Raw genomic sequence first — 281,061 nt, forward strand, 5'->3', positions numbered from 1 at the left:
ATTACCCTTCTCCCCTCTGAAGCCTCAGGCCCTCATCCCATTCCTTAGCTCAAGATGGCATATATGCCTCATTTTACCTTTTTGTCTCTGAATCTCTCATGTATGTGGGGATCTCTCACCCTCTCATGTATGTGGGGTTCCCATAATATGCAATTAACTGATTTTCTCCTATTAATTTGTCTCAATTTAGTTCTTAGACAGCCAGAGGAACCTAGAAGGTAAAGGAAAATTGATTCCTTCCACACAGTTGCAGTAGTCAGCAGGATAAAGTTCTCTGGCTGGACCCTGCTCCCTCTGAGGCTGCTGCAGCTGAGAGATCCTGAGACATCTGACAAGTGCTGCCAGAAGGTCAGAGTTCTTGCCCTCTTAGACTCCTGGATCTCTGCCTGCTGCAGGGTCTGTTGGGAGCGAGAGTGGTAACAGTTTTTTTTTCTCTTTCCTAAATTTAGATTGGCAGGAGAAAATATTTGCAAAACTGGTTTCTTGGACTTTAGCAACTCGGGTAAATTTGGTAGAGTACTCTTGATCCATTTCCTCCCAGAGATGGTCACTGCATTTCTGTCTATTGTGTCATTTGTCGTAAGAAGGAAATTCCGTAGGCAAAGTCAGCTCGTGGCTTTTGCCATTTGGAAGCGTTTCCCTGTTTGAACCAGCTCAAGGTATGAGGTTTTCCTTCCTCTTATTATATGTCCTGAGAGCTTGGCTTTTTGACCAGTGAGAAAATTCTCTCTGGTCTCCACCAATCCAGAAGGTGCATTTACCAGGATTGGCACATCTGGTGGCCAAACAAATAGATTGGGGTTCTGCGTCTCTTTGTCCAGATGTGACAGCTCTCAAGGGAGTTAGTCATAAGAGGTTCTTTCTTAAGACTATCTTTGGGAGTGAACTTTTTGGATCTTGGGAGGGCTTCATCCTTCACACTGTTCTCTGGGGACGCCTTTTGCATCCATGCTTAAGCCATAAAAAGGTTTATTGGTTTGAGTTGCTATTAAGATCCTACTCGTCAGTGGCCAGATGATGGATCCTTTGAATTGGAAAAACTTCTAAACTGGAAAAATTTTTTAGAGGGCTCACGTATTCGTATAACGGATAGCCATTAAGACTCCCTTAATGGGATGAAAAGACAGAAATTATAACAGAAATCAAAGTCCACTCAGACCCCTTCCTATTTGCCTTCAAACATTTGCAGATATTATAAAAATTAGGACATTGAAGTGCAATTGTCCAGCACTGAAGAAGAAAAAAAAACTATATATATAAAACAGCTAGATTTAGGGACTCGAACAAGATGAAAGAACAAAAATTTAGACTGAAAGCAAAAATCCAACATAAAACCCCCTTCTTAAAATCTGGCCCCATCTGCCTGTTTCCTCTTTCCCATAAGATTTACAGAGAGCACTCCAGTCTCATCTCGAAGAGTATACAGATTATTCATGTAAATGCTGAAAGCCAGAAACTGAATTTAGGAGAAGTTCCGGGACAGGCAGTAGGCTCACTTTGCTGGGCTCTGTAACCAGGCTCTGCCAGCCTCAGGCCTTCCTAAGCAATGTCTTTTGCAGACATATCCTAGACACACACCCAGGGAATCTGGGACAACAGCAGATCTTTTGAATTATAAAGTGTTTTTACCTCCACTCTCAGAAGATCCTACCAAATGAAGAAAAGAATTAGAAAGATCAATGGCCATTCTGTAGTGCCCAATCAAGAGAGGAAAATAAAATTTTCACATTGTCCCTTCCTTTCCGAATCCAGACCCACTGGTTATTGCCTCTTTCTCTCCCGGGGATAGCTGTTGCCTTGATGCTTGTCTCATTTTGTGTCCTAAGGGCTTGGCTTGGCTTTCTGTCTGCCTGTGACATGCAGGCTGTCGGTTCTGTCTTTTGGCTGTCCTTGGGAGTGATTCTGGATCTTGGGAAGGTAGTAACCTTTGAGAATGTCTCTTGAGTCCATAGAGTGGTTTAATACTGCCAGAAATATTTGCTATTTCCCCCAGCTGAAAACTGGCAAGATATTTAGAAGGATTTTTTTTTTTTTTTTAGTGGCTCTATGGTCCAAAATTGTCCAAATTGAAAACTGATATACAGAGCTTGATAGGAATTTTTTTTTATGGGCCTTCTTTCCTAAGTTAAAATAAAACTATGTACCCAGAGGGAAAGAAGCAAATTAGGGCTAATGTAATTGAGTGGGTAGACCAACCTATGATATTATTTAAGTTACAACCCAATTTCTAAGGAATTGAGAGCAACAGTCCTTATCTTACAAATCTTTGCAAAACTGAAAATGCAGCTTTAGAGGCAGTTCAGATTCCACCCATCTCCTTTCATCAGTCCCCCAAACCTCCACTATTTATTTCGAAAGGCTTGTAACCTCTCTGGGTTGGACCATCCCCAATTCCTAAGACTAAAGGAAAGAAAAAAAAAGCAAAAAAGAGGCAAATAGCTATAGAAGCACTCTTGCCCCAAAACTAGTATCTTAAGTGCCTTCTCCCCAAATACTAGTAGAAAAAAGCTTTAGCCATCTAAGCAGATAACTTTAATTTATTCCATCTGCAAGAAACATAGTTTGAATCCAACTATCTTTCATAATCAATGAGCTTTGTATTACTGTAGCTGATTCATGGCAGTAATTTCAAAACAGTAGCTATGGGATCCCTATGTATTTGTGTCTATATATATGTATGTTGTAAATGTGTGACATTTTTCTACCTCAAAATGGTATTATCAACCTTAATTTAGGAGAGCCCTATTTAATTGGCTTAAAAAACAAAAAGCATTATATAAATTGAATATACTCTCAAAAATATAATAGAAATGAACCCAAATGAATTTCAAGATCACATAACCTAGGAAAATATTTGGTATTAAAGCTAATTTAAGTTTGTTGGTTTAATTAAAATAGGCATGCCTTTAGAGTTATCAGCATTAAATATAAAACTTTTGTTCTATGTAGTTTTACTAAATGTCAAACAAATTATTGTTATCTCTGTTACAAAATTTGGCAGCAAAATATTGATGGATAACTTTGTCTAATGTCTCATGAAGTTTTTGTAGGCAATGTAAACATTATTAGGAACAAGTAAACCAAGTAGATGTAAGTAAAATAAAAAGGTTTTTAGGTGAACTTTTTGACAATAATTGTGTGTTATGGTATATGTACTTAAAAATAGCTTCAAAATCTTTTTGGTGACTTGAAATCTTAGAGTTTTGCTAAGTTAAATGATGGAAATTCACTGAATGTCTAGATAATTTCCAAATAAGATAAAATACTGAAATGTTAAGTGCTAAACAAGTCTAAGTTTACCTACTTTTGACTTGTTATTACAGAGAAACTAAAAGATAAATTTGGGTCTATTGGTAAACATGTCTTGTGCTTTATTGAAAGATTATACTATGAAGAAGCATATGTTTCTAGAAATTATTAAATGAATTCATAAATTTGCCATTCTAAAGAATGCTGGTATGGCAGTTCACAATTGCTAACTTCTTAGTTTTTACTGGAAATTAAGGTTTCTGAGGGTTAAAAAAATTCTAATTGATATATAATTAAAACTACTAAAATAAGAGAAATATCTTAGTATAAAATGTGTTTTTAGTAAAAAAAGAAAAATTTTACCTTGTGTGATCAAGTTAGCTAAAATTAAATTATTTTAAGAATTTTAAAAATAATATCAATAATGTATTTACATAAAACTAGAACTTAATTTTCTTTTCATCTCTTAAAAAAACAAAGTATCCTTGGACTATTGGTCTGCTCCTGATAAGAGATTGTTAAAGGTTTTTTCTTACCTTTTTGTGTTTTATCTGAACTATTTCCTGTGCTTTATGTTAAAAGCTGAATCTTTTCTATTAAAAGAGCTAAGGTTTTGCAGCTATGTAACCTTCTATATTTGTCTTTGAAATCTTTTTGTCACTTGGGCTAAGTAGTTAATTAAATCTTAAGTTTCATAATAATCTGCGATCCTATTTAGACAAGTGTTTTAAAATCTCTTTGATATTGTTGACGAACTTCATGAAATCAAATTCTAAATGAAGTCTTTTTTCACCTCTAGCTAACTTTGGGGTTTTTCAGAGGATCCCTGCAACATCTCAAAAGATTTGTTCTCTCTCCTTATTAAAAAAAGGGATATTAAACTAATTAGGCTTATTTGATATGTTAAATTACATGGGAAACATTGTCAAATAAGAAATAACATTAAGTTTTCTTTATATTGTATCTGTATATGTTATAAGAGTTTCAGAAATTATGTGAAATTCCTGGAAGTCTAATATGTCCTGGTATAAAATGTTGTCTGTCATCAAAATTGAGGCTCATAGGGCCAGCCCCATGGTGTAGTGGTAAAGTTCACACACTCTGCTTCGGCGGCTCAGGTTCACAGGTTTGGATCCCCAGTGTGGACCTACACCACTCGTCAGCCATGCTGTAGCAGTGTCCCACATACAAAATAGAGGAAGACTGGCACAGATGTTAGCTCAGTGCTAATCTTCCTCAAGCAAAAAGAAAGAGGAATATTAGCAGTGGATATTAACTCAGGGCAAATCTTCCTCGGCAAAAAAAAAAAAAAATTGAGGCTCATTTAATAGCAGGAAAGCACCTTAGCTGACTTTCATGCAAAGGCAGCAACAACAGAATTCATAAAGGTTGTGACATATGTGAATGAAGTCCTTTCTGCTTCTGCAAAAGAAAAAAAATATTGACTCTCATTGCGAGACTTTTGCTATCCTGTTGTCCTTGTAACATGGCAACAGGCTGCTCCTGAATCAGAGAAAGTAAAATGGGTAAACAATGGCTGTAAATTAAACAAACAGTCAGGGCTATGGGAAACCCAAGATGGCTGCTTGGTTCTTCCTGGCTCCCTGGCAAACCCCATTTTTCAGGTTTTACATTCCTTCACCTTATTATAAGAAAAGCTATTTGTGTGCCCAGAGGCTTCAGAACGCTTCCCTCTGGGTCCTTTGAGCACCTTCAGCTGGACTTCATTCAACTGCCACTTAGTATGGGTTATTAATATGTTCTTGTTATTGTATGTATGTTTTCCAGAAGGGTTGAAACTCTCCTTGCCACAAAGCTGATACCCTCACAGTGGCAAAGAAAACTGTTAGAAAAGGTGTTTCCCACTTGGGGTATACCTTCCACAATCTCCAGTAATCAAGGCACCCACTTCACTGGGAAAATCATATGAGCCTTAACAAAAACCTTGCAAATTTCTTGGAATTATCACTGTTCCTATCACCCTCAATCATCAGACAAAGTTGAGATAACCAATGGAAAAACTAGATTCTAGCAGAATAAGAATTAATTACACAGGACTGAATGAACTGATAAATCTGATTATAATTTTTATGACTTTTTGTCTAAAATATTACTTTTTTAATCCTTTGTTTTCCAGATATAAGGAAATTATTTTTTCTCCTAAGCCACTATGACTACAGCAATTGGTAAATTATATCTTTGTAAGCAGAATTGAAACATTTATCTTTTTCTCCCTATTTGATCCCTCCAGAATTCAGAAATTTAGTGAATATTCTTATTTTTATGGAAATATAGTTATTTGCATAAGTTCAATAAGAATCTGTTCTCCTTGTAGCAGAACACAATTGGAAACTGGTTATATTACCAAGACTTTGACTGGAATATCATACTTGAGAGAGACTGTGCATAGACTCAGATATTACCAGATAGATTTAAGGAACCAAGATGGACTTTATGGAGCCAATGAAACCCCTTGAAAATGTCAGCCTGGTACCTTGCTTATGGGGTTCCCAGCAGCCTTACCAGGTGAGTAAGGAACGGCACTTCTTTGCAGTGCAAGAACCTCAGGATATCTTGGGAACCTCAGGAAGAGAGGAATTCACCCAAATCTATAGATATTACAGGCAAGTCTGATGGCAAGTCCTTGGTTTGGTCTTCTGGCCTCGGGAGGCCTTTGAAAGTTCAATCTGGAGATTCCTTATGAAAGGTTTCAGCAAAGTAGATTTAAAAGAGCCTATGTGGTCAACTGCTATTCTTGCTGCACTTATGAAAATAACAGGCCAAGTTTTTTAAAACTAGACTTATTATACAAACAGTTTCACTGTGATTGTCTTTGATAGAAATGGGGGTGATTTTAGAGAGAAAAATTATGTTTCAATAGAAACTATAATATACCTTTGTAGATATTAGATTCTAGTGCTGTTCATTGTCTTTTAAGGTTTTATTTACTACCTGTAAACTGGGTTACATCCTGAATTCTTCTAGTTTCCTCCATACCTGGCTAAGACCTTCCAAATTAACATATCCACCCTTTTCTCCCACCTTTTAACTTGGAATCATTGAGAATGAAAACTGCCCTTTTTCCTGAAGGCTTGCAAACAAAGCTGAACAACTTGATATAGATTTCAGAGAAATCACCACAATGGCTTATGTATGCAGAATCTTGATACCTGTTGCTATATGGGCCATTCAGGAAGATCATCAGATATTCAGACTGAAAACTAGGAAAATCTGTCAGATTGCCCCTGCTGGCCCTCACTCCATCTGAAAATGCCTCAAGCCAGGCATCTAGAAGTTTCCTTGACTGACTGACTGCCTTCAAAACTCAGAAACTGGGATTATAGTCTGCTCCAATAATTAACCATTGTTTTTCTTTTCTTTCCATAGAAATGCCTCTTATTAAATACCTGATTGCTTGCACCATAGGCCTAATGTCGGAAGCCTTCCTGCATCAATGCCTCCTGAAATCGGACACTATTGTTTAATTGGACTGACCTATTCTCTGAACCGAGAGTCTGGGTCAATGAGATGGAGCAGTCTACCAACCCAACTTCTGGAATGTGAAACTTCTCATGAAGTTTCAAAGGCAGGACTGAAGAGATTCAGAACAGGCCTCCCCGGGATGTGACAGTTTGGCATGTAAAATATTTTGAGCTAATGGCAGTCAAGACCCTGCAGGCTCAAGAAACCTTTACCTCTCCTTTAAAAAATTTAAATTGGGACCTTGCCCATAATGAGTTAATACCAGAAATAAATTTTTACGACCTATCCGTATGGCAGGGCAAATCTATAATTACTGAACATCTGTTCTTATCATCCTTTGAATTACCCTTCTCCCCGCTGAAGCCTCAGGCCCTCATCCCATTCCTTAGCTCAAGATGGCATATATGCCTCATTTTACCTTTTTGTCTCCGAACCTCTCATATATGTGGAGTCTCTCACCCTCTTATGTATATGGGGTTCTTGTGAATACACAGTTAAATTTTATTTTCTTGATTAATTTTTCTCAATTTAATTCTTAGGCCAGCCAGAAGAACATAGAAGGGCAGAGGAAAATTTCTTCCTTCCCAACACCACCTTATTATCAATGTTCAACTCCCACATTCCTTCCTAAGTACAGCTTCATCTCTTACCTATTCATAGCCAAAATTCTGATTTTCTTTTTACAAAAAAAGTTCAGTCCTAAAATAAGAGAAGAAAAAAACCCAATATTAAAGTTTTACAAAAAGAGAATCCTTAACCAATATGTTTTATTTGATGTCTAATCTGCTGTAGTAGTCAAGAATTGTGTATAACTTCTTATAACTTAAAGCAACAGTGGCTTAAACAAGACACATTTCTTAAGTAAAAGAATTCCAGAGGTAGGCCAATCTAGTGCTGGTACAGGGAGTCCACAGTCATCGGGGACCCAGGCCTTTCTCTCTTTCAGTTCCTGTGTTTGTGTGCATGACTTCCTCCTTGATATCACCTCTAGGCCAAGAGAAGTGCAGAGTTATTTTGGCTCCAGCCTTGGTCTCTGGAATCACAGCACTAGGCCTGAGGAAAGGATAGAGGACAAAAAGACCTCCTTCCAGCTAAGCAAACTCCCTTTGCCCACACAGCTTTCCTCAATCCTCTTATAATAGTTCTGTTTACATCTTTTAGCCAGACTTTGGCCACCTGGCCACATCTCCCTACAAAGGTGGAGGTAGGAAATATCTCTTAGTGAGGCCTATTGCTGCCCCCAAATAAAATCCGAGTTCTCTTGTTAATCAGCAGAAGAGGAAACTGGATATTGGGTGGCACCTAGCAAGGTGTGCCACAGCTGCTAATCAATAACATCTGCCTTGAAGACGTGGGGCTATCCACTAGAGTAGAAGCTCCACTATATCCCCAACGCCGTCATCACCCTGCCTGTGGGTAGTAGGGGCTCAGTAAATAGTGGGTGAGTGATTGAATGACTTAAATTCGTCCTATTACTTCTCACATTACAGGTAAATACAGAATACATTATGTACTTGAGTCAGGGAATAGTTAATGACTAGTGGAATAGTTACTTGTTAACAAGCTGCAGGGAAATGGCCAAACCTTAGTGCTCCTATTTAGACTCAAAAGTTATCTTCTTAAATGTTGACATTCTGTGTAGTCTTGCTTACTTTGCTCACCCTGTGTGCATGAGAGCTGGCTAGAAAGGCAGAATCCGAGACTCCAGTCCAAATCTATTGAATCAGAACCTACATTTTAAACCATGTGCCCAGCTGATTCCAGTGTGCACTGGAGTTTGGGAAGCGCTGCTTTATCGTGCTTTTTAAAAAAAATACCGAACCACAGAAATACTTCTTTAAATTTTTGCCTGTACTCGCATTAAGGGGGGTGTGTGTGTGTGTGTGTGTGTGATATACCACTTTTTCCCACCAGCTGATTGGGATAGTGATTTCAACCTGCAGGGGATATTAAAAAAAAAGTCTACTAGATGCTGGTTCCAGTAGTTATTCTTTGCAGTTAACTGAACTGAGGAGGGCAACATCCAATTGTGGTATTTATCTTAAGATTTTAATTATTAAAAGTGATTCTCTTACATGTTATTGTAGGGGGTAGGGTGGAGACTTCTCTGTCCTTCCACTCCCCTGGGTTCTAGCTGGCTTCCCCAGGCCTGCCAGTGGGGGGAGGGGCTGGCAGCTCGAAACCAACAGAATTGTTTGCAGGCGTTCCCCCAGATGACCACCTTAACCACATTGTCATGAAAGTCAATTAACTGCCTAGCAGGAATTGCCGCTAAATGCAATTACTCTCTCGGAGGCAGTCGTGAGAGTTATTTGTCAGGTTGAGAGAGTTTAGCCCACGAGCTGGAATTTTTGACGCAAGAATAAAAACTGGATTCTTGGTCTCCTTTTATCAAGTCTCTGGATAAATGGACAGACAGGAGAGTTTTGCAGGTTTTGGCATAGCTCAACAAAATAATTATTACTGGTACTGGCAAAGGTGAGCTGTTTTTCCTACTCTGAATGAAAATGAAGACCCTTAGTGTTCCGTTTCTTACATATTTTTTGACAATTTACTTTGAAAGATTGCTTTGAAAACAGGTGTTCTTGCACAATTAGAGCAGAAATCATCCTTACTTATAACTTCTGGGAAAGAAGAAAGAGTCCTGGGGTTTTGAATAATTCTGCTTTGTTGGTGATGTTGTCATTCCTGTCGTCTCTCCTCTGCTGTTAGGGTGAAGCCGGAGTTCCCACCCCGCCAGTGTTACCCTTTTGGCACCTGGTATGAGCAGCAGCATAGCTGTTTCTCTCTTTCTGGCTACAGCTGTGGCTGTGCAGTGGATGGAAGTGGACACAGCCTTCTTTCTGTGTGTAAGACCTCTGGACAGCCAGCTGACACTCTGGTCGTGCCTGAGGTATCCCTCGCTGAAATGAATACTGTGTGGTTTGCGTGCCCAACATGGAAACATCATTTTCCTATCTTCACACCTGCAGATCCTCTCATTCAAATTCCCACAGCCATGCCTTTTGCTCCCTATTTTAATACCAGAGAGTAAAAGCGGATGACCTAAAAAAGTTTGACTTGCAAATGATTTAAGTCCTCACTGTCTTCCAAAAACAAAATAATAGGCTGGTGAAGTCTGTGCCTAAATTCTTGCTACTAAATTTTAGATTATCATCATTCAATAGATTTTATTCTTAAAGACTTAAAATAGAACAAGACGTATTTTTTTTTGTTTTATCTTGCTATAGCAGCGAACATTAACACACTTTAAAAAGATATTTTAATATTTTGATTGTTAAAGCAACCCAGTTCTGAAACCACACAAGATGTATTGGACTAAGGGAAAGACCCTCTCATCCTCTTCCTCTTCCCCATTCCCTCCCCGCTTACGCAAGCGCTGTTCAAGTGGCTCTATGTCCTCGAGTTTTTTGTTGTCCTCTTGCTAAATCAGAGTGACTGGGCTTTATTTCTGTTTGGGGAGTTGGGGGCACCTTGGACAAAGAGTGACTGTAGTGCACGCTGGTTGTCTCGGTGCTTGCTTCTGCTTACAGGTTGCATCAGGAGAGCTTTAAAAGTTGTTCATTTGGATGTGCTGTGATTTTAGCTCATCCCTTATCCACTGACGTTTTAAATGTTTTCAGTGCTTTAACAAACTTCCTTTTAGCTATCTTCAGGCATTTGTCTGAGTGTCTTTTTGGCTAAGAAAAGTCTTCTGGAAGTGGAAGTTCTGGATTAAAGGATATAATATTTATAATTTTAAACAGCAAATTATTTGCCAAAAAGCCTCCTTGAGTTTACACTTTCTGTTGATGTTGTAGCTTGCTTCTCTAGGTTTTTTGGGTGTGATTAGCCCGTCTGACAGGTGAAAAGGCATTTGTCTATTACTGAGGACAAATACCTTTTCAAATGTTTATTGGTATCTATTGTGTGACTTCGTTGATGTCCTTTGTCTACCTTTTTCTGTTGGGCTGTGTCCCTTTTTCTTGACTGTGTAAGATATTCACATATTAGGGAAATTAGCACTTTGCAGTCAAAGTGTTACAGATTTTTCTCCCTGGTTTATTTCCTGATGTGCACAGTGACATTCTGTGTGATGGCTTTGGCCTTAACACCAGAGTTAGATTTAATATCTAAACTCTCAGTTTTTAAAACTCAGTCTTTTTTTGCCCAAACTTTCATTTTCAATTTTTCAAAGTCTGTTTTAGGTGTGCCTCTTATATAAAATATCTTGTCAAATTTCTTGGCTCTTCTTTTTCTTTTTAAACCCAATCTGAGTTTTACTCTTTTAGATGTTTGATATTGCATCACTCGAAAAAAAGTCTTGCTACATTGTCTGGGGTTTTAGCATATTTTTTTCTTTCACCCCTTCCTTTTTTTGCTCTTTTGGGAGATGATTTGTTTTCTAGTGGTTACCTTTATGCCTTTAAATAGAGAAGTACAGGGGCTGGCCCGGTGGAGTAGTGGTTAAGTTCGCTCGTTCCGCTTTAGCAACCCGGGGTTCGTGGGTTCGGATCCTGGGCACAGACCTACACACCGCTTATTAAGCCATGCTGTGGCGGCATCCCATATAAAGTAGAGGACGATGGGCACGGATGTTAGCCCAGGGCCAGTCTTCCTCAGCAAAAAGAGGAGGATTGGCAACAGATGTTAGCTCAGGGCTGATCTTACAAAAAATAAACAAACAAATAAATAGAGAAGTACAGGTTTGAGTATATTATCAACTTCAGAAATAAAAGTATCTTTTCTCCCCACTCATGAGAAAACTAATAAATTAACACCCTTTTTTCTCTCCCTGATACCCCTTCCCTTCTTTCTTCTCTCCATTTTTGTTGGCTCATTCTGGGTTTTTTAATCCCACTCTCTAGTCAAATTATTACTGTAACATGCACGTTTTCATTCGAGAGCTATAAATATTTGCTCTTTGGTGGCTGTGGTGACTACGCTTGTGCCACCTGCCTGCTGTCCTGGTGGGAGTTCCTGGTTATGAAGCTGGGCAACAACATTTGACATAGGAAGGCTCTGTGGTGGGTCTCTTTTGCTCACACATCCTCACTATAGTCTTTCCTAACAGTGTGTCCTCCACGAGACGTCATAGCTTTCCTGCCTGCTTCCCCTACTGTAGTGTGCCCATGTCCATAGCCCTTAACTCCCCAAGTTAAGGGGTTAGCCCCTGAGAGCCCTCTCCATTTTCACATTGTGTCTTGCTTGAATTAGAGAAAGTGGATGTCTTCAAAATCATTCTCAGATCTTTGAGGTCCACCAGCACGACTTTCCCAAACTGCCTCTAGCAGAGGGAAACTGTTTGTAGATGTGCCCTTCTTGAAGACAACTGGCAGCATACACTGCCCAGAATCTCAGACCAGAGAGAAGGCTCTGTCTCCAGATACCTTCTGCTCCCTGCACCCCAGTAATTGAGGACCCACATTTCCCAGAGCACACAGTGAAATGGAGGACATGTGAGGTTACTTGGACATTGTTATAAGAAAGGCCTCGTTTAAGCACAGGTTCTGGCTGTCTTAGGCATTTCTAAATAGAAAAAATACACCCATGGTGTGATTAAACTTATGGTAACCATATAGTTTATTTTCCAAACCAGGAATACTTCAGAGTAAAAAGGAGGCGTACTTTCAGATATATTGAAAAGAAGAAATAGTGGATCTTTTGCTTTCAATATAATCTCATTCTTACTAGCAAGGGAGGCTTAATTAAGTTCATTGTTGCCAGGACCAAACTCGGCCCTTCCTGGATGGGGTGGGTCCTTGGAACAGCTGTATATCCTTAACAAGGACAGGTTCCCGACAGGTGCCTGCTGAGAGAAGTCATGAAAACTTACGCTGCCCCAGTAGTCAACAGAGTCTGGATTAAGCAACCAAGATTTATTTTGGGAGTGCTTCTGGAATTTACTTCTTTCATTATGTAAGAAGATGATTGATTGGTTTGCTTTTCTGTAGCCTCTGCATTTCCTTAGGCACCTACTGTACTGGTCTTAGCTGAGCCATGGTGTTGGAGATGTGATTAGCAGGCCAAGAGGGGGATGTGCTCATGGAGTCTGCAGATTATCATCTGGAAGGAAGGGCAGAGCTCCAGATAGAGTTGGCACAGGGACTATGGAGTCTGAATGCCAGGGTCCCTTGTTTCTGGTTCCTAGCCCAGGCCCTAGGATGCCAGTTAGTTCCCAGAAGCTTCCAAGAGGCCAGAGGCCTTTGTCGGACTTGCTCCTCCTTTGTGACTTTTCCTCTGTTGACTCAGTTCCCTCCTTTCATAATTGTAGTATTATATCATTTAAAGATTCTTCTAATCAAAATTAAAACCAAATTTGATCTAAAGGGAATTTAGTGTTTTAGATATCATTTTTAAGAGCTAGATTTTTCTAAAAAAGCATGTTGATAGTAAAGCTTTAAGTAAAATTATTGTTTCCTAAAATACTGACTGTCATTGTAGGAAACCACAGCTGTGGCTGAAAACCAAGATGACGACCCACTAGAAGGTAACAGAGACCTTGTGTTACAGTGGTTAAAAACAAAACTAACCCTGTTTCTAGGTTCCTCATTCACTCAATTGGCTAGACACTGAGAGATCCTACTGGAAAATTCCAACATGGGATGCCTAAGCCATTCCCCTCAGCAATTTGTCCAGTTTTTGGAAATTGCTTCTATGGGAGCAGCTTGAGCTACGCCACCTCTCTGGTCTTTACGAAGGACTGGGAAATGGGGACATTTACAAACAATAAGAAGACAATAAGTTGTTTTTAAGACCTGTTTCCTCCATAAATTTAGACTTTGGGATTAATTTTGATTCTTAAGGGGTAAAGCATGAGGCGATCACTGTGGCCTTGGCTTTCTAGCTTACCTCCGAGTTATTGGTTCCTGGGGGACCTAACAGGCCCCCTCTGTGGTGTCAGGTGGTGCTTCCTGTAGTTCTTGATCTATTTTGAAAAGAACAAAGTAGATCTGCTCAGAGAAGAACCCTGTTTCTGAATATGTCTTATTTGAGGAAGGGAAGAAAATGTTTGGCTTCTTTTATTTGTTATGGGAGAGAGAAATAGAAGAGAAATGCAGAGAATACCTTTGCCTGCTTCTTATCACATGTCTATCCTATCACATGTCCATCTGGTCTCTTTCCCTACCCCCATCCCCACCCATACCAGACAAACCCCCCACTATCTTTGTGATTTTATCAAAGATGGGAGCATCTGTCTTTGTAGGCCCAGTGACTAATACAAAGTCTGCATACTAATAGGTGCTCCATGTTTAAATGAAATGAAATTGATGTTTAAAAGAAATCTTCTTTAAATGCTATGGGGCAGTTCTGGTTTTTAGTGTTTTGATTGAAATATGAATAAAACGTGGTTGTCCCAGCTCTCAGGGGGATTTTATTCTGGTTAAAATGTGGGTCTATTCTCCCTGCTTTCGTCAGTTCTGCAGACAGTCTCTAAAAATGCCAGAGGAAGACATATACTAAGAGGGTGCTTTCTGGATCCAGATTGCCAGGGTTCAAATCACGCTTAGCTCTGTAATTCCAGACAAATTAGTATCCAGTGAATTGGCATCCCCATCTGTAAAATGGAATGCTAAAAACTACTGCATAGGAAGTGTGAGGACAAGAGCTCTCAAGTGCTCTTAAGTGTTTTAACAGCCTCTGGCGCGTGATAACCACTTACAGGTTAGCTATTCATAGATCTGGAGCAGCTCTGTCTAGTAGAAATGTAATGCGCAACACAAATCCACTCACGTAGGTCATTTTAAATTTTCTAGTAGCCAAATTAAAAAAACTAAAAAGAGACAAGTGAAGTTAATTTTAATACATTAAATTAAACTAATTTATCAAATTAATCTAATATATCAAATATTATTTCAATGTGTAATCAATATAAAAGATTTAAAAAACTTTTAATACTAAGTGTTCAAAATGCAGTGTATATTTACTTCACATCTCAATTAGGACTAGAACCATTTGAAGGGCTCAATAGCCACATGGGGCTAGTGGCTACTGTATTGGACAGCATAGGTCTAGAGGGCCCATAGGTTTAGGGAAGATGTAATTAGTTTGTCTTTTATAGGCTTCTATGACCTTTATGGCCACCATCACTGGAAGGGCCTAGATCATTAATGTGGGGTTCATAGCTGACCACAGCCCATGTCTGTTTTCTAGGCCACAGGTTATGAGAGAGAGAGTGCTCGTAAGTGTGTGGTCCTGACGCCACCAGGAACATGCAGAGTCAGGAGCCTTTCAGCAAACAACTGCCCATAACAGTGAAGGAGAGAACCCTGGGGCATGACTTCAGGAAAGAAAATTTCAGAAAGTTCAGGAAAAACATAGAAACATTTAATTTTCTGATCACAAGCTCTCAAAGGAAAGATAGTTCAAAAGTGATGGGAAGCTCTAAAGAATAAGATTCAGACAACATAGTCACAAATGACTCCAGTGAAGAAAAATAAGAAGTAACTTATGAAACTTATATGATGCATAAGGCTTATTCAATGGTCTTGATTCTACAATGATAAATACAGAAGGATATTATATTAGTCAGCTCAGGCTGTTATAACAAAATACCACAGACTGGGTGGCTTGAACAACAGAAATTTATTTCTCAGAGTTCTTGAGGCTGGAAGTCCAAGATCAAGGTACCAGCTGATCTGGTTTCTGGTGAGGGCTCTCTTCCTGGTTTGCAGATGGCCACCTTCTCATTATGTCCTCACGTGGTGGAGAGAGAGAGCATGCAAGCCCTAGTGTCCTCTTTTATAAGGCACTAATCGCATCAGACTATGCCCCCACCCTCATGACTTCATCTAACCCTAATTGTCTCCCAAAGGCCCCATCTCCAAATGCCATCACATTGGACATTGTTAGACTTTCAACATATGAATTTTGCGAGGATGCAAACATTTAGTCCATTTCAGGCATACAAATACAAATGAATAGCATGAGACCATGTGAGCATTAGGAAGCAAATTATGGTCCTGAATGAGCTAAGGCTTGCAAAAGTTACAAAGGAAAACAGAAATGGCTTCTTCAGTTACATTCAGTAAAAGGAGAGAAAAAGAATGCACTACATTTAAAAAGTCAATGACTTTGGAAACCTGGCAATTTGGGATGAAAATTTAGATCTGATGCTTTTGTGACACCATAACACCATGGCCTCTTCACCAGGTTTCAGAGAAGGAAGGCCAGGTCCCCCTCTGTTTCTGAATTAGTCGCTATAGACAATTTATTGACTTACGTCAATCTAACTAAGCAGATAAAGCAGCATGTTGTTCAAAGCCCTGTCACAGGGACTTGGTCCTGGCTCACTGTCGGGCACTGTATCCACCCAGGAGCTCGTGCCGGAAATTCAGGACTCATCCTTGACCCTCCCTGTCTCTTTTGCCTCAGATTGAATCCATCTCCAAATACTGTCCATTCATCTCCAAAATATCTCTTGATTCTGTCCATTTTCTCTCAGCATCTAGATGCTCATTGAGTCTGGTAGCACTACTTCTTTTTTAGCTTCAATTTCTATTTTCAAGTCTTATTGAAAGGTAACACGTAATTTAAAAATTTTAACATTGTCTGCAATATTTCCTGCTACTGTGTTTTAAAACCTCGAATTTTAAGCCATTTCTAATATGTGCCCTGTAAAACTCTATTTTTTTATATGCATTATTGGCTTCTGCAGATCCAAATCTTCATTTGAATATTGAGGAATTAAACAAAGAGTTTATGGTGAAAAGTGAAGAACTCTACGACTCTCTCATGAATTGCCACTGGCAGCCTTTAGATACCGTTCACTCTAAAATCCCAGATGAAACCCCAAAGAAGCAAGATGTTCATTAAGCTACCCAACTATCATATTAATTGTATCCTGTTTTGGTTTTGTTTTTGCAAAAAAAAAAATTCTCCCAGGAATGTACTCGATTCTGTTTGTAAATACAAATTTCCAGCACTTAAATGTGATAGACGTGATTGAACGTAATGTAAATAAACTTTACCAGCACATCCACATCCATTTCTGGAAGTGTGTTATATTAACTAAATGTCCGAAGGGGTCACATAACCATTGTGGCAGAACAAGGTGCACTGTAAGACGTTTGAAAATAGGTTTAATGTGAGATGGGCCCGAGCTGAACTGATTGTGGCCTTAGCTACTCTGATAGGATTTCCGGCTTTCCTCTAACATTAAACTCGTGTGGAGAGAAATCCTATCCACAGACAATGCAAGTTTCTTGTCTGCATCTTGTACAGAAAGTGTAGATTAGAACTAGATGTTTGATCTCCATTTCCTGACCCTCAGCCAATCTCGTGAGAGTAGACAGTAGAAGACAGCGGAGACTCACTGGTCTCCGAAAGATTCCTAAGCATGGAAAAAGTTTGCTTGATCAAAACAGCCTATGAGCCTTCTAAGATGGAGGAATTGGGTCCCCATAAGAGCCAGTTCCCAAACTTCAGTGCATTTATTGACTGTGCCCTTATAAAATATGTCCTTTTTTTTTGTCCTCAAGATAAACAGTGTGTCCTGTTTATTGCTTTGCCGTGAATGGATACTTAAATGAGACCCCTGGGCCTGGTCTGAGTGTTTTGAGGCCTGAAGATTTGTTGCATAGAGTTGATCGGACTCTCTTCTGCTCTAAGGGTGCTTAAGAGATGCTAATCCTTGTCCCACCTAGGCTCAGACAGCTGAATCCAATATGGAGAGCCAGGTGGACTGCAATCTCTGTAAAGGAGCTTGCTCTGCCTCTACATAGGACAAGATTTCTCAACCCTGGCACTATTGACATTTTGGGCTGGACACCTCTTTGTTGTGGGGACTGTGTGTGCATTGTCCTGACCTCTGCCACTACATGCCAGTAGCGACAACCAAAATGTCTCCAGACATTGCCAAATGCCCCATGGGGGCAAAATTGCCTCCAACTGAGAACCACTGGAATAGGCAATGGTTGTCAAACTTTAGGGTGCATCAGAATTGCCCGGAAGGCTTGTTAAAACACAGATTCAGTAGGTCTGGGACCTGAAGATTTTCAGTTCTGAAGAGTTCCCAGGTGATACTGATGCTGCTGGTGCAGATACCACACTTTGAGAACCACTGGCATCAGGAAATTCCCAGTTGATACCTGACACAGAGGGTGAGGTTCTCATTTCATGTTCCCCATCCCAACATAAAGTGTGCAAATCCCTACTTTCCTACAGAGCCCTGACCTGTTCAAGTATCCACCCTCCTCCTATAGCCCTATGTTTTGGGGACAAGCACCATGTCTGGCTCCAAGGAATGGCTCTTGTGTGATCTGAGCCACACACAGTGGTCCCATTCCTCTTGCTAGTGAGCGTTTAAATAGAGACATATGATAAAATTCTAGCTAATGAGATGAGAAGTTTCTCTCACTTTTAAAAGGAGAAACAAAGACAGCTTCCTTCCCTTTCTCTAGACATTAAATTTAGATGTGATGCCTGGCACTGTTGCAGCCATATTGTGGCCATTAGGGGAACAATCTGAAGGCAGTGCTGATCCACTAGGAGTGACAGTGAGGGAAGATGGAAAGAACCTGGATCCATGATAATGGCATTGAGCTGTTGAGTCAGCCAACCCTGGAATCTCTCCATATCTGGACTTGTTATGTAAGATAATATATTTTCTTACTCTTTAATCCATTCTGAATTTTTCTTATTTGTAGTAAAAGCATCATAACAGATACAGCTAGCGTGTGCAAAGAGCTTGGGGTCCTTGAATCGAAAGGAGACTAAGTCAGCGTGTCTAAAGCTGTGCTGTCTAATACAGTAGCCGCTAGCCACATGTGGCTATTGACATTTAAATTTTAATTAACGAAAATTAAAAATTCATTTCCTTTATTGTGCTAGTCACATTTCAAGTGTTCAATAGCCATGCGTGGCTAGGGGCTACTATATTAGGCAGTGCAGGTTAAAGAACACTTCTATCACCGCACAAATTTTTATTGTATAATGCTAGTCAATAAGGGGAAGAAGGCCTGGGATGAGGTTAGCGCAGTGTTTCTCAACCGTTTTGTCATTATAGCCATCTTCGGGAGCCCTTTTAGACATTTTTGTCTAATCATCTCCCCCATGAAATTTTAATTCCATAGATATTTTTTGTACTCTATGTTTGTGCTTTATATGTTGAAGAGAGGAAGTTTTTTTCATTTCCCTCTTCCACTCTCAAGAACTAATTTTCACCTCTTTGGGGGCAATATTGTCCCCTGTTGAGAATGTATGGCTTAGCGTGTTAGTCATGAATAAGTTCAGGCAGGGATTTTAGGTCACCACAAAGAACTTGGATTTTATTAAAACTGTGTTGGGAAGCAACTAAAGGATTTTAAGGAGAGGACAAGATTTCTCAACCCTGGGACTAGTGGCATTTTGGGCTGGACACGTCTTTGTTGCGGGGACTGTCTGCGCGTTGGCCTGACCTCTACCAGCATGGTCTGCTTTGTGTCTTTAGAATATCACTCAGGCTGCTTTATGGAGCGTAGCTTGGAGAGAGATGGGAGCAGAGGTGGGGAGGCAGGAAGGAAACTTGCAGCTGCCCTGGAAGAGAGGCTGGAGGGTTATCCTAGGGTAGCAGCTGTGTATTTGGAGAGAGGCAGAGAAATTTGAGGTACATTCTGGAGATGAAATGACAGCTCTTGTTAGTAATGAGAGAAATGGGAGGAATCTAGAACTACCCCTGGGATTTTGGCTTGAGTAACTTCATGGATAGTGGTTCCATTTACTGAAATGGAGAAAACCAGGGGAACAATAGAGTGGTGGGAGGGTGGTAGTGTATCAGAAGTTCAGTTATGGATATGTTAGAATTGAGGTGCCTTTAGACATTAGGCAGGAACTGCTTGAACCTGCTGAGATGTATCTACATCACCAGTGTCCTCGATTCCACGTCTGCTGGAAGCTTGCAGAAGTAAGGAATCCATCCCTTTTTACCTTCTCAGCCCAGTGTGGAGCATTATTGAGATACCTGTATCAGTGGCCCTACTGAGAGAGAAACTTGTTATATGCATGTCTTGTTTAACCAGAGTAGCCTCTCATAGGAGGAAACAGGCTAAAAGAAGAACTGATAAATTGAACAAACGGCACTATGGGCTTTTTGCCTTTATTCTTTAAGTTCAAAGTACCAAAATGATGGAGATTTTATAAGAGTAGAGAGAAGAACCCTGGTGGACATGCTAAGAATTAGGTCCTAGTTGCATGCTCTGTTGTCCCTAATAAGGCTTCTGTGGTATCTAAGCTCCCTTGCTGGGCTTTCTCTTTCTATTTGCCCTACCCAAAGAAAAAAGAGGTAGGATTTCTTTCTCTAGTGCTCTTATGGTAGACAGCTACAACTGTGGCCCCTGTGCAGTCCCCTATAGCTGTGCCCTGTGCAGTCCCCTCTCATGCGGACATTGGGCTTGGCCTTTGACCTGCTTTAGCCAGTCGACCATCAGCAAATGTGCTGCAAACAAGGACTTGATAAGCACTTTCACACTGGGGTTTTGCCCTTTTGGAAGACTTCCACCATCATGTGAAGACGCGCCCTCAAGCCTAAAGGATGAGAGGCCATGTGGAGGAGAACTAATGTGCCCCAGCAGGTAACCAGCACCGCCTGGCAGACATGTGAGTGAGGCCCTCTCGGCACTGTCCCATGACTATAACCCCATGAGTGATCCCAGGTGAGACCAGCAGAGGAGCCACCCCGTGGACGTGGAACCCAGCCCATAGTGTTGCTCCTATTTAACATATGCTCAAGAACATTACACTATGATTTGGTAGTGAAATGAAAAGGACACAGATACAAATCAGCAGGGCAAAAATTTGAATTTAGTAAAGCAAATATTTGTTGTTAGAGAAATGATCACAAATCCGTGTCTTCTTGCTTATTTATTATAAAGAAATAACGAATTTCATTTATATCAACCTTGTGTAAATAAAAAGGAAAATATGATTTAAAAGTATGGATCTAAATGAAGCTGGAACAGAGGTCGGTTGGATAATAAATATTTTCGGCTTTGTAGGCCATGCTGTCTTTGTCCCAGCTGGTCAACTCTGCCATTGTAGTGCAAAGAAGCCGTAGACTAGAGGTAAACAAACGAGCCTGGCTGTGTTCCAATCAATCTTTATTTACAAGAACAGGTGGCAGGCTTTGGGCTGTACTTTGCCAACCCCTGTTCTAGAAGAACCCTTTTAAAAAGTTTCAAGTAAAAATTTTCAGCAATAAGAAAGCATTGTCATAGTTTAATTAACAAAGTTTGTATTTCTTCGTGATACAAAAAATTATGGTTCTTATACTCAATGGTATTTTCGATTCAAGAAAATACAGTGTATAGGTGTATATAAATGTGTAAAGAATATGGTATCACATAAGCTGGCTTGACGGAAATGAATAGCCACAAGTTAGCAGGTGAATGATCATGCTTTCAAGTTTTGGGCAGCATTATAATTGAAACTCAGTTTAGTGGGGCAATATAACACGACATGCAGAACTTGGTGAAATTTAATGAAGGTCTAGATTTAGAGGAAGATAAGAACTCAGTGAAGGATAAAATGAAATCATCTGCACAAATTCATATGTTTAAAAGGCTCTTGCTCTGTTGCTGGAATAGCCCACCCTCTGATATCATTCTGCTTATCACTATTAGTCTTATGAAATGATAAACGTCAGCTTAAGCATGAAGATTGTCTTTACATTCTCCATTACCGAGTGGGATGATGGTAACTTGGAAGGTAGCAAATGATGGATTGTGGGGCAGAGAATGGCCTAATATTTCTGTTGGAGAATGATGATTCTTTCAGAATTTTCTAGTTAGCAATGATGGGGACAAACAGTCTAGTATGAGCAGAGAGGCTTCCTCTCATGGCGGTGACCAGACAGTGGCAAACAGTATGAAAAGCAATGATTACTGCCAATTGGAACCATTACAGCTACACAAAGGGGCAGGTGCTCTAAATTCTAAAAAAGAGAGAGATTAACAAAAGCACAGAATTTACATAATGCTAACCTTGTTTATACATATCAAGGGTTTGTGTAGATAGGGAGATGCCTGTACTAAAGTTCTGGGTAACAGAGATGTTATCAGTCACTGATTGTTGTCGCCCTACCAAGTCCTTAGACCTGTTCAAGTCCTGTTGAGAGTTAACAGTAAGCGCCCTGACTGACTGGGATAAACCCCCTTTAGGTCTATCTTGTGGAGCAGTGTAGGTCATAAATAGTTAACAGTAGACTTCATAGTTCTGTTTGGGATTATATGGTCCATGGAGATGAGCTCCTGAGAGCAAGGGCAGCCAATATTTATGTGCTGCAAGTAGAGAGATAAGAAAGCTAGAGGAACCTTATACTCATCACTGATTGATGACCACTGCTTGGAAAAATGTCTTAATTTCTGGTGCTGCTACATTTTGATGTATTAAGAAAGAGAAAACCATTGGGCCAATGGGATGGAATCCCAGTGTCTGATGAGGCAACTTTAGGATTGTGTGGACCAACGGTCAATAGAGCCTTGCTTCTGATTGAGTAACCTTCATAGAGGTGGGGACTGGAAGGATTAGGCTCTTCCTTATGATGAAAGAGGGAGGAAATCCTGAGGGCTGCCCACCCTGGGTGGGCCTGTGGTGTTACGTGGATCCAAATCATTATCTTCAGTCCCTTTAATCTAGCAACAATTCTGGTCCTTACAAGTGACTTTTTTCTGTATATCCAGCTGATCTTGAGTAACTAGTTTCTCTCTGAATGTGACCATGAACTCTATGGAGTCACACAGACCTTGTAGTTAACCGCAGGGTGAGAGCCTGACAGTAAGCTTTTCGATTGTAGTGTTAGTACATGACATTAAGATTTTGATTGCCAAGGCATCCGTTTCAAAAGACATTATCTTGAATAAACATATCGCCAGCTGCATGACACAACTACTAGCAAAACAACCAGTTAAGGAACTAGTTTGCCTCACCCATGATGTTCCCTCTTTCAGAAAGCCCTGGGTAACCTAAATAACTGGCCTTTTGAGTGACCCTACCTCTCCCTTCCTGCACCCTAATTGCTGTTCTTATACTTTAATTTAAGTAAAAAGAGTGAAACCATGAAACCTTAGACATCCCACCCTTGGATCCTAATAAAGGCGGAACCCCAGGTCTGCATTCTCTCTCTACCTGAGACCTCTCTGTGTGCCCCTGGGGCATGCCATGTACCCCCCAGGACTTGTGAGTAATAAATCTTGTTCCTCAAACTTCCCTGATGGTTTTTGCTGAAGTGCTCCTGCAATTATAACAAGAACACACAAGCACGAGGGCTGGTCCAGCCGCAACATTGCCCCTGTGCGCAATACTGCTGGGTGAGTGCCTCAGGCATTGCTAGCCAACAGCATCACTATAGATAGTGATGGTGTTCAGGGCAGGCCGCCCCAAAATGTGCCACTCTGGTATGTGGATTATTTGGAGCTGAAGACAATAAAGGCTAAGAAGACTCAGGAAGAACATTTGAGCTTCCCCTCCCAAACTGCCTAAAGAATTTAACATAGAGGGCCTGTTCCAGGAAGGAGCCACTACTGTATGATAGCTGTAGTATAAGATAAAATAGGTGCGATAAGAAAGGCACCAACAAGCCCATCTTATCAAAAATTCTGTCTCTCGGGCCACATTCTCTATAGGTGGCCCAGTAAAGAGTTGTCTGACAAACATGTCAACAATTCCATCTCCATGTGAATTGTCTTCTTCCCCTCTGAAATCCCAAACCACTACCCCAACACCCTCCTTATCTTGAGCTAAAAAAGTACTTAAGCAAGCAACTTAGTCAGAATGATGAGTTGCTCAGTTTTTGTTTTCTGAGTTTCTCCCATGTATACATGTTATTAAACTTTGTTTGATTTTCTCCTGCTAACCTGCCTTTTTAATTGTTTGGCCAGCCATAAAAAGCTTAAGGGAAAGGAAGGAAGGGATACTTCCTCTTCTCTGACAACAGTCTGGGACTGAGACAACAATAGCACTTACTACAAACGTGGCCCCAAAGCTTCCTGAGCATTGTTGCTCTAGTCTGTGAAATATTGGATTATAAATTTTTCCTATTTCTCATATCAGATGAAGATTATTAACACAAAACTGAATGTAATATTTTAACATTTAAACATAATTTAATAACTAATAAAGAAGAGCTAGAAAAGATACTACTTATTCATAGTTTATTAAAATGTTTAGTATTGCATTTAAGAGAAACATTCATTCAACAGTAAACATTTAATTTAACCATGTGTAAGGAATTTAGGGCATTGAATAAAACTTAGTCTCTTCTAAAAGAATTTCCAACCTGGATATGGAGAGAAATAGACATTAAATATATAATGTGATAAATCCAATCATAGAGGAATCACAAAAGTGATATGGGAATAGAGGGGAAGGAGTGATTACTCTGGCTGGGAGAGTCAGAGAAATGAGACAGTGTCCTCAGATAGTTCTGTTTATTTTAAGCCTAGTCAAATATCTCTGTTAAGGAACCTTCTTTGGCTAAGGCAGTGTAGTGTGAATGGAGAGGGAGGATCTGATATAAGAAATGTTCCTTGTTTAGAAATTAATTGAATGTGAGACTCAATGGAAAGGGAAGAATGGAAGATGTCTCAGAACGTTCTGCCTTGAGCAAAGACAGATGAATAAAGGAGGAACTATCATTTGGAATGTGTGGGTGTATTCTCCCAGGAATATGTTCAGGGACAGTTAAAAGAAGTGAATCTGTCTGAAGTCACTTATGAATTTTAGTCTCCCTAACAGGGAGAAAACCAGACATTATATGTACCCTGATTCCATGCAAGAGAGTCCTCTTGCCCTCTTGGCTAATTGAACCTTAATTTAATCAAGCTTTTAGATCTAATTTCCAGTCTACAGGAAATGTGTGGAATAGAGAAACAAGTTAAAAACAAAACAAGAAAGTCGTCAGCTAAATCTAGAATGTGGGATCTTCTACATGACCAAGGAGCTGTTGTAGAAGAAAAGAAACTTAACAGAGATTCAAGAGACATCCTAAACAAATTCAATGAGTGAAACTTGTTCGGATCCTTATTTCAACAAACCAACCAAACGTATAAATTTTTTTAATGCAATTAGAAAATTTGAATTTGAACTGAGTATTCAATTATATTGAAGGACTATTGCTATTTTTGTTACATGTGGTAACAGCACTATGTTAAGAAAATTGTGTATTTTTTTCTTTTGAGATGCATCCTGAAGTTTTTAGGGGTGAAAAGACATAATAGCTCAGGATTTGCTTTAAAATATTGAAGTTAAAGGAAATATGGAGGGCAGTAATTGAATCAAGTAAAGCATTTTATTGATGATTGTTAAAGCTGATTGATAAGATTATGGGGGTTCATCATACTCTATTTTTAAAGTATATGCAGAATTTTTTATATATTTTTTTAATTTTTTGTTTATTGCAGAAACATTGGGTTATAACAGTGTATAAATTTCAGGTGTATATCATTATACTTCTATTTCTGCATAGATTACATCATGTTCACCACCCAAATACTAATTACAACCCATCACCACACACATGTGCCGAATTATCCCTTTCGCCCTCCTCCCACCCCTCTTCCCCTCTGGTAACCACCAATCCAATCTCTGTCTCTATGTGTTTGTTTATTGTTGTTATTATCTGCTACTTAATGAAGAAAATCATACGGTATTTGACCTTCTCCCTCTGACTTATTTCACTTTGCATAATGCCCTCAATGTCCATCCATGTTGTCACAAATGGCTGGATTTCATTTTTTCTTATGGCTGAGTAGTATTCCATTGTGTATATATACCACATCTTCTTTACCCATTCGTCCCTTGATGGGCACTTAGGTTGCTTCCAAGTCTTGGCTATTGTGAATAACGCTGCAATGAACACAGGGGTGCATGTATCTTTACACATTGGTGTTTTCAAGTTCTTTGGATAAATACCCAGCAGTGGAATAGCTGGATCATATGGTAGTTCTATCCTTGATTTTTTGAGGAATCTCCATACTGTTTTCCATAGTGGCTGCACCAGTTTGCACTCCCACCAGCAGTGTATGAGAGTTCCCTTCTCTCCACATCCTCTCCAACACGTGTTGTTTCCTGTCTTGTTAATTATAGCCATTCTGACGGGCATGAGGTGATATCTCATTGTAGTTTTGATTTGCATTTCCCTGATAGTTAATGATTTTGAACATCTTTTCATGTGTCTGTTGGCCATCTGTATATCTTCTTTGGAGAAATGTCTGTTCAGGTCTTTTTTTAATTGGGTTGTTAGTTCTTTTGTTGTTGAGATGCATGAGTTCTTTATATATTTTGGAGATTAAGCCCTTATCAGATGTATGGTTTGCAAATATCTTCTCCCAATTGTTAGGTTGTCTTTTCGTTTTGTTGATGGTTTCCTTTGCTGTGCAGAAGCTTTTTAGTTTGATGTAGTCCCATTTGTTTATTTTTTCTATTGTTTCTCTTGCCCGGTCAGACAAGGTGCTTGAAAATATGTTGCTAAGACCAATGTCAAAGAGTGTACTGCGTATGTTTTCTTCTAGAAGTTTCATAGTTTCAGGTCTTACATTCAAGTCTTTAATCCATTTGGAGTTAATTTTTGTGTATGGTGTAAGGTAAGGGTCTACTTTCATTTTTTTGCATGTGGCTGTCCAGTTTTCCCAACATCATTTGTTGAAGAGACTTTCTTTTCTCCATTGTATGTTCTTGGCTCCTTTGTCAAAGATTAGCTGTCCATAGATGTGTGGGTTTATTTCTGGGCTTTCGATTCTATTCCATTGATCTGTGTGTCTGTTTCGGTGCCAGTACCACGCTGTTTTGGTTACTATAGCTTTGTAGTATATTTTGAAATCAGGGAGTGTGACACCTCCAGCTTTGTTCTTTTTTCTCAGGATTCCTTTAGCTATTCGGGGTCTTTTGCTGTAGAATTTTTTATATTAAAAGGTTAGAAACAAATTACACCAGAAAAAAGTCTGGACATGGAGCTGAGGAGAGAGATGAGGCTAGTGATAGAAATACAGATCTGAAAGCTGTCTCAGGGCAGGGTTCTTGGTGTACATGATATGCCTGCACCACTTAAAGTGGACAGCTGCAGCTTTATAGCACCAGTCAAGGGTGACCCTAAAGGAGAGTGGTGAAGGAAAATCCTTCAATGGGCAGAACTTGGAGTACATTTGGTAGTTCACTCTTTCTGGAGGGAGAGATGGCCAAAAGTATGGATCTATCTCATAACATGCAGTTGTATAGTTGGGCTGGGTGATAGGGACTTGGAGGAAATAAGATTGGGAGATTGGTGATGAGGAAGTCTGAGGAAGAGCTATATGGATAGATCTCTCAGGATGGGCATAGACTATGCAGATATTTATGTCCCATGTGAATGCTCACCAAATGGCATACACTGCAGAGAAGGCTCTTAATTATTAGGTGAAGCAAATGACACTTTCTGTATATATCAGCCTGTCACTTTCTCCAGCCACCCCAGTGCTTCCTCGATGGGCCCATGGATAAAGTGTCTGTGGTGGCAGGGATGGAAGCTATGCAGGGCCTCAACAATATGAACCTCCCATCGCCAAGGCTAACCTGGCCAATGCTGCTGCTGAATGCCTAACCTGCTACCAGCTGAGAACAATACTCGTTACTGAGCAACAGGCTCGCCCTGCTCGCCGCAATCTGAGTCAATTAGTCACTAGTTAGAGCTCAAGAAAGGAAGGTTTTATTCACTTAGCTGGCACAATCATAAGATGGCAGACTAATGTCTCAAAAAACCATCTTAAAGAATTACAGAATCTTGAGGCAGTTATATAGGGAAAATGGGCAGTAAGGAGGGGTTTAGAGATGTTGGCCTTCAGCAGTGACAGACTCCAGGGTCCCTCATTGTTCTTTTCTTCTGTCAGTGATGATGAATATTCTACAGGTGTTCCTTCTTCCTAGAGGTCTTCTTATTCCTTGGGAAAATTTGTTAAGATTGTTAAGAACAAAGCTATCAGCAAGGGTATGTGCACAGGATCAGGGCCAGAAAATCATGAAAGCGTGTAGTAATTTATAATGATTACATGCTAGAGGGGTTTTAACTAGGAAAGGGTGATTTAGCGTAACAAGATGGCCTCACTTATGTTCACTTACATACTGAGCCTTGAAATGATACTATCCTCTAAAGGAACTAGCCAGCCATCTAGTGTCAGATTGATTACATTGAAGGAGTAGAGATTTGCCCTCACTGAACTAGACACACATTCTGAATATGGATTTGCTTTCCCTGCCCATAATGCTTCTGCTAGAACCACAATCCATGGACTCACAGGATGACATCTATCATCATATCATTTTGTACAAAGATCAAGGAACTCATTCTGATCCTTCTGATCAAGGAACTCATTTCACAGCACAGGAAGTTTAATAATCAGCTCATGTCCATAGAATTAACTGGTCTTACCACATACATCATCAAGTAGAAGTGGCTGACCCCACTGAAATTTGTAATGGCTTTCTGAAGGCTCAGTTCCAGCTGCAGTTGAGAGACAACACCCTGAAAGAATGGAGTTCTGCCGTACAGGATGCTGTATATACATTGAATCAGAAGCCATTATTTGGTGCTGTCTTCTCCATAGTCAGAATACATGGGTCTGAGAATCAAGGATTGATTCCCACAGAATTTTTACTTCACATCCTGACAGCTTTGAATTCTGCTGATTTGGAGGTCTTGGTTTTCAAGGGAGAATGCTCTCTCCAAGGGGCATGACAATAGTTCCATTGGATTCAAAGATGAGATTTCCACTTGGCCATTATGGTCTCCTTATGCCACTGAACCAACAGGGAGAAAAAGTGTCACTCTAAAAAAAAAAGTGTCACTTTATTGTCAGGAGTGATTGCGATTTGCAGGGGAAATTGCACTGCACTACCCAGTGGACTCTATCTGGAACCCAGAGAATTCTCTGCGGGTACCTCTTAGTATTTCCATGCCCAACAGTAAAGGTTAATGGAAAACTATAGCAACCAAAAAGAGGGAAGATGTTTAAGGACTTATATCATTCAGAAATGAAGATTTGGATCATCCCACCAGGTAAAGAACACAGACCAGCTGAAGTTCTAGCCGAGAGCAAGGGAAGTATGGAATGGGTAGGGAAAGACGAAAGTCATAGATATAATGTACAACCTATGACCAGTTATAAAAATGAGGACTATAGTTGGGAATGTAAAATGGTGTAGCCACTATGGAAAAAAATATGGAGTTTCCTCTAAAAAATTAAAAATAGAATTATCATATAACCCAACAATTTCATTGATATCAATGAGTGTATATCCAAAAGAATTGACAGCAGGATCTCGAAGAGATATTTGTACACCCATGTTCATTGCAGCATTATTCATAGTAGCTAAGAGGTATAAGCAACCTAAATGTCCATCATGAATGGACAAATGGATAAAGAGAATGTAGTATATACAATATACAATGGAATATTATTCAGTCTTAAAAACAAAGGAGATCCTATTGCATGCCACAACATGGATGAACCTTGAGGACATTATGCTAAGTGAAATAAGCTAGTCACAAAAGGACAAATACTATGTGATTCTGCTTATATGTGGTACCTAGAGTGGTCAATTCTTAGAAACAGAAAGTAGAATGGTGATTGCCAGGGAGTGTAGGGGAGGAAATAGGGGATTTGTTGTTCAGTGGGTTCAGTTTTAGAAGATGAACAAGTTCTAGAGATGTGTTTCATAACAATGTGAACATACATAACACTATAGATCTGTACACTTAAAAATGGTTAAGATAGTAAATTTTATGTGTTTTCAAACACAGTTTAAGTAAATAAATAAATTGAGGACTATAGTAGCTTTGCAGGTTTTCTATTTGCTTATGTTTATTTGTATATGCTAATCATTTTCTTCTCATTATATTTATATACACAAGTTGTTGAAGGTTAACTTTCTAAGTTTTTCTTTAGGTAACAGAACATTCGATGGAACTGTGACTGAATTTGCGGAGTAATTAATACAGCGGTGATGGATGCAATAATGTTTATACTGAGTGTCTCCACATTTGGTGGAAGTGTGAGGTCTTCTTACTTATACAAAGGGTAGCTATATCCTGTTGGATGGAAACATAGAGTTGTTCCATTGTTATATGGAAGTTCAAGTGTGTGTAGAGAGTACATATGGAAACTGAATAGCCAAAGTGGTGGGCTCTGCCAGTTACCAATTTACTGGCACTTGGTTTCAGATGCATCCTTTGTGATACTAGAGCTGGACCCTGTAAACATTTCTCCTTTGTCTGCTCACACGACATTCAGTTTTGTCAGTAAATGGCACCGGAAGGGCCTTCTCTTCCTGGTTCTCGTGGCTTTTTCTTTCTGATTTTGTGGTATGCAGCTGCCAGCAGTATGAAGGACACCCAGTAGTGCTCATTGTCTGGCAAGTTTCACAGGTGACCCAGTGGTGGACTTCCCAGCCAATTTTGACAGTACCCCAGAGGCAGATTCCTAATGCGATTCTGTGGCACCCCAGTGGGTAGCATCCCAGTGGGTTTCAGCAGCTAGACTAAAGGACACCAGCAGTGCTTACCTTTTAGTGAATATCAGAGGCATCCCAGCAGGTGGCTTCCTAGAGAATCTTAGAGCCAGCATTCTAGTGGACGGCCTCACAGGAAGTGTCAGTGGCACGGGGAGCTTCCCATCAGTTTACAGTGGGAGCCCAGCAGATGGCTTCCCAGTGAGTTTTCAGGTATCCTATCAGGTGACGTCCCTGAGAGTCTTGCTGGTACCCCGGTTGGTGTCCGCCCCTGCTTGTCAGCCCCAGCCTGTGACACTGTAGCAAACTTCTTGGCCTTCCAGCGGGCCTCAGCCACGCCCTCTTCAATGAGTGCTGAATCTCTTTTTTCCAAGTTTATTTCTTCCTTGGCTACTCTGTCTGAGGCTTAGAGGTGGTGGCTGTTTTCTAGGTCTGCTATTCCTTTCTTCTGTTTTTTTTCAATAGCGAGTAACTACCTTTTTTTTTTTACTCCTTTATTCTTTAGAGTTCTAGTTACCACTTAGTAGTTCATCTCTTGTTACTAGTAAATACTTCTTTATATTAAATTTTTCTTATTCACTTTGCAGATGTGGTTTCTGTCTTCTAACTGAACCCTGACTAATAATACACAAATCAAAGTCTCAGAAAAAATATATCAGAGAAATACAAACTAAAATCAAGATAGGTCGTGATCTTAATATCAAATAGAGTTGAATTCAGGATGAAAAGCCTCAAATGATATGAGATGCAATTTAATGAAGATAGAATACTTATTAACATCTCTGCACCAATAACAGTATGACTATTCATAATGCTAAAACTTTAAAGGAGAAATAAAGTTGTAGGAGGCTTTAATTCACCTTTATTAAGTATTGACAGATCCAGTAGACAGATCTCAAAAGAATGGATAATACCTAAGTAATATACTAAATAAGGTATATTTAATTTATATAAATATATATAGAAAGTGATACCTTGAAAACCAATAATACACATATTTTTAAGTATCCATAAAACAACTACCAAAACTTTTTTTTTGGTGAGGAAGGTCTGCCCTGAGCTAACGTCTGCCAATCCTCCTCTGTTTTCTTTTTTTTTGCTGAGGAAGACTGGCCCTGGGCTAACACCCATGCCCATCTTCCTCCACTTTATATGGGATGCCGCAACAGCATGGCTTGACAAGCGGTGCGTCGGTGCGTGCCCAGGATCCGAACCAGCGAACTCTGGGCCACCGCAGCAGGGCGAGCGCACTTAACCACTTGCACCACCGAGCCGGCCCCCAAAACTTTTTATATATGAGGCCACAAAGAAAATTTCAACTTCTCAAAGTAGATAATACAGATAACATTCTGTGAGCAAATGGAGTAAACAGTAAAATTAAATATTGATTTTAAAAATATACGCACAACAGAAATTTAAAAAGGCACCTAAAACTCTAAAAGACCTTTTTCTTGCACAACTCTTCAAAGAGGAAAGCAAAATTACAATTGCATAATATCCAGAAAGTAATGATGATGAAGCCCTACTTATCAGAAACTATGAAATATACCCAAAGTAGTAACCAGAAGAAATTATAGTTTTAAAAAGTAAATGACAAAAGGCAACCAATTCAAGAAGTTAGAAAAAGAACACCAAAACAAAGTTCATAAAAGCAAAATGCAAGAATTAATAATGATAACTTGAAATTAATGAATTGGAAAAGAGAAAAATGGCGAAACTAACAAGTAAATCCAAGAGAAAAAACAAAGAAGAAAAGCACAGATACACAAAACAAGAATTGATAAGGAGGAAATAACCATGGATACATAACGAATTTCAAAGACTTTTAAGAAATGCCTTTGTTCAATTCTCAGCAAATGAATTTGAAACTCTGGATGGGATCGATAATTTTCCAGGAAAGTTTAATTTATCAAAACCAACTCCAGAAGGGAAGAAAAATCTAAGTGGACATTATCATGGAAAAAATATGGAAAGCAAGCTACCTCCCTCACTAACAAACAAGTACAAACTCACCAAACACACACCTAGAACATTTCTTATTAAAGTTAGGAACAAAATAAGAATTCCTATTATCAGTGCTATTATATTATTCTGGAGGTAGTTGTTAACAACTTAGAAAAGATAAAGAAATTAACGTTATAATTGGAAATTTGGTAAATTTATCATTTATTTGCCTACTATGATTGAATAAATGGAAAATCCAAAAGAATCAACTAAAAAACTGTTAAAATGAGTGAGAAAACTTAGTAATATGGCTAGGTTAAAAAAAAACTATACACAAAAATTAACAGACTTCATAAGTAAAACAAATAAACAGCTTAACTAATGATACGATCCCATTTACAATAACTGCAAAAAGAAGTAAAACATCTGGGATTAAAGTTTAAAAATCTTTTTACTTTAGAAAATTTTAAACAGATAAAATATACATAAAATAAGTAACCCTCCTATACCCATCAACCAAGGTCAACAAAAAGAGAGTCAATCACGATTCACTTCCCCACTTACTCTCAAATTGTTTCAAAGCAAAGTGTGATGTCATATTTTTTAATTCTAAATATTTCAGGATGTATCAAAAGATAAGAACATAGATTCTGTGGAATATAGGATCTAACATAGGAGTGAGGAAGAAAATTTCTAGGATAAGAGCTTGACAATAGGCCCAAGGGGAGAAGTGGCTAGACTAGGAGGGAAAAAGGAGCTGGTAAAGAGTGAACATTTGAAAAAAATAATGATATTTATTTGACAGATTAGTTTAAGCATTTTGGAAATATTACCGATAAGTATATATGAAAATAGTAACCAAGGCAAAAAGAATCTGAAGCAATCATTAACCTCAGGAAAAACAAAATGTTTAGGAGAAAGCAAATGTAATTATAGTAGAGTTCTTGTCAGCTGTAAATTATAGCTTCATAGTTATAATAATATAAATGTTGACTATTGATTTAAAATCACGGTATCAAAAAGATGAGCCAAGGAAAGTTTGTGGGTAAAGGATGAAAACCTAATTCTTGACAATTATAACAGGATATTGATATTGAATGTTAAAATTTGATATGTCAGGAAACCGTAGTATAGACGTATTAATTACATAGAGGTAAACAACATGAGAAACAGCCAAAAATATGATAATAGTTGCCTTTGGTAATTGAGACTGCATGTGGAGAGAGGCATGACCCTCAATTCTTCATTAAAATAAGCCTTTTAGTAATATTTGATTTTAAACTATAATGATATATTGCCTTGATTTAAAAATAAAAACTTATAGGGAATGAGAAAGGAAATCATACTCACCTGGAATCTTAAGTGAAATCCAGAAAAGTTCATCGGGACTGTAGGTGTCTTTCCTAGGTATCTTGGGACCACTGGAGTAACTCAAAGCCTGTTTTATTAAAAAGAGCAAAACGGACACATTCCCTTGTAAGGGCAATGTAAGCTGAACCAAAGTGGGTTTTGATTTGACAGTGGCCTCTTATTTTTATGTCTCTTTAGGACAAAAGATTGTGTTCTGGTTCTACACTCTCTATGGGAATACTTGATCCTTTCAGCAGATTTCAAAGAGGACACTGAGGAGTAATGTTTTTCCCTTTCAATGTTTTCAAATACTGCACGGTCTCTTTATTTGTTTTTAGGGGGAAATCATGGCCACGCATGTTAATGAAGTATCTCCACTGAACATCTGAAGTTAGGAGATCTCCCATGCAGACAGGACAGCCTGGAGTCTGGATATTCCCCTATGAGTAATATACTCATACTTTGAGGATATAGAAGTATTTGGGAAGCAGTTCAGTAATTGCCCCACAGCAATTTTAAACTCATTTGTGGCCTTTTTATCTATGTGGATACAGTAGACATTTTGAGGCATCTAAATAGCTTGGGGGAGCCATTCAAACATATCAAAATCTTGATTGATGGTCATTATATATGGCAAAGGGAATGCAGCTTCTTCTACAGACAATGGAATTGTGATATAGCAACTCTCCATCCCACCGTAAGGGCAAGGATCTATTCCAAACTTTGTGAATAACACACTTAGCAACATACGCACCATCTTCCCATTTAGGGCTGCATTACAGGCTTGTGGTAGGGAAATGGCTTGATCTTCACCATCTATATCCTTCCTTTGACCACTATTTGGTTGATATACTTGCATGTTATACAGTATACTGTGACCATGATTATAATTTGAACAGTAATGATACAAAGATAACATCTCCAAAATTTCACTTTTGTTTTTGACATCTTGGGGTGGAGGTGGAGGGATAGAATCTTTCTCTGAAGGTTAAAAAAAAAAAAATCAACTTCTAAAACGGAGGCTGGCCTGGTGGCATAATGGTTAAGTTCACGTGCTCTGTTTTGGTGGCCCAGGGTCTGCAGGTTTGGAACCCCGGGCGCAGACCTACACACCACTTATCAAGCCACGCTGTGGCAGTGTCCCGCACAAAAAATAGAGGAGAATTGGCACAGATATTAGCTCAGGGCCAATCTTCCTCACCAAAAAAAAAAAAAAACCCAAAACAAGTTCTAAAACATTTTATTTCTCTAGCAGTCTCTAGACTTGGCCAGTCTATCAGTTGCACTTACTTTTGTAGATCAAATTTACCTATTACTCTCCTATATTTTGATTCCAGGCCATTCTGTGGTAAAGCATTATTTTGTGATACTTCTAACTTCTTCCTCTGTGTATATTCTGGTCTTTTTTGGTTAATGCAGCCTCATACAGGCTGAGTTACCAAGGCCACACAGTGTCACACACCTTCCCTTTCTATCTTATCTCTAACTGAGGAGATGGGGTAGAGGGTTAATTCTCGTTTCCTGTTTCTATTGTTGAATCAGCTAATTTGTCATAAAATTGTGGCCAGTTACATACCTTTCTGTATCCTCTTCTCCTTTTTGGCTAACTTCTTCCTGAGTATGCCCCTCTGGGTATATTCTAGCAATCTCCCATCTAGTTTATCACTCCCAGCCCTTTAAGTGGGAGAATCCTTCCAGGTTTCTGTCTTTTCGAGTTAGAGTACTGCACCAGCAGGCAGGGCCGGGTATTAAGGGTTTTTATCTCAAGTGTTCAGCATAATGCCCAGCACATTTGGGCACTCAGCAGGCTCTTCTAATGAAAAATTAAATGAGATGACTCATTTTCCTCATTCATTTAGCTTTGAAGGGTCCCTGGCAACTTTGGATTGCAAAATCTCTCTATAACCTGCTATGGATTTTGGAGGAGGCAGAATCTCATGTAAGCTGCCGTGGGTTGTGGACTATTAAGAACTAAGTTTTAACATTATGATACATTACTCGTATATATTAATAATTTTGAATATTCATACATTTTCAAATGATTGAATTCACAGGTAGATTCACATGTCCTCATTATTACTCATTGGTGAATTTTCTAGATAATTAAAGCACATTTCTTTATGGACCAACTCTCTCTTTCAATTATTAATAGTTTTTCTAAAAAGCAGTATGTTCTCTCTGCCTTCTTTCATAAGCTGTATTAGAAACAAGTGCTTCTTGATGACCCCCCAGAATCACATAAGGAATATTATATTATACTATTAGAAGTTTTGCTCCCTACCTGTCCTTTTCATTTGCAGCCATTTTTATCTCCTTTTTCTGCCTCCTGATCCTTCTATGATATAGATGATGGCAATGACAATAACAAAAACAAATTCACCGAGTTATTTCTAGGAGCCAGACACAGTACCAAGGGCTTTACATTCATTAAAAAGTTTAATCCTCACAACCTGTCCATGAGGTATCATTATCTTCCATTTACAATGAGGAGGCAAAGCTATGAGAAAATAAGTTCTGTCCAGGTCACACAGCTACTAAATGGCAGGAGCAGAAATCAAATCAGGGTCTTGCTGATCCCACAGGCAATGCTTTAAAACTACCTACTGTGGGATGAGAAGCCATACAACTAAGCATGGTAGAACATTAGCTATTTGAGCTTTTTTTAAAAAAAACAGTCTAATCATTTTTATCATTTAGCTAATTCAGCTCTGAGTGAAGACTTGAGTAGTTTACATAAGAATATAAAGAAGATGCATGATTTTCTCCACAGAGTGGGGTGTGTGTGTCTGATTTCTTGACTCTGGCACGTGTAGCCAAAAATGCTAAATAAGTAGACTCTGGATTGGTGAGATGTTACTATATACGGGATGTGATTTTCAAACAGTCTCAACCCAGGGGATATAATGCTAAACCTTTTCCCCGCAGCAATCGTAGCCCCCAGATGTGTTGTTTTATGTGTTCCTTTCCTTCTCCATAGCAGATTCCATAACTTCCAGGTTACCTTCAGTTATCCGCCCCGGTCAGATCTCAGTAAGTAGCCCGAATCAGCCCGTAAGTAGCCCGAATCAGCCCTTCTGCCCTGGAGGCACTATGAGGACTGTGTAGAGATGGTGTTCTCCTTACCACAGGAAGCAACAAAACTGCCTTGTCTTATTAGGCTGTTTTAGTGATTCTGGAGGAGAGCCAGTATTTGATCCTGGCTTCATTACTCCTTCCCCACTCAGATTTCTAAATTCTCTTTATCATGTTGTAGAGTTTTTAATATGTTTATTATTTACTTTAGTGACTTTGGGCCTTCACATCAAAAGGCTGCTGTTGATTGAGACACTTGACCCCAGACTGTTTAGACGTGATGGTAGGTAACTCTCAGCCAGGAGCTTTGGGAAGTTATTTGGAAACTATGGCCTTGTAAGTAAGCGTAAGTGAGGCCATCTTGTTATGCTGAATGGCCCCAGCCCCTCCTCTGTGTGACTACTTGCTGCTCTGCACGTACTCTAAAAAATTCACATGCTCTCCTGATTTATGGCCTCCACTTACACATGTACTCCACTATAGCTTGATAAATTAAAACTTTGTTCTATGAGTTTCTCTCCAAGAACAGGCTGACCACGGGCAGGAAACACACCTACAAGGTATCCATCACAGCTGACAGAAGAATGGAACAATGTGATGCCTGGAGCCTGTCACGCCTGGAGACCAACATCACTGGAACCCCTCCTTACTGCCCATTTTCCCTATATAACTGCCTCAGGATTCTGTAATCTTTGGAGATGGTTTTTTGAGACATTAATTTGCCATCTTCCCGATTATGCTGGCTAATCAAATTAAAACTTCTTTTCTTGATCCCTCACTTGTGATTAATTGTCTCAGATCGCGACGAGCAGAGTGAGCCCATTGCTCAGTAACAGCCTTACATTGTACAAAACTTTGCACATAGTTATTTCATTTAAATTATTTCTCAACTCCTCCCCACCAATCAAAAACTAAAAAACCAAAAACAGTGCTAAAAATCCATCTCCTTTAAAACTCCAGTCTCATTCCAATTTGCATCTTTCCTTTCCTCTGCCACTGACCAGGTTCCCAGATCCAGAGCTTAAGCGTCGAGGGAGGCAGGGTCTGTTCTTTGACTCCTCCTCACCCTTCCTCACCTCTGAGTGTGCTTTAGAAGGGAGGAGGAGACATGTGATCTGCCTCCGGGACATTCCTGCCCTGTCTCTCCCCGAGAGCAGATGAGCGTCTCTTACTAGTCTGGTTGCTGCTGTGGCCCTTTGTTGGCTGTTGCTACTTCTCTTTCCAGCTCCAACTGGCTGTGGATACCTACCGCATGGCAGGTCACCAGCCACTCTCTCTTTGCAGTGTGGTGTGTATTCTTGGGAGAGCCTGGCAGCCTGTTTATGGCCCAGGTTCTCTGACATGAGAGGTCTGATCCCCACTCAAACTCTTCCATAACTGATTGGGTAGTCTTTCGGCCAGGAGGCAAGTCCTCTTAGATAAAATTAGGGCAAAACTGATCAAGTCCAGTTTCCTTCCATTGTGACCCCTGGAGCTAAGAGAATCTTCTGTGTCTTTGTTACACCAAACAGTTGCTCTTTCCTCTGCTTTACCAGCTCTCTCTGCAGTTCTTTTCCTGTTTGCCTAGATGAAGGGCGGATCCATAATTCCCTCCTTAGGCGAAGATCTAACCAGGGTAGGAGATGTCAGTCTTCCCTTTGTGCACACCTTCTTGTATTGTCAGGTGATTCTCTTGTCCCCCTCACTTGGTTGAGAGTAGGGCATGGGGCAACCACACCATTCCCATTGGGATAATAATTCACATTTATGATGATTCTCTTTCTCCCTCCTCAGTCTTAGACATATTAGGGAGGGGGGAATGTTTAGAGCAGGGGTCAACAAACTACAGCCCATGGGACAAATGAGGCCCACTGCCTGTTTGGGTAAATAAAGTTTCATTGAAACACAGCCACATTCACATATTTTCTATGGTTGCTTTGTGCTACAATGCCAGCGTTGAGTAGTTGCAACAGAAACCGTACCCACGAAACAGAAACTATTTACTATCTGGCCCTTCACAGAAAAAGATTACTGATGCCTGGGTTAGAGAACCATAGTTGATTGTAATAAAACTGGTTTTGCCGTCTCTTAAGAATCTCTGGTGGGGATCTATGACCGCAATTATGTGGAACTTAACACCTCTTTGACCTCAGTTCTGGCTCTTGTCACTAATTTCAGGACAAAAGGCTAAATCTTATTAGTATCCTGTTAGAATTGCTTAGATACACTTACACACACACACATACCCTTTGAAGTTTGTCTCTTTGCTTAGTAGTTTATTTTTTGGTTCATAGACTAAAGTCACCCATTTAAATTATATTAATTGAATTATTTATATCCAAGATTCGAAGTGAATTTCAGAGACAGAGAGAGAGAACTATTTCCACTCCATCCCTGAAGAAACTTATAGTGTCTGAGATCTCTGAATAATAGAGAACTAACTGTTGGCTTTGTTGATAGTCTTCATTGTATGTTTGTTTTCTATTTCACTAATTTCTACTACCTTTGTAATTTCTGTTCTACTTTCTTTGGGTTTATTTTGATGTTCATTTTCTAACTTCTTAAGAGGGATGCTTAGTTCATTAATTTTCAGCTGCTCATCTTTTCTAATATATGCCTTTAATGCTATAAATTTCCCCCTTAGCATTGCTCTAACTACACCCACACAATTTTTATTTACATTGTCAAAATATTCAAAATATTTTCTGATTTCCATTGTGATATCTTCTTGGCTCATGAGCTATTTAGAAATGAATTGTTTAATTTCTAAACATATGAGGATCATCTAGTTACTGTTTAAACATTTCTTGCCTAATTGCTTTTGGTCAGAATATATGCTGTGTATATTTACAATTCTTTGAAATTTGTTAATTCTTGCTATATGGCTTAGTATGTGACCAATTATTGTAAATGTTTCAAGTGTGCTTGACACAAAGATTGTTGGTTACAGTGTTCTCTTTATGGACAATAAGTAAAATTCATTAATTCTGTTTTTTTAAATCTTATATAGTCTTACTGATTTTTTTCCTGCTTATTTTATCAATTAACAAGAGAATATGTGAAAATCTCCTATTATGATTGTAAATGTGACTATTTTCCCTTATTCTGTCAATTTTTCCTTTATGTATTTTGAGGCTATGTTATTAGCAACGTACAAATAAGAATAGTTATATCTTCCTGGTGAATTAAACCTTTTATGAAATGACTCTCATTATTAGTAATTTTTTTGTCTCAAAGACAGCTTTCTTTCTATGTTTACGTGGTATGTCTTCCATCATTTTACTTTCAATCTTTCAGTATCCTTATATTTCTGATATATCCATTGTGAGAAATGTATAGCTTTTTTAAAAATTTTATCAGACAATTTAACTGGACCATTTAGTTCATTTACAATTAATATAATAACTAATATATATGGATTTAATTTGCCATTTTACTTTATGTTTTTCATTTTCTTACCTTTTTCTTATTCCCTTTTTTTCTTTTTTACTCTAGTAATTTGGAAGTTATATACTCTTTCATTAATCTTTTAGTGGTTACCTTATAAAATATAACATGCATTCTTGACATCTCAACATTTAACGTTAATTGGTACTTTTATCCTTCTCCCAGACAATGCTATAGAATACTTAGCATTAGAATACTATAACTCTAATTAACTTTGAATACTGTTACTCTGTGTACCTCTTCCTAATTTATGTGCTATACTTTGCTGTGTATTTTAGTTGCCTATATATTTTAACCTCGTAAGACATTATTATTATTATTTTATATAGCCAATGCTTATTTTACCATTTTTACTGCTTTTCATTCCTTCCACTATCTCCAAGCTTCTATCTGGGATCATTTTCCTTCTTCCTGAAGAATATTCTAGGGTTTCCTTCAGTGTGGCTCTGCTGGTATTGATTCGCTTGTGTTGTTGTTTTCAATATTTTAACTTTGTTCTTGCATATTTTTTGCTGGATATAAAGTTCTTGGTTGACATTTATTTTCTTTCAGTGCATCATGATGTCTTCTATTAGTCTTCTGGCTTCCATTGTTACTGTTGAGAGGTCAGCTCTCAGTTGAACTATTGCTCTCTTGAAGATAATTCCAATACTCTCATCCAGTTCCTGTTTTAAGATTTTTTGTTTGTTTTGGTTTTGGTTTTCTGCAGCTTAGCCATAGTGTCTCTGGGTAGAATTCTATTTGCCAAATTTCATTGATTTTAAAGTTCACTGCTTTCTTCACATTTTAATATTTCTGAAATCACGATGTGTCTTACAACTATAGGCCTCTTACAATAGCTGCTGACTAGGCAGCAATCATGATGTAATTGTTATTGCTTGCACATGGGCAACCAAGGTTATGGTTAAGCCTGGGTGACTTCAGGGCTGAATAGTGTTCCAATCTATGTATATACTACATTTTGTTTATCCATTTATCTGCCAATGGACATTTGGCTTGCTTTCACCTCTTGGCTATTATGAATAGTGCTGCTGTGAACATGGTGTGCAAATATCTCTACTATGACTGCTTTTATACTGCATTTGCAGAGTTAAATAGTTATGACAGAGAACCAGAGACTATATGGCCTGCAACCCTAAAATATTTACTATCTGGACTTTTAAGGAAAAGTTTTCAGACCCCTGCCCTAGACCTATGATACTGTTAAAGGTGCTGATCAGCCTCTCAGCTATTTTCCCCATATTGGAAATCTCTGGATTTCTATTTCTCTAGTATCTTGGCTTAGTAATTCCTCACTATCTTGCTAGCTTTTTGGGTGCCATCAGAAGGGACATTTTTATATTTCATCCAGCTCTCCTAGTTGTTTTCAGCAGGAGGGTTGGTCTGAATAACCTAGTCCATTATTACCGAAAGTAAGAGTCAGCCCTATTACCTTTCAATAAATTCTTTTTCTGTTGAAATCAGCCAGAATCTGTTTCTGTTGGTTTCTGTTAAGAATCTTGTGTGATAAATTTTTTTTTCTACTGGGAGATATAAAAAAGATTCCACTTTCTTGTTCCTTGAGAAAAATGCCCAGCTATTTCGGATGTTTTATGCTGCTGGGAAAACAGGCAAAAAGGAAGATCATAGTTTTGGCTAGATTCCTAGTACTGATTATGAAGGATAACTGGGGTTTCTGCTCACTTGAAGGGCTGAGAGGATTATGCTTGGAACTTGGCTCCTGGTACTACCATGTACAGAGGTACAAGTTAATAGCAACTCGGATCCAGCTCATCCTGCTGTGTCACAAAGGTCAGAGTTCCTTCAGGAATGATGACTTGGTCATACCACCAGATGAAGAAGCTTAACCAGCTGAGATTTTGGGTGTGTTTATTTGTTTAGTTAGTTGGTTGGTTTTTTAGTAACTTTTCATGTTGATGTATTTTCAACCTTACACAAAAATTGAAATAATAGTACAAGGAACTCCAGTTTACCCAAATCCAGCAATTGTTTAGCTATGTCTCATTTTCTTTGCCATACTGTGTGTATGTGTGTGTGTGTATACGTGTTTTGAACCATTTGAGAGTATGTTGGAGACATCATGCTACCTTGCACAATTAACACTTAGGTGCTTCCTAACTACAGAGGAATTTTTTTATATAATCAGGAAATTTGACGTTGACACAATCGTATTATCTAATCCATAGTCTATATACAATTTTTTTCTATTGTTTCAGTAATGTCCTTCTTATGTCTTATCCTTTTCTTTAAACCTCCAGTTTAGGATCTAATCCAGGATCATGTATTGCATTAATTTTCACTTCTCTTTAGTCTCCTTTACTCTAGAACAATTCCCCAGGCTTTCCTGATTTTGATATCTTTGAAGAGTACAGGCCAATTATTTTGTACAATGTTGATCAATTTTGGTTTTTTTGATGTTTTTTCATGACTACAAATTCAGTTTATGCAGTTTTGGTAGGAAGACCACTAAAGTGATGTTATGTCTTTCTCAGTGCTTCCTATCAGAAGGCACCTGAGTCGATTTGTCCCAATGTTAGTGACATAATTTTAATCACTTGATTAGGTGATGTCTCCAGGATTTTTCACTGTAAAGTTACTATTGTATGTTTATAATTAATAAGTAATCTGTGGGGAGATATTTTGAAAGTATGTAAATATTTTGTTCCCTATCACACTTTTACTCATTAGTTTTAGCAACCATTGATGATTTCCTAACGCCATCATTCCTATTAGTTGGCCTTTTATTGTAAGAGCTTTCCCCTCTCCTCCATTTGTGTATGTGTATATATATATGTATATATGCATGTATGGATCCATGGACTCTTATTTTATTGATGGGATTACAATTTATTACCATGATATCTATTTTGATGCTCGATGTGTCCCAGATTAGCCAGTAGGAGCCCCCCTCAAGGTGACTCCAGTGCCTTTTGATGTGTTCTCATTATTCTTTGAGCACGACCCTACTTTCTGGTGCCACATTACATTGCAGACTCATCTTATGCTTTCCTTGACAAGCTCTGGAACCAGCTTTTTCTCCAAGGAGAACTTGACTGGCTGAATTTTTAACAAAGCCAAGGAATACATTGGTAAAGGCAAGTACTAACATCCAACTACAGTCACTGTGATCAACTGCAGATAGCAAAACTGTAGTCTCAAAGTGTCCCCTCTGCAGAGAGGTCTTGCCTGACAGCCTAATCTAAAGGAGCCCCTCCACTGCCACATCTTGACCTCTATCATCTCCACCTGTTTTATTTTCTTCATAGCACTTAAACATTATCTAAAATTATCTCGTTTGTTGGTGTATTTTGTAATTTTTCTATCGCTTCAACTGGAATCTAGAAGATCTACCAGTCTTAATACACAGCTATATCCCCATAACCTGAACCTGGCACAGTTTATTTGTTAAATATACAAATGAATGAATGGAATCTTCCTGCTCAAAAATTCTATGAAAACACAACATTTCTTTACTTCCATTTTATATTTATGGAAGTTTTTCAAATGACATTTGCCTAGATTCCCACAATTCCTTAGAAAAATTTCTTGATCACATATTCAGAAAGGAAAATTTCCATGTATGGTCATGACTACAACATCAGTGTTTTAGTAAATTTCCTACATTTTCAAATATTTCTCTATCAGCCTATAATGTATTTAAGTCACCCAGTTGCGTTTGGTAACTGTTATCCCAAAAGAATCTCATGTTGTCACTGTGGTTACTCTTTAAACCATTTTTCTTCCACTGGGTCATCTCTGATGCACGGCCATGCAATTGGAAAGTCTAATTCAAATACTTCCTGCTGGGTCCTCTGTGAAAGCCACCATGTGCATGCTAATCATGGAGTTACCATGCCTCGCCTGCTGAGAGGTATGTGGAAGGGGATCACCAAAGGTGTTAAGCGCCAGAGTTTAAGTGTGTAGACATAGCAGTAATCAGTGCTTTTCCTCCTAGCTCCTCATGACCCATTAAATCTATTTAGTAAATTCTAAGAAAATGAATCTAAATCAGGGTTTCCAACCAGAGATCTGTAAGATGCAAGACCCATTTTAACTGCCATGCACCTGCTTTCTTCTCCATCATTTTCTTAGTGATATGACTATGGATCTACACTTCTCTCTTATCCTTTTCTTTTTTCTCATTTCCATAGTCTGGAATAGAGAATGTACAGAACTTTTCTTTCCATAGCACAGTTTTCATCAGGAAACATCACTTGAGGCCAGTCCCTTGCTGTCATTTGGTGTAATGTGATGGCTCCACATGTTATTGGGACTCATGTTACACATCTGGTCTGTCCTGTGTAAAGGTAATAGTCACCTGGCCCCAACTTTCAACACGTGGCCAGCACAGAATTAGAAACCAAACAAAACTGGTTTTCATCATGGAACTTTGGTTATGTAAGAAGTTAAAACGCTGGGTGAAAGATCTACAAGAATTCTGTTTTTGTAACTTTTCTCTAAGTCTAAAGTTATTTTAAAATAAAACTTTTTTAAAAAAGCCCTCCAGAACCCTACATTTTTTCCTTGTGTGAAGCTGATGGCCTAGAATCAAAATAATTCACTTTAACTAAACTTGCACTAACTTTTTCAACTATTTCTCCTAATAGCCTGAGCTCCTTGTCACGTTAAGCCAGAGATTCACTTCTAAAGTTTAACACTTGATACCGGCCATCAGTTTCTGAATTTGGTCTTCCTTTTTCAAGAACCTTTTACTTTTGAATCATTTGGTGCATCTATCTAATATAGCTTCCAGGATCCTTCCTGAAATGTAGGTCAGGCTTCCTGGGCTCACAACAGGACTCAAGGTTAATCTTCCAGACAGCCACCAGGGATGCCCACCACTTTCAAAGCTTGTAGGTGTTCCTCATGGAAAAGTGAGCATGGTCAGCTTTACCTCTTAGCCTCCTCCTCTCAGAGACATCACTGTTTATCCTAGTTTCAAGGTCAGAACGTGGCCTGGGAGACAGTTGACCTCTGGTATCTTTCCCTTTGGCTTGACCTCTTAATCCCTCAGCCGTCCTGACCAGAAGAGGGAGTAGTTACAATAGAAACTTTCCAGCTCAGGCATTAGTCTTCCCAAACTCCAACTCTTCGCCTAGTCTGTTCAGAGGGATCCCTACTCCAGTTTCCCACTTGACATAGACAGCTGTGCTGAATTCTAACTTGAAAAAAATTAGGAGTAGTGACTTTTTCCTTTCACTTTTGAAATAATATGTGCAAAGAAAAAAATTTAAAAACCCAAGTCACTTGTAATTTCATTAAGCAACCAAAAAAAGAGACAGTAACTGAGATTTTAAAAAAAATTAGAATCATAATATATTTTGATTCATATTTATTTTCCGGTATTCTGATTCTTAACTCAATAAAAGGTATCTGTCAGAAACCTACATGAGACCTTCAACAGCATACACAAGTTAAACATGCCTTTTAATGTTGGGAACAAATTAAGGATAGCTGCTGTCACTGCTACCATTTAAAATTGTATTGCCAATTTCTGCCAATGTAAGAAGACAAGAAAAATAAATAAGATGAGTAAATATTAAGAAGGAAAAGGAAAAACTATTATTTATAGGTAAGTACCAGAAAATGTGAGGTGTAATATATTGAGAAAATATTAGAAATAATAGAAAAGTCCAATGAAATCCACCTACAAGATCAAAATCAATTTTTATCTTTACACTATCAATAGCAAAATAAAAATATACTTAAAAAATCCCATTCCCAGTAGACACAGAGAATTCTATAAAATACATGGCAATAAACATAACATGACGTGCAAGACTTACATAAGAAAAACTATATTAGTGAAGGACATACAAGAAGACCTGAATAAACAGACACATTGACAGCTCGATGTGGTCATGGTATAATTACCCCCAAATTAATCAATATGAATTCTGTGCAAATTCCATCAAAATCCCAATGGGATATGAATTTGATAAGATATTTTTAACATTTGTCTAAAAGTAAATGAGCAAAAATAGCCAAGAAAATGTTGAAAAAGAATGGTAAGAGATTCTTTGTCTTGCCACATGTTGGAGACTACAGTAATCTTTAAAGGATAATTTTGGCACATGCTTAGACCAAAAGATCAATAGAACAGAATAGAGTCCAGAAAAAGACCAATAAATATATACGAACTTAGTACATGATCGTGTTGGCATTTCAAATCAATGGGGAAAAGATAGTATTGGGTTAATTAGCTTTCCTTAACAGAGTAAAAATTTAGATCCCCACCTGAAATCATATGACAAAATAAGTTACAGATGGTGTGAATGCTAAGGGGTTAAACACGGGGGGAAAAACTACAAATGCCGAAGAAAATATAGGTGAAGTTCTGTATCATCTTTGGATGGGGAACATGTTACAGGTAAGGTTCTCCAGAAATCAGGCTCTAAAATGGCGATTAATGTGTAAGGGAGCACTTCAGATTCAATACTTATGGAGGAAGAGAAGAAATCAAAATTGCATAGAAAAGTTGGGCTACGATGCAATCACGATGAGGCCTCGGTCCACCCCACTGGGAGCTCATAAGCTGCAGTGGGTCCAAGTTAAGGTGAGGGCACTGGGCACTTATAACCCCACATCCTCCAGCCATTGGGTGCAGGCTGACTCCAGAAAGGGTGTGACCTTGGGTGAGGCCACTCTCTTCGGCTGAGGGTAATTCCCAGAAAAGGCTGAGAGTTTCAGTCCTGGGGAGATCCCATTTGTGCAGAACAACGTCCACACTTGAGCAGCTTAGATCAGTTTCATCCTATAAGTTTAAGGAGCAGCTCTTTCAAGATCTGGTGAGTGTCTTTTCTTGGGGAAAACTTATGAAGAGAAGATTAGTGGAATGACCTACAACTTGTACCATTGCAGCTGTTCTTGAAGCCATAACTGATATCTAGTGTCTCCATCCTCGATTCCCCATTTGGGATTCCCCTTATCCTTCACTCGCACCTCTGTTAGTCTTGATGGCTTATTTGGTGAGGTGACCCAGACTCACAGCTGAGAGTCTGAGCTTCTGATCACCATGTACTTCTCAGGCTATGGCTACTGTACTTGCCATGTATCCTCAAAACTGAATAAGGGAACAGCAAGAGATGCTCGAGTGCTATATCTTCTAATACCAAAAAGTGTGGAAAGTGTTCAAGAAAGAACCCACAATAATGGAGGATTCAGGGACTCAGGAGTCAATCCATGGCCAAAGCTGGAACAATTTGAGAAAAAAAATTAGTATTGTATTATAATCCAAAGTATAAAATAAATGTTCATGAGTCCATACTGATATAAATAAATAAACTGGAGAAAAGAGACAAATCTGTACAGAAGAATTCCAAATAATTTATGTAGCTACTCTGAAGGAGATGGAGCATAACTCCCCACTCCTTATAGATGGGGTAGGAATAGTCACTTCCTTCCAAAGAGTACTGGATGGAAAAGGGAAAGAAGAGTCACTTCACAGTGGAGAAACCTGACAAACACTACTTCAGCTGGGTGACCAAGGTTGGCATCAACTGTGGTAAGTCATGTTGACAGTATGGACCCTTGATACGATGTGGTGTAATGGCACTTTACCTCTGTGATCTTCCTCCTCCACACCCCAAAATCAAATCTAATCATGAGAAAAACAGCAGACAAAAGCAATTGGGGGGCACTTTACAAAACACCCGGCCAGTACCCTTCAAAATTGTTAAGGTCATCAGAAACAAGGAAGTCTGAGAAAGTTACAGTCAAGAGGAGCCTATGGAGACATGATGACTAAATGTAATGTGGCACCCTGGGTGGGATCCTGGAACAGAAAAAGGACATTAGGTAAAAATTTAGGAAACCTAAATACAGTGTGAAACATTAGATGACACAGTCACACATTGCTTAATAACGAAGCTAAGTTCTGATAAATGTGTTGTTAGGTGATTTTGTCACTGTGCAAACATCATAGAGTGTACTGACACAAACTTAGATGGGATAGCCTACTACACACCTAGGCTATATGGGACTAATCTTACGAGACCACTGTCGTATATGCAGTCCATTGTTGACTGAAACGTTGTTATGTGGTGCATGATTGTAACGATAATGTATCAATATTGGCTCATTAAATTGTGACAAATGTACCATACTAATGTAATATGCTAATAATAGGGGAAATTGAGTGTGGAGTATATGGGAATTCTCTGTACTATCTGCAAATTTTCTGTAAAACTAAAGCTATTCTAAAATTAAAAGTTTATTTTAAAAATATCCAAAAAAGCAAGTCGCAGAAAGATAATTTCTATTATATATCTATATAATCAACTCAGTAAAAAAGTCAGTATGTGTGTGTGTGTATTTCCACTGTATACACAAGCACATATACTTAACTGATGTATACCTATAGAACTGTGCTGTACAATATGGTAGCCACTGGTCACACGTGGCTATTTAAATTTAAATTGATTAAAGCTAAATAAAATAAAAAATAAGTAGCCGTTCCTCAGTCATACTAGCTGTATTCCAAATTTTCAATAGCTAATGTTGGTGGTTACCATATTGGACAGCACATAGAACATTTTCATCATTGCAGAAATTCTATTGGACAACACTGCTATAGGATAAATACATATATATGTGTCACTGCATTGAAAAGGCACTTAGGAATATACATCAAATAAGTGATTACCACTGGAGAAAAGGAGTTCACTTTTAATTCTATATTCTGTATTAACGCACTTTTTATTCTATATTCTGTATTATTTCTACTTTTATGAGCATATATTTTTATTATTTTTGTAGTTTGAAATGTTTTTCATTTTAGTTTTAAAATAGATTTCATTTTTTAAAAAATGGTGGATAAGACATCCTTTATTTTCTTTAGTTTTTCTATGATTTTCCACGTGTCTATTAGAGGCACTATTTGTTTAGCAAACTTAGCACTGAAAGGCTACTGAAAAACTTTGGCATTTGATAATCAAGTAATTATAATAATATTAATATGAGTCTTTTTCCTAAATATCACCTTGATTTTTAAAAAAATGAATAAACAAAGCAGGCAAATATAGAAAGATAACTTCCTCCTGACTCAAATTTTAAAATAGCTGTACCCACTTTAAATGAAACTGATCTTCCATTATATCCTTTTCTCTATGATTCCCAATTACTTTCCCCAACACCCCACAAAAGGAAATTTTAATTATTTTTCAGTGGATGGGTACTTTTTAGTTGGGTGTGTATGTATGAATGTATTTATTTCGATTTTTTTTTTTAATGCTAGGAGAATTACTTTGTTAAACATGCTTTTTAATGGATACTAAACCAATCATCAAATAAAAATACACAATAGTGTATTCCAAAGGTGGAAAACAATATATTAATTTATTTCCAAGAAAACAACATGGAACATCATCAAAGACAAAGACGGATTCAGTAGTTTCAGGGCATCCCGATGGGCTAGCAGAAACCCACTAGCCCAAACACTACATTCTTCCAATATTAAAGCACTTGAGACATAGGAGAGATGACCAGCAACGGACATGTAAACATCTTCTATTCCAAAAGATTTCTCACTCTACATGAGAAAGATCCAGTGTAAAACATTTCTTCTTCTCAGGTGGCATCATTTAAATAAGTTGGAAAAAGATGATTTTTAGACTATGCCATTAGCTCTGGATGTATTCCTCATCCCTCAACCCTTTACCACCCAATACGGTTCCATCTCTTTCAGTAGCCGGAAAAAAAAGGGATTTATTTCAAAGTCATTCCCTTTAAATATGATTAACATTCAACAGGCACAATTACAGGAAAAAAACTGTGTTGATTAAACGTGTCATTAGTTGTAACTGTTTTTCATTAGAATAAATAAATATTAAGGAACTCAGTGGATTAGAGGAAAACACAAGTAGACGACATTTTTCTGAGGTGACAGGACTTTTTCTCAATATTAACACTGAGACCATTCTTAAAACCTACCTTCTCTAGTACACTAAATATGGCTTTATTTCATCTTCTCTAAATAGTCCACCTCAGGAAATGAACTAAGAAGACCAGTAAGAGAATCCCAGTTCTCAGACAGAGAACTTGTTTCCTATGCTTATTATCAACTTCTCTCAGCCTCACTCTCTTCATCTGCAACATGGGGGTTATCAAGTATTGATACAAGAGTATTGTGAGGTTTGACTGCAAGGAGACATATAAGGAGCTAGCAGAATGCCTAGAACACAGTAGGCTTCAGCTTTTGTCTCCTCCTTCCCTTTTCTCTTTTGAATAATCTCTGATTTAAACCTCGACTTGTAATTACTGCGCTCCTTGGCTCAATATCACACTCTACAACCCTGCAGAATGAATGTATTAAAATACAAGCACTCTAAGATTCTCTAGAGCAGGCTTTCCAATGTTAACATTATTACCAAGATTTTTAGAGTGAAAAAGCTTCTGTCTTACTTTTCCTACTTGTCTCAGCATATGTCTGGTGTATAATAGACACTCAAGAAATATTTATTGATTGCATGCTGAATGAATGAATTGGATAAGTGAGCAGGACAAGGGATAAACGACAGAGATGCTCACCCACACTCAAAAGCTCTTAAAAATCTAGGCATTCTTATCAGCACCAGGCACTGTAAAGCTACTCAGAGAATACTATGGAGTCCTTCAAGCCTCACAGGATAGAACTTGGTCTCCATTTTGCAAGTAAGATAACTTTGGTGGGGGTGGAGGGTGGTGACAGAAGAGGAAAGTGATTCATTCTGGGGTGTAAGAGACTTGAGACTAGATCCATGCAATAGCACCTTTTTTCTAAGAATATCTTCATTCTGAGAGAACTTTTCAGTGTTCTCAATGGAAGATGACAGACAAAGGATCAGAGCACATTATGACACATAATCGAGAAACGTTCAGTTTCTCTGGGGTCCTTTTACTGGATCAGCAGGCAGTGACTGCTGTCTGAAAGCAGATCCTGCCTCCTGCTAATGACTTCACATTCTGTACAGAACTTTAGACACAGTAACTGAAAATGCTAGTGTTGAAACTCAGGAACGAGATCTAGTTCTCAATTCTAGTAGCTCAAGTTTTAAAGAAGATTGGTGAGTTACCCACAAAACTGTTTCCATGCCTATGTGAGGTTGAGCAAAGAGGACTGGTGCCCATTAATATGGGGCTATAGATCTGTTATAAATGATTCCTTCTTCAAAAAAAACCCAATTCTTATTTTCCTAAGGAGTGTTATCTACAATTTTCCTTTTCATAAGAACATCTATATATGATGAGTATCTGGTGGAAAGATCTGATAACAGTTAAATTTATCATTGATCAGAGCAATAGCCTGATATAGAGGTGAACATCAGGAAACCACCAGAGTGGCTAATGTGCCAGGCTGGCTCTGTGCAGCCACCCTGTTAGCATAGTTCACAGTGTCCAGTGGATATTTTAACATATAATAACGTAGCCAGGTCCTGAGGCATAACCTTGGTCCCGAAACTGTTAACATAACCTAGGCAAAGATTTTTTCACAAAGAAGGGCTCTTCTTCCCAACTGTGATTTCCCTTCAAGCAGAAGTTGTAGTAGATCAAAAATACCAGCTGGGTTGTATTGCAGTTTCACTCTGATTTAGGGTTCTTTCTCGAAGCCTCAGTTCTAGGCATTCCACAGTAAGGGGGTAGGTAGTAAGCTCAAACTTGTTAGCAAAGAGGCTTGGCGAATTAATCAACCACTTTAAGTCACCATTTCCATAGATACAAATGCCATGTACGTAGTGGCCTGCAAAGCAGAAAACAAGAAACGGTCAAAACATGCTTGTTTTCAAAAGTCAGGGCAGTGAACTTGCAAGATGGTAGAGTTACCGCCTGACTACTGAGTAGCTAAAACTGCCAAGTGCTATGGGATTCTAATGCAAGACAATTGTGTAAGCCCAGCCCACAAGGAAGCTAAACATTTTACTGGAAGACAGAGGGTATGAACGTGTATTGGAAGAAAATGACAGTTAAACAATATAAAGCAAAAACACAAGAGGCATCACAGGCGGTTCATGTATTATCAAATGAGGGCTATGGATGAGAAGTTCTAGAAGCGTCCAGATGGGAGAGGTCTTTATGGGTTGCATTGGTCAGGCCTCTTCCCTGAGCTCCGGCCTAGCTATCCAAATGCCTGCTTTATATCTCCACTTAGATGAGTAATAAAGCAACCCGATATAACATGTCAGGGCTGAACTCCTTAATCCTCTCCAGGTCTTCCCTATTGTGATCCATGACAATTCTATTCTTCAGTGCCCTGGCCACTTCTCCCCTTTTCTCTCATTCCCCTGTCAGCAATTCTGTCCACTCAACCTTCAAAATAGAAATAGAATTTGACCACCTCCACTACTACCATCCCTGCCCGAGTCACCTCCGTCTTCCTGTCTCGATTATTACAATAATAACTGGTTTCCACTGCCCTGTCTTTGCCTGTTAGTATATTCTCAGCACAACAGCCAGGGGGATTGTTTTAAATGTAAGCAGAACATGTCTCCTCTGCTCAAAACCCTCTAATGGCTTCTCATTTCATGTGGAATAAAAGCCAAAATCCTAGCAATGGCATTTAAGACTCCTCAAAGTCTGGCCCTTTATAACTTGGACTTACCTCCCACCACTTGCTCATTCAGTCATAACCCTTAATAACCCTCACTCGTTCACTTTGGCCACACTGGTCTCCTTCCTGGTCCCAAGCACACCAGGCATGCTCTACCTGCGAACCTGGGTTTGCTCTTCCTCCTCTGGACCACCCCCTTCCCCCAGACACCCTCAAGGCTCCCTCTTGCACCACCCCAGGTCTCTGCTTCAAGACCATCTTCTCAGTGATGCCTTTTCTGACCTCCTTTCCTTCTTCCTTGATTCATTTTTCTTTTGGCACTTATTACTAACTGATATATTTATGTATCAATGCCATGAAGGAAAATAATATTTTGTTCATTGTATTTCTTTCCAGACAATTGTTTATTGTCTTTCTCCCCAGACTAGAATATAAGCTCCTGAAGAGTTGAAATTTGAGACCATTTTGTTCACTCTTTGTCCCTTGGAACAGTACCCAATAAATATCAGATGTTAAATTAATAATTGTTGAATGAAAGGATGGAGAAGGAGGGGTGGAGAGTTAGTGGATGGGTAGAATTGAGAAGTATCAGGGGGATGGACGGTGGTTTCAGTTGGGGAAAATGCCTCTGGAAAAACTGTAGAAGTGGGAATTTTCTGGTAGAACGGAGAATTTTGTGGGGGAATGGGCGAGAAACAAGAATGGTAGGAAGCTGGAACTCTTTTCCAGAGGTTGCTGGCATATAGTAGACTTACTATGGTTGACTGACTGAAAACAGACTAAAAGGTTGGGCCTTTTTTATCCCATAAATATGGAGAGTCTTTGAAGATTTTTGAATAGAAGAATCAAATGATAAAATTGATATTAGAAAGACTGATTTTCCAGAGCTCTGCTGGCTACATTAGAAATCAATCAAGAGACTGCAGTAATGACTTAATGTAACCAGAGGGCTCGTTCAGTTAATGATTGCCATGAGTGGGAAAGGAAGGGTGTTAGAGGCAGAGCACAGAGGGACTGACAGGATGTGGTGATTCATTCAACATGGCTGGGAGGAAGTACAAGTACAACAGAGAGTGAAAATCACTGGGGAAAGAAGCCAAAGTTGTGGAAGTTAAACAGTAACCTGGGTGGTGAGAAGAACTGGATGCCTGGGCAGCATGCACATGCTTAAGAAGATGGAAGTGGACAGGAGAGAACACTTCAGTCTGAATCAAGCAGAGGGTGCACAGACAACTGGGTCTTCAGGATAGAGGCAATAAGATCTGAGACACTGAGATTGCAGGAGAGCAGGGGGATAATTTAGGAGGACCCACACACGACTGACGACTGAGACCACAAATGGTGGCTTTGGTTGTGAGTACAGGTAACATTTCCTCTTGAAACAAGAGGGAACAACGACAGAATGTGTCCAAGATACTCTAAGATTGAGGAAAAGGATGACATGACAAAGGAATTAATGGAGGAATTGTGATCAAAGTCTTGAAAGTTCTTCCTAAAGTTGACATTATCACCTTTTGAGAGTGGAAAGGCTGTTTTAGCATAAGATTAACAGCTTAAAGGTGAGCAGGAAAGCTGAAAAGTTGTATGCTGGGAAGGGCACCAGGAAAATAATGAGGTAAATAAAAGAATAAGTAGGCAGCCAGGAGGATCTAGCTGAAGTTAGGTAGCAGGTTCCTGTAGTGGGTGAGTGTAGGACAGTTCTGCAATGTTCTCCAGCAACGTTCTGCTTAGGGAAACACAAATGGCAAAAAGCAGATAGCGCTAATGATTAAGAGTAGGAATTAGCCTTGGAGGGTCAAATGGCAAGGGAACTAAAGTGTTAGTGAGAAGAGAATGGCACATCAGCTCACAGCACAGAGGCTGGACAATGAGTTCTCAGAGGGAAACTGGTGGAAGGAGGAAACTGGAAAAGCTGAATCTCTGGAAATCTCAATTTTAAAAAAGCAAACACATTTAAAACAACAACAACAACACATTTTAGGTGTGGGGATCTAGCACTGAGCAAATTGGTCAAAAATCCCAGCCCTCTTGAAGCTTCTGTTCTCGGGAGAAAAACAGTAAGGATGTAAGTTGGTGAAGGAAACTAGCAGAGGTGACAAAGAGATTGTCCTCAGAGATGGGAGCTTCAAGTTCAAGACCATAGAGCTAGAACAGTGCTCTGTGATTCTAATTGCTAAGAGGGCCCATAAAGTGAGTACACACACACGGGTTTGAATAAACCCTATTACTCCCAGCCAAGGGGAAAAGGTTTAGATTGTATTGTATAGTTTGAGGGATGGCTTTTATGCTCTGAACTCTGTAAGGCTTTCAGATATTCTTTGGCCTAACAGCTACTAAGAGAAGAAAAATGAGACACTTGCCTGAGTGAGGCTTGGGCTACCCAAGCTTTGTACCCTATGTAGGTTCCTGGCTAGGGGCCACTCTGTACTAGGTAGGCCCCTACCTGTCCTGTGATCAGAAAAGGCCCCTCCAAAAATGCAAACCTGACTAGCCTATACCTCCTCTACTGGGGCAGGGCCTGAATACAGGTGATGACAAAGAGACTGAATGTAAGGCTCTACTTGTGGGGCGGGCAGCTGATGCACAGTGGAACGGGAGCTTCTGTGGTAGGGGAGGGCTGCAGCTCCAAGGTAATGACATCACATCGGCCCCTGTTATGGATGTTGAGGTCCTCCAGTGTTATAGCTGGGGAAGAAGTGGAGAAGCAGATCAGAGGATGACTGTGGTGGTCTTAGAGGGAGGATGATAGGGGTTATGGAAGGATGTGGAGAAGACATGTCCCAAATATTGGGACCCCCACTGATGGTGATGGTCCATTTTCTAAAGAAGACCCAGGAGATCAAAGAGCAAAAGCAACCTCCTCTCCATCCTCCTCCTTCCACTAGAAGGGCAGGCTGTGATGAGAATGCAAGCAGGTGGCATGAGCTGTCCTGTGGGGAAAATGTGGGCTGCCTAGGTAAAGATATGATTATGCTTAAGAATAGATTGAAATTTCTGTACAGTGACATGAGGATGTTGCTGTCCACAACGGAAAAGGACTCTTAAGAGACAGACATGAGAAGGAAGTTGAGTGTAATGGAGACTGCAGAGAAGTAGCATGTTAGAGGTTTTCATCTGAAACATTAGGTATGGATAAGATGGACTGATGAGTGAAGCCATGGACTGAGTGGAGGAGGCAAAGCCTCATTACCACAGGAAGAAAAGGTCAAACCTCCATATTCACTCACTCGTTCATTCACTTAATCACTCACTCACTGAATAAATATTCATTGCATGCTGTTATGGGCTGAATTGTGTCCCCCTCAATTTATATGTTGAAGTCCTATGTTGACTGTATTTGGAGACAGGGTCTTTAAAGAGATGATTAAGTTAAAATGAGGTCATATGGGTGAGTCTTAACCCAATATGACTGGTGTCCTTATAAGAAGAGGAGCTTAGGACACAGGTACACACAGAGAGAAGACTATGTAAAGACACAGGGAGAAGACAGCCATCTGTAAGCCAAGGAGAGAGGTCTCAGAAGAAACCAACCCTGCAAGCATTTGATCTCGGACTTCTAGCCTCTAGGATTGTGAGGAAATAAATTTCTGTTGTTTAAGCCACTCAATCTGAGGTACTTTGTTATGTTAGCCCTAGCAAAGAAATACACATGTCCACTATGTACCTGGCAAGAGCTTGAATGGAATGTATACCAGTACTGATAAAAACCCTTCTTCATAAGGTTCTATAGAAGTAAAAACTATTTAAGGTTTCTAGTTCTTGTCCATTTAGAGGAGAAATCTCTCTTGTTAGTATCATCTGCCATCAAGTCAGAACTGCAGCAAACACCTCCCAGCCACCTGGAAGCCTGTCTGTGGAGGCAGCAAAGGCCGACATGAGGGGTGGGAGTCCAGCTTGCTCTGCGGTAAGAACATGATATCACTTCTTCTCATCCTGACCACTTTTCCCTCCTAACTGCTGCACTCCCAAAAGTAACAGAGAGAGGAAGAAATAATAAAAAAAGCAGAAACTAGCAAGAAGAATGTACCTTTATAATTTGAACCTACCTCTACATGTCCCCAGGTAATTAGGAGCTGGAGAACATTTGTGGGACGCTTAAATTTATTTTTCAAGGACTGTGCCTTGAAGCCTCTAGCTACTCTACTTAATAACTCACAGATTGGTCTAAATATACCAGCAATTCTCTCCATGAGAACCCTGTATTCCACAACTACCTTCATGCCCACACCAGCAAGCAGTATAGCCTCAAAGTGTGAAATAAATGCCTCACCATGGCAGCCTCCATGTTTATCTTCCATGTCAATCCACTTCACAGCTCTGAGGTTACCCATCCATGATGCGTTTGGCATGGAGCCAGGGACACCTGCAAGGTTGATAAAGAAGAAAAGCAGAAATGAGAACCAAGAGAGAAAGGTGTCAATATCATCAAGGAAGTCTCCAAGTCATGCTTATTTTCTTTCATTATATTATCTTTCACACCAGACTTTTCATCATGAGTGCAACACCCCCAAAGGCTTGTGGTGTGACTAGTTGGTAGTTATGAGCTTGGTCCCGTCACCAGCAAAAAGAATCTATTGACTTTTTTCATAATGTGTGCAAAAGGCTGCAAAATAGAGTCTAAGAAATACCACAGTATGAAACCATAAGGCAGATGAAAAAGTTGGGATTTTTGGTCTATCTCTCAATGGCCTTTAATTGAATTTACTTTCAATCCTAACATTAAAATTTTTTGGGATTTTCCAGATGACTTCTATCTTAAAGTGAATGCTCAGGAAACAAGCTACTCTATGTCCTTCGCGCTAATAAGTGAGAGTGATTCCAAAGTTGTTCTTATATGAAGTTGCAATGTTAGGCATAGAGAAGGAAAACATCTTGTTCACTATATATACTCATAAACAAATCCTTTAACACACTACCCTTTTTATTTGTTAAAATACTTCTTGAGCATTTGGCATTGCCAAGCATTGTGCAGGCACTGGGGATGGAGAGAGAAACAAGACATGATTTCTGATCCCCCATTAAGATGATGAACTGTTTATCCCAAGCAGTAGGTTTTGATCTTTGAGTTCGTCCTAGGAAGATTGGTGTGCACTGATCCATTCATGTTCTCTATTTCTTTCAGTTGCTCTTTTGACCAAAAGTTTAACTGATGACCCATTATCTGATTAGTATATGACCTAACTCATCTTTGAAATGTGAAGAGTTAGCCTTATAAAAAGGGGAAGGAGCTTGAGGTTGCCATCTTCTAAGCCAGGGCTTCTCTACCTCAGCATAAGTGACACTTGGAGCTGGATAATTCTTTGCTGTAGGGCCTGTCCTGTGCATTGTATGATGTTTAGCAGCACCCCTGGCCTCCATCACTAGATGCTAGTAGTACATACCCCCCAACTGTGACAATCAAAAATGTCTTCAGACGTTGCCAAATGTCCCCCCGTTTGAGAAATGCTGTGTTAAACTATCTCAAATAACCTTCTCCATCTCAAATTTTGGATAGGTCACAGAGATTGAAGGATCCACTTAATCATATAGAGTAGTTATACCCCAAGATTTCTGTTACTGAAAAGGGAGTATATGGGAATCAATGTAAGGGCAACTAAAAGAGGATTATTTTGTTTCATAAGAGCTGCAGCAATTTTCACCAGTGAGAAATGCAATGTGAACATAATTTTGATGTAATGGCACTACACAAATGATGTCTGTACCCAAACTGCAATAGTCCTTTCTTAGAAAATCTTTGTAAATATTGAGAAGACATAACATGGTAGGCAGAATAATGCTTCCCCGCCGCCACCCACCACCAATAGACACTCAAAGAAGTCCGCAAACGGAATTAAAGTTGCTAATCAGTTGACCTTAAAATAGAGAGATTACCCTGAATTATCCAGACGGGCCCAATGTAATCATAAGGGTCTTGAATAGCGGAAGAGGGAGGTGAGGAGTTGGTTGGATTGGTGCAACGTGAGAAGGACTCGACTAGGTCTTTGTTGTTTGAAGACAGAGGAAGGGGTTAAGGAATTAGGGTGGCCTCTAGAAGCAAGAAAAGGCAAGGAAACGAATCCTGCCCAGGCCCTACAGAAAGGAATGCAGCCCAGCCAACGCCTTGATTTCAGCCTGGTGACACCCACATCAGACTCTGACCTACAGAACCATAAGACGATACATTTATGTGGTTTAAGCTGCTAAGTTTGTGGCAAATTGTTACAATGGCAAATACAATGGCTAATATACATGTTAGTGAGAAAAAATTACCCAAGACGATGGATATTTTTTAATAAGAAAAAAATTAAATAAGACTAATACTTCTAAAGAAGTTTAATTGGATTATGCACATAAAATTTTTTCCTCTTTAACAACATTAATAAAAATGTGCATTTTCAGAAGAAAAAAAGCTCTTTTGCCCTGATGTCATATGATAACTATATGATAATCTAAATCAAGAATGGTACCAAGGTCTCCCAATTAAAATTAAATTTTGTACTGCCTTTCCTGTAAATAGTATGAGTTTTTACCCCTAAAGGCTCTCTATAAGGCAAGATTCTTTCTTGCTGCCAAACTTGAAAACTCTGCTTGTCAATGTTGAGTATTCAAGAAAAATACTATTTATTAATAAATAATTAATTCTTAATAAATAAATAATTCTTCCTATTGCTTTAACTTGCATTTTAATACTTTAGAAATTATTTTAGTGCTTGCCTATCCAAAAAGAAGCTTCTTTATTTTGTTCTTAGCACACATTTTAAGAGAATTTAGAATAAAACTTGCCTTAGTTAAGTTGAGGATGGGGAGAGGGCAGTCTGGAAAGCAAAGAGATAATGTGGTACATTTATTCATGTCAGCAAGATTAGCTGACATGTATGTGATTTTTATGAGTCTATTTTGGTTAAATAACTATAGCAGAAAAGTGAATAAAACACTGCCATGATGAAAACTCCCTTACCCTCTTTTAAATGATTCCATTTTTAAAAGGACAAGATATTTTTTTTCCTCTTTCACTCTCATTAATATTTATCATCACAAACTGACTCTTACTCAGAATCACATTCCATTATTCTAGAGATACGATCATGACATTTATAATTAATGATTACTGTCTTGAAAATAAACAGATAACACTCATTAACCTCCTGCTAAGGAAATTACAAACCTCATCTTCTATAATTTCTGTTTGATGACAAGTCTCAAACATGTCTGTTTAAACATTATTTGTGTTTGTGCATAAAAAATTACATTTTTAAAAGCAGAAGCGAGGAGAGGGACAAACAAAGACGACGCTGAATTCTACTTTGTCTTTTTTTGCAAAGAATCCTTGCTCTTCAAGTGTGGTTCTTGGACTGGGAGCGTGTTAGACGTGCAGAACCTCGGGCCCCACCCAGTCTGAGAGGCTCTGGGCTGTAAGCAACACTGTGAAGAGGACACAGCTTCTTTTTCTCCTCTCCTTGAAGTCTTTCCCTCCGCCTTCATCAAGTTTCCAGGTTAGCCTCTCACTTAATCTCCTGTTCTCACTCAAATTCTGCTTTACGAAAGAATCTGGTACTCTATACATTTTCATCCTTTGGTTAATTTAGTGAACTTGTCCCCCCTGCTGGAAACATAAACATTTTAATAGACCTCTCAAAGCACCTCCTTAAAGACAAACAGCCCACCTGTTCTGGAGAAAAGATGCATTGAGCAGAGGGCCAGTCCTCATGGTGCCTTTGACTTCACAGCATTTGGCCCACAGGAGATGCTTGATCAAATAAGGAATGAATGAGCGTGGCATGTGAGAGTTGCCCCATCAACTTAGTCTTTATGATGGTGAGGATCACTTAGCTTGCGTGTGGACCAGACAGGCCAGGTTGCTACCTTGGTTTCCCAGTAGGCCACTGTGATTTAAGGTATAATAATGTTCTATTTCTCAGTACTGAAAAGCATTTCTTCTACCCTCATAGTAAGGGCCAACCTCTATCAGTTTGCCACATGGCAACTGCCTAGGTGGCCATCAATCATCTATTCTCTACATCTTCCCTGCTTGCTACAACTGGCTTGGGGAGGAGATAAAGTCTCAACAAGACTTCTGGTGACAGCTCAATTCGAAAACTCTGTAGGCATCACTTGGTTATTATTCTGAGATCAATGGCAAGCAAAAGATTGAATAGCCTATATATATAGTGTGCCCACTATTCAGTAAGTGATTTAATTTGGCTTGGGTTAAAACATACGTGGAGACCCCAAAGTTATGATCCCATCCCCTTTGCCAATGTCTAGTTGCTCCCTCTACTCTCTAAAAACATCTACTGAGCCTAACTCTGTTTCCTGCTTTTCCTCCCAGAGATTGACATCAGGCTGAACCCCCGATGGAACAGACCCTGGCCTAGGGATTGGGGAACATAGTTCTCATCCCAGCTTTGTGGTTAACCAGCTGTGTATCCTTGGGCATCGGTGAACATCTCCCAGGCTCACCTTTCAAACGAAGTAGGTAGATTAGATCAGTGGTTTTTCAACCTTTGAGACTCCAGTCCACAGAAAAACAATTTTACACCGTCACATACACACACACGTAGATAAAGTAAACAAAAATTTCACAAAATACTTAGGGTTATTACATGCAATGCACTTGTTTTCTATGTTATTTTCTAGTCTAGTCTCATGTTAAAAATTCTGGCCAAAATCTACTAAAGTGATTTCTGGCTCCACTAATTGGATACACTCCTATTTAAAAAATACTGGACTAGATGATTGTGTTATTATTGTTGTTGTTATGATTACGATTATTGTTTGTCAAGATTCTAGGAGGATAGTTATGGGGCATATGGGTATAAATCTACCCTCGAATCACAAGTATCCTAGGAAGGGTCTATTTTGCATTATTTTTAGAATAGGGTAAAAAGAAGATACCAATATTAGCAGAGAAAACATTTTAAACTATAAAATCCAACTCTTATTTGCTCTTCATCGGCTTATTTAAACAAAAGATTTGAGATAAAGTTTACAGAGTAATGAGGAATGCTTTTCTTGGGGCTTAGCCTTTTTTAGTCAAATAACTATATTTGTTGAATAAATGAATATAATTCTTTGAAATGTAAGCTTTATTTATGTTGACCTGACTTTCTCCTTATTGTTCTTACACAGTGAGGTCCTCATTTGGAGAGACCTATATGTGGTAACAAATCCCAGCAATTGCTTATTATTTAAGCTCAGCTGTATGCTTTTTAATTTATTAAATGAACAAGGAGTTTTGTTTTTAAATGTCAAAAGTCCATGCTGATGTCAGCGTATTGAAAGGGGATTTCTCACAGTTTAACGGTGGTGCTGCGAACTGACACAACTCTGGAAAATCAATTTGGAATTGTGTAGGAAAAGCCACTGTAACTGCCAATTCCCTTTGGCCTTTTAAACCGATAGCTTCAAAATAAGCTAGGGAAATACTTTTTAAAATGTGAAAATCTGTATATGAAGCTGTTCATTACGACATTAATTATACGTAATGACAAACAGCACAGGTTTTAAAGTCAGAAAGTTGACATTTCAAATCCCTACCTCTGCTATTACAGACTGTGTGACCTTGAACAGTCACGTAATCTCTTTAAGACATCTCGTACTGATCTTCAAAACCTCACAGGGTTTTGTTAGTGTTAAATAAGATAATGTGTGTGTTGTGTTTAGCATAGTGTCTGGCATACTTAACTTCTCAATAAATGGCTGAAAACACAATCCCTGTATTAAAATCAAGGGGACAGCGTAGCTGTGGAAGAGACTGCTTTTTTACTATAATCCAAAGCAAGTTTCTCAGCCTCCGTACTACTGACATTCGCGCCAGATAATTCGTGCTGTGGGGACTGTCCTGTGCATTGTAGGATGTTTAGCAGCATCCCTGGTCTCTCCCCAGTAGCTGCCAGTAGCAGTCCCTCCCATACCTGCCCCCACCACCCAGTTGTACAACCAAAAATGTTTCCAGATATTGCCAAATGTCTCCTGGGGAGCAAAACTGCCCCTGGTTGAGAACATGAAATTGTACATTATTAATAAAACTGTGTACAAATATTTGCATATGAAATGAAGAACTTTTTTTAGTTTATAAAACTTTCTTTAATGTTATTAGATTGCTTTTATATTTTTTAAAAAGTTTATTTACATATGTCTGAGTTTATCTGCTTTGCTGATTTAGCAATCGTGCTTGTGAATATTGTAAGAATAATTCAACACAAGAAAAAAATACACAATGTTCATTGTTGATTAGCTCTAACAACAAAAACATGGAAAATCACCTAATAACCCGGGAAATGTAGCGTTAAATGACTTGTAGCCTCTTTTTCTTATTGTTAATTGGGGTCGTTTTTAGAAATAAAAAGATACATTTTTGTTTTCGCCTACCAGTGCTTCATTAATCACTTAGGATTTTTAATGCACGAAACTTACTAAAAGACATCCTGTCTTGTTTCATGTGGATGTTTTCTAGAGTTCTACAGTCCCTGAGATAATGACATAGCATCCTTAAAGTGAACATCTCTGAATTCGACTGATAATTGCCAACAAACTGACTCCTCCTTGGTTGTAAAAGGAAAAGACAGAAGGAAGAAAGAAAGAAAAATCCAGAATTTTAGACTCAACGGGATTTTAGAAATTTTAATATGCTTTAATATTTTAATAATTTACCCTCATTGCCAAACTGTGCAAACCAGAGCCTAGGAAATTTAAGTGAATTGCTTAAGAGTATGGACATGCTAAATAACTTGTTGATTTTGTTTCAAATAATGTACTCACTTATTTAAATGGTTTTCTTACATGCCTCCTATGTTCTAGAGTAGATGCTGGGGGGAAAGACATGAATGAAAAGTTCTTGGAGCTTATGGCCTAGTGTATCCAGAAGGGTTTAAATTTATTGATATTTTTACTAGCAGCCCAGCACCTCAAGAGTCGTTCCTGGACAGTCTTCCAGTGAAGAACAGTAAAGGTTAGTGGTGCCTTTAGAAAAGTGGGCAGTCCTTGGCCTAGAGCAGTTCAGGTTTTAATACAATCCAGGCTTAAAGGTTGATCTGGGTCCATTGACCCTCTGCCTACATTTCTCTTGGCTACTTATCTTTAGCTCTTGTCAAATACCCTTTTAATTATGGCAAATTTTTCTGAGGCAGTGAAGATCTTCAGTTTCACTACTTCCAGACCGGTCACCTGACAATTTTCTCTTCTTTCCTCCACTAAACCATGACATTCTTCAAAATCCTTCCCCTCCATGATTAACCCAAATCCACTAGTTAATCTCGTCCAGCTATGACTGTTGAAATTTTGTGCAGTACAGAGGCCCCCAACTGATTTCCAATCTACTGGCAGTTCTTCAAGCCTCACCTGGCTTAAAATAAAAATTATACAGCTAGTAAAAATAAATCTATTTTACATCATACACAAAAATTAACTCAGAATGGATTAAAGACTTTAATGTAAGACCTGAAATCATGACACTTCTAGAAGAAAACATAGGCATCACACTCTTCAACATCGGTCTTAGCAGCATATTTTCAAGTACCATGTCTGACCAGGCAAGGGGAACAATAGAAAAAAACCAAATAGGGCTGGCCCCGTGGCTTAGCGGTTAAGTGTGCGGGCTCCGCTACTGGCGGCCTGGGTGCGGATCCCGGGCGCGCACTGACGCACCGCTTCTCCGGCCATGCTGAGGCTGACTCCCACATACAGCAACTAGAAGGATGTGCAACTATGACATACAACTATCTACTGGGGCTTTGGGGAAAAAAAAAAAGGAGGAGGATTGGCAATAGATGTTAGCTCACAGCTGGTCTTCTTCAGCAAAAAGAGGAGGATTAGCATGGATATTAGCTCAGGGCTGATCTTTCTCACAAAAAAAAAAGAAAAAGAAAAAAAACAAATGGGACTACATCAAACTAAAAAGCTTCTGCACAGCAAAAGAAACCATCAACAAAATGAAAAGACAACCTAGCAACTGGGAGAAGATATTTGCAAACCATATATCTGATAAGGGGTTAATATCCAAAATATATAAAGAACTCATACATCTCAATAACAAAAAAACTAACAACCCAATTAAAAAATGGGCAAAAGATCTGAACAGACATTTCTCCAAAGAAGATATACAGATGGCCAACAGGCTCATGAAAGGATGTTCAACATCACTAATTATCCAGGAAACGCAAATCAAAACTACCATGAGATATCACCCTGTATGGCTGTAATTAACAAAGCAGGAAATAAGTGTTGGAGAGGATGAGGAGAAAAGGGAACTCTCATACACTGCTGGTGGGAGTGCAAATTGATGTAGCCACTATGGAAAACAGTATGGAGATTCCTCAAAAAATTAAGAATAGAACTACCATACGATCCAGCTATTCCACTGCTGGGTATTTATGCAAAGAACGTGAAAACACAAATGCGTAAAGATATATGCACCCTTAAGTTCACTGCAGCACTATTCACAATAGCCAAGACTTGGAAGCAATCTAGGTGCCCATTGAGGGAGAAATAGATAAAGAACATGTGGTATATATACACAATGGAATACTACTCAGCCATAAAAAGGATGAAATCTGGCCATTTGAGACAACCTGGATGGACCTTGAGGGTATTATGCTAAGTGAAATAAATAAGAGGGAGAAAGTCAAATACCTCATGATCTCACTCATAAATACAAGATAAAAACAACAACAAACACATAGAGACAGAGATTGGATTGGTGGTTACCAGAGGGGAAGGGGGGAGGGAGGAGGGTGAAAAGAGTGATTAGGCACATGTGTATGGTGATGGATTGTAATTAGTCTTTGGGTGGTGAACACAATGTAATCTACACAGAAATCGAAATATAATGATGCACGTCTGAATTTTATACAATGTTATAAAGCAATGTTACCACAATTAAACAAAAAGACTGAAAATGAAATAAAATGTTTCTTTAAAATAAAATAAAATAAATCTATTTTTTAAAACTTCAACCTACAGTCGTGAAGCGTAGAAATCCAATTCTTGAGCCTCATACCAGACTGAATCAGAAACTCTGGGGGATAGGACCCAGCAGTCTTTTTTCTCAACAGGCCCTTATTTTAACAAGGCTTTAGAAAAGCCTTCATCAAAAGGTAGACAGGTGGAATTTGCAAGATGGGTAGCTCAAATTGTTGCCTGGGAATCAACACTATAGTGATTGTATGGAGGTAAAAATGGTTCTAGCACGTGAGAAGAGAGCCCAGAATCTGACCCACGGGTAGGCTGCACCAAAATTATGCTAACAGGGATTGAAAAGAATTAAAAGAAAAAAAAAATCAACATTTAAGAACTATTTCCCTTCTAAAAAGTATTGCTTCCAGTGCCCCAGTGCAAGTTTCTGAGCTTCAGCTTTCTGAGAATAAATTTGGATAAATAACTTGTCTTTCAGCATCTTCGCTCTGTGTTTTCTTTCGAAGAGTTTGCTCTGTGTGCGTACATGTTGTACTTTTTGCTTTTAATATGTTAAAGCAAAATAAGTTTCTTTTCATCTGATTTGCTTGTCTTGAGAGCAAAATTATGTTAATTCAATGTAGAAAAGAAATATTGACATGAAGAGCAAATGGGTTATATTTGTATGCACTATTCTGTGTTATTATTTCTCCCCTCACCGCCAACTAGTTCTGTTTAAGGAACCCTCTATCTGGCATCATACATTTCAAGCAGCCAAAAAATGACCATTAATTTCTCTTTGTAACTTGCCTCAAGCTACTCTGCTTTCCTGAGAGTGGGAAGTTTTGTGGGTAACGTATGAAACAATTAGCAAATTTATTATAATAATGTTGTTTCATGAAAGTTTGAGGTTGAGTGGTCACATTGAAAGAGTGGGCCTTTTATTTCAAGGTTAATGAAAGCTCCTGGAGGAAAAAACTCACATGATAGTGTCTGCCCATTGTTTGGCCGGCAAACCATTCACTCAAGAGTGGCAGAGTAAGCTTTGGGGGAGCTATGTCAGGCAGGGATGATTTCTGGCATGAAGAGGAGGGAAGTGCTCTCACATTAGACCTTTAACAGGCATTCCAGGAATACCATAATGTCTAAACAAACATCAGAACACGGGCTCTCATATATGGATAGATCCAGCCTCAGACAAGTGGCCAAATAGCTAGTAAATACTCTGTAAATTGTTGAGCAAAAGAAAAGAAGGAAGAGAGGAAGGCAGGAAGGAAAGAAGAAATAATCTGAAGTAATGCTTTCAAATTTCAGAATATATCAAAACTGCCTGGAGGGCTTATTAGAATAAAGACTGCTGGATCCTATCCCTGGAGTTTCTTTCTTTTTTAACTGAGGTATAATTATACATATACGTATAAATATATACATAAATAATAAATAATACATATGAATTATATTCATTTCAGGTGTACAACATAATGATTCAACATTTGTATACACTGAGAAATGATCACCACAGTAAGTCTAGTTAACATCCAACAGATTTTCAGTTGAGCCCCCACTGATTTCCAGTCTACTGCAGTTCTTCAAGACTTACCTGGCTCATAATAGTGTCACTTTCCTTTGCTGGCATTGCCCTATCTCAGATGCTCAACATCTCTCATCAAGACTATTTTAATTGCCTACAAACCAGTCTCTCTCCCTCCAGTCTGTCCACTTTGTTGGCAATACCATCAGATGGCTGTTTCTATAATCAGCGTTGACACTGTTGCCCTCCTATTTGGGGGATGCAAGATTACTTTGAAACTTCCTCCTTGTGTCGATTTCTTCAAGCCACTTTGAGATGCCCCCAACCACTCACTCTGTGACACCCGAAACCAAAGTCAGACTTGCCATCATCCCAGACGGCTCCTGCCAGTGCCTGTTCCACGTCTTACTAGAATCTGACTCCACACCCCACTTCTCGTTTACATTGCTCCTTCTGCTCCCTTTGGACCCAGCTTAATGTTTATTTCTCACCTCAAAAACTGGACTCTGAACTGCCATTTTTTTCTTTTGCTTCAGATTGTCACTAATCAAGCAGCCTACCCCAGCTAGCTCCTCACAACCATAACCCTGGCTGAGTCCATCAGTTCACTGCTATAGATCACATTCTGGCCAGGAAGATACCAAAATGCTGACCATGGCACGTAAAGATTTTTGCAACCTTGTCCCCAGACTACAAACAGCAGACTGGCAGTCCAGAAACCACATCTGATTGGTAGGCTTGTTTGGTTTGACCTCCATAGAAGTGGGGATGGAACACTGAAAAAAACAGATTTCCTGTGCAAGTCTGGACAGCTAGTGTCCCTTGACAACACTCACCAGGGCTTTGGGCAGCCAGGAGCTGTCCTGCCAGTCTGGTCCCCGACATGTGGTGCTCACTCATACTGTCTGCCTGGCCCTGTCGACATACAGTTTGCAACACTGGGTGTCCAGGCCTTACTGTCATCAGACCAGCTGTCACCCTTTTGGGAATTCCTGAGTTGGTCTTCCAAGTTCACATAGCTCCCCATACCTTGGCTTATGCAAATATCTGAGATAGAAAATAAGCTCAAAATAAGTCCTAGGGATGGAATGTACAGCATGGGGACTATAGTTAATGATACTGGATTGTATATTTGAAAGTTGCTAAGAGAGTAGATCTTAAAAGTTCTCATCATAGAGGACAAAAACTTGTAACAATGTGTGGTGATGGATGTTAACTAGACTTATTGTGGTGGTCATTTTGAAATAGATACAAATATTGAATCATTATGTTGTATACCTAAAACTAATGTTATATGTCAATTATATCTCAATTAAAAAAAGAAAGAAAAAGAAAACAAGCCCACACTTGTTAAGAACTAAAGTTACTAAAGTTTAAACCCTCAGATAGCCTCTCCTCTTTCAAAAAAAAATTTTTTTTAAATAGACTTTCTTTTCTTTTTTGTTTGTTTAGAGCAGTTTTAGGTTCACAGCAAAACTGAGTGCAAGGTACAGAGATTTCCCATATGCTCCCTGCCCCTCTCCTCTCTTTATACCTGATCAAGCTGGCAGATTTAGAAAATGGTAATGCGCATGGTGGGGAGGGTGTGGGGAAATGGGGCTCTCAGACCTGCCAGTGGGAGTGTAAATTGGTGCAATTTTTGCAAGAGGAAAATGACACTTTGTATCAAAACCCTTAAAAATGTGCCTATCCTTTGCCTCACCAGTTCAAGGTATTGAAATTTGTCCTAAGGAAGTTAGTTGTAAATTATTATTTGAGAGGCAGTGTAATAAAGCAGTGAAGAGGAGAGACACTGATGCTAACATTGCCTGAGTTCAAGGGCATGCTCTGCCAATTACTAACTGTGAGACCGCTGACAGCTTATCTGATCTCTCTGTTCCTCAGTTTCCCTATCTGTAAATGAGGGTAAAAACAGTACCTCAAGGAGTTCTTGTAAACTGTACAACATACTTAAAATACTCTGAATGGTGCTTGGTACATAGGAAGTGCTGTAAAAGTATCAGTCATCAATAACTACCAATTTTATTAATAAAACAATTAACTATTATTACTGATAAGACCTCCTGAATGCCCATAATTTGAGGCTTTGCTAAATAAATTTTTGTACATTCAAATGATAGCATGCTACAGAGCTACTATAAATTATGGTGAAGAATTCTTCATGACATGGAAAAACCATGACATACTGTTACACAAGAAGATCAATGATAAAAACAGTAAAAGCATATAAAAATGTATGCTTTTACATGAAAACAAAGACCGAAAGAAATATACTAAAAATTCTCTATTGAGTTTATTGATTTTTATTAGTATTTGTAGTTTTCTGTATTTTCCTCATTTTTTAAAATGTTACTCTTATGACCATTGGGGAGTAGGTAGCTGTTTAAAAAATTTCTTAACAACTGTTAAATTTCTTCTGAAATGAAAGTTAAATGTACATTCCCAAAATTAACTAGAAAAAATGTTTTTTTAAAAAAGATCCCAGTAAATGTCTTGCTTTATCAAATGCTATCACTGCAAAAGGATATATTTTGATATGTTGTGGTAGACTGCAAAAAACGGCCATGAATTCATCCCGTTGCCATCTGCACGCCTTCATTCAGCACAACTTTGCAGCTTTTCCATCAAGAGGTAGAGAATGTCTTTCTACCTCTGGAATCTGGCCGTGACCATGTGACTTGCTTTGGCCAATGGGACATTAGCAAATGTGACACAAGCAGAGACTTACAAACCAAACCATTCCTTGATTAGGGTCTGCCCTCCCCTTGAGGCTGCCAAGTGAAGCAGCCTGGCGAGCCCACTAGGGAAGGAGGCACCACATGGGGAGAAGACCCGGTCCCGAGAGTGATGCCGTCCAAGCCGATCCAGCCCTAGAGGAGCTGGCCCTGCTCAGAACAGGATCAGGAGAAACCTTCTTCAAGCCACTACATTTTGGAAGTTCTTTTCCTCCCCGGAAAACCTTAACTGATGTTTTTAAAAAGTGAAATCAGGTGCAAATGGTAGGGAATGAATGAGAGCCCAGTCAACAAGATAATCAATTCTATTCTCCAGTTTTTTCTCTAACTCAAGCCTTCATCTACATCAGTGTTTCCCACTCGGCTACACAATAGAATCATCTTTAGAAATTTTGAAAAGTGCCAATGACTGTGCCCTGTCTCCCAGATATTCTGAATTAACTGGTGAGCAGTGAGGCCCAGGCACTGGTATTTTTAAAAATGCTCTGGGCCGGCTCCATGGTTTAGCAGTTAAGTGCGCGGGCTCCGCTGCTGGAGGCTCGGGTTCGGATCCCGGGTGCGCACTGACGCACTGCTTCTCCGGCCATGCTGAGGCCGCGTCCCACATACAGCAACTGGAAGGATGTGCAGCGATGACATACAACTATCTACTGAGGCTTTGGGGGAAAAAATAAATAAATAAAGTTAAAAAAAAAAATGCTCTACGTAATCATAACCTGTAGCCAGGGTTGAGAACACCTGCTCTTCATAGAATATTTTATTGAACATCCCTTCAGAGGGATAATACTTTTTAGCTTCTAAAACACCAAGTACTGTGTCTCAATAAGGAGAGATTTTATTTTTCACCAAATAAAGCAACTTTATTTTTAAGTTTTGGAGATTTTAAAAGTACAGAAAAGTTCAAAGAAGAAACCAATTTTTTATCTCCGACTCCTCCAAATTAGCTCGTGTTAAGCATCTGGGCACCTTTACCTTGTGAATCTTTACTTTATTTCTCTTAAAAATACTATTCTATAATTTGTGAAAAATTGAACACTGAACTGTTAGAATGGATTCAAATAATGCATAAAAATACAAAGAACAAAAATAAAAGTTAACAAAACCCTAAAACACTACAAAACCTTACGCCTACAAATAACATTCGTTAGGAAAACATTATTTCATAAAGCATCTTTTCATACAAATAAATACTTCCATGTCACCTTAAGACTACAACATAGCTATTAACTAGTTAACTAACCTATATTGAATATAGATTGCAAAGAACCTTTCATAAGTAGCCTTTATCATTTAAATATATGGGTTGAGTTTCCTTAAATGAGTTTGGGCATCCGTTATGCACATTTTTACCACTTTTGTGGGTTTATCAGTTCAAAAAAACTGTTTCCTTAGGATTTAAGTTTTATTAGATTCCAGAACTTGAGAGATCCTGTTGCTAATTGTAGCACGTGAACACCAAGTAGTAAGCTGTCTCTGTGATCTACTTGTTTAGATATGGGTTCACAGCTTGAATCAAGTATTTGAATTTCAAGTGGCAATTCCTAGATTTTACCTTACTGTTTCAAATAAAAGTATTTACAGTATTGATTTCCCTTCTCACTCTGTTACATGGAAAGGGATTTCAGGGCAGGTCATTCCTTATTGGAATCAATAGAACATGCCCTGTACTGTTTTGTTTGTTGTCTGGGGAAAGGTCCTTAATGACTCTATGAGACAAATTTTCATCTTGCCCGCACACAGTGCCTTCCTCACCTTCAAAACAAGGCACCAGGCTACATCCAATTGGGTATGAATCAAAAATTCATTTGCAGGTTGTCAAACATTCCCTCCAACTCCATGTAAAAGCAGCCAAATAAAAATCACGCTTTCTTAGGACTCTTGTCTAATTTTAATCCCTATTTACAACCCAAGTCAGGTCCAAAGGAATGGAATGTCAGTGGTAAATTCCATTTGTTACTGCATGTACTGGGGTATATATAGGTTGCTAATTCTGGGAACTAAGTGCCTATCTATAGCAAGCCTAATCTTTTATACAGAACAGTAGAAGCAGTTCTTCTGTTTAGACTTTTCTTCTGCAAATATGAGAAACATCCAACTTTAAAAAGAGAAGAAACACAGGAGAAAGAGTCTTGCGATGTGCCTGGGATATGTGGGTATCCCACCCCCCAGCCCCTCACCCCTGATGCCATGGAGTTTTTAGAAGTTTTTAGAAATGCAGAAGCCACAGGGTAGGCCTAGCATTTCTTCTTGAAACATCTATTTAACCTGAACATGTGGATGAAAAGCACTGGGCTACAATTAGAAGTTATATAACAACACAAAAACAAGCAAAACTAATTTATGGGGTTGGGACGGTTGTCCGTCTTGGAAGTGATGGGAAGGGAGCACAGGGGCTTCCTGGAGTACTAATAGTAACATGGGTTCTGGAGCTGGTTACTCAGGTAAGGATTAGTTTGAAAATTCAGTGTTCTCTTCAGTTCTGATATGTGCAGTTTTCTGTATGTATATTTCAATAAAAAGTTTAAGAAAGTTATAGAGTGGATAGGAATGAGAATAAAAATGAGACTTCAAAGAAATGTTGGCCGTTTCAGTTGCCTGCCCCCCTCTGCTCTGCCCAGGGTCACTTTAGGGGCTGCAGAGCCAGTTCTGAGCATCCAGTTTTCTAAGGGCTTTACTTCTAAACACTTGAGAAGTGGTGTTTTCATTTGTGTAATAGTTATCTCAGTATTTTAGAAACTCTGAATTATGGACATCTTGAGATCAAAACCAATGACTAATATAGTCAATTTATAGAAAAAGATAAACCCTTAGCCATCTACAAATCTAGACAGATCTTGTTCCACATGAGTTCTGATAAGGAATCGTATTGGGATTTTGTGACATACTGATTACAACGCTCTCATACGATCTGAGTGATTGAAAGGACGCACGATAGGAAATCTTGTGAGTTTGTCACATGTGGTTCTGGAATAAAAGTGGAACATGGTTTTGGTTATTCTTATTCTTCCAATTAAGTTTATAATGTTCCTACTATTTATTCTGAATCACAGATACTGTCAAATAAAAAAGTAACAAAAGCACCCAAATTTAAGCTTAATAATGATATAACTAGATGCTGTATTTCCTTTAGGTACTGCCTCAAATGAATAATATGACTAAAAATGACCCTACTTTTTTAAAATAATAAATGTCCAGCTGATTCTATTATTTATGGAAAATAATAAATAACATGGGAAAAGAAAAGTGAGCCAAATGGAACCAATACTCAACAGAATTTAAGGCTGCCAGAGGATCTATAAGAAACCATCATATACACCTTGGAACACACAAAATGAATTCGTTAAAGGAAAGACAGAATAGGAAGCCGCTTTTCTACAGCCCAAAGACTACACATTCTATGATTCCATCTTTATGACATTCTGGAAAAAGCAAAATCATAGAGATGGAGAACAGGTCAGAATTTGCCAAGAGTTTGGATTGGAGACAAGGTTGTCTACAAGAAACAGCAGGAGGGAATTTTAGAGGTGATGGAATTGTGCTTGATTATGGCGGTGGATGCCTGACTCTACGCAACTGTCAAAACACATGGGACTAGATGCCAAAAAGAATGAATTTTGCTATATATAAATTTAAAAATAAAAAAGAAAGCGGCTCCAAATTCAAAAACAATGTGTAATAGAATGGGTCTCCTTCATGGTAAATGGATAAATTAAAAAATCTATTTTGTAGTATATCCATAGAATTTTTCATTTGCAAAATATGAATATACACTATCTTTTAAAACGAATTCTGAAAAATTGTTATAGAATCTTGTCATAACCCATCTTTCAGTATTAGACAGTATACATATTAAAATGCTGGTACTATCCTCTTGTTCCAATATCTAGAGTATTCCAGAGAAAAATTATGAGAAGCACTAAGCGCATATAGACTATTGTATAATGACTTAGAAGTCCCATCTTTGTGACCCAGTTCAGCTGCTACATCATGAGACCCAAACAAATCACTCCACCTTCCTGGGCTTGCTTTATCTAATCTTAAATGATAAGAATATCTTTTCCAACTCCAGTATGAAATTACCCATTCCAATTCAGAAAATCATTTTGTTACCCTTGAAGTATCCATTCCGAGTTTCTACTCCTTCCAGTATCTTCCACTTAAAACAAAAAACACCTATTACCACAACCACAGTCAGTGAGCACCTTCTTCTATGTGGCAGGAGTAGGACTACAGGATTTAGGATTTAGAGTTACTAGTTACAGGGTTACAGTACCATTGCAGAGTTATTACTTTGTTCATTTCTCTTAACATGTGCCTCCTTTCCGCCCACCACCAGGAGATTAGTAGTATCATTCCTTGGCTGAGGAAACTAAATTTGAAGAGTTCAAGGAACCTGCCAGAGATCACAGGCTAGAAGAAGCCGTGATTTGATCCCCCTACACTTTGAGGGAGGGACATCCATGCTCTTCATTCTACCACAGTTCTCAGTTCCCTGTGGACAACTGGAGCACTCGGAAGGTAACTGAGGCCATGTCTGCTTCATTTGGCACACTCTTGACTGTGCATGTCCCTGTTGGGACACAACGGGTGGGAGCTGAGAAGGAGATGGGCAACATGCCACTCACCGAGACACCCTGTTTCAACCTGGTTCAGGTGCCCCCTGATTCTGGTTGAGAAAACATTGTATTTTTTTCCCACTGGGGCAGAGAGAGGAGATTCAGGTTATCTGGAAATTGCAGGTATCCTCAAAAGTCAAGATATCAACACTGATATAGGATTGTTGTTGACCACCTGCGTTTCCTAGTATCTAAGTACATGAGTTGGGGCACCTACACACGCTGCATGTGGGACAATTGATCTCACCAACCAGTGTCATATTCTCAGTTACTCTGCTCCTCTCACGGGGGACGTGCCCTAGTAGTATTGGAAACTGGGGAGAGGAGAGAATTCAAGCTGATTTTGCCTGAGTTCTAGAAAATCTTTCAGATCCTTCGCGGAAATCTCAGAAGTCTCTGCATCTTTGGAGATCGAATTTTTCCAGCCCCTGTCGTCTCTTAATGAGGGCAATTGGCTGGAATAAAAACAACTAACAGTTATTGATACTTACTAGGCACCAAGTGCCATTCTAGGCACTTAATATGTATTGATACACATAATTCGCTTACAGTAGTAGTTCTATTATCATCCCCATTTTACAAATACAGAAACTGAGATTCAGAGAGATTGCATACTTTGCCTCAAATCACATACACTAGGAAACTGCAAAGCTGGATTTGAAGCCAAGTGGTCTGGCTCCACAGGGCCCTCTTCCCTCTCCTACAGTTAAAATACTACACTAGTCTCTGTCTAGCTCAGCATTTATGGGCATACCCAGAAAATATTCTCTAGAAACGAGGGGAAACGTGCTATATTAAAACAACCAGACAAATGAGGAAATTGTATAAGTACTTAGTACCCAATTTTCTCATTTGGTCAGCATTTAGAGCACAAAAATCACCTTCATACACTGCCTAGGGTGACTGGCCTGAGTTTTAAGTCATGGCAGCAGTGGCGGTTGGCATCCTGACATGGACATAGTGACCTTGACAAAGAGAGAAATTCATTGCCCAGGGGCCATTGTTCCATTAAGCCTATTAGTCACAGTGTATTATAAAAAGGAAAGTGGTGATATCAATATACTATGGGGTGGGGAGAAGGGATGAAAATGGTAATAGAATTAACAACGGCTGAGCTGGGAGCTATACACCCTCATCGTCTCATAACTCTCACAACAATCTCATGAAGTTGGTATTGTCTCTATTTTATAGATGAGTAAACTGAAGCCTACGTAGGATAAGTTAATTGCTCAAGATCACACAACAGGTAAAGGAAACCTAAGTCTGTCTGCCTCTAAAATTTTTGCTCCTTCCACTACATGCTCTAGAGTTAAAGCAACATAATGCAGGAACCTCTTTTGAGATCACCTAGCCCGGTTTCCTCATTTTACAGAGAAGGAAACCAAGGCCCAGAGATATTAAGTGACATGCCCAAGGTCAAACAGCTAGTTAAAGACAGGGGCTAGAACCTAGAAAATAATGTTGTAGTGTATATATCTAGGTCACTGGCCCCTATTACATGGTTCAGTGGCTGGAATGTGAAGCTCTTATAAAAAAGAAAATAAAACATTGGCACATGGCTCGTAATACTTACTGTCGATTTGCTTAGTAGGCTACTGTTCTTAGCTGTGCAGTGTGAAGCATTTAAAAACTCAAAGTCCATAAACTACTGTTCCAATCCTTGAGTGTCTTTTGAGGTCATCCAAAACTCACATCCTTAGAGCCACCCAGAGATTCTTCTGGCCCTTCTACCAACATCTTTGAAAAGAAATATCAGCAAATCATAGTCACTGCTGTGAGATGCACTCTTCTCCAGATATATACATTTTTGAGATGAAGTAGAATCAAAACTGCCCAATATACAATTCTTACTTTTTAATAAATTCTCAAACACCTTCCAAACTTTCTCTTATGTCCTAAAACCAAAATTAACTGAGGCTTGGGCTGGTTACGTGGTTTGTCTAGTGTCAGATGAGCTGTTAAGTGACAAGGTTGAGATGCCCAAGTCCACATTCTTCCCTCCACACTGCCCTGCAAGATCAGAGAAACCTCATGCAAAGCTACAAAGCTTGATACCCGGGGAATCTCAGATTAAATTACATATGTGAAAAATTAGCAAGACGATTGAAACCAGCAGAGAAGGCTCTATAATAACATGTGGTAATGGAAAATTCATTAAGATTTGGCTGAAGGCAAAATATCTTCATGTCAATTCCAAAGCCAAACTCATAAATATTTATAGGGGAGTCATAAAATAGTAAGACTGTCAATTTGTCTTTTTTTTTAATAGAGGAAGCAGAACATTCAGTAGCGAGAAGAGATAAAAAAAGGTACCTCTAAACACTGCATGTGGAACAGTCTATCCCACTAATCAATTTACTACTCTTAGTGATGTACTTCTCCCATTTTCCCTACAGGAAGAGGGAGGCCAAGAGACTGGAAATCTTGACAAGCAGAATTCTAACTCTTGCTTCTAATGCTTAAAGAGCTCATGCTTGTAGCTTCAACTTTGTCCATTAGAAGAAAACTCACTCCGGTTGATGTAATATATGCTAAAAGTTTAAGTGGGATAAAAAGATTTTCACTCTTCAACAAATCATGATTATAGGATATGTAGAAAGCCTTAGTCTGGAATATTGATATTTAGCATTTTCTTTGACTTTTCAAAGAGAAGGAAGGAATGAGGAAGCTACTCATTGCTAAAAATTAGAGTTAACTCAATGTTGTGACATTAATTTTAAGTTTTCTTGTTTAGAATTTGTGTAGTATGTTGATGGTGGTTGAAACTGGCTGATGGGCACAAATGGATTATTGTACTATTCTCAGCACTGTTGTACATTAGTAAATTTCATAATAGAGTTTAAAAATTATAGGGGGGCAACGTTCATTTTAACATTGAGGAAGTTGATCACCCGAAATGGGAAGGAAGTGGCTAGACCAGCAAAAACCTGCAGAGAATGATTGTAAAAAAGCTCTCTCCTTTCTTTCAAGTCTTGGCTATGTTGATTTCCTTTCCCAAGAAATTATATTATGTTCTGAACAGACAGCTTAAGTCCTTTCTGTTACATGGTAGGATAAGAAAATAAAACAACCTATTAATCCCAATTCCTGTTCCTTTCACATGATGTGATCTCAAAAATAGAGTCTTGAAGGCACTACTGACACCTGTTGCATTTTTAAGGAAACATTCTTCTAATGGATAACACATACTTCACGGTATTATTGTGAGGACTAAGTGAGGGTTTTTACCAGTTTCAAAAATTACATCAATAACATTAAGGGAAATCAAAATTATCAAGAATAAGTACCCATCCCAACATGTTAAACTGCTTAAATTTTCCTATATTTCCTCCTATTCATTCCCCTTTGGGTATATCTACACCTAGTTTTACATGGTTGTGGAGTCATGGTGTAGACATCCTTTTGTAGTGAAAAGAGATTTAAATTGATTTTATTTAATACCTTGATCTCATTAGCTTAGGAATTCTAGGCCACATTTAGATTTTCTTAATATATATTCATATTACTAAGTGGATAAACACTTAACTTCTTACTTTGCACCCAATTTTTTCATTTAATTCTCAAAACAACTTTACTAAGTAGTCATCATTACTGTGACTGTAAGATGAGGAGTTAGAGGTTCTGGGTAACCAAGGTCACAAAGCTAACAAGGGCAAAGCTAAAATTCATCATCAGGTTTGTCTCTTTCCAAAACCCAGAATATTTCCTCAACACGAGTATTTCCCACACATCAGTTATTTGCACACCCCTTCCATAATATCCACAATATGCCAACACCATAAAGCTCTCCTTATACAAACTCACTCTCATTTTTACTGGTGGCTGCCTTTTTTCTCAGTCAAGGAGAGTCTCTGATGGAAATGGACAGAATCAATATTTGACGCAAATCTGTAACTGCGCCAGTCTCTGTAAAAGATGGTCTATGTTAGCAGTTCTCAAAGCATCCTTCCTAGACGAGAAGCATCAATATCACCTGGGAACTTGTTAGAAATATAGATTGTGGGGTTTGCTCCAGACCTGCGGAACCAGAAACTCTGAGGTCAGGGCCCAGCAATCTGTGTTTTAACAGGCCCTACAGCGGGTTCTGAGGCATGCTCTGTCTGAGAACCACAGCACTATGTACGTTATCTTATTTAATACTCATAATTTCTCTGGGAACTCAGTACTATTTATTATTCCCATCATCACAGATGGGTAAACTGAGGCTCAGCATAGACTAAGGACAGTATCACATAATTGGCAAATAATGAGAGCCAGGACTTCAACTATGTTCGTCTGGCTCCAAAGCCCTTTTCATAGTATCATGTGGACTCAAAGGGGGATGGAAGGAGATGCTGTTGTAGTGGTTCAGAGAAACCGAGTAGAGATATTTATGTTAAAGAGACAATTTAGACATTGATTATATATCTATTATGGCTTTGATATACAATTAATATCTTATTGTGTTTAAAGAGTCGTTGAAATGCAATACTATGTTTTTGTTAAAAAAGAAAAAAAAAAGGCAACTGCTACTTCCAGGAAAGATTAGTCTTATACAATTGGTAGAGAATGATGGAAGATTAAATGAAAGTTGGAAAAATGGTCGTGCCAGTTCTAAAGTGGTGGCTTATGAATCCTTTCTGCTAGAATTAAATTCACGTTAAGTTCAGCTTAATGGATGTTTACCAATTGTAATGGTATTTATACTTACTTAAACATTCAGATATATTTTAATCCAATTTTTCTTGTCTGGCATAATATTGTTCTAGAGATTAGGAATTAAAAGCTAAGTAAAAGCAGTGTTTCCATATTATTTCCTTCACAGGGTGGGGGCAAAAAATGTTTGGGCACAGTGAAGAAGAAAGTGATCCAAATATTACAGCACAGCCAATGCCTGGAGGCTTCATGAATGGTCCTTCAAATGCCTATAGCTTCAGCATAGTTTAATGATATAAATGCCCTGGAACCTGTCTAAGGTTCTCTACCAGGAGCTCAGCATTTTATGATGTAGACTCATCAGTCTAGTTACTCAAGAGCCAGGATAAATTGTAGATTATAAATTGTCCCCAAATTACTGGCCCGAGAGGAGCCTAGAGCCCTTTACCAAAGAGGAAAAGCAAGCCAAACAGGCCCAAATCACTAATACACTATTTTGATAATCATGTCCAAATTTACTATGTGTATTTAGTACTATCTGGCTATATAAAAATGATACCATTTTTAAACTCTGTTATACGGATAAGAACCCACGGAAATATCTGTTTCATGTAATTTCTCCTTCAACCAGAATTTATCTCCATATTGAGAAAATAAGTGCCATGTGGATTGCCATCTGGCCACAAAAAAATAGCTTTATTGTAGACCTGAATGTTCTAATGATGTTCACTAAGACATGATTCTACCAATGCATCAATGTTTATAATTCTTCGTCATCAGTACAATTGTCATGACTGAATGCATCCCTTGTGGTTCTAGAAACTGAACTCTAAATTTGAGCTGATGTACAGAGAACACAATGCATACTTTGAAAAAAACTGGGACTGATCCAGCCAAGCCCAGATTTAAGGTCCTGGTAACCTTTCTGTAGAGAACACATACCATCTAAATAGCTCAGTGTTTACATTTGCTGAGAGCTACACCTGGAGAAATGTTTCACATTTCTTTCTATTGTTGTCTTTTCTTAAGCTTTCATTTCCTTATACTCATGTTTTTTTCTAAGCCAGTAGCTAAGGAGCAGTCTGGATCAAATTAAGACAGAGGACGCCCACTGCATGAACCATGAGTAGGCCAGGAACAGGACTAACAGCAAGGCTGGGCGGGGGCCAAGTTGTGGGAGAAACTCAAGCCAGGTGCAAGAAAGGCAGAAACTCATTGGAGGCATCCACAAAGGGTGCCAGTGCTTCGTCTTGGTATTAGATGCAGCTCCATGATGGGCCCAGGTTGGCTACCTGGGAACCAGATATTCTAAGGAAGGACTATGCTCTATTAACATTCCAACTGGAACACTAGAACTTGCTAATTCTACAAGGTCTTTCTGATATCTTTATCTTTATCTTTACTGATACTATTTGTTGGCCTAATTATTGTGGAATTATACCTCCAACCAATATCTTACCCACTGTTTCTCTAATCCTTACTGTCAAAAATTACCCCCACCCCACCCATCCCAGGGACAGGACACTTTTATATATCCCTCCGATCTCACAACTATCCAGACCCTCCACAGAAAGAACCCATAACCATCCAACACTCTACATATCCTCAAATCAGGCACAGTGACAGGTGATAGTGTAGGGCAGAGATGGGGAAGACAAAGATGGATGTCACATTTCTAAGTCTTAAGGACCCCAAACACTGAGGAGGTGGGGCAGAGGAGACATTCACTTAGCAGGTAATTGTTATTCAATGCTGGCAGCAGTGGCACTGGGTATAGAAGAACCCAGAGTTGGAGTCCCAACCATCTAGAGGTGGGTTATCAGAGATGGCTTCTGGAAGAGGTGACATCTAAGGTTGGTTCTAACAGATGAATAGGAGGTAGTCAGATAGAGATGACAGGAAGGGTATCCCTGAGAGGACATCATCATAAAAAGCCACCAAAAAAAATTAGGCCAAAACTGCAGAAGTATGTAGGACCAAGTAGTTGCTAGAACATAAAGTATGAGGCATCAAGATAAAAGAAACGAGAGGAGAGAGATGGGGTAGGGGAAGGGGAGTCATGTCATGGAGGTCTGCCACATTAAGAGCTTCAACCTGCCCCTCAAGAGAATGAGAAGCCCCTGTGAAGCTTTATGCAGGCGATCACAGGGGTTCTACCAGGCTATCTGAGCTCTCTGGACATTCTCTGTCCTTGGACTCTGGGAAACAAAGGTCCCTTGTGCCTTTGTCCCAAACAACTCCTTGAACCTAGATTTAAAAATGCTTCAAAATAAGAAAAAGTTGAGCTTTCAAAATAAAATTAGCTTAGCTCCCTCCATGTCTGCATAGGATCTATTTAAATAAAGAACACATCTTGTCGTATTTTGTTTCTCACGTACAGACAATAGGGTGCCTAAAATAAGAATGCTTTTTCTTTTCCTGTGTATTTTTTGTGGTGAACTTTTAAAAAAACACGTGTAGTGTTTTCCACATATTTCATTAGTTGTATTGTCTATAAACTTCATAAAATGTCTCTGGAAGGATATACAAGGAAGCAATAATACCAGTAGCTGACGGAGCACAAAATTTAAAAATTTTGAAACTTGTGAACGTATTTCCTGTTTTTTAAACAAGCTAACTTTTAAGAAAATGTTTTTAAAATAAGGACAGATATTCAGAAAAAAAAAACACAGCATTTTTTTTGAGGGGTTGGAGTAGGGGAAAATTAGCCCAATATACTCAAATTAGCCCAATATACTAAAGAGTCACTAAACTTAATACTCAAACATTCAAATCTCGAAACTTAAATTCCATGAAGTCATGTCTGTCTTTTTACAGAGTAAAAAGTACACAGCATAGTGCTTGGTACCACGAAGAGGTAATAAATATTTGTTGATTGCTGAAAATATAAATGTCAAAATATCCTTTTTTTTGAAGACTTTTCTATTCTGTGTGAAGACTAAGTCCTTAAGACACTTATGCTTCATTTTCTTTTGTTATCACAGCAGTGAGTAGGATCAGAGTCTCGGCCTGGCTGCTTCTTGCCCCCCAGCCTCTGCGAGAACGTTAACTGAAGAACACTTCCCATTTCCACTGGCTCAGAGAAGGAAGAGCCAGACCAAAGCCCGCTCCAGACGGGCACTGAGGAAGCTGGCACAGAGGCCTGTGTGTGGTGTGGTGGTGAGTTCCAGCAAGGACACCTTCCCATGACTCCAGCTAGCACAGTGGCCCTGCTAAGCCTCCGCCTGCTTTCTGTCCACACACACACACACACACACACACACACTGCCACCCCAGATCCCTGCTAACCTTATTTCCAGCTTAAAGTGGTCAGGTGGAGCTTACTTCCACTGCCCTCCTCATTTTTTTCCCACCCTCATCCTGTCTCCTTTTTGGAGTTCTGCAGAAAATCTGCTGCAGATATACACCAAAGAAGAAACGATTACTTCTTTTCCTGGTGCAAGAGAAACAGTTCAAATTTCAGGCCACACAAATCCAGGATCAGCATTCAGCTTTGCCTTGGACAAGTTCTGCAAAGATGAGCGTATTACTTCAATTTCTCAAACTCATTTTCTTCATCTCTACATGAGGACAACACTGATGATTTCTTAAATTAAAAGAAATGATATAGAACATAACATAGGGGCCGGCCCCATGGCTTGGTGGTTAAGTGCGCACGCTCTACTACTGGCGGCCCGGGTGTGGATCCCGGGCGCGCACCGACGCACCGCTTCTCCGGCCATGCTGAGGCCGCGTCCCACATACAGCAACTAGAAGGATGTGCAACTATGACATACAACTATCTACTGGGGCTTTAGGGGGTAAAAAAAGGAGGAGGATTGGCAATAGATGTTAGCTCAGAGCCGGTCTTCCTCAGCAAAAAAAGAGGAGGATTAGCACGGATGTTAGCTCAGGGCTGATCTTCCTCACAAAAAAAAAAAAAAAAGAACATAACATATCTGGCACAAACTGTATCAACAGAAACATTATATGCCACGTTTAGAATATTTATCTGTGTTTAAAATAGTTATTTTTATATAACTATTTATTATTTACTATAGTAAATAATAATATTTACTATATTATAGTAAATAATAAGGATGAACGCTCACATGTGGGTTCATGCCACCTCCTGTAAGTCTTTGTGATCTGACAATTTAGTGTCTCTGAAAATAAACTGCTCATGGGATAGCATATGTCTCTGACCCAGTCACCTTGCCTGTCCTCTTTTTGGCCTCTCGAAGTAGATTTCTGTGACCTCCACTCTAGTTTAGCTCTTAGGAATGCTGAGTTACCTAAGAACTTCTGTGACTCTATGTTTAGATATGAAAGCGGCACTCAGATGTGTCAACAAGAACAATATTACACGTAAAAGCAGGGAGTTATTTCAAGTATGGCAGGCACAGGGCCACGCTGACACAGGGTTGACACCCACAGTCATGCTGGCACAACAGTGGAAACTACAGTATCGGGACATTACCAAGAAGACGCACTGAAGGTCACTCAGGTATTCCCAAACAACACTTGGGAAAGAAAATCCCGAAAACAAACCCAATCCTGAATTAAGGAGGCAGTAGGGTGCTGTTATGTGCCTTCAGTCACCTGGCATACCTTAGACTCCTTTCCAAATTATCATACACAATGGAAAACATCTCATAGTATATGAAAACAGAAGGCTGCAAACTGGAATCTCTAATAAAAATCTTTGACTTAAAAATTGAGAATTTACTTTGAATCAACTCCAGGTAGAATCTCTCTCTGTGTGTTTCAACTCATTGCTACCCATTCTTCTAGGCAATAAAATATTAGACTAGGTTTATTTAACCAAATTAGTTGAGACCTGGGTACTTGGTTCAGGTTTTAGATTAGAGACATTTAAGCCAGAGTGATAATTTGTAAACATCCAAAGAGGATTCAAAGATTCTAAAAACAGCCCCCGTGAACTTTAAGCATCAATGTAACACTGTGTAACATCCTCTGAAAGAAACACTACCTATTTCAACTCATAAATTCTAGAATGCTTATTAAAAATCAGTCTCGTTATGTCATAGCTGTGCTCATGAAGGACTACGAAAAGCATTCATTCAAAAGACTGAGCTATTATATGTCAATTATACCTCAATTAAAATAAAAAGGACTGAGCTAAAAGTTGGTAACTATGTGATACACAATCAAAGGTAGTTTTGCCAGAACTCCTATACCCAGCATATTTCTTAGATCACTACATTACATATAGTTATAAGACAATAGAGCCCGGCATTAAACTCTGACTAAAAAGCAACCAGACTAATAGTTTTCTAAGCATTAAATTTTTTTTTCAAATAATTTCGAATGAGTCAATTCTCCAGAGCCGCTAAATGTTAGCAAACTCAATCTATGATGAGATAAAATGGGAACGGAAATTGGCACCTACCTGGAATCCTATTAAGTGTTACCCAGAAATGTTCATCAGGGCTATAGGTATCTTTGGACCAGTGCAGTAGATCAATGGCCCTTTTGTCTTGGAAGACGAAGTTGACAAACTCTCTGGTAAGGGCCACATAGGCAGTGCCAAAGTAGATGGTCAGCTGATGTGGAGGGGAGGTTTTCAAAATATTGGTATTTTTCACAAAAGAGCCATGTTTGCCTATGTGTTCTCGGTGGACATATTTAGTCCGTCCAATGGCATGAGCTGGGGGCAGCACCCCTGGGGTGATGTTTTTCCCTTTAAATCCTTTCAGATACTGAACTATTTCCTTGTTGGTTTTCAGGGGGAAATCTTGCCCACAGGTGTTGATGGCGTACTTCCACGGAACCTCCGAGGCCGCAAGGTCTTTTAGGCAGTTCAGGTCAGCCTGGAGCCTGGAAATTCCTGCGTAGACAACTGGCTCTATCTTTGAAGCAATGAAAGCATTTTGGAAGCAACTCAGTAACTGCCACACAGATTCCTTAAACTCGTTTGTGGCTTTGTCATCCACATGAACACAGTAGACATTTTGGGGCATATAGACAGCCCTGAAGAGCCTTTCAAATGTATCAAAGTCCTTATGGATGACCATTACATATGCCAAAGGGAATGCAACTTCCTCTTCTGACAGCGGGCTTGTGATGTAGTGATTCTGGATCACATAGTCCTCGCAAGAGACACTTCCCACAGGTGATGTCAGTGTCTTTCCCCACAAAAACGTTGACTTATCTTCTAAGGCGTTACTACAGGCTTGTATTCTTAAATATCTTTCACTGGAACCATTGAGCTTCCTGTGACTTTTTAGCAAGCTTAATTGGCTTATATTGAAAAATATCACCAAAAAAACCACACTGAGTACAGTGAAAACAAAAAAGTGAAACCTCCAAAAGTTCATTATTTTCACTTCCTTGGGGAAGGAATCTCTCTCCAGGGATCGAGAAATGATCAGTCCCTGAAACCACAAGTGTGAAGGGGTTGAACTGACTTCTTTTGCCTGTCTTGAATTTCAAAAGCTTCTCAGCAGGGCTTCTTTCTCTGAGTCCGTTAATCCTCATTTATTCTCCGCTTCAGTGTTGCGTCCATCCTCTTTGGTGTTAGCCGGAGAGGAGATGCTTCTCTAACACACACTGGTCTTCAGCCCGCGGTGCTGAATCCTGGCTACTTAGCAGAGCGCAGCGCTTGGGCTCAGCCCAGCTTTCGAGAAGCCTGCCTCATTTGCATATGAAACACAAGTGGCGGATCTTAGCATATTACGTTATGGAATGGAATGACGGGTCCTTTTCACTGGGGCTGAGTTTCTCTTGCTTCACCCCACCTCCCTTCCATCTAATCTATTCCGAGCTGATCTCCCTTCTCTTCCAACGCTTTCTCATTGCCTTTTAGAATAAATGATTCTACTTTTTCTGGTTAGCCCCGCAACCTGCTAACCAGTCCTTAGAAACCACAGCATTTAGGACTTCTGCTCGTGGGGTTTATTTGTCTTCCTGTTTCTCTGCCACCTCTTTTCATGTCAGTGTCCTCTCTACCTCTGGACACATGCAGACACAGATAAGGAAAAACGAACTTGCAACATGTCTAAGTAGAAGATTATCAGCGGCAAAAATGTCTGATGGTGAGGTAGGTGTTTGCAGGATTCAATCAGACAGTTTTTGATGGTGTTACGTAGCATATATATGTATGTGCAGGCTATGGGAAGAGGGAAATAAGAATTACACTCTTAGGGGCATGGGATGAGGGGAGAAGGAACCTGGGAGTGACTTTTAACATTAAAGGGTCAGTGTGAATGACATAAGTGAAATAAACACACCTTAGTTTGCACACCAGAGAGAAAGGTGAAACTCATTGTTCCCAGAGAGCAAAAGTTGCTTCCATTTCACAAAGAGCTTCAAAGTCATTCTGCCCAGCTAGCAAAAGTGGTTCCCCTTTCACACAGACCTTCAGAAAACTTGAGCTGTTGACATGGTATTACCTACAATGTGTGGAGTGACTAGCCACTGGGTGTCTTTAAAAGCCTGACATCTTCAGATTTGAAGTCATTTCATAGAACTCAAAGGATTCTCCTTCCCACCCAACCCCCCTCTCCAACTTCCTTATTCTGAAGAAAGAACAAAGGCTTCAGGGCTGCTGCAAAATTCCTGGAAGTATCTGTCAGTGTAATTCGGGGGAGCCAGGAAGAGAAGGCTAGCAGGTCTACAGAGGGCTTCTCATAGCTCTCTTGTGTCAGGTGCCTCTGGTGCTCAGCAAATTGGAGTGTGCTGCAGGTTGATGCTGGTGGTAAGGGCGCTTCCGGAGGAAAGTTCTTGGTCCAACTAAAAGTTCAACAGTGGCAGCCACACAAGGTGTGCTAAAAGTGACCCTGATCCCATCCTATTCACGCAGTCACCCAGTTATCCCACCTGCCTGGGCATGATGTGGCAGCTGGAGCAGCTGCCCCTGTTAGGAGAACATTTGGTATATAATGCAGCAATCTCCCTGTCCCCTCCTATCCCACACCACCCCTAACTTCCTACAGCTCATGGGACGAATGAATGGCAATAGTAGTGGATGTGACGAATATTGACTTAGAGATAGACCCAAAGGGTTGGCAGGGATCTTAAAGACCACCTAACACAATCCTTTATTTCACAGATGAGGAAACTGAGGCCAATAAAAATATTTTTTTCAAAGTCATTCAGCTAGCTAGAAGCCAGAGCCTTAATTCTACAGCTCCCTTGTCCAGATGCCTGAGCCAGTCCAACTGGATTCAAAGCCCAGCCGGTCGCTGACCAGCTGTGCGAGCAGGGTGAAGTTACTAACCTCTCTCAGAGCCAAGTTCTTGGTCTGAGACATGGAAACAACAGTGGTTCCTATTTCACATGGTTGTTGAGAATGTTAAGTGAGATAACTCTTGTTCAGGGTTTGTGTTCATACATGTTCAATAGGCGTTAGCAATTATTGTTGTTGTTTCTCTTTTGAAAAATATCCACCATTCCTGACTCTGTTAATGAACTGATATTTTGATTTCTGTTATTAGTAATGGAAAAGAAAAACATTTGCCCTCTTAAGGCTTTCAAATGGGCTGATTTATTCCTACTCGAAAAGAGTAGAGGTTAAATTCCACTCTCTCTTCTCCATCACTCTCCCCACTTTGCCCCAGAAAAAAAAATACTAGAATTGCGGCTATATGAAGGGAAGAACTGAATAGTCCATTTTGATGCCTTCTCTTCCCTTCATTCTTACCAGAGCCACACCTTTTTCTACAAAATACACCCTTGGCAGGATGTGTGGAGAGCAGGAGGGGGAATGCAGAGGGAGGAAGGGAGGCAAAGGGCTTTCATTGCAGGTTCAGTCCAGTTTTTCCCTCTCTTTGCCTGGAGCCTTGATCCCACAATAGGGAATTCTGGTGGAATGCTGATGCAAAGCAAACTCCACAAATCTTTAATCATGATTTAGCCAAAGCAGATTGCAAATGGCAGGGGAAGGGGAGCGGGGGAGTGTGGGGGTAGGGTGGAGTGCTACACACTTTACAGTCCAAAACAGCAGTATCCAAAAAAACACTTCTATAGTCTGTCCCGCGTTATTTGTAATGCTTTCGATGAATAGCCCGAGATTAGAATGCTATGCCTTTTAGTGGTTGGCCCAGCAGTGGGTTTGTTTTGCCTGGTATCTGTGGTAACTGAACAGGCATTTTCTTGCAGCAAATAATTGGGCCAGCTAAGCTATTAACTTCCAACCAGGACATTATGTCTGCTCTGTTCAGTCTAGTTGGCTTAACATATTGAAAACTGTCATCAAGTGGACATTTTTGTATCACTCCCTGCCTCACTCTGCCCTAGGATAACCTTTACCGTCACAAACAAGGAGAGAGCACGAGGACAGCAGCTAACAACACATAATCAGTTCAGCCAAACACTAAAACAAAAGGCTAGGCTCTGGGGCTTTCTGAGGACGAGGTGGGGTCTTCTTTCCCTTACAGTCACTTAGTTCTCGTTAACCTTACGTGAGCGGTGCATCCACCCCCGCAGGGCCGTCAAAGGCCAACGTGAATGCTAGTTTTCGCAGGGGCAGGGCTGGAATCCCGGCCTGACCTGTTCCCAAGTCCTGATAGCTCTCCTCCACTTCAGATTGCTTCTCTCCGCATATCACTGCTATTGAGTCAAGACATGGCTTTTTGACGAGTACTCTCATTCCCCCAAGGTTACACCACCCTGCTCCCAATCTAAGGTTTTGGTTGTGTCAGTCTGACACAGAAAGTAAACAAGAAAAGATTTCCCAGCAACCAAAATAATGATCATACATTGTAGGCTGGGTGCACACACTCAGATGTGTCTAGGCAGGTAAGTGAAAAAAGTAAGTGAAGCTAGTGAAGGGGAGGAAAAACAAGGCTAGCGAGTTCACGAGTGGCAGCTAACGCTTGGCCAAGGTGTCGAGGCCATTGAGGGAGGGTGGGGACCTTGGTGAAGAAAGTGTGCTCCACCTAATGCAAGCAGCTCCCTCTCAACTCCAGCAATTAATACCCTGCTGGATCGTTGGCCCAGTGCTGCCAGCTCTTCAGATATCTTAAGAAACATGAGAAATCTGAATTTTATCAAAAAAAATTCCTAAACTCTTTAAATGTTATCAAGTAATTAACAAATTTTGAAGACACGAGTGAATGCATCCACAAACACCTCGAGGACTGCATTTGGCCCTTGAGATGTCAATTTATCATCTTTGGTTAAAGCATCAAAGGCCATGCACTTTGAACCCCTCTTGAGGCTTAGCCTATTAACTCTTAGTTTAGACACAATCATAACAAACATCCTCAGACTGAAGCAGATAAGAAGTCACAAGTTAGGAGAGGGATGTAGAACTGGTAGATTCGGGCACCCTGCTGTCAGCAATAGATGATGCACTGAGAATGAAGTAGGTGCAAGAAAAACTCCAAAAGCAGTACAGGGCCATTCAATTAAAGGATGACTGGCATTTGTACAGCTCAATGACCATCTTAGTACTTTCAACCAATACCTCTAGTATTTATAATTATCAAATAAGTTAATGTCTCTGAAAGCTTGAAAACTGTGAAGATCAGTTGCAGACATTGGGTCAACTCAGGCTTTCTTTGAAAACAAACTGAGGACTAACATTTAGTGAAACAGAAATATAAGTGTATTCATATATATTTCATACATATATTCTGCATATTCTATTTAAAAAGGCATTTATGGCATATATTTATTCAAAATAGTTTATTTTAGTTAACTATTCTTTGCATAAAAGGGTAGGCTTTCAATTATCTAGAAAACTCACAACTATGACAAAACTTTTTCCTAAAGAAATTAGGCAATATGTTTACCACAAGATTCTACATCAGGAGTCAGCACTCTTTCTGTAAAGGGCCACCTGGTAAATATTTTAGGCTTGTGGGCCATTTGGTCTCTGACACAACTGCTCAACACTGCTACTGAAGCATGAAAGTTGCCATGACAATATGTGGCTGTGTCCTGTTCAAACTTTATTTATGGACACTGACATCTCAATTTCATATAATTTTTGTATCATGAAATAGTCTTCTTTTGAGATTTTTTCAACCATTTAAAAATGTAAAATCACTCTTAGCTCATGGGCAGTACAAAAATAGGCCAGATTTAGCCCATAGGCTGTATGGAGTTTGCTGATCTCTGTTCTAGATTATGATCATGTTCCTCCAGGCCTAATTTTGCAACATCAGAGTTTTTGCAATGACCTGTAATTTCTATATCTTTCCAGATGAAGGAATGTCATATGAGGGAAAATAGTAATGTTGATTATCCTTTTATCTGCCTGAAGCCCCTTTATATACACCATCTGGGTTATAGAGCAGAGTGCGACTATATGCCTGTTTCCTTTCTTCTCCTATAAAATGGAGATATTAAGAACACTGACCTCATAGGGTTCTTAAGAGATTTAAATAGGTCAGTACATACAAAGAGCTTAGAACAATGCCTTGCACATAAGAAGTGGTCAAGAAATCTTAAGGCATCTCTCTCTCTGTTGCCAAATTCGCCTCATCTGGGACACTAAGCAGCCCGTCCACCTTCCTAGGTCTGTTTAGTGAACCAGGATAGCTGTGCTGGAGGGTCATTCTGTCACCTAAAGGATCCCAGAGTATAGGCAGGAGCCCTCAAGGCCCTTATTATCATGGGCAGCGTCAGCCTCTTCTGCCCTCTCCCCACAACCCAGAGTGGGGGAACTGCCCCTCATTCCCAGTCACAGTCTCTTGAACTTGTTCTTTCAACTGTATCCAACTTGGTTACCTCTTGAGAGAGCCAGGCTGCTGGTGCACCCCGAGAAAAGCTGATGACAGAAACAAAGAGGCAGCATGGTGGTGAAGACCAAGGCTTTGGAGTAGGGCTTAAGTCTGGCTTTGCTGTTTACTATGTGACCCTGAGAAAGTTTCTTGGGATTACTGTGCCCCAATTTCCCAATTTTTAAAACGAAGAAGTAGAAAGTCTACCCAAGTGGTAGAAAGTATATCTGGCTAAGAAGCCTTCTGTATCTTCTCCCCAAACTATTCCACAGACCATCACCACAGCTTACCACATTCTTCCAGGGCCATACTGCTTCTCTCTATTTCCCTAGCAGCCTCCTTGGGGGTAGCACATTTCTTTCCCTTCTGGGGTTAATTGCCCAGATTTAACTCTAATTGCCCAAACAAAAACAAAAGCAAACAACAAAAAACCGCAAACAGAAATTTTATCTTTGGCTATATTCTGTTAAATTTCAAGGAAGAGAATAGGTGACTATTTGCCTTTCTATGCAACTTTTCTGTTTGCAAATGTCTCCTCTGAGAAAAAAGGATTGCAAATTCATGAAGAAAAGACTTTGCGTTTCCAAGATCTGTCCAAATCTGGATATTCCTCTGGAATCCTTCTCATACAAACTACCCTCCAAACTTTTCCACCCCTGTATTTTTGAATGCTGAATTGAGCTTGCAAGGGAATGGTATTTCTACTAAAGGACAGTATTTTACAATTCAGCTGCTTCCAGAGATCTGTATCTTGAAGACACTCTTTATCTTCTGAACATTTTCAGATAAATGGAAACAAAATAGTCTTAAAATAGAGATAGGCAGTGGTTTCCTCCAACTTCTAATTTTAATAGCCCTATTACATTCTTGACTCATTTTCAGTTTATTCAGTCTACTGTCACACTAGCTTCTTTCCCACAGAACCTGTCATTTATTTGACTTTAGACAGTCTGTTAGGGCAGAGTGCTTGGATAAATCCCAAAAAGCAGATGTTTCTTCTATTTTCTTAGAAATTAAAGCTGGAACAAATTTGCTTCCAAGATATGTCCTGTGTTTGTACTTAGTTGAAGAAAATATTTGCATTTGATTCTCCCATTGGTTAAAGTGGTTTTAGATTCAAATTTTATATTTACCAGTCCACCCTTTTAGACGACATCCTTGAACTTTATACTTTCTCCTCAAAAACTATAGAAAAATTGTTCTAAATGGGGTAGGCTCAGTCCTGGTCTGCTCTGGTTAGGGGCCTCATGGCTGATGGTGTAGTTTTGATCACTGCTCTTCAATGTGTCTTCAATGTGTTGTAACCAACATAACTAAGTGGTTTCAATTCAAATTGTTTTCCAGTAAACAATCAGTGCTGTTCTATGGAATATAAATCTCCAGCGGACTAATTCTTGATCACGAGATGCCCTGGGCACTGGTAAGGTGAGCAGGAATCTGTGGGGGCAGTACTTAGGGTGTCCAACTGTCCCAGTTTGCCCAGAACTGAGAGGTTTCCCAGGAAATGGGATTTTCAGTGCTAAAACTGGGAAATCCTAGGCAAATCAGGACAGGTTGGCCGCCCTGGATACCATCGGTCCTACCCACTCACTGCTGAAAGATATACTGACTAGAGGATATTCAATAACCGATCAGTGTGGAAGGAAAAGAAATGTTTAAACCATTAATCTGGATGGGGGGAGCATGCAGATCATCAAAAGTCTGCAAACTGTAGTGCATGAAAAGTCTACATGACCCTTTCCCACACGTCCCTGAACCACTGAGGTATGGGGACAAAATGATTAACATTTGTGGGGTACCTTTACAGTGAACCTAAAAGAAAGCACTTACACCATTCTAACTACACAGATGTTCCCCAGTGGATCTAAGAATGACTTAGTAAAAACCTGAATAATGATGGGAGAGCCTAAAAGGAAAATAACTATTATTACACTGCTAACTGGATCTAAAATCCTCTCCCTCCACACTACATGTGATTTCAGAGATCTTCTTTCTGTAAAGGAGGGATTAATAGAAAAATATTGGGTCTTATGAATGGAAATGCTTATTTTAATATTTATAATAAATGGGCAATGAAATCAGAAAATGTTAACTCCTTTTATGGAGCAGCATAATCAACCAGCCATTTGATCTCTCTGACTGTCAATTTCTAGATCTGCATAGCTTCAGGATTGGAACTAGATGCTCCCTGAGGCTTCTTTCAGCTCTAAATGCTGTGATTATTCTAGATTCTGCACTGAATGAAAAGAAGGCTGTTTTTACCGGAACACTGCACTGGGGAGTTTTGTTTAGGTTAAGTGAAGGGGAAAGTCCAAAATGTGGTAGGACAGCTGACCAAGAAGGCTTGGAGGTGGGGTGGAAGACAGTTAGCTCAGACAGACCCAAGTCGTCGGAAAGGAGCAACCAGATGGAGAGGTGTCTAGCCTCTCCAGGAGACCACCAACACCTAGCCGGACTTCAGGGTCTGGGTGGGCAGTTTTCACATGGGACACAGATGGCATTTGGAATCCTAGGCAGGAGGGCCTTCCTTCTGCAGAACCCCAAGGAGCTCAAAGAAGTAGCTCTAACTTGAACTGAGGACAGAATTCCAGACTTTCAGTGAAGGAGGAAATATGCGAGGATTGGGGCTAAGGAAGGGGGTGGCTAAAGAGGAAATATCTGGAAGAGGAGACTGATCACGGCAGGAAGCTAATTCCATTAGGATGATCTGAGTATCTTCAGCTTGCTTAGCAAGGATCTCAGCTTTTCCCCTGACATTTTCACAAAGTTCTGATCTTTTAAATCTGACTGAAGGGAAAGATTATGGGGACTGAATATCACGGACGTACCAAGCTCAAGGGCAGAGACTTTGAAAGCGTAACCTCCCACCATCCATTCCCCGAAAAATGGCACTAAACTGGATAAAAGGTAAATATATTTGGAGGGAAAGGACAGTCTTTTCAATAAATGGTGTTGAGAAAACTGGACGGCCCCATGCAAAAGAATGAAACTAGAACACTATCTTACACCAAACACAAAAATTAACTCAAAATGGATTAAAGACTTGAACATAAGACCTGAAACCATATAACTCCTAGAAGAAAACATAGGCAGTCAGCTCCTTGACATTGGTCTTGGCTATGATTTTTTGGATCTGACACCAAAAGCACAAGCAACAAAAGCAAAACTAAACAAGTGGGACTACATCAAACTGAAAAGCTTCTGCACAGCAAAGGAAACCATCAATAAAATGAAAAGGCAACCTACTGAATGGGAGAATATATTAGAAAGTCATATGTCTGATAGGGAGTTAATATTCAAAATATATAGAGAATTCATACAACTTAATAGCAAAAAACCAAACAATCCAATTAAAAAACAGGCAGCAGATCTGAATAGACATTTTTCCAAAGAAGACATACAGATGCCTACAAGTACATGAAAAGGTGCTCAACGTCACTCATCATCAGGGAAATGCAAATCACAACCACAATGAGATATTATCTCACACCTGTCAGAATGGCTATTATCAAAAATAGAAGAAATAGCAAGTGTTGGCAAGAATGTGGAGGAAAGGGAACCCTTGTGCACTGTTGGTGGAAATGTAAATTGGTGCAGCCACTATGGAAAACAGTATGGAGGTTCACCCCAAAATTAAAAATAGAAATACCATATGATCCAGCTATTCTACTTCTGCGTATTTATCCAAAAGGAAATAAAAACGCTAACTCGAAAAGGTATCTGCTCCTCTATGTTCACTGCAACGTTATTTACAATAGCCAAGACATGGAAACAACCTAAGTGTCCATCGATGGATGAATGGATAAAGAAAATGTGGTATGTATGTATATACATACACACAATGGAATATTGTTCAGTCATAAGAAAGAAGGAAATCTTGCCATTGTGACAACATGGATTATGCTAAGTGAAACAAGTCAGACAGAGAAAGACAAATACTGTATGATCTCACTTATATGTTGAATCTAAAAAACAAAAAAAACCCTCACAGATACAGAGAATAGATTGGTGGTTGCCAAAAGTGGGGGGTAGGGAGTGGGCAAAATGGGTAAAGGGGGTCAAGAGATACGAACTTCCAATTATAAAATAAATAAGTCATGGAGATGTAAGATACAGCATGGTGACTATAGTTAATAATACTGTATGGTATATTTGAAAGTTGCTAAGAGAGTAAATATTAAATGTTCTCATCACAAGTAAAAACAATTTTGTAACTATGTGTAGTGATGGATGTTAACTAGACTTATTGTGGGGATCATTTCACAGTATATACAAATGCTGAATCATTAGGTTGTACACCTGAAACTAATACAATCTTCTATGTCAATTATGCCTCAATTTTAAAAAAAGGTAAATACATTTGGGAAAAACCTTCTGCCACTGGCTTTGTCTACAAGCATCTCAAGAAAGAATGCCACATACTATGCAGGTCAGAGGATGAGAGAAAGAGAACCTTGTGGGCAGATCTGGCGTTGAGAAACCACATAAAGAAACAGTTAGTGAGGCCCTAGTGATACCGGATTTAGCTTTTCTTGTCCTTCATTGGGAGCTGTCTGTGTGAAAATGGGCTGCAGCATGTAATTTTTAGATTGGGCATTGGATTGTATTTTTACAATGTTGCATGGAGAGAATCTGTAATGGAAGTAAAACCTACCTCCAAAACATGTGTGGCCTTGGGTCTGCATTAAATGGTATAATCCATGTTCATGCCAAGAGTGGCTCTAAATGTTTGCTTTCTCTACCTTGCATTTAGTCAGCATTACTTTCCAATGATTTTAATCAATCAAGCAACCTATAATGACGTAGTTATGAAAATAAACAATGAATATATAAAAAAAAGAGTAACAGTTAGTTAGGAAAGTAATTAATATTGCTGCCCTGGATGAAGCTTTCTAAGACTGCCAAATTGTCCACCTCAAAACAAAAAATCACTAAACATCTTAGCGGGGTCATTTGCTTCACCAAATGACAGGTTAGTTCCATCAAAGAAGCAGCCCTATAGAAACCCAGATCCGGTCTTTAAAGCAGGGGCGTCTGCTGTTGGCCTGTTCTTTTCACTTCTTTGGTGTGGAATTAGATGCCAATTTGGTAAGCTCATGGATGGTGGGCCGTGGATTGAAGCACAGTCTGGTTTGAGCTGTGCTGCCCCCAGGATGAGCTTGGCATTGAGGAGCATTCCCAAGACGAGGAAGATGTTTTGGAAGGACTGAAGGAGAGAGAACAGTCCCGGTGCTGTTGACTAGGGGCAGAAAAGACTTCAGGAAAATTCCCAGACAAACTCAACATGCTGGAAGTGCTGTCTGAAGCTGACCCCTCAGGATTTGGCAAAGTTATCTAGGCTGTGTGTGTGTGTGTGTGTGTGTGTGTGTGGTGATGAGGGTGGTGGTGGAGGGGGTGATGATTTGCAGCTGAGTAGGCAGCAGTGCTGAGGGGCATATTAAAAATTATTTTCATTTGACTCAATTCAATAAATATCTATTCTTATCCCACTAGATGCTAGCTATGTTGGGCTGCTAAAAATATAAAAGTCCACAAAAAGGTTATACAGTAGTCCCCCCTTATCCACAGTTTCACTTTCCAAGGTTTCAGTTACCCGTGGTCAACTGTGGTCCAAAAATATTAAATGGAAAATTCCAGAAATAAACAATTCGTAAATTTTAAACTGTGTGCCGTTCTGAGTAGCATGATGAAACCTCGTGCTGGCCCGCTCCGTCTCACCCTGGAAGTGAATCACCGCTTTGTCAGCGGATCCACACTGTATAGCTTTATACACTACTACCTATTAGTCACTTAGTAGCTGTCTTGGTTATCAGATTGACTGTCACGGTATTGCTGTGCTTGTGTTCAAATAACCCTTATTTTACTTAATAATGGCCCCAAAGCACAACACTAGTGATGCTGGCAATTTGGATATGCCAAAGAGAAGCTGCAAAATGCTTCAAGTGAAAAGGTAAAAGTTCTCGACTTAATAAGGAAAGAAAAAAAATCATATGCTGACGTTGCTAAGATCTGTGGTAACTTTTACTACAGCATATTGTTATAATTGTTCTATTTTATTATTATTGTTGTTAATCTCTTATTACGCCTAATTTATAAGTTAAACTTTATCATAGGTATGTATGTATAGGAAAAACATAGTATATATGGGGTTTGGTACTATGTGTGGTTTCAGGTATCCGCTGGGTGTCTTGGAACATATACCCCAGGATAAGGGGGGACTACTGTAGTCCTGTCAGGGTAATATGATATTCACATTCATAATTATAATGCAAAGGAGATTATAAAATGATAAAAAAGAAGTTACAACAAAGGTTTCCAAAAGTGTACAATTAAAAAAAAAAAGGATCAGGAAAAGCTTCCTAAATGACGAGCCATTGAATGCAGAACCTATTAAGGCCACTATTTAAATGGGAGAGATGGAGGAAAAAGACCCAAGTAAACAGAATGACATGAATAAAAGGACCAAACGCAGGAATATAAGGTTTTTCTGGAGTGTCCCTTCCAGGGAAGGCAGCAGTGGGAAATGATAGTGAGGTGATATGGGTGACACTGAGGTGACATCCAACAGGGATATGCTGATATCCAACATGCCATGTTGAGATGTTGATACTGAAGAATTCAATAAGCTGTTGAAACTCCCTGAAGCTTTTGGGATTGAGAAGTTATTCTTAGAGCTATGCCTTAAAAAGGAAAATATGTCAAGAGTGTTAGAATAGTTTGAAGAGGGAGAGTTGGGCCAGAGAGACCACTTGGATGGGTTTAACAATCTACTTGAGAGGCAAGACGGGTCGGAGTTAGAGCGGCAGTGATGGGAATGGGAAGGGTGATACTCACCAGAAACCTATCACAGTCAGAATGTACAGAATGTGCTGATTAGATATGGGGGGCCTGGACGGGGGAAGCTGGCCAACGTGGGGAACGGTGGTGCCAGCCACAGAGATTCTGAAGCGGGTTTATGGAGAGTAGGGAGACGGAAGGGGGAGCATGTCAGCAGGTGCCAGTGGGAGCCTCAGGAAGAGATATCCGAAAGACAGGCAGAAACGTGGGAGAGGGCCTGGGGAGTGTGGAGGGTTATGGTTCCTCAGTACAGAAATGGTGATGAGCTGTAGACGTCACTGTAAACGTCATCAAGTGAGAAAGAAGAGTATGAGCCAAAAAGCAAACTGAGGAAAGACTGGAGGGGATGTTGACTGAAAACTTCAATTTCCCAGATTCTAAATTTCACTGAGAATAGCAGCTCTAAAGTCAACTATTATCCAAATCCCCATTCAATAGCTGGTAACCAAGAATATGAAAAGGACAGAATTATTCACTTAAATGCAAGTTTCTCAAAGAGGGGACTATAAAAGCAATGCCCTTTAACACATTTGGCGACATGACAGCCTTTTCATAATGTTGGAGCCGTAGCTCAAAGTTCTTTGACAGAGTATTGGTCAGACTACTGGCTTCAGTCTTTGATAATTATCTCTTCATAGCACTCTTACCCCATCTGCCTTCCTAAGTAAAAACGACTTTTATTTTTTTAATTGAGGTAACGTTGGTTTAAAATATTATACAGATTTCCGGTGCACAACGTTGTAATTCAACTTCCATATATACCACAGCGTGCTCACCACCAAAAGTCTAGTTTCCATCCATCACCATACAATTGACCCCCTTTACCCATGTCACCCTCACCCCACCCTTCTTCCTCTCTGGTAACCACCAATCTGTTGTCAGCTTTGAGTTTTTGTCTTGTTTTGTTTGTTTGTTTGTTTTGTTTTGTTTTTTATATTCCATCTATGAGTGAGGTCATATGGTATTTGTCTTTCTCTTTCTGACTTATTTCACTTAGCATAATATCCTCAAGGTCCATCCATGTTGTTGCAAATGGCAAGATTTCATCTTTTTATGGCTGAGTAGTATTCCATTGTATATAGATACCACATCTTCTCTATCCATTCATCCGTTGATGGGCACTTAGGTTGTTTCTATATCTTGGCTATTATAAATAATGCTGCAATGAACATAGAAGTGCATATATCTTTTCAAATTAGTGTTTTTGTATTCTGTGGATAAACACCCAGCAGTGGAATAGCTGGATGATACAGTAATTCTATTCTTAATTTTTTGAGGAATCTCCATACTGTTTTCCATAGTGGCTGCACCAATTTACACTCCCACCAGCAGTGTATGAAGGTTCTCTTTTCTCCACATCCTCGCCAACACTTATTTCTTGTCTTTTTAATGATAGCAATTCTAATAGGTGTGAGGTGATAGCTCATTGTGGTTTTGATTTGCATTTCCCTAATAATTACTGCTGTTGAATATCTTTTTATGTGCCTGTTGGCCACCTGTATATCTTCTATGGAAAAATGTCTATTCAGATCCTCTTCTAGAAAAGAAAGATTCTGTACACTGCATAGTGAATGGGGGACAGGACATTGGATTAGAAGTAAGATGATCTGAATTTGTGCCCTGACTTTGCCAGTTACCAGCTGTTCAATAAATTCAACCAATATTTAGAGAAGGTATACATCCTACAGGGAGGTTAAGTTGCAAAGTCAGTGAGTAAAAGGAAAACAACATACAATTAAAATTCATCTGAAGAAATCCCTGGGGAATATTCCACATTAAGATGACACAGATTGTCTCCATAATTCCAACATGGCCAATTTTCCTTTTAATCTCGGTCCAGGTGGTGGTTTCTTCTAATGAGCACCAGATGAAGAAGTTGGCTGGAGCTGAGGAGCTATGTTATGAGATACACACTGTCTCTTTAACAGTAGTAAGCCATGAGAACCAAGTCCATCCTGGGAACAAGCAAAATCCTTGTTTCACCTCACACTCACTCTGGACCCCAGATGTATTGGTTGGAATGGAGGATAGGGTGGGATGGCCAAAAACGTTTAAACGTACATGCAGTGTGTGTGTGTGTGTGTGTGTGTGTGTGAATACAGCTGAGTTTGTGCAAGTTAAATGAATACAAGCTGGGCCTCCCTTGTATTGAGCATTGCTCACGCACCAGGGGTTGTGTCAGGTATAAGGAAAACAGAAATTGGCAGGTGCAGGTGCTACCCTTGTCGCTCAGCCTAGAAGGCCACTAGGAAGACAGACAGCGCTGCAAGACTGATAAGAGCACAACGTGACACAGGAGGAGCGAGTCCACAGGCATGAGAATGTGAAAGGCTTTTTAGAGAATGTGACTCTAAGCTGAATCTCAAAAGAAAAGCACACATCAGTCAGATGAGGGAGAGGGAGGAAGGCATTCCAGAGCATCCTGGCTGGGGACTGGCATGAGTCGAGGCAGGGAGACTGGAAGTGGCACCTTTGGGACCTACAAGTCATCTGGTAGAGCTGGGGTGCAGAAAGGGATGGGGAACACAGATAGAAAAGGCACTGGAAAGGCCAAGGGGCCAGACTGCAAAGAGCTCCCTGTGCCCAATGAAGGGGCCAGGATGTTGCGCTGAGGTGATGGGGATCCACAGAAGTTTTCTACGAAGGAGAGAGATGTGATCATGTGATCGAGGTGTATTTTTATGAAGGTCTTCCTGTTACTGGAGGATGGGTTAAAGCAGGCTGACAATGGACTCAGGAAAAGTAGTTAGAAAGAAATTAGACTATTGAAGGAGAGAGAGGAAGAGAGATGGATGGCAGCCCCAGAAACGGTGAGGAGGCCAAAAGCCAGATCCAATTTATTGCCTGTTTACTCTGTACCCGGCACTATGCCAAGCACTTGCACACACCATCTTTGCTTCTTCTGCCAATAACCCTATGAACGTGGTGCTGCCAGATCATGTCATCCCTGTGGCCTTCACACAAGGGCCTTGCCCACCTCATGCCAGGTCTAGCCCTCACCCTCGCTCACTGGGCCACAGCCACACTGGCTGCTTTTCTGGCTCCTGAACACACAGAGCTCTTGCTCACCTCAGGACCTTTGCAATCCCCAGTCCCTCTGCCTGGAACCTCTTTCCCAAGTGCACGACTGGCTCGTTCTCATTTTAGAGGTGCAGGTTATGAGCCGCTTTTGCCAAGAAGCCTTCCCTGACCCACCCCGTTTAAAGTAGGTCCCCTCCTGTATCAACCTGCATTTACTTCATAGCTCTTATAATAATCTCTAATTATCTTGTCTATTTTTTATTATCTGTTTCCCACCTCTAGAATATATACTCCGTGAGAGTAGGGGCCTTACGTGTCTTATTCACTACTATATCCCAGTACTTAGCATGGTGTCTAGGTGCTCAACAAATATTTATTGAATGAATATCCATTTTATAGATGAAGAATATAATAATAACAATAATAAAAACTAACATTTATTTGTTCTTTTTTTTTTGTTTTTTGTTTTTTGTTTTTGTGAGGAAGATTGGCCCGGCCCTAAGCTAACATCCATTGCCAATCATCCTCTTTTTTGCTGAAGAAGACTGTGCCTTCTAACATCTGTGCCTGTTTTCCTCTATTTTAGATATGGGACACTGCCACAGCATGGCTTAATGAGCAGTGTGTATGTGCATGCCCGGATCCAAACCCGTGATCCCTGGGCCTCTGAAGTGGAGCGCGCGGACTTAAGCACTGCACCACCGGGCCAGCCCCAAAACTAACATTTAAAATACGTGCTGAGCACTGGTCCAACTCATTTATGCCTCACATATTTGATATAAATAGTACTATTTTCCCCATTTTATAGATAGGGAAACTGAGGCTCCCAAATTTAGGTAACTTCCAAGGTCACACAGCTTGTAAACGGCAGAGCAGGGATTCAAATTCAGGCAGTCTGGCTCCAGGGTCCGTGCTTTCAATATCTATGCTGCACTGCTACTCCAAGTGCGAGCTTTATAAACATCAGGTCACATGGCTGGTGACGGAGGAGCTAGGATTCCAACCTGCTTCTCTCCAACTCTGGAATCCAAGCTCCAGGGAAAGCCAGGTCGACAGGGATAGGAGTGGTGGGAGCCAATGAGAGTGAGAACCCGGCCTGTAGGGCTGAGCGAACACAGGATGCTGTTGAATTCAGGGGCACACAAGGGTGAGAGCATGAGTTGAGCTCTGAGCGTGTGGAAGGATGCCCGCACACTCTCTCATTTACTGAGTTTCCTGCTTTTGGAGCAGGGCCCTTACTCAACCCCTCTGATCCCATCTTCCTACTTGTAAAATATGGATTTAAGTGCAGACCAGACAAGATTCTTGTGAAGATTAAACTGAGATAATGCAGAGCTATACGCAGCTGTTCTGTAAACAATAGTTCCCTCATCTTTCCTGAACCTTCTGCTCACATGAAAAAGCCAAAAATTCTGGGGAAATGGGCTAACTATCAAGATGATATAAGGAACAAGAGAGAAAATTCTCTGGTCCATTATATAATCATTCCACAAGTTTAATAAGACTTAGTATTAGCTACGTTTCATCTTCTGAAGACTTGCAGTTATTACAATAATTAAATGAAGAATTTGTAAAACTAGATTTTCTTTAATCTAAGTGTATATCATAAGTCTTACTTGTCCTTTCCATAGATGTTTCTTTTTATTCTTATTTCTTGCTAGACATATAAAATATTTGTCTTTGGACAAGTCACGTATTTTAATCTTAAATTTTCTCATCTGCAAAATGGGAACAATAGTCTTCCTCTTATAGAGTTCTTATAAGGACTAAAGGAGATAATGTATAAGAAATCCTTTTGCAAACTACTATCCAAATATAATAAAGGAACATTATTACACATGTTTTTATAAGGGAAAAGGGGTATGCTTATTGAGATCAGGCCACTTCCACAAAGGTAATTGCAATTGTGTTCTCCAAGTTAAAATTGCTCAAGTGCTGAAAGCTATACATCTCATGAAATCTTGCCCCTCTAAGAGCCCGTGGAGATGCTCACTAACAACTCTGTGCCTGCAGGACAAGGAACCATCCTGCAGCAGATGTGTGATTTTGTGTGCCCAGCATCTTTCTAAGGAACCGTCCTCCACCATAGCCTGTCCCTCACCTCTAGCTCGAGGGTGGGAAAGTGACCTGAGAAAGGCTGGTGAGCATTCTTCATCGCTCTGATTTGTTTAGGGATTTGCAGGACAATCTGAGCACTCCCTGAGCTGTTGTGGGAACTATCAGGTGCAAGACTTTCTTTTCTCCCAGAGTGCCAGCTGTCAGAACCAAGTACCCAGAGCTATGTCTGGCCATCTCCAACACCATGTGGGGAGCACTTGCCTGAACGAGGCCAAGAGGGGGAGGCAGAGAGATAGGGTGACCAACTTGTCCCAGTTTCCCTGGGACTTTCCTGGTTTTAGCACTGAGAGTTTCATGCCCAGGAACCCCCCTCAGACCTGGGCAAACAGGGATAGTTGGTCACCTCGCAGAGATGACCTGGCAAGAAAGAGTCCTAAATATATTGTTTCTACCCTTGATCCAGCTTTATTTGGAGCCCCTCCGTAAGCATCTCAATTCTGTGACCCAGTAAGTTCTGGTGTCTGTTTTAGCAACTTTGAGCTGTGTTTCTGTCACTTGCAACTTAAAGGGTCATCACACTCTCCCAAAGAATGTGCACATATAAATAAAACTCAAAGTTAAAAAAGTAAAATAAATCGAAGTAGGAAACACGCTATTTTTAGAATCAAAAAATGAGGAGGGGCCGGCCCGGTGGTGCAAGCGGTTGGGTGCGCGCGCTCCGCTGCGGCGGCCCGGGGTTCGCTGGTTCGGATCCCGGGCGCGCACCGACGCACTGCTTGGTAAGCCATGCTGTGGCGGCGTCCCATATAAAGTGGAGAAAGATAGGCACCGACGTTAGCCCAGGGCCGTCTTCCTCAGCGAAAAAAAGAGGAGGATTGGCGGATGTTAGCTCAGGGCTGATCTCCTCACCAAAAAAAAAAAAAAAAAATGAGGAAATGTGACCATGCGGTTACTTCTGAGGTTGAGATAAATGTATTTGACAAAAGCTCTCTGAAAAAAAAAATGTATACAAAATGGAAAAAGGAAGAGAGGCAAATGAAAACATTCTTATGGAAAAAAAACATCATGGCATGAGAAAGGTCAGAGTAATACATGAGCAAAAATTCAAAAGAATGGACTTATGCAGGGAGAGGGAAAAAGTGGCTGTAGCCAAAGGATGTAGCAGCTTTGCCTATTCATTCGCGATGACCTGCCCTGAAGTGAGACATGAAGACAGTGTAGTCATGGGAATGGACTTCGAGAAAACAAGACCAGCAGCAGTTTCTGCAGATACTAAACAATTTCACAAGACTTAAAGCAAAAGTTTAAATGGCCTCTGGCACTCTGCCCAGGGGCAGGCAGGCAAAAGAAAATGCTATAGGAATAACCAGAAAAGCTAGAGAAAATGGGCTTTTCTTAAGGTGACATATAGCAATGATTATAAAGATCTGAAAAGTCAGAAAATACAAGTGTGCACCAGAATTCAGGGGGAGCTATCCTATCAGAGCCTAATAGTCTGTAGTGTGAGTCTGAGAAATTTGTGCTCCTGGAGGGTTTCTTGTGAGTGTATGGCTGGATGGGAGATGTCTAGACAATTCGTCTGTACATGAGCCACGCAGGATCGAATGACAGCCACTCTGCTTGGCCTCCTCTGAAGAGGGATATGATACTGGGGCCTGAAGGTACTCTCCAGCCCCTTCCATCACCATTTCTAATTCTAACGTAGTATGGAAACACCTTAAGGGTTGAAAACCTAGAGAGAAGTTATTTTCTCAATAGAAAGACAACATGAAAAAAATTAAAAAGCAGTGTGAAGAGATGTGATTTAGTGCTGCCTCTATGAACATCCTTTCTATTGAGTCTCACCAATTTTATTTTATTTTATTTATTTATTTTTTTGGTGAGGAAGATTGGCCCTGAGCTAACATCTGTTGCCAGTCTTCCTCTTTTTGCTGAGGAAGATGGGCTCTGAGCTAACATCTGAGCTCCCATCACTATTTTGTATATGGGACACTGCCGCAGCATGGATTGAGGAGCAGTGCCTTGGTCCACGCCCGGGATTCGAATCTTCGAACCCCAGGCCACCAAAGCAGAACACGTGAACTTAAGCACTACGCTACTGGGCTGGCCCGAGTCTCACCAATTTTAAACTATTTCCCCTTTGTCTTCTGATATCATCTAATTACAAGGTGCTAATTATTTTCTTGGTCGTGCTACTCTTGTGGGTGTTTGGGGGAACCTGAGACGTCTTTCTAACAGACACTTTAATTTAGGATGTTTAGGAGAAAGAGAGAAAGAATCTTTGAGGGAGGAAAGGAACAGCACTATCTGTAGTTGCACATTTGCAAAAAAGATGTTTACTCTGTATTTACCAAAGGACTTTCCCCCTTAAAACACGACATTGAAAATAGAGGGGTTGATATGGTTAAAGGCTGTCTGGTCATAAAGAACCAGATTCACACACCAAATCGTGAATCACAAAGAGTGCTCAGGCGTAAAATCACTGGAGTTACTGGAGAGTGTGACTGAATTTTGTATTGCCTTTGAAGATGGAGATAATCCAACATGGGGGCTAGTTTGATGGTTTATTTTCTTTAAATCACTGGTAATTCTGGAAGGCCCCACCTACAAGCAGGATATCCTGCTGCTTTCTCTGTGAACCAGGGTGCCATCCAGAGTCTCAGAAAGGAAGGAGACAAAGCCCCAGGAAATGTCATGTGATCCTGAAAAGCATCCCTTGCAGAATCAGACCTTCCAGACTGCTGACATGGGCAGTGCTCGCCTTCCTCTCTGGAGAGATGCTCTCTTTGCAGAGCTCTCACCTCCAACTTCCTGCAAGGGAAATGCAGTGCATTCGCAAAGGCTAAAGGGTAACTCAGAATCCAGACTCCCCAGCATTTCTGCCTTTCTACAAGTTCCTACGAGCCACATGCTAGGTGTTTACGTGGTTCTGGGCATTGTGTCTTCTGCAAAGAAAGCGTATGTAGGAATGAAAGGAGTCTTGCTACCCGGGCCCTCATTTTGTAGCTGGGGAGATCTGAGGTTCCAAGAGGTTATGGGATTTACATGGGGTCACACAGTCGCTGTGAGAGGGCAGAAGCCAGCATGCCACACCGCATACCTATACCAGAGCATGAAGGGTTTTCTCTCTTGCACCCATCTAGGTATAATTCTTGCTCTCCCGCCTAGTCTATTTAACTAGAGCTGGAAAGGAGAAGGGGGCTAAGAAAAGAAAAAGGAGGCTGAAAGATTCTTTTTCCTTGATTTTCTTAGATTGATTTGACATTGATAAGACTGACCACCCTTTGGTCAAAGTAATCACAGACACTTACTATTAACCAAAACCCATGTTTTCTTCTTTTAAAAAAGTGACAATTGGGGGCTGGCCCCATGGTGTCGTGGTTAAGTTCAGCACATTCCTCTTTGGTGGCCCAGGTTCGCAGGTTCGGGTCCTGGGCGCAGACCTACAACACTCGTCAGCCATGCTGTGGCGGCGACCCACATATAAAGTAGAGGAAGACTGGCACAGATGTCAACTCAGGGCTAATCTTCCTCAAGCAAAAGATGAGGAAGATTGGCAACAGATGTTAACTCAGGGCTAATTGTCCTCAGCAAAAAAAAAAGAAAATAAAAAGCAACAATTCAGGCTTTTGCCTGAAATGCCTTCATCTCACTGCAATATCTAAGGAACCACGTGACTAGTACCAAACTTTTATAAATCTTAAGAGAATAGTGAAAACAGAAAGGGAATAAGTATTTAAATATGAAAATCAGCCACTAAGTATCTAATGCTTCCAAATTATATGCCAATGATGGAAACATCAGATAAAAGGTGAAAAGATGGTGGCCATAGGGAGACGGAGGTCAGGAAAGAGAGAACGCACAGTCCAAGAGCAAGCCCTGTTCACCAGGCCAGTCAGCCTGGGACTCAGAGCCCAAACACGGTATTTTCCAGAGAATGCTGGTGTGTTTATCGTCCAGCAGGCCCTGCCCTGCAGCCTGAGAGCACCTACCAGTGTTTCCAACTTGGCAGTACCCCAACAACGAGAACAATGATTGCTTTTCTCTTGCTATAATAATGCTGTCGAGTTCATCAGAGATCCATTTTGCATTTTTCATTGAGTCCAAAGCATGTTTCCTTCAGAAGAAATCCTATCATGTTTTATACAGTTTTAAAAATAATTGATCTGGTCCATTAGTAAAGGTAGAAATGTTTTGATGCAAAAGAAAGGAGCTTCTCCTAGAATCTCATTATTTATCTGAAGTAAAACACATAGCTTTTTAAAAAGCTCTATACCTATAATATGGTACATGCATGAGTCCAAGTACTTCTCAGCTCACTGGGTCGCAGGGAGACAGCTGTGGTGCCATAGTAAAGCCTCAGGCTTTGCCATTCATTCATTCACTCACCTAATATATATTTCCTGAGCATTTACTATGTATTCTAAGCATTGAGGATACAGCAACTAACAAGACAGAAAATGACCCGACTTCATGGAACTAACGCAGAGGGGCCAAGAAGAAACTCACGCAAATAAACAAATATGAAAATTCCAGATGGTAATAAATTCTTTGAAGGAAAAACGAGGTGGGGGCTTAGCTCAGCTTCTCTGAGCTGGCAACAACTGGATGATAAGAAGGAGCCTGTGAAGGTCTAGGGGGAGGCAGGTGTCCAGCCAAGGCAAAGTCCCTGGGGTTAGAGCAACTTTGACCAATTTGGGGAGAAGAAAGAACACCACTGGGGATTGAGAACAATAACATCTATTGTGGTAAAGATTTAATAAGATGATGAATGCAAAAGAACATGAGGAACTGCAAAGCAATACCACTGAAAGGTATTATTTGGCCAAGCTAGAATATTGTATTATCACATAAAGAACTTCATTCTGCGTTTAGAAAGGATTAGGGTAAGAAGTGTATATTTCAGTCTTCATCTTCTACTTCTAATAAAAAGGTGCAGGCTCTTGAAAAGCCCTTCCCAATATGGCACATCGCCATCACGGGAAATATGGAATCTCACATACCTGGAATCCTATTGAGCGTCACCCAAAAATGTTCATCAGGACTGAAGGTGTCTTTGGACCACTGGAGCAAATCAACAGCCCGTGGGTCATGGAGAACAAAGTTGGAAAACTCTCTTGATAGAGCAACATAGGCAGAGCCAAAGTAAATGGTGAGGTTATGGGGAGGAGGCGGTTTCAAGGCTGTGGTTCTTATCATGTAGGAAAGCTCTTTGCCCAGGTGCTCTCGGTGGACATATTTAGTCCGTCCAATGGCATGAGCTGGGGGCAGCACCCCTGGGGTGATGTTTTTCCCTTTAAATCCTTTCAGATACTGAACTATTTCCTTGTTGGTTTTCAGGGGGAAATCTTGCCCACAGGTGTTGATGGTGTACTTCCACGGAACCTCTGAGGCCGCAAGATCTTTGATGCAGTTCAGGTCAGCCTGGAGCCTGGAAATCCCACCGTAGACAACTGGCTCCATCCTGGAAGCCAGGAAAGCATTGGAGAAGCAGCTCAGCAGTTGTTGCACCGCATCTTTAAATTCAACTGTCGCTTTTTCATCCACATGAACACAGTAGACATTCTGAGGCATGTAAATAGCTCTGAAGAGCCTTGCAAAGGTATCAAAATCGTGATGGATGACCATCGTATATGCCAGAGGAAATTCAGCTTCTTCTTTAGATAAAGGGGCCGTGATATAGTGGCTTTGGATCAGGTATTCCTTGCAAGAAGACTTCTCATATATCCTTAGTTTGTTTCTCCACAGGAAAGGTGTTTTCCCCTTGATAAAGGATGTGCAAACTTGATTCAGCATCAAAGTGTCCGAGTTATTTAGCCTCTGGAAGCTTTGCTCCCCCCCAAAATTGAACACATAGAACACGATAAAAATGATTACACAAGAAACAGAAACTATAAAGAGGTAACGCATCGATGAAGGCATGCCTCAAAGAGGAGCGAGATTTCAAAGACGGTCAAAATCTGTAAGTCCTTTCTCAAACTTACTTTGTTCTCTGGGTTCTTATTTTGGTACATACTCCAGTAATTTCTACCCTGAAGGTGACGCTGTGAATTTATTCAGTTTCATCCCGGTAGTCCAGCTGCTGGCTCTCTCCCCATGCTGATATTAGCAACTGATCCCGCCTCTTCTCTGCCTCTCTCAAACCGCCTTTGTCTAAACCCCAGTAGCAGGTTGCTTAAGCCCAGCCTTTTTCCCTCCCTCTGCCTCCCCACTTGCATCTGCTAGCTGATTCACTAAAACTCCCATAACTCCTCTTCCCCTGCAGATTGAGTTTCTCAGATCTCTTTTCCTTCATTTCCCATGTTTTGTTTCCTCCCTCTTGTTATTGCCATTCAGGGAATTAGCACAGTGAGAGCCAAGGTTGAAATGATGTGTTCTGGCAGGCGCGTCGTTTCCTGCTAGTCACCCGACAGGCTGCGGCTCTCACCCCACTCTTGTTGCTCATGGCAATGATCCACAACCTGATCCCTAGACTCTTCCAGTACAATCCACAGGATACGGCATAGCCTCCATTCTCAAATATGCTGCTGTAATGAAGAAATAACTGAAACGACAAGATCTAAAATAAAAGAAAACCTCATCCATCCTGGCTCCTTTGTGATGCTTTCCGGCCCTGCCCTATCCTTGTTTAGAAAATAATACTTGTTTTAGAAACTAAAACAAGAGCTTGCAGGAGTTCCAGTCCTAGGGGATCCAAAACTGTGGGGCTCCTCATCCTGGGACTTTGAGATTAGGGGACAGCCCCTCTCCGCCCACTTCCAGCATCCACTGTGGTGCTTGTCATAGAATATTGGGGTCAAATGAACAAGTCCTGAGCTATGTCCCCCGATTTAGACGAGACCTTAAAACTTCACTGGAAAGAACGCAAATCCTGGCCACAAATGATGTTCAGATTAGGGGACATAGGGGGTTTAACCACCCAGAGAACATCATCTAATACTCAGAGAAGTGCTTTATACCTGCCCCATTAAGCTTATCGAACACCTAGGAAATGAATATTGTTTTTCTCTACTTGTAAATAGTAGTGTTTTAGCTAAGGAGTATCAAGCACTTTTACTTAGAAGATTCTCATCTTCAACCTTTCGCTTTGCCATCAGCTATTTTTTAATATAGATTAATGTATTTTTTAAAAAATGACTTCTAAAACCCCAATGCAACTACTGCATGCCTTCCCATTTCCCCTCACCATTTACCTGCACTTAACACCTCAGAGCTTCCACCCTATCGCATTAACTCACAATGGAGACTGAGCCCTGCCTCACCCCATGAAGAAATAGTGTCCTTTCCCGTGCTTTCTCTCTGTCCTTTTGAAAAGTCTCTATCTTGCTATTAAGGGAATTAGTAAGATAATATGCTGACTCCTTGTGTTCAGCATAGGTAGGAAAACCAATGCTAAGCCCCCACAATTCAAGGCACCTGAACTCCAACTGAATGACACCCCACTTCCTGAAAACCCTGTAGTTCTTCATTCTTCTAGCTTTCATTGCTCTCATTTTTCATTCTTCCAGCTTGTACATTTATTTTTCTCTCTCCCTTACTAAACTCTCCTAAGACCCATCGCAAACAAACTCTATACAGAACCCACCTTTGGATTTTTGGGCCAAGTGGAAAGAGAAAATGTAGCCATTATATGGACAAAGCAGATCAATCTTAGTGTTTCTATGGAGTAGAGTGAAGAGAATGACCTAAAGTTCATGATCATGGAAAACTCAATCCCAAGCTTCTTTTTTCCAAACAATACCTTTAAATATTAGGTTATTGTATATTCTACTGCAAAACAACAGAGAGTAATTTCAGTATCTAGTTCGGCAAATCCTTCTAGCTTAGAATGAATATTAAAATATCTGCAGTTTGACAAAGTGTTCGGTGTACAGATACATAACTTAATTAGGCCAACAGAGTCTGTTTACATTATTTTTCCAACTGGCCAACAACACAGGGGTTCAGACTTACACAGGCTTAGGGGACAGACATTAATAATGTTGCTATATTAAGAAATACAGATACTAGCCAAATTAGGAACTTTCATAATACTTCTGTGTTCAACTCATTACTTCAAATGGCATTGTTTGTGTGATGAAAATATAGCTGTTTTTCCTCTCTGCGTTTTTGGCTGTCCTTGGCTATTAAAAAGTCCCTACAGGAGAACTTCTTAAAAACCGCTTGTTGCAATAGAAGAATGCTGTTACCTGTCACCTTTTCTTCCTACTAGGCCATACGACCTGCTTATCCAGAACAGACAGACACCATGCGTTTTTTTGCTACTGAGACTGAGCAGTTCAGCCCTCGCTACCTGCCTTTGAGTGCAGGCAAGGACAAAGTCAACACTCGGAGGCCTAGCAACCACACCTTGTCACTCACTTTGGAAGCAATTATTCACGAACTAGCCAATTAACCAGGCTAGACCTGTTTACCCTCCCCTGAGGCCACCTTAAAAGCTTGCTCTTTATTCCATTCAGAAATTTTTATTTTTGGTACATTATTTAAGAACTTTTCCAATTATGAAGCTGTCTAGAACACAGCTCCAAAATGAAGAGGGTATCCTTCATTTGAAATGATAGAAGACTCAGAATCTCAATGAAATAAAAAAACAATCAAAGAGGGAAAAGAATGTCCTCCAACAGCTCAGCAGCTGTGGGCTTTGCTGTGTGAAGGGGACAGGCGGCACTTGCCTGATGCTCTAGGACTAGAGGAGAAGGAGTTGAAGGGAGCTGCTCAACAGAGCGTGCTGCCTGCCAGGCTAAGTCAAACGGGGAGGGAGGTGGCAGCTGTTGCTCTGCTGAAAAACTTGGACTTCATCTTATTGCCAAAGGAGCATCACCAAAGACCTAAGGTGGAGGAGCTCGCCCAGGCAATGCACGCCGACAGGAGGACAGGAACAAGAACAAAATAAATCACGGTGAGAAAGGACACAGCCCGCAAATGCATAATGCACACATTAATAATAATAATAATATTAAATGCAAATAAAGCCTCTTAAACTATGAGGTAAAGGCGCTAGCTGCGCCTTAATTAACAATATTTCCTAGAAACAATTCCAAGGCTCTAGCGAGACTTCAGTCCTGTAGAGATTCACAGAACATCAGGTGCTGCATTGTTTGTTTTTTCTTAAAGAAAGAAATAAAGATAGGGGAAGGATTTAAAGTCCTGGGGTCACTAAGGAATTAATGGACTTGGAATTAGTGGAAAATCTAGATTTATTTTTCCATTCCCGCAATGTTGTAATGTAGAAAAATGTACATTACCTTATTTATACTATTTACCCGTTTATATGTTTTGAATGAATGAATGAATGAATGAATGGAGACCACATCCTCCATGGTTCCAGATGCCCATGGGTAAATGCGCTCTTAACTAGAACTGGGAACAGAGCAATTAGTATCTTCTATGTTGACAAACAAAAACTCTGACCAGGGGCTGGCCTGGTGGCGTAGTAGTTAAGTGTGCGTGCTCCGCTGCAGCAACCCGGGGTTCGCAGGTTCGGATCCCAGACGCAGACCTACACACCTCTTGTCAAGCCATGCTGTGGAGGCGTTCCATATAAAGTAGAGGAAGATGGACACGGATGTTAGCCCAGGGCCAATCTTCCTCAGCAAAAAGAGGAGGATTGACATCGGATGTTACCTCAGGGCTGATTTTCCTCAGAAAAAAAAAACAAACTCTGACTAGATTGACTGACTAGATTAAATGACACTAAAACAATCCACAACTTTTAATCAAATTTCTGGGAGAAACCACGCAAGATGTGTTTTCTCTCATGTGTCAAGGAAATGTCGCCCATTAACTCCCACACTATTACTAACAGGGCATGGTGCAAAAATCAGGAGACTTGGGTTCTAATCACTTTCTACCTTTATATGATTTATATCATTATATCTGAATCATATATGAACCACATATGGTTATATGATCTTAGGCCCTCACCCGCTTCATCTTTTAAAAGGATGTCCTCCGTGGTCCTTTCCAGCTAAAATGAGCTATAATTCAGTGTGTGTAAAGGAGTCCACTAAGCAGCAGTGATGGAATCCAGGGAGTATGAGCAATGGCCCCTGTCCTATAGGAGATTATATCTTCACTAGGATTCAAAATATGGACAGCTGAAAATATAACCAACCAAACAGGGAAGGTTGCGGATCATTTCCAAACAAGGGAATCTCCACTAAATGTTATGGGAGCTCCGAGTTTTCCTGGGGCTGAGATGGTTAGAAAGGGCTTCCGATGGTTAGATTCAGACACTCAGAGCATGGAGAAGGCTTTCCAGTTGGAGAAATTACAAGAGCGAGCAATAACGCAAAAACAGTAAGCCCAATGTGGAGAAATTTCCTGGGGAGAGTTGTGAATCTAGAACTTCTCTGGTGTGGCAGCCGATAAAAACTTTCACATCACTAAACCACGATCTTAAAGGGTTAGAAGGTGAATGCCAGGGAGCAGGGGCTTTGGCCTCCTGTTCTCATTATAATCCAGCAACTCGACCAGGGCCTGACACATACTGCGTTCAGTGTTTTTTCAATAGATCCAGAACCATCTGGGCATCTGAAAAATATAATTTTTAGCTCACTGCTTGCCCACAGTTTTAGTTTATAGATTAAAACAGCATAGGCTAGGAGAGCCCTCCGTGATTTTTTCTTTTAAGGCAATTTCTAGTAATCCAGAGGTGTGATTTTTTTTTTTTAATTCTTTTTTTTTTTTTTTTTGTGAGGAGGACTAGCCCTGAGCTAACATCCGATGCCAATCCTCCCCTTTTTTTCTTGAGGAAGAGTGGCACTGAGCTAACATCCGTGCCCATCTTCCTCTACTTTATATGGGACACCGCCACAGCATGGCTTACCAAGCGGTGTATGGGTGCACGCCCGGGATCCAAACCTGCGAACCCGGAGCGCGCGCACTTAATCGCTTGCCCCACCGGGCCGGCCCCCCAGAGGTGTGATTTTACTGTACCAATCACACCAGTTGGTACTTCCTCTCTTCTCTTTCAGTGTGCGCCTACACACAGGCCTAACGATAAACGTACCCCATCAACATTCAACTCTGTTCACGGTTCCCCATGCATCTTTCCTTTGTTTAATTGCATGTACTAATGTGAACTTCATTATACTTTCATAATTGTTCTGAGACTTGTTTTTCCATTCTCAATTAACTGCTATCCTTTAGCTGGGAAAGAAATTGAGGGGACACATGTTTGAGCAGAAACACTAGATTTATAATGTTAAATACTAACAAAGAGCGCTGAAAGGACTGGCACGGATCAAGTGTGTTGAAGCAGCATTTAGAGGCTAGGTTATATTGCAGAAAAGGTTAGGTAAACAAGGTGAGATTGTATCAGTTCTTGGGCTCGTGGATGGCTGTTCTCTGGAACGTCATTGTTGTGTGGTTTGCTTTGTTATTGAAGCAAGTTGAATGACTCAGGGATTCATTCTTAATTACAAAATATAGGGATTTGTTTTTTCTTCTTGAATTAAGAGTAATTAACAAGAAAGTAGAGAATGGTGACAATGCAATTCACTTTGGACAGCCAATTAAACAATTCTATTCTGGGTGGCCGGATGATTTGTAAATGGAATGTGGTTTTCTTTCTTTCTTTTTTTTTTTTAAATCATGATGATCACAATGCTAAAGAGAAGAAGAAAGAAGATATTTCTAAAGCACTTCAACTAAAACAACAATTCCGCCGTAACTGAGGAATCTTCCAGTGGGGTTCACTGGGGAAAATGTACCTTCTCCTGGGAATCAATCATTTTACTTTCTACACCATTCATCTAATTAGCAACAGAAGAAGTTGTTGTCTAGATCACGGAACCCAAAGCATTATTTCCAACTCTCATTTCAGAGCGGGGAAGAAGTTTAACACACAGAATTTTAAAGGCCTAGGGGGCAGGTCCAGAAGGCGGTCCTGCTAGACCATATCATCATAGCATGAGCTGAAGCAATCTGCATCTGATTTTGATGTAGCAAAGGTATCATGGAAACAATTCCTGGATACTGAAGGATGCTAAGCAAATACTTGCAAAAGACATCATACACAGATTCAGATAGGCAAATGTCAGAGCATGCGCAGATAGGCGGCAATCTTCTGGTTGCATGAACATAGCAAGTAAAAATGTGAAGAGTCTGAAATCTAGGGGCTTAGAAAGTGAAAAATAAATGGTCCCAAATAAGTCACAGCCAATTCACTTTTCAAGATGAAACTTACCACTGAATTTACATGTGGAAGTTAATTGCTTAACCCTGGAAGAATAACTGACACTATTGTTTTACCAAAACATTTGTTTCTAAAAGTATTCAGCCAGACTAGGTATATATGTGGCTTGGGGATAAGGACAGTTCAGATTAAAAGTTTATAACCTTCTGTTTAACATCTTATCACTGGAAGGGTTGTTAAAACACAAATTGCAGGGCCCCCACTCCAAGAGGTCAGTAAGTTCCAGGTGGAACTTAATAATTTGCATTTCTAACAAGGTCTTGTGACCAAAGTTTGAAAACCAATAGACCAGAGACCAAAATTCTTGTTTTTTCTCAATGACCCCCTGATCTATTTTCCTTTGACCAAGTGATATACTGTAAAACAAAACAAAACAAAACAACCAGTGTTTCAGGATAAATAATACTATACAATTTGGAAATACTAAATAAATATAAACTCAAATGGTGGATGTTCACTCTGATCCCTTGAGTAAAATTTACTATGGAAAGCTAATCAGTGCTCCTAGGAAGAAGGGAAGAAAATGGATATACAGAAAGGTGCTAGTGCTGTTACTTGAATGAGGCAAATGCTTGCAAGACTCCTAGTTGCAAGTCTCTCCAGCCCCAAACACGATCTCCAATTTACTGTACACAGCGAGCACACTCAGTCTTTCACAAAACATGGAACAGGATTATTTACCGACAATCACTGCTATTTTGAGCATCTAGTGTGCTATAAACTGAATTAGAGGAGGGTGTGGGAGAAGGATAAAAAAATAAATAAATAAATGAGAAAAAGGCAGAAAATACCAGGTATTGATGTAGCTGTGGAGCCCCTGGGCTACTCGAGCACTGCGGGTGGACTTGTGCATTGGTACCACTCTGGAAAACTGGCGATGTCTACTGAAGTCGAGCACAGGCATATCCTACGACCAGCAATTCCTGTCCCAGGTATTCACTCAACAGATATGCGTACGTGTTTATCGAAAGACATAGCGCTCCATATTCACTGCAGCCATATTAATAACAGACCAAAACGCCCACCAACAGTTATTATGTAGCAGGGTTTCTCAATCTTGGCACTACTGGCATTTTGGGTTGCATGCTTTGTTGTAGGGGCTTTCCTGTGCATTGTAGGATGTTTATCGGCATGCCTGGTCTCTCCGCACTAAATGCTGGTAGTACCCCTTGCCCCCCCCAACCAAAAATACCTCTAGATATTGCCAAATATTCCCTAGTGAGCAAAATCGTCCCTCCCCACTTTACACACCTCTTTCTCTCTATACAGCAATGAAATGAATAAATACAGCTGCCTACTACAGAAAAAGGTGAATCTCACAAACATAACATTGGGCAAAAAAAGTCAGACAGAAAAAGAGTACGTAATGTACATTTCCATTTATATAAAGGACAAAAACAGGTAAAAGTAACCACTGCTGTTAGACACCAGGGTAGTGACTAGGGTGCTGGGCATGTTCTGTGTCTTGATGCTGGTTACATGGGTGTGTTCAGTTTTTAAAACTGTATCGAGTGATCACTAATGATATGTGCACTTTTCTATATGATGCGATACTTCACCAAAAATGAATGAATGAATGGATACAATGAGTCATGGTCCTTCTCCCAGAAATACTCTTCCAGGGAACTCTTCAAGGTGAGTAGGGATCAGGAGTCCTTCTTGAATAACTAATATTTATGGGTATCACTTATGATCAAATACTCTGCAGTGCCCCATACCAGAGCCCACATCACTTCTTCCTTAAGCAGGCTGACTACCAGAGTGTTTCTGCTCTGGTTCCCAACACCAGCCACCCTCAGCCGTGATCCAGCCACTACTCCTTCCTACCAGTGAGCAATGTCCAGCGGAAAAGGAGCCAAGAGAAAACAGAACAGGAGGTTAAAACTTAATTCAAAAACCCATTATTGGGCCGGCCCCATGGCTTAGCCGTTAAGTGCGCGCGCTCCGCTGCTGGCGGCCCGGGTTCGGATCCCGGGCGCTCACGGATGCACCGCTTCTCCGGCCATGCTGAGGCCGCGTCCCACATACAGCAACTAGAAGGAAGTGCAGCTGTGACACACAACTATCTACTGGGGCTTTGGGGGAAAAAAAAAAACAAACCCATTGTTGTTATCAACACAGAACTGGGTGCCAGCCCTTCAAGCACCTGTAATCTAGATAAGGATGGAGGGGGCACCTGCGCTGACAAGCAGACTGTATGTTATTACAGGGTACCAGGAAATATGAATGACAAAGCTGATAGCTGGAATTAGGGGCTATGACCTCCACATGAGCAATGAGGAAAGCGAGCCTTAGAAGGTCAGTGGTTTCCCAGGGTCATTGAGCTGGGAGAGGCTGACCCCGGAGTTGAATGTGAGCAGCTTCACTGCAGAGCTCCTGCTCTTAGTCACCGTGCAATTCTGTGCCCTTTCCAGCAGGCCCAGGAATGTCTTGGCGTCAGCGCCCACATTTGCTTCATTGAAAAATCATGAGAAATAAGGAGAGCTGGGTTCACTTTCGGTAAGACACATCCATTCCTTTTTCCAACACACTTTTCTTTCTCTCACATTCAATCAGTCACAGCTTGCTGAGAATGCATCTAGGTCTGAAGCACTATGAAATTTCTTTTCCTTCCCTTCCCACTTCTTTCCTTTTTTGCTCAGAAAATCACCTGGACAAAGCTTTTCCTTCCGGCTCATAGTCTGACTGACTTCCAAATTCCATCTCTCCAGCCCCTCCTCAGGTGATCACATTGCTGCCCGTTCTGACCAGTTACAAGCAGAAAGCACGATCCAGGGAACACCTGGCCCCGGGCTGACCTCGGTTCCGGTTCCTGATGCTGGGTCCTTGAACTAATTAACCAGGCACCTGGAAATAATCTCTAGGGCCAGAGCCCCTGGAACCCTCCCTATCTCTTCTCTTTCTGAAGAGGACAATTCACCAAGCCCAGAGTACTTCTTTCTGTTCTGTCTTGGACTCCAGGTGCTCAGATCTTGCCCTCAGGCTTCCTAGACTCCCAGCCCTTCACAATCCTGGGAATACCTGCTCTCCTGATCGCTTTTGCTAAATTTGTTTTTAAACTTCCCTTTCTTATGAAGACAAGGTCTGAGACTATCCAGATGACTGATGTAGTGACAAGAGTTTGATACATACGATTACAAAAATTCCATCGGAAGCAGTTACCAGTTTTACAAAGACAATGTACCACCCATAAAGTTGAATAATCGTGCTGAATAGCCTCCATTTGGCCCTTTAGGATCTCCTCCCCTGTCTTCCCCACCTTGCAGGAGGGCTGACCTATATCGCGTGTATCAATGGGCTCTGGCTCTGGTTGGGTTTGCCAATGAAAGGGAGACAGAGGGATCAAGGCATTGACTCCTCAGCTCCTTTCTCATCAGCCACAGCAGGCAGCTGCCTCCTTTGACTGAAGTTCGAAAGTCACAGTTCTTCCGGAAGGGGCCCTGACCACAGTGCTTTTTCTAACCACTCCACTTTCAGGTCTAGAAATGGTAACAGTTTCACTATTACTGGTTCTGGGTATTACAATGTCCCTTATAGTTTCCCTCCACTCTTCCCATGCCTTACCCTTTAGTAAGTCCTAATTTGAGTGTGCCATCTGTTTCCTGCTGGAGCCCTGACTGATACAATAATAAAAGATAACACTGAAAGAATGCTTATCATGCACAAGGTATTTGGTTAATATTTCATGTAGATTATCATTTCATGTTCACAAAAACTCTGTGAAGTAGGCACAATTATTAACCCCATTTTACAGATGAGCAAGGGAGACTTAGGTCCAACATATTGCCCAAAGCCATGAAGTCAGGTGGCACTGGTGCAAGACTTTGAATTTATATATTTAATTGTCTCTCAATACAAATTAGATATATAGGGGTATCAAAATTCATTCAGAGCTCCTTCTCTCTTCCCAGGGGTCAAGGCTACAGCTGGTGGGAGATGGGATCAGCATGTCCTGGGGCCGAGACTTCAGCTAAGCACCGTGGGGAAGGCTGGTTACAGGAGTGGGATGGAGAAAACAAGTGAATATACTGAGGTTAATGGGAGCCAGGTTCCTCACTGCTGGGGAAGGAAGTGGAGAGAATAAACCCTGTGTTGTTGGATTAGAATTGGAGATATCATTGTGAACTTGTGGCTTTTAACATATACATTTTTAAATTAAAAGACAGGTGTGTGTGTGTGAATGTGTAAGTATGAGACAATGTGTGAGTTGGAGTACGTGTTTGAAAATGCACGTGTGTGGGTGTGGGTGTGTATAATGTGTGTATACAGACATTATGTGTACGCAAGATATATATTTTTGCCTCGCTCTGACTCCTGAAAGTGCTGGGAAGAAATTAGGCCCTTGAGTGCCAAGATTTTGGTTTCTAAATACGTATCATTCTTTACTAAATGGAACCAGAGTTCCTTGGAGAAAATGGCTGACTCCAAGACTGGGGCAGGTTAAGTACAAGATTACCTTGGAACACCTCCTTGTGCCAGAAAGTAAGAAAGTGCTCAAAGAATGATGGGGACATGTAGAAAGGACACAGAAGCCAGCTTAAAGGGGCTCCCACTGGCCAAGTCTGGGATAATTTGAGCAGCAAAATAAGTAAAACTAGTAATGGATTGTAATCTACTGCATAAAATGGGAATTCATGTCCATAGGAATACAAATGAACAAATAAACATAGGAGGAGAAGAAAAGGCTCTCCCTTATAGATGGATGTCAACTAATAAACACAGAAGGATGCAGCTGACAACCATTACAGTAATAATTGATTCAGACAGTAACCATCAGTGGATGGTAAAACTGGGGAGTGAATGTCTGATAAAGAACAACACGTCTAAATAGTCTCAAAATGTCTCCCCACAAAATACTTATTAATTACTTAGTAATAAATACAAAATACTTATTAACTTTCCAGTGGGGAAATCTGGCAGGCACCATCTTACCCAAGGGACAAAAGTTAACATCACCACTTTCAGAACAAATCAACTTTGCATGCTCCCACAGCATCATTTGTCTGGTGTCTTTCCCCGAAAGGCATAATTTGAATCTAATCATGAGAAAATATCAGACCGGCACTCTTCAAAAATGATAAGATCTTGAAAGACATGAATAAACTGAGAAATTGTTCCAAATTGGAGGAGACTAAAGAGATATGACAACTAAGTGTAGCTTGAGATCCTTAATCAGATCCTAGATTTATGAAGGACATTGTTAGTACAACCAGTCACACCAGAATAGGGTCTGTGGATTAAAGAGTAAAGCTGTGTCATTTGATGGTTGTACTATGGTTATGTAGGAGAGTATCTTTGTTGTTAGGAAATATAGTTTGAAATAGTGAGGGGTAATTTGCAAATGGTTTAGGAAAAATACATAAATGAGAGAGGGGGAGAGAGAGACAGAGAAGAATAAGATAAAGCAAATGAGGTAAGATGTTATGGGTTGGAGAATGTGGGTGAAGAGTATAGGAGAGCTCTTTATACTATTCTTGTAAGTATAGTAATTTTGAAATTAAAATAAAAGGTTGAAAACTCATTAAGATCTTTAAACATTTTCTACATATTCAAAGAGTAGTACTTTCATTAAATACGTTGCTTAAGCCGCAGAAACTTCTGTCAGGCATGGACGAATTGCCTTGTTTCACTAAGTTAACAGCTTAATTGAGGTATAATTTACATATCTTAGTAAAAGGCAGCATGATAGATTACATTGATCATGAATTAGGGGTCAAACAAACATAAATCAAGCCATTTTTTCTTTCAGAGCTTCAGTTTCTTCATGTGCATACTGGAGGTAATAACATCTACCTCCCTTGGAGGATTTCTGTGAGGTTTAAATGACTTAACCAAGTGAAGCATCAATGTTAAGTTTCTCTGCTGTCTCCTTGAGAAAACATTTGTTCTAAAGGATTTCTTCTTTAGAAAAAACTTACATCACCTACATCAACAAAACAGGGCCAGTGTTAGAGCCATCTAGGATGTGAAAATAGCCCCATTCTATAGAATTAACCTACGACATTCATTAAAATATTATTCTACCTAAAGATCAATGCTTTGTTACCAGATTCAGCTCTGCTCTTACCTTTCATGACCAAATGGAAACTTTGCCCCTCTGAGATTTTCAACTCTAGTTTTTAATTTGAGATAGTATAATAAGGAAGTACTTTTCAAGAGTTTTCTCACCACGACACTTTGAAAACAATCCTTTGTCTGGCACCTGTGAAGGAAGTGGATGAAGCTCTCTCAGCCACAGGTGTCTAGCCAAGGGACCCCAACTGCCCTGGGCCTTGTGGGCCACACAAGCTGCTGGGATAATTATGGAGCCAACCTGCAACCCACTTCCAGCACATCAGCCTGCCCAGAACGGCTGGGAAGCTCAGCCATGAGCATGAATTATAACAAGGAAAGAGGCTGCCATTATAGGAAACAGTTTGGGAACAAGCTTAAAAAGTAGTCTACACACTTGGGAAAAAGATCGAGCTGTTTCTAACTGCACTCAGAATTAGGCTGTGCCGGGCCCTACACCCTTCAGAACAACTCCAGGTTCCCATTCTCAACATCTGGACAACAATGACCTATATTGCAATTAACTTCATTCCCAATCCTGCCTTGTCCTTGATTTCATTTCCCCTTCTATCTTAACATTCCTTTTTTGGCTTCGAGGCTAGAAAGCAAGGAGAGCCTTAAATCCCATCCCTTGCCTAGCTTTTGCCTGATTTATGAGTCTGAAGATGCTGGAGTCTCACAGACAAAGACTGAGCCCTGTAAAGTTGCAAGAGCAGCTAAAATCAGCTACATGCAGCTCAGTATCGGAATGAAAAATTCTACAAGGGTGGCTGATTTACCTTGCGTGAAAACTGTTGTGATTTTTGACCAAGGCTAGAAGGAGGTTGGTTAGGATTGCAAAAATTACAGGAATTTGAAGTTCGTTTCATTCCTAATAAGGAGAAACCTAGAGAGACAAATTTATGAATTCTCTGAGGTAAAAATAAACGGCTGTGAAACCCAGTCAGACACTGCCCTAAATTTGTCAAGTTCAGTAATATAAGAATTAGTATTTGCAGCAGCAAATTCATGTGGACTTAAACAAGCCCCATCCTAAGTTTCTAGGTGGTCAAACGTAGCTAACAGAGACCAACGCACAGACACAAAAATGGAGACCACAGCCATAGGGCGAATCTTGTGAAATGGAAGAAACAAAAAGTAAAAGCCACAAAAACGTTAACTAGGACTCTAGCACAAACCGTTTACCTCACTGCTTGAGAGATGGGAGGATAGGGACCTAGAGTAGAGAGAGCGGACAGGGTTTCATTAGAAAGGAGGGAATTACAGCCATTTGATTCTTAAAAGGAGGCGGAATTATGGTTTGCATAAAACCACAGAAAAGGGGTCAAATCACAGTAACTACATGTTAGGACAATATCTCAATTAAATAGGTTGCTTTATTTATTTTTTTAAATGAGTCTTAGCTAATTGCTTAGTCAGAGGATTCAGGAGGTAGAAACCTGAATTAACACTTTGGCCATGCAGTGTGCCCTTAATTCAATGTTGAACAATTTCATCTCTCCATCCACCCCGTCTTCAAAACAAATTTAACCATCCTGACTCTGGCACTTACGACCTGGAGGTCCTTGGACAAGTAACGCAAACTCTCTATAACTTACTTGCCTCACCTATAAAATAGGGATTGCGACAACACCTAGATTCAAAGAAATAATGTCCAATAAGCACTTAGTCCTCTCCTAAGAAGATATACTAAAGGCCAACAAGCACATGAAAAGATATTCAACGTCACTGTTCATTGGGGAAATGCAAATCGAAATCACAGTGAGATATCATTTCACACTCATGAGAGTGGCTTAAATAAAAAGACAAGTGATAACAAGTGTCGACAAGGACGTGGAGAAACTGGAACCCTCATAGACTGCTGGTGGAAACGTAAAATGTTGTACTCACTTTGGAAACCAGCTTGGCAGTTCCTCAAAATGTTAAACATAAGAGTACCATATGGACCAGCAGTTTCACTCTTAGGATCTACCCAAAAGAAATGAAAACATCTGTCTATACAAATACTCGTTCAGGAGTGTTCACATCAGCATTATGTATAATGGCCAAAAAGTGTAAACAACCCAAGTGTCTATCAACAGATGAACGGATAAACAAAATGTGGTATATCCATATAATGGAATAGTAGTCATCCAAATAAAGGAGTGAGGTACGGATTCATGCTACAACATGGATGAACCTCAAAAATTTTACACTATGTGGAAGCAGCCAGACATGAAAAAACATACGTGATTCAAGTTACATGAAATGTCCAGAAAAAGCAAATTCATACAGATAGAAAATTAGCAGTTGAGTGTGGAAATGGAAAGTGGCTGTAAATGGACATGAGGTTTCTTATGGAGGTGATAAAAATATTCTAAGTTAGATTGGGGTCATGGTTGCACAACTCTGTAAAGATACTAAAAATCATTGAACTGTTCACTTGAAACAGGAATGTGGTGATTTTACAGTATGTGAATTACATACCTGAATTTCCTACTGCAATAATTTACTAAGGTATGTAAATTATACCTCAATTAAGCTGTCAACTTAGGGAAAAAAAGGCAATTTGTCCATACCTGACATTGTAAGGATTCATGTGACAGTGACGATGATTCACACGCCTTTATATGATGATTCACAGGCTTCATACTGCCTGAACCTGGGGCTCAAAATGCAGCTGGTAATTCTGTAGGTCTATTGTAAACCGTCAGTGACTTTTACAGTAGAAAACTTCTGGATTTGCATGAAAGCAACACTATATTTATTTTATACTAGCAACAGAAGGTGAATCAAATTCAATCTGACACCAAGCACCTTAGGGGTTGAGATTTGCAAAGATATAAAGCTCGCTTGACCCTCCAGGACTCTGCATTCTACAAGTCCCCACAGGTGCTGAAGCAGCAAACCCTAACAAGAAGATAAGGAAGAAGATAAGGGCTATCTGGGGCACAGAGGACAAAAGTCAACTCTGCCTGGGAGCAGGAGGTGGGGGAGGGGGGTTGTCAAAGGCTTCACTACGCACCGTACAGCTCAGCTGGGCCCTCAGAGATAATGAGCGTTTCTCCAGGCAAAGGGCCAGGGTAGGGCAGGGACTGGCATGGGGGCCAGGAAGGCTGTTTGAGGCCTAGCAACAATACAGGGAATTCAAGTTATAACCCTAAATAAACCACTTAAACCACATTTTCTGGATATTTTAAATCAAAGCCTCTCAGGGCCAAAATGACTCTGGCAAATTCCCTTAATTGTTGACTTCACTTTTCTACACTTGAACTAAAACAGACAACTTCAATCTTCAAAATGCATAAAGAGGTTAATTTATAGTGACCTTAGCAATCAGATGACTAGTAACTCCCACAAGCCAACCACACTCTCGAGAGCGTTTTCTAATGGATTTTGCATAGAGGGCAAAGGACTGTGGACTGCTTTTAAGCTGAACCAGAATTGAAAAGTAAGAAAATAAACTTTCTGTAAAGCTGAAGGAGAATTTTCTTCATTTGTACAAAATATTATATTAGACAAGAGAATAGTACTCTTTTCTCTCCCATTCATTTGCTCCTCATTCAGCATTATATTGGAACCCTGCAGAATGATGAGGCTAGGTCCTGGCTCCAATCATTCAGTTCACATTCTCACATTTAGGGTGTGTGTGGTGGGAAGGGACAGAGACACAGGGTAGAGGGGAACCGAGATCCACACAAATAGTTAAGATGCAGCAGAAGAGAAGCTGTAACTGAAGCAGGAGTAAAGTGGATGGGGAAGGGTGGCTGCTTCTGTGGGAGAGGAAAGGAGCAGGGAAGGCTTCTCTGAGAAAGTGACGTTTCAACTGCATTTTGAGAACTGACTAGAATGAGCAGCAAAAGTAAAGAACATTCCAGAAAAAGGGGGCAGCATGAGCTAGGGCCTGGAGACCATTTTTCTCCAGACAAATCTAGAGTGACAGAAGCTTGGCAGAGTGAGGCTTCCAACTAGTTACAGAATGCTACTTCTCAATAAGAGGAAAGAGAAACCAGCTACTTAAGACTCTCTACACATGTGACATTGCTAAGAAAAGCTACAGCTGAGGGTTAACCTCTGTGGGCCACATACTCGATTTCTAGCAAAAAATTATCCTTGTGCTTTCAAAACCAAGTGTTCATGGGTTTTTTTGGTCACACAGAAGTTTTAGAATAGTAACACTAAAACCTCAAAAATCAACATCTAAGAAGTCCGTCTATACCCTTCTCTTGTAATATTTCATTAGTCCCTACAATGTGCCAGGTACAATTCATGTACTCTTTAATGCTTCCAACAGTCCAACAAGGAGATATTTTATCCCCAGGATACAGATGAAGAATTAAGCCCAGAGAAATTAGGCCTCTTGCCCAAAGTTAGACAGATTGTAGGTGGCAGAGCCAGGACTGTTTGCTTTTATTTTTATTTTATTTTTTTGTGAGGAAGATCAGCCCTGTGCTAACATCTGCCAATCCTCCTTTTTTTTTGCTGAGGAAGACTGGCCCTGGACTAACATCCGTGCCCATCTTCCTCCACTTGATATGGGACACCGCCACAGCATGGCTTGCCAAGCAGTGCCCAGGATCCGAACCGGGAAACCCAGGGCTGCCGCAGCGGAGCGCGCGCACTTAACTGCTTTTGCCACCAGGCCGGCCCCCAGGACTGTCTACTTTTAAATCCCACCAGCTAATGGGAGCCACCCTCTGACTCTACAGAGTAAACAGATCTTTAGATCATTTGTTCAACACACTCTATCGTCTGCATAAGTCTGAAATGCATTCTAATTGATGACCACTGACTCTATTTTTTTTTCTCTTCAATCTTCTCTTAGCTTCCATAGTAAAAAATTAAAAGAGGTCACCACAGGGGGCTGGCCCGGTGACGTAGTGGTTAAGTTCTTGAACTTCACTTCCGAGGCCCAGGGTTTGCAGGTTTGGCCCCGGGCGCAGACCTACACCATTCATCAGCCACACTGTGGCAGGTGTCCCACATACAAAATAGAGGAAGATGGGCACAGATGTTAGCTCAGGGCTAATCTTCCTCAGCAAAAAGAGGAAGATTGGCAATGGACGTTAGCACAGGACCAATCTTCCTCACCAACAAAAAAAGAAAGAAATAGGTCACCACGGGAAGAAAGGTTATTTCTAAATATTATCAATAATATTTTTGTTAAATTAATTTAAATATTAATGACATCCTAATTTGATTAATTTAATATTAATATTAACATGGGGTCATGTCTCTGATTATCCCTCGGAAATCCCAGAAGATGGTATAATTAATAAAGCAAACGTGTGCATGTACATCATCATTATTTTGCAAACCATTTCTGATGATAATATATGTGAATATGTAAAATGCATATAAATCAACAAAACTACATATTAGGGCAATTTCTGATTTGTGGAAATTATAATCTTTTTAAAAATTCAAAAAATGTCAAAATCTCCAGTGGTCCTCAGTTCTGCTGAGTTATCTTATAACTAAGCAACAAAGACCCATTTTCCATAACTTAAAATCTAGAACTTACTGAATTCCTAGGTGACCTGAGTCCTATCAGGGTTTAACTTCTAAGATGACAGAGGTATGAATTATCCTCTTGAGAGAAAAGAACCAGGAAGGAACAGTCTAACTCAGCTGGGGAAGGAGAAAAAAGAAAGTAAGGAGATAGTGTGAGCCACAGAATGTCCAAAGAACAAAGCTAGTGACCAGTGAGGGAGGGCAAACAAAGGGGTAGCAGAGATAAGATCATCACAAGTTAAAACTATGCCCCTCTCATCCCTATTTCTTCTGGAAAAGCTATAAAACCAATGCCACTGTTTTCTTGATAATTTATCTACATAAAAGGTGGTCTGTCAGGCCATTTGCTACCTTCTCAAGAGACTGTATTTCCTTGAAAAGAACTCATAGGTGGCCCAACTCACCGATTTCCTCTTCTACAAGTTGACAAAAATTGGTATTTCTAGCAGATACAAAAATGGATATTGGTTAAGCTAATAGTAAAACTTACACCCCAGTTTTCCTCCCCTATAAGTCTGCCCACACACCCACTGATCTTGGAAGCTCTGTGAGCATGAGTTTGAGGAACATAAATTCCCTCTGGAAGATCCCAGCCAAATCACTGAGGCCACGAGGATGAGTTCCCAGGACCATCTCTCAAGATTTCTGCACACGGCACCTCAGCCTTGCATTTTTACATATACAGGGACAAAAGCAATCAGCCTGTCTCTAAAAACGACAAAGAGTCAGGCCACTACGGACTCTACAGCTAACAGGAATGCAAAAGCCGCCCCTATCAAGGGCACAGGCGTACAAATATGACCAGAACACATCAGGGTTCTGCAGGCTGGCTCCAGGGGGAAATAGGGAAGCAGGTGGAGTCTGTCTTCCAGCCCCACAATCTCTGATTCTCTTCCTTTCTTTATTCCTTCTCTTTCAGGCATCTTGACATTCCTTTTTCCTCTCATCTCCAACAAAACCTGCTCTCAGAAAGCCTCTTTTCTCATTCATTCAGATTTTAATAAAAGTTGGAAATAAACTCCCCCAGAATCATATTACAAATACTCCTTTTTAGCAAATGAGGCAGAAATCATCAGTCAGTTTTGAAATCTTTAAACCCAAGGAGCACATAACGAATGAAACAAACCCACTGAACGTCCCTCTTACAAGAAAACCGCGCAACCCAGACAAGCACACGATCTAGAACTCAAAAGGAAGGGAGGAGGTGATGAACTTGGACCTCAGGCCCGTAACTGCATCTTTCCCCTAACTGGAAATCATCCACGGCTGAGTCAGGTGACTAAAAGTTTGCCATCTTGTTGTGGACTGAATTAGAGAAAAGACGTGGGGAGGAGAGAGTTGGGAGGAAAGTGGGGAAAAATTGAAGGGAGGGAGGGGAAGAAGAGAGGGTAGAAAGCCCTAATTTCACAACAGCTAGTAACGTCTATTGGGCAAAATCTTTAAAGCCATTTGTAAACTCCGTTTGTGTAACGCTTTTGTTCTCATAAGCACCCGTGCCTGAGTAGGCCAGGCAGGAGTTCTTATCTTTTGATAGGCTTCCAGAGGACCTGCCACTTCTTAAGGGACTTATTATGTATAGGTGACCATGTTTTGTTTTGTGCTTTAAACCACATGACCCTGCCACCCTGGCCACAGCTGACCAGAGCAACTTGGGGCCTAAATGAAGGGTGGCCATCTACAGGAGGTCAACAGTAGCCTATGAAGTAGTTTGAAATGAGAACAAGGTCACTCATTGTACAGTGACTACATGACCCAAAGCAAGACTCTTTGGGTATAGCTGAAGGAGGCAATGAGAGGAATTGCTGTCAACAGAGCAGCGCAGAATCTGACGACACGAGGGGAAGATGTAGAAAGAAGCCACAGGGCAGCGGGCCCCGTAAGCGAGTGGAAGCTCTGAAGCAGAGGTAAGGATTTCAGATAAAGAGAAGCAGGCAAAGCAAATGAAGCAGAGATGAAGACACTGAGACACAAGCATGGCCGACTTCTCGATGCTAGTAGGGCAGCTCTGCTGTTGTCTAACCATTCTACCCAGACAGGGAGGACGCCTGGCCTACTTGCCCTGTTCATTACAGTAGCCACCAGCCACAGGTAGAAATGACATTTGGGGTATATTGGGTTAAATGAAATGTATTATTTAAATTAATTTTATCTGTTAATTTTTGTTTCTTTTAGTGTGGCTACTAGAAAATCTAAAATTACAGAGGTGGCTCACATTATATTTCTATTGGGCAGTGTTGTAGCTCCCCATGAGGCCATTTTATCTGTGAGATTTTTTTTTTCTGGCCTATTCTTTGAGAATCTCAATCACTGCAATCAACTAGAACAATATCAAAATGTCCCAAACAAACTAACAACTGACACATCAACTAGAAGGGCCCTCAAAACAGAAATGACCCAGATTTCCACATAGAAGGAGTAACAGTTAACCAGACGGCCACCTAAATTTCCAGTTCCTTTACCTCCTCATGACCAAGCCTTATACTCGGGCCTGCCCCAGGTCCCTCAAGAGTTGGCTGCACCAGTGAGAGGCCACTGGCCTCTAGCAAGTATCCTCCTTACACATAACACAGGAACTATAACCAAATTGACTTCACTCCTGTGGGAGTCCAACCCAAATTTGGAGGAGCTCCGAGGAGGGACCTATGGGTGGGCCTCATACCCACAATCTGGCCCCTCCCCAGAGAGTTCTTTTCTGTTCAGAGTCGTGGTTTTGAAATAAGACTGAATCTGAGCCGTCAATGGCACAAAGCTTTTATTCAATGGCCAAAGAATGGACAAGTGGGAACTAGGTTCACAAATCAACTTCTCAATTCATGGGGCACGTAAGCAGCTGTTATAAGGGGTCCAGGTAATGAAGGGGAAGAATATTCATCATATTCAGGGAACAGGGCAGGCTTTTTGGGGACACAAGGGTGCCACCTCTTTTCTTTCCTTGTTTAGTCATATCCTGCCATTGCTGTGGCAATTGTAAACTGTCATGGCGCTGGAGGGTGTCTTATGTAGCATGGTAATGTATTACAATAAGCATGTAATGAGCTGCAGGGTCTATGTCAGGTCAAGCCAGACGGCCATGTTGCCTTCACCTGGTTTTAACTGGTTTCGAGTATATGTCTCAGCCATCTCCTCCTTCCTCTCTTTGTGGTTTCTTGTAAGCTAAAGAGAGTGTGTTAGGTTTGTTCTGAGCGGGGTTGTGGTTAAGGTCTTACGGGGTCAGGGGTGGGGGTAACAAAACTATTTCGAAGGCTCACTCTTTTAAGTTTTTGAAATGCATGAAACGGTACATTTGTTTTCCATTGCTTTTTGATCTGTAACTGCTAACCAGATTGTGAAAACCCAGTTCCAATAGATGAATCATATGGAGAAGTCAGGGTGTTACCCTTAAGTTTCTGTTCAATAAACTGATTAGAATGGTAATTTAGAATCATGGACTCTCAGAGTGGAAGAGACTCACATGCCGTCTTGTCTGAAACTTGATCAACGAATTTCCTTTATGGAATTTCTCCAGCATCTGCTTCCACATATCCCTTGGGCTTGTTCAGCACTAAAGAAGCTTCTGATTCCAATCCCAGACCAATGCATTCTTATATCTCCCACCACTGACCTTAGATTCTTCTTCTAAAACTACAGAGTTGGTCCAATTTCTCTCTCATGAGCAAATCTTTTAATTATGTGAAAACAGTGATCCCTCTTCAAGTCTGTTTCAGATTGAATATCCTTTTTGTTTGTCTTGGTCCTTTCTTAAAAAAAAATGGAGTTTTGCTTTTTATCCTTCTCGGCTGCTCTCTTTGGAACCTGTCTTGTCAATGACTCGCCTTAAAGTGTGGTGCTCAGACCCGAACAGTCTACCTCATACTTGGTCCAAACAACACCTAAGAGAGAAGTGGGGCTTTTACCTCCTTTATTCTGGACACTACAATTCCATATAAACATCTATATGGTCATGACTCCTCCACCTCACTTTCTTGAGCTCTGATTTCTTTTATCACTGCAACATTACTCCTCCCATCTCTGGGAAAACCACGAATTTAAAAAGCATTTTATGAGATATCACCTCAGACCTGTTAGAATAGCTATCATCAAAAAGACAAGACATAACAAATGTTGGTGAGGATGTAGAGAAAAGGGAACCCTTGTGCACTGTTGCTGGGAATGTAATTTGGTGCAGCCACTATGAAAAACACTAAGGAGGTTCCTCAAAAAATTAAAAATAGAACTACTATACGATCCAGCAATTCCACTTCTAAGTATTTATCTGAAGAAATGAAAACACTAACTCAAAAAGATATCTGCACCCTCATGTTCACTGCAGCATCATTTATAACAGTCAAGATATAGAAACCACCTAAGTGTCCATCAGTGGATGAATGGATAAAGAAAATGTGGTGTATATATAAAATGCAATATTTTTAAGCCCTGAAAAAGAAGAAAATCTTGCCATTTGTAACAACGTGGATGGACCTTGAGAGCACTGTACTAAGTAAAATAAGTCAGACAGAGAAAGACAGATACCGCATGATCTCATTTATATGTGGAATCTGAAAAAAAAACCAACTCATAGATAACAGAGAGCAGATTGGTGGTGAAGTGGGTGAAGGGGGATAAAGAGGGGATGGAGAGTGGGGGGGTAGGAGAAATGGGTTAAGGTAGTCAAAAGTGACAAACTTCCAGTTATATGATAAATAAGCCCTGGGGATGTGATGTACAGCATGGTGACTTAGTTAATAATACTGTATTGTATATTTGAAAGTTGTTATGAGAGCAAATCTTAAAAGTTCTCATCACAAGGAAAAAAAATTGTAACTATATATGGTGATAGATGTTAACTAGACTTATTGTGATGATCATTTTGCAATATACACAAATACTGAATCATTATGTCGTAAACCTGAAACGAATATAATGTTATATGTCAATTATATCTCAATTAAAAATAAATAAATAAAGAGGTTGTTTTCAAGTGGTTGGGAAAAAAAGAAGCGTTCTATGTCTGTGAGGCTTTATACACCAACATCTGAAACAAGCATCTGCCATGGTTCACAGCCCAGGCTGTCCCTGAGAATCACCTGGAGACTGAGCAAATATTGAAGCCTGGGTCCACCCGGGATGTCAGACCCTTTGGGAAATGGGGTCTGGCCTTACACATATTTAAAAGCTCCAGGAGATTGTAGAATGCTTCCAGGGTTGAACCACAAATCTCAAGAAACCATCAACCTGATCCTCATATTGATTCAAGTTACTTTTCCCTTGAACTGTGAATCTGAATTTTTATTTTGAATAGAACTAGCAGAACTGAATTGGTTTGCTCTAAATAACTTGAGAACATTGAAATCATTTGGAACTTGGACCAAAAGAAAAGTAGAGTTAATTTAGTAACAACTGAGACCTAATTGAAAAATCAACTTAAAAAGAACATCAGGAGGGAGTGACATCAGCAACATGGCAGAGTGAGCTGTTCCCTTTGTCTCTCTCCCTTCAAACTACAACTAAATGGAAATTCATTGATCAGCAGAGGATACCCACACAGCACATCAGGAAGCCTGAAAGACCTGCACAGCTATACATCTAAAGGTGCGTGGACTACCCCCGGGGAGGTGGTGGAGATAGGTGAGCACTCTCTGGCCCCAGGCAGCCGTGTGCACACGTGAAACTGCTCTCCTGGCTGCAGTGCTCATAGCACCGCTATGGCCCTGAGGGTGGGAGTGTGTCTCGGAGTGACTGTGAGAACAGGTGATGGCAGCCCTGAGCACCCATGTGATCACTTCCCTATCTGGTGGGAGAGCCCACAGTGCCTCTGCATTCCACGGGGAGCCGCTCAGGCTCAGACCCAGTGAGGAGACCCCACCCACCAAACACAATGACTGGTGCAACCTAGGAGCAGATGGCAGTGGATCTGCGTGGCAGGGCAAATGAGCTCCTGGCTGCTGCAAACACTTGTAGTACTGCTGCAGCCCTGAAGCGGGGAGCAAGTCTCGGTGGGACTGTGAGAGCAGATAGCAGCAGCCCTGAGCCCCCGCGTGATCATTCTCTGGACCAGTGGGAGAGCCTACAGTCCCACCACAGTCCCAGGTAGTGGTTTGGCTTAGAGCCAGTGGGGAGGCACTGCCCACCAAGCACAACAGCTGGTGCAACCTAGGAGGAGATGGTGGCAGACCTGTGCACCCACGCAAACAAGCTCCTAGCTGCCACAAATGCCCACAATACTGCTGTGGCCCCGAAAGGGGGAGCGTGTCTCAGCGGGAATGTGGGAGCAGGCGGCTGCAGCCCTGAGGCCCCGCGTGATTGCTTTTCCATTCAGTGGGAGAACCCATAGGGCTGCTGCAGTCCCAAGGAGTGGCCCAGGCTCGGACAGTCAGACAGGCACAGCTGACAGGGATTGCAGTGGGCTCAGAATACACAGCTCCTGCCCTCACTCAGTGGCAGCAGGTGGAACCTGCAACCAGATACCATCACTAAGCAATGGCCCAAATGCATTCCATCAAAAAGTATGAAGACATACATTAATACTCCAGACCAGAAGGAAAAAGACAAACACTGAGAAATCAATCCTGAAGGCACAGAAATCTATAATCTAAATGACAGAGAATTCAAAATAGCTATCATAAAATAACTCAACGACTTACAACAGAACTCAGAAATTCTGACAGTCCAATGAAATCAGGAACAAAATTAATAAACAAAGGGAATTCTTCACAAAAGAGATTGAAACTATAAAGAAAAACCAATAAGAAGTGTTGGGGATGAAAAACTCAATGGATGAGATAAAGGAAAATCTGGAGTCCTTAAATAACAGAACTGATATTATGGAGGATAGAATTAGCAATATAGAGGATAGGAATATAGACATGCTTCAGATGGAGGAGAGAGAACTAAGACTAAAAAGAAATGAAGAAATTCTCTGAGAAATATCTGACTCAATTAGGAAATGCAACATAAGTATTATAGGTATTCAAGAGGGAGAAGAGAGGGAGAAAGGAGTGCAGAGCTTGTTCAAAGAAATAATAGCTGAGAGCTTCCCAAACCTGGAGAAGGAGCTGGAATTACATGTAAATGAAGCCAATAGAATTCCTAATTACATCAATGTAGAAAGACCTTCTCCAAGGCATATATTAGTAAAACTGGCACAAGTCAATGACAAAGAAAAAATGTTAAGGGCAGTGAGGCAGAAGAAAATAACCTACAAAGGAACCCCTATCAGGTTTTCAGTGGATTTCTCAGCAGAAACCTCACAGGCCAGGAAAGAGGGGAATGATATACTCAAAATTCTGAAAGACAAAAACTTTCAGCCAAGAATAGTATATCCAGCAAAAGCTGAGGGAGTTAATTGCCACAAGACCCCCCCCCCCGACAAGATATGATCAAGAAGGCCCTCACACCTGAAAAAAAAGAAGAAAGAGTTTACAAAGCCTCAAGCAAAGAGATAAATAGGAAGACAAAATCAGAAAATTACAACTCTCTATCAAAAAAGATTAGCAAACATTTCATTATAACTCTAAAGATAAAGGGAAGGAAAACATCAAAAATAAATATAATCACTTCATTTTAACCACAAACTCACAACACAAAATGAAATAAGTTGTGACAACAACAACTTAGATGGAGAAGTGGAGATGGAACCTGCTTAGACTAAGGTAATAAGAAGCTATCAGAAAATGGACTATCTCATCTATGAGATCTTTTATACAAACCTCACAGTAACCACTGAACAAAAAATCAGAACAGAGACACAAATGACAAATAAAGGGAAAACTGAGAAAACCATGATAGAGAGCCACCAAACTGAATTGGCAGTCAGAAATACAGAGGATGAGAAGCAAGGGAAATACAGAACAACTGAAAAACAAGAGATAAAAGGGCAGCATTAAGCCCTCGTATACCCATTGTCGCTCTAAATGTAAATGGATTGAATTCCCTAATCAAAAGACATAGAGTGGCTGGATGGATTCAAAAATAAGACCCAACAATTTTCTGTCTCCAAGAAACACATCTCAGCTCTAAAGACAAACACAGGCTTAGAGTGAAGGGATGGAAGATGATACTCCAAGCTAATGGCAAACAAAAGAAAGCAGCTGTTGCCATACTTATATCAAACAAAGTAGACTTCAAGGTAAAAAAGACAATGAGAGACAAAGAGAGGCAGTATATAATGATAAAAGAGACCCTCCACCAAGAGGACATAACACTTATAAACATATATGCACCTAAAACAGGAGCACCAAAGTACATAAAGCAACTATTAACTGACCTAAAAGGAGACATCAACAGCAACACCATAATAGTAGGGGACCTTAACGACTCACTTTCAACGGTGGATAGAGGAACCAGACAGAAAGTCAACAAGGAAATAGTGGAACTAAATGAAAAAATAGACCAGATGGACTTAATAAATATATATAGAACACTCCACCCAATAACAGCAGAATACACATTCTTCTCAAGTACACAAGGAACATTCTCAAAGATAGAACATATATTGGGAAACAAGGCAAGCTTCAATAAATTTAAGAAGATTAAAATCATATCAAGCATCTTTTCGGACCATAATGCTATGAAACTAGAAATCAATTACAAGAAAAAAGCTGGGAAAGTGATAAATACGTGGAGATTAAATAATATGCTACTGAACAACCAATGGAACAATGAAGAAATTAAAGAAGAAATCAAAAAATATCTGGAGACAAATGAAAATGAAAATACATCATACCAACTCATAAAGGATGCAGCAAAAGCGGACCTAAGGGGGAAATTCAGAGCAATATAGGCCTAACTTAACAAACAAGAAAAATCTCAAATAAGCAATCTTAAGCTACACCTAACAGAACTAGAAAAAGAAGAAAAAACAAAGCCCAAAGTCAGCAGAAGGAGGGTAATAATAAAAATTAGAGCAGAAATAAATGAAATAGAAACATCCAAAAAACAACAACCAAAAAAAAAAAAAAAAAGAAAAAACACAATAGAAAGGATCAATGAAACAAAGAGCTTGTCGTTGGAGAAGATAAAATTGACAAACCCTTAGCCAGACTTACTAAGAAAAAAAGAGAAAAGGCTCAAATAAATAAAATTAGAAATGAAAGAGGAGAAATTACAACAGAGACCACAGAAATACAAAGGATTATAAGAGAATACTATGAAAAACATACGCCAACAAATTGGACAATCTAGAAGAAATGGATAAATTCTTAGCCTAATACAACCTCCCAAAACTGAACCAAGAAGAAATACAGAATTGGAATAGACCAATCATAAGTAAAGAGACTTAAACGGTAATCAAAAACCTCCCCAAAAATAAAAGTCCAGGACCAGATGGCTTCTCTGGAGAATTCTACAAAACATTCAAAGAAGACCTAGTACCTATCTTTCTCAAACTATTCCAAAGAATTGAAGAAGACAGAACACTTCCTAACACATTTTACGAGGCCAACATCACCCTGATCCCAAAGACAGACAAGGACAACACAGAGAAGGAAAATTACAGGCCAATATCACTGATGAACATAGATGCAAAAATTCTCAGCAAAATATTGGCAAGCTGAATAAAGCAATACATTAAAAAGATCATACACCATGATCAAGTGGAATTTATACCAAGGACACAGGGATGGTTCACCATCTGCAAATCAATCAATGTGATACACCACAGTAACAAAATGAGGATAAAAACCACATGATCATCTCAAGAGATGCTGAGAAAGCATTTGACAACATTCAACATCCATTTATGATAAAAACTCTTAATAAAATGGATATAGAAGGCAAGTACCTCAACATAATAAAGGCTGTATATGACAAACCCACAGCCAACATCATACTCAATAGGGAAAAACTGAAAGCCATCCCTCTGAGAATAGGAACAAGTCAAGGGTGCCCACTCTAACCACTCTCATTCAACATAGTAGTGGAGGTTTTGGCCGGAGCAATTAGGCAAGAAAAAGAAATAAAATGTATCCAAATTGGCAAGGAAGAAGTGAAATTTTCACTGTTTGCACGCAACATGATTTTATATAGAGAAAACTAAGGAATCCATTGGAAAACTATCAGAAATAATCAATAACTACAGCAAAGTTGTAGAGTACAAAATCAACTTACAAAAATCAGTTGCATTTCTATACTCTAACAAGGAACTAACAGAAAGAGAACTCAAGAATACAATCCCATTTAAGATTGCAACGAAAGAATAAAATATCTAGGAATAAGTTTAACCAAGGAAGTGAAAGACCTATACAATGAAAACTATAAGACGTTATTGAAAGAAATTGATGATGACATAAAGAAATGGAAAGATATTCCATGCACATGTATTAGAAGAATAAACATAGTTAAAATGTCCATACTACCTAAAGCAATCTACAGATTCACTGCAATCCCAATCAGAATCCCAATGACGTTCTTCACAGAAATAGAACAAAGAATCCTAAAATTCATATGGGTCAACAAAAGACCCCAAATAGCTAAAGCAATCCTGAGAAAACAGAACAAAGCTGGAAGCATCATAATCCTTAATTTCAAAATATACTACAAAGCTATAGTAATCAAAACAGCATGATCCTGGTACAAAAACAGACACACAGATCAATGGAACAGAATTGAAAGTGCAGAAATAAAACCACGCATATATGGAAAGCTAATCTTCGATAAAGGAGCTAAGAACATACAATGGAGAAAGGACAATCTCTTCAATAAATGGTGTTGGGAAAACAGGACAGCCACATGCAAAAGAATGAAGGTAGAACATTATCTTTTGCCATACACAAAAATTAACTCAAGAGATTAAAGACTTGAAAGTAAGACGTGAAACCATAAAACTCCTAGAAGAAAATATAGGCAATACACTCTTTGACATCAGTCTTAGAAGGATCTTTTCAAATACTATATCTACTCGGACAAGAGAAACAAAAGAAAAAATAGACAAATGGGACTTCATCGGACTAAAGAGCTTCTGCAAGGCAAAGGAAACCAGGAACAAAATGAAAAGACAACCCACCAACTGGAAGAAAATATTTGCAAATCATATATCTGACAAGGGGTTAATTTCCAAAATATATAAAGAACTCAAACAAGTCAACAACAAAAAACAACCCAGTCAAAAAAATGGGCAGAGAATATGAACAGACATTTTTCCAGAGAAGATATATGGATGGCCAACAGGCACATGAAAAGATGTTCAACATCACTAATCATCAGGGAAATGCAAATCAAAACTACAATGAGATATCACCTTATACCCGTTAGAGTGGCTATAATTACCAAGACAAAAAACAAGGGTTGGAGAGGATATGGAGAAAAGCTAACCCTCATACACTGCTGGTGGAAATGCAAACCGGCGCAGCCACTATGGAACAACAGTACGGAGATTTCTCAAAAAATTAAAAATAGAAATACCACATGGCCCAGCTATCGCAGTACTGGATATTTATGCAAAGAACTTGAAATCAACAACTCAAAGGGACTTATGCACCCCTATGTTCAATGCAGCATTATTCACTATAGCCAAGACATGGAAGCAACCCAAGTGCCCATTAACTGATGAACGGACAAAGAATATGTGGTATATATATACAATGGAATAGTACTCAGCCATAAAAAAAGACAAAATCATCCCATTTACAACAACATGGATGGAACTTGAGGGTATTATGTCAATCCAGATAAACCAGACAGAGAAAGACAAACACCATATGACTTCACTCATATGTAGAAGATAAACAAACACATGGACAAAGAGAACAGATTAGTAGTTACCAGAGGGGAAGGAGGCTGGGGGTGGCCATAAGGGGTAAAGGGGCACCTATATATGGTGACTGACAAATAATAATGTACAACTGAAATTTCACAATGTTATAAACTATTATGACTTCGTTAAAAAAAAAAAACAAAAACGAACATCAGGCTTAGGAGACCTGGTTTATACTTGGCATGTTTGCTTACTAGCTGGGTAATCTGAGCACATCATGTTACCACACTGAAGTTTTTTGGTCTATAATGAAGGCACTTGTCTAGAAATCTTTTCAAGGAAATGATTTTAATCAATTCCAGGAAAGAAGTTGCAAATGAAAAATTTTTAAGTTGTACCCTGCTCACATTTTGAAAGCATGTGAATTCAGCTATGGGAGCTTCAATAGGGGCAAAAGTATTACTAAAATGTTCAAATTGCCATTCAAATTTAATTTATATTTATTCCTGATTGTAAATGCGATCACACTTAAAGAAGAATTGGGTTTAATCTTTCATTTGCATGGCCAGGGTTCCCTCAATTCCTTGCCACATCTTAAGGCTGCAGCACATACTTGAAGTGGGTCTATGGACCCAGAAAGGTAGCTTGATATTTCAGCAAAATCATCAGACAGTGGGGCTCTACTCTGCCCTGCTAATCATTGTGCCTCAGTTTCCTCATTCATAAAATGCAGATGAGTTACATCACCTACTCTGTGTGAGCAGAGCTGCTGTAAAGATTTTTTTTAACTAACATTTGAAATGGTAAGATCTTTGAAATGTTAAATTTTTTTTTTTACTAATTTTTAAGCAGTTTATTTGGTATTGATGATGCAATGCTTATTCATAAAAACAAAAGCAGAAACATACATACCAGGAATCCTATTGAGTGTCACCCAGAAATGTTCGTCAGGACTGTAGGTGTCCTTGGACCAGGAAAGTAAGTCAAGTGCCTGCTGGTCTTGGAGGACAAAGTTAGCGAATTCCCTTGTGAGGGCCACATAGGCGGTGCCAAAGTAAATGGTCATGTTGTGTGGAGGCAGAGGTTTTAAATTTGTTGTTCTAAGCACATAGGAATTGGTTTTGTGTAATAGTTCTCGGTGGACATATTTAGTCCGTCCAATGGCATGAGCTGGGGGCAGCACCCCTGGGGTGATGTTTTTCCCTTTAAATCCTTTCAGATACTGAACTATTTCCTTGTTGGTTTTCAGGGGGAAATCTTGCCCACAGGCGTTGATGGCGTACTTCCATGGAACCTCCGAGGCCGCAAGATCTTTGATGCAGTTCAGGTCAGCCTGGAGCCTGGAAATCCCACCGTAGACAACTGGCTCCATCTTGGAAGCCAGGAAAGCATTGGAGAAGCAGCTCAGGAGTTGCTTCACTGCACCTTTAAATGTATCTGTCGCCTTTTCATCCACATGAACACAGTAGACATTCTGTGGCATGTAAATTGCCCTAAAGAGTCTCTCAAAAGTGCCAAAGTCTTTGTGGATGGTCAGCATGTAAGCCAAAGGGAACCCTGCCTCTTCTTCAGAGAGGGTTTCTGTTATATAGTGACTTTGAGCCACGTACTCATAGCAGGTAGATTCACTGAGGGTAGTTTTCAATGCATTCTCTGGTGGGTAAAACACCTTCCCCTTAAAAATCTGGTGACAGACTTCTGCTAACAGCGAAGCATTGGACAGAGATGCTCTCAGAAACTGTTTCCTCTCCCATAACTCATTATTGTAAATGAATACAAAAATCAGGACAGTGATAAGAGACACACTGAAAAGGCAGTGCTTCCAAGAGCCCATCATTCAAAACCAAGACAGGAGGAAGATTTCTCTTGAGATCTGATCAAAGTGTAGATATCTTTAACTCACATTTCCTCCAGAATCCACAATCATCCTTTTGGGAGACGCAGTTCCGTGGGGCTGTTCCGTGCCCTTCCAGTCGACAGCTCTTGGTCCTTTTTCTGTCTCCCTTCCCTCCTCATTTACTGCTGTGTTGTACTTCCACGTTTCTTTGACACATTTCTGAAGGTGCTCCTTTGGATTTGCTTGGCTCAGTCTCCCGCTGACCTGCAACCTGTTACTACACAAAAACAAGTTGGCTCAGTGACGCTCTGGTTCCAGTGTGTCCACCTACTCCCACAGTCAAATCACCAAGGACTGAGGTGACCATTCGGCAAGTCACTGCTCCCAAGACTTCAACCCCAGCCTCTTCTGTGTCAGCTCCCCGACTTCCTGTTAATCATTGCGTTCAACTGACCCAGTTTGTTTGCTTAAACAGTACTGCCAAGCTAAAAGCTTCAGTTCTAAGCATGTGAACACTGCCCGGAGAGAGATTCTGTCAATAAATATTTAGTGCTTAAAAATAAATCGCTTAACCCTGTCTTTTCCCACACACACACCCCTCTCCATATTGGCTGAATATGCTATAAAGCAATGCATATGACTGGCTGTTGAGCCAAATTCTCTCCAGGGCTTAATTTTTTCTGCTGCTAGGTAAGGTATTTAAAAATGCACGTTAGCAAGCTTACCTCACCACCTAACTTACTACACAAAGTGGGCACTATGATGAATAAAGGATAACAAAAGAAAAAGAAACAAAAAACCAAATGAACTAACAGCTCCTTGTCCCCCCAAAATTGTGTAGAAGCTAAAGCTGAAGTTAGCAAATGTCAAGTTTATTTCACGCCAGCCCAAGGAGGATACAGGCGCAGCAGCCCGATGCCTGGAGAGGGAGGAGAGAGGAGCTGTCTCAGTTTGGGATGTTCCAGAACTTAACGAGACAGACTCTGAGATCCAGATTTATAAACCCTTTCAAAGAGTTTCCTTATCTGTAAAAAACGAGAATAATTTTACCACCTTCGTAGGTCAGTGGTGAGAATATAAAATAAGATAACATATATAGAGATCATTGCCACGCCCGGCAACAAATGGGACTGGGAGGGAAGGGTAAACAAGAACCCCTCCCCCTGCACTCACTCTCCAAGAAAATGACCGTTACTGCCTCTCTTTTGAAATCTTCTTGCTCGTCCCTTACTCCTTCCTCCGTGAGCCTGTGCCAATTAGATTATACATCTAAAATAGCACTGATCAGTTTTGCTTTATTTGGTAGTTAGCTACTCATGGGTGTGAAAGTGTGTGCTGTGCATGCCCGTAGAAGGGGTCTTAGGGCTCAGCTCACATGTTCTTCATCTGTTTCTAGCTCCCACCACTGGCTGCACATACTAGACAATCAAATATTTATCAATGGAGTGCTCAAGTTTTTGTTTCCTTATTTCCCTGATCACGTTAGTGTGAGATTCCAAATATTCATAATTTGTAATCTATATTTGTAACTGTGGATGTGGATACCTATTTTTTCCCAATACATCTTAATTATAAAGACAACATAATATTACAGATAGTTTGTGAACACAATGTTTTCCATGTGTATGCCCATAGACATACATGCTGTGATTTTACCAAGAACAAAGGGGAGATGTGAGTTTGCATCCTGAGTTTTGCACTTAATACCATAGCGTAACATTTTCCATAGTGCTCCTCAGTCTTCACTGGGCATTGTCTTCACAACCATTACTTTAGAACACAAGACTGAAATTATTATTTGTTGTTGTTTTTAACCACCCCAGATGGTTACCAATTCTGTTTTGTAAGTATCAGGAGCACAGAAAATGATGATAAGAAAAGACCCAAGGAAATTCTCCAGAACTAGGTAAGTCAGTCTTCACTTGTTTTAGGAATCAGATTCTACAGCATGATTCAGGTGCATAGTCTTGTCTATATGACCCAAAATAGAATTCAATCAACCCAAATATATATTTACATAATTATCTTTCATGTGTCTGTCCAGAATTCTTTTGAACAAATCATTTCTTCAATACTGTAGTCATATAAGAGCAATGTTTTCTGAAATGATGACTAAAATTTCTCTAATTTTTATTTTATTTTTTAATATCCCTCTAGGTAGCCACTGTCCACATCAAACGAAATGGACTAGGGATGATTAAATGAGGGTGTCCCTACCTAATTATGCTTGTCTAAACTAGCTAAATAATTTTTACAGCTTTTTCTCCTAATATATCCAGATAATTACATCAGCTCTTCCTTTGTTTATTTTAGCTATCACCTCATTCTTGGCACAGTTCTATCCCTCCAGACATTTCATGCATAAAAGCATCTTTAATAATTTGCCTGCTCTTCTCTGAATTTACAGCTCCCTGAATTTACGGTTACAGGGTGAGGAATAGATGCAATTTAGTACTTTGCTGCACCTTAATAGTAACCTCACCTGAAATGCTACGAGGGTCTTTTGATTTTGAGCTCTAGAAACATTCACAATTACTTTAAATAGTATGTTTGACAATGCTAGACATTTTTAATAGAATTAGTATTAATTTTTTTTCTCCATCAACCCAGTGCTCTCTGATGCTTACTGTCTTGGTGGTCCCGTGGGAAACTTGGGAAATGCTGATTCTCTTGACCCTCCTGGCTTTCCCGAGGCCCTTTGGCAACACACCACTAATCATTCTTCTAAATTCTGAGCTCTATGCTCTTGCGTTTGTGCCAAATAATACAAGGGGATGGTAATGAGTGACCGAAAAGAACAGCGATTCGTCATCCCAGCTTGAACATTAGCTCAAAGCTAACACCCCAAATTTTAAGTTGGAGGCAGTGATCAGGAAGGATAGAGTTCTGAAGAAATTGGGAACCAGTATAGACTTGTGGCTTGGTCTCTCAGTAAATGGCAGGGTGTATATTTATGTCCCAGAGTTTAATCTATACCAGCTTATTTCTACATAACGTATTCTCTTATAAATTCTCACTCTAGGACATAAAATAATTTTTATTCTGCTAACAAAACTGCAATTGGAGTTTTGTCTCAACAACTGAGTGTAGAAAGGGAGCAGAAGGAAAGGGCATCATTTCTCTGGATGTGGGTGCGCTGTCCATCATCCCCGTCTTCCTTATTCTTAGGCCATGTGATGCCCAAAGCACTTTTCACATATTCCTTTCAACGTGACATCACCTCTGTGCCCAAGTTAGAACCAGGGAAGCAAATGGAAACTTTCTCTGAGTCTACAAAAGCCTGCTGAGGTCACAGAGGAGGAGCAGCTTGGATTATATTGGTTTTAAGTGCCCTGGATGTTATGTCACTTTTCACTGTTCCAGCTGTTTCCCTGCCCTGGCTCTCTCCTCTCTCCCTCTTCTTTATTCTTTTATTTATTTATGTATCTACTACAGTATTATTACATTCAGTACTCTGTTTTACCCTCATCAATTTTTTTTATAACCACAGGAAATAGCCTGAAGCAACAGGGCTTAAAATAGCTGAGAGTGTGGCCAAAAAAAGCCCTGGATTCTGTGTCAGAAAGTCTCCAGTTGGACCAAGGCCACTCTTGACAGCTTGGAGCCCTTGAACAAGTCATTTGATCTTCCACCTTGCAGCTTTCTCTTGGGGAAATGTGAGAAAACAACCCTGCAGTTACTTGGGGGTCTCCAACCTCCACTGTGGCTTCCTTCCTAGCCTGGTCACCCACACCTCTGAGTCTCGGTTTTCCTGTTCCCTGGTGGAGCTGGGAGGATTCCAGAAGTAATATACATAAGCATCCAGCTCAGGGCTGGCCAGAGACATCAGAGCTCATTTCAGACCTTGAGGGAAAGCCATGGGGGAGAAGAGTGCAGGGAGAAAATGGCAAGAGTTGCGGTAGTTTAACATAAAATAACTGGAAATAAGATAGCAGGAAAATGCATGAACAAGCTCGTGCTTGTCAAGCAGTCAACAAAATATCGCTGGGGCAATGCAAACCTGAGGCAAAGAGCTGAAAGATGACAATACCTCAGTACTAGGTAGAGTCTGTGCCCCAAGGTACTTTCCAGCTGCATTCTCACGTGAAAAGATACCTGGCAACCTGCAGTTTTAAATGCCAAGGGCTGAAGGAGGAGTCTGAGCCCAAAGACCTCAGTCGTCTTACCAGTCTAACCTCTCCCTGCTCAGAGAGTCCTCGGGTTTGAGTTCCGGCTGGATTTTAGAGGTTGCGTGTCCTGGGGAGAAGGTAGAACAGGGGTCCAATCCCAGTGCCAGCTTGGCTTTTTCACCTTTCTAGATTTCTGTTCTTTCCTTCCTCCACTCTATTCCTCAAAAAGTCCTTAATTTGATTTTGAAGTTACAGGAACTTAAGCTCACTGCTCCCCCAAGCGTTCCAACTCCAAGAGAGACCTTGGGATTCTGTCCGCTGACAATGACGTGCAGAAAGAATGTGGTCTCCCTTCTTCCCATTGCGATATGCTATTCAATCAGAACAGACTGCAAAGAAACAGATCCCTTAAGCTTAGGGTCCCCCAGGCACTGGAATTGCAGTGTCCCCATTTCTTCCCGAAGCCCACAATCTACAAGGAACTCATTGATGCCTCCTCTCTATTTGGCCAATCCACCACTGGATGGGGAACGACCATCTTTACAAGAGACGACTATCAAAGGCCCAGATCGAAAAATAAGGGAAATAGAAAAGTAGCTTTGAGTTTGGCAGAACCTGAATTTACTTAGTAGATGTGTCTTTAATTCTGGAAGATGGACTTTTGTAGAACTGCAAAGCTACCTCATTACTTTTCTAGCTGGTCCAGGGCTTCATTTTCAATTTTACCTATTATCAAACGAAGTTCATATATCACAGGAATGTCATGGGGAGTGACTAACTAAATAAAGTACCAAGTACTTTATTTTTAAACACCAGATGGTGCCAAGTACTGTAATAAATTCTGGAAACATTTTCCCCTTGCCTGAAGGGAACTGAGGATCATAATGCAAACCATTAAGTTAGAAATGAACATTGTCCTTTAATAAAAAGTTAAAAGTTTTAACTAAGATATATATAGATACTAATGATTTAACAAGACAAATGAAAGCTCATAGTCCCCAATAAGTACACCACATAATGAAACAACATACTAACATGAGCTAGTCTTTGAAAAACCTTTAGAAATGGAAATCTCATGTCCCACGATCAAATGATTCATTGACTCATTCAACAAATATTTTTTGTGTACTTTTACTTTTTGCTGGGCACTGTGCTATATTCTGGAAATATAAAAGACAAATGTAGCCCAAATGAGAACAAGTCTACTGGATCTTAAATAAACTGCTATCAGGGATGAAGTAGAGGTAATGTTGTAGGAAGATCATCTCCCTCCAATCTCCTCCCTCCAGTAGTTTTCCAGCAAGTTGGCCCGTACCTACCTCTCTCTCAGTTCCCAGAAGGATCAAGTTGCCCAGAAGTGTCCTACAGCAAATACTCTCCGTCTCTTTAAGGCAAAGCCAGGTTAACAGCAGTGTTTAGAAGTAGAATAACAGAAGCTAGAATGTGGAAGTGCAAAGTTCTGTGTGCCTTTAGTCCCACCCCCAAAGGCCTGGACTTTAAAGTCTCAGCAATAAGAACTTTAGAAGGAGTGGTGCCTGCAGCCTTGATATCTCAAGTTACCGTAGTCCAGGTGCTATGCACTACCTGCTTATCCCTCCTGTTTTGAGTCTCACACTTCCAACTCCAGAAATGTTATAAGAAGCTGCACAGGGAAATAACCATGACAATTATTCTCTGGTATTTTCCTAAGCCTACCCTCCAATTTACCCACTCAGAGGTTGCTTTTCCCAGAGAATAAACTTTGGGATTCCCTTTACAGATCCTTTGTCCTGAAGGTTGCCCTGAAATTTAATTCCAGGTGGAAAGTCCTAAAGCCCCCGATGTGGAGTGACCTTTCACAGACTTGGATCTGTGTTCCTCACAAATGCCTTCCCACCGGGGAAGGGAAATCACAAGGTGGCAACAGGATTTCATAGATAAATGCCTGGGCTGGAAGTTCAGAGGCCAGATTCCAGCCTTCATCACACAAGTTGTATACCTTGAGCAAGTCACTTCTCTCTGAACCCCAGGTTCCTCATAGGCCAGGCAAACAGGAGGGCTTATGTGCTCTTTACATACTCTTCCAGAAATGAATTATGACACATGTTCCCGGGAACAAGCTCAGTGTTATTTTGCATTTATCCAGGTTCCTCTCTTCCCATACACAGTTAGAAGCAACTTAGAAAATTCAATGGGGTTTTAAAAACAAAATTTGTATGAGTAGACTCAAGGGAAGCCAGAGGAATAGCAAATCAACAATTCTTTAAATTACTATTTCCGAAGAGACTAAAAGAAGCCCGACTGTTTTAACAGAGTTTTCTTTTGAGTGTTGGGATTATGAAAAATTATTGTCTTCTATACACTTTTTCCTGTTTTCCATATTTTCTAAAATGGTCATGAATTATTTTTCTAATTGGAAAAGAAAAATCTTAATGGCCTTGACAGGTTATCTTTTCCCTCACCCTATGCTGTGCTGCATGTGTTAGGCCTAGATCTACAATTCAGCTTCCTCGTTAGAATTCAACTTTCTCCATTTCTTCGTGGCCTGGCATTCTGTACCATTTGCAAAAGTATAAAAAATAGACACCAGTTGATAGGAATTTTGCTAGATAAGTAAATAAAATGCTTCATATGATTCTATGTCTTTTACCAACAAAGGAATAAAATCATCGAATATCTGTATTTGTATACATCAGTGTTTTACAAACCCTTCCAGACGGGTTTGAAGATGGAGGTAGGAAAGAAGCAGCAGCTATTCTGAAGACGGAGGGTTGGGTCTTATTTTGAAAGAGTCAGTCAAGCCAAATCATCTCACGAGAGCTTATTTTCTCTTCCTTGGCAATTACCTAATTATTTCACTACGACCCTTAATAGATTGTGCCCATTCAAATTACCTTAGTCCTTGCCTATGCCTTACAGTTCCATTCTTTGCTCTAAATACCCTCATCTTTTTTTCTACTGACCAACTTGGTCTGCTCTTCTCTATAATTAACAATAGAGCATTTAAATGCCATGCCCACCACAAAGAAAACTGGCAACCCACAAAGACAAAGAAAAATGGTTAATATACATTTTAAAAATATTCACCTTCAATGAATTGCAAATAAAAACAATAATGCAATTCTTTTTCTCTTTAATTCAAGTATTTTTAAAAAAGATATGTATCAGAACATTCACTGTTAGCAGGGTGTGATGAAATAAGCCCTCTCATACGCTGGTGGACTGGTTGAAAATTAGCACATATTTTGGAAAGCAGTTGAAGGAGTTCAGAATATGCTACCCAAAACAAGCCACTACGACGTAAAGATTATTTTGAACTAAAGGCAATTGGGAAGAAGCAAACACAAGAAAACTTTCTGCCTTCCCATGTCTGCCAGGAAGGGCAGGAGGATTCTTAGTTACCTGAGACAACTCTAGACATATATGGAGCCAGCACCAGAGGAATCTACATAACAAACCTTGCTAACTAGCCCTTATCTTCCATTAGTTTCCCCTATATATTTACCTTACCACAATTTGGCACCCCTAAAAGCCTAAATTCCTTTTTTTTTGTCTTGTCACTTCTCTACAAATTTATTATTCTTTGTTAAGATGCTATATAAGCCCCAAGCTGTAACCATCCCTTTGAGTTACTCATCACTGAGTTTCTCCCATGTGTATGCGCACTGCATATGTTAATAAATTCTGTTTGTTTTTCTCCTGTTAGTCAGTCTTTTGTCAGTTTAATTTCCAGAACCCTAGCTGAAAAACCAAGAGTAAAGAAAAGAATTTTCTTTTTTGTCCCTACACAATTTTGCAATATGTATCAAGAACTTAAAATGTTCCTACCTTTCAATTTAAGTTTTCATTCCAAAGGCAGTAACACTAAAATGTGACAAAGCTTTACGTAAAAAGGTGTTACTTACTTTTGATGTTATTCAGCAGCGATTACAATAGCATTTTACACAGTAAAAAACTGGAAATGAATGCTCAACAATTGAGGAACTGGTAAGCAAATTATGGTACATCCATACTATGAAAAAGAATGTAGTTATTTCATATTTTCAAGAAGATAGAGAAATTATTCTGGTATATTGTTAAGTGAAAGTAGCAGGATACAAAAACTATATAAATCAGTATGACCTAACTACATAAAGCAAGACATGGAGAAGGAGATAAATAATGCAAATATATTCACGGCAATTACTTCTTAATTTGTATAATGTATAATTTTTGCTTTCCTCTTTTATTTTCTTTCAATTTCTACTTACCAATTTTATTTTATGCTTTTCTTTATTTCCCAGATTTTCTCCAATAGAACTGTATTTTATAATAAGAAAAAAGTTTTCTAATTTTCTGCACATCAATAACTAGTACAGTCATGTGCCACTTAACAACAGGGATACATTCTGAGAAGTGCATCATTATGCGATTTCATCATTGTGTGAACATCATGGAGTGTGCTTACACAAACCTAGATGGTATAGCCACTACACACCTAGGTTATATGGCACTAATCTTATGGGACCACTGTCATATATGTGGTCTGTCCTTGACTAAAACATCATTATACAGCGTGTGACTGTACAGGGTTTTCAAATTTTGTGTGAAGGGTGAGTGTACAGAGCTAACAAGAGAGCAGGGTGAGTGTACAGAGCAGTACCTGCTGGTTTTCAAGGGGAAATCTTGCTCTCAAACATGTTGATCAAACATATCAATAGTGTACTTCTGTGGAACCTCGGAGGGGACAAGGTCTTCTAGGCAGTTCAGGTCAGCCTGGAGCTTGGAAATTCCTGCAAAGATCACAGGAACCCTCTTAGAATCCATAAAAGCATTTGCAAAGCAGCTCAGTACCTTTCCACTGCACCTTTGAAAGCAGCTGTGGCTTTCTCATTCCCATGAACACAGTCGACATTTTGAGGCATGTAAATAATCCTGAAGAGCCTTTCAAATGTATCAAAGTCTTTGTGGATGACCATGACATATGCCAAAAGGAACTCAGCTTCGTCTTTAGACAGAGGGTTCGTATGTAGTAATTTTGGGTCAAGTATTATTGGCAAGTTATGTTTCTCAACTGTGTCATTGATATATTTTCATCCAGAAAGATTTTCTTTCCTCTCACAATCATGTCACAGATTACTGCGAGGACTGAAGAGTTTGACATTTTCCCCACTCGCGGGTATTTTTGTGGGACTAAATTGTCACTATAGAGGAACAAGAGAATTACAGAAATGGCCAGAAGCCCTACAACAAACCTGAACACCTTCACCTTCATTTTCCCCACCATCTCTTCTTTATTTGTCACTTGCCAGACTTCATACCATTGCAGAAGGCAGTCTGCAAGTCCACCCCCAGGCTGTTAGGAAATCGACTCCCACTTTGAAGCCGTGTACCTGAGGGTTACTGTAAATATTCCATAAGAACATGGTTACCCTGCGACCTTGTTCCCAACAAAGACACAGATGGAAAGAAGTTAATAAATAACCTTAGTCCCCATTAGATGCATTTGTTGAGTCCAAATGTTTGCTTCATGGCCTGCGCATAATTACAGCTGCTAACTTGCTGTTTTCTTGTATAACCAAAGAGATGACTCAAGGATTTAAGAACTTGTTTTGCAGGGGAAAAAGAAAGCCTTTAAGGAAGTTATGACCACCAGATAACCAGCTCCCAGCTGCCTCTGACACAAAGAAGTCTGCTCCAGGTCCTGTTGGAAGTGAAAGAAACACAGACTTCCCCTTTGTTTCCCTGAAACTCCTCCTCCCAAACCCCTCAGCCCTACGAAGATGCCCTGCTTCCTTCTTTTGTTAAGGCAGATCTGAGAGAACCCGCTCTCCTGCCTTCTCGTTTTGGCCAATTCAAATAAGCCTCTCTATCTCCAAGCACCGGTGTCTCAGTGATTGGCTTACTGCGCATTGGGCATGGACTGGAGATTAAGAGGTTCCATATCAACTTCTTATTTTGAGCAAGAGGAGAAATATTGCCACTCACTTAAGGGACAGGGAATCAACCACAAGCCTATAGTTCTTCTCTTACATTGAAGGGATTAAGTAGGTCTGAGAACATGAGCCACTGGGGCCAACTGAGCAAGAGCTGAGCAGTGTTGGGTACCTTTGTCTAGGTCAACCTCAAGTTCAGACCCTGACACATCTGCCACAGCTGCCAACTCAGGGTGGTCTTCTCATGTGGTATGAGAGTAGAACGTGTGTTCATCTTGCAGCCCTTTTACCCCAGAGAGGGGCACCATCACAATCACTGATGTCATCTTTGAATATGAGGGACAATATATTTCCTCAACTTTGTGCAGTCTCAGTTGTCCTGAGGCACGTCATCACTGACATTTACATTGACAGCACCCAGAGTTGCTCACTAGCAGTGTTTCTCTTTACCTAAAAATAAAAATCAAGAATTCATAGAATTTCAGGGCTGGAAAGAATCTTGCAGATTATTGAGACCAACTCATTCAATCCACAAATGGAGAACACTGAAAATGACCTCTAACTAATATTCTATTACACTCTTGTCTCCATTATTTCACTGACAACCTGTGAGGTAAGCATTGACATTATATCGATTTTACACATGAGGAAATTGAAGCCCAAATGCATGCTGATTTGCCTGATAGCCAATAATGAGTTAATGGTAGCATCAGGTCTCAAACATAACTCTTCTGATTCCACAGGCCTTCTACTTGGAATACTTTCTCCTCCCACCTTTTCTTGATGAGTTCCTCCCATTCATCAGGTCCCCATGTGGCGCCACTTCCTTGGTGTCCCTTCCCTGTCCTCCCAAGTCTGGGTTAGGAGCCCTTCCACCTGCCCTAATAGAACCTTGTACCCTTCTAATTGCTTTTTGTTTGCTCCATCACTAGCCCGTGGAGGACTATTTCCGTCTACTGATCACTGTATTTTCAGGTCACAGCTTACAGTAGGCACACATTGTTGGATTAAGTCCAGTCACTCTTCTTCCCTCTATACCAGGACTCAGCAAAACTACGGCAGGGGTGGGGTGGGGGGCCCAATCCAGCCTGCTACATGTTTTTGTACAGCTTGTGATCTAAGAATGGTTTACATTTTTAAATGGTTGAAAGAAAATCCAAAGAAGAAAATTATTTTGTGGCATGTGAAAATTATAAGAAATTCAAATTTCAGTGTCCATAAATATGGTTTTGTTGGAACGCAGTTACATTCATTTGTTTACAGATTGTCTATGGCTGCTTTCACATTGCAACGGCAGTGTTGACTAGCTGCAACAGAAACCATCTGGCCACCAAAGCCTAATAGATTGACTACCTGGCCTTTGACAGAAAAGGTTTATCGACCCCTTCCCTATAATTACTGATGCTTCTGCTAACCATATGTTTTTGGTACATCAAGATGACTGTTGTGGACTTGGTACAATTTTACAACTTTTTGGTTTATTTTCTAGATTTTCTTGTGAATGCTAGAATGACATCATATTTGGTAGCACAGCATGGGCTTTAAAGAGAGACTTATGTGGGTTTGGCCTGGTTTTGTGGGTTCCTAGTTGTGTAGCCTTGGGCAAGTTGCTTTACCTTTCTGTTTCAGTTACTTTTTTTATTGAGGTAACCCTGGTTTATGTCTGGCCGCATGTCCAGTTGGGCAAGCAATGCAGGATAGGTTGCAAAGAGACCCAAGAAAAGACCTGGCGATGGCATATGGGACATATAGGTTTATAGGGACTTACGTACAGGGAATGTCCAGGGGTGGCTGGCTGGCTGGCCTTGCACACTGCTACTGTGGGCAGGTAGAGGGTTGCTTATATAGGCAGGGGGGAACAAAGGCTATGTGCTTGCCAAGACGGACTGTCCCCAGTACGGCCAGCGTTCCCAGGAACAGTAGCTCATGTGGAAGGGCTCTGTGTTCCTTCGTGATGTTCTTTGAGTGAGATAAGTTAAGATCCGGGCCAGCCGGGCCCTGGATCATTACAAATCCCAGCAGCTGGGCGTCCTTCCCAGACGGTTGGCGTGCTGCCCAGAAGGGGGCCAGGAGGCACATGGCTCGTAAAGGGCTCACAGTTTATTGCTGAGCAAGCGTGACCCTACAGTTTATAACATTATATAGATTTCAAGAGTACATCATTATAATTCGACTTCTGTATACACTACACTGTGTTTGCTACCAAAATCTATTTGCCATCCGTCACCATACAAATGTGCCCCTTTACGCCTTTTGCCCTCCTCCACCCTTTTCCCCTCTAGTAACCACCAATCTGTTCTCTGAATCTATAAGTTTGTTTGCTTGTTGTTATTGTTTGCTTTTTTTATCTTCCACATAGGAGTGAAATCATGTGGTATTTGTCTTTTTCTGATTTATTTCACTTAGCATTATATCCTCAAGGTCCATCCATGTTGTCGCAAACGGCATGATTTCATCTTTTTTATGGCTTAGTAGTACTTCGTTGTGTATATATACCACATCTTCTTTAACCTTTCATCTGTTGATGGGCACTTGGGTTGCTTCCAAATCTTGGCTATTGGGAGTAATGCTGCAATGGACATAGTGGTGCATGAACCTTTTTGAATTATTGATTTTTTGTTCTTTGGATAAATATCCAGAAGTGAAATAGCTGGATCATATGATAGGTCTATTCTTAATTTTTTGAGGAACCTCCATACTGTTTTCCATAGTGGCTACACCAATTTACATTCCTACCAGCAGTGTACAAAGGTTCCCTTTTCTCCACATCCTCTCTAACACTTGTTATTTCTTGTCTTTTTAATAATAACCATTCTGATGGCATGAGGTGATATCTCATTGTGGTTTTGATTTGCATTTCTCTGATAATTAATGATGTTGAACATCTTTTCATATGCCTGTTGGCCATCTGTATATCTTCTTTGGAAAAATGTTTCATATCGTCTGCCCATTTTTTAATTGGATTGTTTGTTTATTTGTTGTTGAGTTATTGAATTTTTAAATATATTTTGGATATTAACCCCTTATCAGATATATGATTTGCAAATATCTTCTTCTAATCAGTAGGCTATATTTTCTTTTCATTGACGGCTTCCTTTGCTGGGCAGAAGCTTTTTGGTTTGATGTAGTCCCATTTGTTTATTTTTGCTTTTGTTTCCCTTGTCTGAGGAGACATTCAAAAAGATACTGCTAAGACTGATGTCAAAAGCATACTGCCTGTGCTTTCTTCTAGGATTTATATAGTTTCAAGTCTTATGTTCAAGTTTTTAATTCACTTTGAGTTAATTTTTTTGTATGGTGTAGGATAGTGGCCTAGTTTTATTCTTTCACGTGTGGCTGTCCAGTTTTCACAACACCATTTATTGAAGAGATTTTCCTTTCTCCATCATATGTTCTTGACTCCTTTGTCACAAATTAGCTGTCCATAGATGTGTGGTTTTATTTCTGGGCTCTTGATTTTGTTCCATTGATCTCTGTGTCTGTTTTTGTGCCAGTATGGTGCTGTTCTGATTACTATAGCTTTGTAGTATTTTTTGAAATCTGTGAGTGTGATACCTCCAGCTTTGTTCTTTTTTCTCATGATGTTTTGGCTATTCAAATCTTTTGTTGTTCCATATAAACTTTAGCATTCTGTGCTCTATTTCTGTGAAAAATGTCATTGGGATTTTGATAGAGATTGCACTGAATTTGTAGACTGATTTAGTAATATGGACATTTTAACAATGTTAATTCTTCCAATCCATGAGCATGAAATATCTTTCCATTTCTTTCCTTCTCCATTGAATTATCTCTTCCGTTTATTCTCCAATTTCTTTCAATAATGTCTTATAGTTTTCAGTGTACAGATCTCTCATCTCTTTGGTTAAATTTATTCCTAGGTATTTTATTCTCTTTGCTGCGATTGTAAATGGGATTGTATTCTTGACTTCTCTTTCTGCTACTTTATTGTTAGTGTGTAAAAATGCAACTGATTTTTGTATATTGATTTTGTACCCTGCAACTTTACTGTATTTGTTTATCTTTCTAATAGTTTTTGGTGGATTCTTAGAGATTTTCTCTATATAAAATCATGTCATCCACAAATAGTGACAATTTTACCTCTTTGTTTCCAATTTGGATGCCCTGTCTCAGTTTCACTGTCTGTAGGATAAAGACAATCCTACTAGGGTTGTTTTGTGAATCGATATGAGTTAATAAGTGGAATGCACTTTGAGAAGACTTTGACACATGGAAAATACCCATAAGCATTAACTATTATTGTTATGTGCTCGTGGTCACTTTTAGAGTTTACCAAACTGGCAAGCTGTGGCGCCGCCCTGTAGCGGCCCTGCATGGTGTAGCTTGACACGTCCCTGCCCTCCTTTAGGTGGTTGAACATCTTGTGGCTGAGAGGGAGAGAAAATCTTTATGCCATTACAGCATTTTATTTCCCACTAGACTGGGATCAACTTGAAGGGAAGAATATGTCTTCAAAGACATAAGAAGGAGCTCTCAACGTGACATTTGAAGAGCATTAAAAACTGGTTTCTGTCAAGGTCTCAACCCTACCAGCTAGCCAAGGTATCCACAGTGACATACATAAAAGAGGTCTTATAAGGACGCAAATTGTTTAAATGAGTTATTCAAGAAGGACGACATAGTGGTAACTTTTATATATTTCATTAAGCCATTAGCAACCAATGACACTCAACAAAGGTTCTGGAAAAATGGGACAAGAAACAGTTTAGATTAGATGGAAGAAAAGAAAACAAGGTCTGGAGTGCGAGGTACTATCGGGGATGCTCTGGAATGTGCTGGCAGGGAGAGCAGCCAGGAGAGAATACGAAGGCAGTAAGATGCACCTGGGGTTATGTACCATTGCTTATTCATATTCAGAATTAGAGATAAGTCTTAAAAACCAAAATTTCTTCAATATCCTAAGCACACTCACATCAAAATTAAATAGTTTCATTTTAATCCTTCTCATGTAATTTGACTGAGTATCAAATTTTAAATTCTCACTATTTTTTTTTCCAGAAGAGTTAAACGGCTCTCTAAGAGAACAGTCCAGTGGCAGAACTGGAAGGAAGCTTAGAGGCCCCAAGCTTCATTGTACAGAGGAAAGCAAAACGCCACCCAGAGAAGTAAAGTGACTTGCCTGAAGTCACACAGCTGTGGAGCACCAGACCTGGGAGTGGCAGCGGGTCACTGCTAGTCCAGTGCAATGAGCTGGTTCCAAAAATGTTTCCCTCCTTTTGTCCTATGAAGAAGACTTCAGAAAACAAAATTAGAAGCACTTCTCTAGGCCTAACTCACAATTCAACTGAAGGACAAATTAGACAAGAGATACGATTATCTTAACTTCATGAGATTTGTTCTTACAGTCAGTTTCTACTCTCAGATACCTAAGCTAAAGATAATATTTGTCCCTTTAAAAAGAGGCTGGTAAAATACTTGCACTTTGAAGGACAGCGTGATAACACTTATTTGGGCTAGTCTTATCAGGGTTAGGTAAATATAGCCAAAGCAAAACAAAAATGATTGTGGGAACTTTGTGATGAAAGGCAACAGTATATTCAAAACTCCTGTTAAGGGCACCTAATTCTAATAACATTTATATTTATGAATGTCCTCAAAATCCTTCGTTATCTTCTCTAAATAGATTGTTTTTCATAAAAACAAGAGTTAACCTAATACATCAGCTTATTTCCAAGCACATACTCAATGTCCCTCCTGTGAGGTCCCATTGCTGATCTTTTCAGCTCTCTGCCCTACCATCACCCCTGCCCCTGTCCTTCCACATTTGACAAGTGCCTACATTTCTATCGAATTAGCTGGAAAGGAGGAGCTTTTAGGTGCACTTTTAATTAGGTGAACATACTGCCACAGAAAAATTTAACACAGAATCCTTTTCTAGTCTTTAATACTGAGGACTGAAATCTGGAAAATTCAAATTCTACCCCTAATCACTCACTGGCATTGAAGATGTGCTAAACCGGTTTTTTTTTATTGTGATATAAAAACACATAAAATTTACCATCTTAACCATGTTTAAGTGTACAGTTCAATAGTGATAACTATACGCATATTGCTGTGCAATAGAGCTCTAAACTTTTCCATCTTGCAAAACTAAAACTCTATGCCCATTGAGCAACAACTCCCATATTTCCCCTCCCCAGCCTCTGGTAGCCACATTCTACTTTTTCTTCCATGAGTTTGACTACTTTAGCTACCTCCTATAAGCGAAATTACTCAGTATTTGTCTTTCTGTGATCGAATTGTTTCATTTAGCATAATGTTCTCTGAAACATTTTTGACCCACACTGATCTGTCCAACAAACATGAGCTGGGGGCCTAGTACTGGCCAACATAACCAGGAAATTTATTTGTAAAACAGTAAAAATAGACGTTTGGATTTGTACAGTTTTACCACATATATTATTTCGTTATCGTCTAAAGCAGGGTTTCTCAACCTCCCTATTATTGACATTTTGGACCAGATAACTCTCTCTTGTGGGGGCTGTCCTGTGCAGTGTGGGATGTTTAGCAGCATTCCTGGCCTCTGCCCATAAGATGCCGGTAGCACACCCCTAGTTGTGACATCCAAAAATGTCTCCAGACATTTCCAAATGTCCCCTGTGGGGCAACCTTAGACGAATAAGCTAACTTCTAAAAGCAGTAAAATGAAGCTAACACTATGTACTCTATGAAGTTTGTACAATGACTAGTCTATAATGGATGAGGCTACCTGGCACACAGGGGCACTTAATAAATAAGAGCTGTTGTTATTCAGTACTAATATTATATAAAATATATGAAATTGATTAGCTAGATATTGATTATGACTCATTAATGTGACATTAGACAATAGAAGTGCACTGGATGGGAACTGTAATGTTTTTATTCAAAATCTGGCTCCACTTCTAATTTGCTGTGTGATGCTGGCAAAATTACTGAGTCAGTCTCTCTGGGTCTCAGTTTCACCAACTGTTAAGGAGAATTAAATACACCCGCCCTGGGTACTTTAAAAGGTTATAATGAGGTTAAAATTATACAATAAAAGGAAGGCACTTTGAAAGTATAAACTTATTACAAATGCCAGTCATTGTTATCATAATTTTTTTTATATCTTTGATGGGATATAATTCATCTACCATACAATTTACCCATTTGAAATGTACACCTCACTGGTTTTTACTCTATTCACAAGATTATGCAACCATCACCACCAATTCCACAATATTTTTATTATCAAAGAAACCATATACCCACTAGCAATCACTGCCTTAACCTTCCTCCCTCCCAGACCCTGGCAACCACTAACCTACTTTCTGATTCTATACATTTGCCTATTCTGCACATTTCATACAAATGGAATATGATATAAATTTTAATGTGTATAATTTTATGATCATTCATGCAAGAATATTTAGCTCTAATTGTTGAATGACTTCTCTATACCAGGGATCAAGCTCGACATGTGCTAAGCGTGTGGATACAGAGGTGAGAGACAGACTTGCTTCTTGCCACATACAAACACACACTCACTCAGACACACACACACACACATGGGGACACACTCACACACCCACAGGCAAAAAGACTGGAAACTATACACTGGAATGCTGACAGTGGTTATCTCTGTGTGGTAGGATTGCAGATATTTTTGTTACTTTCACTCCATTCCGGAGTACACATTGCTTTTATTTAAGGGGAGAATATTTTGTGTAGTCTCATTTTTAAGAGGTAAACACTGGTATCCAGAAATGTCAGTGTGGAAGCCACCTCTGCTCCAGGAGTACCGCAGGGCACTAAGGTGGGCATCCTGAGAAAGGGCAGGAGTTTCAAAATTCTTGTAGATCTGAAATTCCTAAGAGAAATACCCAGAGACTTCTGGGTGGCATACATTAATGTAAAGAAAAAGAAATAGTATCTGATATTTTATTAAAATTCTTTCCTGTGTCCTGGGTAATTCAATTCAGTTTAGTGAAATTAAGAGATTAGTCAGGAAGAAATTAAACATTACCCTTCTTTCTACATATCTTTTCCAGATATGAAGGAAAGAGTCATGGGGGGAAGAAGCAATCCTCTCCTCTCAGTTCCTCCATCTGCCCTCTCCGTGACTTTGACCTCCTGGCTACGGAGTGAGGAGGCACACAAGCTACCACCACATTCAATATTCTTCCTGGGCCAGACGCTTGTCAAGTGGAACCGTGGATTAATTAAAACAGTGCTCAAGATCGACGTTTTATTTTGTTTTACTGTCTTGTATTTCAAGCTTACAGGTCTCCTAGCTATTGATCAACTTTTATTATGGATTTACTCTGCAAGAAACGATGATTTGAGAAATAACAATCCCTCTCCCCTTGAAGACTGACAGTTCTTACTAGCCCATTAAAGGTTCTGAGATACCACGCAATAAAGAAACCTGGTTGGCTTCATTTAATCCTGCATTATCCAAACTCATTTTTTTTTAGCACTTCATTTTTTGTTTTATTTTGGTAAAATCTACATAACATTTAGGTGTACAATTCAGTGGTATTAAGTACCCTCATAATGTTGTGCAACCATCACTACTATCTGTTTCCAGAACTTTGTCATCATCCCAAACAGAAATTCTGTACCCATTAAACAATATCTCCCCATTCTTCCCTCCCACTAGCCCCTTACAACCTCTATTCTACTTGCGATCTCTATGAATTTGCCTGTTCTAGGTACCTCATATGAGTACCATCATATAATATTTCTCCTTTTGTGTTTGACTTATTTCACTTAGTGTAATGTTTTTAAAGCTCATCCATGTTGTAGCTTGTGCTAGAATTTCATTCCATTTTATGTCTGAATAATAGCCATTGTATGTATATTACACATTTTGTCTATTCATTCATCTGTTGATGGACACTTGGGTTGTTTCAGCCTTTTGGCTGTTGTCAACAATGCTGCTGCGAACATTGGTGTACAAGTATCTGTTCAAGACCCTGCTTTCAATTCTTTTGAGGATATACCTTGGACTGGACTTGCTAGGTCATATGGTAATTCTATATTTAACTTTTTGAGGAACTGCCAAACTGTTTTCTACAATGACTGTACCATTTTACTTTCCTGTCAGCAATGCACCAATTTCTCCAAATTCTTACCAACACTTGCTATTTTGTTTTTTTGATAATAGCCATACCAATGGGTGTGTGTCCAAACTCATTTTCGCACAGAACACTTTCCTTATACGAGTCCTATCAGTAACCTAAGGAACTAGTTAGTGTTCCATGGGAGGAACTAGTTAGTGCTCCATGAAAGGCACTTGGGCAATGCTGGGTGGGTCCATTCAGCAAGTGTGATATATTACATTCCTGCAGAGGAAGTGAGTATAGTTGAAAATGTCAAACACCCTTGTTTTTTAAAGACTTCTCAATATGGGTTTTGTCTCAGTTTTAGCAGGGCAATTGACACCACCAACCTACTCAATATCCTGATTCCTACTTTTTATACTACATGTGGCTTTTTAAAATGTGTTCTAGGCTAGTCTCTCCTCATGCTGTAGCTCTGCCTAGCATAAAGTGCAGAGGTCACACAGGTGCAAATACACGCATGTGTGCACCTGTTTTCACATATGTATGTGTACGTCCACACAAACTCATAGGCCCTCTTCTTCACTCAGAGAAATGAAAAATATATATTTTTGTAAAAGACAGGCATTCTAACTAGACCAAGCATTCCTACTTTGATTTTGAGAAAAGTTTAATTTTTTAATTTATACATTTCTGTGTCATTTGAATTCATTATAATGAGCAATTGCCTTTGAAATCTTGAGAGGTGTTAAAAATAAATAAAATGTTATTAAAATATAAATATGCTAACAGAAGTGTAAAAGAGAAGATGAGGTCCAGGCTTGGGAGAAAAAAAATAACAAGAAACAAGAAACAATAATTCACATCAAATTTGGATCCAGGGACAAATTTTTATAACAATTACAAAGTAAAGAGATGATAAGAGTAACAAGCAGGGTCCAATAACGGTAAATTTGAACCTCAGAACAGAGCACGCTAGGAGAGCCTAAGGCAGGAGTGGAAAAGCAGAAGGAAGAATAAACTATGCAGAATACTTACTTTGGGCTGAATTGTGTTCCCACTCCCTGCAAAGAAAAATTCATCTGTTGAAGTCCTAAGCCCCAGTACTCAGAATGAGACTGTATCTGGAGATAGGATCTTTAAAGAGGTAATTAAGTTTAAACGAGGTCATTTTGGGTGGCCCCTAATTCAATATGACTAGTGTCCTTATGAGAAAAAGAGATTAGGATACAGACACACACAGAGGAATGACCATCTGAGGACACACGGAGAAGATGGCCATCAGCGAGCCAAGGAGAGAGGCCTCAGAAGAAACAAACCCTACTGACACATGCCTTGATCTTTGCCTTCCAGCCTCCAGAACTGTGAGGAAATAAATTTCTGTTGTTTAAACCACACAGTCTGTGATCCTCTGTTACGACAGACCTAACAAACTAATACAAACTTAATCAGCAAAAACAAAGCCAATATAAGGACCAGAGGTCTGTGATTACAAGAATGAAAGAGTCCTACAGTCAGAGTTGGATCCCAGCCTGGTTGATGAGGGTCTTAGGAATCACATTGTTGCAAGGGATAGAAACCCACTCAAGTTCAACAAGACAGAAGTTGCTCAACTGCAAGAAGTGTAGCTGGATTACATGGACAACCTTTCTCTCTCTCCCTGTCTCTGAGCATCTGTAGACCACCTTCTCTGCTCACTCAACTGCTTGTATATGGTCTCCCCTGGCTGCCCTAAAATCATAGGCTCCTCAAGCAAGTCTCTGTGATCTTCCAGCTCAGCTTCACCACAGCTAACCAACTAAGTCACTAAGAAAACACTGATTTGAATAGAAATTCCTGGGAGAAAGTACAGGATTGGCCCAATTTGGATCAGATTTCCGCCCTAATAGCTGTGATTGGGGATGCTGGAAGAGTTGGGATGGGTTGAGGGTTCAGTTCTAGGTTACATGTCCTCATGGAAAGAACAGGTTCTTTTTAAAAAGGAGTATAAGTGGGGCAGGAAATGATATCTCTGGTTTGGAGAGAAAGGTCTCTATTACATCAGATTCAACTAAAATCCAGAAGAATGGATATGGGATTCAAACTTTAAAGAACCTCTCTCTTCTAGAGAACAGATACAGGGCTAATAGTTGGGCCAGGCCTAGAAAGTGAAGTGTATCAATCAAAAGAGGCTTAACTCAAACAACTCAGGTAAATAGGGAGGGCTGTGGACTCTAAGAGAATAAAAACCCATTGTCCTTGGAAGGAAATATTGAGTCATTCACAATATCCCCTGGAGGAGGAGGCTGTAGTTTTTCATCAGCTCTGATAATAGACCACTTTCTATTGAGGGAAATTGTCCCCCACATCGTGTAGTTCTACTGAAGTTACAATTCATAGTAGACTTCTCTTTCACTACTAGGATATTTATATTCAGAATCAAGGAATATTCTAGGGTATACCTTATCAGAAATATTCAAATAAGTTACTAAACCAAAATGAAAGTTCAATTAGACAGCAATTCAGTAATCAGGACACTCTGACACTTCATCACTACTATCGAGATCACTTTTCAAACACAAGACTTCAGACAGCACAGGACAATGAACCCTGAGAGAGGGAAACACACGAGTTGAGCTCTACCACTGTTCCAGCTTACTGAGCGGCAGTTTTCCAACCACTGAGCGGGGAAGGGGAACCCGGGTGGAGCCTGTCCATCTTCCTTGGGAATTCGATTTGGGAATTCGAGGAGAACAAGAAACTGAGGTTCACGGGAGACAGTATCGAAAAGGGGAGAGTACAGAGAGAGCACTCCAGACAGAGGCAGAGGTCTCCTCAAGTCTTGAGCTGAATACTGATCAGGAAATACGTGTAAGGAAACTATCCAATGCCAGGGAAAGAACGACCTGAAAGGATTAAAGAGAAGAAGCGCCAAAGCTACCAAAGGGCTAGCAATAGTTGGTGGTGCTACCAGTCAGAGGAGAAAAATCTTGTCATTCAAAGTACGTGAGGTAGAGTACTCAGAAGGAGATTTCCTCATTAGCAGAGCAAAATTAGAGCTAGACTAAAGGCTGCCACAAAAAGTAAGGATATAGAAGACTTGAGCAATTCTTGACCTAAGTACATTGAAAGAACACTTCCCTCAACATTATCAGAATACATGTTATTTTCATGTGCACGAAGAACATTTACCAAAATAGACCGTGTTCTGGGCCACAAGATAAGTATCAATAAATATACGAGGATTCAAATCATATAACAAATGTTCTCTGACCACATGGAATTAAGTTGGAAATCAATAACAGGAAGATATCTGGAAAATCTCCAAGTAGCTGGAATTCACAGGGAAAGAATGAGACCCTGAAAAGAACAACAACAACAAAAACCCAAAATATTTGGAATTTAAGAACATACTTCTAAATAATGCATAGTCCAAAAGAGAAATCAAAAAGGAAATTAGAAAGTGCTTTGAACTTAACAAAAATGAAAACACAACTTATAAAAATTTATGAGATTCAGTTTAAAAAGTGCTTATTTTGCCTTATTTTACATACAAAACCAAGGAAATACTAGCGATAAGAGCAGAAATCGATAAGATATAAAACAGAAAAAAATAGAGAAAAATCAGTGAAGTCAGAGGCTTGTTCTTAAAAAGGACCAATAAAATTGATAAACCTTTAGACAGACTGATATTTAAAAATGGGTAAAAGATTTGAACAATTTACCAAAGAAGGAATATGGAAGGTAAATAAGTACGTGAAAAGATATTCAAAATGATTATTCATTGTAAATTAATACAAATTAAAATCACAATATCATTATACTCCCACTAAAATAGCTAAAATTAAAAAGACTGACCACACCAAGTGATGATGAGGATGTGAATCAACTGGAACTTTCCTACACCGCTGGAAATGTAAAACCATACAACCACTTTGGACGTTAGTCTGGTAGTTTCTTAAAATGTTCCCATATGACCTATCCATCCAACTCCTGGGGATGGTAGATTCTCACTATTCAAGTTAATTATTTCTTTAATGTCTCCACAAATTCTACAACATGGGATACATTCCAAGACTCCCAGTGGGTGCCTGAAACTATGAATAGTACCAAACCCTATATATACTATGCTTTTTCCTATACATGCATGTTTGAGGTGCAACAGCAAAAGTAGCACAAATTTTTTTTTCCTTCTTCACAATTTACAAATAGAAGATTCTTTCTTACCATAGAGTTTGCTTAGCAAACTCAGCATACATTTTTCTTTCCTTATTAAGTCAAGAACTTTCACCTTTTCACTTAAAGGAAGCAGTTTAAGGCTTCTCTTTGGCATATCTGAATCGCCAGCATCACTACTCTTGTGCTTTGGGGCCGTTATTAGGTAAAATAAGGGTGACTTGAAAACAAGCACTACGACACCGCGACAATCAATCTGATAACAGAGATGCTACTACGTGACTAATGGACAGGTAGCGTACACAGTGTGGATACGCTGGACAAAGGGATAGTTCACGTCCCAGGTGGGACAGAGTGGGACAGTGTGAGACTTCATCATACTAGTCAGAACGATGGGCAATTTAAAACTCATGAATTGTTTATTTTTGGAATTTTCCATTTAATATTTTTTGGACTGTAGTTGACCACAGGTAACAAACTGTGGAAAGCGAAACCATGAATAAGGGGGGAGTACTCTATTGAACCATTGCTCCTAGAGGAAATTATATATATAATATATAAATATGCACATATATAAAATCATTATTACATAAATAATATAATATACATGTCACATGGATTATAATCTTAAATCCTAAAAACAACACATCCTGGTAGATTCTATTTTGTTTATTTTACAAAAAAGAAAATGGGGTTCAGAAGCGTTAAGTGTCTTGCCTGAGGCCATCCCTCTAACAGGTGCCTGAGTTGGGATTCAAACTCCATCCAACTGGCCCCAGAGCTGGAGCCTTTCATGCTACACTGCACCGTCCTCTCCCGTCTCCATTCTCAGGTCATCTAGGCCTGAGAGCAGAAATAAGAAGACAGAGCATCATCTTGTTTGACCTCAGCTGGGAACATGCAAGTCTGGCAACTCAATTTTTTTGCAGCCTGCACATGTGGGCAAATGACCATAAGTATTGATTTGGGCGTTACAAATTTCAGAAAGTAGGCAAATTTGCAAATACAGAATGGGTGAATAATGAGGATGAACTATACTCAAGTTAAATCAAAGCATATGTTCATACATAGTCTTGTGTGTGGCTATTCAGGGCACCTTTATTTACAATAGCAAAAAAACTGGACATAACACAAGTGTCCATCAACAGATACCAAATGAAAAAAATTGTGGTATAACCATACAATGGAACGCCTCTCAGCAATGAAAAGGAATGAATGAATGATACATACAACAACACTGGTGAACCTCAAAATATTATTCTGGAAGAAGCCATACCAAGAAAAAAGTACTTACTATGTAATTCCATTAATATAAAAATCTAGAAAATGCAAGCTAATCTATAGTGACAGAGAACAGATCAGTGGTTTCCTGGGAATAGCAGGAAAGAAGGGAGGGATTACAAAGAGATACAAGGAAACTCTGCAGTCTGATGGAAACGTTTGGTATTTTGATTGTGGTGATAGTTTTACAGATATATCAATATGTCAAAACTTGTCATCTGTACACTCACAGGCAGTTTATTCCATATCAATTATACCTCAGTAATGCTGGGGGGATCTGATAGAAAAAAACTGGATATAGTAATCTATAAAATAGTTAAATATTAAAATAATGCATATTGTGTTTTTTTCCTGATGTCCAAGATGTGAATGTATTGAATGATATGGAATATTTGCAAACGTGCTGGGCACAGCTCTATGCCCTTTATATACAGTAAATCATTTAAAACTCACAACAATCCCACAATAGGGATACTATTAATATCCTCTTTTACCTAAGAAAAAACTGATGCACTGAGAGGTTAAGCAACTGGCCCAAGGTCACACAGCTTGAAGCAGGAGAGCCAGGTCTCAAAGCAGGCAGTTTGGAGCCAGGATCCATGCTCTTGGCAGCTATGCTACGTCATTTTCTTCTTGAAGGAGGGCAACTAACATTTATTGAGGATCTACTGTATACCAAACATCGTGTTCAGTACTTCTGTATTCGTTGTACAACTTAATTCCCTCAATTACTCAAGAAAAAGATATTATCATTCCAATATTTTTAGATGAAACAGCTTAAATTCACACCATGTCCCACAGTGATTCCACGCATGAGCATAAACCTCATTTCATCTGCCTCACTATCCGTGTCTTGTTTGCCTATTTCCTGTTCACCTCTACGTCCTGTGTCCCCATTGTAATCCCTAAATCAGCTCTGCAATGACAGACACATTCTCTCTCACACAATATGAAGAAATGACACAGTATAAACAGGGTAGGATATAGCAGAGTTATCCCCAGTTCACACAAAATAAATCTAATTACTCCCACCTCAAGTGGTCAAATTTAATTCCCCCATCCCTTATGGTAGGCTGGATTTAGTAACTCGCTTCCAAATAATAGTGTATGGAAAGAGAAAAATCATTCTTTACTGTGGAGAAATCTGGAAAACATTACCTTGACCAAGTGATCAAAGTTGTCATCTCAGTGGCATCGTGTGGATGTCAGGGACACCCTGACATGATGTGATGAGAAGGGGATTTCACCTCTGTAGTATTCTTCCCCCAAAACTCATGATCACAGTATAATCTTGAGAAAATACATCAGACAAACCCAAATTGAGGGCCATTCTAGAAAATACCTGGCTAGAACTCCTCAAACTGTCCACTTCATAAGAAACAAGGCAAGATAGAAACTGTCATAGACAGAGGAGACTAAGGACACACGACAACTAAATGCAATGAGCTATCATGAATTGGATACTGGAATAAAAGAGGACATTAAGGGAAAAACTGGTGAAATCTGAATAAAGTCTGGAGTTAGTTATTAGTAATGTATCAATGTTAATTTTTCAGTTTTGACAAATGCACTACAAATGTAATGTGAGATGATAATATCAGGGGAAACTAAAACTGGATGGTAAGCACATAGGAACTCTCTGTAACGTCTTTGCAACTTTCCTGTAAGTTGAAAATTATTCCAAAATAAAATTTATTTAGGAAAATCTAATTAGCAGCTCCTATTTAGGCAAAAGCAGAGCTCGGACCCTTATTGTGCAGTGAGAAACCCCTAGGGGTGCGTAGATGCAGCCGGCTTTCAGACCACCCCAGCCCTGCTGATGAAGCCTTTGGTCCTGCAGCCAGGATGCCGGCACAAGCCCTGAGTCCAGAGGGCGCCAATTGGTTTAACACTCTGTTAAGGGAGCTTAAACATTGACAGCTTTAACTTATCTCTAAGTGGAAATTGACCTCAGGTCCTCTGTGCCCATAAAGAGAGTGAGGGTGAGTGTTTCTTCATTAATTGTGGCGTCCATTGATAGTCCGATTTGATAACAAGAAGGGCATAATTCTGGGTCCTGCACTTACTGTGTGAACTCGAGCAATATTCTGAACTCAAAGGAGCCTGGATGAGAGAGAGAGACAGACACACACACACACCTTATAGGTTTATCTCTGGGCAAACTCCCTCTTTCATCTTCCGTTCCTGGGTTACCCTCCCCTAAGGCATTAGTGGTGCAATCTCAGAATTTTCCAGAACTCCACATCTCTTCAGTAAAATCCCACCAATCTCACATCCTAACTCCACAGAGCTAGCTTCTGTTTTGCTTTTTTAAAATGTGTTTGGTTTTGTTTTACCAGTGGCATTAATCTACGTTAAAAAGTACCGGCAGGTGCCCCTCTCAGAACGATAGACAGGTTTTAGAGATCCAAATCTTAAGTTTGGCCAATGTAGGGCAACAAGCGTTGTGTGCTTGGGGGTGGGTTGGCTGCAGATGCTGTGTAGGCCAAATCCATTTCAAAAGTAGGCAATAATCATACAATAAAAAAGTTCACTTGAGACAATGCTCTAGAACACATCACACACACACACAGGCACAAATATATATGTATATACGTATGCTCCGGAGAAAACATGAAGTTTTCATATTCTAAGGATTTCAGCTGTTGCTTGCTTTCACAGCCAGAAAGTAGAAATGATTGCTATTAGTGGGCATCTCCTGTGACAATCACCAGCACTAGCACACTGCATTGGATACCAACCTGGCAGAGACAATGAGTCTGCCAGTGATACCAAGAACACCAGCCGTGCATTGCTTTTGCAAAGGCGCTTCTAAAACAGCCAAGAGATGAGCAAAAGCGAGGACCCGCCTGGCTTTCTGCTGCCAGGACATATTTTCGAAAATTGGTGACTGCTACTCCAATATGCACTTTCTAAGGCTGGCCAGAGACCTTAATGATAATTAAGATGCTCCCAGGAGGAGTTACTATAAATTGAGTTACCATTTAACTTCACTCAATTAAATTTCCTATCCCATGACTAATGCTTTCATGCAAAGAGCCAAATACTTGATGTCTTTTTAAAAATCTCAAAACAAGATCCAAACAAAATAAAATGTTAGAAATTCATACAAAGGGTTCAGAGCAGGCTTCCCCGGTTACCCACGGTGATTCAGAGCTGTGACGCTTTCTTCGCCTTTCCTGCCAAGCACTTACTTGGCTGCAACGAAGGCTGTAATCCTCGATACCACCGTCTTGCCCTTCCTGCACAAATGGGTGCTGCCCTCTGACTACATGTTTTTTCCATGCGGAAGTCAGTGTGGCAGCTCCAAAGCTTTCCAGCCTTAGGGAGGCTCAGCTGAGCCAGCTAGGGCAGCAGAAGCACTGAATGGGAGTCAGGCTCAGGCCCTTTCCTTTATCAACGCAGATGTCAGCAGGGCTCCTTGTTGACTAGACATTTATGGTAAGATAAATGCTTCCAGAACTAAAGACAATGGACAATAGGCCCGGTGAAGCTTTAAGAACCTTTTGTGACACTCCTTCCCCAAGTCCCTGGGAGAGAGGATGAGCCAGGATTCCATGGTGGCCGCCCAGACCTGAGAGGCAGGAGACAGTCCCTCAGTAATTTTTAAGGGGGAAATGTAAATGACTGCATATTCCTCAATGCAAGGTTTAAGTTGGGGCAAAATCAAACTTATTCAAGCACCACGTCCAGCAACTTGATGTGCTCTACAGGAAGACCAAGTTGGTGGTTCTAGAGAACATGGCCTGGAGTTGGGCGGAGGCGCACTTTAGGCTGTACCTTCCTCTCCGCTCTCTCAGTGTTCTCAGATGCCAGCAGAGGTCCTGTCCATCCACACGGTGGTAGGGGACCAAGGCCCAATGCTCCTGGACCAATATGAACACCTTAACAATTGAATAGGACTGCCTCTAAATCCGTTTAGTTAGCTAATGAGAACTGCTCTTTGGGGGTAGCTGTAGCATTCTAGACTAGGACTGAGATCCTGCTGGTTGCTGCAAGGCTGCCCAAGACCAGCTTGTCTCTGCTTTGATGAGTACAGTAATGTTTATTTTTCACCCCAGTAGCTAGTCCCAGTGTTATAAACACCACCAAAGAAATTGTCTACTTAAACTTGAGAACCCTTTTTTTTTTTTTTGGCCTTTTTCTCACTGTTCTTTTGGTGAGGAAGATTGTCCCTGAGCTAACATCTCTGCCAATCTTCCTCTATGTGGGATGCTGCCACAGCATAACTTGATGAGCAGTGTGTATGTCTGGGCCGTGATCCGAACCCACGAACCCCAGGCCACCGAAGCAGAGTGTGCAAACTTAACCACTAAGCTACCAGCCAGCCCCGGCTTTTTATCACTTTTAATCTTGCTTATATAATCCATAAATTTTTATCATTCATTAAATGGAGGTGTGGGGACACCAGCCCAGAGGACATGGATGTAGTGCTGATAAATCATCTTATAAAGTCCTCACAACAATCCCGTAGGAAGGTATTATTATCCCTTTTGACAAATGAGGAAACTGAGGCTCTGTGGGGTTAAATAACTTACCGTAAATCACAGAGTGACAGACCTGCTCTGAACCTAAATCTGTGTCGACTTCAGAGCCCATGTGCCGTTCACTGACCACACAGCAAGAGCTCCCCCCAGTCACCTTGACCTCCCACAGGAAGCCCAGTAAGGGCCGACAGCGCCTCGAAGAAATCCCTCGGCTCAGAGGCTCTTAATTAGCTATAGGCGCCAACTCCTCGGTGCAGGAGCTACGAGTGAGACTCTCAAGTCAGACTCCCCACCTTTGTTCTTGATGGTAAAGCTTCTGGAACACTCAACTTCTCGAAGCCTCAGTTTCCTCATCCATTCAAGGGTGATGATCCTGTACTTCACCTAGAGAATAGTGTTGAATATCAGCTAAAATAACGCACCTAATCGGCTTAGCAAAAGACTCAGAAACGTTAGCTGCAGTAAGAACAGGAACACAGTGTGTTTGTAAAAGGAATGCTTAGATGGGCAAATATCTATTTCCCTCCTTCCCATTTTTTGTCTAGAGACACACTGCCCACAAGGAATATGCTGTGAGCACACACCCAGTGACATATGTGATGTTAAGTTTTCTTGCAGCCACATTAAAAAAGTAAAAGGAAACAGGTAGAATTAATTTTAATAATATATTTGGCTATATGTTGTTATGATAATTATACAATTATAAATATAGCAATATATTTATGTCATACAATAATATATAAGATAATGTATAATTAATAATATATTTAGGGGCCGCCCTGTGGCTTAGCAGTTAAGTGCACGCGCTCCGCTACTGGCGGCCCTGGTTCAAATCCCGGGCATGCACCGAGGCACTGCTTCTCTGGCCATGCTGAGGCAGTGTCCCACATACAGCAACTAGAAGGATGTGCAACTATGACATACAACTATCTACTGGGGCTTTGGGGAGAAAAAGGAGGAGGATTGGCAATAGATGTTAGCTCAGAGCCGGTCTTCCTCAGCAAAAAGAGGAGGCTTGGCATGGATGTTAGCTCAGGGCTGATCTTTCCCACACACAAAAAAATAAATAAAAAAAGATAAAAATAAAATAATATATTTAATCATCTAAAACAATCACTATAATATATAATTATAAATAAATAATATATTTAATAATCTAAAATTATATAATATAATGGCTCAATATATTATAATTATATGAATAATATCTTATGTAATAACATAATTAATTTCAATATAAATTATAATTATGTGAAAATTAATTTAATAGAATAAATATGACAATATGTTTACTGATATAATAAATATATCAGTATCATCAATGGATGATCAATCCATTGATGTAAGTGGGGTATTAAAGCCCCCTACTATTATTGTAGTGCTGTCTATTTCTCATTTTAGATCTGTTACTGTTTGCTTTATATGTTTTGGTGCTCCTGTGTTGAGTGCATGAATATTTACAAATATTATATCCTGTTGTTATATTGACCTTTTTGTCATTATGAACATCCTTGTCTCTTATTACAGTCTTTGTCTTAAAGTCTATTTGGTCTGATATAAGTATAGCTACTCCAGCTTTCTTTTGGCTACCATTTGCATGAATATCTTTTTCCATCCCTTCACTTTCAAGTTGTATGTGTCCTTGTAAAGTGTGTCTCTTGTAGGCAGTGTATAGACGGGTCTTGTTTTTTAATCCATCCAGCCACTCTATGTCTTTCGATTGGAGACTTTAGTCTATCTACATGTAAAATAATTATTGATACGTATGTGCTTATTGCTGTTTTGTTAACTGTTTTCTAGCTGTTTTTGTAGCTCCTCTCTGTTCCTTTCTTCTTCTTTTGCTCTCTTCCTTTGTAGTTTGATGACTTCCTTTACTAGTATGCCTACATCCCTTTCTCTTTCTATTTTATGTATTTACTATAGGTGTTTGCTTTGTGGTTATCATGAAGCTTGCATCTAACAACTTATAACAGTCTATTTTAAGTTGATAACAACTTAAGTTTGATCTCATTCTAAAGTTCAACATTTTTACTTTTCCCCCATTTTATATCTTGATGTCACATTTTACATCTTTTTATCTTGTGTACCCCTTAATTATTGTAATAATAGTTATTTTTACTACTTTTGTCTTTTAACCTTCATACTGGCTTTATAAGTAATTAATCCACTACCTTTACTATATATTTACATTTCCAGTGAGATTTATTCTTTCATATGTGTTCTTGTTACAAATTAGTGTCCTTTCTGTTCAGCTTAAAGGAATCCCTTTAACATTTCTTCTAAATCCAGTGATGATGAACTCTTTTAGCTGTTGCTTGTCTAGAAAACTCTTGATCTCTCCTTCAATTCTGAATAATTTTGCCAGCTAGAGTATTCTTGATTGAAAGTTTTTTTCTTTCAGCGCTTTGAGTATATCACGACACTCCCTTCTGGCCTGCAAAATTTGTGCTGAAAAATCTGCTGATAGTCTTATGGGGATTCCCTTGTGCGTAACAAGTTGTTTTTCTCTTGCTGCTTTTAATATTGTCTCCGTGTCTTTAACTTTTGACATTTTAATTATAATGTGTCTTGCTGTGGGTCTCTTTGGGTTCATCTTATTTGGAACTCTCTGGGCTTCCTGGATCTAGATGTCTGTTTCCTTCTCCAGCTTAGGGAAGTTTTTGACCATTATTTCTTCAAACAAAATTTCTGCCCCTTCAGCCTGGTTTCAATGTTTCAGTCTTGAGGCAGAATTCCCCCTTCTGGAAATCTCAGTCTCTACTCTTAAGGCCTTCAACTGACTGAGTGCAGCCCACCCACAATATGAAGGGTAATCTCTGCTCCTCAAAATCTACTGATTTAATTTCATCCATAGTTAATTACATCCATAAATACCTTCACAGCAACATCTAGACTAGATTTGACCAAACAACTGAGCACCACCAACCTAGCCATGTTGACACATAAAAGTAACCATCACGTCCATAAAGTATAAATAATAATCTTTATTACTTCAGAGGGTCCTTCTAAGAATTGAATAATTGCAAGTAAAACCCTCACAGTGTCCTGCACACACTAGATGTTGGAAAAGAGATTAGTACAATTATCATCATCTCTAATTTAAATGATTTTAAATAAGAAGTTAGCCTAATGCAATATGATCTTTCTGACTCTGCTTTCTAATGATGTGGCCTTGAGCAAGATATTCTTTCCCTTCTGAGCTTCAGTCCTTTCTTCTGGGAAATGAGAATTAAATTCCCATCTTGCAAGGCTGATGAAGGTCAGAGAGAATGTATGTGAAGCACATGATACACAGTGCCTGCCACACAGCTGTCACTGTGGTTGTGATTATTAATATTATTATTATACTATTATTGAGCGCCTACCACTCCTGCAGTAAAGCCCAAGTCAGAAGCATTTCAGGACAGCCATATGGTGAGTGTGGTTCACAAACAGCTCGATCTGAAGGATTCATAGTAAAAATTAAAACAGTAATTTTCGTAGTAGCTAATACATAGGACTTGCCACATGCCAGGCCCTGTTCTAAGGGCTTTATAGGTGTGAACTCACTTAGCCTTCACGACAATGCTATGAAATCTCACAGGGATGTTAAGTGACCTGCTGAGGTCATGCAGTGGTGGCAGCAGTGGGGATGAGATTCAAACCCAGGTGGACTGGCTACAGCATCCGCTCTGCTTACCGCTATTCTGTACTGAGCATCACACCAGGGGCCTTAGCTCAGGAAATCAGAATTCACATCATTTGGTCTCTTTGAATTATTTTATGGAGTCCTTCAAAAGCTTTAGCAAAACATGCTTGTCTGATTTTTAAAATCATTCATTCATTCATTTATTCAATCACCCATTTGTTCATTTCACAAGAACACACTGCAAGTCCAGAGCTGCTCCTTAAGAAATGCTCCCAATATAACCCAGATGCAAATCAAATTATAAGGCATTGGGGGATTAGCATCCAAAGGGGTGGGCCTGGACAGAAAGGCTCTGAAGAACTCAGAGCAGTGGAAACCCCAGTGGTTGGGAAGTCCCCTCCCAAAAAACATTGGGCCACACAGTTGTCACTGTGGGCCTAGAAAGATTTGGGTAGAAATACTAACTTACACAAACGTCCCACTCTTCTGATGAGCTGAGAGACTTGACGATGAATGCCTGGAGGGTCAGATGAGCACTGGGAAGCTTGAGCCCTGTGCCCACCTCACCAGGCTTGCCCTGAGAAGGCTCTAAGGTCTTCTCTTCCCGACACGTGTCCTCAGGTGAACAGTAATTAATGCTTAGAGTCTGCTTCGCTAAGCCAGTCAGAACATGTAGAGAGAGCATCTTCCCTGCACAAAACACTTAGGTAGGGCTGGGAGAGGCACAGGCCCAGAAGCCAGCACCCCTGCCTTCCCACGGAGCCACAGCAGCAGGCCATATGTGACATTCTTGCCCACTTGGTGGGGCCACCTCTGTTCCGACATCCATGGCAGTGTGGTGTGATGGCTAAGAGTGTAAGTCCTGAGGACTAACATGTGGCTTCAAATCCCTTTTCTTTCACATCTTTGCAGGGATCTTGGGCAAGGGGTATACCCTCTCAGCCTTCGTTTTATCATCCCTAGGAGAGGGACTGTTATGATTTAAATGTGTTCCCCAAAATTCATATGTTGAAGCCCTAATTCCCAATGTGACTGCATTTGGAGAGAGGGCCTTTAAAGAGATAATTAAGGTTAAATGAGGTCATAAGGGTATGGCCCTACTCCAATATGACTGTGTCCTTCTAAGAAGAGGAAGAGACAGCAGGAGCGTGAGCACGCACAGAGAAAAGGCCACGTGAGAACACAGTGAGAAGGTGGCCATCTGCAAGCCAGGAAGAGAGGTCTCACCAGAAACCAGCCCTGCTGGCATCTTGATCTTGGATCTCTGGCCTCCAAAACTGTGAGAAAGTAAACTTCTGTTGTTTAAGCCACCCAGTCTCTGGTATTCTGTTATAGCAGCCTGAGCTGATTAATACAGGGACCAAAACAGTGCCTGCCTTCCTGGATTATCATGAGAGTAAACAAGATCATGTGCTTAGCTCAGTGCCTGGCACAGCAGAAGCACCTGATAAATGCTTATCTCCTCCACCACCACCACCACACCGCCCCCTCCCCCCCACCGGAAACATTCAGTGCTGATTTCTCCCAGGGAAGGGGTGTTCCTCATAAATCGTGTCCTGTCTTACACATCTTCCACTATTTTCATCAGTGGTTAACCATCATTCATAAAACTTCTCCAGCATCGCACTGCCTCTCAGGGAGAAGCCCTGTGATCGCTGCCATCTGATTCAGGGCAGCATGATGCCATTTACTGTCCCTTCTTACCTCTGGCCAGTGGCTGGAGGAATCCTCTTTATAAATTTGTCTGGCTCAGCAAAGAGTAAAACTCACAACCTCATTAACACATCAAATAGGAAAGGCTCCCCACATCAGCAGAGTCCTTTTGGAAGGGCAGAAGCAACATAATACCACAAATTGGAAAATGGCTCAGGAAGCCGTCACACAGCAGGAACAGAGGTGGGACACTCCCACCAGGCATGAGCAGAGTGAAGAGGACCCTGTGGGTTTTCCGAGATCAAGCACTGGGAATGGGTGAAGGGGTCACCAAGTCTGAGGACAGGTGAATGAAGGATCCACAGTCTTAAGGGTATTTGAAACTGGGTCAGGAAGGAAAAAGGCATGAGATGAGGAGGCTGTACCAACAGCACTAGCAAAGCACTGGTTTTCAAGGATTGTTTTGAAAGCGCAGAGCCCCTGCCCCATGAGTGTACCTTTTCTGTTCTTAAAGATGCAGTACTTGGAGGTTAACATTCATTCAACAGATATTGACTGAGCACCTGCCATGTACAGGCACCGTGCCAGCTCCACCAGCAATAAGGCTGAAGGGGGAAAGTCTGACAACACACCACGCAACAAGAGCCTTAGTTCACGTAGTTCCCCCCATCCCCACCCCAATAGGTGAGCAGGTGAGGAAGTCTGTATGTGATTGTGTTGGGTGATGGGAGAAAATGGAGCTTACCCCCTTGAAAATGATTTATCAACATAAATAAATTTTTTTTTAAAGAGGGTGTACTTCCACATTGGTGGATAATACTGGCTACCTTGGAGGGTTGCACTTGAAGAAGTGATTGAAGCCCGGCTCTTGGTGCGTGTAAGTACTCAATAAATGTCACCGACCCTCCTTTCTCCCACTTCTGGGAAGACAATGGAGACAAAAAGCATGGAGGGATCTTCTGTTTTGTAAGAAAGTTCAAGGTATTGCCTCTTCTAGAAATCCATCCCATAAAATACAAATGTTAGAAACAATGAAAAGGGCCAAACCCAGTAAGATAAATTTATAAATAATAAGGAATCTAAACTGAAAAAACCCCACCCATACAGGCTGAATTAAGAAAGCATTGTGATCCTGAAGGAGAAGTTTGGGCCAACAGATAACAGAACTCACCACAGGGTGGGATTCGGCGCATACAGGCTGAATTAAGAAAGCCTTGTGATCCTGAAGGAGAAGTTTGGGCCAACAGATAACAGAACTCACCACAGGGTGGGATCCGGCGATGCTAGGAGATTCAGCAGCACACACCAGATGAACAAATTACCAACAACAGATTCTGAAGAATCGAGAGCATTAAGGGAACATGGAGGAAATACACCTGCTGCCGCTGGCCATGCCGCTTGCCATCCACCATGCTTAAAGGAAAGAAGAAAGGGGCTTCCGCAGTAGAAAAGCTGACTGCCCCTGGGGTGGGAGCTTGGCTTGCCACATAAGGCAACTTCCCTTTTATGAGACACAGACTCCTTTGAGAACTGGGCGAAAGCTGTGAGCCCTCTTTTGAAAAGTATAGAAAGTGAAACAAGTTTAGGGTTTCATGGGCTCCTCAAGGTCTATCCCTGCAGGCCCAGGTTAAGGACTCCTTGTTCCCACCACAAAAAAGAGATGATAATTATGTAGCAGGATAGCCAGCACTGCCATGGCAATCATATTGCAATATATAAATGTATCAAATCAACATGTTGTACACCTTAAATTATACAATGTTATATGTCAAATATATTTCAATTAAAAAAAAAGACCCCTACTTGAGAGTGAGACTGGAGGCAGCTGGCTTAGAAAGTCCCTTGGGTCACCGTGTTTCTCAGCCTTCGCTGCACACTGGAACCATCCAGAGAACTTTGAGAAGTATCAATGCTGCCCCCACCCCTCACCGCAAGAAAGTCTGAATGAATTGATCAGGGTGCAGCCCAGGTATTTGGAGCTCTCAAAGCTCCCCAGGTGGTTCTCATGTGCAGACAGAGCTGAGAATGAGGGCATCAGGAGGAAGGATTCCAAGGATCAGGTGAGAGACACGAGCTAAGTCTGTGGAGATGGTGATTACAGCTGCAGAATGGTGTCAAACAAAACAGGAAACGGAACCCAAACTTGAAAAATGTTACCCCCTTGAAAATCAGTAGATGTGGAATAAAGAGGACTGTGCATAAAGGAGGAAGTGGTGATGGTTTAGAAGGTGGCTCTAAACACTACGGTGAGAGGCAGAGACACTTAGAGAGCTCTGAAGAGCAGCCTCAATGCAAAAGAGCAAAAGTTGAGCCATGCTGAAAGTGTACCTTGCCAGCGAATCCAATTCATTGCAGAAGCACATTAGTAGTGAACGCCTCGGCAGAGGCTCTAATAGATCCAGAAACTGAAAGTCAGTGTGAGGAGACTGAGGGGCAGACTCAGACATCAGACAGTCAGATCTAATAATGCTCTTGTTCTGATCGCATGCTTATCAGACCACCTTCTGATTACATTTCATCTTCCATGTGGCATGCCTTTGGACTATGTGCTCTGGCCAGGAGGCATTTACAGTTCTCACTGTGTTTGTAAATGATCTTCTGGTCTCATATTTGTCTTCAGAGTGTGATAAACGCCCATTTCCTGAGAGACAGGTTTGTTCTCGACTTTCTAACAAATTGGATTCTGAGCTTGCATGATTGAAGAGCAGCTTCTGGATCACAGAAGCAGACCTTCCTGTTAAAACTCTTGGGAAATATCTTCTCGGCATGGACGTAGGCTCTGCTTCTTATTCCCACTGGAGATTTCTGCAGGGATATCAGAGGTCATAGAAAGAACAGGAACCCTTGTGTGGCATTACCATCTATGGAGATATTCATTTGTGTCATGATCTAGCTGGAAGAGACAAGTCATGTGGAATCTGGAGATTGCTGGTGATGATGTCTGCACAACAATGTGAATATACTTAATGCCTCTGAACTGTCCATTTAAAAATGGTTAAAATAAGGGGCCGGCCCCGTGGCTTAGCGGTTAAGTGCACGAGCTCCACTACTAGCGGCCCAGGTTCGGATCCCTGGCGCGCACCAACGCACCGCTTGTCCGGCCATGCTGAGGCCACATCCCACATACAGAAACTAGAAGGATGTGCAACTATGACATACAACTATCTACCGGGGCCTTGGGGAGAAAAAGGGGAAAAAAAAGGAGGAGGATTGGCAATAGATGTTAGCTCAGGGCCAGTCTTCCTCAGCAAAAAGAACAGGATTGGCATGGATACTAGCTCAGGGCTGATCTTCCTCACCAAAAAAAAATAATAAAATAAAATAAACTCTTTGAAAAAGAATAAAAAATAAAAATGGTTAAAATGAAAAATTTTGAGTTATGTATATTTTATCACAGTAAAGAGAAAAAGAAAGTCGCATGGGAATGGGCAGAGCTTCTGCACTGGAAGGGGCACCTTAGACCACACACTGGGGCCACCTGGCTAAATCCTAAACCTTGTAGCTGTATCCCAAATGGAAATGGAGGAGTGACATAGAGCTCAAGGAGATAGAGTTGGGGCTCAGAGAGCCGTACTGGGGAAAGAACAGAGCTTGTTGGTGAGGAGGGGGTCAGATGCACAAGAATCCTGCCCTGGATGCTGTGGACACAATCCCTAGTTAATAGATCACTATTTATGGGTCAGAATCACCTGGGGGGTCAGGTTAACATGTAGATTCTGATTCTGTAGATCTGGGCAGAGCCAGAGATTCTGCGTTTCTAACAAGTGCCCACGTGAGCTGACGGCCACGCTGCTGGTTGGTGGTGCGCACTGTCAGAAGCACTGCTGTAGAGAGCTCCACAGTTCTCCCTGAATGTGCTGTGGAATCAGTGGGTGCTGCCTCCGAAATAAAACCCATGGCGACTTGGAGCACTTGAAGGCAAACCATGTTAGAGCTAATTAGGCAGACTTCTTGTCCTATGATGGCCTAAGATCTGTAAATCTACAGACGGAGGTAACACTTGCACCCCATTCAGTCAGCAACAAAACTTGACACATCTAACACCTATTGAGATGTGAGTCAACATTTTAAAATATGGATTTTATGATCATTCACGTATGGTGAGGCCAACAGATCAGGAGACGACTGCCATTGAAAACATGGTTTATTACTCAAGGTTCCCAAGAGGACAGACATGCCATGGGTGGGGGGGCAGGGGTGCATCACAAGGAAGCACTAGAGTGGGTCAGAATGGAGGAGAGAGGCAGGATGTGGGTAAGAGCCTTCGCTGTGGTTTTAGCAGGAAGGGCAAGGCAAGACAGGGTGAGCAGGCTTAGGGCTGGCTAGTCTGAATAATCTCAGTGGGCTCTGGGGCATAGGGTCTGTCTCTAGTTGTCTGGTACCCGGCCCTGGGGTGAATAGGACAGGGGAATAGTGGACCACAGTTGAGAACCAATAAAGGAGGAGGTGGGGGATGTGGGCTCTGAAATGATTAATTTGCATTTAAAACATGTGCTCCCAGGAGAGTTGTTTGCTATCTCTAGGAAGTGGTTAAACCTGGGAGGAGCAGTCCCTCCAGGGTCATCAAGGCCCCAAGATGTCAAAGCATCAAAAATACAGAATAAAAAGACATGGTTAATACATTCAAACCATCAGACTCTTAGAATTAGTATGAACTAGTTTTTGGATGTTAGAACCAGATAGATAGATCCTAAGACAACACGAGTTGTAACAGATGATTTCAACTGTTAGACATTCCTGTCTAAGAGAGGTGAGAAAGCCTCCCGCATAGCACAAGCGCTGTGGACATCCTTCTCAGCTCAAGGACTCCTCTCTTGGATTCATGCTGGCAAAGGTGGATTAGTGTCCCCAGAATCTCCATTAGCACCCCGCCAAGCCACACCAAATAAACATCAAATCTAGATAAAAACACCCTCTTATTTATGCAAGGCAGTTTTAAGACAAATTCCCTAGCTTCATCTTTTTTCTAGATTGCCGCTCCAGGCCATTCATGTAGAAATGTGGGAGCTGCTGCTGTGTGCAGAGTTGGCTGCATGGGAAGTGTTTCATCTGGTGACAATCAAGGAGCTGAGAATGAGTTCTTATGAGGGCACCTTCAACTGAAGAGGTTTGACAGAACCTTATCAAGGCTGCTGGGAACTGTCAGCCCTGCCCCAGAACCTGCACTTGGGCTCAGCTCCGGTCCACCAGGAATGACACCACAGTGTCACTCTCCATTTTCTGATATTTATGCCCTCTGACCTCTAGGGCACTGGCATGTAATAAAGGCTTAGCAAATATTAACTATTATAATAATTTCCATTTTAAAAAGTGCAGCCAGAATCTAGAAACAAGGCTGTTAAGATAGTGCAGGGCATTATCTTATTTTAACCCACTGGGGAAGGGGGAGGGACTCCTCCCAGGCTCGACACCAAGATAAACACAAGGAGAGTGGCAGGTCATATTCTGAGCAAGGGTAGTGAAGGCCTCGGTTTCCCAGGAGGGAAGCATGGGTGAGAGATTGGTAATGAGGCAGAAGAGGGCTGGAGATCCCAAACTTGGTGGGATTAAAACATGAATCACAACAGCTCCTGGAGGGACCAGCCCCGTCCTCCCACAGAGTGTCTTCTGGAGGCTACAGATTTCAAGCTAGTAGGACCCAGGAGAGAGGAAGAAGGTGTATATACCCCTTAAGTAGGGGAGAGCTTGACACCTGATGTGGTGGGCTCAGGAACAGCTCCCACAGAAGGGATGCAGAGGCCTGACTCCAGTGAGTGACAGGGCTCCCCATGCCAGAAGATACTGCCTGGTGGGCAGTGCACAGTGGCCCCTGACATACCCTCCACTGACCTCTCCGTGAAGGCTCAGAGAGTCTCACTAGGGGGAGACTGTGGGAGGACAGGATGCTCTCTTCCCTTCTTCGCTTTGTTCTTCCCCATCCTCACCCAGATGGGAAAGAGTTCTATTAGTACAGTAACTCTTAAAGTCATACAAGGAGACACCGTCAATACTGGCAAGAGAAAGCCTTATTTGTCTTGCAAGCACTTTTTGATAAAGAATGTGAAGATCCAATGCAAATGGAATGTGTTAGCATAGGTTCAAAAGGTGATGATGAGAAACAGGTCTTGTCACTTGAACACACCTGGAAGGTGGGAGGAGAAAGCTGGGCCTGGGGAGAAAGGGAGAGATAAAGGAGAAGGATCAGAAGACAAGAGAGGGGACATTGGGGGCCATTCCAGGAGGACTTGACGTTGACTGAAAGGCAAACCAGGATGAAGAGTAAAGAAATGTTTGTGCCAACCTGAGGCCCCTGAGATGACTCCTGATGTGCTACAAATGAGATTGGGTCTCTCCGGTGGTGGCCTGCATTGTGGGCATAACTGGAGGGTTAATTAAGAATCCTCACGCAGCTCCTTCGTGCCACACCAGCAGCTAACGGCAGCTCTTAGATTTGGGCCAGTTAGTTTCGAGGCAATGGGAATAACCTTTCTGTAGACACGCAGATATTAATGTGGGCCCTTAAAAGCCACTTTTGGAAATATCAGTGTACTTTATTAGACTAGATTTTAGAGATTTTTAAAAAATGCTTAAAAACTCTGGAGAGATGAGGATGCTTGGTAGAAGCTCAGAAAGAAAGACGGGGTGAATGTAGCCTTATTACAGTTTGCTAAAGAGGTTATTTCCCTTTGACCCTCAGAAGAGAACTGAGAGTTGGACTTGAGAAGGTGACTTTAAGGCCCATAATTCAGATTCTAAATCTATTTTTTTATAAAATAAAAAAAGGCAAAGAAACAGATAAACATCTGACCCCCTTCCTTGAGAGAATGGGGTACAGAATTATGGGATGTGAAAACGACACGCCCAGTACCCCATTTTGCCCCAAATCTGAACAGGTGATCTGAGACATGGGCCAACAGAGTGCGGTAGGTGGTGGGAAAAGCTGCCCCTTACCCTTGATGGAAACAATTACTCTCTAGACACTGAGCGTGTTTTCTCAGCAAAGGGGATTGATGCGTGAACCCTGGCTGGGAGTTTCTTCCAGGAACCTGCAGCAATGGCAGGTGTGAAGGGCCAGTAAAGACGGGCAGTCGTCTGAACACCTTAGAGGCCCAGTCTTTGAAGCCGGTCGTGATCTCAAAGTGAACAGAGGAATGGGGCATGACATGGTGTCACCTTTTCAGCAAAAAGATGAAAAATGTGCTGAAATAACAGTGGTTAAGACTACCATGCAAAGATAGAAGACATAGTGTGCGTGCCCAGGTCCAGACTGTTTACTATCCGATCGAAACATCAGGGGCTAGATGAAGAGCCAACAGGAAGGGACTCCAAGGAGGGCACTTTTGTAGTGTGCTTGTTCCCTCATCAGCCATTGGTGCCTACGTCACTCCCACGTCTCCCACCTAGATCTACCCTCCGTCCGGGCTCACTCCCTCGGACGTTAGGACCTGGTTACATTTCCACCATCAAAATCCGTTTTTGGGTGCACTGAAAACATGAGAGTGGTTTAGGAAGGCTGATATACTAGGAATTTGTTGGATGTTTTGGCAGTCTAGGGCAAACTCCCTTCTGATTGTGCAAACTCTCTGGCGTTGGCAGGACTCAGTGCCCTGCAATCCACTATGGAAACCAAAGTGGGGAGATCTGACTCCTACCCAGTCAGCCAGAGCCCACGCAAGGGATCTAAGCTCACCCATGTGGATGCTCCAGCCCAGTGCCTGAATCCTTAGGGAGTGACACGAAGGTGCAAAGACAATTCAGAAGTTATTCACAGCAGCAGCAGCAGTAATATCCAGGGCTGATGCACTTATCTAATCGTCTCTGTAGTATGGCCTTGGCTGTGACCCCTGTCACTTGGCCTCGCTTGGGCCCTGTCTAGTTTTAAGCCTGGATCTTCAGATTTCCCATCAATTCTGTGAGCTTCCCAGTAGTCTGCCAAGGAATTCTTTCTCTGCTTATGTTTGCGAGCATTGTTTTCTGTTGCTGGCCACCAAGAACCTCAACTGATACAGCCAGAGAAAAAACATCTACATACATGCTCTTGCTGGACATGCTCTTGCTGGACACCTTGCTGTTGAATTAGTTTCTTGTTGCTGCTGTAACAAATTACCACAACCTTAGTGACTTAACACTAATTTATTATCTTATAGTTCTGGAGGTCAGATGTCTGAAATATGTCTTATGGGCTAAAATCAAAGTGTTAGTTCCTTCTGGAGGCTCTAGGGGAGAAGCCATTTCCTTGCCTTTTCCAGCTTCTATAGGCCGCCTGTATTCCTTGGCTTATGGCCCCTTTCTCCGTCTTCAAAGAGTATCACTCTAACATCTGCTTCATCGTCACATCCATTCTCTGACTCTGACCCTCCCCTCGCCCTCTTGTAAGGACCCTTGTGATTACATTGGGCTGTGAGGAGAATCTCCCCATCTGAAGATTCTCAACTTAATCATAGTTGCAAAGTCCCTTTTGCCATGTAAGGTAACATATTCAGAGGTTGCAGGAATTTGGATGCGGGCATTGTTAGGGGCCATTATCCGTCTACCACAGCACTCTAGGGAAGCTTTAGCTCTGGAATGTGCTGATCGGGTGTGTTCAGAACAGACGAGACAGAGTGAAACAGAGCGACGTGCAGCACTCCAGTCCCAGCCCGGCTGAGCTCATTCCTCTTCCTGACTTCTTTTAACTGATGAAACTGATGGAGGAAGTGGAAATGGATACTCACACTAATGAGAAAGAGAAGGCCAACGCAGAAGAGATGATTAAAGCAGGTCTTGTCAGTTAGCATGAAGACAGATTTGGCACAGCAGCTAGAATCTCTAGTTCCTCTTTATGGGCTTCAGGGAAGCCAGATGTGGACACCCTCTCAAGAGCTGCTCGCCAAGGGGAAGGGACTCTGCCATCAGACTGCTAGGTTTGAATCCTCGCTTAGCCATTTACCTGCTATGTCATCGTTGGCAAATGTGCCATCCTGCCATAGCCAGGATGCCAAAGAGTCTTCCCAGAAAGCTCCAATATCAGGTAGTTTTGCTGCATAACAAAACTTTCCAAAATGTAGCAGCTTAAAACAATAACATTTATTATTTTAACAGTTTGTGTCATCTTTGGCGAACTTGAGCTCTCTGTGCCTCAGTTTAAGTTGTGAAATGGGATAACGCCAGTATCTCCTCCATCGTGTACACCACTTGGAATGGTATCTGGCACACCGTCAGCGCTAATATCATTCCCAGGTTCTAATAAGTTTGTACTTGAGTCACAGGCCCACCCACCCACACAGGGGGTGAGAGTTGGTATCTAGATGAGCCTAGCCTTCTCATTTTGAGGCCTCAGCTCATGAGAGTCATGCAGGGAATCAGTTTCCTCTTCTTGACAAGAGAGAAGATGCTATCTTATGGGATCTTGGGAATCTTGGGGAGTATACACTGAGCTTATAGAAGTTGATTGGACATAGAGAGCTAGTCAGTTAAGGAATCACGTTGTCTCAGGTCCTCTTAGACTTGGTGGCAGCTGTGGGTGATTGGGCTGGCCCATACCAAGAGCATGGGACTGAGGGGTTTGTCACAAAGCCTGCATGGAGCTTCTCAGTTATCCTCTTCAGGGTTCACTCTTGGTCATCTGGACACAGCCCCATCAGTTGTTAAATTAAATAACATTGAAAATTCAGTTTCTCAGTCACACTAGCAGCATTTCAACTGCTCATTAGCCAGGCTATTGTGGCTCGTGGCTGCCCTTCGGAAAGGACAAGTATAAAACATTTCCACCATCGCAGAAAGCTCTATCAGACAGTGCGGTTAGATCCAGGGTTCCATCCCTGACCCACACCCGAGCCCCGCTGGCAGGAAGCGAGAGCAGGATTCCTCTGGTGCTGTAATTTAAGGGTTTGTGAAAGGCCTCTCCACCAAAAATATTCCCCTTACTCACAAGGAAAATTCTGAGTTCTTGTCATCCCTGTCTTCAGATGAAAGTGTCTTGTTGTAAGCCTCAAATACAATGCAAATATTTCAGTAGTACAGAATAGCCATTAACACCTTATTTTATCTGCTACTTTATTGTTCATTCAGAAAATACTTGCTGGGTACTAATGCATGCCAAGATGCTGAGGATGTGGCCTGTTCTTTGTTCTGGGGATACTTCAGAAAGTAAGATAGAGTTCCTGCACTCATAGAGCTAAATAGACATGTAAACAAACTCGCATACACATTTTAGGTGCTATGAAGAAAATCAACGCCGGGTAGAGGGATAGAGAGTGTGAGTGGCAAGTGAGGGGTGTGTTATTTAAATTGAGTGGTCAGAGGACCTTCTCAGTGACCATTGAACAGAGAATTGAATGGGTGGAGAAGTAAGCCCTGAAGATCTCTGGAGAAAAGCAATCCCGCAGAGACAACAGCATCTGCAAAGGTCCTGAGGTGGGATTGTGCTTGGCACAATCAAATAACAGCACGTGGCAATGTAAAGCCTTATGAATGAAGGAGAGAAAGAAGGCGATGAGGAGAAGGGAACAGCAACCATGAGAGGTTGCCAGGGCCAGATCACAGAAACTTGCAGGCCTCTGTAATAATTTTGCTTTTACTCTGAGGCAAGCTATGGGAAGGCTGGAGCAACCGTGATCTGATTTTGATTTTAAAGGAATCAATCTGTCTCCTGAATTGGTAACAGACAATCAGGCAGCCACTAGCTGCATGTGGCTATTGAGCATTTGAAATGCAGCTAGTGTGACCCAGGACACTGTCAATACAGGAGACAGGGCAGCAGTAGGAGAAGTAGGCAGACCAGTTAGGAGACTGTTGTGTTAATCTAGGTGTGAGATGATGCAGCCTAGACCAAACCAGTAGTGATAGAGGCAGTAAGGAGTTGTCAGTTTCTTGATGTATTTTAAAAACAGAGACGAGACTTTTCTGGTGAATTGGCTGTGGGATATGAGAGCGGAGATTGGCAATTTCTATTGGAAGAAGGAGGACAGGATCCTTTTAAGATATAACCTCTTTGATATACTCAGTCAGGGGCGGGACTTTCTTCTCTGGCCAGCTAAGGGGTCAGACGTGAACACTGGGTGCTCAGGGCAGGAGAGGGAAACAGGGGATTGGAGGTTGATAGAAGGCTGCACACTTTGTGACTTATCAGGGGCTGTGGCAGGCCAGCTGCCAGCAGGAGCAGTTTCCACACTGGCCTTCTCGTGCAGTGGTAATGCACACAAGACTCTGGAGTCCCACAGACCTGGGCTACAATTCCAACTCTAACACTTACTGCTGTGTGCCCTCAGACAAGTTCCTTGAACTTTCTGAGCCTCAGTCTTTTTATCTGCAAAATGGAGATAAGGAACTACTGCACGGAGGTTTTGTGAGGAAGCAGAGCCTCTCCACAGGTGATCAGTTTCCATCTCCCACCCACTTGATTCGCTCATCTTTACCACAAGTGGTATTGATAACCATGTTTTCAGTGTCTAATCGGGGCCAGAGCTGGTCCTCCTTGGGGACTATCGGCTAATAATGTGCAGTTTAATAGCCCAGTTAGGCATCTATTGGCGCTGCCCTTCAACCCCTCTACCACTCTCTGGCCCTCGGCGTTGAATAGGTTGTTTATACCTGAGTTTCGGTCTCCTCGTCTCTAAAGTGAGGATGAGACTATGACCTCACACCATCCTGTTCAGGATAAAGCGAGGTGGCATTTGTAAAGTGTTTTCCTAGTAGGCGCTCCACGAAAGGCAGCTGCTGTTGTCACAGCTAACATGGTATGGGAAGCCCAAGGGACCAGACCAGTAGGACCCAGCCGGGGCTTCCCTGGGAAGTGCTGGCTTCCTGGTCTGTTTGTCAACCAGAAACCTTGGGGAACTTCCTCAACCCTTTCAACCCCTGATTACACAATTCCAGTGGCTGACTCACTCTCACGCTCCCCAGGCCTGCACGCCCTCGCTGAAAAACCAGTTTTAGCAACCACCACAGATCAAGGGATAGTTACTCCCACAAGGCAGGAGACCTGCGTGGGAACACAACGCCCTTCTGAGCGGCACACGCAGTCAGCCACGCATGGGGGCTGGAAGGCCTGTGGGGTGAGGAGAGGAGGCTGGAGCTGGGGCCAAGGGGTCTGCCTGGCTGGCACTCATGATGCTAGTGAATCTTTTAAGTGAATTTCTCTTCTCCACTGGAACGTCGAGAAAACTATTAGAAGTTTTGAGGGAAGGAGCTATGTGCTAAAAATCACTCCCCAACCCCCTTCTCCAAAGGCACTTAAACCACCAACTCCAGACACATGGAAATTTCTTATTTTTCCCCAAACCTGCCAGAGACTCCTGTTCTGTGCTCCTCCCGCACTACCCTTTCTTCCGGGAAGGCCCTCCATCTTTATCCCTACACATCCACGGAGGCCCAGTTCGTATTTTCTCCTCTGTGAAGCCTTTCATGACTCCCTCGTGGTCAGCTGCTTCACACTCTGTTGCAGAAGCACTTTATACCTCCATTGGTATATACACCACGTTATCACATTGTTTATGCCAACAGTCAGGACCCCTCACAGTGCGCAAACTCCTTGGGGGCTGTATCTCTAGCACAATGCCAAGCACATAATTCTGTAATAAATGCTTCCTTAATGAATAAATGTGTTTCACTTAGCTAAAAAAGTTGGCTGAATATAAGATTTCTAGGACTTTGACAAAGGACATAGAAATAATAGAGATGTTATTTAGCAATATTACTGCATAAAATCCATTCATTTAAAAACTGCACAATGGACAAATGGAATACTGTTATTTGTATTCCAAGAGTAGTTCTGTATTGGGAGATGCATAAGTCTGGATGAAAATGGCTGCTTAAGAATAAGCATCATTTTTAGGGTGGTGAAAATACTGTGTATGATATAATGATGTATATATGTCACGATACGTTTGTCCAAACCCATAGAATGTAGCACCAAGAGTGAACCCTTAGGTAAACTGTGGACTTGGGGTGATTATGATGTGTCAATGTAGGTTCATCCTTGGTAATAAATGTCCCTCTCTGATGAGTGATGTTGATAATGGGGGAGGCTGTGCATGTGTGGGGGCGGGGGGTATATGGGAACTCTCTGTACCTTCCTCTCAATTGCATGGTAAACCTAAAATGGCTCTAAAAAAATAAAGTCTTTAAAAAAAGTATCCACCTCCTCTTCTATCCAAATCAATTCTTATGAAAAATATTTTTTTCACACAGCTCCCTGTGGGATCTGCAGTGCTATTGCAACAGGATTGCAGTTCAACTTCCCCCTCGGCCCGTTCCTGCTTCCCTCGCTCCTCACTGGGGCTGATCCTGAGAGCACTCCCATAATCCTCCTGTACATGAATCTCAGAGACTCAGAGCCTGTCCCAGGAAACACGACCTCTGACAACTTCACCAGTGGCCCCCAGGCTATCAGCCTGTGCATGTCAGGCACTGTGCTAGGCCAGTGACGGGCAAGTGCTACGCATATAGGTAAGATGTATGCACAATCTCACATTAATCCTTTAACTTAGATCATTCAATAATCTTCATCAAGAGTTTCTATCAAACCGGTCATCCGGGCCCTCATCCTCAGGGTTTGGTTCATATGACTCATTTTATCCTCTTTCCACTCAATTTTACCTTATTCCTGGGAATGCTTGTTTTATGTGTTTGAAAATGTCCAACCTCCTCTGGCTTCTAATGGGAAAGGTTTATCGTCAACTGTTAATGTCATCAACTCGGCTGATATTCCTTTGGGTTTCATTACCAGGAATCCTCTTACGTTTTTAGCTTCCCTCTGACCTTCTCTCTGAGTCCTCTCAGAGTCTATGCCCTTGGCCTCTTGTTCTGGGAAGCCACATGAGGAGAACATGAGACAGGGGAAGCAGAACCAGAGCTGACGTCAGAAGTCCAAGGTTCAACCCCACCTCTGACATTTATTGGCTGTGTGACCTTTTCAGACACTCACAAGGCAGCCGTACTTTTTGGTGCCTGCTGGGCATTACACTAAGGCTCACTTTCTACCTGACTTCTGCAGGGTTTGCCCTTCAGAGGTCATTGTCACACATCACAGTACCCACTTGGCCCAGAGGTCCACCGAGATGCATCCAAGTTGTGGCAAAATCAGCTTTACGCACTGAACGAAGTTCGATGGTGAAGAGCTGTGGGGCGGGGAAAGATCACAGGCCTGTGGACAAATCCCAGCTCTTCCTCTGATGTTCCTCTGCCACCTCAGATTTTAAGCTACTTCAGGCTCTTTAGCCATCTTTTCAACTTTATGTTCTTTGTATAATAGGCAGCTTTGATAAATTAAATTTCATTAAAATTCAAATTAAAAACAAAATTCTCACAGAAGTGAAAGAATTGGCATTTTAAAGTGGATATTGCTGAAAAAGTATAATATTTTAAGCATTATTTTAACATTAGAATGTAAAATAAAGAGGTAAGAAGTACTTCTCTAGAACATTTTACATTACGTAGCATTCTAAGAACCATGGTCATTATTGTACATTTTACCTTCAGTACACTAATACACAGTTTATCAGATAGACTATTCTGGTGGTTTAAACTACCAGAATATTTGTAAAGATATCATCACCCTAATAGAGTTTTTAAAAAGTTTAACAAGCAAAATTACTTAGAAAGCATTCAGAATTGTTTTAAATGATTAAAAATTTATAAAATCATCCTGAAAGATTCTCAAACTATCATGACTGAGTTCCAGAAAATGCACTTAGAAATAGGGAAGATTTTACATGAAAATGTAAGGAAAATTGCCAAAACATGTAGAGCAGGCATAACAATAAAACATGAGTTAGAAATAAGAAAATAAGAAAGACCAAAAGTGGTCAAAGACACCAAAACTAGCACATTAAAAAATGTACACAAAATTTACCCCAGACTTCACCAAAATTCTAAATAAAAGACAAAAACGCCGGAAAGCTCAACATTTCTGTAGGGAGGGAGGCCATAAAACTCCTCCGTGGCTCACAGAAATGAGCAATAATGACAAGCTAGTGACTGAACAAAGTCCATATTATCACTTTTTTATTTGGACAAATTTATTTTGCACTAAATAGTTTTCTACTCTCAAATAGTCTCTACTTCTTCGATCTCAGACTGCAGTCAGGAAGATTCAGTTCAAATCTAAAATATGCAAGGTATTTTTGAATATTTATATAGTGTGTAGTCTAAAGGCAAAGTAAAATTTGAGATTCTTCCTCAACTATTTCTCCCACAGATATCTCAGCATCTGTGACTATCAATAAAAACAAAGGGTAATTAGGAAGCTCAATGGATTAGCCAAGATTCTTTAGAGAAACAGAACCAATAGGAGATATATATACATCTACATATAAAGAGATTTATTTTAAGGAATTGGCTCACATGATTATGGAGGCTGAGAAGTCCCAAGATCTGCAGCTGGCAAGCTGAAGACCCAGGAGAGCTGGTGGTGTAGTTCTAGTCCAAGGGCAGGAGAAGACTGATGCTCCACCTCAGGCGGTCAGGCTAGTGAAGTTCCTATTACTCAGCCTTTTTGTTCTATTCAGGCCTTCAACTGATTAGATGAGGCCTACCCAGTTAGAGAGAGCAATCTGCTTTAATCAGTCTACCTATTCAAATGTTAATCTCATCCAAAAACACTCTCCCAGGCACACACACAATAGTGTTTGACCAAATATCTGGGCACCCTTTGGCCCCGTCAAGTTGACACACAAATTTAACCATGACACCCAGTAAGAAAGTTAAGGCCAAGAAAGCAGATGCAGAGTTTTCAATCTAACTGGAACAGAGCCTTCTTGTGTGTGTATATTTTTCTTTTCCTGCATCTAGCAGTGTCCATGACAGTGCTGCCAGTAAAATAGAAGGCACGTGTTCATACAGCACAGCTGTTGAGGAAATAATCTAGATAAAAGTCACTAAGCCACATTAGGTGACTAAGATGTGTTCTCTGAAATTATAATGGCCACAAATCTGTGACTCAAGTTCTTAACATTTGTGGGAAGAAATTGATGGAAAGAAAATCTTTACAAATCTCAAGGAACGTCTTTTAAATGCATCTTTTCAATAAAAAGAATCCATTCTCTCAATTTTTCTTTTAGATTTTAGACTTCCACCATAGCACTAATCTGTGACCAAAAAGACATTGAAGAGAAAGAAAGGCAGAACGTTGAGGAGGAAAAAAAAAATCAGATGAACTATTTTACATACATTCTCTCATTCAATTTATTCCTCACCAGGACTCATCAAAATAGATATTACTCCTGCAATTGCACTGCTGGGCATTTATCCCACAGAAATTAAAACCTCTTTTCATACAAAAACCTGCATAAGAATGTTTGTAGGAGCTTTATTTGTACTAGCCCAAAACTGGAGACAAGCCAGACGTCCCTCGATGGGTGAATGGTGAAACGATCTCTGGTACATCCATACCATGGAATACCACTCGGCGATAAAAAGGAATAAAGTATTGGTAAATGCAACCACATGTATGAATCCCCAGGGAAGTACGCAGAGTGAAAAAAAATCCAAATGCCTATTTTATTCCATGTATATAACACTATTGAAAATACAAAGTTTTAGAAATGGAGGACAGATAGCGGTTGCCAGAGGTCGAGAGGGTTGGTGGTGGAGGACGGTGGGTGTGGTGATATAAGAGCAGGTCAGGATCATTGCGGTGACAGAAGTGATCTGTACCTTGACTCTGGTAGTGAAGACACAAAGCTACACGTATGACAAAATTGTTTAGAACTAAATACACACACACAAACGAGTACGAGTAAATCTGAGTAAGATCAGGAGATGAGATACCACGTCAATAGCCTGTTTGCAGTATCTTCTGTGAGTTTTGTTACCATTGTGGGAAACTGGGTAAAGAGTACCTGGAATCTATGTATTATTTCCCACAGCTGTATGTGAATCTACAATTATCTCAAAAATAAAAAATTTAATTAAAAAATATTTACTATTATCTCCATTTTATAAAGGAGGGTACAAACTCAGAGATGGTGTTTTGTTCAAGATCATTAAAGTTAGTAAGTGATGGACCTAGATTTAGGTACCAGTTTAGATCCCTCTGAGAACTTTTTGCTTTGCAACCTCTCGCAGTTTCAATACAGAGGACAAAAGCTAAAATGCAAATGACGATTTTTACGTAGATTAGCAAAATAATCTCACAGTCTTACATCAGCTGATGTAAAGCTAATGGAATCAGAGAAGAGAGACAATTACCGAGTAGAGCTGACATTACCCAAAGGCCACTATGTTATGACTTAGTGACACTCAAAAAACTTACTAAGTAAAACAAAGAGTTTTCTTATATGTTGCTGAATAAAATGTGAAATATAACATCCTCTTTGGGATGTCCTGGCAACATTAATTAATAAAAATACTTATGCTCTTTCACTCTGAAATCCTATATCTAGAGATGTATCCTACATAGAGCTGTTTTTACTCACAACACCTCTGACAGCAAAATGTGTAGGTTTTTCCTTACATCAACCAGTTCTCTAACTCTCTGAACACCAACTGGGTGTCCTACAATTCAATTCAATTCTGACACTACCCAGAGTTTGCATCAGACTTCACAGGTTAAGGGCTCAGTCCCACAAAACCACCTCTACTTCAGATGGCAGTCACAAGTATCCAGTCCCCAGGGTATCCACACTTCTATCTGATTTGGCTACAAAGTCAGAGGGGTCTTCCCACAACCTCCCCCACCCCTTCAGGTTTGAGAATTTGCTGGGATGGCTCACAAAACTCTGGAAAACACTCTACTTAGTGTTACTCATTTATTTTTAAGGATACAATAAACAGAGAAAGAGGTACACAGGGCAAGGTCCCAAGCACAGGAGCTTCTGTTCCCATGTAGGTGGGGTAGGCCAACCTCCTGGAATGTGGCTCTCTCTTCCGAAGCTCTCTGAATCCTATTGTGTAGGGGTTTTTATGGAGGTTCCATTACGTAGGCATGATTGATTAAGTCATTGGCCTTTGGTGACTGAACCCAGTCTCCAGCCCTCTAATCACGTGGTTGGTTCCTCTGGCCACCCAATGGGGGTTCCTTCAGCTTCCATTCTGAAGCAATCTGAAGCCCACCAAGAGTATGTAAACTCAACAAAAGATGCTCCTGTCACCCCTATCACTAAGGAGATTCCAAGAGTTTTGGAAGTTCTGTGTCAGAAACCAGGGACAAAGATCAAATATACATTTTTTATTATATCACAGACTGCCCTCTGGTCTTTGACCATAGATTGCTTCTAGCAAACAATCATACTTGTCAGAGTATTTACATTTGGTGCAGCATTCATAAAACAGATATAGAAATAGTGCCAACACAAATAGGCCTAACATTTGGAGAAAGCAATGTAAGGAAGGGATAGATTTAAAGAAACAACTAATTTGTTCTGTAAAGCCATCACAGACCGTTTCATATTCTTGTACTAATTTGATTATTCTTTTCTCCCTTGATCTATTGCTATTTATGCCTTATGATAAGCTTGTGCAGAACGATTTAGCATAGAAATCAGCTGATGGTGAGCTAGATCCAGTTAGTTATTCCTCAGGTGGTCATTTTCCATAGATATTACATCCTGAGGAGGCTTTAACTCAATCTCCCAATATATTTGATCAGTATTATCGGTATGACTTATTTACATAAGGTAGTTGAGTCTTACCAACAACACTGGTATTACACATATCTCAGGATGGTCATGGTGCAATTCAGTTTCATTACAGAACAAATCAGTAAGAATCACAGAGGTATTTGCTCTGTCTTCCCAACAGAATCTGCCCTTGCCCATATACCACATTATTAAGGACAGGTGTCATTACAATTAGCCATGACTCAGTTATTTCTGGGTTAATTCTAGTTAATTGGGAAAAAGTCAGTCACCCCATCTCATCTCACAGGCTTCTGCTGAGACTGGTTTGCACTGTGTGTTGTTATATAGCTGGGCCCACCTCCCTCCTACAGGGAGGACACAGGTAATATTTAGAATACCTCCTATCCCTACTAACTGTACTGCAGGATATGTCTTATTTTGACCATTTTTGGGGAGTTAGAGCAGTCATGGTACATTGATGTAAATTACAAGTGCCCCCAGAGAACTTCCATAAATTTGGAGGGCCACAAGTTTCCCAGAGGTGTGCAGCTGGGATCAAGGGCCATTGTCCCATGACTTCCATTTGCATTAAAACAGTCAAGAGGCTCTGCTGGGTCAGGGTGCAGGCCCCTCGCCACTGCCGGGCTCTAGCACGACCCTGCATTTTTGTTGAGTGTGCCTGCCCTGCTGCACTAAAGCCTCATTACCTTGCCGGGCTGGCTCCCATCCTTTGCCTTTCTCCTGGAAGACAACTTCCCCTAATCTGCCTATTCCAGTTAATAAATCTGTTTCCTCTGAATGCTGCTCTTCATTAAAAGCAAAATCTGCCTGTCCCAGGATACCCAGACAAGCACCTACCTCCTGTAAAACCTTCTTCTGTCTTGTGGGCCATTGTTGTTTAGTCCACCATGCACGATGTTGCCATTGTGTACTAATGGCACGGGCGCAGTTAGGATACGTGTTTTGCACCCATAATAGGGATAGATGAGTGGTATTCATGCTTAGATATAGTTTAGTTTGAGTGTGCCATAAGGCCTCCCACAGCCTTCCTGGTCTCAGGGTGGGGCCATTCCCCAGGGGAACTTGGATCTACCACATGATGCCCATTGTTTTAATTCCATCAGAGACCCATTGTTTTTCCCTATTCTGCTTAATAGTTTTCCATCCACAAAAACAAGGGTGATATGTGTTTGTGCATAGCACACTGTGCCGTGCTGGGTGTGCTGCCATTATATTTTGTCCACTATAACCAGGGAACTTTCTAAGTGTTTGGCAATCAAGGTGTACGGTCACTCGGTGATCAGTCTGTTTGGAGCCATACTCCACATGGTTTGAAGTCTCAGAAGGAAGCAGTACTCCCAAATTCCTTTCCAAAACCCTTATAATAAATGTAGCTTGAATATTAGGAGTCAAAAGATACTGGCACATAACCAGAGTTCCATTTAGTTATTAATCATTGGTCCAGTCAATCATCATATCGTATGACCAGAATGTCTCCCAGAGAGATGCCACTCAAGGTTGCAGGCTGCCATTATACCGTGTCAAGTTCCAAAAGCAGGGCTGGTCTTGGCAAACATAGCTTCACCCTTCTGGGCGTGGAGTATAATTGTACTAAGAGATAACATTATTCTCTTGCTCAGAGTCTCTCGGCGTATTAATATAATGTTGGATTTCCCTAATTGCATAACCCACTTATTCGTTCTTTTTCTCTCAGCTATTATTTTTCCTTCTCTCCTTTTGTCATTTATTTTTACCCAGACTTTTTCACTTTTAGAAGAGACATTAGGTTTGGCCACTGTGCTGGCCCAGACTGCTGGCAGCAATGCTACTCTAGCAAGTGCCTCCCCCTCAGTCCACTCCCACTCATATAGGTCAGAGTGACACAGGCGCAGAACTGTGGGCCATCCCCGCCACTCGGCACCACAGCAGCATTCACTGTCAACGCGACTTTGCCAGATGGGGTGAAGGCACAATCCACCCTATCAGGCGCTCAGGAATTCTTTTTTTTTTTTTTTTGTGAGGAAAATCAGCCTGAGCTAACATCCACGCTAAACCTCCTCTTTTTGCTGAGGAAGACCGGCTCTGAGCTAACATCTATTGCCAATCCTCCTCCTTTTTTTTTCCCCCAAAGCACCAGTATATAGTTGTACGTCATAGTTGCACATCCTTCTAGTTGCTGTATGTGGGACACGGCCACAGCATGGCCGGAGAAGCAATGCGTTGGTGTGCGCCCGGGATCCGAACCCGGGCCGCCAGTAGCGGAGCGCGCGCACCCAACCGCTAAGCCACGGGGCCGGCCCCAGCGCTCAGGAATTCTGATATAGAGTTTTAAAGGTATAGTTACAGTTTCTTACTTAAGAATTATCCCTGCCTTCGCACCTGCAGGTGCATCCCTAGTATTGGGACCACTGCATCAGGTAGGAATAAAGAAAATTGAGGTGATGGGGGGAAGAATTATATAGTTGTACCAGTACCCCCCCCCTTTTCCCCAGATCCCCTAGAAAAGGAGAGGAATCTGTCCAGCGGCAACCCTCCCTTAGTCCCCTTCATGTTGTATGTGAGCACACACTTGGGAAGGTGTGTGAGCCAGCCCTTCAGGCCGTTATCTCCCCCCCGTTTTGTTTATTTGTGTGTGTGTGAGATCAGCCCTGTGCTAACATCTGCCAATCCTCCTTTTTTTGCTGAGGAAGACTGGCCCTGGGCTAATATCCATGCCCATCTTCCTCCACTTTACGTGGGACGCCTCCACAGCATGGCCTGACAAGTGGTGCGTTGATGCGCGTCTGGGATCTGAACCTGGGCCGCTAGCAGTGGAGCGTGTGCACTTAACTGCTACGCCACAGGGCCGGCCTCTCCCCCAGTTTTAGACAGCAAATGTTTCAACTATCTGTTCCACTTCTCTATTAAAACATTACTCTAATGTGGATATGTACTATGATTTGTCCATTCGATAATGGACACTGTTGGACATTATGGGCTGTGAAGTACATCACTTGTTCTGAAGAAATGTAATTTGGCAGCCCAAATTGGGGTATCTTCTGCTCTAATATTTTAATAGTATTTTGAGCATTTGCATCTATCACTGAGTATCGAAAGGCCAGTCGAGAGTAAGCACCTATTCCTGTTAGGATCCATTTACAGCCCCCCGGGGCTACTGGCATTGGTCCAGTGTCATCCACTTGCCAGCTATGGGCGGGTCCTTCTCCCAAGGGAATTCTCCTCATAGCCATCTGCAGTTTCTGTCTTTCTTACTGACAGACAGAACAGCTCTTGTTATTTTGTGCCTCAGAGGATGCATGAGAAATATGTCTAGGTTCAGTCCATCTCTGCACTGCTGCAAAATACCCCATATCCACTCATTTCATGGATCCAGGTGGCTACCTCAAGGGAGTTCCCCCAAAGGTCCACTTCATGGTTCCAATCTGGTTCTGAATCTGGAAGAGGGTTCTTCTGATGGGCATCGATATGTCCTATTTAATGTGCCCCATAGAGTGTCGTCATCAAGATGGTGGTGTAGGAGATCCCAGTCGCTGTCCCCCAACAAAGATCAACAACTAGACAGCTATCCATGAACAAAAAACAGAGAACTCTGCAGTCCACTTAAGTCCACTTAAGAAACTTCAGCAACATAGTGGAACAAAAAAACTGAGAATAAGTGCACAAAAAGAGAAGGCAGACAGCTTAATTTCGCCTGAATAATCCCATCCCCCAAGCCAGCAGTGCTTAGCACCAAGAGGGAGCTCCCCACATAGAAAGTGTTACCCTCACCAGGAAAGGAAGAGCGGGGTGAGCCACCAGCTTCCTCAGCCTTTTGGGGCAGCATACAAAGGTCCCGCTTTGATTTCATCCCGTTCAGACTGGCGAAACTGAGATGTATAAAGATGGCTAGGAACAAGGAAGAAAAGCAGGGGCTACCAATAGCAGCCACAACAGTGGGAGTGATTGTGGTGCACAGTGACCTGCTATACAGACAAACCCAGCAGCTTCCCCCACCTCCAGGTATTCACATTTGCCACCTGAGTCCCTCCCAACTCTCTGCCCCCGACCCCACTGGAGCTCAGAATCACACTGGCAGCCAGCTCAGGCTTCTGCTTCTTTGTGAATGCAAGACGCCAGCCTAGATCCCCACAGCTGACCTCCATTTCCTTGCACACACTTGGGGCTAGCTCTTCCAACTGTGTATTTGCATGCTGCCAACCTGACACCCTTCTCCGGCTACCACTGTGTGGGCTTGCCTCAAGGGAGACTGCAGCCATGGGAGAGTATGCCCAACAGCCAGGGCCCTCATAGCTGCTTGTGGACCTAAATCAAGTCCTGTCTCCTGTCTCTGTCCTGCACTACTGTGCTCACATGCACCTAGCCTCTCCAGCTAAGCACCCACATGCACCTGGCCTGATCCCCAACACTGGCCTCCACTGCTGCTGTGTGGCCATGGTAAGATCTAGCAACCAGAGTAGTGTGCACTGACAGCCAGGGCCCCCACACCTACCAGTGCACCCACAGTTGGCCCCAGCCCTTGCTGCCTGCCCTTCTCCCCACCACCATGTGTGTTGCTGCAGCCAGCCCCTGCCACTACTCAGGCACCTGTAACTGGCCCCTGCAGCTGAGTGTGTGCACACTACCAGCTCTGGCCACCATTGCTACCTGCCCTGGTCCCTAGCCACTGGACTTGGAGGGACCACTGAGGACCCCAACAACTATTGCAGCCACTGCAGACTCCCCCACAGAACACACCAAGGACACACAGTTGTCAATGCTGTGGACCTTAGCAGCCTGAACTGAAGAGATACCAACCTCCTGGCTGCCTGGGCCTCTGCACTTGGCTCCTTGCATCCCTAGACCTGGGGTCACAGCACACTCCAGTGTGCCCCACCCACAGGTGGAAATCTTTCTTTACTGAAGTTAGTCCATAAAGTCTGAAAGAGGTGACTGTTTCTTCAAATGCGCAGACACCTATGCAAGGGTACAGGGATCATGACGAATCAAGGAAACAAGACTCCACTAAAGGAATACAATAAACCTCCAATAACTGATCCCAAAGAAGGAGATCCAGGAATTGCCCCACAGAGAATTCAAAATAATTGTTCTAAAGATGTTCAGAGAGCTACAAGAGAACACAGATAAACAATTTAATGATATGAGGAAAACAATCCAAGAACAAAATGAGAAGTTCAACAAAGAGATGGAAAACATAAAAAAGAACCAAACATAAATTTTGGAGCTGAAGAACAAACACAATGACTGAATTGAAAAATTCGATGGAGAGCTTCAACAGCACACCTGACCAATCGGAAGAAAGCATAGGTGAACTTAAAGACATATCAGTCGAAATTATCCAATTAGAGGAGCAAAAAGAAAAAAGAAAAAAAATAGTGAAGAAAGCTGATGTGATCTATGGAATATCATCAAAAGAACCAATTTTTCCATTATGTGAATTCCAGAAGGAGAAGAGAGAGAGAAGGGAGCAGGAAGCCTATTTAAATAAATAATGGTGGAGAATTTACCAAATCTGGGGAGAGATTTGAATAACTAAGTTCATGATGCTCATAGGTCACCAAACAAAATCAACTTAAAGAAATCCTCTCCAAAATACTTTATAATGAAACTGTCAAAAATCAAAGACAAAGAGAAAATCTTAAAAGCAGCAAGAGAAAAAAAGCTTGTAACTTGCAAGGGAATCTCCATAAGACTACCAGCAAATTTCTCAGCAGTAACCTTACAGGCCATGAGAAAATGGGATGATGTATTCAAAGCGCTGAAAAAGAAAACTGCCAACCAGGAATGCTTTACCTGGAAAAGCTGTTCTTCAGAAATAAAGGAGAGAAAAAGACTTTATTAAAAGTTATTAAAAATATAGCTACAATAATTTGTTGATGGAAACACAATATAAAAAGAGGTAAATTGTGACATCAAAAACACAAAAGGGAGGAAGTAAAAGGTATAGTTTTTTTTGTATGTGATTGAAGTTAAGTTATTATTAGCATAAAATAAAATATCTATAAGATGTTTTATGTAAGCGTCATGGTAACCACAAAGCAAAAAGCTATGGTGGATTCACAAAAGAAGAAGAGAAGAGAATCAAAGAATACCACTATGGAAAATTATTAATCCACAAAGGAAGGCAGCAAAAAAGGAAGAAAGGAATAAGAGAACTACAAAACAGCCAGAAAAAAATTAATAAGATGGCATTAGTAAGTCCTGACCTGTCAATAATTACTCTAAATGTAAATGGATTGAATTTTCCAATCAAAAGACAGACAGTGTCTGGATGGATCAAAAAACAAGACCAAACAATATGCTGCCTACAAGAGACTCACTTCAGCTTTAAGGACACACATAGGCTAAAAGTGAAGGGATGGAAAAGATATTCCATGCAAGTAGAAACCAAAAGATAGCAGGAGTAGCTATACTTAGACAAAATAAACTTTAAACCAAAAATAGTAACAAGAAAAAAAGAAGGTCATTATATAATTATAAAGGAGTCAATTCATCAAGAAGATATAATAATTATAAATATATATGTACCCAACATTGGAGTACCTAAATATATTAAGGAAACACTAACAGATCTGAAGGGAGAAATTGACATCAATACAACAGTAGGGAACTTCAATATCACACTTTCAATAATGGATAGATCATCCAGAGAAAAAATCAACAAGGAAACATTGGACTTGCACCATACTTCAGAGCAAATGGATCTAACAGACATATATAGAACACTCCATCCAACATCAACAGAATACACATTCTTCTCAAGCACACACAGAACATTCTTCAGGATAGATCATATGATAGGTCACAAAATAAGTCTTAGCAAATTTAAGAAGACTGAAGTCATATCAAGTTTCTTTTCCAACCACAATGTTATGAAACTAGAGACTAGAAATCAATAACAGGAGGAAAGCTGGAAAACTCACAAATATGTGGATATTAAACAACACACTCCCACACAACCAATGGGTCAAAGAAGAAATCAAAAGAGAAATCAAAAAATTTCATGAAACAAACAAAAATGGAAAAATAACACACCAAGACCTATGGCATGCAGCAAAAGCAGTTCTAAATGGAAGTTTGCAGTGATAAATGCCTACATTAAGAAAAAAGAAAGATCTCAAATAAATAACCTAGATTTATACCTCAAGGAACTCAACTCAAAGGAGGAATGGACTAACCCAAAGTTAGCAGAAGAAAGCAAATAACAAAGATCAGAGCAGATATAAGTGAAATAGAGACCAGAAAAATGATAGAAAATATCAACAAAACTAATAGCTTGTTTTTTGGAAAGATAAACAAAGCTTTAGCTAGACTAAGAAAAAAGAAAGAAGACTCAAATAAATAAAATCAGAAATGAAAGAGGAGACATTACAACTGATACCACAGAAATACAAAGGATCATAAAGGACTGATGAACGATTATATGCCAACACATTGGATAACCTAGAAGAAATGGATAAATTCCTAGAAACATACAACCTTCCAAGGCTGAATCATGAAGATATAGAAAATCAGAACACACCAATAATGAGTAAGGAGATTGAGTCAGTAATCAAAAGCCTCCCAACAAAGAAAAGTCTAGGACTAGATGCTTTCACTGGTGAATTCTACCAAACATTTAAAGAAGAATCAATGCCAATCCTTCTCAAACTCTTCCAAAAAATTGAAGAGGAAGAGCACTCCTAAACTCATTTTATGAGACCAGCATTACCCTGATACCAAAGCCAGATAAGGATACTACAAGAAAAGAAAACTACAGATGAATATCCCTGATGAACATAGAAGCAACAATTCGCAACAAAATATTAGCAAACTGAATTCAACAGCACATTAAAAGGATCATACACCAGGATCAAGTAGGATTCATCCCTGAGATGCAAGGATGGTTCACATATGCATATCAATAAATGTGATACACAACATTAAGAGAATGAAAGACAAAAATCATATAATCAGCTCAATAGATGCAGAAAAAGCATTTGACAAAATACAACATCCTTTCATGATAAAAACGCTCAACAAATTGGGTTTAGAATGAATGTATCTCAACATAATAAAGGTCATATACAACAAGCCCACAGCTAACATCATAGACAACAGTGAAAGGTTGAAAGCTTTCCCTCTAAGATCAGTAAAAAGACAAGGGTGCCCACTCTCACCACTTGTATTCACCATAGTACTGGAAGCCCTAGCCAGAGCAATCAGGCAAGAAAAAGAAAAAAAAAGGCATCCAAATAGGGAAGGAAGAAGTAAAATTGTCTATTTGCAGATAATATGTTCTTATAATTAGAAAATTCTAAAGACTCCACCAAATAACTACTGGAACTAAACACCAAATATAATAAAGTTGCTGGATATAAAATCAACATATAGAAATCAGTTGCCTTTCTATACACTAACAATGAAACATCTGAAAAATAAATGAAAACAATCCCATTCACAACAGCATCAAAAGCAATAAAATACTTAGGAAAAAATTTAACCAATGAGATGAAAGATCTGTACACTGAAAACTATAAGACTTTGATGAGAGAAATTGAAGACACAAACAAATGAAAAGATACCCTGTGTCCATGGATTGAAAGAATTAATATTGTTGAAATGTCCATACTCCTCACAGCCATCTATAGATTCAATGCCATCCCTATAAAAATTCCTGTGAATTTTTCACAAAAGTGGAAAAAATAATCCTAAAATTTGCGTGGAATTACAAAAGACCTCATTTAGCTAAAGCAGTTCTGAGAAAGAAGAATGAAACTGGAGGCATCACGCTTCCCAATTTCAAACTATACTACAAAGCTATAATAATCAAAGCAGTACAGTACTGGCATACAAATAGACACATAGATCAATGGAATAGAATTGAGAGCCCAGAAACAAACCCTCATGTATTCAGTCAGCTAATATTTTACAAGGGTTCCAAGAATACTCAGTGGGGAAAGGATAGTCTTCTCAGTAAATGGTGCTGGGAAAACTGGATAATCACGTGCAAAAAGAGTAAAATTAGACCCTTATCTTACACCACTCGCAAAAATTAACTCAAAATGGATTAAGGACTTAAACAGAAGAATTGAAACCATAAAACTGCAAGAAGAAAACATAGGGAAAAATTTCTTTAACATTGGTCTTAGCAACAATTTTTTGGATATGACACCAAAAGCACAAGCAACAAAAGCAAAATAAAAAAGTGGGACTACATCAAATTAAAAAGCTTCTGCACAGGAAAAGAATCAATCAATAAAATGAAAAGGTAACCTACAGAATAGAAGAAAATATTTGCAAATCATATATCTGATAAGGAGTTAATATTCAAATTATATAAAAAACTCATACATCTCAACAACAACAACAAAAAACAACCCAATTAAAAAAAGGGCAGAGGATCTGAACAGACATTTTTCCAAAAAAGATATACAGATGGCCAACAGGCACATGAAAAGATGTTCAACATCACTAAATATTAGGGAAATGCAAATCAAAACCACAATGGGATATCACCTCACACTTGTTAGAATGGCAATCATCAAAAAGAGATAACGTGTTGGCAAAGATGTGGAGAAAAGGGAACCGTTGTGCACTACTGGTGAGAATGTAAATCGGTGCAGCCACTGTGGGAAACAGTATGAAAGTTCCTCAAAAAATTAAAAATGAAACTACTGTATGATTCAGCAATCCCGCTTCTCAATATACATCTGAAGGAAACACAAATAGGATCTTGAAGAGATATTTGCACTCCCATGTCTATTGCAGCATTATTCATGATAGCCAAGATGTGGAAACAACCTAAGTGTCCATCAGTGGATAACTGGATAAAGATGATGTAGTATATCTACACTACGGAATATTACATAGCCATGAGAAAGAGGGAAATTCTGCCACTTGCAATAACATAGATAGACCTTGAGGGTATTATGCCAAGTGAAATAAGCCAGACACAGAAAGAAAAGTACTGTATGATACCACTTATATGTGGAATCTAAAAAAGCCAAACTCATAGAAACAGAGAGTAGAACGGCGGTTATCAGGGGCTGGGGGATGGAGAAAACGGGATGATGTTGGACAAAGGGTACAAACTTCCAGTTATAAGATGAATAAGTTCTGGGGATCTAATGTACAGCATGGTGCTTGTAGTTAATAATACTGTATTATACACTTGAAAGTTGCTAAAAGCGTAAAAATCTTAAATGTTCTTACCATATAAAGAAATGATGTGATGGAGATGTTAGCTAACACTGTGATGGTGGTCATTTTGCAATATATAAGTGTATGAAATCAACACACTGTACATCTTAAATTTACACAACGTTATATGTCAATTATATCCAATAAGGCTGGGGAAAAAAATGTGCCTCTTAAATTTCCAGAGTGATTTCCATAGGGCCGCATCCCATATGGCCATCTCTTTAAAAATCCAGTTTTCCATTGCCCATCTACCTGACCATATGACCAAGCCATTGGCTACTGCCCATGAATCAGTGAAAACCCAAACATAGGAGCTTTTATCATTGTTCAGTTCTTCTAGCACCGCTAGGAAAACAGCATAAAATTAATCCCGAGTCAATTTAGTCTTACTTTCTTTAATCAGAGTCTTTCTATCTGTTGGTCTTAACATGGCTGCTTTCCAAACAGTATACTATCCATTCATCTTGCAATTGTCATCGTAAGCCAGGCAGCTCTTTGTTGGTCAATCGAGAGGTGTTTATAGGGCAATAGGTTCCAGCAGCTCCTCGAGTGTTTCCAAAGTCATTCATGGGGCAAAAGAGGCTACCTGCTTGTGGGTACAGTGAGTGCCTCCTTGCATTCCCCTGGTAGCATGCTCCTGTATAAACCATTTCCATTTTATTATGGAACTCTTCTGGGCACTGCCTTCCTTATTAGAGTGTTTCTCTGACATCACCAAAACATTATGGATATTTCAGGTTTCATGTTCATTTTATGGCCTACAGTCATTGAAGCAGTCTCAGTGAACACCCAATAGCAAACTAGTAATTATTTCTCAATCCATGTGCAGCAGGAGGCAGCATTTTGAAATTTTCTGGCCCAAACTCCCAATGGTTACCACTGGTAGGCGCTCATAGGCTTTTACCATCGGTTCCAGTCTGCATGAGCAGGAGAGGCAGATACTGTTAAAATCAAATTTGAGTGGGGATCACAAGGGCCCAAAGACGTTGAGCGAGTTACCACTTTTTATAACTCAGACACTACCTCCTTTTGTTCAGATCCTCACTCAAATACGCCTTTCCTTTGGGTAGTCATATGGATAGCAGCTAGCAATATTTCCAGATGTGGAATATGCGTTCTCCAGAATCCAAATAAGCCAGCCAGAGGCTGGACTTCTTGTTCGGTCCTACGGTGGGTAGCGACAGAAGTTTACTTTTAGTCTCTTGTGGAATATCTTGAATGGCTCCTGCCCAGGATATTCCTAAGAATTTCTCCATTTAGGCAGGCCCCTGGATCTTGGCTGGATTTATTAACCAGCCTCCTTTGGTCATATGACTCATCATTGCATTCGAGTCAGTCCTAGCTTGCTCTTCAGTTTCCAATATTTTCATAATGTCATCAATACAGTGCATTCTTACACTCGCGACCTTCAACAAGTCCACATTCCTTCTGACCAACTTATGACAGTAGACTGGCGAGTTCAGATAACCCTGCGACAGTACAGTGAACATAAATTGGGATCCTTCTCACATAAACGCAAGCTATAGTTGGTTCTTTCTGAGACTGAAACATAGAAGAAAGCATTCGCAAGATCGATCACTAAATACCAGCCTCCTTTAGCCTGCTGTATTTTTTGCATGGTGAAACCATGTCCACAATTGCTGGGGCTACGAGCAGCACAACTTTATTTAAACCTCAATAGTCTACTGTTAATCTTCATGAGCCATCTGCCTTTTTCCCAGGCCACATAGGCTATTGTACAGAGAATTCATTGGTACCAGCCCTCCAGGTTCTAGCCTGTTATTAATTAAAGTGGTAATCTCTTTTTGCCCACCAGGTATTCTAGATTGTTTTAAGTTAACTGCTGTGTGGGCTCGGTAGTTTTAGTGGTTCCCATTTAGCATGTCTCATCAAGACTGGCCTGAGGGTGAACTTACATGCTTTCTATGTTACAATATTAGGTAGGGGAAGCAATGCCCAGTAGGACGCAATATCCATTCCAATAACACATTCAGGTAAAGGAGCTACGACCACCTCATATAAAGTCTGTTTGAAAATTGCAGTTTTAATCCCAGCTTTCACCATAACCCCATCAGCCATTGCACTCCCATATCCTCCCAATCTAACCTTAATCCCATTAAGACTTCACCGACAGGTTACAGATTCACAGTGCATTGGGCTCCTGTGTCAAGGAGCCCCAGAAAAGTCTCCCCCTCTCTCACACTCCCTCATTTTACCCACACATGTGCACAGGCCTTGAGTCCCTGGCTAGGGGTGGGGCCGGAAGACACTGGCCTCTCCATTGATCTTTATCTTGATTAATCTGCCTAACCATTGCCCCAGATGATTCTGGGTGGGATTTCTCGTGTAATCTCTGTCTTCTATCTTTCAAAATTCCTCCAAACTGGGGTCAACAGAGCAAACTTGTATGGGGCCTTTGAGGGGACCAACAGGGAGTCCCATTGATCCACTTATCCTTTGATAACGCTGCATCAACACCTCTGTTTTAACATCATTAATGTCTGCCGTATTCATCCCATTTCTCAATAACCATCTAAAGATTTCCACCCTGCTGGGACCAGTCCCGTGCTTCTCCTCTCTGTCTCTCCTCATTTTCTTCATAATTACTGTAATGTCCTTGGTATCAGTAAGGCTCACAAGGCGAAGCTGAGACAGCAAATCTAATAAGGCACGTAAGGTTACATGAGATACACATGCAAAACGGTCCCCCTTAACCCCAGTATTTACCATAACCCGGGTCACAGGCATATTCAGTGGGTGCATAGCCCAGTCATCATAAAGGCAGCCCCACATGGCTTGCATGCAAAGCATACCAGCTGTTTCATCTGCAGTGCTCCACTTGGTAATCATAGGGCGAGTTGTGCAGTCCCCCTTCTCACCTTTACAGTGCCTTTTATCCAGTTCCCCAGGCTGGCCATTCCTTAGGGAATAGCCTCTTTCGTGTCTGGATCACATCCAGCCATCTGTGATGGTTCCATAGTGAGCTGCAGATCTTGTATCAACCCAAATGTGCTTTCCATTCTGCAACACTCAAAACCAAAGATACTGACTCTAAATTAGTCACCTTCACAATCTATTTTAGAAAAAGTTCTTCGGGAAGCTTATGACACAAAATGAGACAACTCCTTCACACAATACCGCATGTTTTCAGTAGTTTCTTGGTTTTGCCTTCCCCCCATCTGGACCACCTTCTTGGTGACCAGAGGACTTAGAGGTACTTTCCGTTGTCTTGGTATAATTTTTCCCCTTATGGGCAGCTTTGAGGCTAGTGACTGGAGCTCAGAATGACTGAAATCTGAGTTTGGTCTAGCATCAAGGTCCAACTCAGCATTTTCTTTCTTTTTAGCTATTACGACAATAACCAAGGGATTGCATGTTTAGCATGCTTCTTATTTTTTTGCATTTCCTTATGTATGCAGTGAGCAACTCCTGGGAGTTGGGTCTACTATCATTTCTAAAATACTTTGGGAACTTTTACCTTTAGTAACTGATTGCAACACAGCTGTGGTTTCATATCATGGGTGATTAGGTAGCCATCCAGGGATCAAAGATTTCTCATCCCCCACCCTTTCATCCTTTCTTCTCCCAAACCATATGTTCCCGTGAGTCAGGACTGTTCTAGTAAATTCCACTTCTGACACTAAAAATGAGCTGTTCTTATTCACAGTACTTCCAACACCAGTTGTGTGGGAGTTTTTCTCATGCCAAACAATTCTTCAACTCTCCAGACACCAACTGGGGGTGCTACAGTCCAATTCAACTCAGCCACTAACTACCCAGAGTAAGCACAGACCCCACAAGTTGAGGGCTCAGTCCCACAAGACTGCCCTCACGTCAGATCCAGTAGCAAGTATCAGGTCCCCAGGCTAGTCACATTTCTGTCCGACGTGGCTGCAAAGTTAAGGAATTCCCACAACTCCTCTTTCAGCTTCAATAATTTGCTAGAACAGTTCACAAAACTCTGGAAAACACTTTACTTACTGTTACTGGTTTATTATAAAGGATACAAATGGACAGCCAGATAAAGAAGTACATAGGGCAAGGTCCAGAATGGTCCTGAGCACAGGAGCTTCTGTCCCCATGGAGTTGGGGTGCACCACCCTCCTGGCACATGGATGTGTTCACCAATTCAAAAGCTCTCTGAACTCCGTTGCTTAAGGGTTTTTATGGAGGTTCCATTATGTAGGCATAATTGATTAAATCACTTGCCATTGGCGATTAACTCAATCTCCAGCCCCTCCCGTCCTCTTCTGCAGACATCTGGGAGTTGGGGCTGAAAGTTCCAACTCTCTAATCACATGGTTGGTTCCTTTGGCTACCAGCTCCCACACTGAAGCTGTCTAGGGGCCACCAAGAGTCACCTCATTAGCATCAACTCAGGTATTGTTGAAAGGGTTTATTATGAATAACAAAAAACACTCTTATCACCTCTATCATTCTGGAAATTCCAAGGGTTTTAGAAGATCTGCATCAGGAACCCAGGACAGAGACCAAATATATATTTCTTATTATGTCACACTTATAGAGATAAAAGCACCAGGACTTAAGGTTATATGTGTGTGCACACATATCCATAAATGTATATATACATATATATATATATGCGCCACATAACGACATTTTGGTCGACGACAGACCACATTATATGAAGGTGGTCCCATAAGATTAGTCCCATATAGCCTAGGTATGTAGTAGGCTATACCTAGGTTTGTGTAAATATACTCTGTGATGGTCACACAATGATGAAATCTCCTAAGGATGCATTTCTCAGAAGGTGTCCTTGTTGTTAGGTGATGCATGGCTATAATACACACAAGGATATTTGTTATATACACACACAAAGATATTCGTTGAAGTATGATTCATAGTGAAAAATAAAAAACAGTGATTAGTAGGGAACGACTGAATCATCTATGTTTCATGTGTCATATGCACTCCATGGAGTGTTAGGCAGCCTTTTAAATGTTGATAAGAGGGCCGGCCCTGTGGCTTAGCAGTTAAGTGCGTGAGCTCCGCTGCTGGCGGCCCGGTTCGGATCCCAGGCGCGCACCGACACACCACTTCTCCGGCCATGCTGAGGCCGTGTCCCACATACAGCAACTAGAAGGATGTGCAGCTATGACATGCAACTATCTACTGGGGCTTTGGGGGAAAAAATAAATAAAAATAAATAAATAAATAAAAATAAATGATGAGAAAAAGCAAGATGAAGAAACCCATTTACAATCTGATCTCATTTTGGCAAATTAAAAAATGGCGAAAACCTGAATATCTCCATAAGAATACATACATAATGAGTATTACATCAGTCAGGGTCTCCAGAGATTTATTTTAAGGAATTGGCTCACGCACTTGTGGGGTCTGGGAAGTCCGAAATCTGTAGGGCAGGCTGGTAGGCTGGAAACCCAGAGAGAATTTCCATGTTGCTATCTTGAGAATTCCTTCTTTCTCAGGGAACCTCAGTTTTTGCTCCTAAGGCCTTCAACAGATTGGGTGAGGCCCACTCACACGATGACGGGTAATCTACTTTACTTAAAGTCAATTGATGGTAGATGTTAACTTCATTTACAAAATACCTTCACAACAACACCTAGACTAGTTTTGATTAAATAACTGGATACTATAGCCTACTCAAGTTGACACATATATCTGACCATCACATATATGCAGAAAGATACGACAGGTTATGTAGTAGTTTGTTCACATGGGCTACCTTGAGGGGCTGGGGTGGAGGGAAAGCCACTGTAGTGGAGAGAGGAAGAGAAGTTTTGGGCAAGTAAAAACATGGAGTGAGGCGTATATCTGATCACTTAATACTTTGCAGCCATATTATGTATAACTGTGTATATCTGTGTAAAGAAGTTAAATTATTTTCACAAAAGAAAAAGAAAAAAATTCTTTTTCTATTTAAAAACCTTAAGTTCCACTGCCAAGTTCCTCTTATTTGGATTGAGCCTTCATCTCCTCCTGTGAGGGAAAATCCAGAGGGAATCTGCCCACAGGAGCCTTGAAAAAGTAAATTGCCCACTTAAGCCCAACGGGTGATTCTTGGTAGCTGTCAGAGCATGATCCCCTGCAAGTCCCAGCCTCTACTCAGCCAGCGCGCCCTTGTTTTGTGTCACATTTTGCCGTTCCCCAGCATCCTCTCCCCAAACTCTAATCATAGCTGATTGGAGTGTGGCTAACCCATGGCTTTTATGGCTTCCCTCAAAGTGATGAGTGGGTCCTATCAGATTTCTCTTGGAAATGTCATCTAAGGAATGAAGGCGGTTTCCAGTCAGTAGTGAGTAGAGGGAAGTCGTGACATAGAGGGAAGCTGGCGGGTGTCCACGGAGGCGTAGCCAAGACGACGTGGGAGTGAAAGAAGATTGATCGAAGAAAGAAAGGAACAGAGCCAGCTGTTCCCCAGAGAGGAGCTGAGTCTAGAGAACATATAGCCCAGATAGAGGTGGAGGGGGGCGTATGGTTCCCACACACCCGGGCTGTGCTTCACTTCCAGGTCAGGGCCCCCTGAAACCTCTCCGTAACCTCACAATACCCCTCCTTTATTCCAAGTATCCTGTTGGGGCTTCTCTGTTCCTTGTGTCTCCAAAACCCTGGATGGAAGGCCTTGTCAGCCCTAAAGCCATCTTCAGGCCTTGGAGCAGGACGCAGGCCATCACAGAATGAGAGCAGGGAGGAGGCCTTCTGCTTCTCAGTCGTTGAGGCAATTCCTAACAATCCAGTAAGTGTCCGTCACCGCAGGGGCAGCCAGGATAGGACTCTCCCGGTCATAGCAAGTGCAACCTCTATTTGCAGCTTCACCCTTTTCTCACCCTCTCAATAAAATGCTTCAGAATGCAAGTGAAGGTGAGATGATTTTAGTGACATTCTTCTCTAATTTGTGCATGTGTTTTAATAACACATTTCATATCTGGGGACACACCTGACACCTGATTATTGTGAACCACTGATTCTTACATGATGCTTTAGCATAGATTCATTCATTGTTTCATTTTCTGTGGACGCTTTGGAAAACCCTGAGAGAACAACCACTGAACACGAACCCTCATAAGAGCCAGGGAGGGAAAGACCACTGCCCCGTTTCACACACAGAGGAGCCCGTTTTTACACCAGACCTGGGCAGCTCCAAGGCCTGTGCCCTTGACCTCTCCACTGTGCTGTCTCGGTGCTTCAGAGTGGGGTGAGGGTCCCTCAGGGTGAGGGGAGGAGGGCAAAGGAGGGAAACCACTCCATCAACTTCTCGACTCTGCTTAGTGAGAACCATACTAAGAATCATTTTTAGAAAATAGACAAGAAAAATAGTAAAACCTTCAAAAGCAGAAAGTGTGGAACAGGAAACTGATGCAATACTGTGAGGACAGGTGTATCCACTCAGACATTCTAGAGAGGACACTGGTCCTCAAACCCACATCCCCGTCCCGTTTGGGGGGTAGTGGCCGCCCTGCCTTTAGGGCCGTTGGGTGCAATTCCTCTCTGTTACTACTGCCTGTGGCATTCAGAAGGAAAGCATGGGCCTGGATTCGCTCAAGACTCCTAAGTGGAAATTATTACTGAAAATGGGAGTTTTCTGAGTCTTTTGGGATAGAAGGGGGCAGAGCTGTTGCTTCTTTACATCCAGATTCAACATTGTGAAGTGATTTCTGAAGCATCTCACCTCTACCTTTCCACACTCCAGACAAAAAAGAAACAGCGAGAGATACTCAATGCAAATACCATGTGTCATCTGGGAAAGGTTAATTTATGCCCCGTCCACTCTGTTTTAATTTAAAGAAGGCAAAGAAAGGGAAAAGAAAAGAGAAATAACTTTTATTAAGTTCCTACTAATTGCTCAGTAAATTGCCTAAATCGGTTAATTTATTGCTCATTCCATGAATGAGAGATGTTACTGTTCTAATTTTACAGAGAAGAAACCGGGACTTCCAGCACAGGACACCAACTAGTAAAGGGGGAAGCCTGGATTCAAACTCAGATCTCCAAAACTGGGAGTGGGGAGGGTGGGAGTGGGGAAATTTAGAAAATTGTGTCAAGAAATTAAAAGGGAAATTTGTCAGGTTTAAAGAGTCTTCAATAATCTATAAAATGCATTTTCATACTGTCAGCAGATGAAACAAAAGTCATTTAATGGACATGGAAGTTAGAACTTAGCAAATGTCTGAATCCAGGTCCTGATTCAATATATATCACCTTAATGTAAAGAGATTCCTCATGAGCCAGTTGGTTCTCAGCCACCAAGATTACTCCAACTCCTCTTCTTGAAGTCTTATTTCTCCATTTCTTTCTGCCTTCTAACCTCCCCTTATACCTGGACAACCACCCTACTCCAGTGGCCTGCCAGCCCAGTATTCTCTCACTTCCGAGAAATACACTTGCATCTGACTTCAGCAGCTGAAAGCAGAAGCCGCAAGTCTCAGATAGAAAAATGACATCACCAACATTTGTTGTGGGACAATTTTGTCTTTTTTTATGGCTGAGTAGTATTCCACGGTATGTATATACCACATCTTCTTGATCCATTCATCAGTCGAGGGACACTTGGGTTGCTTCTACTTCTTGGCTGTAGTGAATAATGCTGCAATGAACATAGGGGTGCATAAGCCTCTTTGGATTGTTGATTTCAGGTTCGTTGGGTAGATTCCCAGTAGTGGGATGGCTGGGTCATAGGGTGTTTCTATTATTAATTTTTTGAGGAATCTCCATACCATTTTCCATAGAGGCTGCACCAGTTTGTACTCCCACCAGCTGTGTATGAGGGTTCCTGTTTCTCCACATCCTCTCCAACAAAACATGGGTGGACCTGGAAGGTATTATGTTAAGTGAAATAAGCCAGAAAGAGAAAGACAAACACGGTATGATCTCACTCATATGTGGAATATAAACCAACACATGGACAGAGAAATCTGCATTGTGGTTACCAGGAGCAATGGGGGTGGGGGGTGGGCACAAGGGGTGAAGGGAGACATGTATATGGTGATGGACAAACAAAAATGTACAACCAAAGTTTCACAGTGTTATGAACTATTAAGACATCAATAAAAAAAAAATGACATCACTTCCTATTTCAGGGCTCTTTGCTACAATGTTGCAAACCACATCCAGGACTTTTCCTAGGGCTTGTTGTTCATATGCTTTGGGCAGTTTCAAATATGAACTGAACCAAACAGTCTGGTGTTTTCAGGCTCCTGCCTTGTATATGTCACAGGGTTGTCACTTTGTGAAAGAGTAGTAGAAAAATGGAGCTGGCACGCAGATCAAACCATGCCTGAAATACTCACATCTGTGGAAAAAAACAAAAACCGAAACAAAAAACAAACCTTTGCTGTTTTATTTTAAAATTTTATTTTATCACTTGATATGTGTACATAATTTTAAAAGTAGAAAATATTTTAAGGCACATAATGAAAATAGCAGTATTGTTTTCCCCTAAATTCTTGCTCCCCATGATAATTCTTTTAGCTATTTCTTATAATATTTATTCTCATGTATCTTTCTAATGTTCTTACACTACTTCTTGATATTTCAGTGACAGATATTATCTATTGGCTTCCTGTTAGGTAAGTTGATAATTTAGTTCTCTTCCACTCCACTCTCACTCCATAAACACACACACACACACACACACACACACAGACACACACACACACAAACTTCCTCTCCTCCTGTCCTTCCACTATAATTATATTACAATTTTGTTTTATTTGTCATTCAACATTGATATGATAATTATCATATAAATATAATTTATAGCTGAGCATGAGGTATATTCTATGATTACATTTGTACAACTTTTGTTTTCCCTGGAGTTAATAATTGCTTCGCTTTTAACTTTCATTTACTTACATTTCTATGTGCTTATCACTGCTTCCTTACCAAAATCTGTGACAAATGTGTAACTCTCTGACAGAGTTTTATCTCAGGCTATTAATGCAGTTATTTCTGTGTAATCTGCCTTCCTTCTCTCTCATTGGTACTGGGAGGTCCTTCTCTCCCATCCCTTATCAAATCACACGCCAAGATTTCAAGAAAACACAGACCCAAGATTTTCACGTGTGTATTTGCAAAGCCAGCTCTTCCTCTCCCAGTTACAAAACGAGCTGAGAGGAAAGGAGGGCGGCTAGTAAGCCATATAACAACTTAACCTGAAGGGGAAGAGGGGACAAGAGTCACAGCAGGAACAGACAGCACCTGAATAGAGGGAGGGGAGAAGCTCTCTGTGCCAGAACCAAGAGATGGAATCGAGTGGACTCAGCACCAGCTGGGTCCTCTGATTCATCATTGGTGAACAAGCCATGATTCAGCTATCCTGGACCCCATGAAGCCCCTGAGAGAGGGAGAAAGATTTTGTGTGAGAATGAAGACGTGAAGGACAAGATAGTTCCATGCAGAATCAGTTGGGAATGCCACTTTGCATGTTACATTTGATGATAAACTGTATGATTCAAGCATTTTACTTTGTTCTGTGAGCCTTTCTGTCATGACCCCTGGGATAGCCTGCCCCGATAGAGGACTTAGAGGCTGCCATTGCATCAAGGTAGTTTCCTGCATAACAGAACCAGAAGGAGATGATGTATCCTGGAAAGGGGTCTATAAATTCTCTCTCTGTGGTGAAGCCATTTAAAAATGGCTTTTTTCCTTCTTGAAGAAGACCTAATCATAGCTGATCAACCCAGTTTAGCTGGGAGCTATGCTCAGGGTCAGAGGTCTTGAAGAGTAAATCTTGTCACTAAGATGCACTCATTGGGAAATTATTTTCCCCATTGACAAGGGAAACTTGTCAATAGTTAAGACTATTCTCAAGAAATGCAATACAAGAGGAGGCTGGCCCAGTGAAGTAGCGGTTAAGTTTGCGTGCTCTGCTTCAGCGGCCCAGGGTTCGCAGGTTCGGATCCTGGGCACGGACCCTACACGCCACACATCAAGCCATGCTGTGGCAGTGTCCCACATACAAAATAGAGGAAGATGGGCACAGATGTTAGCTCAGGGTCAATCTTCCTCAACAAAAAAAAAAGAAGAAGAAGGAGGAGAAGAAGAAATGCAATACAAGAAACTCAACATCCAGTGAGGTGACTGTTGAACCATGGCCAACCAAGTTATTGCTTGTTTGAGTGGAGAGCACTAAAGTCTGTGCACCCTCAAAGCTCCAACACCTCAATGACCAGGCAGATTGTCTGCGTGCCCTTGGGCATGCTATTTTCGCTGCTAATAAAGAGCTCAAGGACCAATCTAGTCAATTCCTTAAATATTTATCAGAAGACTGGACCTGAGAAATGTGCTGAAGTTGGAAACATGGGTGTAGATAGCCTGGCTGGAAGAACATGGGGTTATGGAAATGTACAGAAAAACCACTGGTGAGGTTTAGTTTGGGGCAGCTCTAATAAAAAGCCTTATTCCCGATTTTGGAAGGAATGGTAAACTCGCCCTCCCAACTTTTCTCAGTTATGAAAACTGAGCAAAGTAGGAAAGAGAGTATGGTTGTTAGATTTAGCAAATAAAAATACAGGACATCCAGTTAGATTTGAATTTCAGATAAACAAAGACCAATTTTTTAATTTTAAGTTTTTTAGTTAAAATATTTAGCATAAGTATATCCCATGCAGGGTTGGCCTGGGAGATACTATACGGGAAAAAATCTGGCAACCCTAGGAGGGTAAGGCAGAGGTAGTCCAAATAAGTGGTTAAACCACACTCTCTAGAAAGGGGCTCGGAGAGGATATCAGTCAAAGTCCTGACAACTGATGCCAATGAGAACACATCCAACCAATAAAAGCATTAATGGCAGTCCTGTAAATCTTTGGCAAAAAATGTTGGGTGTAGGGGGGTCCCCCAGGAGCCATCTCAAGGTCAAGTGCTGAAACAAGGAGTTCTTGGGGTTCATAATCTTCTTGGGGCTCTCTTCTTTTAAGGCCACCAATTCTATTGGATAAGGGTCCCACCCGTATGACCTCATTTAACCTTTACCTCCTAAAGACCCTATCTCCAAATACAGTCACAATGGAAGTTATGACTTCAATGTATGAATGGAGGGGACACAACTCAGTCCATAGTGGGGAGTCTTCAGGGACTGTACAGAAAAATTATGAAAAGGAGAATTTCAGCTCCACTCTCTGAAGGTCTGGGAGAACTAAGGTTAAGTTAGGAAATCTCTCATGATCCTGGGACCTGAGATGGATCAGGTGGATCTTTATTGGTAAGGAAGCTGTATTTCGCTCTGGAAGGCTTTAGGGTCTTTTCTTTGTCCGTAAGGTTCTAAAATTTTGTAATGATTCAACTCAGGATTGGTTATGTTATTCCACTGTATTGGACATATGATTTCTTTCTTTTAGGAACTCATGTTGTTTAGTTCTGCAAATGTTCTTTATTATTTCTTTGGCAATTTTCTCCTTCTGTTTTACTTTATTTTCTCCTTATGAAATACTTACTATTTCTTGCTTATCTCCAGATTTCCTTTTTTCTTTTCTCTTCTATTTTCCATTTTTTTGGATTTTTTGACTGTTATTCTTGTTTTGCTCTGCTAATTTCTGAGATACTTTCACAATTTACCCTCCAAATTGTCTACTGAATTTTTATTTTCCTATCTTAGTTTTAATTTCCAAGAGCTCTTTTTTGTTCTCAGAATATTCTGCTTTTAGAGCCTTTCATTCTTGTTTCATGGATGCATTATTTTTTAATAATTTTCTGAGAACATTAATCATTCTGCTCCCTTTTTTTCTGTTTCATCTGTGTTTTCTCTCCCTCCTCTCATGTTGCTTTTAGAGCAATCTTTATGTTAGAAGTTTTTCTCAAATGTCTAGTGGTTCTTGGTTATCCACTCATATTTTTAAAGTGAGGCAGTAAAAGTTACAACACACACACACACACACACACACACACACACACACAGCAAAGAGATATCAGATTAAAGGCAGGGAGGACAGCTGAGAGGGGCTAAGGTCAACTTGCCTAATAGTAATTCTTCTAAAAACAATTCCTTGAAAAACCAGTTCATTTAATAATCCCTGTACCCTTGTAACAAGGATAATGTTTTAAGAATTATAATTGTGCTTTTTTTTTTCGTCTTTCCATGTAGATGATTTTCCTTTTGTCAACCCAAGGTACCCGTTTCCTGGAAGTAGACTAGCATTTGTTACTGAGGGATTGGAAAAAGAAATAATGAGGTATTTTCTAGCTTCTGACATGCAAAACGGTATTTTGCAGCAAAACAATAGACTTGGAAGCCAGATTTTATGTGAGATATATTTTTCCAAATCCCTTTTGTTCCCATTTAGTGTAACAGATTCTCAATGTGTAGAGAAAACAATTATGACATTGGAGTCAGGAAAGAGGAAGACATAACGCAGGCAGAAGCCTGCCCTTCTGGCTCCAGAATGATGGGAAATAGAAGAGAGAGAAGGAGGTGAGCGAATCAGATAGCAAGTGTCCCGATTTCCCCTCTCTGGCCTTGGGCCTGGAGGGTGAGAGGCACGTTAGATCTGTGACTAATACAGTAAGTAAGGGTAACACCAAGGGCCAAAGGCACTCGTGCCCTGATCCCATTTGGAGCTCTAGGGAGACATCGGACAGGCTGCTCCTTACCAATCTCCCTCCCTCTTCCCTATGTCACCAGATACTCCCCATTAGTACTCATGTCACAGAGATACCCTTCTGCCAAAACACCCTTCCACCTCAACACACACACAGCCTTCCTGTGTCACAAGGAACTCCACAGGAACAGAGAAGGAAGCTCTTGGAAAAACAGATCTCGGACCTGGGAAAGACAGTTCTAAGAGCCTGCTCAAGTTACTAAGTGAGTTCTGCGTAAGGCAGAATAAAAGAATATTTATAGCATCAAGATACTAAGAGGATGGGACGTTGAACCCCAGTCGTATATGTGCTTCTCTCAATTTTTATTCCATGCAGACGAGCAGTAGATGGCGGAGACTTAGACGAAGTGTTCCAGCCTATGATCTCCAATCGCCGTGGGGGTGGTCACCTCTTGGCTAACTCAGCTGTGAAGCATAGCTAACAGAGAGAGGCGCTGGAGTACAGCTGTTTTGACCCACTGTTTTTTTTTACTCTTTCCTCCTAGTTTCTGTGGGAGGGTAAAGGAGCCAGCTTCAGAGGGTGCCTGGCTCCAAGTTGCAAAACTACCTCCTGTCGTAAAGATATGAGAAGTTTGCTTTTCCTTGGTATAATGCCAATTAACTAACACAGATGGTCACCCCCACTACCAGGTGAATTTAGAACAAACTATGTGTAACAGATGGTGCTGTCCTGTCCTCTTACTAGAGGACTGATTATTGTTTACCTTGAGAACAGGTATGAATGGGTTGTCTCTGCTTGGCTCTATAAAAGGGTGAGGGTTTTTCTGTCTTTGTGATTTCTTTTCCTACTACCTTTGTGGAGAGATTTTCTAGGTTGGGAGATTTTGTTTTTAATTATGTTTTTCCAATGCAGGATATTTTCACTGGGGTTTCTGGCTACCGTTTCAAGCTTAATAGGAGTAGCACCGCACTATCCATCGGGTCAGCCCCCTCCCCAGACCAGCCCAGTGTTCTCAGCACTCAGTACTCATACTGGCCTAGTGTTCTCAATGTAGCATCTCTCACCAGCTGGTGGGGGCCCCGGTCCTTGAAGTCATCCACAATCCCACCTGTTCCCCCTTCCAGTTAGTCGCCAAGTCCTGGGCACACTTCTTTCACAACGACCTCACCTTCATCTCTTGCTCTCCATTTCTGCTGCCAGGTGAGGGGTCCTCCTCACCTTCCTCCTCTTCTCACATCACATGTCTCCTCATTCAGGCAGCAGATCTTTATTGAACCTGCTATGAGCCAGACACATAGTAGATCATTGCCCTCATGGAGTTTACTTTTGGAGAGAAGGGAGACAAAATATAAGTAGTACGCGTAATAAGTAAGATACCTTATAGTACGTTAGAAAATGCTAAATGCTATGGAGAAGAAGAAAAGTTTGAGCAAGGTAAGGGTTACTGGGAGATGCCTTGGCAGAAGGAGCAGGCCACAGTTTGAGAAGGTGGTCAAGCCGGGCCTCATTAAGAAGGCGCCCTGTCAACACAGACGTGAAGGAGAGAAGCGAGTTAGCTGTGCAAATATACAGAGAAGAGCAATCCAAGTGGAGGGAACGGCCAACACAAAGGCTCATTTTATGCTCTGCAGCCAGATTAATATTCCTCAATAACATGATCCTGCTCAAAGATCTTCAACAACACTCCACTGCCCGTGATAAAATACAAACTTCATTTGATCCTTGCAGTCCTCAACAATTTGTTTTCTCCGAATCTCTCTGGCTACAGGGAGGCTCTCCCACTACTGTCCCTCACTAACCATGGGCTCCAATTCAACATTTCTTACCATTTGCCTGCCACCTTCACATTTTTTTGCCATAGTTATGTTCCACCTGCATTTTACTTCATACTAAAATATTTACTCACATATCAAAGTAAATGCATACAAAAAGAAACCTTATGTTCATGACTGTAAAATAAAAAATCAATATAATCTGTCACATACAGCAGGCAATGAAAAATAAATACAATAAAAACAAAGTAAATATTTTACAACTCAGACTAGGTTTGGCTGCCTGCCAAAGGCTTTGAATCTGAGGCCAACTTTCTCTTTGCTAAAAAAGGAAATTCACAGCTGTTACAGAAGAGTTGAAAGCATTGTAGCAAAAACCTAAGTTTGTTTCTCATTATAGATACATTTTTTTTAAACTTTGTGATTCAATATTATTTAATTCCATACACATATACTACCTGAAATTATGACATAGGTTAATGTGTCCTTATTTTAGGAAACAGTGCATAAGCTAAAATAGATTTATTGGAGGGAGCATCTTTTCTGCATCTTATATTTCCCTTCATGAGAAGGGAACTTGGTTACTGCAATTCCTTTCCTCATCTGTCCCAGAAGAAGAAATGCAATTTATCTGATTAGTAAATTTGGATAAAATAAAGTGAGTATACTTGGCTCAGCCCCTCTCTTTTTCCTCTTAGAAGCAAGTCTGCTCTTGGAGAGCACGAGTTCTCTGCTCCATGCCTTTGGTCTTCCTTGATCAAACCCCTCGCCCTGGTCAGACACTGCTTGTCTACTTAATTTAGGAATTCAATTAGCAGGCCTATTTGGTTCACGCTAAGCTAGATACTGTTTATAGATAATTCTCAAAAAAATAAGGTAAAATCACAATTCTCACACAGATATAATAAAGAGCACAAGTTACAGCTTCTACTTAACTCATTAATGAGCAAGCTAGTGAAACGTTACAACCAATTCAAAGGAAAATGAAAAAGAGACACATTTATGGGTCAGGAATATTTAAATGAATGTGCAAATGGAGGTAAAACTGGTTTTTCCACAGTGGGCACTGGACAGAATTTATTTTTATGTCTAGAGGCAAGAACAATAATAATTATTCTATTATTTTGTCTGTAGAAAGGAATTATTTTGCTTTGCTATCAGTTATCTACAACTTAATAGAACTGTAAAATAGCTCCCATAGAATCCAAATCAGATAAATTGAAGTGATTTTATCAATAAATAAATAGAGCTGGACTTTTAATTATACTCTTGTCTAATTATTCAAATAGCTTATAATTTGGATGAGGAAAAGAGAGTTATTCATTTATTGGTCTTCCTCAAAATCCCAGCAAGGTTTACTTGTTTTCTCCTTGTTAGAGCTCTTATCCTTCAATATTGCCAATCTTTAAACTTAGGCTTTTTAAAAAAAATTTTGTCTATTTTTTTATTGTGGTAAAATATACGTGATATAAAATTTAACATTTTAACTACTTTTAAGCACACAGTTCAATGGCATTAAGTACATTCACATAATTGGGCAACCATCACCACCATCCATCTCCAGGATTTTTTCAACATCCCAAACAGAAATTCTGTACCCAATAAACAATAACTCCACACATCCTCCTCTCCCCAGCCCCAGGCAACCACAATTCTACTTTCTGCCTCTATGAATTTGAAGCCTTTGCTTTTAACACCTCCCTGTCACACCCATCCAAACTCCCCCTGCCTGGATCACCTACCTTCTTCTTGGAACTCAGTCCTGCCCTTCCTTCTGGTCCATCTCAAGACCCACCTGCACCATTACAGTGTCCCCATCAATGCTGCCCCCAGACAGGCCCGTGATGTCCTCCTCCTGCTTCTGGTGACTCTAACCTGTTTCGTACCTTTTCATGATTTAGCTTCTCTGCTATTTATATCTTTGTTAAGAGACTATCTCTCCAAATAGATTTGAAGCCCTTAAATGCAGCAGCAATGATTCATACCTCTTAGCTTTCTCTGTTCCTTGGGAGAATAGAATCCATTGCGCTAACCCTTGAGAAATGCTTGCTGATGGTAAGGCTGATAAGGAGGACGGAGATCATGAAGAAATACATTGCTGGCACACTTCAAAATGCAAAGTAGAAAAGTTAACTAAGTAATCCCTTGAGAAAGGGTGTGAAGGACTAGGAGAATCCAAAAATTCTTCCTGAGGAAATCCCATTGTTTTCAAAGCAACTCAATGTTAAATTAATCTAACAAGGAGGCCACCAGACTGAGGTGGCTCTGTAACCGGACTGCAGAGTCCCATCACCCAGCTTCTGGTCAGCGCAAGAGAGGAATTCAGACACCAGCACAACGGCAACAGCCAGCAAACAAAGATTTGTTAGAGGAAAGGTCAGACACACTCCAGGTGAGGAGCGGGCAGTGCCAGAGAACACATCTGCCCCGTGTCTTGGGTTAGTTTTATTTTTATTTGGGCTGTTTAGGAGGGAATTAGCATTATTTGGTTATCCGCCAATAATGATCTTTCCTCCACCCACACGTTGGGAGGGGAGTTCTTGACTTTCTAGAGGAATCTCCTGAACTGTCAAGGCAGTCATGCCCCGTGGAAGGGGGGCTAATGCATTTGGAAGTTGTACATAAATTAAAGAAAGATCAATGTCCTCTAGAGGTGTACAGCAGGAGCCTTTGTACGTGTTGTTCGTGCACTAGTTATTTTTATCGTTGTGGTTGAAGGTCTCAGACTCCGGTGGCGGCGCCAGGTGGGTCTTAGTTCCCCTTTATCTGTAACTTGTGGGATGCCAGCAAGGTGCTCCTTTGATGTAGCGAGGTCTCAGCTGTGATTCCCTTGCACATGTCTGGATGCCAGTAAGACTTTCCATTGATGCAGCAAGGTCTCTAACTATGATCCTCAGCTCATGTCTACCTAGCTACCCATCTCAGCTCTAATGCCATGGTGGCTTATGTAAGCAAACCAAAATCTAAGCCTGTAATGCCTCAAGGTTAAGAAATTGAAACTTAAGGGCAACAACTCACAAACAGCCAACCAGGCTTTCTCAAACAATGCAACTGCATAAGCCACAGCCAGGCAAATAGTTTCCTTGCTTTACTTCTGCCTCTTCTCCATGAAAGTCCTCCCCCAGCTCTTGTCAGTGGACTGCTCCTAACCATTTCTGGTTTCACACTGTCTAAACCCAATCAAAATTTGCTCAAGTAAACTTTTAAAACTTTTAATATGCCTCAGTTAATTTTTTAACAGCAAGAATAAAATGAAGACAAGCAGAGGAAACATTGCAGCAAGAATGGGCCAAGAGAGATCAGTCCGGAGCACTGAAAACTACCAGGTACGTGTGAGGGGCCTGGGGACTTCAGAAGTGCCCAGAGACAGGGCCTGCGTGTGAGACAGGAGAAGGAAATGTTCAAAAAGCATCAGCAGTGTTTCTACAAACGCCAACTCAAACTTTTAACAACACTGTCAATCCTGCCCTTAAGCTCAGGGTTTTCAGATGGCTCATAAAAAAATGTGGATTGTTTTCCCTCTATGTCTTTTGAAAGACCTTGACCTTAAGGTAGCCAGGTACTGAACTTCTCTTACGTGTCTAAAGAGAAGTCTTTTTGTTGGAGTACCACCAATAGTTGCCTAAAGTGCCTGGTTTGTTTACTGGTAGAATTACTTTGAACCATGAGAATTATTTTGTCCTTGTGGTATTTCAAAGTGTCGGTGTTTATAAAGACCTTGTTCTTAGTGATACATGTTTTCCAACCGTTGTAAAAAGGGGAACAGTGATTGATTACATTTATTTTCAAGACATGGAGAAAGTCAAATGAAATTCCAAAGGCTTTGGGGAAAGCCAGTCGGCTTTTCTTCCTCACTCTTTTACCTCTAAGAGATGTGAAACATGAATTATGTGCTCATATCTGTGATAATGACAACCCATCTGTATCATATTCATGAACTTTTAAAAAAATCTGATCCATTTCAAGGGCAATTTTTTTTTGCAAAGTGATAAACTAGAAAAATTATAAAATGTATAGAACTTACTGTGGGATTCATTCAACTCTTACCCTCCAATTTTTATTTCTTTGTAACAGCCCAGGTTTTAGTCATTCTTTTATTAAAAATCTGCTCATCAAAAAAAAATCTGATAAACTCACTGGTGTTTAGGCACAAATCGGTGATAATCCTCTAAAATATTGTATCCTCAATAGGCCCGTAGTTTAACAAGAATCCATTTATTCAAGCCTGTGTTTTTTTAAAGGTCTGAATAAATAGAGAGACATACCATGCTCCACAGTGAGAAGATTCAGCATTCTTTCTGAATTAAACTATGCATTCAATGGAATTCCAAACTTTAAAAATCCCATCAAGATTTTTTAAAAACATGGAAAATTAATTACAAAGTTTACCTTGAAGAGTGAGTGCATATAAAAAGACAAGAAATAGTTGAAAAAGAGTGAGGAAGAAAGACTTTCCTCACCAGATGTCAAAACATGCTATAAATCTACAGCAACGCGAAAGATGTATATTAGCTCAAGAACGTGAAAGAACAGATGACAGAGCCTAAGAACACATCCACATGAGAAAGGATGAACCGGTTAATAAAAGGTAGTAAGACATTTGGTTATTGATTTGGGGGGAAAACATAATATAGGACAATTGTGGTTTTTACCCAGCACCCACTTCCTTGCTTTTTCTGATTTTAGCGGAAAAAGCAGTGGAGGATCAAGGTGGGGCCCTGCCTTCCCCGACCCTCTCCTTAGCCTAAGGTTGGTCCCTGAGATGCTCTTTACCTGGGACCTGAGTCTTGAATGAGGGATGGATTTAGCTAAGAGGTAGCCTCCCTCTTGTTCCTGTCCTTTCCAAGATCCTTTCTTCAGCTTTCTTTTCAGTTCTATAAACTCATTCTCATCCTTCCAATATCTTTTCTTATGGATCAAGTTAAAAAGAGTAAGAACATTAACTGGTACAGATCGCTACCTCACATTACAAAAAAAAAAACAAAAAGTTCTCGGTAGTGAAAGAGCTCAGAGCATATCACCTCCCAAATACGCCACTTTAGTATGTTGACTATTTTGAGTTAAAGACACTCAAAAAACAGCAAATACAAAAAAACCACACTGACTTTTCTTCTTTTTCTTAAAAGCAGGAAATGAAACTGTTACCACACCAGGTCCGTTTCTGCCCGCCACTCAGAAGGCCAATCACAGAGACGACCAGATTGCAGAGACAGAGAGAGTTTATTAATAACAAGGCAGCCAAATGTGGAAATGGAAGAATGAATCTCAAAGCCACTTCTCCAAAAATAGGGACTGAAGGATATTTATGGGGAAAGGGGCAAGGTGGTCTGAAAGGATTGGAGGTGAGGAGACATGAGGTAACTGATGATCTGCACAAGTGTAATCAGTCTTCATGCCTCTTCGTAGGACAAGTGCTCACAGAATGGCGGCGTTAGCATGCCCTGAGGGTGGAGTTCCAACCTCTTGCATCAAAAGTTCGCCTGTCAGACACTTGTCTGCGTGGGCCCAGTTGATGGGTTGGTAGTGTCAATCTGGCCTGAAGAGGACAAGGGGTTCAGTTCCTGAAAAAAATAGCTCAAACATCCATTACCATGGTGACCCTGGCTCCAGGGGGATGTTACCTATAGGAACCTAGTGGGAGTCAGATAGCATATTGCCTAAATAGCACAGTTAACAATGGGTAATTTTATCATGCAGATTTAAGTCCTCGCCTTCCATTCTGATAAGTTTCTAAGTAAGACCAACCCCCCCTTCTTCCTGGTACAGGGAAGAAGATACCTTTACAAACGGAGATTTCCTTTACAAATGTAAATGTCTCTTACAAAGGATAACCAGAACTAAGAATGGGCTTAGCACGGACCCACCTGGATACCCAGAGATGTCTATGGTGATGGCCTGTTCTGGGGGCAAGCCTCCCGTCCCAAACTCCTTTGGTCAGTTAGTGGGAGTGGGGAAAAGTATCTTTCAGGCAGAGACATATTTTGAGGTGGCCAATTCCGATCCCCCATAGTTACTAGCTGCTTAATCATCAATGGCTCACTGTTTGCCAGTTTGAAAAATCCTATATGGAAGACGTTCTCCCTGTACCAGGAGGAAAGTCACATTCTTATCATCAAGGACGAGGAGCTGAGATGGAGAGAATTCTATACAAACAGAGTTCTCTTGTTAAAATATACATTTGAAAGGAGATTCAGTCATACATTTGAAAAGAAAAGGAGTCACAGTAGTTGTTCAGGATTTCTAACTTTAAAAGTACACCCTGCAGTGGCAGGAAGGACTGGTTGCACCAGCCCTGGACAACTGACTGTGCATCTCTTCTTAACTCTGCAGTCACTCACTTCACGTCGGTAGCTTGAAATTGGTCCTGTTTGGAGAATTTCTACCACAGAAATCATCATACACTAGAAATTGGGGCTTTCTTCCCAGGGGGAGATCATTGATAAACATTTATCAGCACACCAGTGAATATATTGAAGTATTTTGAATATATGAGGGCTGATTTTCTTCATCCATCCTCACAACAAGTCAATGAGGAAAGATACTTTTTATTTTACTCATTATACAGATAAGGAAACCAAGGCTCAGAGAGTGACTTGGCCAAGGTCACATAGCTAGCGGATGGTGGTGTCGGGATTTAAAGCCAGGGACTCTGGCTCTAGACTCTGCAAGGTTAACCATAACACTGCCATAGACAATTATGTGTAAAACTAGAAATCAAAATAGCCCCCTCCAGCTATTCCACTTCTGGGTATTTATCTGAAGAATATGAAAACACTCATTTGAAAATACGCATACACCCCCATGTTCATTGCAGCATTATTTACAATAGCCAAGATATAGAAACAACCTATGTGTTCATCGATGGATCAATGGATAAAGAAATTCACATATATATATATAGTGGAATATGACTCAGCCATAAAAAAGAATGAAATCTTGCCGTTTGCAACAACATGGGTGGATCTAGAGGGCATTATGCTAAGTGAAATAAGTCAGACAGAGAAAGACAAATAGCTATGGTCTCTCTTATATGCAGAATCTAAAAAACAAAACAAAACCAAACTCAAATATAACAGAGAACGGATTAGTGGTTGCAAGAGGTGGGGGCTGGGGAGTAGGAGAAATGGGTGAACGGTTTTTCTTTTTAGCTTAAATAAATTGAATGAAAATAAAAATAAAAAGCTCCAAACCTAAGTGTTTATTAATAGGGCAAAGATTAAATAAGTTATGGCATATCCATTCTGTAAAATACCAAGCAGCCAAATTAAAAAGAAATTAGGTAGATTTCTAAATACTGACATAGAAGGAGCTCCATGATATGTTTTTTGGTGCAAAAAGCAAGTTCCAAAAACTATCTATATCTGTTTTTATACGTTTTTTTGTGTGTGTAAAAACATCTTTTCTCTCTTTTCCCCCTGGGGTGAGTGTGTATGTGTTTGTGGCAGGGGTGGGGGGTTGCTAGTATCTACAATATTAGTCTAGAATTATACGCACCCAAACTATTCATAGTAATTCTCTACTTTATAACTTTATATATTTTGGCATTTTAAAAGTTTTCTCTTGAAGAGCATGTATTACTTTAAAAATTGTTTCAAGTTTAATTTTTTTGTAGGTAATATAGTCACATGTTTAAAAAAAGCTAAACTAAAAATATGTACAGTGAAAAAAATTGCTTTCAGCACTCTTTCTCATCTCCTCAACCTCCTCCACCATAAACATGGGTATCCTTCCTAAATTAGATACAAGCAAATATTAGTATATATTTTTACATTCCCTTTTTTACATAAAAGTATCATATTACACACAGAATTCTGTACTTTGCCTTTTCACTAACAACATCTCTTAGACCTATTTTTATATGGGTATAAAAAGAGCCTCCTTATTCCTATTTCCATCATAAGAATATACCACTGGATGGAGTAGACAATTATATTACCACTGTACTATCCTGTTGATGGACATTTGGGTTATTTCTAGTCTTTAGCTATTTCACATAATGCTGAAATAAATACCGTTTACACATACTGTTTTCCATGTGTACAGGTGTATTTTGAGGGTGTACACACTTGTAATTTCAATAGATACTGCTTTATCGTCCTCCTTAGGAGTTGTACCAGTATGCACTTCCCCAGTAAGGTTTCACAGTGCTGATTTCCCAATAGATGCACCCAACAGACATTACAATGTCACCAAAAGTTAGCAGACCTTTGGAGTTTTGCCAATCTGATAGATGAGAAATGAGATCTCAGTGTAGTTTTAATTTGCATTTCTCTCATGAGTGATACTGAGCATTCTTTTTATATGTGTAAGGGACATCTATATTTCCTTCCTATGAACTGACTGGTCACATCCTCGCCCATGTGTCTACTGAGTTCATCCTTCTCTTAGTAATTTTAGAAGTTCTTTATATTTTAGAAAAATTATCAATTTTTCTGGAATATGAATTGCAAATATTTTCCCAAATCTGTTGTTTGTCTCTGTAAGGTTTGACTTTCATATTTTTTCTTCATCTTTTGTTTGAAAAAACTTTAAACTAGAGGGAAAAGTTGAAAGAATGGTGCAATAAACCATTTACCCTTTACTCAAGTTCACCATTTAACAATTTGTCATACCGGGACAAACAATTTGCTCTCTTTCTCTGTCTACTCTATAGAGACACGTGTGTATCTGTATAGCTATGTCTATATCTGTCTACAGTTTTTTTCCGAATGATTTGAAAGTAAGTTGCAAACATCATGACACTTCAATATTTCAGCGTATATCTCCTGAGGGCAGACATTCTCCTACTAACCATAATAACCTTATAACAAGAAACTTATCATTGATACGATATTATTATCTAATATACAAAACACGTTCAAACTTTTCCAATGGTCTCAAAACATCCCTTATATGTTCTTTGGGGAGTATGGGGTGGGGCTGCAATCCAGGATCCCAGGATCTCATCAAGGGTCACACATTTCATTCACCGCCCTATTTCTTCAGTCTCCTTTAATCCAGAACAGTCTTACCCACTCCTCTTCTTTGTCTTAAGTGACACTGACTTTTTTAAACAGTTCAGGCCAGTTGTCTTGTACAATGTCCTACAATCAGGATATGTCTGATTGTTTCTTCATGATTAGAACCTATTTAAACATTGATAAGACTACTACATTGGTGATATTTTACATCTCTCATTGGATCACAGTGGGCGAGACCTAAAGACAGTTTGTTTCATTTTTGGCAATGCTGGTTAAGGTAGTGTCTGCCAGATCAACCCATTACAAGGTGCTTTCTTCCCTTCGTAATGTAATAATTTTAAACAATTAAAATTAAAAAGTTTTCAGGCTTATCCAACACCTTTAGACTGTCAGACCTGTTCCCATACCATGTAGCTGAAACAACATTAAATAGATTGCTGACATCAAGGTGGTCTGCAAGATCCTTTAAGGAGACCTATGATGTCTAACTTTTCTCATAATAGTACTATGACCTTATTTGCCGTTTAGACTTTTATTTTCTCACGTGTGTACAGTGGAATTTTTCAGAACCTACAGGACACGATGCCATTGTGCCAATGACAAATGTGATCTGTATTGTGTATTGTTGTATTTAAAAAATTTTCAGTTTTAATGTCTAATATGGTGGATATCAATGGATGTAACTCACATAAACAAAAGCTCTTTGGGGGCTTAATAACTTTTAAGAGCATAAAATGTTCTTATAAACAAAACACATGAGAATCTCTGCCTTAGAGTCACCGCACTGGTCCCCATCTAGTACCCAGGACTCTACATCTTGATAAACCTTAATGGTACCGCGATGCGTAGAAAAACGTAAATTCAACTTAAGAACAAATGATTCAGGAAGACTTTCCAGTGCCTCTGAAACCACACGATATATTTCACTGTCCACTCTGCCAATGGATGAGATTAATTAATTGTATCTGTTATTTTCCCAGAAATGTGTACAATTGTGCATGGAGCAAAAAATACATTAATTATGCCACCACCACCATTACACACCCCATAATCCTCCTTCCCACTTTTTAATTATAAATACTTTCTGGTTTCCTAAATGTGTTACCCTATGTTTAATCTGAGTCTGTAAACTTGTGGCTTTTCAGCTTTGCTGTAATCAAGCAATGACATTTCCGTGTGGTGTTTGTACAACCTACTGCCCATCCAAGGGTAATAATTATTGCCAACCTGGGTTTAAAAACTATCTCCAGTAAGGATGTTTTCAAATTCTTGAAATCATGTTAACCCAACCCATGAGAAGGCAATAATGGGGTAATGGGACTAACACTAACTTGGGACTGAAGGTTACAAGCAGAGTCTTGGCTCTGACAATTACTGGCTATGTTACTTTGGGGGAAATAACTTTCTTATCTGAAACTGATAGAGTTAGACAAAAGACTCCCTAAATTCCATGACAGTCTACCGTTCTATGATCCGTTTAATTTTATTAGTGATAGTATCTATTATTTTTGAAAGAAGGTTGCACATCAGACAGTATTAGTATAAAATCAACTCCAGATGTTTTGAGAATCAGTGACTGCGGCCTTTCTTCAAGTTTATACCAACCAGATGGATGTTGACCCACAGTCGTCAAGGCGATATTTAAAAGTGAAGAAAAGCAAAGAGAAAAAGTAGTAACATGGCACCATCTTCAGGTGAACCTGTGAATCACAATGATTAGTTTTAAATTTTACGTCCTTGTTCTCTACTTTTACCTTTCTGCGGGGTGGTCTTTTCAGATCACCACTAAAAGCTAACGAATTAAAAATACTAAAATATTAGAGGAAGACCCTAGCCTGTTGTTCCTGTTTGAATATAACTGAAACACTTTGGAATCATATAAAGGCCAAAGAATATTCCACGTAATGAAGGGCAGTGTCCAGCCCCTGCAGGGTGTCACCCCAAGCTGGAGTCCTAGCTGTACCCCAGGAATCCATCTCAACCTTCTGTCAGGTCAGTAGATTTTGGGTGATGTGGCATATGGACCAGCAGACCCTGTGGTTATGTGCGCATTTCCTACGTTATGGAGTAGATCCCCTGGTCTAGGGCGCAGTTGTTACTCCAGATCCCATGACAGTACGTCAGAATCTCAGGGATCCCCAGGAAAGGTTGCTGAAGTAGTGGATCAATATGATGCTCTGCATGGTGTCCTGAGGGGCCAAATCCCTCAGTTAGCAGAGCGCTGGGGCAAAAGTGTGAATATGTATTCATATTGTGAGCCGTAAAGAAATGTATCATGAAAATGCAAACTCTTTCTGATCTCCTTTTCTGACAGGGATAGAAAAGGACACATTTCCCAAACTCATGGGTACATCCCATGTACTGGAGCCCGTGTAAACCTGCTCTAGCAAGAAGACCACATCTGGCCCAGTTTGGGCCTTCTACTTGGTTGAGTTGCAGTCATCTACTGTTCGCCTCCAGGACCCACTTGGATATTCAGGAGCCAGACAGCTAACTAAATGGAGATATAACGGGGAAAACTAATCTGCCGTCTTTTAGATCCTTAAGGGTAGCAGTAACTTCAGCCATCTCCCCCTCTCTCCTCTTATGCATCCCATAGTCCCCTCTCCTCACTGCCCCCACATTCCTCCCTCCCCCAGGGGGAAATATATACAGTACACATATTTTATTTGCTATCTTGGCTAGGTGAATGGAGGTAGTTTTAGAAAATTCCGCCTGGCTTTCCCCATGAAAGCTCCCATCCCACAGGCCAAAGATCCAGGGTAAGGGTTGTGCCAGCTTCTGAGACTATCTACCCCAATTAGACAGTTGGAGACTGTGGAAATGACAACTAGTTGGGTCTATGGACCTATCGAACCCACTGTGAGCTGTCAGACCATAGGCAGGATTCCGTTTATTACTTGGCTGCCATATGCCCCACACCAACAGAGTGAGGGGGCCGTGACGATGTTTCAGGTCTCCACATACCAACATTAGTTCCAACAGCTCTCCAAATATTTGATATTCCCCCTTTCCCGGTGAACAGTTCCCTGAGTCCTTAGGTCCCTTTGCAGAAGGGACTCACAGCATCATGGCTGTACCCATTTGCCCAGGTGTTGCATGATCCTTCTTCTTGGAGACCTGACCCTCCTCCCAGTCAAGGGGTTCAGAGTTTTCCAACTCTGGCTCATATTTGGAAACTGGGCAAGTGATCTGGACTTTTATTGGGGTACCCGCCACCAGCCTCCTGAATATCTATCCTTGATTTCTTCCAGTGGTACAAGTTGTGTAGTGCCCTTGTTGACATATATTTTGCCCCTGGGGATGTGGTCTTTTACTAACCATCTCCATCACTCTCGGTGGTTCAGCCTTCCTTGGTTGCCCCTCTGAGCGTTTCACTGATTATGATCATTGCATTCACCCGACTTCTGGGGGTTAAGTGTCACCAGCTAGCCGCTCTTGTTCCAGGGTCCTGTCATCTCTCCTGCTATCAGTGAGCCCAGCTCTGTAAAAACCTCTCCTACTGTCTGCAGAGAAGAGCCACCACGGAGCTTCTTGGTGATGCAGGTACTCTATGGCCTCGGTAAATGGGATTTTCTCTGAGCCTTCCTGTGGAACATAAAGATCTGGTAAGTTTTCTGAACTCACATAGTATAGTCCCCCCAGTATGCACACTTCTCTGTCTTTTAATCCCTTAGTCGGCTGTCTGCCATGGCAATGGTGGCATGTTGACATTAGTTAGCATGGCCATCCCTTTTTCCATGGTCCGGAAGCCACCTGTATTAGTTTCCTGTGGCTGCACGAATTACCACTAAGTGCCTGGTTTAAAAACAACAGAAATTGTTCTCTCATAGTTCTGGAGGCCAGAAGTCTAACATCGAAATATCAGGAGGGCCACACTCCCTCCAGAGGCTCCAGGGGGGAACTGTGCTTGTGGCTGCATCACTCCAATCTCCGCCTCCGTCTTCACATGGTCTTCCTCTCTTCTCTGTGTCTTATAAGGACACTTGCCATTGATTCGGGGCCCACCCAGGTAATCCGGGATGACATCATCTTGAGGTCTTTAACTTAATTACTTCTGCAAATTTCAAATAAGGTCACAGTCACAGGTTCTGGGGATTAGGATGTGGACATACGTTTTGGGGGAGGGCACCATTTAACCCACTACAACATCCTAGTTGTGAGTTTATACCATTTCCTGGGGTCCCTACAAGGGGGTTAAATCCTGTATCTCAGGGCAGGGTTCTCAAGTCAATAAACCCTCCCTTATCCATATTTAGGTTCTGGTGCCCTTGAGCAAGCAGCCTCAGAATCCCCCAGCACTTGCTGGTACGTGCTGGCTGGGTCGTCCAGCTTTCAGGGAGTTTAAGCCTTTTCTTCCCCTCCAAGGCCCAGCATGACCGCATCTGTGTTATGCTCCAACTTAAATCTAGTTGTATACCTGGTGGCCAGGAGAGGAGATAGGGCACCTCCTGGGGGTGGGGGACACAGGCTGACTCAAAGGGAAGAGGCCTCTCTACTGTCTTCAAGCAAGGAGGGGGGTGCTAGCTCTTCATATGGAGGAATAGGCCACTTTTATGAGCTTAGAGAGTTCAGAGGAAACTAGAAATTTAAGATTGGGGAGGGGGCATCAATACAGATATCCCGTCCCATATATCAGAGTCCCACGCTTTCCCAACCGGGGCCCTGACCTTGGCACAGCCCATCTGCCTTGATTGGGACTTGAACCTTCTTTGGGCTCAAACATTAATTCTTGGACTTGGTCTTCAGCTTTCTGTGGCCTCCAATACAGACTAGAGTTTCTCTGTAAGGATCTCTGGCTTTCACACTTAGATTTCTACAGCCTGGTAATTGCTTTCAGTCTGTTATCTTTTTCTAGAGCAAAGGGAGCTTAACTGTAGCCAATCCATCCATCGTCTTTACAGTTAAAATTACTCCCGTGCTTTTTAAAAAAATCATAGTAAAATACACATAACATAAAATTTACTATCTTAACCACTTTTAAGTATACTGTTCAGTGGTATTAAATACATTCATCATGTTGTACAGCAGATCTCTAGATCTTTTCCATCTTGCAAAATTGAAACTCTATACCAGCACCCCATTCCTGCCTTCCCCCAGCCCCTGGCAATGACCATTCTGTGTTTTGTCCCTGTGAACTTGAGACACTAGGTACTCCGTATCAGTGGAATCATACAATATTTGTCCTTTTGTGACTGGCTTATTTCACTTAGCATAATATCCTCAAGGTTCGTTCACATTGCAGCACATGTCAGAATTTCTGTCCTTCTTAAGGCTGAATGATATCCCATTGTATGCATATACTGCACATTTTGTTTATTCATCTGTTGATGGACATTTGAGTGGCTTCCACCTTTTGGCTATTGTGAATAAGGCTGCCAGGGAGAGTGCTGTTGTAGTGTGTACAGAGAGCTCCTCAAGACCCTGTATTCAATTCTTTTAGATATATAGCCATAAGTGGAACTGCTGGATCATATGGTAATTCTATTTCTAGTTTTCTGATGACCCACCACACTGTTTTCCAAGCAATTGTACCATTTTGCATTCCCACCAGCAGTGCACAAAGTTTCCCATTTCTCCACATCCTCTCCAAAGTTTGTTTTTTTGATACTAGCCATCCTAAGGAGTGTGAGGTTTCTCCCATGCCTGACGCATGGCACCAACTGGTGGTTCCTTACCAGCAGTACACCATCTCAGGTCCTCACTGGCAAATATTTGACAAGTGGGCTGTCACCTTGTGGTAGGGCTGTCTGTGCTCCACCCACCACCAGTGATGGGATCCTCAGTGCCTGCTGGATGGTGAGTGATCCAGCTCCAAAACCACATCTTATCACTACCTTTCTTGGACCTTCTGCTAAAGGTTGGGTTCTCCAGCAAGGAGACTCTGAGATGGAGTTCAGTGTGCAGGGTGTTTCTTAGGGAGCATTCTTAGAATCCGTATTTGTGGAAGGCAGGAGGAAGAAGCAGGATACGGCAGAGGAAGAAATCAAGCTGCAACTCCAGGCCCAGCAAGCTCAGCCAAGCCAAGGGGAGCTCTGGAGCTAAAATGGCCTGTCAGCTTGATCCCACGTTGAGCCAAAATGACCAGGTCTTTACAGCATGCCTCCATCAGTCATTTGATGTGGGCTGCCCCAGGAAGGACCGTGACCACGAGTGAGATGGCTTCAACACATCTTTGAAGGGCAAATAGTGAAGGCTGTCTGCTGACAGCACTCTCAGAAGCTGGAGAAACAGGTCCTTAGGCTGGGAGTCCAAGCTGTTCACAGTAAGCATCTTCCAAGGGTGAGAGGATGTGACCAGGGTGCCCACAGCACCTGCTGCAGGAGGTGAGCTCAAGAAACAGGAGTGAGGGAGTGGGAAATTGAGGCAGGGAAGGAGGAAAAACCAAAGTAAGTGTGAGTTATCAAAGTTGCTGCCCTAGGCAACAGGGCTGGGTGCTGCCAGCACCTCTAGGCAGCACACAGACTGCTTCCCAGAACTGGGTCCGTGGCTCCCGTCCTTGGTTGTTGGAGGGATGCCACCAGATGCATTAACTCCTGTGCACTTCTGGACTGCACTTTCAAGAGCTGCAAAGACTCCCACCCTTTGGAGAAGACAGAAACGCAGAGACATAGGGCACAGGCTCGAGGCACGGCCACCGTCAGCAGGGATGTGAGCTCTCCTGCCACTGTTCACCACAACTGCGGCTGAAATCAGAGGTGGGCCCAGGGACATGCTGCCGGCCACCAAAATCTTCTGCTACTGTGTTCACATTTCCAATTGTTGCATAAATGTCAAACTCTTAAAATCTCTCCCTCTACTTGTGTCCGTTTCTAGACTTTAAACATTAAATTACCTGTGCATTGGAAAGCAGCATTATTAGGACCCAGTTAAGATGCAGCCTAAGGAGAAAAGAAAACCAAAGAGAGAAGAGAGAGAAAGGGAAAACGAAAGGGAAGGAGAGAAAGAGGAATCTTCGAAGTTTAGATTTTTGTTTAGTGTGGCTGGGGAAGGTGTGTTTCGCAGACATGGACAAGAATTGGAGCTTCACTAAACTTTCCTCTCAGATTCATACTTTGGGTACCGATGCTTCAGGATCTACTGGGCCCTGATGGCCAAATCCAGACCCTCCGCAATTTATTAAAACCATATTTGTACACTGTGATGGAGTGTTCGTATGTATTAGGTTTTAAATTTGATAAGATCTCAAGTGGACTCTTTTGAATTTTGTTTTGAATGTTTCCTCACTAATCTTACCAGGGTTTATCTTGTTGTTTTCCTCTGGAAGAGAAAGAATAGGGTGAAAATAACTGATAACCCTCATAAACAACAAACTTAGGTAGGCTCTATGCTTGCTGGTGTGGGGGATCAGAATTTGCCACCTCAAGGTGTGTCTCTTTGGCATGAGGATTATTTTTGGTTGGTTATTTAAAAACAAAACAACAACAACAAAAAAAAACTGCAGACATGGGAAAAGCTCTAAAAACCAAGTAGAAGTTACCCTTTGTAAGAGACACTTACATTTGTCAGGGAAATCTCCATTTGTAAAGGTGTCTCCCTCTCTGTACCAGGAAGAGGGGGATGACCTTATCTCTAGAAACTCTTATCAATGTGGAAGGTAAGGACTTAAATCTGCATTATAACCATACTCTTGTTTACTGTACTTTTTCTGGTAATCTCCCATAACTGACTCCCCCCACCCTCAACTCCTCCTTTGTCTTTAGCTGAAGATGGTATTTAAGGTGGTGACCTCAGCCATTCTGGTGGGTTGCTCAGTTTTCCTGGGTTTCTCCCATTTATGCATGTTATAAAGTTTTGTTTGATTTTCTCCTGTTATTCTGTCTCATGTCAATTTAATTTGTAGCCCAGCCAGAAGGACCTAGAGGGTAGAGGAATTGTCTTCCTCCCATACACTGGTACACAGGGTTAAAGTAAATTTTTTGTCTTTTTAAAAATTGTGGTAAAATACACAAACGTAAAACTTACCATCCTAGCCATTTTCAAGTATACAGGTCGGTAGTGTTAAGTACATTCACATTGCTGTGCAAAAAATCTCCAGAATTTTTTTCATCTTGCAAAGCCAAAACTATATCCATTAAACAACAACAACCCCCCATTCTCCTCTCTCTCCAGCCCCTAGCAACCACTGTTCTACCTTCTGTCTTCACGAATTTGATGGTCTATGTACCTCATATGAGGGGTATTTGTCTTTCTGTGAATGACTTATTTCACTTAGCATAAAGTCTTCAAGGTTCATCCATGTTGTAGCATATGCCAGAATGTCTGTCCCCTTTTTAAGGCTAAGTGACATTCCATTGTATGTATATGCCACATTTTGTTTATTCATTCTTTTATTGATGGATACTTGGATTGCTTCCACCTTTTGGCCATTGTGAATAATATCGGGGCTGGGAAAGTGGGTGTACAATTATCTCTTTAAGACCTTGCTTTCAATTCTTTTGGGTAGATACTGAGAAGTGGGATTGCCAGATCATATGGTAGTTCCATTTTTAATTTTTTGAGGAGCCACCATACTGTTTTCCATAGTGACTGCACCATTTTACATTCCCAACAGCAGTGCACAAGGGTTCCAATTTCTGCATCCTCGCCAATACTTGTTATTTTCTGGGTTTTTTTGATAGTAGCCATCCTGATGGGTGTGAGGTGTATCTCATTGTGATTTTGATTTTCACTGTTCTGATGATTAGTGATGTTGAACATATTTTCATGTGCTCGCTGGCCATTTGTGTATCTTCATTGGAGAAATGTCTCTTCGGGTCCTTTACCCATTTTAAAATTGGGGGTTTTACTGTTGTTTTTGTTGTTGAGTTGAGGCAGTTCTTTCTCTATTCTAGATATTAATCCCTTATCAAATATATGATTTGTGACTATTTTCTCTCACTCCATGGGTTGCCTTTTCACTATATTGATTGTATCCTTTGATGCACAGAAGTTTTAACCTTTGATGAAGTCCAATTTATCTATTTTTGTTTTGCTGCCTGTGCTTTTGGTGTCACATCCAAGAAATCATTGCCAAATCCAAAGTCATGAAGTTTTCCCACTGTGTTTTCTTCCAGGGGTTTTATGGTTTAGCGCTTATGTTTAGGTTTTTGACTCATTTTATGTTAATTTTTGCATATGGTGTAAGATAAAGATATCCAGTTTTCCCAATACCATTTGTTGAAAAGACTGTCCTTTCGCCATTGAATGGACTTGGCACCCTTGTCAAAAATCATTTGACCGTATACACAAGGGTTTATTTCTGGGCTCTCTATTCTATTCCATTGGTCTATATGTCTGTCTTTATGCCAGTACCACACTATTTTGATTACTGAAGTTTTGTAATCAGGAAGTGTGATCCCTCCAACTTTGTTCTTTTTTAAGTTTGTTTTGGCTGTTTGGGGTTCTTTGAGATTCCATATGAATTTTAGGATGGATTTTTCTATCTCTGCAAAAAATGCCATTGGAGTTTTAATAGAGATTGCATTAAATCTGTAGATCACTTTGGGTAGTATCAACGTCTTAACAATATTGAGTCTTCCAATCCATGAATGTGAAAGTTCTTTTCAATTATTTGTGTCTTTAATTTCTTTCAGCAACATTTTACAGTTTTCAGTCTATTGCCTCCTTGGTTAAGTTTATACCTAAATATTTTACTCTTCTTGATGATATTATAAATGGAATTGTTTTCTTCATTCCCTGAAACACCCCTATTCCCCCTCATGCTCTGAGCAGCCCTGCATAACATACAATGAATTACCTGTACTTTTATAAGTAAAATATACTACAATCACAAAATGGAAAAAATATGTTTTGTTTGTTTTGTTGTTTTGGCAGATAATGCAGTCAAATAAATAAAGAGAAAGAGAATTTCTGAATGTGTGTGCATGTGTGTGTGTCTAGTACACTTCTGTTGTTTGTGTTGGCCCAGTGTCTCATACTTTGAGGAAAAACTCATTCTTAATCATGTGACTTGCTTTAGCTAATAGGACACTAGAAGTGGCTTGGTTAGTGGTTGCACATTGACCTTGTTCTTTTCCAAGCCACCTGCCATGCCATCAAGCTATCCTCCTGGAGAGGGAGACCATATAATGCCCCTGGAGGATGACGCGCCACATGGAGAGAGAATCCACGTGGAGGAGAACCGAGGTGTCCCAGTTGAACTCCCAACTGAAAGCAGCCACATGAGTGAGCAGAAAAACCATTTCCAAAGCTGATTTAGCTACTGCTTCTGTGGAATGTCAAAAATCACAGCAATGGAGACCAATGCAGATTTGTTGATATGGCATCATTCCTCAAGAAGACCAACAAGAGACTTGATGGAAAGTTGACCACATTGGCTTCCATTCCGGAAGGACAGAGATTTGTTCTAACAGGAATAGACACATGTTCCAGGTATGACTCTGCTTCTGCTGCCCACAGAGCCTCCCCCAGAACACTACATGAAGCCTAAAGGAATGTTTGATTCATCGGCATGGGATTCCACACAGCATTGTGTCAGACCAGTGGGCCCCATGATGATGATATCAACTGACTGGATTACATATCGCACCATCCAGAAGCTGCAGCCTTGTAGGGCAGTGCGATAGCTTGCAGAAGGCACAGTTAAAACACCAACTTAGAGGCAATACTCTGTGATAATGGGGCACCATCCTCCAGGATGCAGTATATACACTGAATCAAAGACCTTTCACATGGAGCTGTCTCCCCAGCAGGAAGAATATATTGATCTGTGAACCGAGGAATAGAGCAGGGGTGTCCCCACTTACCATCACTCCCAGTGAACCACTGGGGGACTTTGTGCTTCCTGTCCCTGAACTCTGGATTCTGCAGTGCTAGAGATCCTGGTCCCTAAAGAGGACACACTTTTGTCAGGGGACAAAGCAAGAGTCCCGCTAAATTACAAACTATGCCTGCTGCCTGGGTACTTGGGGCTTCTTGTAACCAGGGACCAGCAATAAAAGAGGAGTCATCATCTTGCAGGGATAATTGATCTTGATCATCAGGAGGAAGAAAGGCTGCAATTACACTGTGAAGGCAGGAAAGAAGATATGTGGCACCTGTGATCCCTTTGGGCAATATGCGATACTCCCTTGCCCAATTGTGATGTTAAATGGACAAGTGCCGCAACCCTTTTGAGAAGGGCATGGTGACCAGAGTTCAGACCCCACAGGCATGAGGATCAGGGTCACACCACTAGGTAAGCCACAGAGATCTGCAGAAGTGAAGAGAAATCTTGAATGGACAGTAGAGGAGGAAAATGACGAGTATCAGTTGTGGTCCTGAGAACGGCTGCAGAAGCAGGGGTTGTAGTTTATGCTTCTAAAGAGAGGCTCACTGGAATGCTAAAGGAGGTGCTCCCTAAATGTAGATGGATTTGAGCAGCATAGTGGTAGAGCAAGTAGAGGGGCCATGAAGATCCCCTTCTAGGAAACACTTGTCCTGGCTGTTGAGAATGATGTGAGCAGAGAGCTTACAACCATCAGATCCTTCAGGGTTTGCCTGCCTCGAACAAGGTCATGCCCTTCCTGGCACAGCTCACTTCCAATGACTGATCACCACACAGGAATAAAAGCCCAACCACTTTGGCCAAATGTCGGACAACTCTGAAAGGTTATATAAGCACCAGATTTCCTCATGGGATTGGCCAAGGCTTTTTCAGACCTGAAATGCAGTTTGACTTCTCCTTTTGCCCAATTCTACTTTCTCCCCATTCCTTCCAGAGGTGTTAAATAAATATCCTGCTTGCCAAACTCTCTCAGTATCTGTTTCCAGAGACATAGCTGCAGCCCCCGTCTTGGTAACTGGTAATAAGGCTGCAGTTATTAGTTTAATTTCCTTTTTCCATTGGCATTCAATGTCTCCTTTGCCTTCAGCCAGCACCTCGGCTGGTTAAGGTTATTTACCTAGGGGGTGTTCCAAACATTTATTCCTGAACCTTTGATGGTCTAGCCTCTTTGGTTGCTATAGTTATCCATGAATATTTTCTATTGGATGTGGAATTACTAGGAGAGAGAATCTCCTAGAGAATTCTTCTGGAGAATCTCCTGGGTTCTAGACAGAGTCTTCTGTGGCAGATTGTATTTTCCAAACATGGCTACAACAATATTACCTACCTCGCGTGTTCTTCTTCAACATGACCTTGTCACTCCTCGATCAAGAGGTGAAGTCTAATTTCCCTCTCCTTGAATCTGGGCTAGCCTTAATAACTCACTTGTAATCCATAGAATAGGCAGAAGCAATGTTGTATGACTTCTGTGGTTAGGCTAGAAGTAGTCTTGCAGCTTCTGCCTTGGTCTCTTGGGATGCTCCCTCTTGAAACCTTGTCACCATTCCGTGAGAAGCCTAAGCCACATTGACAGGATGCGTGTAAGTGCTCTGGTTGACCACCTTAGCTGAACTCAGCCTTTGAATCATTCCAGCCCAGTTTTCAGACATTGAGTGAAGAAGCTTCCAGATGATTCCAAATCCAGTCATTCAAATCATCCTCAGCCATTTGAGACTCCCCAGTGGAGGCCCAAGGCATCATGGAGCGGAGACAAATCATCTCCATTGTGCTCTCTCTGAATTCCTGACCCACAGAATCTGTGAGCAGAATAAAATAGTTGTTTTATACCTCTAAATTTGGGGCAGTTTGAGTGCAGCAGTGGATAACCAGAACTTTCTCTCTGCCCTTATTATGTAGGAACAACCCAATTTATTTTTGGTAATCAGGATAAATCTCCCCAGCCAGTACAATAACCTCTTATTTTCTCAGATGGTTTAGCATCAGAAGGAACACAGATGGCCAGATAACAGTCTCCAATTCCAATTAAATGGAGCCACGTATGTCCCATGTAGAAGATTCCTTCCCTGGGAGCTAAGACCTCCAAATCAGCAGAGTCTAAAGTTGTGGGAATGGGAAGCAAAATTCTGTGAGTGGGTTATTAGGTATCACAGAAAGTAGTCCTTCTCTTTTCCACCTCTTGCTTACTAAACCTGTATATACTGACCATGGAAGAAACTACCATAAATTGGCTGTTAATTTAAAACAAACTACATCCTGTAAGAGAGAACTCTATCTTCTTGGTGTGTTGTCTCCCAACTGACATTATATTGAGTCTTCTAGGTCATTCCACCATTTTATTGGGCTCGTCTTCTGACATAAAAGCAGTGACTTCCATGTGCATGAATCCATTACTGTATTTTTTATGTGTCACTGTGTTTGTGTGTGTGTGTGTCGTATTTTTTTGTGTTGTCTCCCAACTGGCATCACAACTGGGTCTTCAGAAGGTCATTTCACCATTTTATGAGGCCTCTGATGGTAAAGCCAGTGAATTCCATGTGCATGAACCTATTGCTGGTTTTTTTTTTTTTTTTTTGCTATTAAATTAGTTCATCGATCAGAGGCAAAGCTATAAAGAATACCATGATGGTAAGTAAAGCATTCTTTAAGTCGAGGATAGCAATGCTAGAAGAAGCATTGTGTATAAGAAAGGCAAATTTATATCCAAAAATACATTTCTCATAAGGACAAATCACTGCAGCCTCCATAATGGTTACACTGGTATAACCAAGGGATGCCTCTCTTTTTTAGTGTTAGGCACCATCTTTCACTTTGGAGGAGATATTTTAAGATGTTAAAAATTACTGAACCCTCAGAAACTTCACCAAGTTGTTGGGTCCTGAATTTTATAGAGTTTACCTCCCACATGAGGGTACTCAGGAATCTCAGGCATCCAAGATCCTTGTCACTTATGCTTGTCAGTTTCAATCAACATGTTCCATCAATGTAGTGGAAGACTGCAATGTTTTCTGGAATACCAAGACGATCGCTTTTCACAGCTAGGTGAAAGCACACTGCTTCTGGAGGTCCTTGCCATTTGGTAAACAGAAAATTGCATTTTCTAAATCAATAGCTGTGTACTTAGTGTCACATGCTAGATTGCTCCAGTAAAGATAACACATCTAGAACAGCAGCTGCAATGGGAGTCACCACCTGGTTACATTTCCAGTGAGTAACAGTCCCAGATCTATCTGCCTTCCATACAGGCCAACTAGGCAAATTAAATAGATATGTGTTAGGAATCATCAACCCTGCATCCTTCGAATCTGTGATATTGGCATGAATCTCTGCAATTCCCCCAGGGATACAGTATTGTTTACTATTTGTTTTTATTTACCATTCTTGAAGAAAGGAAAAATTCCAGGGTCTTCCTCTTGGCTCTTCCTATCATAACAGTCCTCCTTCAATGCATCAGAGACAAAGTGGGGATTCTTCCAGATGCGGATTATGCTTGTCTCAATTATACTAGCAATTAGCAAACTATGGCTTATGGTTCAAATCTTGCCTACTGTCTGTTTCTGTAGAATAAGTTTTATTGAAACATAATCATGCTCATTCATTTACATACTGTCTATGGCTGTTTTCATGCTACAATGACAAAGTTGAGTAGTTGCCGCAGAGATCATATGGCCTGCAAAGCCTAAAATATTTACTATCTGAGTATTTACAGAAGGTTTGCCAACCCCTGAATTATACATTCAAGAACTAGAGTAACAACGACAAAGTTGGTCCATGGACCCACTGTGTCCACAGTGAGATGGACCTGGTCAAAAACTCCACTTTGAACTGAAGACTGTAGATCTGATCTTTGAACTGTGGTACACGAGATCTCTTAGAATTAGCAGCAAGTCAGAGTCAGTATCTAGTAATCTACAAAAGATCCAGGTAATGGACCTGGGTATTTCTCTTTCTTCGTGCATAATACCCCTCGTAATAATCACAGATTTGGGAAAGGTTTGGAGGAAGAACTATAACATTTACTTATGGCAGTTCTGGGTCTTTCTCAAGGTGTTTCTCACCTTGTTTCTGGGTCTTTCTCAAGGTGATCCAGCCTCCTCTTCATCAAGGGTTCCAGGTCTAACAACTGGCTTGAATTTAGAAACTGGGTGAGAAGCTGTGTCACTCCATGTAGCAACTCAAGTTAGGTTTCTGGTCACCAGACTTAGAGTTTTTCTTGTAATATAGGTTAAGCAATATTTAAGTAAGCTGTCATCTTCTTTATTCCTAGGGACAATATAAACAACTAGCCATCACCAAAGATCCCTGTGGGTCAAACATTCTGACGAACACTTCATCCCTGTTGCCTATTATTATACTTGTACCCATTTTGATTCTGATAGTAAAATTGGCTCTCATATCCTATATCACATTGAAATTGGGAAGCCCATCTCAATGGCAACATCTCCCACTGTCATTTCTCTACAGAGGACAATCCTCCTCCTTTCATCCAGTTTCTCTACTATGTGAATGTTCCCACTCACATTTTTCAGCACTACACTGTTGTAAATAAAATGTCCATGGATTTCTTGGTGCTTCTGCAAAAAGCCTTAGCCTATTGAGACACAGGAAACTATACGATATAAAGGTAAAGTTTTTTCACTTCCTTCAGAAATATTTTATTCGTCACATACCACGAGCATTAGATCTGCAGCCATTTGTTCAGTTAACTGCAACCATCTGAAAGGATAATAAAACTCTTATCTCCCAAGAGGGCCAAATGGTTGCAGCTCAGACTCTGTCCCTTGGCTAAGCCCCAAGGTGCTAGCCAACCTGAAGCACTACCTCCCTAGGAATTTACACGTCAAAAGGCAAGAAGCCTAGAATTTGGAGCCATCTCTGGGTTGTAAGAGTGAGATTTACTTGGATAGATAGATCTTCTTCTTGGAAAGACGTATTTACATGCCAAAAGGTTAGGATGAGAACACTTTCTGTCCAGTTTCAAAGGAATAAGAAAAGGTTTTTTCCTTTCCTTTTGGGAGGGGAGAGTAATGGCTGTTTCTCTCCTATATCTAAAAAGAGAAAATCCATTGTACTCTACCCTGTCTATGAGATGTAACTTGTCACCCACATAGAAAGCTTCCATCAGCTCTCATTGTATCCTCTGCAGGACTAAGGTGTAGGAGACTGATGCTGAGGTATTACTCTGCCTGATCTGGTTGTATCCATAAAGAGCTGTTTTCCCCAACCCTGGTGCCTTGCGTTTCTGCCATATCCACATACATAAAGTATATAACCGTGCAAGTAGGGTAACATCTGAGACCCTCCACAGCTCATAATAAAACACATAGTGAAGGGAGTGCCCTCTGGGCCCTCTCAGGGTGTGTGTTTGGGAAGGGGTGTGGAATGGTGGCACGTGATTAGCCTTCCTGTCCGCTCCAACATCCTTCTCTCCTTTACCTTTAGAATCCTTTCTCTGTATTACACCAGGAAGGTTTGGCATCTTAATTTTGTTGAATATAGACTACCATTGAATCCAAATTTTACTCAACTAACCAATTAAACTTTTAAAGCCACTCTCAGGTGCTCAAGCTAACACACTAAATCCAGAATCTTCAGTAAGTGCACTCATTTCATAAATTGACTTAATGCAATGTTATAGTTTATTCTAACACCATTAGAATCCAGTCTTATGCATATTTCCCAGGTTTCTACCAATATATGTTAGTAATGTTGGATTCCCAAGGGGAAGGGGAGGGAAATCCCAACTCACCAGGTCTCGGGATGACGCGGGCCCACAGACACAGAAGACCGAACTTGATGCAAACGCAAGAGGTTTATTGTGCGGAGCTCCGGGTCGACTCGTGTCCCTCGCAGGAGACAGAGGGGTCGACCCCGAGCCTTAGGGGGCAAGTTCTTTTATAGGATTTGGGAGCATAAAGCGGGAAAAGGTTGGCGCGGTTTTACATGATTGGTTAATTCAAAACATTCAGACAGTTACATTTTATGGCGCGAATTGCTACGGCGCGAAACAGCTATCAAGGTGCACACACATGTCCCCACCTGGCCCCCCTCCACCCCGACCCTCCCAAACTTATCCCTCTGTAGCACTCCCTTGTTCTCAATTTTCTCTGAACAGTTTAGGGTGAGTCTTCCGCGAACAGAGTCAGTTGGGATCGATAGACTCTATTCATAGAAGACTCGCCCCAACTGCCCCTTAAGGTGTTAACATATTAAATTTTTAACATAATTTACATCCTTCAGTAAAACCTTGCATTTGTTTGGAGTTTAAGCTCTCTCTGCCTAGGACATATTTTGTGCTTTTCTCCCTGAAACATGCTGAGCTCTGACTCCAATTAGAAGTCTAAAAGCAATAAGGAAGAGATGGATATTGAGGAGAATGAGCATCTTCTTGCAAGGTAACTGCCTCAGGTGAAGTTATCACACGGTTTTCAAGCCAGGGAAAGCTAATCTCCTCACACATATGAAGAAGAGTTGCTTCTGCTGGAAAAAAGACTTGGGGATTCAAAGTTCTCAGCTTCATCGAAGCTCACCCACATGTTTCACTGCTTCATCAGTGCTTTTTCACATTAGTGACTTGGCAAGTCTGTGACGTCAACTTACATTGTAATTCTGTGACCCACACAATTAAAATTTTATTTTTGGTGAGGTCTGCCTGCAGCTACAAAAAATAAGAGATTTTTTTTTAGGGGTTGCCATAGATACAGTCTAGTTTTCTGATTCTGACTTGTGCTGAGGGTTCAGTGTTCTGAACCTGTCTTTATTTCACCCCATGTGAGCACTCCAAGGTAGTCAGAAATAGTCACTCCATCTGTGGTAGGCAGAATTCCAAGATGGCCCCCAAGATTCCCATCCCCTGGTGTACATACGTTGTATAATTCCCTTCCCTTGAATGTGGATGGAACCTGTGAATATGATGGGATATCAGTATCATGATTATGTTATGTTAAATGCCAAAAAAATATTTGCAGATGCAATTAAGGATACTAATCAGTTGACTTTGAGCTTACAAAAGGGAGATTTTCCAGGTGGGCCTGACATAATCATATCAGCCCTCTAAATCTGGGTCTCGAAGTCAGAGAAAGAGGGAGTCAGAGATTTGAAGTATGAGAGGAATTTGATGTAAAGGAAATTCTCCATTGCTGACTTAAGGATGGAAGGGGCCACATGTCAAGGAATGTGGGTGGCCTGTCAGAGCTGAAGATGGCTCCAGCCCATCCTTTGATTTCAGCCTTGTGAGACTGTGAGCAGAGAACCCAGCTATGCCGTCTGCACTTCTGACCTACAGAACTCTGAGCTAATAAATGAGTGTTGTTTTTAACCGCTAAATGTGTGGTACTTTGTTATTTAGCAGAAGAAAACTAATACGCCAGCCCACAGCCCTTGTAGAGATCACAACTGACAAATCAATCAAGAGAAGCAGCTACTTGGTCTCCCCACACTTCCTTCCTTAGGCCTTGCATCACAATCACAAGAGGTGACGATGTAATTAATCATGAGGCCATGGCATGCATGGATTACTGCCATGCCAATCTGCAAGGAGCTCAGCATTGTGTTCAAGGCAAGGGATATTTCCAAGCTAATCCCAGAGTCTCATTTTTGATGGTCTATCTCCTGGAACTACTCCTGGTAACAAGTACTGTATTAGTCAGGGTCAAGTTAGGAAAAAAGAAACAACATAATGCGTTTAAACAGAGGGAATTTAAGAAAGGGAATTGGTACCACAGATGTTGAGGGGCTGAAAGAGCGGAAAACAATAACAACAACAACAAAAATCCAAAACTAAAAAATAAACCAACTGATATAAATTCTTCCCACAAGGGCTGGAGAAACAACTACTAAGAGTCTGGAGTCATCAGAACCTAGAAGCTTGCTGGAGGAGCCTGTAGTAGATTAAATAGTGTCCCTCCCAAAATTCACACCCACCTGGAATCCGTGAATATCACCTTATTTGGAAATAGGGTCTTTGCAGATGTAATCAAGTTAAGATGAAGCCAAACTAACTTAGAGTGGGCCCTGAACCCAATGACTGGGGTCTGTATAAGAAGGCCATGTGGAGACACAAGACACATGGAGCAGAAGGCCATGTGGAGACAGAGGCAGAAACTACGCGCCAAAGAATGCCAAGGATTGCTGACAACACCAGGAGCTAGAAGAGGCAAGGAAGCTTTCAGAGGGAGCACGGCCCTGCTGACTCCTTGATTTCAGACTTCTAGCTTTCACAATTGTTAGAGAATAAATTTCTGTTGTTCTAAGCCACCCAATTTGTGATAATTTGTTACGGCGGCCCTAGGAAATGAATACAGGGCCCTACACATAAGGGGCTCAGACCTCTGAGAAGGGGCACTGTTTGGCTTCTGGTGGTACAATTTTAGGGGGAGCAAAGAAGCTAGTTCTTGGAGCACCAAAGGAGAAGGGAGGCTGTAACCAGCTGCTGCTACTGGAGTGAAGTGCCATTGCTGGGCCAGCACACAAACAGGGAAAAGGCATTCCTCCCCTCCCCCTTCTGCCTTCAAATCTCCCCCCATTGCCTCCTTTGGCAGAACATAAGCCAAAAGCATCTGGCAAAGAAGAACTGTAGTTTGTGAAGGTCCCAGTTCCAGCATCGCAGAGCACCAGGAAGGTGGGTTTGGGGCTGAGAAACAATACGTAAAGGTCAAGCACAAGGTGTATTTGTGTTTGTGTGTGTGAGGGGTGGGTAAAGAGATTGGGTAAAGAGATTGCCGGACAGATGAGCATTGCTGATTACGCAAATATTCTGCATCCATGACTGGAGAAAAGAGGGCTCAGAAGGCATCTGAAGAAAAGTTTACCCAGCAAAACTTGCTGTAAGAATGAGTAGAAAAAATGAAATCTACACTTTCAGAAAGCTGATAATTGTTAGAAGCGTCTCACTACATTAAAAACTGCCTTGGAGTTGACAGGACTTTTCTTGGTTTAAAGACAGTTTACCAAAAAAAAAGTCATACTGGAATATCAGAGTCCTATAATATTTTCCCTTTAAATATTAACAATATAAGTGTTGGCTGCAGCATTTATGTATTGAATCATGGTTGTACTGAATCTCAAGTCACTCTGGCCTCCAATTCGAAGCTCTGCCCAGGTTTGCTCTCTAGATGGTATCTCTTCTGATCATTTTCTTCACCCACTTGACATATGGTTTTCAATTCTGGTCAATTAACTGAATAAATTAACCATTCCAAGTGCTAAAAATGGCAGCTACTATTTCTTAATCAACTGCTAGGTGCCACAACTACTACAGTCTATCATCACAACTCTTTGCAAGTAATAAAATCTCTTGAGCCAGCTCGAGCAACAAAGGCTACAAATATATCTCATGGAGGATCAAAGCTAAAAGTCAGCCTTGAAAAGTACCAGAACAAGAGACTAAAGAGTAATCAGCTTCCAAATGAGGAAGCTGTGTATACCCGTGTCCTTCTCTTCTTTCTTTGAATTGCCTTTCTCTTTCCCCAGCAGGTACAGTATAGCCACTGTAGAGCTCTTCAGTTTAGCCCACCTGCATTCAAAAGAGTGCTCCGGATAGAACTAGATCTCATCAGCCCAATGTCTAGTTTCCAGGAGAGAGCTTCTGATTGGCCTCATTTGGAGCAAGCGTCCACCCCCGGCCCAAGCAACTGAACTCAATTATAGGGGCGTTATGAGCTGGGAAGACACCTCAGAATGTGTTTACCATATTTGTGATTGCTCATTAATTTTCAGAACAGTTGTGAGAAGTTTTGCTATCATCTCTATGTTATAAATGAGGAAACTCAGAGACTATGGAACTAGGCTTTATGCTTAAGGAGTTTTGCTCCCAAACCTGTGCTTTTTCCCCCACTCTGAACTACATCTAATGATCTGTTGTTGGATAGAGGCATTGCATTCATTCCTTCATTCGTTCCTTCATTCATTCAGTATCTATTGAGCTATATGCTCATCTAGGCTCTACTGAGATAAAGCTGTAAACAAAAAAAAAAAGTTACTGCTCTCATCATGGAAGGAAAAAAGTAATAAATAACACACATGTTAAGTAGTGGTAAGTTCTGTGAAGAGAATTAAGCAGAGTAACATTAGGAGAATGATGGAAGGAAGTGCTTTGTAAACGGGGGGCCAGAGGAAGACTTGCTGGCAAGGGAGAACATGCACAGGGATAAGAAATTCTGGAATCACAATCAAAAGACATCAAATGAGCCAGTTTTGCCCAGGGGTAGAGAGCTGTGTCTTTCTCAAATGATAATAAAACCTCACATTTATAGAGCCTTCCAGTTACCACCTGCTTTCACATTAATTCTCTGATAACAGCGATTAGCTTTTTTTATATCTATTAGCAACACAAAAAGAAGCTTGCAAAAAAAAACCCAAAAAACAAACCAAAAAAACTACCCTTATTGCTGGTTAAATGATTATGTTTGCTAACTCAGCTAAAGTATTGTGTAAGAACAACCCGCTGCAGGCTGTCATTAGGTTCGGATTCTGGGAGTGCCTTCACTCAAACTCATCTGTGACCAGCCCCTCCACTTTCTGGAACTGAAACCTGGCTCCCCCTCTTATGATCTCACTTTCCCTGAGCTTCTCCAATGGTTGTTTTCTCTTCCATAACCTTTGTGCACCTGAGCCCGGGTGTGGAGTAAATCTCCTGATTCCTCATTGCCACTTCCAAGCCATTTTCCCTCTCTTCTTCACAGATACATCCAGCTATAAATCTCATGCCATTATCAGACTATTCCACTCATTATTCAACTTTGTTGACAGTCACCTACTGACCTTGGGGTCACACCCTCATTCCCTGTAGAGGCACAACGCCACTCTTTCTAATACCACTCCTGTCTAAATTCTTGGTGATTTCAATATCCGCTTAGATGGTCCTTCCAGCACCCCGGCCCCTCCGTTCCATGGCCTCTCCTCCAATCATCTTATCGTCCATCCTACATCAATTGCTCACTTCTGTGACCATACCCTTGACTTTGTCATTGCTGATCTTGACAACCCCAACATAACCTCAATTTTGTAACTCACTCTCCTTCTACCACTGTCTTCCCAGCGTTCTCCCTCTCATTATCTCCAACTCCAACAATCCTTTGGCCCCACTGGGACTTTAGCCTCTTGATCTCATCAGCTTTTTACTTCCCTCATTACCCCCATATCCTGTCTTTCCTTCTCATCCAACTAAATTCCATGGTCAATTATTATAATTACTTCTTGCTCGAACCCTCAACTCTCTTGTCTCTCTCTTGCCCAGTCATTCCTACCTGGCTCAACCACAATCCTAGTTAAACCCAACTCTCTGCGTACTCCATGCTTGAACACTGGCAGCTGAATAAAGCTATAGAAAAGCACCCAACCATGCAGAATACTTTTAATTCATTGTCATTAACCTTGGTGGGCCCTATTCACTCTCCCTCTCTCCTAGATGACTATTTCATAGCTTTTTCTGTCTCCTCAAGCCTCTAACATCTCCTCTTCCTGTCAGTGTCACTCTCAGCTGATAACATACTTCCCGATTCTCTGAAAAAAGTGAAGCAATCAGAACAGAATTACTACAAGCTCCCACCATCACACCCACACACCTGCCTCAATTCCCATACACTCTACCTTCTCTCCTGTCGATATGGATGAATTGACCATATTCCTAAGGCCAATGATCCCATCCAATCCTCTCATATGCAAGGACATCACTCCAGCAATTATCCCTGCCCACCTCCTGTGTCATAATTTGTTCATCTTTACTGTATTATGATAATCAGCATAAAGCACTGGTATTTCTCTCATATTAAAAAACGTCCCCTCTTGACTCCACTTCCCCATCACCCCTACATAGTACCTCAGTTGTCTCCCTCCTTTTACAGAAGAATCCTTTGAAAGTGATGTGTATAGGTGCTGCTTCCAATTTATCTCTTCCCATTCTCTCGTGAGCCCATTCCAAAGAGATTCTCCCCCACAACACTACTGACACATTTCTTATCAAGTTCACTAATGACCGCCACATTGCTAATTTCAATTGTTGCTTCTAGCAACTCTCAGTAGCATTTGAAACAGTTGATCTGTCTCTCTCATTCTCTTCCTTGAAAAACTTACCTTACTTGGCTTCCAAGACATTATATTTACTTGATGTTTCTCCTACCTTTCTGGAGACTCGTTCTCAGTTTCTTTTGCTGGTTCCTCTTTATATCCCTGGTCTCTAAATACCGGAGTCCACAAGGGCTCAGATTTTGGAGGTTTTCCCTCTTCTATCTCCACATTTGTCAGCCATCTCATCTATTCTTATGACTTTAAGTTCCAAAAATAAGCTGACATTTACTGAGCACTCTATTAGTGGGAGGGATTCTGAACAAGGGTGTGGATACTAGGAGGCAAGGAATGCTGGGGGACCATGGGGCCATCTTGAAGTCAGCCCTCTATGGTGCTATGAACATGTTCAGCTTGTGCCCTGGTAGATATGATGAGAGTAAATAGAAGAGCAGTGAATAAGTGGAACCGGCCTTCCTAGATTTTTAAAGTGTTTTTAATGTTCCTGCTTAGAAAGTTATCTCCATGGTGGCAGGCACTGTGTCTTGTCCGCTGAATCCCCTGTGTCTACAATAGGCCATTTGTAGGTGCTCAATGCAAATGTATTGAATGAATAAATGCTCAGAATCAAATGCTCAAACAACAGTTAAATCAATAAGTAGTGCTTTTTTACCCATTCTAATAGAGGAGAACAGAATCACAGATAGTAGAAAACCATCAATAATCTATCTATATTTGTCAACATCATGGCTACAATTTTGAAGAATGGTGCCATAAGAATGGCAGAGCATAGGAGCCCCTCATGAGTCCCCCACACTGTTGCAGTTTCCTGATTGTTCCTGAAAACAGAGCAATCCAAAGGCAGAGTGTGGCAATTACAAATTCATTTCCCCTTCTGTGCAAATCTCTGAAATACAATCCTCTGTACTCGCCACTGGCAATGAGCACCACCAATTCATCAGACAATCATCAAATTTTTTTTTTAATTTTTTCTTTTTGATTTGGAAAAGATTTTAAAACCTACAGAAAAGCTAGAGAAATAGTACAATAAACACTCACATAGTCTTTACTTAAATTTACTAAACCTTAGTCACAAACACCAGGATATTTGATCTCTAAATACATGTAAATGCATGTTATATTCTAAGATTAAAAATATTTTCTGACATAAAATAGCATTATCACATCTAAGAAAATTAATGTTAATTCAATACCATATAAGATGGCCCATATTCCTATTTCCCTAATAGTTCCAAAAATGCCTTTAATAACTTTCTTTTTTAAATCAATCCAGGATCCAATTAAGGATCAAATATTACATTTGGCTATGTCTCTTTAGTGTCTTTTAATCTAGAACAATCTCAGATTTTTGTCATGACATTGAAACACTTTGAAGAGTCCAGGACTGTTGTTTTATAAAATGTCCCACATTCTAGATTCGTCTGATGGTTTCCACATGATTTAACTTTCTCCTCTTTGTTAGGGATACTGAATGGGTGATGTCGAGGATCTCCTGTTGCATGGTACCAGAAGGCACACACTATCAGGTTTTCCTACTATTGGTGATACTAAGCTTGATCACCTGGGTAAAGTGAATACTCACGTTCTTCTCATATTGATGAAATATCTTTTTCCTTCCTCTCTCTTCCTTCTGTTTTTAGGGAATCCACAGACATAAATCACTGCCTAGCTGACAAATAAGCATTTTTCTCTTTACCTTCCTGGCATCTGACCCATCCAGTTTTTCCTGCACTGAGCCCAGCCTATATCCCTCAGACCCAGGGAAAAAAACGATTGCATCTTGTAAAGGTCCCCTCACCCCTTGGACTCTTTGCTGCCGGTGTTACCCCAACATCCAGAATTTGCCTGAATGTTGTAACTGGCATTACTGTCCTACAGAGCAGTCTTTGTCTTGGACCTGGGGACCTCAGTACAAATTTTTTTCTTAAGTTGTAAAAATGATAGGCTGACTAACTGCCCCTCAAAAAATATCCACGTCCTAATCCCAGGAACCTATAAATGTGACTTTATATGTCAAAAGAAGACTTTGCAGAGCCAGCCCTGATGGCCTCATGGTTAAAATTCGGTGCTCTCACCTCTTTGGTGGCCTGGGTTCATTTCCCAGTCGCAGAACCAGATCACCTGTCTGTCAGTTGCCATGCTGTGGTGGCGGCTCACACAGAAGAACTAGAAGGACTTACAGCTAGAATATACAACCACGCACTGGGGCTTTGGGGAGGAAAAAAACAGGACTTTGCTGATGTGATTAAAGATTTTGAGATGGAGAGAGTATCCTGGATTATCCAGACTGGCCCTAAAATGCAATCACAATGTCCTTGTAAGAGGGAGATTTGCCACAGACAGAAGAGGAAGAGGCAGTGTGACCACAGAGGCAGAGACTGGAGTGATGTGGCCACGAACCAAGGAATGCTGTCAGCCGCCAGAAGCTACAAGGACCATATTCTCTCCTAGAGCCTCTGGGGGAGTGTGGCCCTGCCAACACCTTGATTTCAGCCCAGTGATATTAATGTCAGACTTCCAGTCTCCAGAACTGTTAGAGAATAAATTGTTGTTTTAAACCACCAAGTTTGTGGTAATTTTTTACTGCAGCCCTAGGAGACTAATACAGTGAGTGAATAATTTAAAACGTAAATTGACCCTTGGGATTGAATTTTCATTCTGTCGCTTGCTAGCAGTGTAATTTGGGGCAAGTTACTTGATTTTTCTCTCAGTTCTTGCTTTTGCAAAATGGGAATGATAGCCATCTCTTAGGGTTAATATAAATATTAAATGACGCAATAGAAATGTGTATGTAAAACATCTAGTAAAAGCCTTTGCACATAGTAGACACTTGATACATGAGAGCTTTTAGTATTCATTATTTAATTCAACAAATATATATTGAGTGCTTACTGTGAGCAGCACTGCTGCCTTTGAGGAGCCTACATTCTGGGGGGCAGGCAGACAGCGAACTAACGAATGATAAATATGTAGTATGCTAGATGGCAGTAAATGCTATAGAGAAAAAAAACAAAGCAAAGAGAATTAACTGGTTCTAATTTAGGCTTGGGATGCATTTGCAAAAAACTTCACAGCCTACTTGTTATAAAGCATTATTATGATATTAATAACAGTTACTATCTATCGAGTACTTTATTTCATTGTCTTCTCCAACAACGCTTAAAGTAAGGATCAAATTATCCCCATCACGTGAGGGGCCAGAAAGTGTAATTCAGTTCATCTCAAACAACTGCCAGCCCAGGAATTGGACTCCAAGACCCAGACTCTTTCAGCTCCTTTCAGCCGCTGCTGCTACAGAGAAATCTGCCCCCAGCTCTTCAGTCCTTACACAGAAGGTGGAGGGGCTATAATATCCCACGTGGTTGATTCACATGGTTAATCCACATGGTAAGAAGAGCATATGCCCCAGGCTCATATCAAACCTTTAACTATGCGGCCATTTTAGTCATGGAGCTGTCTTCCTCTAAGGTGGTATATTCTCTGAGTATACAGTCTTGAAGTCAGCCTTTACTGAAGCATTAATGATTGTCATTAATTAATGAGAATTTTGTGAATAAAAGAGCTTCCTGATCAAGTAAATTCTGAAAATACTAGGATAAACAACATGAAACAGGTTATCTAGTTATTGTTGTTTTACTGAGGACTTATCCTTTAATAAGAGAACATCATCACTAATTACAAAAGGACTTTGTAATAGACAGCATTTCCAAAATTTACCTGACAAGAGAACTTTTCCATGGCCCATCTCTCAGAGCCAGGGATCTGAAGACCACACCTTGAGAAACTTGCTATCAGGAAATTCCATAACTGTATATGTCATAAACTTTTAGAACTCACTTTAAGAAATAGTAACTTTTTAATAAAGAATTCTGTCTATGAATGGGGCCTTGTCATTCACTTAAACATTATAGGTTTAATCATGACTTTTCTTTACTCAACAAAGTTAATATTTTTAATCAGTGAGGATTCTTTTAGTTGCAGGTGATAGAACTCAACTCAAACTTGTTTAAACAATAGAGAGAATTTAGTGACTCTTGTAATTCAGAAATCTACAGGTAGGGCTACCTTCAAGTAAGGTTTGATCCAGCAGTTCAGGCAATATAATCAAGGACACAATTTCTCCATGTTCCTTGCTCTGCTAGTCACAGCATTGGCTTCATTATTAGGTTACACTGAGTGGTCTGTCCAGGTTCTCCCTTTGTGGTAGCAAAATGGCTGCAGCACTTCCAAACTTCTCATTCTCACTCTGCATCATCCCAAGAGGAAAGAAGACTATCCTAGTACGTCTCTTACAATTCCTGGGAGCCTGTCTTTCTCTCATTGGTCCAAATTGGGTCACTTGCCTATTCGTAAATTAATCACTGTGACAACAGGAATGAGATTTGCTGAGAGACCCGAGCCAGTCAGGGCCCATCCCTGGAGCTGGAGGTAGAGCTTGATCCTGTCAAAACTCCATGGCTGAGAAAGGGGAGAGAGACATTCCCCATATCCACAGATGGAAATCTTACCATCTCCTGATAACCTCTGTCCCATATACTCTTTTAAACATTAACTTTACTTAGGAAACACTCAGTATTTTGCAACTAATATGCAAAAGTGCTTTCCTAAGTGCTTCACAAATATTAATCCTTATAAAATCCTTGTTCTATAGATGAGAAAATGGGCACAGAGTGGTTAGGTATCTTGCCCAAGGTCACACAGCTAGTATGTAGCTGAATGCTGGAAAGTGTCAGAATCAAGATTTGGATGCAGGTAGTCCAGCTCCAGAGTCCCTGCCCTAACCTGCCTCTCTATTTCATCTCATATGTCCTTACTAGAGTTGAATGTTTATAATCCAATAGATTGTGAGCTTCTTGATGGTAGGGGGCACCTCGGTCACGTCTGTAATAACAAAGATTTGGAACAGAATATAATGAACTGCTTATCAACTACTTTAGAATATAAGCAACTTAACTACATATATTGTTTTATTTATAAACACAGCGTATAAATATTATAAAACAATGTGCAAGAATGCTCAAGAGTTGCCTGTGTGTTGGACAAGTAGAATTATTGTCCTGAAGATGCGTCTTTTCATCTCTGAGTATCTGCCATACTCACGTCGGGCAGTTCCATGTGCTCCCCAGCAGTGACTCTTCTATCATGGCCCCTCTCCTGGACTTATTCAAAAGCCCCCAATCTACACCTCAGTTGTCTGTGAGGTAGTCTGGCCTGAAAGCTTACCCATGAAGAGCGCTCTATACTGAGCGGCTCTCGAACCTTCGTACAACAATTCACTTAACCCGCAAAACCACTCCTCAGCCTCTCCAGCCTAACCACCCCATTTTTTGATGGAGAAGTACTCTGTAATAACAAAGATTTACAGCAGAACTTAGTGAACATATAAAATATTGTTTATATTATAGTATAAAACAATGCCCAATACACTTTAAAAATAACTTTATTATACTCACTTCGATATCATGTTGAAAATTAATAACACGTGTAGAAGTAGCATATGAGCCGTGAAGTGTCTCTGTCATCACAATTTGAAAAGTTGATATGAACTTGTCTTAGCAATAGGGGCACAGATTATTCCTTCTTAAGAAACAATGCATACAACTTGTCTTCTATTCTAGTTGTTGGAAAGCATAAATCGAAATATGCAAAGATGTCTTGCTACACGGTCTAAGGTTAACCAAACAACACAGTATAAACTCAATTGATAAAGATAAAGAAGGGACAGCATCGCATAATTAGAAATCAATACCAACTCTGACCAATCTTACCCTCAGCATTAGATGTGGATGTAAATATATCTACGGAGGTCGTGCACACAGGTGACCAAATGTCCTGTTTTAAGCAAGTTAGTTCAATTTCTGGATTATCTTTCCTGGGAGGGCCAAGGGAAGGAAGTAAAAGGAGGAGAGATCAGGTTTCCTGGGCCTTACTCTAGCCCAGACATCTGGTCATTTATCAAGGTGAGCAATAATAGCACAAGGTTTCAAAACTCTCTTCAAAAGGATGGGGAAAACATGGCCCCTCAGGGATCATATCCCCAGGTGGTACCCAAGACCCAACCAGAGTTCTAAAGTTAGTTCATTCTACAAAAACAGTTAAGAATTGTCAGTCATCTTAATAATAGCGAGTTGGCTGCCTACAACTTAAGGAAAGTGGCCAGGAGAACTTAAAAACGACATTAAAATACCCAGCAATTCAGATTTGGCAATGTTCCTAGAAGTCTTTCTAAAACAAGTGCAGTTGTGTATGAAAGACATACTACTGTAAACAGACACTTTTGCTTTTTAATTCTTGACTCTGTAGAGGTTGAAGCAAAGGCAGCAAGCAGCAGACAGGATACAAGTCACTCCTAGGCAAAGGCAGAAAATGAACAGCAAACAACCCACTGGATCATGGCCCCCCTCACTGCCATAACACGTCCCTGCTAGTTATAGTTACTACAAAATCATCCCCATTTGTTTCCTGGAGGTATTACTTTTTAATAAAACTAAGAGTATTCATTTTAAATCATATAAATATGAGTAGACATAATTAATGAAACATGTAATGAATATAAACATTTTCTAACTTGTACTATATACAAGTAGCCTAAAAAGTTATATTTGATGAAATCTTATAGGAAATTTTGATACCCAAGTAATAGGGTATTTAGAATTGCAAATCAAATCTTATCTTAAGATAACTATTTTCATCTGAGCCATTATTGTTATGCGTTTTGTTATGTGTTTTATAGAAAACATTCTCGGGCACTGATAATTACTTAAAACTCCCATAAGGAAAAAAAAACACTTCCTTTTGAAGAGACATTAGTTTCAGGAATAAACTACATTCGTAAACCTAAACAAAGTGTTAATGCCAGGCTTTTACCTTGCGTAATTAAAAAAAACTTACAGGCTTACGTGTATCAAACCATTTAAGACATTGCTGCCTGACCAACTGGAAGAAACCAATAGTCACAAAACTGTGTTCCTTTAATAAACACTTTTGACTGAAATTTAAAGAACAACAACAAAAACTAGCAATCAATGTGAACCACAAGAACTCAAGAAAACTCTGGCTTGTCACCAGTTAAAAAATGTTCTTTTCCATTGCTGGAATTCAAAATATTTATGTGAAAATGTGCACAGCAGAATTGCAAAGTTGTAACCTAGATTTCTTGCTAGAATATTGATTCAGAATCCTCAGTATGTTAATTTTAATTTATCAAAACCAAGGTTAATAACATTTAATAATTCATTGCGTTGGTTACTACTAAAAGGACCTAAGTCATACATTCAAATGAGAATTTATGTAATGGGGCTTCAGATAAAATTTCCATTATTGAATTGTTTCAAGGCTCCTCAAGATGATCCTTGTGGATGAATTTGAAAACTAAGTCTGCCAGACTAGAAGTAGTTGACCAAACCAACACAACCGGAAGCAGAAAGCCTGCTTGAGTCACCACAAGGGGAGCCTGCTGTGAGGGGGTAAAACGTTGACCTTCTTAGAGCTGGACTGTATTCAGCACGACCCTCAAGTCCTGTTCCTTCATCAGGCCTGTCTGCAGCTCTTCTCGTGCTCCTTACTTTTTTGTACACCCTGATAGTATATACTACCACCCAAAGAAGCTTGGAGACTCTGCTTCTTGCAACCTAAAATATCCCAATGAACTTGCATTCTTAAACAGAATTTCATCTTGCCTATCTATTTTTCACTTGAGCCAAAGCTAATTCTAGAGAGGCAGTGGGAGGTGGCTAAAATGATTTCTCCATTGCTGAGTTACATTTCACAAGGTCCTAGAAGTGGATCTGGCAGATGAAATTAAAAAAACAAAACAACAACCTCAGAGCCTCCCCTAGGCCAAGCTTTGCCTTCTTCCCATCCATCTCCCATCATTCCTTCCTTGCTGGGAAGTACAAAAGGGTATGACCAATGCGGAAGAAAAAGATTGATTAGCAGCAAAGAAGACCTGCTGTTGCGTTGAATATCAGCAGCACACACACACACACACACACACACCACTTCCATTAATATAAAAGCAAATAGTTGAGACTGACTTTCTCCATGTCCATACACATCCACACTTTTATACCCGCTTATTGGAGGTTTCTTTTGGCTTTTAGGATTGCCCTTTGTATTTATTTTCTTCTGATGTCACCTGGACCACACTCCTGGAGGAAAGGAGCTGAGTAACTGGGTCTTGCGCTCCGCCCTTCCTGCGTCACCCCTGCTGTGGTCTATTATCTGTCTCCTTTCAGCACCAACAGTAGAGGCATTTTATCCTATCAGTTGAGCAAGAATTGGCATCTTTTCTTCTCCAAATTTTTGCCTTGGCCTAAAATTTTGGACTTTCTTTAGAATTCCAAATTGCAAATAAGTCAGGAGATCACTGACAGGGTTAGCTAAGCAGGGCACGAGGGCACTTCTGAGGCATGTGGGTCTATTTCACAATAATATGCATTAATGACATGGACAAGGCTCACCAAAGATTTTATGGGAGAAACAACTTTCTCAAATGGCTCTCATGTCTGACTTCATACAATCATCTACCCAGAAAGGGACAAGCCAACTCTGTCCCTCCATGCCCTCCAGGACCCAGCCAGTGCTGCCAATTCTATGACTGCTTCTGAATGTCCCAGATGTGAGAGCCTGAAAGGGGACCCTTGTCCTCACCAAAACTGCCCACAGCGTAGCAGAAGCTATAATCCATGGCTGCCCTGGCAGTTCAGGAGAGCCCCTTCAATGTCCACTTCTGCCACCTAGAGCAAATGACCCGTAAAAAGGTGGGAAGAGAGACTGTAATGGCAAAGTGTATACATTCCCAGAGGTGTGATCCAAGGGGCGTGAGAGACATCACAGCACTTAAGTCATGCTGGAGAGCAGGCACTTAACCTGGCTTTGAGAGGAAATGTTCCTTGGAACGGAGTGGGCCTTGCCATCAAGGGCGTCCATACTCAGGATGTGCCCACAGTGGTGCTGGAGACGCCTGTGAGGGACCATAGGGTGCTGCTCTTGGTGTTTCCCATGAATCTCAGCACAGTAGCGTGCAGTACTTTTTTAAGGCTGATCTCTTTTGCCCGGTGAGAGGTTACTTGAGTGAACTTCTCTGTTACTTATGTAAATATAGGCAAAGTAGGCACACATTGTCCGGAGAATAGAAGAGCAAAAGCTGCCTCAGTACTTGGCATATGGACAGGGTCCTGGAGGGGAGGTGCGCCATGCACATAAGGAGATCAGGGCCTTTTGAGAGGTAAGGCCCAGTCACTCAGCCCCTGTTCCCTAAGAATCAACTGCAGGATCTCTGGCAAGAGGGCCCAGAGCAGCCCTAATTAAGGCCCAGGTTCTGGGAAGGGCAATGGGATGACCAAAATAAAGCTACCCTGATGGACAAGAGAGATGGGACCAGAGGCTCACCCTGGCATTGGGGAGACTGCTGGAAGAGGCAGTGGAAGTGTGGGTTCCACGGGGTCGCCAACACTACAGCAAATTCTTCTGATCCCTCCTGGGGCTTGCCTGCATGAAGGGAAGTGACCCATGCACAGAAGGAAAGAGGCTTAAGAGCCACAAGAAGTCTCAGGCCTTCTGAGAGTACAAGTCCTTCCATTTGGGGATAACCCCACCAGCCCTGGATGCAGCCTGAAAATGACCCTCATCCACATCAAAACTTTTGATTGAGTATTGCTAAGCTGCCTTCTTCAAAGGCTTCACCAATTTGTACTCCTACCAAAAATGTATCAGTCTTTTAAATTTTCGCCAACCTGAAAAGGAGGAAGGGTTTTATTGTTGTTTAATTTGCATACATTTGATTACAACTGAGAGTGAACATACTACCATATGCTTTTAGGCGCTTTCTATTTCTTTTTCTTGACTCTAACATTCCATTTGTAAGAATCGAAAGAAGTTCTCAAACATAGTCACAAAGATAGATGTTCAAGGATGTTCATGTAGCATTGTTTGTAATAGAAACAAAAATATCAAAACAATGCAAATGTTCATAAATAGGGCACTGGGTGTACAAATTACAGTGTATCTATACTGTAGAGAACTATGCAGTTGTTAAAAAGATTGAGGTTGTCCAACATATATGGACAAGGAAAGATATAGAAACATGTAGATAAATGAAAAAAATATATATAATATATAACAAATATACATCCCATTTATGTTTTTAAAATGTGTTTACAGGGGGCCGGCCCAGTGGCATAGTGGTTAAGTTGGCAAGCTCCACTTCAGTGGCCCAGGGTTTGCAGGTTTGGATCCCGGGCGTGGACCTATGCACTGCTCATCAAGCCATGCTGTGGTGGCATCCCACATAAAATAGAGGAAGATGGGCACAGATGGTAGCTCAGGGCCAATCTTCCTCAGCAAAAAGAGGAGGATTGGCAACAGGTGTTAGCTCTGGGCTGATCTTCCTCACACACACACACACACACACACACACACACGCACAAATGTGTTTACACATATACGTGTACGTAAATTCGTAGAAGAAACTAAAAGGAAGCGAAAGTGGTGATGGTGGGTAACTCTAGTAAAAGAAGAGACAGCTGTAGACTTCTGGATTGTTTGCGTCTTAACAAAGAAAGTGTATTCATGTATCGCATGTGCAACAAAAATAAAAAGGGAATGGAGTTGCCTTTGCGTATAAAGTAAGCTGGTTTCAGCCTCTGTTTATACTAAGCTGGAAAACGGTTGCTTCAGAACACTTTGAGTATCACCTTAAAGATAAAGGTGGGTATTTAAGAGTTTGTTTTAAACAGTGCTTCTCAAATTTTCCCGTTCAAACAAATCACCTGGGGATCTTGTTAAGATGCAGATTCTGAATCAGTAGATCTGGGATGGGGCCCAAGATTCTCTTTCCAACATGCTCCCAGGGGATCCCAATGCTGCTGGTCCACGGAGCATACTTCAGGTTACAAGGTTTTAGGAGAGCTGCTGCTCTTGTATTTCCCTACAATCCAGGACATCAGTTTCTCCTGCCCTCCCTCACAATCACGTGCATTTACCATTACAGGGGGCTTTATATCCCTAGAGAATCACAATACATGTCGTGGAAAATTGGCTGAGTTGCATCAGAATGCATTGGTTTGGCCTCCGACATGTTGCCTGTATCTGTAACTGCATTTCAGTTCCAATAAATACACACACACGGGTCTCAGGTAAACATATTGGTTTAAATGAAAATTCACTGGTTGGGAAACAGAAACAGGATTGCAGTGAGAACACATTGCATTAAGTATTTTACATAATTCTCACAAACAGATGCTACGAAATAGATGTTGGTTTCAGTGGCAGTTCATTGAACTCATTGGCACGCTATTTGTTTCCTTGAATATGTATGAGTTTTGATGAAAATGCATCACTTGGAAGAAATCAGTCAGGCTCTTCCTATACAGTCCAGTTATAACATCCTTTTTAATTTTATATTGCCATACCATCTTTGCTCTTGTTTATGAATATATATTTTTTAATGTTCCATATTGCTTATTCTGACAGGAAATATAACAATTTTATTTGTTCCTTGAGTTTCTAATGTAGTGGATATATACATTGAACATTAAGGAATATAAATGAGACTAAACTCTATATTAATGTAACCAGAAGATGTTTTTATCTCAAACTATTGTTTTTATTTTTATTTTTTTGGTGAGGAAGATTGGTCCTGAGCTAAAATTTGTTGCCAATCTTCCTCTTTTTGCTTAAGGAAGATGGTCCCTGAGCTAACAGTTGTGCCAGTCTTCCTCCACTTTATATGTGGGATGCCTGCCACAGCATGGCTTGATGAGGGGCATGTAGGTCCGCGCCTGGGATCCAAACCTGCAAACCCTGGGTCGTGAAAGCGGAGCGTGCAATCTTAACCACTATGCCACCAGGCTGTCCCCTCAAAATGTTATTTATTTTTATTTTTATTTTTTGTGAGGAGATTAGCCCTGTGCTAACATCTACCAATCCTCCTCTTTTTTTGCTGAGGAAGACTGGCCCTGGGCTAACATCCGTGCCCATCTTGCCTCCACTTTATATGGGACACCACCACAGCATGGCTTGCCAAGCAGTGCGTCGGTGCACGGCCGGGATCCGAACCGGCAAACCCAGGGCCACCGCAGCGGAGCACGCGCACTTAACCACTTGCACCACCGGGCCAGCCCCCTCAAAATGTTATTTTTTGAGTCACTTTTTATATAGAAAAATGCATTCTAGAAAATGTTGGACTAAATCTGGAACTGATTTTGAAATCATAATACAATACACTAGACAGAAATATTGGCCATATTTGATCAAATGGATGATATAATTAGCGTAAAGCTGCACTGGAAAACATTGTATTGAACTGGGCTAGAGTTATAATTTGTATCAAATTAATGCCCTGAAATGAACCTACGTCAAACAGAGTGCTTATAAGTATGTTGCTAATCCCTCTTGAAATCCAAAGATGTCATGGTGGGGAGAGGGAAAGGAGGAAGGAAGGTTTCTTTATACTGTGATAATGTTCCAACACAGTGTTTAAGATACTCAAATGGGTAAAAAGTATAGCACGTGCTCAGCCAGTTATCTGGTGTGCAAAATTATTCTTGATTCAATGTGAGAATTTAGGGGGGAGAGAGTACATGGATATAGCTCGTTAAACATATTTCTTTTACTCACCAAATCTAGCTTGACAAGAGACTCTTAAGCCTGTACATGCTTCACCCAGAAATGAGCTAACTGTTATTCCCAGGCTTTAGGAATATAAGCTTCATTTTCTTGGGCCAGTTATAAAATCCATGTCGAGTCCCAACTGCAGGCTCCACGGCTACCTGACCTCCAGCCCACCTGCTCCTTTCATTTCTGTGCCCAGAACACAGTCAGCCTCCCTCAGTGACCCAGTCTAGCTAAAACATGCAACACCTCCTCTTCTCCAAATCTAGCTTTGATATATTATTTTGAGGCGATACATTCTGAAGTACATTGGGGTGATATATCATGGTGTCTACAATTTCCTTTCAAATACCTTAGAAAAAAATGTGCACCTATCTTCTCTCTCTCTCCCATATATCGTCTATCACCTATGTATCTACTATGTATCTATCTTATATCTATCTACCTACCTGAGAGATAAGCAAAAGTGGCAAAATAATAACAATTGTTAAATCTAAGTGAGGGGTATTTGGGTGTTTGTGTACTGTTTTTCCAGCTTTTCTGATTATTCGAGTTTATTTTTTTTTAAAGTTGGGGGCAAAATATATGGCCTTGATTGGGTGTGAGGACAGAGAAAAAAGGGCTGAGTCTTGTTTCCTCATGTATCACAAGTGTCTAGCACGTGGTCGGTGCTGATAAGTAACTTTTACACTTAGCAAGTTCATTTATTTGCCAAAAAGGAAGAAAGAAAGGAAGGAAGGACAGAAGGAAGGAAGTAAGGAAGGAGGGAGGGAGGGAGGAAGGAACGAAGGAAGAAGAAAGAAAGAAAATAAGAAAGAGTCCCTAACAATATAATTTAACTTGTGGAACGTCAAATTGGAACCAGAAATCAGTAAAAATAAAGAAAAAACTGAGACTTCTGAGGGCAGAAATCTCACCTCGATTTCCTGAGTTACTCCAGCCCATTGTCCAGGGGTACACCTCCCACCCTAGTAAAGGATGTCACCCTTATTTCCCGAGAACTCTTAGCAGTAGAATTCTACTCTGTCATTAGGAAGCCTAGACTATTGCAAAACCAAGAAAGAACACAACCTCCAGTGCCCAAGATGTTGAACAGTTAAAGAGCTTCAACTGCTTGGCAGAGTCCTCATGTTACTTACACAGAAACCTATAAAAGATAATAGGCCTTCAAGTTTTTGAGAAGTAATGCATTTTGGGGAAGAGTAATGCTTGTTTACTCCACCCTCTGCAAATAACGCACAGTTTTTCTTCTAGATATTTCCCCAGTGTTAATTCAGACTTTGGTGGTGATACAAACGTGGCCTAGTCACGTTTTCCCAGCAAATGACTTGGCGTAGACATAAGAGCAGACATCTGTGGATGAGGCCCAAGAAGCAGAACAATTTCAACTCAAAGTCCTCTAAGTGAAGTCTGAGATTAGGGGCCATCCTAACCCTGAACCAGGGAGGCAGTTTACTTGAAAGACCGACACAAGAATACTTTGGTAAACTGAAAGGAAAATACATAATCGAAAAAAAAAGGTGGATAAAGAATTGTTATTATTATTTTCTATTTTTGGAGCAAGATGTCAACCCCACCATTTGATCCATTCGCCTCCTGGCTGATCTTGCACATTTTGGAAAGAGTCCATTCCCCAGCCTCAAGGGATGATGTGGACTCCGGGGCTCCTCTCCAGGTCAGGCCAGCACACACTCCCAGGACTCCAGCGCTAACATCTTTCCATAGGTTTCCTGTGTCTGGGCCTGCGGGCTCTCAGTCCTGGCTGCACATCAGTGTTTCACCACAGTCCTCATCCCAGAGATTCTGATCCAGTTGGTCAGGTCGGGGCTCAGCCTTTAATACTCTCTTTTTCATCAACGCTATGTGAAATGCTCCTAATGACCCCATCATGCAGCCAGGGTTTAGAGTGACTGGACTAGGCATGTTTCCTGTGCCCTGACCTCATGGAAAGAAGCGTGAACTTTGTAGGAACGCACCCTGTCCCCCTCTATTTTCAAGTCCTCAGGACCACCTGACCTCCAAGCAAATTCTAGAATGATAGCCCTCTTAGCAGGGCCTACTAATAGATCGCTCCTCCCTAAACTCCACATATTTTGAGGGGCCCTTCAGGCAGAATATGCCAGTTTTTCATTTTGGGTTTTTTTTTTCTCCCTAAAGCCCCCCAGTGCATGGTTATGTATCTTAGTTATAAGCTGTTCTGGTTCTTCTCTGTGAGCCGCCGCCATAGCGTGGCAACTGACAGACGGGTGGTGTGGTTCCATGACTGGCAAATGAGCCCAGGCCACCGAAGCAGAAAGATTGAACTTTACCCACTAGACCATCAGGGCTGGCCTCACAATATATCAGTTTTTAGCAGGACCATTACAACCCTGCTCAAAGCCTCTGACATAATGTGCTTTCTCAAAAGAGGAAGTAACATTTTCTCCAGATTTTTACTGTGTGCCTCACAATTGAAGAAAGATCCAAATTGTTAAGGCAAAAATCTAGTCTTAGATATCACTTCAAATTTCCCTTTCTGGTCCCCTTTCTCCTTCAAGACATTTGTTGGGATGAGTATTATGACCTGACAATTTCATACATTTATTTATTCTTTGGTCTAAGTACGTTCCTTCCAGGGTTTTCTGTAATATTCATGTTAGGATCACCCTTCCTTTATAGTTCACAGAGTCACCAGTTTAGGAGTGCCTCAGTCATTCGTTCATTTCATTCATTCAAAAACTTTTATTGAGGCTCTATTATGTGCCAGCTTTGGGGAAGCAAACAAGCACAATGGAAGGGATCAGTTGCCGACAGATCTTCCCCTTGCATCCCATCCCCCTAATCTCACAAAAACACCTCCTACACAGGTAGGTAAGGTCATAGCCCAAGCTCTTTACTAGATCTCCTAATTCAAGATCAATTTGTCAGCATTTTGTTATAAAAGCTTTGAAACAAACCAAAAAGTTGAAGGAATTTTACTATGAACACCCATATGCTCACCAACTAGATTCAACAACTAACATTCTATTATGCTTCGTTTATTACATATTTATCCATCTATTCCATCGCTTTATCCACCCACCAGTCCCTCTTTTATTTTTATTCTTTTGATGCACTTCAAAGTAAGTCTTAGGCAGCAATACACTTCTCCCCATATACTCCAACATGTATAGCATTTATCAGAGTTCAGTTTTTGTTTTTTTGTGTGTGTGAGGAAGATCAGCCCTGAGCTAACATCCATGGCAATCCTCCTCTTTTTGCTGAGGAAGAGTGGCCCTGAGCTAACATCTGTGCCTATCTTCCTCCACTATATATGGGATGCTGCCACAGTATGGCCTGACAAGCGGTGCATCAGTGCACACCCGGGATCTGAACCCTGGCCACCAGCAGCGGAGCGCAAGCACTTAACAGCTATGCCACGGGGCTGGCTCCCAGAGTTCAGCTTTTGTTTACTGATTTTTCCCTTTGAGGTAAAATTTGCATACAGAGAAATGCACAATTCTTAAATGTGCCATTCAGTGAATTACAAGGAATGCCATATATGTGTGCAATGCAAACTCCTGTCAAAATACAGTACATTAAGATCACTTAAGGAAGTTTCCACAGACCCCCTTAGAGTCAATCCCCACTCCCACCCTCCCACCTCCCAGAGGCAATCACTGTTATGGATTCCCCTGCTCCCACCATAGATTAGTTTTGCTTGTTCTAGAATTTCATATGTATATTAAGACAGTATGTGCTATTTTGTGTGAGGCTTCTTTCACAAAGCATAGTAGTTTTGAAATTCATCCACATTGCTATATATATCAGCGGCTCATCCCTTTCACAGCTAAGTAATATTCCATTGGATGAGTTTACCACAGTTGGTTTATTCATTCTCCTAGTGATGGACACCTGGGCTATTTCCAGTTTGGGGATATTATGAATAAAGTTACGAACATTGTTCAAGAAGTCTCTTTGAGGACATATGCTTTTATTTATGTTGGGAGTGGAATTTCTGGGTCATAATGTAGATATATGTTTAGTTTTATAAGACACTGCCAGGTCCTTTTCAAGATCTGTTTTTAAATTGATGAAACCCTAAATTATTATAAATTTAAATTAAGAAAAACATTAATATATAGACATATCAATGCTAAATGCCTCAACATTCTCTACTCTTTGAATGAACCTGTATTTACGTAAAGCAGTGAAGAGAAAAAGAGTTAAAGATGCTCATGGAAGCCCGCTGGGCCACTGTCCACTGCTAGTTATCACTTTCATTACTAATCCTACATCATTGGTTTTTTGAGATATAATTGACATATAACATTATATTAGTTTCAGGTGTACAACATAAGGCTGTGAAATGATCACCACAATAAGTCTAATTAATACCTATCACCACACGTAGTTACAATTTTTTTTCTTGTGATGAGAACTTTTAAGATCTACTCTCTTAGCAACTCTCAAATTTACAATACAGTATTATTAACTATAGTCACCATGCTGTACATTACATCCCCAGGACTTAGTTTATAACTGGAAGTGTGTACTTTATGACTACATAAATTTTTAAACATGTAACCCAGTGGCAATGGATATTCCTCTAGGAATGGAATGCAGTTCTATTTCTCAGCATTGCCACCTTTCCTCCTGTATGCCTCTTGGCTCTAGGTCACAGAAGTTTTCCTTAAAAGAGAGTGTCTTTCCATCTCAGGGCCTTAGGCTGCCCGTCTTCCCCATCAGCCCAGAGATACCCGGCTGGTTGATAACATTCTACGCTGCCCTCTCCATTCTTCGCGCTCCTTCCCTCTCGGTGGCGACAGCAGCATGCTAACCGCCTCATGTCAGTCTCTCTGGTATTCTACAGCTTGCCATTTTAGCCCCATTTTCACATGCCTTACCCTCAGATTTTCAGCTTTATCTCTAGATTGCGGAATGAGAGGTTTTATCTCATGTTAAAGGAATTTCAGGCATCAACGAGCATGTGGGGTAACGGGCCAGTCCAGGCACAGTCCCCTAGGCTGTCCCTCACCCACGTGACCCACTCCCCCGCAGGGCCGCCCTTGGTTGAAGACCTTCTTACTGAGCTGATACACTGGGCAAACCTCTCAAGCCCCCAAAATCTTCCTCTTGGAGGAAAGGAAAATTAAGCATTCTGATGTGTTCAAGTGATTTGAACATTTTGTCCAGGAAGTCTGATCCCAATGTTCAAATGCGTGTTTTTCATTTGTAAACGTATTGGTACGTGTGTCAGAGTGCAGGCATATTGTAAAGGAAAAGTCATTGATGCTGAAGAACAAATACTTCATTTTCTCCCACTGAGTTTTTAGTTTCTCTCCATTCTTGCAACCTCTTCTCAGATCTTGTCTCAGCTAAGAAACGTGCTCCAGCCATACAGCCGTGTGAAGGGTGTGTGAGTTGACTGGAAACCGACACTCCAACTCTTTTCTCCCCAGTGGTCATCATGAAAACACAACTCATTTTTCTAGGTCTTTTCTTCCACGAAGGGGACTTCACCTCTCCTCTCCACTTTACTCCCTCTAGGAACTTTTAGCTAACAAAGCAGGTTCAGGTGTAAAACCACAAAGTCAAATGTTCCTTTTTCTATTGAGATATAATTGACATATCACATTGTGTAAGTTTGAGGTGTACAATGCATTTGATACATGCATATATTGCAATATGATTACTGTAGCATGAGCTAACATCTTTTTGCATTAAAAGTTTTTCTATAGAAAATACATAAACATACTATAAAATTCAAAGGATACAAAATGTTAAGTTGCAAAAACAGTCTCTGTTTCTTGCTTTTCCCTCAATCATCCAGTTCTTTGCAAAGACAATATTGCTACTAGGTACTGGTGTATTTCTAGATAATCCAAGCTTTTCCAAACAAATGAATTTACATATTATTTATGTCCCCTCCCCACCACACAGATGTGAGCATACCATGGCAGAGACTGCAAGTTGCCTGTCCCAACAGATATTCTCCCACTCTTCTTCTAATAGCACCTCAAATTTATTTAGGGCTGCTTATTGCTGTCCAGCTAAAAAACTGCATTTTTCAGCCTTTCTTTTAGTTAATTATGTTGGCTATGTAAACTAAGTTCTAGATACTGGAATCGAAGCCCAAGTGTGTTACACTTCTCAAAAGTCTTTTTCCTTTCTGTTGGCTGGAATGTATACTAGGTGACTGGAGCTTAAGCAACCTTCTTGGACGATGAAGGTTGGCAGGATGGCAGAAAAACAAAATAAAGAAACCTGGGTCCTGAGGATCATGGAGTCCCCTAGCAAGTCATGACCTGCCTATATCTGGATTTTCTTTTAGCAGCAAGAGAAACAGGTTAAGCCTAACAGTATGAGGTTACTGTTACTTGCAGCAAAACACAATTCTTAACAAATGTGAGTATGCTGCACAGTGCTTTGCACTTTGCTTTTTTCCTTAACGATGTGTCTTGGAAATTCATCCATATCAGTGCACAGAGATAGAAAGACACTCTCTTTTAAAGAAAACTTCTGTGACCTAGAGCCAAGAAGCATACAGGAGGAAAGGTGGCAGTGCTAAGGAGAAATAGAACTGCATTCCATTCCTAGATGAATAGCCATTACCACTGGGACGCACGTCTAAAACTTTATGTAGTCAAAAAGTACACACTTCCACTTATGAAATTAGTAAGTCCTGGGATGTAATGTACAGCATGGTGACTACAGTTAATAATACTGTTTGTATACTGGAAATTTGAATTTTTAGTGGCTGAATGATCTTCCTTTACCATTGTAAAGGTACCATAATTTATTTAAACAGGGTCTCATTGATAGCATTTAGATTGTTTTCAATCTTAACTCTTATAAAAAATGATACACTATATCCACTTATCATTTCATGCACTTGTAACTACATCTGTAGGATAAATTCCTACAAGTTGATTCACTAGGTTAAAGGGTATGCACATATTTGTTTGGAGGAATTTCACATAGAGGCCATACCATCTTACATTCTTCCGAGTGAAGGGGGAAGAAAATGTCGTTTATGCTCACCCTCAACAACAGCACTGCCAAGGTACTGCGTTAAGATGCCAGTTGCATTTCTCTGTGAGGCGGGGCACCCTTTCCCCTGCCACACTGCCTCTAAACCAACTCTGCAGACATCGGAACTTGCTCCTCAGAATCAGCACTTGTCTTCAGCTTAAGATCTGAAACCTCATTGTCCACTACCAGGCTCTGGAGACTCGCTCTCTCTGTTCGTGGATTAAGGGGCCAGAACACCAAACGTATTATAATTGAGAAATAAAACTAAAACGAACACTAACGAGATTTTGAGTTGTCTCCAGAAGCAGTTTCCATCCATGCCTTCCTGCCCAGAACTTACCTTTGTCAAATTCAGAATGGATCCCGGAGGTAGGAAGAGACCAAATTTATCATGTTAGAATCTTTATGTATTTCTTAGAATACTTTTAGAGGGATTACATTGAGAACGAAATCATCCAATTTTACACTCATTAGAAAGAGAAAAATGAGCATGCATATAATATACTGACAAAGGGTGAGTAAATTAAGTCCAACAAAGGACCTTTGAACAAAATTCCAGTAGATGGCAGTATTGGCCAACTTTTTTCTTAAAATAATAATGTTCCTTTTCGAGATGCTAGTTAAACCTTGTTGGGCAAGTTAGATACATTTTTAAATTTTCTAAATAAGAATTGAATGTGTATTTTATTATATATTGTGCTCCAAGTTGTAAAAATAAGTAAAACCTTCAAGTGGTAATACATAAACAACAACAATAGAGTAATTGAGGATGAATTAATGTTTTCGAGTACTAACAATTGTTAAGGGCTTTGTTATGGACTCAACTGTGTCCCCCCCAAAATTCATATGTTGAAGCCCTTACTCCCATTGTGACTGCATTTGGAGAGAGGGCCTTTAGGGAGATAATTAAGGTTAAATGAGGTCATAAGTGTGGGGCTCTGATCCACTAGGGCTGGTGTCCCTATAAGAACAGAAGAGACCAGAGATCTCTCTCTCTCCACAGGCACACAGAGGAAAGGCTGTGTGAGGGCACAGCAAGAAGGTGGCCGTCTGTAAGCCAGGAAGAGAGGCCTCACCAGAAACTAACCAGAGGTCACCTTGATCTTGGACTTCCAGCCTCCAGAAGGGTGAGAAGACAAATTTCTGTCATTTCAGCTGCCCAGTCTGTGGTGTTTTGTATGGTGGCCCTAGTGCACTAATACTTCCCTAACATTATCTCTGTAAGTTCTCACCATCCTGAGGTAGGAAGTACTATACCTGTTTTACCAGGGAGAATACCAGAGATAAGTAAATTGCTTAACAGTACCCAGGTTTTTTATGTAGTAAATCTGGCTAAAACTGTAGGACTCCCTGATTGCAATGTCCCTGCTGGTTCCACCACAGACGGTAACTTCTATGTGGCTACAACCAAGGGTCTAATTTCTGTCTTTATCCCACTCCACCTATCAGCAGTGTTTGACATGACTGTTCACTCCTTCTGGAAATCTAGCTTCCAGACTCCATCGTCAATGGTTTTCCTCCCATTTCCCTGGCCGTTCCCTTCTCAGGTGTTTTGTTGGTGCCCCTGCATCTCCCTGACTCTAAACGTTGGAAATCCCAGGGCCCAGCCCCAGCCTCTGCCCTGTTTATCTGCCAGCACTCCCCAGGTGATCTCAGCCAGGCTCATGCTAATTGCTACAGCCTCCAAACCGGTTTTCCTGCCTCCACACTTGTCCCCCTGCAGTGACACAGCAGCCAAAGCATCCCTGTTAAAATATGAGTCAGATTGGGTCATTCTTTGGCACAAACCCCCCGAACGCTCTCATCTACCTCAGAGGAAAAGCTAAGGTCTTTATAATGGCTCACGAAGCCCTTCACCGTGAGCATCTCTATCTCCAGCCCTCCTCCCTTTCTCAATTTCTCTCCGGCCTTGTCTGTTACTACTGTTTCCTTTGCTCACTCAGTCCAACCACATAAGCCAAACATGTTTCTGCCTCAGGACTTTTGCACTTGCTGATTTCTCTGCCTGGAATATTTGCCTGGTGGTGCAGATGTCCCTTATCCTTGGGAGTATCCTGATCTAAATTACAAATCATGTACTCTCTCAGTCCTTCTTAACTCCCTTTTATCATTTATATTTCTCTTTAGCCCATACCATTATTATCATACTATATATTTTACTTATTTATCTTGTTTATTGTGTTTCCTCCCCTCTAGAATATAAACTCCTCAAGGATAGGGACTTTTGTCTTTTATTTTCACTATTCTAGCCCCAAAATCTAGAACAGTGCATGGCACATGGACGATACTCAATGAGTATATGCTGAATAATTGAAAGAACTACCATGTTCCCTCACCTAGAGTTAATTACCAAGAGTGAGAAAGATTATTGTGCAAAGAATTCCCACCAGCTGTCTACATTTCACACAGAGAAGACAAGAAAAATTAGCTGTAAACCACTGCATGAAGGATTAGATGGAATAAAAAAATGATCAGAAATGGAAGATTCTGAAGTATTGCAGTAAGTTGTAAAGAAAAACAACCAAAGCTCTGGAAACATTGGAAAATACGATAGTTTCTAAATTTGCTGGTGATAGTTGCCATGACTGTGTGTAAAGGCAAAAGGAAGTGTTGACTAGCTTTTTGGGGTCTTCCAGGACCAGGTATCTATGGCTAAAATAAAGGTATTCTTTATCTGAATTTTGTGCATTTAAATATCCAAATGAAACGTTCCTACCTGCTTAGAGGAATTTGTAGGCAACAAATAGCGTTGTAAGACTAATCCTGCTTTTTAAAAAAATACAACAGCAAACTTGCCTATAAAAATTATTATATATAATCTATTCATAGGCTTGCATGAATCATTTCCCTTAAGGAAACGTTAGAATTTTTATGATACCCCTGAATATTATTGGCATGAGTTTATACAGCTCTCTTCAATGAAACCAATAATGTGACTAAATGGCATATTACCTCTGTGTCAGGGAGAAGTTGTCTGCATTTTATAAGTTAGGGTAGAGAGTAAGACACAGTAGGTGAAAATGCTTTGCCTACTAATGATGAATCTCAAATAAGATTGACTCTTTTGGGCCGGCCCCATGTCTTAGTGGTTAAGTGCGCGCACTCTGCTACTGGCGGCCCGGGTTCGCATCCCGGGCACACACCATGCACCGCTTCTCTGGCCATGCTGAGGCCGCGTCCCACATACAGCAACTAGAAGCATGTGCAACTTTATGACATACAACTATCTACTGGGGCTTTGGGGAAAAAAAGGAGGAGGATTGGCAACAGATGTTAGCTCAGAGCCGGTCTTCCTCAGCAAAAAGAGGAGGATTAGCATGGATGTTAGCTCAGGGCTGATCTTTCTCACAAAAAAAAAAAAAAAGATTGACTCTCTCATGCACCAAATTGTTTGCTTAAGTTCCATCCGAAGGTGACAAAATACACTAGATGATATCTTCTCTTGTGACTTGTGGTTTCTTAGCTGCATGTGTCATTTCTAGAACCACTCTTTCCAGCCTGTGTTGGTTTGGAGCTCGGCGGACAGATGTAGGGATCTTAGAGGTGGAAGGGGCCTCAAGATCATCGGGGCAACATTCTTGCTTCACAAGTTTGCTTCACAAGTCAGCAGATGTGACCTCGAGCTCTGAAACAACTTGCCCAAGGACATGCAGGTAGCTGTGGCTAGGCTGACACTAGAATCCTGTTCTTCCAGTGCCAGTTCCAGTCTCTCTCCTTTGTCCCAGGCTCCTCAAAACCCATCGACGTCCCAAAACACTGTAAACTGAGCGTTGCCCTAACTGCGACTGCAGCAGTTTTTAGAAGGATATGTACTGTATTTAAACGGATCACGTGGCTTTGGGAAAGAATGGGCACAGCGTGGGAGCAGGGACTGGCACCTGAGATCACTGCAGAAATGACAAAACCCCGGTCATAAAGAGGGAACTGCAATCAGTCCTGGCACTTGGCTGCTCCACCAAACTGAGCCCTGGCTCTAAAGGAGATTACTTCCCACCCGTCACTCTGCACCTTGCTCTAAGGACACATATCACATCTGTGGCTCTCATCAGATACTTGTGATTATCGTTGGTAATAATGTCTATAAACTTCATTGGTTTCTTGGTACAGAGAAAGAAATCAAATAAGAGAATCCTTATTTAGATAAGGACACATGAATATTTTCTACATTAGAAGTCTGCTTTCGATTCAGTTATATATTATGCCATGTGGTAATGGAGAAAATGTTTGCAAGTCCACCTAAGTTAACCTGAAATGTTGCATTTCCTGCCTTTGGAGCTTTGAATTTCTAAGTTTCATGTTGTAATAGATGGCGATCAGGCTAAAAGTCTACCTCTCTTATACATATGCACATGTTTAAGACAGGGGACACATGCCTATAATTCGCAGAGCAAGATGCGTGTTTTCCTGACGGGCTGGTTTGCTTAGGAAACACAAGAATGCTAGACTGGAGTCAAGTTCCTCCAAGCAACTAAGGGTTCAGTCATTTATCACATTGTTTTGTCAGGTATTGTATGCTGGCATATGAATATTCTAGCCCTACTATATGACATTCAAAGTAGGGTTAGTAAATCTGAAGATGACTTAGAATCCTGTGCATTAGATACACAACTATTGTGTTCATCTTTCACTTGTGCAAAAAATAAGACACAAAAGAAAAGAGTTAAAGGGTTTCACAGTACATCGAGCGGGGATGCATACATTAATGATGAAAATGATAACAAAAGCTAAAAGTTAAAAAAAAAATGCCTCAAAAGCACCTCTTTAAAAGAAAAACAGATTTGAGCACAGGAGTTTTCAAACATTTCAGACACTAAAGCTAAACAATTGTTAAGAAACAATCAGAAAACCTTGATATGATGGTAAAATTTTAATGATTTACATATTTAAGGCAAGTGATAATAAAGTTTGTACCTTTAATAATCACATGGAAGATGATGGTAGTAAAAAATAACAATTGTGCATATTATGACAGTTTAGGGAATTAAGTTTGTACAAACTGCAAGAAAAATCTCTTTCCTTTTTAGGTTTAATCTTACCCAGGTCATATAAGAAATTTTCTGCTTGTAGGTTATCTCTGCCCAATCCTAGTTTTATATTTACAAATGAATGAACTGCTTTAGTTTGAAGACAGAAGTGAAAGGAATAATATTCTGAAATTGTATCCTCACACATTTTACTGTGTAAACATATACACACCCATACAAAATCTCACTTATAAAACATCCCTGTAGAATACTAGCAAAATCCTACGGGATCCCATGGGTTCCATAGACATGGTTTGAGGAACCCAATTTAAAATATGTGTGCCTACTTTTTTAGAACTATCAGTGTATCAGTTAGGGTGATTTGGGTTCCAACGAAACTACATGTCTTTTACTCACATAATAAGTCCGAGGTAGGACAGCTACAGGGTCAGTTAATTGAGCAGCTTAACCAGATCATCAAAGACCTAAAATTCTTTCCTTCTTTCCACTCTGCTATACCTGGCATGTGGGAGCTTCTGTCATGGTACAAGGTGGCTGCAGCAGCTCCAGACATCACATCCCTTATATCCCCACAGGGTAACAACAAAAACCCAGAAGAGAAAATAAGGACATAGCCTTATCTGTTCTCCTTTCTAAGAGTGAGGAAAACTATCCCAGATGCCCCATCCCCAATCAGATTTCCCATTACAAGGCTGAAAATTGCATCATGTGCTCATTCCTAAACCAAGCACCAAAGAGGGGAGTGGAATGATCATCACTGGCTTAGAAAATTGATTCTCAACCCAGGCTCCACACTAGCATCACTTGGAGAATTTTCAAAAGCTGTTAAACTCAAGACCGATTAACCAGAATATCTGGAGGTGGGCCTGGGAATCAGCATTTTTATAGAGCTCCCCAGAAGATTCTGATTAACAGTGAGGGGTGATCATACCTGTTAGAACGGCTATTACTAAAAAGACAAGAAATAACAAGTGTTGGAGAAGATACGGAGAAAGGGGAACTGTTGTGCACTGTTGGTGGGATTGTAAATTGGTGCCACCACTATGGAAAACAATACGGAGTTTCCTCCAAAAAATTAAAAATAGAACTACCATATGACCAAGCTATTCCACTTCTGGGTATTCATCTGCAGAAAACAAAAACACTAATTCAAAAAGATATATGCACGCCCATGTTCATTACAGCATTATTTACAATAGCAAAGATATGGAAACAACCTAAGTGTCCATCAATGGATGAATGGATAATATATATATATATGTATATATATATAATGGAATATTGAATAATAAAAAAAATGAAATGCTGCCATTTGCGATAACATGGATAGATCTTCAGGGCATTATGCTAAGTGAAATAAGTCAGAGAAAGATAGATACTGCATGGTCTCACTTATATGTGGAATCTAAAAACAAACAAAAAAACAAACTCACGTATATAGAGAACAAATTGGCAGTTGCCAGAGGGAGGGGGTGGGGGGCTGGGCAAAATGGGTGAAGGGGGTCAAAAAGTACAAACTTCCAATTATAAAATAAATAAGTAATGGGGATGTAATGTACAGCATGGTGACTATGGTTAATAATACTATACTGTAGGGGCCGGCCCAGTGGTGCAAGCGGTTAAGTGTGCGTGCTCCATTGAGGCGGCCCAGGGTTCGCAGGTTCGGATCCCAGGTGCACACTGATGCACCGCTTGTCAAGCCATGCTGTGGCGGCGTCCCATATAAAGTGGAGGAAGATGGGCACAGATGTTAGCCCAGGGCCGATCTTCCTCAGCAAAAAGAGGAGGATTGGCATCAGATGTTAATTTAGGGCTAATCTTCCTCACCAAAAAAATAATAATAATAATACTGTATTGTATATTTGAAAGTTGTTAAGCGAGTAAGTCTTAAAAGTTCTCATCACAAGAAAAAAAATTTTGTAACTCTGTATGGTGAGGGATGTTAACTAGACTTATTGTGGTGATCATTTGACAATATAGACATATATCGAATCATTACGCTGCACACCTGAAACTAATATGTTATATGTCAATTATACCTCAATAATTAAAAAAAAATAAAACAAAAAGTTCTAAATACAAAAAATAAAAACAATGAGGGGTAAGAACCAATGAATAGTCTAATTTTTAGATGAATCAAGATTCATCCCCTTGGGTATGGGAGGGACTCAGCCTTTCCTGAAACGTGTGGTTGCTTGATAACTGAAATTGGGGTTCTGTTATCAAGGAAGTAGAGAGACAACGGCTTTGCTGGGTAAATCGTGGCACTATGGAGAAGATTTAAGAACTCGTCAGGGCTCCAGAAGCACTTGTTCCTGATACATACTATAAACACTGAAGATGATGTTCATTTTGAAGTCACAAGCAGTCTACTGCACTGTCATTGGTCATTAAAGAAAACAATTCCTTCTTGTCTCCTCAGGCTCCAAGCTACTCAGACACTGAGAAGCAGGTTTGTCAAGATGACAGGGGACCAAGGTAATGGATTCCAATGATGAAACAGGAAATTCATTCATGAGTTTTTGGCACATTTCCAAATTAACTACTTAGCCAGAAATGGGATAACTAGATTTTCCTACTTCTGTTTTATTATCCTCAATAAGAATGACCAAATATTAAATGAGAAGGGGCCTTAGAGGAAATCTGGCTCCCACATTCTCCCCATTCTGCCAGTCTGCCACCCATTTTAATATTTGAAAAGACCGAGGCACAGAGAGGTTATGTAATTATTGGGGATTACACCAGGAGTCTGTGACAAAAGAAACCTTTTCTCCACCTCCCTCCCACCCTGTCTCTGGAGCTCTTTCTACAATCATTAGAGTGTTTCTCTGTGTATCTACACTGTGTGTGCTGTATAGGAGGTGCTAGGTAGACATGATTTAGCTTTCTAAACACTTAGTTTTCTAAAGGGACACGTGGGGGCAGCAAATGTTTAGGAAAAAATTCCAGTTCTAACGTGCAGGCTATATACACATTGGGAAAACATTTGGAAAAGGGATATTTGGGGGGTTTTCGATAGTATTGATGTTGCTTATGATCCATACGCTTCAAAGCGGTACTGAGGATTTCAGACAAAGTAGTAGTCACCATAATTCAATTTTGCTTCCAAATGTGCCACTGCTAAGAGATTATGAACAGCACTCCTTATAAATAGGAAGTGTGTCTTCTTCAGAGTGTTCGTTAATATTGAGCCACACCTTCCTTATAGAAATTAATGAGATTTTGTGTCACGTGGACTGGAATAAGTACAGGCAAACTTATTGGTGAAGATTTCCTGTAGTTGTTGTCATAACCCATTTTCACGGTTACGATTACTGATGAATAAACATTCTCTTTTGGTAAATACTTCCATTTTTTATTTCCTCACTCATTTGATGTTTTCTCTCTTATTGACACTTGTTTCTTATCATTCCCTAATAACTCCCAAATAGTGATTCCTGAGGGGTTGTTCCTGCTTCCCTGCTATCACTTGTTACTAAAAGTGGAGGTCTGGTACTGGAATTTTGTGCCATAAAATATCAGGCATGTGTCTAGACAAGGTTCAAGACACATTAACGAGAGTGGTAACTGCAGGCATATTCAGACTAGACTTTACATTTTCTGGTTTTCTTGTAGCTTTCAGTAGAGGTTGAGCTCATTTGTGGGAAACAGTCACCAAAGAAATGTCAACACTAGACCCAAGAGCCATTTCTCTAGCATCATCCAGAACCAAGGTTTTGGAGGTCATTTCTATCAACCCCAGACATTTGCTGCCTGCAATTAACAACAGATACGTAGGTCTTATCTCATTCCAACCCCCTTAAAGCAGATTGGATGCTTAGGTTTACAAATATTTAGTCAAAAAGGTATTTTAATCGGGTTTTTAATCCTGAGCACAATCTAAGACGCCGTGTGGTGGACTAATTCAGTAGGGAACAAGTGTGATGAGGAGGCCACCAGCTTGGACACCCAGTCCTCACCCCCTTGGCCACCAACAAGCTGAGTGGTGTTGGGCTCAGGATACTCACACTGGTGGTGAGAGACGTTATGATGAGAGCTCTAAGACTCTAAAATTCTGTGATTCTGATTGTTTCTCCCTTGGGATAAAACTGTGGAAAGCATACTGAATTCCCTCTCTTTGGGAGGTGTGAGCCAGGCAGCTGTTGAACATCACCAGTCAGATTTTTCCTCTCTAGTGGTTGCATTGGGACACACCAGAACTGCCCAGGCCAAGGAAATCCTATTGTTTGAAGAAGTTTTACTTTGTTAGCTTCTCTTTCTAGTAGTAAAAGTAAAAGAAAAAAGACGTTAAAAATCTTGTCAATATCCTGGGGGTTTTAGTATGAATATTTGAACACAATAAGAATGTGTAAACTGGATATGTATTTTTTACATGTTTTACTTAAACTCAATTTTATTTAATGGTTGCTTAAGTGCTCCAACAACGGAAGGAGAAAATATGTATTTAAGCAGTTTGTAGAGATTTATCCTTTATTCAGTACACTTGAGAGTTTCACTCAAGCTGTAGTTTTAAAATTTAAAAATTTTAAGACAGCTGGAAATTAAAAGCAGTCAGATGCTATTATCTGAGTCTTTGCTTAACTGTCTTAGATAACTTTGCCTTTAAAAGTTCCTGAGGCAAATGAAAACCAGTTTTTTCAAAATTAGAAATAAAATATTTAAACTGAAAACCACAGTTAACTTAGTGTCCTGTGACTTTGGTATTTTAAATAATAATTCTCAAAGGGGAGAGTCAAGTCAGAAAGAGAACTGTGTGTACAAATCGTCAGGTTCTGGTGTTTGTTTTCAATCACTTCTCAAGGAAAAGCTTTCTTTTCATTCTGCTGAGCACCCCATTTCAAAGGAAAATTGTATAGTTCTTATATCCACAACACGAGGGCTGAAATTATCTAATTAGAAAGGCTGTACAATTTACATTTTAAGACTGAGAAAATACATTTTGAGTTTGGAAACAGATGAAGCGATATGTGCTATGTCAATTTTTTAAAAATCTCATATACTTGATCTGGCCTTGTTAAATTGTCAGCTTAAATTTGGAATGCAACTTGCCAAGTTTATATAAATACAGAAAAACATGATGCCGTTTGAACAATGCCTCCCCAAGGTTCAAGAGCCATGTGAAGCATAGTTTTGTTTGGGGGGAAAAAAAATTAATGACTTCAAAAGAAAACCTCTCCTGACTGGAGAAGCAAGACATGTGCAGCTTTGATTTTTGAATATGGAATTGGAAATCCAGAGGAAGCTGGCTTGTCATTTTGAGATCTTTGACAAATAGTGTTGTACAGCCTCAAAATACCCACAGCAGAGCACCTTCACTGTAGAGCTAGCCTTTCAGCATCACGTGCTAAAGCATTAAGGCTCCATCATCAAGAAATTACAAGAGATTAAAACATGGAGTCTGACAAGTTTTAATGGCAACCGAGGTTTACTCTTTTAAAGTCTGTGGTCGCGTGAAAAAGCAGTGGAATCTGGTGTCTGCGGTCCCGTTGAGCACATCATTAGGAGCTTCCTTTGGGAAGGCAGAAAAGGCAAAGCGAGCGATCTCCAATTTTTAAAATAAGGCCTTACTTCGTATTTTTAAATTAAAGTGACAAATCCTTGAGAAAATCTCGGAGCACGCGTTAGAGCGTTTTCCGCCATTAGTCAACTAAGACAAACTGAAAGTAAACGGAGTCTTGTCGGAGTCGATCCACGACCCCGGACCCCTCCGGGCAGCGGGAAATGGGAGAAGGTTTAAGGGCCTGCACAAAGGGAGCCCTCGCGCAGCCCGGGCTTTGCATGGCAGAAAGTTTTGAGGCTTCCTCCCCAGACTTTCAGGAGACTTGCATCAATTTAGGAGACTCGCTGTCTCCACCAGCCTCTAAATTTTGAATGGGAATGAGCACCATCGGCTCCCCGCCCCCCGGCCTGCCCGAGTTTGGCGCCAGAGCGCCCTCGCGACAGAGGCCGGTGCGCAGCAGGGACTGTCCGCCCGGCGGGGGCGCCCTTCGCTGGGCGCGGCCGCCCCTCCTCCTGCCGCAGCCGCGGGGGCCGCCCTCCGAGGCACCCCGCCCCGCCACCGGGGAGCCGACCCGGTCGGCCGCGCAAAGTGGCCGCGACGGCGTCCGGAGCCTGAGCGCGCTGCACGCCAGCGGTCCCCGCGCGTCCCCTCCGCGCTGCCTGGGAACGACGCCCACCTGTTTGCCCAGATACTGCAATTTCCAAGGCAAGACACTTGTAGCCCGAATGGTGACGAGGACCCGGGCACACACCCTTCTCAGATTACGTGGCCCGAGGGCCAGCTGCGTGTGAAGCCCCGAGGGCAGGGCTCGCTCGCCTGCGGCGCGAGCCTACAGCCGGGATGCAGCCCCGCCGGCCGCCCGCTCCAGGAAAAGGCGCCGGAGCCGCTCCACCCGGTGCCCAGCCAACCCAGCGCCCTTCCATACAGATGTGGCAAACAGGATGGAGCAGAGGGCGGAGACGTCACTCCCCCAGTGCAGGAAGAAGTCCGCGACTGGAGGATTCGCTGTTTTGGGACTTTAGATTCCCAGGGCAAGTCCCAAGCACATGGCCTGCGCGAGTGAGACTGAGATGCCAAGTAGGGTTCGAGGAGTTGGGAAGAGGGGAGAGAAAGAGCAGAAGAGGGAAGACTCGGAAAGAAAGAGAAGCCCAGAGCTCAGAGGAGGAGTGAAATGTACACCTGGCCCCAAGGAAAGCCCACTGTCTCCATTTCTTAGCGTGTGAAGACCGCCTACGGTGTGGGTCTAAACCTGGATCCCGGGAAAACGGCGACGCCCCC

The 281,061-nt window shown here is 40.8% G+C and overlaps 3 protein-coding genes across 7 annotated transcripts; 1 reads left to right on the forward strand and 2 right to left on the reverse strand.

Annotated features, from left to right (window-relative positions):
* The first annotated feature begins 9,094 nt into the window (after positions 1–9,094).
* Positions 9,095–16,680, forward strand: C14H6orf52 (chromosome 14 C6orf52 homolog). The gene is made up of 4 exons (XM_058554040.1): positions 9,095–9,209; positions 9,426–9,625; positions 13,156–13,201; positions 16,370–16,680. The coding sequence occupies exons 1-4, from the start codon at positions 9,140–9,142 to the stop codon at positions 16,525–16,527; spliced, it is 474 nt and encodes a 157-aa protein (XP_058410023.1). The 5' UTR covers positions 9,095–9,139; the 3' UTR covers positions 16,528–16,680.
* Positions 16,681–49,258: 32,578 nt separating this feature from the next.
* LOC131414151 (N-acetyllactosaminide beta-1,6-N-acetylglucosaminyl-transferase) lies at positions 49,259–175,357 on the reverse strand. Of its 5 annotated transcripts, none has more exons than XM_058555282.1 (4): positions 175,213–175,357; positions 138,776–139,971; positions 56,748–56,840; positions 49,259–51,670 (listed from the first exon to the last, which is right to left on the reverse strand). In XM_058555282.1, the coding sequence occupies exons 2-4, from the start codon at positions 139,698–139,700 to the stop codon at positions 51,480–51,482; spliced, it is 1,209 nt and encodes a 402-aa protein (XP_058411265.1). In that variant the 5' UTR covers positions 139,701–139,971; positions 175,213–175,357; the 3' UTR covers positions 49,259–51,479. The 5 variants fall into 5 exon arrangements, with proteins under 5 accessions (XP_058411265.1, XP_058411262.1, XP_058411261.1 ...); XM_058555279.1 differs by having other exon boundaries at positions 138,776–139,977; XM_058555278.1 differs by lacking the exon at positions 175,213–175,357 and adding an exon at positions 145,129–145,251 and having other exon boundaries at positions 138,776–139,977.
* Positions 107,448–108,568, reverse strand: LOC131414153 (N-acetyllactosaminide beta-1,6-N-acetylglucosaminyl-transferase-like). Its single transcript, XM_058555283.1, has one exon. The coding sequence runs from the start codon at positions 108,372–108,374 to the stop codon at positions 107,448–107,450; it is 927 nt and encodes a 308-aa protein (XP_058411266.1). The 5' UTR covers positions 108,375–108,568.
* Positions 175,358–281,061: the final 105,704 nt, after the last annotated feature.

This window comes from Diceros bicornis, chromosome 14, assembly GCF_020826845.1.
Source record: "Diceros bicornis minor isolate mBicDic1 chromosome 14, mDicBic1.mat.cur, whole genome shotgun sequence".
NCBI lineage: Eukaryota > Metazoa > Chordata > Mammalia > Perissodactyla > Rhinocerotidae > Diceros > Diceros bicornis.

Coding starts and splice junctions, on each gene's coding strand:
- C14H6orf52 (XM_058554040.1), top strand. CDS start 9,140: ATGGACAGACAGGAGAGTTTTGCAGGTTTTGGCATAGCTCAACAAAAT. Junction 9,210..9,425: donor TTATTACTGGTACTGGCAAA/GGTGAGCTGTTT, acceptor GTCATTCCTGTC/GTCTCTCCTCTGCTGTTAGG. Junction 9,626..13,155: donor ACACTCTGGTCGTGCCTGAG/GTATCCCTCGCT, acceptor CTGTCATTGTAG/GAAACCACAGCTGTGGCTGA.
- LOC131414151 (XM_058555277.1), bottom strand. CDS start 85,184: ATGAACTTTTGGAGGTTTCACTTTTTTGTTTTCACTGTACTCAGTGTG. Junction 56,841..84,256: donor AACACTTAATAGGATTCCAG/GTAGGTGCCAAT, acceptor TCAACCTTGCAG/GTGTCCCTGGCTCCATGCCA. Junction 51,671..56,747: donor TAAACATGGAGGCTGCCATG/GTGAGGCATTTA, acceptor TCTGCTTTGCAG/GCCACTACGTACATGGCATT.
- LOC131414153 (XM_058555283.1), bottom strand. CDS start 108,374: ATGCCTTCATCGATGCGTTACCTCTTTATAGTTTCTGTTTCTTGTGTA.